The 223,197-nt window shown below is 27.7% G+C and overlaps 1 protein-coding gene across 1 annotated transcript; it reads left to right on the forward strand.

The window, feature by feature from the left end:
* The first annotated feature begins 69,996 nt into the window (after positions 1–69,996).
* LOC129984547 (nephrin-like) lies at positions 69,997–219,751 on the forward strand. The gene is made up of 11 exons (XM_056094456.1): positions 69,997–70,055; positions 87,561–87,659; positions 97,079–97,438; positions 118,783–118,893; positions 122,818–123,018; positions 148,542–148,838; positions 186,759–187,037; positions 203,634–203,903; positions 209,479–209,634; positions 216,941–217,080; positions 219,509–219,751. Exons 2-11 carry the CDS (start codon positions 87,584–87,586, stop codon positions 219,608–219,610), a joined length of 1,992 nt encoding a protein of 663 aa, XP_055950431.1. The 5' UTR covers positions 69,997–70,055; positions 87,561–87,583; the 3' UTR covers positions 219,611–219,751.
* The last annotated feature ends 3,446 nt before the right edge of the window (positions 219,752–223,197 follow it).

Genomic DNA, 223,197 nt, shown 5'->3' on the forward strand with positions numbered 1-223,197 from the left:
CTTGTAAGAACTTTATTCAGTGACACCAAAATATTTTTGACCAGAGGCCATTTTGACTTAACAAGCAAAAAGTTGGAGAGCAACGTTTCATTAATTGAATTTCGAGAAAATTTTTAACAAAATGTTTGCGAAATCAATTTTATGATGACACATGACATATTCCTTTTTCTTAAGGATAAGATGTACGCAAGAATTATTTTTATAAAATTGAAAAATACAGGTATGAGGATTTTCCTTTTAAAAGAAAAAAATACCATGTTTAATGCTATATATCATTTCTTATCATTTAAGATTATTGAAATATAAAGCTTGGATAAATAGCTTTCATTGTGGTGACGATTGCTTTTAAGTCTAAGGTACATACAATCCTTAATTAAATGAAATGATGCTTCTAGCTTATTAATATTATGTATTGAAGAAATAATAATTTTCAATTTTTTATTGTAAAATAATATTTAAATAGTTCCAAAAATCATTTAAAAAAAGCGACGAATTTCAACTGGCAGCTGTTTACTACCGATATTTAGAGCAATAATTTAAAATTATCAAAAAAAATTCGCTGAATTACATCCTCTTATGTTATATGAAAATACAGATTCAAATCATTCTTGCTCAAAAATATAGATAGATCTTATTGATTAATGTTACGTGCAATGTGGGGTAATTCATTGATAAATTCGGTTCAGTTTCTGAACTTGGGGGCTGGGTCAAAAAATTATTTTCCTATAATTCTCAAAACCAAGGTATGGCGGGAGACAGTAACCGTTGATGTCATATATAACGGCCATTAACATTCACCTGAAATAAAAACAGGATAAATCTGAAGAAAGTTTGGAGGTGGGAGATTATTTCATGCCTTTTTTTCCAAAGTGAATATATAGTTGAGAAATTATTCTGGAATATCATTCCCATATAGGCATAGTGGTGGAAGACATGTGACCGTTGACGAGGTTTTTACTAAGTTTGCGCTTTATTTGAATAAAAATTCACTCTTTAGGTCTAGTGGTTGAACTAGGGAAATCAATAATTCGTTTTTAACTTTAAAACCATAGAAAAATTAAAAGATTTTAAAATTATTGAGCATTTATGGTCATGTAATGAAAAGTAAATATGAATCAAACAATTCGTAATAAAGAAGAATAAAATCATGGTAGAATCACTAACTAAAAAAAGAAAAGCAAACAAAGAAAGATATTTAAGGCATGCCTATATGTCTAGAAAATGAAAGGCAATGAAAAATTCCCCCCAAAATTGAAGAAGAAATATTAATTGCTTCTTTTACCGTTTCATTTATATATTTTTTTTAGTCTTAATGTTTTTTTCATGCATAAAAATAATTGCATTTCTGTTTAAGTTTTTTTTTTTTTTTCATTTTGTTTTACTTGAATATTTATAAAGTGTTCAATTGAAGTAAAATAAATCTTAATTCCACAAATTTATTTTATATTATAAGCCAATAATATATTTGAAATTAAAATATTTTATAAATGACATATGGCTGTTTACATTTCTGACTCACTTTCACATGCTCAAAGTCCTGTAATCAATGGGTGCAATCAAAACACTCAGTTTCAACTTTCCCACTAAAAAGTTTTAGCGCAACAAAGCAAAATTTCCAATCGAAATAGAAACACTTATATTATATTAAATATATTACATTTAAATAATAGAATAATTAATAATTAAATAATTAATATAACAAAATATATATTAATTATGACAGAGGCGGCATATTTTAATTACGCACTGAACCACTGCAATAAGAAAAAGCTATGGTAAATATATATATTTTAGAATACAATAGACTCGCATACGATGCAGAGATAATTCCACATAACATAAAATTATTTGTTAAAGGAAGTGTATCATCGAATGAATTTAAGCAACTTCATTTATATTTAATTTGATAATATAATTATATTATTAGTAAATATATATATATATATATATATATATATATATATATATATATATATATATATATATATATATATATATATATATATATATATGTAGTGAGAGAGAGAGAGAGAAATAAAGTTTGCAGGATATAAGGTAAATATAAAAATGACATGAAATAAGAATAAAAAAATAAAAATTTAAAACTTTAATTAATTAATTAATTCTGGATTAATTCATTCTTTAATTCATGCAGTAAAATCTTTAATGCATTAAGGATGCATAGAAAAATTTTATAAGAAAATCACGTGAAGAAGATTGACTAGAGATGACCTTTTAAGAAGGAATTAAATTCTTATTTTTAAATACTCCTCTATAGTGAAAGATCACACATAAGAAAAATTACTTAAATGAGTTTTTGTGCGAAACTGCTATTTTCTCGGTTTTGACAACTTCAACGCGCTATAGTAAGCAGGTAATAATATATGTTGATGTAAGAAACTGCACAGAAAACCCGCTGCATGATTGAAAATTTGTTTTATATAGTTGTATGCTTCAAAATTAATTATTAATGAAATAAGATTAATAATTAACTTATTTTGCAAACATTAAAAGATATATTCTAATGTTCTTTTAAACTGAAATTCCTCTTTTTTCGTCTATTACAATTTTAAAAAAATTTATCGTAGTAAATTTACGAAATTTTGTGATTAAAAAGAAATAAAAACATACTGGATAGTAAAAGTTATCAACATTTTTTTTGTTCTTGTTCTTAAATTATAAAAAGAAAGAAGCATGAATTATCTATAGTAAAATAAATTCCTGAAACATGAAAAAAGCGTGAAAATCTGTAGACTATATAATAAAAATGTCGACAATTGACTAACCACAAAAAATTTCTCATGAAAATTAATACATTCCACTTCCTATATTCTTCTGCTTCCAGTTATCACGTGTAGTTTATTTTGTCACAAATAGTATTCCTTTTTACCTCCATATGTCACGATGAAGTCCCTAATACATCATCGGAGATTGATTGAGATCAGGATGACTAAGTCATGGATTGAGGATCTTCATTGCAGAGATGGATAGGTAATACCACGGGATCATATGACATTCCGGAGTACTGGGCTGCATGAAAAGGATATCAATAAATCACGTATTTGCTATCTGAAATGCTAAACTTACTATCTGGTTTATGGGTTATGTATTATACATTCAATAACATTGCTTTCATCGTTTCTTCATCTAAAATCCTTGATAATTACCATTTATATGTCATTACAATATAAAATAGGGAATTTGTTTAGTAGAAAATATATAGGACTGGAAAGATAATGCATTGAAATATGTAAATTATGAAGTGTAGCTACAGATATCTTATCCAAAATGAGTTGATATAGTAGTTCTGTAATCAAATATCAAATTGCATTCGAACGATAATCTTCATACAAGAATCATTACCAGCTTCACTTTATCATCAAGAGTATTGGATAGGTGTTTTTTTTTTTTTTTTTTTTTGTTGTTACTGTTGTGTGTTTCTATGTTTTTCCAATTTTTTTGGAAAAGTTGCATGAACAATCTTTGAACTTCCATTATAAAAATAAAATGCCTGCATTTTCAAATAGTAGAGTGTCATTTAGGGGCCAAATATTCATCTATTAAATTAAAGTGATTTGAAAACGCCTTACAGAAACCCGTTAATGCTAGAATTTCATCAATGGTTTTATTTTCCGTAAATAATCTTAATATTCATTTCAGCAAAAAATATTTGCATAGTGTAGCCTATAGTATGCAGGCGTCAACCAAATTATATGCGTCACTGAAAAATCGGGGTCACTTATTACAAATGTAAGATTATATTAAAACTTAAATTATATAAATATTCATGAATGAAGTATGAATATTTTTAGTAAATAATTTTTAATTGTGGATTTGTGAAAAGCAGTAAATGAATTTTCCCCAAATACTCAGGATAGATACGTAGAAAAAAAGTTCCATGCAAATGACATTAAAATTTAGAAATGAAGATTTATTGCAGCCAACTGAATATTTAGTTTTTCTTTCAGACAAAAAAAAAATGATAAATGATTTTGTGGCAAAATGGCATTTCTTATACTTGAGTCTTCAATTAATTACATTTATTTACATAAAGTTTCAAAATATGTTATCTATAATAAATAAATTTCATAATATTTTTTACAGTACACTCTCGAATATCCGGCCTAATGTGGCGGAAGGACAAGCCGGATAACAAGAAACCGGAGAGGCCGGAGTTCTATAAACTTATTTCTTTGCCCACCAATACCAGAAGATAAAAATTTTATAACAAAATTCATTGTTATAATACGTGTTCTCTCACTTTTTATTGAGTATTAAACTACATGAGTACTAGGGATTGCAATACCGGTATACCGGGATACCGAATCCCGGTATTTTGAGCCATTTGTACAATTTTGTAATACCGGTATTCACAAGTTTAAATACCGGTTTTTCGGTATTTACTAGAAATTTTAAAAATTGTCTCCACTATATGTTCAGGGATCACAACATGACAAAATAGCACACGTTTTTGTTTTTATGTCTCCCTAACAGGCGAAATTAATTAGCTAATTAATGGCTTAAATCTAAATTAGCGAAACATGGATTATCCCTGAAAGAAAATATTGTATCCATAACGACTGATAGAGCAACAATTATGAAAAAAGTTGGAAAGTTAATTGGTGCAAATCAGCAGTTGTGCTATGCACATGGAATTAAATTAGGAGTAATAGATGTGTTATACCAAAAAAATAAAGAACAGAAAAATCCAAATACTGTGGATATAGAAACTTCGGATTCAACTTTGAAGAGAGTAAGAGTATGAGTGATATTGACAATGAAGGTAATGACAATATAATTGTTGAAGAAGATATTGCTAATGGGGATGAAATATTATCCCGTCAAGAATTGCTTCCTATAATTTATAAAGATCGAAAAATTGTTAAGATATTTAAACGTTCGCCTATAAAAATGACATATTACTAAAATATGTACTAACTGAAAATAAAACAGAATATACAGAACATATTAGATTCTAAAACACGTTATAACAGTCTACTCCTATTGGTGGAACGATTTTTGAAACTGAGAAATCCAATCCAAAAAGCAATAATCGATTTAAACCTGTAAATAATTTTTTCAGATAGTGAATTCGATTTAATATACAGAACTATATCAGCTCTACTTCCAATAAAACTGACTATTGAGGCATTATGTCGGAGAAATTCTAATTTATTAACAGCTAATGCAACAATAAATTTCATGTTCAGTCACTGAAAGAACAGCACACATCACTATCTAAAGAATTATATATTACATTGAAAAATCGCACAGAAGAAAGGCATACCGAAATAGAAAATGTCTTATGGTATTTAAATAATTATAATGATTTTAAAAATGAAAATGAAAAAGAAGAAAAGAAAATAACCAATTCAAATCTGGTTAAGTTTATAGTAAATTTTCTTAAAACTTTTTACCCACAAACCTATCCACATTCAGAATTTGGTTCAATTATCGAAGATTATGATGTCACTACTGTCGATAGTGAAAAGGAATTGTCTTTTGAACAAAAATTAGAATTAGCGATAAATAAAAAAAAATTCAACGAACCAAAATACAATACAGAAATCAGCTATATCCAAAACCATCCGACGAGAAATCGATTTATTTGAAGATGAGGGATTAGAGGTAAATACTTGAAAAAAATATATCGCGCATTGCTAACAGTACCACCAGCTAGCGTAGATGCCATAAGAGCGTTTTCGACAGCTGGTCATTTTTACACAAAATTACTTTTCAGGCTTAATGACAGTACAATTGATGCATTATGTTTTTTAAGATCACATTTCAAAAATTTGTAATAGTACCATGATATTTACACTTTTTTTGTGATTTAAATAAATAAGATGTTCCTTTACTTTTTTGTGATTATATACTGTTATAATTTATAAGTTACAAATTATTTTTTGTGATATTTACACTCTCTAACAAAACTGGCAAATAAAACAAAGAAACACCTGTGTTTTCTTTCTTTTTTCTAAAATTTCTAATACCGGTATTAAAACCGGTATCCCAACAATTCTACCCTACGGATATTGACAACAATTTCTTATAGAAAATAAATGGAATCTCGGTTGATGTTTACATTGATAAAACAAAGAGAGCTATCAATTTGTTACATAAAAATTTATTATAGTAAAAAAAGATATATAGTTAAATGTTATAGAGTAGAAGTTAAAAATAAGAACATATTAGACACAGAAAGAATCTGAAACGAATCTCAGATTCGGGAAAGTGTCAATAAAATGTATCCAAGTTCTACAAGAGGAAACCTGGCAAGTTCAAAGAAAAGATCCATGTCTTAAGATGATCAAATGTTGGAATATCTCGGCCACAAAAAAAACATGAATAATCTGTCTACAACACGTAACTGATGCCAAACTAACCCAAAAGGAATTTCCTGTGCAAAGCATTAAAACATATGATGAACAACGGCGTTTGAGTTTTACAGGAAGTGACGTGTGGCAAACGATCAATATTATGCAAACGGGTAATGCAACAAAAAAGCGATGAGAAGTCTAGACACGTCTCTTTCTGTCGCAAAGAAAAAAAAGAAAAATGTAGTTTGTGATGCCACTAATCCATTGCATTTTTGTATTTTGGACAAGTTTTTAATGCTAAAAAACATACACCAAAATGACTTTCTGTCTGGTTACAATTGTTTTAGCCTCTAGTCGGATGAGTTCCAAATGATTACACATTAATCCAAACGGAAAATTATTCAAATAGCATTAAAAAAGATTGCTTTTATTGTGCATTGCTTGTTACAGTAGTAGGAACAAGTATTTTAGCAGTGAAAGTTGATTATATTCTGTGTTGATTTTCATAAATTTAAGGACAAATATTTTAAATATAGATTTTAAAAAAAAATTACTCCTCCCCTCCCCCGTTCGAGTTAATATACCATCACTAAGAAAATAATATCTTCAAAAAAATGAGAAAAAAAGTGAAAAATAATGACTTAGTCATCAATAAGGACGAAGTCTGTATGTGCCTCAGCTTTTCTCTGTGTGTTGACGCTTTACATGCCAGATAGAATCACCAAACTTGGCTAAGTATACTAATTTCTAATCATATATACATAAGATAGTGGGACAGTGCAGCTCTGAAACTTTTTCTTGAAATTTTAACTAGATATTTTATTAAAAATCAAGAATATCAGAGATAAATTCCGTAAATATTACATAATAATAATTAATTTTACACATTTCCAAAATTCAAAAAAAAAAAAAAAAATTCCTTTCAAAGATAATCTAAAAAACATGTAAATTTACCTAAATTTTAGAAATTTTTAAAATAATATTTTTTGCCAAATTTCCAATTTTAAATTATGATTTTGCCTGAAATTCAAACTATTTTATTGTTTCATCAATCATTTAATCATGTGATATTTCCTCTAGCTATTGTTCAAAGCTAAAGAAGAAATATTAAGTTTAACGTATGTATTTTACAGCACTAAAAGAACGAAGTAACAATCCACAAAACATAGAAGGTAGATGAATCGAACATTTACGATTAAATGTTCGATATGATGTCATCAGTTGGTATCGATTAAAAAGGTTCATGAACACAATGGACAGATTGTAAGTAATTAAAATAGCACTACTTTAACATTTAAAATCTGACGAAATCCTGTCCATGAAGTTATAACTAAACATTTTAACTAAAATTTAAAAAAAAAACCATTAAATGCGGCAAATTAGCTATTGGCGAACTGCGACTAATTTTATAAATTGAAATTATGATTACACTCAATGTATATTTTTTGAATGACAGCTTAAAAAAATTTTATGATGCTCATTTTTACTTATTGAATCGTATTCAACAAATCATGATTTTATAATGGTACTAATATATAAATTTTTGGAGAAAAAATGTTGCCATTTTGTGTGATAAAAAAAGGATGATTTTAAAAATCACTTACAATCATTTAAACATCTTCTTCAAATATGTCTTGATATTATGGAATATTCAATCTAATCGTGGTCTCCAATAACTAATGTTAAAATACTTAACTTTTCAAATGTTTCCAGTTGAAAAAGTACTTTATATATCCGAAATAATTATATTTAATTTTCTGGAATCAATATCTGTAATGCTGAAAATAATTACGATATTTAAATTATAATACAGCATTTTAGTCTTGGAAAAAGAGAAACATTTTTTTGAACAATTTAAGTAAAATTTCATGGCAGTAAAAATGGAATCGTTTTTATTTCAATTGTTTAGGTGCTAAAAAAATATGATTTATTGAATAACAGAATTTATAAATACATTATTTATTTTTTGTAGTTTTATATTTACTTTTTTAAATATTTTTTTTTCTTCATTTAAAACAACAATATACTTTAAATGATCTATATTGCATAAAATGTTATCCTACTTCAAATGTTTTAATAATAAGCTATTGAACTATGATTAGAAAAGAGACACTATATATTCATAAGTATTCTTATCGTAGAATCGTGTTATAAAATTTTATGAAATTCAATGCCTAAGCTACTTCTTAAATGAAATTAAAATTAAGTGCAATCAATAGATATTTTGATAATTAAGATTTGAAAATATTACAATATTAGACAGCAATCTGCGGTATAAACATGTACAAATTATTTCTTAGGTATATTTTGCAATAAAACTTATCCATGTTTTATTTATTGAGTTATAAGCAGGCCTATTTCAACAATATGAAGTCACAGTATCAATATGTTTCCTCAAAATATCTTGTGTTAATGTTTAAAAATGGCTATAAAATGAGTTCTAAGAATAATTGACTACTTCTCAACGAACTCGAATTATTTTTGCCAATTTTTCAGTTCTACTTTTATCATCAAATTTCATTGTGGGATGGAAAAATTGCTAAGCAGTATTAAATTAGAAAAAATAAACTAATTTTTCTCTTCATTACCTTCCAAAATAAATTATCAATATAATTATTATTTTTTGGAAGTCAGCTGAATAAAAAGGGGAACCTTAGAAAAATCGACATTTCTATCGGAATTTTATCCTTATAGAGTATTGAGAAATATTAGCGCCTTGCTGAGAAATTGCAAATGACTCTTTCCTCTCGAGATTTATTGCCTTATTGGGAAAAGGAACTTCGTGTACATGATGGCTGAAAAAAAGAGCACGTCATTGCAAGTGACGTGTATTCTCATATCTGATGACACATCTCGTTGATCATTCGCCTCTGGTAGTAGTAGCATTTGACATATTTTTTTACTATATTTTTTTGTGTTTGCTTAGTCAAAGTCAAGGCATTCTTTTTTTAAGTAGCTTTGTAGTTTATTTTCGTTTTGAACTTTAAAAAATGTGAGGTCTGCAGTTATTTTAAAGAGGAATTTCTACTTCAGTTGCACTAAATATATGACCCAACTATCTAATACAAGATGCTTTTACTATTTTGGCAATATCGGATTTCGTCATGTTTTTTTATTTATAAATCTTGATTTCATACAGTTTCCATACGATATTTTGAATTTGCATTATTGATTCATAATTTGTTGAGTTTTTCTCATAGGCGGTAAGATGAGTTTTAGGAATTATAAACCAAACTATTCTAAATTATAGATTACATTACATTAAATATATGAGTATTAAACTAGAAAATCAAACAATAGAAAGATGCATTCTTTTTAATCCTTCTAATAGAGAAATCACTTTCATTCAGCAATATTCCATGTGCAAAAGAGCATGAATCACCACAATGGTGCTTTTATTTTCTTACAATAGGAGAATACATCTGTTTAATAAAGTAAAAATATGTGCTCATAAAATTTCAAAAACCTCTGTATAAAATATTCAATGAATACTATATTTATGTTACTGGATAGTTTTATTAATGATTATTTTAAAGTAACGAAAATAATAATATTGGATTACAGTGTAGATAAAGTCTATTTTGTTTATAATACGCAGCTTTCGGAAACCAATTAGTTCGTCTGGGTTAATGGTTGCTAAAATGTTCAATTAAATATTTTATGTAGTTCTAATGGTATCCCCCAAAAATAATTTTAAATTAAAAATTCAATAGGTATGTAACAAGTACCATAACCGTTCGTTGTACTTTGTATCTTCCTATTTTCTATCATCATACCTGAGATATGAATTTTAATTTCTTAAACGGAAATTTTTAAAAATGACCTAATGAATAAATTACTTCATGAAACTAAACCATTTTATTTAAATTATAAGAATAAAACGTAGAATCGTTCGGCTTTGTACTTTTGTGTGTATTCCAAAATATTTTGCATGATAAGTCACAAAGAGATATTTATCAAAGTATATCTGATTCAACAAAGAATTCAATACATTAAAACAAGAATGTTATTTTCAATCAATAGGAAGGAAAAAATATTTTTACGCACTAATTAACAACATGGTTTACACACTAATTAACAGCTTAGTTTACACACTAATTAACAACATAGTTTATACACTAATTAACAACATAGTTTACACACTAATTAACAACATGGTTAAAACAATTTATCATTTCTTAGTTGTGAAATCAAACTTTAATTATAAGCAAATCATTTTCAAAAATGTATATTACAAGCATTGTTTTAAAATAATATGCACATTATGGAAAAATAACCCATAATTTAATACATTCATCATTAATGATGGAGAAAAAAAAACCAGGATAGTGAAATATACTGCAAAAAATTATAATTAAAATATTTTATTAATTTTATTAAAATTCAAATTATTATAGCAAAAAACGGCATAATTTGAAAGATAATATTTTTAATTATAAGATGATGTAAATCTTCATAATCCATTGCAAACTAGTTCAATCATCCATTGCAAACACATAGGTCTGCTGTCTATCCATACTTTCCAGATTATGGACTTGGCAAATAACAATAAGAAATTGAATTGTCAATAGTTTCTCAAGTTACTCATTGAAGAGCAAAATAATAATAATAATAATGAAAATATTTTAATTTTTATTCCCGTTACAACGTGGACGCTTAAGACTGTTAAGTCATATCGACAAATGAAATGAGATATGGATGCTTCATATGATTTTTGACAAAAGAACTACTAAAATAGTGACAATATACTTTGTTGTTTTTCAAAGAGAAAACAAAACAAATGCTGGCCTAAACAATCACAATAATTGACCATAATCATTGGTGGAGAGATTTAATAGGAAGATGTCCAGAAACTTGTTGCTTGCTATGGCAAGTATTTAAATCGAATAAGAGATTAAATAATAAAATAGAGAATCGTATGGATCATGTGGATTTAAGTGAATTTTCTTTACACTTGCTTTACTTTTGTTTCAAAAAGGAATTTATTTTTAAAATAATCCTCTCAAACTAACCCCTCTATTAAAAATATATTTGTCATTACTAATTAATTATTCTGTTTGTTTCGGGTATGTTTTCAATTTTATTTAGAAATATCTGCTTAACCCTGTCCTGCCTCAAAAGAATAAGTTATTATTAAATATCCATGAACTATTAATTTATATAAGAAGTTACATTTTTGAAGTTAAATGTAATATATTTCCCCGATACCAATTGTTATTTATTACTTGATAACTTTCATTTGATTCTGGTACTAAAAATCTATTTTTTTCCCTTTCAGTAGTAACTTTTACTTCGTTTTGTCCTATTACTGCACATTTTGTAAAGATCTTTTGCTTACTTAGTCTGAATAACTAAAGAACTAATTACTTAATCGATAGAGTAAAATGATTCTTGTACAAAAAAAACTTACATCATCCAATTATTGGCCTTTTTACCAGAGCCATAGTTTTATTCCATAAAACAATACATATGATGTAAAAGAATGTAACTGGATTCTTATGTACCAGAATTATTAATATATACTATATGATAAATATCAGAAAAATGTCATGTACGTAAGTTTGATTACTGAGACTATAATAAGTTATTAAATATTATTTGCTATTAATTTAATTTAACTTCACTCATAAATTTTCGATGGAACATAATAAATCATGAAATAAATTTCGTTTTTTTTTTCAAACAATTAGAGAGGATATCAGTTTTGCACATACATTCCTTATAATCAAATCAGCATAATATCCCAAATAATAATAATTTGAGCCGTTATATTTAATAAATCAAATATCGAATATTATAACGTAGAAAAAAATGACATAGCTTGATTAATACAGTTTATACATTGATTACTATTTTTGAAGCAAAAATTAGAACTGGAGGGTGATTGAGAATCATTTGTCTCGGCAACAATAAATGTCAAAGATTAGTTTCGCAACCATGCAAGAATTTTTCTGATTTTTCTAATTAAAAGTGTTTTGCGTTATTTCTGACAAACATTAATGGATGACAAGAATAATCCTAAAGAAGAAAAAAAAGTTGCAGTGTCGGCTAAATTATGACGAATTTCCTCCCAACTAACAACAACGTTACAGAAAAAAAAAAAAAAAAAAAAAAAAGCTGATTTTGCGAACGCTTACTCCTTTCTAGTCCAGACTGTCAAATGACACTTATTGGAAATGCCGATGGGGATAGATGCAGCGTGGCTGTCAATTATACAGGTGTCAAGTTAATGGGCACGGCTCTGACAACTCGAGAGTTCGCAAGGCCCTCTGGGAATTTTCTGTGATTACCAGCCTATAATGGCACTCGCGTGAGGGATAATGAAATTGAGACACCCCCTTCCCCATCAAAATGGTAACTTATGGTCTAAGATAGTCGAAAAAAAGAGGAATGTCTTTATTAAATTCCAAGGTGAATTTCGGCGTAGCGAATTGATTAACAGTTGACTTTTGCAGTTATTTTAGTATCTCGAGATTAAAATCTTACTTGAAGATAGGATGACTTTTTTTTTATTATGTAGATTAATGTTGATGAATTTGAGATTGTTGATTATAGAAGTAGATGATAATGCTTATTTTCTGAACAAAATTTGACAGAACTTTCCAATAGATTTAATTGCAATAGATTTAATTCTTGCATTAATATTAAAATCTATTTGTATTTTAGTATTTCGATTCATTTTTAAAAAATAAATTTGTAATCCAACTTTTTTATTTATAATTTTTTAGCCTATTAGGAGTTTTAAATAAAACTTTGTTAAAAAAATTATTATTATCAATAAATAAGCCCTAAAAAACAAAAATGAAAAAGAAAGCATGAATTTTAAACTATGTTATCAGTAAGAATCGGTGCAATAAATAGAATAGATTACAGATTAATATGGATAATATATTTAAAATTGTATATGCTGCTTTTAAATTGATGTTGTTGCTTTTGCTTATTGCTAGGTATTTGCCTAGGTCAAGCACGCTGAGGAAGTCAGCGATTTTAAGCCAATGCAGCGAATCTCGTTTTAGTAGCTAGTAACTAGGGCCAAGCGTACGTCTTAGCTACTCACGCATCACATTCACACATAGAACAGATGAAAAACAACCATTCCCGAACCGGGACTCGAACCCAGGACGCCCAGATCACAGGGAAGATGCGCTATCCCTATGCCAGAACGACGGCAAAAATTGATGTTAATAAGTTTTATAAAAAAACTGTGGCAATTGGCAAAGCATGAGAATCAAATTTTAAGTTACTACTTTAATGGCGAGAGAAGAATGGCTATTCTTTTAATCCCTATAAATCCTTTTGACATAATTATACATAAACAAATAAATTTTTCTTTCATTATTTAATAAGATATTAGTTGTGCACAAATTGTTAGGATAAGATTCTGTGCAAAGGAAAACTTAAATGCTGACTTTCAGATGTTTATAAAATTTATATGATATGAATGGCATTTTATTAGATTATTAACTTAAAACATCATGATTGTAATTTATTCTTCAATATAAATGAACAAATAATACCAGCAATCGAATCATTTAGAAGAAAATGTGCTTTCTCTTTTATTTTAGGAATATTTCGGGTAAATACAGTTTAAAATATTGTGTAAGAGTAATACTACCTTAATAGCATACATTTACTGTACAGTATTGTAAGATTTTAAGCAATAATGACAATATTTTATAATATTGTATAACATTAAACAGTATTCGCATTGTTGTGTAATATTGTGTGACATTAAACAGTATTCTCAATATTGTAGAATATTGTTTAATATAGAATAATATAATATTCTGGTTATATTGAATTTCATTAAACAATATTCTTAATACTGTATAATATTGTTGAATGGAGAATGATATAATATTCAGATAACATTCTGGTTATACCAGAGTTTTTTTCACTGGCTTTCCATGTTTATTTCAATTATCCTTTTAAATATTTTTATATTGAAGACGTCATAAGAATAACATGTGCCCAAATTTAAATCATGATTATCACAGATTGAAAATTGTTCACTTATAATACAATTTCTGTCACCAATAATATTTCATTTACTGCGTCCAATAAATTAACATTCGTATAATGAATTTATACGCTAGCCCAATTTATTAATCATTTAGAAGTTATGAAAATAAAAATAATTTGGAAGGATGCCGAGAATCATTTGTTTTGAAAGCAATGACTGTCAAAACTTAATTTGGCAGGCTTACAAATCTTTTGCGATTTCTCTAATTAATGACATTCTTTCAGTTTTCCTAATACAATTTAATAAATGGCAAGAATTATCACAAATGAAGGACGCGATGCTAACTAAATTTTGACGAATTTTTTTCAATATGCATAATGTTACAGATAAAAATCGGTGAAAATGACTTTTCGGAAACCTTCTCACGAATTCACTGATAAAGTTGTTGCTTCAAACCTGCATAAAAAGAATGGACCTTGTGCAAAATTTTGAGAGACGCGAAGACTGAGAATTTTATTTTCAGACTCTTGCACATGAGCTTTTATACTTTGAAGTATAGTGAAGAAAAAGACAACAGTGTATTTTAGACATATTTTTTTGAGCCACTGATACCAAAATTAGGCATAAAATTACAATTTTAATAACAATATAACATACCAATGTATTTCCTTGCATTTTTTAATTACAGCACATATTAAAATACAAGCACACGTTCAGATGATTAGTCCCTTTAAAAAACTGGCTCCAAATTTGACAATGATCTGTAGTCAAATACTAAAATCAAGATCGATTGTATCAAGATTTTTTTTCTACCTAGCTCTTTACATTTTGTAATTCTTGTTTTTGCATTTGTATTTCGTTCAAAATTTCAGAGAAATCAACAAATTTGGTTTAAAGATGACATATCATATTTTATCTCTTCAGTTCAAAATGTTTTTCAGCTATTTTGTACAGAGTCGGACAGTCATAATTCTAAAACAATCAATGAATTCATTTGAGTTTGACAATATCTAAAATTTGCCACCGAATTTGATGATTATAATGTTCTTTTTTCGAGAAAGTTGCTGATTTTAAAAACATTTGCTCTCTTCCAAACTATACTGACAAACGGCAATTATTGTCAATTCTTTAGGAAATGATTGCAATTGGATTGTTAATTATATGGGCATCAAATTACTGGATGCGCTTCATCAGCACATAAATTCTCAAGCTCTTTGGGAAATTTTCTTGATTTCTAGGCTATGAGGAGATTCTCGTAAGAGGTAGTAAAATAAAAAAAAACGTCTCTCAACAATCAAGATATGTAATAGAAGAAAGCAGATTAAACGCGTTTTTATTAAGTCTGATTTCTTTTAGTTTATATAAAATATATATAATAATAATTAAATTTTAGACTGATATTTCAACCGGAGTTTTTTCTATTCGGAATTCGTTTGTTTCCTAAAAGACGGACTAATATTGTCTTTTTTGGGAAGAAATATTTTGAATTAATCGATTTTCCTTTTTAGAAACAATTTTCTTTCTTTATACTAGATCAAAAAGGGGGTGAAACTTATACAGCCAAATGATTTTTTTTTAAAATCGAAATCAAAAATTTTGAAACTACATTATACAAAATGGTTAACTTTTCTTATAATTTTAAAAAACTCTTCTTGTTCATAATAAAATACAAAATAATACACAGGGTTAGCAAGAAATAAGTTACCCACATCAGAGGGCTCTGAAATGCATTCTATTGGTCGAAATAAGATAAAATTTGAACTACAGATTATTCAGATGATGCACTTTACATTTATTAATTTAAAAAAATAGTACAAAAATTCACCACCAGATGGCGGTGAAACACAAATGTTATATATTGAAAATGTGAAGCATAATTTGCGTTACAGCGCATGCCTATTACCATTTTTCTATGGATAAAAAGAAGACGGATTCTGCACGAACATTGGTTTCTTCTCTTTTCGTGTCTGCCTACGTTGCAAGAAAAAGCGCTACTGGTGAAGCTGTTCTACAGAACCAACAAAACTCCATTGCAGCACTAAAGGAATTTTGTCGTATGACGCAGATACGAAGAGGTTTAAAGTCTCCAGGTGTCCTACGCAAAATGATGCAGGAATTTGAAAAAAACTGGGCAACTTGGCATTCTTTCAAGTAGGAGGCGAATAAAAAATCCTGTCTTCCAGCGTCGAAAATTTTGTGACCGCGCTCGTTGAATCCAGCAGTCAGTCGCCGCATAATAGTGTGAGTTTACCAGTTGTTTCCCGTATTCTTGCTATATCGTATTCAACTGTACGAAAACTCGTACGGCAGATTTAGCATTTTTATGCATACAAAATCAAGTCTATGCACCTGTTGCAAGACGGGGACTTAGAGGTCCGTAAAGCTTTTGCACTTCAGTTTCTTGCTCGAATGGTGGTTGACACAATGTGGCCATTGAACATTCTGTGGATTGATGAGGCCAACTTTTGACTCAATGGGCAAGTTAACACCCACGACTATCGAATTTGGGCAGAGGAAAATCCTCATGCTATCCAGGAACAACTTTTGCATCCTAAAAAAGTGACAAGATGAGATGGGGTTTTACAGCTACCTTTATCATTGGACCGTATTTCTTTGAAGATATAACTTCAAATGGAATCCAAATCTGTTCCGTTACAGAACAAATGTACCATGATATTCTGAGGGATACAGCTTTGATACTTTCAAGAAATCATTTTCATCCAGGATGGTACACCACCACATATTTATCGTCGGGTAAACCAATTATTAATACGGCATTTCACAGAAGTACAAGTTATCAGCCGTCATTTCCCAATAGCATGGCATCCTAGAATGCCGGAACTCACTCCTTCCGACTTTTGGTTGTGGTGTTATTTGAAGGACAATATCTACCGTCAAAGGTCATTATCTCTACCAGATTTGAAGGACTTCATTTTGCGCCATATTCTTAATAATCCGGCAGACTCACTCCGGTCAGCTATAAAAAATATGGTTCTCCGATTACAGCATATTGTTGGAAATGAACGAGGACATACTGAGCAATTTTCACTTTACTTACCTATAGACAGAGGAGCCTGCTACATTCTCATATCTGAACACATGATCTCGAGTGTCTGTCGTCCGAATTTCACGTCATTATAACCTTTACAGTGTCCCAAGAGTAGGAGAAATCCAATCCCGACATCATGCATATAAGTAGATTAAATGCAGTTCCCACTGAACTGGGCTATTAGGCTTGCAAGTTGTAACAGTGGATCTAATGCATGAGGTTTACCTATTTCTTTATTTATTTTTTTACTCAAGAGCTAAATACTAAGCAATTCTATCAATTCATGATTTTTTCTCTGCATTATTATTATATGATTTGAATAATGACTGACCATTAACGCATAGCTGCACTTATTAAAAAAAAAGCAAAAAAAACAGGGATTAACATATCTTTTTAAATCGATTTCATATTTTCGAACATAAAAACATAATGGTTGTGCATAAAAATCTTGAGCAATTTTAATCCATTTTACTTGGGAAAAAAATCTTATAGATTAGAATCGATTCAGCTATAAATTCCCACTACCCCCTGTGAATCCATATTTGTCGACAGAAATAAAAGGCATTGTTCTTTTGAGAAAGAAGTGCTTGAAAATTCAACATTTCGGATAAAGGGAAATCGAATAAACGATTTTCCACTTGATATCGAATGGTGTTTTCCTCTGATGTATTGCTCTACTCAAAATTCAAGAAAATTCTTCCGCAGCATATCGAGAAGAAAAACGCAGCGATAAAGAGTTGCATTGAAAAAATATGGGTAAGAAATTTGTTACTTTGAAGTGTTTAGATTTCATGCTATAAATGCAATGATTCATAACACGCATTGGGATTGTGTGAATTTAATTTCATACTACTATAAACATTAATTTGAATTTTGATTTAGAAAAAAATGCTTAACTCTAAATTTCGAAAACATTTTCGATATTTAGTTAGCTAGTGCAGTCTCACTAAACTTTATATTATACAATTATTTTTCATTTATAGTTTGTCTCATATTAATTCCTTCCTCAAATTTGCAAAAGAGAAATTGTGGTTAAGTAATCGGGTTCTCGCTTCCTTCGAGGATATTCTGTAAAAGTGGTATGCATATGTTAGCCTCGACTTTTTTTACCTCCACTAACAAGGGATATAGGCAATACCCTGGGGAAGGTCATTATGTGTGCAAGAGTCCTAATTCGCATTACTCCTTATACCTAAGATGGTTTTTGAAGTAATAATTAGACATGCAGTTTGACCCCTTTAAATCAATGAATATCGTATGTACTTTTTACTTTTAATTTATTATCGTTTCTTATTCTCGTCTACCTCTTTATCTGTCATTTGAGTACTATTTAATGTGTAGACATTAGCAATAGGCATATTCATTTACCATGGATTGACACTGAACGACTGAAAAATATAATAATATTTAGACTATTTATGAGAAAGTCATTTCTGTGTTTTGATCCCCTTTAAATCAATGAACATTGTATGTCCGCTTTACTTCTATTTCATTATCTTTTTTAATTCTCATTTACCTCTTTATCTGTCATTTGAGTACCATTTAATGTTGTGGCTACGTTAGAAATAAGCATATTCATTTCACATGGAATGACACTGTATGACTGAGAAACATATTGATGGATTGTATATGTGAAAGCTCCTTTAAAAAAGCCTACTTTGTTACATTATCCTTTATATTTGGCTATTTGCTCCACAAACAAATTTTCAAAGTGAGTGCAATTAATAATGATTTTTTTTAAATTTATTTAACTTGATTATTTTATTTGAAATCCTCACGTGTTTTTAATGTTTTAAAAGATATTTCACTCTCTTCTATTGAATAATTATTATTTTGATTCAATAATGTATGAAAGCAAACGGAAACGCCTCTGTATTCTAAATTATTTTATTTACCATTATTTTTTCTTTTACTTTTTAACTCTGTGATTTTTCGTAGTTTATAAACTTTCAGAGATAACGAGGGCTGCCAGCATTCAGGAGGAACGACCTTGTTGTCTAATTAATCTCACTTTGGCGTGACTTGATTGGCACCGGCATGGGCAATCGCCTCCATTTTTCAAAGTCTAATTGGAGTAAATGGGCTTTCCGCTCCACCTCCGAACCGTGACTTTCACTTCACGACTTGACAGACAAATGCAGGCGGAGTTGCGAAAATGCCCGGATGGCCAGCCAGATCTCTTCCCTAAATCCGTCCCTTTGTATCCCATCAGTGATAGCGCTGTCGGAATGTCGTCATTGACACCAATCTTCCGGGGAGTTTTTCTTTCTGCTTTGATCTTTTTTTGGCCTCTTTTATCGCGATACAAGCTCTTTGGGAGTTGCGATCATGGATTAGAACACATTAGTTCTCTCGAAGGATGAGAAACAATTAAATCGCCTGTCGCCTTTGATGGTCTTTTGGCCTCAGAGATGTAGAAAGGTAAAAAATTGAGATGATTAAAGAGATTGATTAGGTTCCGTTAATCTGTTCTTCTTAAATGTGCATTTAAACACGTTAGTCTTAGAATCTCAGTATGGTATCTTCTTTTTCTACAGATTTTATGGGATAGTTTACTTATTTTTAAATGGACTTTCATTCTTTCTAGTGAACCACAAATGAGCACGAAGCAAGATAAATTTTAAAAAGCAAGTAAATGAAACATTTTAAATAATACAAACAATTTAAACAATGCATTCTCTGATAAAGATATTAAAGACAATGAAAAGAAAAATAATTGATGGATAAAATAGAGCAAAATTGAGTAGAAAATATACATTGATATATATATATAAACATATTTAAATACAGCCAACATATACAGGAAATATTACATACCAAAATTGAAGCAGGGTTTAAGTCCAGATTCCAATTTTAAAATCACCTTATAACAAAAGTAAACATAGATACAAAGAAAACATATCTTAAGAGAATGGATTTATATATAATCACACGTTTATATATAAAGCATTCAATAAAAATAAAATTTGAATAAAAAAGAAGATAAAAATAAAAATGTTGAAGAAGATACCAAAAGTTATAAGAGAGAATCAATGTTAATACTAAACAGCACAATTTTACTTTAGGTACAAAATTCTTTGAAGCTATGGTATCGAAGTAATATTCTCTTTGTTTGCAAAAATGGACAAATTCTACAAAAGGTAAGTAAAATAAAAAGATATATAAGAAAATAAAAAAAGATAAAAGCATAAAGAGGGAAGATATTAACAAAAAAATCAGAGCAAAAGAATTTTTTAATCGGTTATATATTCAGATAATATATCTGATAAATATTATCTGAATATATAACCGATTAAAAATTTCTAGTTTATATATAACAATTTTAATAAAATACAAAGGATTACAAGAAAATTTTCCAAAAACATTTTGTTTTAACATTTTAATTTTCCCATATCTTGACAGCAATTTTAAATGATGGCAGACATTTTAGATGAATATAATTATAACAGTATTTACGATTTTGAATTCAATGAAATATAATTTTGATTAAATAAATGTGAATAAATAAAACAAATTATTTATCGGTTTACGTGTTTTTAATCATGTTAAATAAAAATAGATTTTAAATGAATCCTAGACATAAATAGTTACATTTAACGTGAGAAAAATTGATTGATTTTCAAATGAAATTTGCTGATGCATATTTTAATGAGTAATGAATCAAAGTTATTGATAAAGTTCAGATATAAAATGAAGATCCAAATTTGAAAAATAAGCAAAAAATTAGGTCAATCATTCATTATGTAATAAACTACCAAAATAATATATATATATATATATATATATATATATATATATATATATATATATATATTGCTATTTCCATTTAATTTTACTTTATTTAGTAACTATTTTTTAAGCATTTTTATTACTGATTTTAGAAAACTTCACTAAATTATATATTTAAAAAGTTCCAGAAAAAAATTCTACTTTCGCTTTTGAGAATAAAGGAAACAAGAAAGAAGAATTGGGTAAATAACCAACACCAATTTGATACCTAATTTTTGAAATGTTCTTAATATGTAGAAAAAGAATTAGTGCTAAGAATTAGTTAAGAATTAGTAGTGCTAAGAATAAAATGATAAATTTATTATTTCCATCAATATTTATTATTTCAAAAGCTTTATTACTCATATGAAATTTATAGGCGAACTAATATTATTACACATAAATAATATTGAATTATTTATTAGTTATTGGTTATTTATTAGTTTGCTTAAAATATATGAAACAGTTTCTTCATAAAATATAACACACGAAGTTCATATTTTTAACTGTCAAGTCAATATGATTTTAAATTTACATTTGCAAACTTGAAAGCTAGATCATTTCTATAGCAGATCAATTGCTAGTTACACATTCCATAAATTTTAGATATTTTTGAAAATAAAGCATGCATTGATTATGCGATTGAAGTGAGTAAAATGACCATGCATCCTGAACAACTACTTGTAAAATATTTTGAAGATTTCTTGAATCATTGATTAAAATATGCCTTTTACAATCTACATTTGAATAGCAAAATATTCAGAATAGAAATGCAAAATAATTATTCCGTATGAAATCCATATTATTTGATTTGTATTTGCTATCGGATGAGTTATTTTATCACTTAGAAATTCATATGTCATTTTTATATATTCAGCATATTCTTGTCTTATAAACAAATGCGCATAAATTCCCTATCTTAGTGTGCACTCATTTTCCTACTCAATTTCGTTTTCAATTTGTTTATAGAAACTTAATAGAAAAATTTAGGATTCTGATTCAGCACAGCATTTATTATTATTTTTTTCTATCTATATATTAGCACTATATAAAAACTTAGCTTTATTTGAACAAAAATTCATGTGTGTGTGTGTGTGTGTGTGTGTGTGTGTGTGTGTGTGTGTGTGTGTGTGTGTGTGTGTGTGTGTTTGTGTGTGTGTGTTTGTGTGTGTGTGTGTTTGTGTGTGTGTGTGTGTGCGTGCGTGCGTGCGTGTGTGTGTGTGTGTGTGTGTGTGTGTGTGTGTGTGATGATAGCTCTTAATCTAATTTAAATCTGAATTAATTTCCAAATTTATATTTTAAATTAAGATATATTAACTTTATGCTAAAATGTTCTCTTTTTCCTGATCCAATTCCCTCTTTTTTATTTAATTAACAAAGGTTCCACAAAACTGCTCAGTTGTGCATTTTTCCACGCTCCAAGTAAAGGGATAAAAATCTTAAATGATTACCACATTTTTTTAAAGATATGTAATTTTTTTCTTTTCTTTCTTGAGGGAATGAACCAGGCATTACTTTCTTTACATTTCTTAAGCATAACAATATAAAGTAGAAAATTAATAGTATATTTTTTATTTCAATTCTTTGCCGGGTAGTAAGTTATGCTATAAATAATCATTTCTTTCTTTGCATTTCTTAAGCATAACAATATAAAAAAGAAAATTAATAGTATTTTTTAATTCCGATTCTTTGCTGGGTAGTAAGTTTGCTATAAATAATCATTGAATCCGTAGGATTATTTAGAATTATTTCACCTTAAATTCAAAATTTTAATAGTTTTGTTTCATGTACTTTTTCAATTATAGTGTGTGTAAATTTTTATTTTTGTATGTTTCATTTATTTTTCATTCAATAATCATACATCATTTTTCAATCATATACAGTTCCAAATTAGTTTCAAAATATATCTATATATCATATACATGGCATTCAATATCTCTAAGTCCGAGGTGGAAAGATCATTCTTAATCCCTGAATGAAATAAGGAATTGCGATATATCTCATATAAATTAACATATCAACAGATCTATACTACAATGAAATTCTTGCCAAATTATTCTCAATACTTATGAAATCTATACATCCCGTATAAACTAACACTCGTTTAGTAACATATCTAAACTACCATTACCTAAGGGCCGGGATAGTCTGGTTGGTAGAGCGTTGAATTCGCGTCCCTTGGGTTGCGCATGAATGGCATGAAATGCATGAATGAAGTCCATCCTATAAAAAGGGGTTATGACGTGTGTGTAGGTAAATCGCACCCTTGGCCCAATATGGCGCTACTGAAAAACAAGAGATGCACCCTTGGCTTAAAATTACCGACTTCTAAAGTAAGTGGGCTTATCTATGGCAAGTGCCGTTAGAAACCACAACAACCATCAAATTTGTGCCAAATTACTCTGAATATTTATGATATCGATACATCCCATATAAATTAACCCTTGATTAGCAACAATCCTACACCGCCATTAATTTTATATTAAATTATTCTGAATATTTATGATATCAATACATGTTGTATAGTATTTATGATATCGATACATCCCGTATAAGTTCAGACTCGTTTTCGCAACAGATCTATTCTACCATTAATTTCATGCCAAATTATTATGAATATTTATGGCATCGATACACCGCATATAAATTAACACTTGCTTAGCAACACAAATATACTACCATTAATTTTATGCCAAATTATTCTGTATATTTATGATATCGATATACCCATATAAATTAACACTCGTTTAGCATCAAATCTATATTACCATTAATTTCATGCCACATTATTCTGAATATTTATGATATCGATACATCCCATATAAATTAACACTTGATTAACAACAATCCTATTCTGCTATTAATTTTACATTATATTATTCTGAATATTTATGATATCAATACATCTCGTATAATATTTGTGATATCGATACATCCCGTATAAATCCACACTCGTTTTCGCAACAAATCTATTCTACCATTAATTTCATGCCAAATTATTATGAATATTTATGATATCGATACACCGCATATAAATTAACACTTGTTTAGCAACAAAAATATACTACCATTAATTTAATACCAAATTATTCTGAATATTTATGATATCGATATACCCATATAAATTAACACTCGTTTAGCATAAAATCTATATTACCATTAATTTTATGTCACATTATTCTGAATATTTATGATATCGATACATCCCATATAAATTAACACTCGCTTAGCAACAAATCTAAGCGAGTGTTATGCCACCATTAATTTTACGCCAAATTTTTCTGAATATTTATGATTTGTTTAATAAATTGAATGAATCTCTGGAAAAATGATTTTTTTTCAGATAATAGAGATTTTATCATTTATTTGCATTCTTTTCCAAAACATTAGGAATTCTTTTTTTAAAACAGTGGCTATAACCCCAAGGCTTTTTAATTCTCAATAAACGCATAAATTCTTCCTCAAATTCTTGCGTTAAAATGTCACGTTTAATTTCTTTCGCCCAGTTTTGTACCCAATTATTCTCCTCCATTGAATTCACACTAGGTAGATAGAGAAGAGAAGAAATACGGCATTTCTATGAGATAGCAGCACGAAAAGAGCAATAATTCAACTTTTTTTTGCGAACTAATTCTCTTTCTTCTTTCATTTTTTTTTTATTATCTGATCTCCTTTAACGAACACATTTCTAACAATGACGTGGCGTGTTGTTCAACAGGGTCAGATTTTTTTTTTTTTTTTTTTAATTTTTAAGCTACCCCCGATGCAAGTCCTCCAATCATTTTTATCTGATCTGATCTTTTCCTTTTTCTCGATTTCTCATATTTTTTTTGTTGGCTTTACATCAATTTTTCTAGATTTGTGTTTATTTTTTATCTTCTTATACTCTTGGTTTCTCGACTGATGTGTACAAAAAATGGGGAAACAAATCGATTAAAAGAAAAATCAGAGTCGATTCTTTCTACGGACAGCCACTAGAAAAAACGGTTGCCCAGTCGAGTGAAAAATTTTGATGTTCAAAGTAATGAGGGAAAAATATTTTTACTTTTACGACTTTTCTTCTTTATGCTTGCGTGTCTTGGTGTATTTTGAGATAATCTGTGCATTTTTAAACAAATTTCTCACGCTGTTCCAGCTTATTAAAAAAGTAACTTTTTTTTAACTTTATAAAAAGAAACTGAACAACTTCTGATACGTCAAGAGAACGTCAGAATTTTTGAGCTTATTATTGATGACAGCAATTTCCTTTATAAATATTTAAAAGTGACACTTTTTTAGTGCAGAATTTCTTCTTCAGACTTGATATCTTGAATACAAGCAGATACTATATTCTTTCTATAAAATTTTATTTATTTATAAATTTTTCTTCTATAAAATAAAAAAAAGGAACAATGTTTAATCCGTAACTCAAAAGAAACAAGAAGACTCTTATCAGATTGCAAACTAATGATTTTTCTTGTAAATTTTAGAAAAAAAAAATCGAAGTTATGACTAATTATGAAAAATTCTTGTTTTAAAGAATGCTAAAGAATAAAATGTTCAAAAAAGTTTCCCTTATGCATCCACGATATTCAAAAGATTTGAGAAATAAATGTATGATATAGACAGGTATATAAATATTACCTCACAGTTGAAAGTGAATAAATTTGTGGATTTCCAAACATTTTTCAATAAATAATAATATAATGGAGATATGTCATTATAAAATAACGGAGATATGGCATACATTTTAAATGCCTTCTTTTTGAAAGATGAAAATTAAGATTAGATCATGATAAAATCATAATATATGTCTATAAATGGCAATGTATGAAAGGCTTGAATTCAGTACAATTCCCTGGCTCGTTATTGATTACTGGACGATTTTAGGCTTAGTATGTAATGTGAAAATTATTATACATTACATACTAATATATATTCTCCAGGTATTATACATTATACCTAGGTATTCTACTGCATGATAAATGAAGTATGAAACCAAAGGCCAAATAAAAATTAAGATTAGAAGCAGAAATAAAATTTCAGTAAAAAAGGTCATATGTCTGTCACAAGCAATGTATTAAATATCTGCATTCAGTACAATACCCAGGCTCGTTAATTACTAGGCGATTTTTGCCATAGTATGGAATTTAAAAATCATTATACATTTGTTGCAGACATTATATATTCTATCCACGCATTCCACAGAACGATAAATGAAGTATGAAAAAAATTCATGTAACAGTATATTAGTTTAAAATAATGGTACACAAATACCATTTTCCATCTTTTTTTACTAGACAAAGAATATGATATTTTAAAAGTATTTTATATGCGCTTGTGTATCACTTGTTTCTCTTAAATTCATTCAAGTAAGTCATTAATATGTTGAATTATTGTTATGAAACTAGCTTTTTTTAATTGCATTCATCATTTTATTGCATCAAGAAGGATTTAAAACTTTGCCTGTTTGACATTTGATATCATATAGAAAAATTATTGTAAATGTGTGAAATTCTTAATCACTTATACATAACAGACCTATTTTCAACATTTTATAAAATGCCTAAGTTTTAGGTAGAATGCTATTTTTCATATATTGATGACAATATTACTAAATGGCTGAATTATTTACTTGTTTTTGTTGTTTCTAATGGCACTTGTTGTAGACAAGCCCACTGACTTTAGAAGAAAATAATTTTAAGCCAAGAGTGCGTCTCTTGTCCAAGAGTACGACTTAGTTACACACACGTCACAACTTTTTTTAGGGGACGGGCTTCATTCATGCATTTCCTTCACTCATCCACAAATCGTCATTTTGACTTGAATCGGAGAACTATCTCCTCTGATAAAGTACTCATAGCGGTATTCCTCTCGACATGGAGGACTTTGTGACCACGACAGATTTATATGCGCGCCAGCCACCATACACGCGGAGAATCTTCGGCAGGCGGGGTTCGAACTCGCAACCCAAAGGAAGCGAATCCCCGCCCTACCAAACAGAATATCCCGGCCTTTTTTTATATATTCCAATTATACACATTAGAATAAAGAAATCAAAACATCAAATAGATTTATTTCAAAATTTGACTGAGAATAAAGAAATTAAAATCAGGTTTAGTTTAAAATTTGATTAAGAATATAGATATTAAAAATATGGATGCTAAAACTACGCTAGTAATTCTTCTACCTAGCACTTTTGTTGTTGTTGTTGTTGTTATTTCCGAGTACATTTTGATTAGTTGTGCGCAGGTGGACGGACAAACATATTTTTTCAGATTGTATTTCACCCAAAATTTAAAAGAAAAATAAAATATCTGATGTGAGAATCTTATAACAAATATTGTTACGAACCTGTGATGCTGCTTCCAGCATAGTTGGTTCCATAGGAGGTCCCAGAGCTTGGCAACAAACTTGGCGACCATTTGGCGACTCTGACGCCAAAATAGATTATTCCTGAAACATCGAGAATTTTCCCGTACCGTCCAGTAGGAACCGAGTTACGCCTCGAACGTTCCTGATTGGTTGAGAGGCTTCTAGCCCCGTCTCCTGAGACCTATAAAAGGAAGCAGGGGAGTTGTGGAGCAGTGGAGTCGAAGAGTAGTCGGGATCGACGGTAAAGAACTGGCCTTCCAGAGATAAGCGGAGCAGCGACGGAGTGAAGCTAGTGCCGAACTAAGCTGTGCGCTACTTTCTGCAGTAGGGACTTTTGTATGCTGATGTTGCTGCACGTCTTGGGTGAAGATAATCGTCTTATGTGCTGTATATAGTTGTCGTCCTTGTGTTGTCCTGTGTGTCTTAGTGTAAATAAACGTCGTTGTTTTATTTTCTACTGCAACCTGCTGATTGAGAGTTCTCCACAACATACAGCACCCACTATCCAAAGGAACCCCCGGAAAGTTTGTAACATTTGGTGTCAGAAGTGGGATAGTGGTTAATAGTGTATGGTGCTGGCGAGATCCCAAGCAAAAATGGCTGATAGCGGTAATGGTCAGTTTCTGACTCTGTTGGGTGAGATGAAGAAATCTATGGATGAGATGAAGCAAGGACAGGATAAACTTTTGCAAGAAATGGAAGCCGGACAAGAGAAACTTTTGCAAGAAATGAAAGCCGGTCAAGAGAAACTTTTGCCAGACATGAAATCCTTCACGGAAGAAATGAAAACCGGATATGAAGACATAAAGAGTGAATTGAAGAAAGACCTTTCGTCGTGGAAAGAAATTTTAGAAGATAAATTTAACTGAAAACTGAAGACATCCAAGTTATCACAGAAGAAATGGAAGGAAGCAGCGAGAGCCAAGTGGAAGAAAAGACTGAAGATCGAATGGAGACAGGTGTCACTGAAAAGGAGTTTAGCCATCCTGAGGATGAACCGAAGTTTAATAAGGAGAGGAGCGAACAGGGAGAATGTCAAATAGTTGCGGAGCTGAAACAGACTTCTCCGAGTGAGTCCACTGGGGTGGAACCGAAAGTGCAGGCGCTTGGGGATGGAGAAGATGGACTTTCTTCACGCGGGTCTGTTGGTGGCGACCCTGTTTGGATTGGATTCGTCCCAAAGATTGAAGGGACTACCTCTCTGCAAGCCTCTTGGTATCTCCTGGCATAGTGGCACGGAAGAAGACTATGTGGCTGGAATCGCTGATCCTTGTGGTCACGGCCTCGATTTCCTCCAAGAATTCGGCTTTGCTGTTGATTCTCCAAGGAGTGTCATGCAAGTAGGTGCCGAGGAATCTCCTGTATATCCGGTTAAGTTGTGTCTTTGCAGAAGAGCCCTTCCCGTAAAGGCAGATGTCCTCTTCAGAAGATCCAGTGTGGAGAGCTGCGGACAATTCTCAAGTGTTGTGAACGAGCCGAGAATATGTGGAGATATTCCCGAGGAAGCTTTGGCGATGAAGACGAATACCTGGCTTTTGAGTGGACTTCAGAAGGCACTGTTGGATCATCCTGATATACGGCTGGTTCGATGGAAGAAGTTCAAAGTGACCAACCGACCAGCCTGGCAAGAATTCATTCCGGAGGCCTCTACTACGATCCAGCGTTTCGCTCCATGGGATACATTCGGCCGTATTCACCAACCGTTGTTAAACATCAGCTGATGATTAAACGCTGATCAGCAGTCAAATCGGTATTCACCAGACCAAATCGGTTGATGATTTCCCCCTGTTTTGCCCCATTTTTTGATTCACGGACTTCCGATGATCAAATTTGATCAACGGTTTTCCGCATGCGCAGTTCTCAAGAAGGACAACTGTTACATTAGTTTTCAAACAAACATGGAGGATTTAGATACATTGGAACTATTGCAGTTGATATCAGATAGGAGGTGAATAATTTACACTGACAGAGTTTCTGTTGTGGATTTGTTAGATGAATGTGATTTTGTTTCCAGTTATAAAATGTACAGACTTTCCCGTAATTCTGCTGAATGCATTTTATCTTTGAGAAGGAGAAATTAAGCACCAATATTTTACGAAACAGTGCTGTAACTACTGAAGAGAAATTGTGTATTGCCTTACGTTTTTTTGCTTCAGGAAGTCACCAACAAATAATTGGTGATTTCAATCAAACTAGCCAGTCATCATGTTACCGGGCTATAAATGAAGTATCTAGATGTATAGCTGAAATGAGGCCAAGATTCATTTACCTACCAAATAATGAATCTGAGCGACTTAAGGTATGTTTATATTTATCCCTTTTATATCCTTCATATGGGAATCCCTTTTTATTGTTATTATATCCGAGTTGATTTTTGATTATTATTTTCTAGAATTAAAACTAGAATCTGTCATTTGTATAATTCCGTGAACATTCAATTTTTTGAAGCAAAGGAATTATAATTAAAAGAATTTTCTAAACTTATTAATAACTTTTAGAAAACTCATCAAGTTTAGTATGATTATACTGTTTTTTGTTAATTAAAATGCTTCCATTAAAAACATTTTATTGCATATTTTCTATCTGGTTAATCTAATGACTTGCTAATAAAATAAGTTATTTCATGACTATACGCATTCATATCATTTGTGTAGTCTTATAGTTTTTTTAATTATGTTATTATGGCGATATAAGTTATTAAAAATTGATAATGTATGTATGTAATATTTTTTCATATAATTTTTAATTAACTTTTAATATTACTTTTATAACTAGAATTCATCTTTAACAGTTTTTGCATTTGCTATGCTATAAGAAAATTTTCCCATTCTTTACATAGACAGTGTACATGTTAATCAATTTTAACCTTGTTCCTTTTATTTTTCAATTTTGTAAATCTGTAAAAATATAATAAAGAATTCAAGTATTAAAGATTATTTGCAATATAAACTTAAAATTTTAATTATGCTCTATTCCATATTGAAAAATCTTATTCTTCCACCCCTACCATTATACCGCTGTATATCAAAGATTATGGCAGATTTTTGTATGAATAATTTAAAACAAGAAGGGTTTCTGAGAAACAACCACCTAAATAATAAATATGTTTTCGTTGAACAAATAATATTTTAAGATTAGGAAAAAAAAATATTCTTTCTGTAGAATATTTTCCAAAGTTATCTGAAATCACTTACACATTTTTTAGAATGCACATTTCTAGTGATTGAGAATAGAATATCTTATGTCTTTTTTTTATAATAGGTGTACTGTATAAATGAATTCTAAATTTAGTTACAAAAAATGGTATTTTTGACTTATATCAAATATTATAATATTTAAAATATTTAATATTATAATCAAATAAATTATAATATTTGTGTTTATACTATCAATTTTTAAGTATGTCATGTAAGTATTATTGTTAAATTAGCAATTTTTTTCATTAGTTATTTATAATATTACAATTAATTCTTATTTCACATTTCTCAGATTAAAGACTTGCCAAGATATGGAAGAAACAAGTATCAGCCTTTTCCTTTTGAAAAAAAAAAAAAAAAAATAAGAAAAGCAACAAACAAAGAAATCTTTTTCGTCTGCCTGGTGATTGCTTTTTGTATTTTTGAAACTTTCCTGTATGACTCATTTCCATGATTGTACACTGTTTTCACATGGATATATGTTTTTTTTTAGTAAATTGATTTTTTATGTTATTATTTATTTTATAGAAAAAGAATTATTGCAGTTTTTATTATGATTAATAATCAGAAATTTAAAGAAATTACTTTTGTTACTTATAAATCGTGTGATATAATAATGTGCTTGTCACTCAATACAGCTAATCTCTTTTACAATATCAGTTTGCTTCAGCTTTAATCTTCAACAATGTGTATAACATTAACATTTTTTAAAGAGATGAAATCATGACCTTTGTTATCTGCTGAAAATGATCCCCAGTTTTTATTGTTTTTTTTTCCTCATTACACGACAAATTTTAACATTACTTGTAATGTATTCTCTACTTAATTATTTTTTGAAAGATGTTATTTTATAATTTATCTGTATAGAAATGTCTAAATAATTCCTTATTCCCATCTTTGAAAATCAAATATATTTTTAATTTGATGTTGTTCTTTTTTATAATTTATAGAAAATGACATACATGTATGGCTCATATCAGTGTAGTTCTTTCCTAGTAGTTTTCTGTGCTCATTATCTTATTACAATATGTATATGTATTAGAGAAATAAAAAGACACATATAGAAGAATTTTGTATTAAAAATCAGCATTAATGTTGCATTTTAAAGCACCTCTATTGACACTTCCTTGTAATTCTTGTAGAAGAATTTTGAATTAATAATCAGCATCAATGTTACATTTTAAAGTGCCTTTAATGGCACTTTGTTTTAATGCTTGTAGAAGCTGTGACTTCTCCATCAGAATTTTCTTAATTCATATATGTTACTTTTTGAGTCAAATTTGAATAAAATAAATTTTTGTATGCAGAAGTCCTTTTTAAATTTTGCATATTTTAAGACATTCTGAGAAGTGTGTAAAAAACAAAGAAAATAGATTAATTCGGATTTGAAAATTTTGGAATTTTAAAAACAAGTGTAGATAATAACTACCGAGTTAATTCAAATTTCTCAAAATTATGATGCAAATATAAAATTTAAAAAAAAGAGGTTTTTATTTTAAAAATTCATTAATTCAACTGATAGTTTAATATAACCTATTAGAATAATAATATTTAAGATGATTTTAAGAATTTTTTTTTTTTGTGAAAAATTCTTTTACTTTCTTGAAGCATTTTAATTTGGATCATCTTTCATCAAATTTAAATATAGAAATAGATTCCTTGTTTAAATACACAAGATCCTGAGTTGAAAAATTTGACAATTAAACAAAGAAAATTATGCTGACTTAACAGTATTTAGTTAGTTGGTTGTGCTCATAGGTTTATGATTTCAGGAAATAACGACTGTCATGAAGATATGAATAATTAAAAACATCATTGGAAATTAATATAATAAAGTGACAGATACTATTCAAATATTAGTAGAAACTAAATGTTAAAATATCAAAAAAAAATAACTTTTTTTGGTACAAAATTCTGGGAATAATAAAAAGGCAAGAAGTTGTTGAAACAAATGGAAAATATCACATTTTCTTGAAAAAATTAAAATATCATTACTAGTTTCTGACAGGCTAATCAAGTTAACATGCGTTGTTTTTTGATTAAGTTTGAATCATCAAGCAAAAAGTGTTAATTAAAAAATTTAATTTATTGTTAATTGCAGATCTATTGCCACTCAATTTATTTGAACAAAAGTGAATGCTTATGATGTGCAAATTAATCATTTATTTTATTCAGGGATATCAATTCTAAAATAAGTATGGTTTTCATCAATATTTACATTATTTTTATATTGATTTGTAATGTCAAGGTAGTCAAGTACATGTTGTCAAGCTAACAATTAGCCCATTCAAATTTAAAGAGTTGTTAAATTCATTGTTTACAAAAAGTTTTAGATATGAGGTATAAATGAGCTTCTTCACTTCCACAATAACAATATACTATACAAATTTATTGCATGAATATTTATTTTGGTGAAATAGCCGATGGTCTTCCATATTCATATACAATTTTCACTGACTTTTGTTTATAATTTGAATGTTCTGATTTGCAGTATATATATTCTGAATGTATATATTCTTTTAATATGTATATATTCTGACATTTATATCTATAATTTTTTTTCACAATTATATATGTAAAAATTTAATATTTTGATAATAAGCATATTTTTCCATATTTGCTTTTCTACAGAAATAAAAGCATAGCACAGAATAAGAATTTTTTACTTTTTTTCTGCTTTGATAAAAGAACAAAAAAAAAAATGTTATTTTGAAAACTACTGAAAATTTAGACAGCTAATACATATTTAAATATTGACACCAAAAGTAATATTACTATTTTTTTTCAAATATAACTTATTGTGGAAATATAATACATATTGCGAAAATAATACATATTGGAAGCTTATACATATTGTGGAAGTTTAAAACTTATTTTTTTACAAATAAATCCTGAAAGTCAAATAAAGAGAAATTTGTAATATACGTTATAAACTTCATACAAACAATTATATGGGATTGTCAGAGATATCACTGCTTTTAATTGCAATTAAAATAGCCTTTGGAAATTTAAATGTTTTGTGTAAATGAAAATAATTTACTAATATGAAAGTCATAATAATTAGTAAGCAAGAATTTATACACTACATTTCCTCCCCCCTTTATTATATTAAAAATTCAGGATACTAATCCATTGCTCATTAAAATTCACTCTAAAAAAATAAACACTTTAAACAAAAATGTTATAAACATTTTGTGAATTCCTTGCCAAAGGCAAGGGAGTTGCTGTGTTTTAACAATTTGTATGATTATAATTCATTACAATAAATAATAAAATTCATTAAAGAACAGGGAAAGATCATAAATAAGAACAAAGATCAATATTATGATTTGCTGGTAATATCATTCAATTTTGGTTAATCTGCATTTCTTTTAGAAATTTAATTTTCAGATAGACATTTTGTAAAAGTTCAATTCACTGGAAAACTATTCGAAACGTAGCTAATATGCATATTCTCAATTCAAAAGACAGCAAATGCTCAAATGTTTAGTTACATAATACAGGGGAAATTTAAAATATGCTTGCTTAATAATGTATAGTCAGAGAAACTATCCCACGAAAAACATAATAATATCGTGTAAGCAAATCGATGAGTTTATCACTAGACAACATCACATTGTTTTCTCGCTTGATCGTCCCATATTTCTTATACACATCTCGGAAAGAAACAAAATAACAATAAAAACATGAAAAAGAGCCAACCATCAGCTGATAATCATGTGATATATCTGAACCAATGAAAATCCATTTCCGGTTGAAAAAGGCAGAAAAAGCTACCTTGATGCTTAGTCGTAAAACTAACGTTCGTGAGTACCAATGATCATTGGTTGATGATTTGTCGTTGATCATGGGTTGAACGATCCGTTGTTTAGCAACCGGTCTGGTGAATACGGCCGATTGCATTTCAAGAAGAGGAATCAAGTCTGGGTGTACCATCCGAAAAGATGAAGAGGTCCGTGTCAAAAGCATTGAGAAGGTTCGGATGAATTGTTAGTCGCCGCCAAATTAGTGAATGATGTCATCTTTGAGAGTGCGGAAGTCGCCAAACGCATCAACATCATCACACATTCGGATTCCTATGTCAGCTGTTGGATTAAAGTGGGACTACCCGGGACGTGCAGTCCTTAGGAGGGGGACAATGTTACGAACCTGTGATGCTGCTTCCCAGCATAGTTGGTTCCATAGGAGGTCCCAGAGCTTGGCGACAAACTTAGCGACCATTTGGCGACTTTGACGCCAAAATAGATTATACCCGAAACATCGAGAATTTTCCCGATCCGTCCAGTAGGAACTGAGTTACGCCTCGAACGTTCCTGATTGGTTGAGAGGCTTCTAGACCCGTCTCCTATAAAAGGAAGCAGGCTCCGCTGTCAGGGGAGTCGTGGACCAGTGGAGTCGAAGAGTAGTAGGGATAGACGGTAAAGAACTGGCCTTCCAGGGATAAGCGTAGCAGCGACGGAGTGAAGTTAGCGTCGAACTAAGCTGTGCGTTACTGTCTGCAGTAGGGACTTGTGTATGCTGTTGTTGCTGCACGTCTCGGGTGAAGATAATCTTCTTCTGTGCTGTATATAGTTGTCGTCCTTGTGCTGTCCTGTGTGTCTTCGTGTAAATAAACTTCATTGTTTTATTTTCTACTGCCGCCTGCTGATTGAGCGTTCTCCACACCATATAACTCCCACTATCCAAACGAACCCCCGGAAATTTCGTAACAATATCATTCTTCCAGCTCAAAGCAATTATGAGTTATCGCATTCACTAACAGAGGAACAGAGTTACAGACAGTCAAGCATAAAGTCAAAAATATGTTTTTCGAATTTCTTGTATTCTGAAATTATTTAACCTTTAAAATCTCGTCAATTTTTTACTTCTTTTTCCACCTTTGTGATTACAAGGCTTTCTCTTTATGATCTCCGCTTTCTAAAAACTAAAGATAAATCATTATGATTATCGTCTTAATGTTTATGAGTCATTTTAATTTAAAAAACAGTTACTAGTGAAAATTTCCAATATGCCTTTTTCTATGCTGTTAATTTTCAGTCATAGTTTGCTGATATTACAAAAAGAAGTCAATAAAACAAAACAAATAAAAGGGGAAACTATTTTAAACTAAGTATTAATTTTGTTGTTGTTGTTTTGATGGCACTAATCCCAGTGAACGCTTCTTGCCTCAGTAGCGTAATCTATCGCCAAGAGTACGACATAGCTACTCAAGTATCACAAATCTTTTCACGGGCTTGATTTCATTCATACATTTCATTCACTCATCCACAGATCGTAATTTAGACCTGAATCAGAGAACGATCTCCTCTGATGAAGTAGCCCCAGCGGTATTACTCTCGACATGGGGACTTTGTGCCTCGCCAGATTTATACGTGCCCCAGCCACCACACGCACGGAGAGTCTTCGACTAGGGGAAGAGAAGTTTGAACTTACAATCCAAGGGATGCGAATCCAATGCCCTACCAACCAGGCTATTCCGGCCTGCATTAAATTTGTTTTAAATCATTTGAAAATTACACCTACATAGCAAATGAAATATGATTTAAGTGCAAAATATATGCCTATAAAATTAATAATTTAAAAGGCTTGAAATTATATTTGATTTTCAATATTGAACTAGGCAGATTTCCGAAATAAAGGTATTAAATCAATTTTTAATCAATTTAAAACAAACATTTTTAAAATACGAACTACTTTTTCCAGAACGAAAAAGAGCATTATTTGATTTGAATGGAAACATTTGATGAAATATATTCTGTTTAACCTTCCTACTACTTATCAGGTAGTGTAATTCCTGAACTAATGGGCTGATATATTTTTTAAACAAGGAATTCAGGATGTAAAGTGCTGATATCCTTAATGACAACATGCTTTACATCCTACATCCCTCGTTTGAAACCAAAACCGAATTCAAAAGTACCCATTAGTAGAAAATGTTCAAAGTCGAATTGAGCCAGTTTGGCAGTAAAAGGGTTTAAAATTACTGTTTGCTTTGATTGCACATCTCATTTCATTTTTCATCTCATTTTATAGTCTTTAATATAAATAAGAAAATATAGTTAGATAATGATCTTTTAAATAATAAACGATAAAATTAAGGCAGTTCTTAAAACGCTACTAAAAATGACCCTGACATATAAGAACAGAAATAAAAGTTTATTCTTATATAAATATGAAACAATTTGAAATTAAAAGTCATAAAAATGCAAATTCGAGTAGCTCATGACTTCAGTTCCCCTCAAGAGATGATAATGAGTTTAAAGAGAGCAATATTTAACTGAAGAACATTAATCAAACAAATGACTTCATCTAAAAGCAGTCTTGTAAATCTTAGCAACAGTCACGGAAACAAATTTCTGTGAGCTTAATTTTAGAACGTAACAAGTAAAAGAGCCATTAGTATCTGTAAATGTTCATTACAGATAAAAGAAATGTAGAAATAATAACTAAAATAATAAGCTTTTGATAAATATGAGAAGGGTCGTTACTATGCGATGAATAGATTAAACAATCAGTAGAGTAAAAAATGATATATAATAAATTTGAATATAAATATATTATAATTTTTACATATGTTTTTAACTAACATAACTATTAGGTATTTTTATATTATTTGTTGTATTATTATGTATTATAAATTATTTTATTATATTCAATAAAATTAAAGAAATAAAAATAAAAAAATACAAATAACACTTATGATAATTTTGAAATTCTAATAAGTGTTTGATATAGATAGCTCAATTAAATCAATCATAAGTGGGGTTTTTTTTCATATTTTAACTTCACTGTTCCTAGGAGTAAGGGGCATACAATCAACAAGCTCCTTATATATAAATACATGAGAGTCAGTCACAGATAGGGCATTTACTACACTAGCCGTCTTTGGAGACCAGTTTGTTCACCAAGTTTATTGAGTTTTTAGGCTGTTCATCAAGTTTATTGTGTTTTTAAGCTGTTCACCAAGTTTATTGTGTTTTTAGTCTGTTCACCAAGTTTATTGAGTTTTAAGGCTGTTGATTACTAATATGGCATACATTTCATTAAAAAAAAAACATTTTACCTTGTAGTTTGATCAGATTTAAACATATGTATTCAATTAAAGTACTTTACTGCAAATTACGAAGTTTATATATTACGAAATAAAAACAAGAATGGCAATATTACTACTGATTTCATAATCAGCAAAAGCACATGCTTGAACGTTTTGATAGTGAATTCGAATTCTATCACAGCATTTGAAAGTATTGTTAAAGCATTGATAGGGTATTAAACTGAATTAAAAATATTTTAAAAGTTAAATGAAAAAAATGCATGAAAATGACATTTATATATTTAAAAAGGTAACTATTGCAGTCTAAAGGTAATACAAAATACATTTTCATGAGATAATTAATTGTTTTACACGATGTGAGTATCAATTTCCTTAGGCAAATCATAACAATTACGGCTAGACTTAAGATTAATATATGGATGCCAAAATTGAAACTTTTTGGATCGATTTTTGGCCAAATATAAACGTGACAATTTTTTATTGCACCATTAAAAGCCATGTCTTAGCATTTATGGCGTATACCAGAAATTGCAGACTTTTAGAGAGTTTTTGGCGATTTACACGATTTTGGCACTACCTGCTTGGCGAGATACATTAATTACAGGCTAACTTATCTGGCAATGGTTAAGCCTGTTTTTGCACTTGATAGAACTTTTTCTTTGAAGTTCATTTCTTGATTTCTTGTATATCTTCATCTGTCTCAAGTGCGAAGCGTTTGATTCAGTACAGATGAAAAAAATGTCATGAAAGAAACAGTTTGAAGTTCATATGATGTGTTGTGTATATTTAACTATTGTCATTCGACTATTAGTAATAAGCTCGATTTCTATGCCATTTACTTTGGAGTTATACGTATATATGTATATATACATATAGATTCTTCAATATTATTTTCACAGATAATGCGCCAACAATAGTAAGTACCAAACATTTGTAAACGAAGAATTAATGATAACGCACCATTTTTATCATTATTTCTTAATTCTTTATACGGTATTTCTCCCTTAAAATACCGCCAGTTCTCGCCATCTAATATCGCCAGCATTAATTTACTTCTATTTGTCACAAAGCCATATTTATTACTAAATATTGGCGCCAAAGAAAAAATATAAGATAAGTAAGAGCCAAATAGTTTTGCCTGACTTTGCACGTTAGCACTGATGTGCAAAGGAGTTTAGCTAAGTTAAAGATGCCGATTCCAGATATTATTGAATACTGAACAGCAATGTAACAACATTTTATAATTAGTAATCAAATATTCGCATCATACATTGGAACGGTAGCGATGATGCCGAGCAAATAGGAAAGTATCGAAATTTGAAACATACAGGGTATTATACGATTTTCTCTAATGAACCATAAGAATAATGGATATATGACTAAATGAGTGAGTTGGTTCACCTTGGTGTTGAATGAAGATAATGTGGCATGCGTTTAAAATATATCTAAAATGCAATTAAATCTGTATTAAATGCATAGCAAAGAATAAATTGAAATTATTAAAAATATAATAATTTGAATATATTATCTAATAGTAATTATTATTAAATAAATATTTAATTATTTGGATAATTTTAGTTACTAAACGATAATATATAAAACAGTGAAATAATCTTTTTGAGACAGAATATTTTTGGAAGTTATCATGATAAAGCATTAAAATGTAATTTCATTTTTATGGAATTACAATTTTAATTGAAATTTCGTATTCTTACCCACAAAAATATTATGCCGAAACTAGTCATTCTATGTCAAACAATCTAGTCTTTAGAGCAACCACAACGCACATACACACACTGTAAGTATATTGCTATAATTACAACGGAAATATAAAGTTAAATGTTCTCACATTTATTACCAGATGGCGTTACTTTACCTAATTAAAGTTTTATATCATTAATCGACTGACTGAGAATTAACTTTTTGGATGTATTAAATCTCATGAAAAGTACGAAAGTGTGCAGAATTTCAAAGTTTTTACATTTAAGGATATGAGCGCAAGGTTAATTGAACTGTTTAATTTTCACAAACTTGAAGCAAGACAAATAAATTAGAAATTCTTAAGTTATTTTTTCTTGAATTTCTTGATTTACATATTATTGGTTTTTAAATTTTCCTGAAATGGTTCATAATTTATTAAAGCTATCATGAAATATATTTATGGTAAAGAAATCCAATTTTATATTTCATGTGGAGTTTTATCATTTACTTATTTTTTTTAAAGTAATGATAATTAGTATTCACTCATAAACATTTGCTTGTGTTTTTAAGAAATGAAATGAAGTGTCATTCAAATTAGAGTTAATATTGATTTCTAAATGTCGCAAAATTGGCATATTTCGAATCATTTCCATTTATACACACTTAGGAAGTTCTAGAAAGACATAGATTCTTAAAAACCGTATGTATTTTCTTGTTTTCCACTTTTAAATTTCTTTCATTAAGATTATGGATTAGACGTTGTTCACAAAAAAATAAATATTCCTTTTAATAATATTAATACGGAAGAATATTTGCGATTAGCATAGTAAATCAATGCCGGAATTTCGAACAAAATTTATAAATGGTTGAAGAGATGAAAGTACTTGAATTTTTGTTGCAATTTGAAATGTATACTATTATTCAACGTACCCAAAAAGACGGCGAATATCTAATTCTAATAATAGTAAAGAAATGTGTGTGTATTGAAGCTCTAAAGGCGAGAATATAAGAATTTAGAAAAAAAAATGTGCTAAGTAAGCTGGGATTATATGCTTCGGAACATTTTTCGAAACTTTTATATTTAAAAAATTAAATAAGATTTTGACATTTTTTCCTACAATAAAATGCGAAAATACTTGTAGTGCAAAATAATCCTTACATCATTTAAAAATTAAAACAATTATCTTTTTTAATTATGTCAATTGATTTAAAACATAATATTTTCTTTCATTTTAAGAATTTTTTGAAAGCATTGTTTTATTTACTCTTTAAAAAGGAATATCATTATTCAGATGAAACAAAACTTTTCTGTTGCTTTATTAAATAATTAATTGCTTAATTTTTTCCCCGTTATTGAAGTAAAAAAAATAATGTTAATATATGTGTTCTTTATATGAGAATAAAAAGAAATGGAGTTTCAGTAGTGCAAAAGTTAGAAAATAAATGAGTCGTAGAATGAAGTTTTCAACAAAGCAATATAATCTCAAGGGACTTAACTCCATTAAACTGATTCATGAACATAACGAACAAAACAAGTGCGAAATTTATCAAAATAAAAATGCTTTAGTGATTATCATAATTTAATACTTAAATAGGTTTTCCTAAGAAAAACAAGAGCACCAGGTTATAAAGCAGAGATTTAAATGAAATTAATTGCAACAATATATTACCGGCGAACAAGTTCATGAGCAAATGCGGCAAGATTAAACTAACATGACATCATATTCTAACAATATTTTAAATTAAGTATATTGAGTATCATACATTTTTTTGGATTGCTGCTATTATTTAATAACATGTTCTTACATAAATGTAAAAATCTGTAACTCAAATTTTATATATTCAATTTAATTTGTGATTTCAGCAATTTGATTCCCACCTTCCAGGTAATTTTCATGCCCAGAAAATGTGATTGAAATTGTCAAACCTTTCATACCTCGTTTTGAAATCCTTATAATTTTGAATATATAGCGATATGTTAAAAAAAATCCATTAACCTTTATTAGTGATAACCCTTTTTAATACTAGTATTAGGGCACATAAATTATAAATATTCTTTCCATATTCTGTGAACTCATGTATTTCAGTGATTTTTGGCTATTTGTTATTTAGAAGAAAATCTCTTCAAGTCATTAGAGTGTAATCTCGATGCTTCCTTTCAACCATTTATTGAGTCGTATATTCTTATTTCCAGGGCTATCAGTGCCTTACCATCGGACACAATTCGCAGAACAAAAAAAAAAAAAAAAAAAAAAAAAAAAAAAGAAAGAAAGTCCAATATTAAAAGTGTTATCCTATGATTGCAAATTCTGTCATAAAATCCATTTTCAAGAAAAAGTAGGGTAAATTAATTTCGAAAAAAAAAAGTTTTATTTTGTAGTGATTGAGCTTAAGCTTTAAGTGATAGTGTCTGCAATCGTGATGGCCATCGAAGAATACAGCCTTAAAATATGAGAAAAAAATACTATTTTCATATTTTATTTTGCAAATTGTTTTGAAAATTGATTATTATGATACAATAGAATAATGTCTTTAAAGACTACAAACGTCTTTTTTTTTCAGGCTACAAATTTCAATTGATATTTACATACTTTAAAATATTTATACAGGGTGTTGACGAATGCGACTGACAAGAGGGGTGATTTCAGAGGGGTGATAGCAGGCATCAAAAGTATAAAGAATCACCATACAACATAGGATCCCAAGCGACGTTTAGTACGTGAAAATATAGGGAGTTTGATATTAACATCTTAACACAGCGTTTCTCAACCTTTCAGTATTCGTAGCCCAGTTTTCAATCATAATTTTCATTGCGTCCCCCGCTTACAATAAAATGTATACAACAAGAATGTATATTGAGTATTTTGGATTCGGTTTTTAAATTATTTTCAACTAACTGCCAAAACAAGAGTAAAAGCGAGACAACGTTGGCGAGAAACCATATCTTGCATTTTGGACAAGCGGGCAGTTAACAGACGAAGCCCATAGAAGCGGGGAAAATTTAAATATTATATTTGAAATGAAATCCAAACAGGAAGATAACGTAAAAGAATATGAAAGTAGGAAAATGCGTAAATGAAAGTTAACCTAGACGGGGTGAGCTAAATTTAGAAATTTGGAATACATTTTTCCGAACAATAAAAGAAATAAAACAGAAGCAAGAAAAAAACAAAAGTGGAAAAAATAAGCAATATTTGTGGAAGGGAATCCACACGACCGATGCCGTCTCGAGCATGCGCGGAGCAAATGTTTTCTCAAAGGAAGAAGGAAAATGTTCGATAACGCAAGTTTCAATTCCAGCCAGTCTCATTCGAGTCGATCATTTTATCGCTATCGAATCTATCATGAATGTGTATGTTATATATGTTTTCGTATTAATTGCAATTCAACATATTAAATATTCATGGCAGCAGATTTATACAGACTCATGGATAAATTTTTAAGCAGAAGTAAGCAAGCATTAGACGACAGTCAAGCATCAACAAGTACACAGACGAGCATGGTTCTGAAAATAAAATCAAGAAAATATTCTCAAGAATGGTTAAATTTAGGGTTACCAGTACTGAAGTAAACGAAGAAGAAAGGTCCCTGTGTATCATTTCCTCAAAAATGTTGGCCGCAGGCAGCATGAAACCGAATAAACTTAAACGACATTTGGAAACGCTTCATAGTGAGTACGTCAACAACCCAGAGAATTCTTCAAATTAAAATTAAAATTATATAAAAATTATTTTTTTAAGAAATTTTGTCTGTGAATAAAAAAGATTTAATTGCATCTTACAAAGTTTCATATCAAATAGGTAGATGTAAAAAACCTCATACCATTGGTGGAAAACTTATTTTGCCAGCAGCAATTGAGATTATAGAAACTATGTTTGGAGATAATTTTTCAAAACAATTGCTGTCCGTACCTGTTTCAAATGATACTGTTGTTCGTCGAATTGGTGATATAGCTGAAGATGTACAGTGTCAGCTTTTCTCGAAGTTGCGACAAATTGTTTTCAATGCAGCTTGATGAAACAGTAGATAGTAATAAAAATGCTCATTTAATTGTCTATGTTCGATTTTGTGATAATATGTCAATAGTAGAAGAACTACTTTTCTGCAAATCATAGAACTCAAAATAAAAGTCCTCGCATTATTTGCTATTTTAAATGATTTTATGAACTAGGCAAACATAGCATGGAAAAATTGCGTCGGAATATGCACCGAGGGTGCTCGTTCAATGTCCGGAAGATTCCAAGAAATACAAACACTTGTAAAACAAAAATCGCCTCAGGGCGTCTGTACACATTGCATGATCCACAGAGAAGCTTTGACTTCGAAAGAAATGAGCCCTGGTCTGAATATTGTGCTAACTAAGGTTTTATCCGTAGTAAATTATATAAAAATGAGACCCCCTGAAATCGAGAATCTTTCCCGCACTTTGTAAAGAAATGTACACTCAGTACATTCAGCTTTACTATTTTATTGCGAGGCAAGATGATTATCACGTGGGAAATTTTTGCAAACGTATTTATGTATTAAGAGAAGAAATAGCCATTTTCCTAGAAGAAGAAAACAGACTGGAGGCCGAGAATTTTCGCGATGGTTTATTTATGATGAAATTGAACTACTTGCTGGACTTACCAAATAGCTCAATTTCAATAAACTTGAATCTTCAACTCCAAGGAGCAAATACATATATGTTGGATACGAGTGATAAAGTTAATGCCTTTTGTGGAAAATTGGAATTATGGAGCATAAATTTAAAGCAACAAAACCTAACAATGTTTGCAAATGTGGATGATTGTACTAAAACTTATAAGGCTGAAGAAGAACCTGTAAAAGTTGCTTTTGTAACCACTGAAAATCATTTAGCCTGCTGGCAAAGAATTTTTTAAAGTATTTTCTTGCTCACGACAAACTAATAGGAAGTTACGAGTGAGTTAGGAATCCATTTCATAAGATTACTTAAGGACTCTCAATTGATGAGGAAGAAGAAATTCATAGACTTCAAGACAAATGGTGAAACTAGAAGACTATTTAGTAATAAATCACTATTTGAATTTTGGGCAGGAGTAGAGGATGATTTTATTTGCACTATAAACAAGGGCATTTCGCATTCTATTACCATTTCCAACATCCTACCTATGTGAAACTGGATTTTCTGCTGTGTCTACGTGAAGACAAAATATAAATCTCGGCAGAACTAAGAGTGGCTATTTCTAATATTAAGCCTTCCTTCGAAAAACTTTGCTCTGCAAGACAGGCCCCAGGAAGTCACTAATAATTATTAAATTGGTTTTAATTTTGTATGTTTTGATTAAGTAAGTTTTGAATTAGTAAGTTCTTTTACTTTAATAAGTTATTAAATATATCGAAATGTATTTTGTTTTCTATGTGTATGTGTGCTTTCCTTTCAGTCAATTAATCAATTTTTTTAAATAATATATTCTCTTGGATATTCTCGCGCTCCCCCTCTAGTGTGCTCCCCCTAGGGTGGCACGCCCCACAGGTTGAGAACCGCTGATCTAACTTATTTGCGAATAAAGTTTAAAGATCATCAATTCTGAAATACTAATTAATGAATACTTGTTCGCTGCTTTTATTTTTCTCGAACACATTTTAAATTTACATATGAGAAAGCTTCTTCTCTATTGCCTTGTTCCTAATCCTGGCATTCATAGAGCCAATCTCTTCGCCAGGCTCATTGTCTTTCCGATGTCTATTTTTGTGATTTTCTCTGAATAAGCGTTACCTACGACAATATGTTTTCTGGTAATTTTCCATCTACTTGATGCCTATTACGCTTACTCTGAATTTATCTTCCAAATTTGAAAAAGATCTCTGCGAATATCGTTACTGATGTTGTAGCGATGTTTTCTGGTTCCCAATTTAATTTTTCTTGAATATCTTTAAAACTCCCCAGTTTTCACACTACACGCTTATATCAAATTATAGAATATAAAATTCCTTACATTTTCAAGTTCCTTTTATTTTTTGTTACCAGCATGAAAGAAAAACTTTTAAGAATGTCCTTTCACTTAAAAAATTTCATAGTTGAAACACCATTATTATTATTATTATTATTATTTTACAGTTTCCAACAGTTCTCATACTCTCTATATTTTTACAATTTTCACCTACTAAACGTCCTGTGGGATCCTATGTTATATGGTGATTCGTTATCCTATTGATGCCTACTATCACAGCTCTGAATTTGTTGGTTAAATTCGACAACACCCTGGGTTTTAAAATATTTTTTTTCTCAGTCTGTGTATTTTTACTTATATTTAAGTAAAAACTATTGGCAATTTTCGACGTTCTTCTTTTCTTGTGAGAAAATCGAATTTCTTAAATATGAAACTGATATATATCTGAAATTTTTACCAATTATTATTTCCTATATAATAAATACTTAAGTGAAATTTCAAAAATTTCATTCACATTTTAAAAATAACTAAAAATATTTCTCAATTTTTTTTAAAAAACTCGAATACATATTAGAGCTCTACATTCTCCAATCATTATCCGGTAATATACATATATATAAAATTAGAAATCTGTTTTGTATACCCAATTGTAAAACACACTAATAAAATTGCTGATATTTATTTTCATCATATCAAAATAAAATTCTACTAAACTTCTTAAAAATCATATGATTATTAAAAATTTGTATTTTTCATACCTTTCTTTCTTTAAGAAAAATTAATTATATTCCTTAATATATGACTGTCTTTTTAGAATGTAAAAGAAAGAATGTAATAGCTTGAAGCTGTCATACATTTTGCAAGCTTTAAAATAGTTTTATTCCATTTCTCATTTCACATTAAATAATGGATAAATGATCTATCAGATACTATATATTACTTTAAAATCTATTCAGAGTTATGTTACAATATTTATAAACAAATCAAGATTAGCTTAGAAGAGCGACATTTATGGTTGCGATGACCAGTTCAGATGTAATTTGCCGAGAATTGTACCTGAATAGGTTATCCTCTAAGCTTCCTAACCACACCAACGAGATGTATTTGGCTCCTACGTTTATAGAATGAAACAGAGTTGCTTCGACAGAATTATATTTGGAATATTATGGCAGGCAGGGCATCACAATTTTGAATAAATCATATTTGAAATATAATGTATGGTTTCCGTTAATTTTTAAGTCCTTTTTGGGGGCAACACGAGATGTCACTTTTAAACACTAGTAATTCTGATAAATTCTAATGCTATTGAATTTAAAAGGACGAGAATTTACCAGGTAACTTCTTACTCCAATTCCTTCAACATGCTTGTGGGAGAGCGTATTCATAGATTTAAAAGTTACTGTTTCCATATACACAGTAGACACTATTGATGAAAACAGATTTCGAAATTATTAAACTTCCGTTTTAAGGCCGAAGTTTTAATACCAAGTCAAAAAATACTACATGATTTATCTTGTAAGACTTGCAAGAAATTGAATTACTTGTATATGCCATGAGAATAATTATGGAGCGAGCATCGTATTTTTGAACAGTAGTCAAAATGTGCGGGCGAATTCTGAGCCATTTTTCCTTTTTAGCTTCCTTATCAGATCAACGCAATGCGTTTTCTTCGCTTTAACCATGTAATGCAGCAATTATTAAAGCATCTAGCAGATATTAATAAAAACCGATAAAATGTATTTTGAACTTTAAAACATTTCAGAAATATGGATACTTAAACCTACGAATTAATATTACTGGCTTCCAAAGCTAGTGAGAGTGATTCGGATACATTTGGCGGTAAATTTATTTTTACAGGTTTTTTTTTAAATTCGTATCTTTTATTTCATTTACATTTTTTTTTTTGCATATAATTTTATAAAAAATGTTTTTCTATATTTGTCATTGGCAATATGTTATGTTTCTTTTTAGAATCCAATTTAAAATAAATAAGTAGATGTTTAATAGCGTTTTGAACTGTGCATCCCATACTATCTATATTCAATATTCAAGTTAAATAATAAAAGCTTTTGAAATATTGGATTATGGTTATTTTATTATTCACTGTCTTATTAGTTAACTGTTTTGTAGCGCATGTCAGTTAAAATAGTTTTGAACTTATTAAATCAAACAAAAGCTTATAGAATTGTCCTAATAATAATGGAAACCTGTAGAAAGTCACAAACTCTTTTACTAGATTAAATGCTCTTTATTCCTACATATTTCTGTATATTTGCGCTCATTATACATATATATATATATATATATTATATATTTGCGCTCATTATCCATATATATATATATATTATATATTTGCGCTCATTATCCATATATATATATATATTATATATTTGCGCTCTTTATTCCTATTCCTATACTTTGAATATTTGATGGAATTGGGTTTTGAACTTAAAATACTCCAGTTACCGGTTGAGCACTGAGTCTTAATATACCAATTATTACAAAATTCCTGTAAATATATATTGCTCAAAATCAATTGATTTTAAACAAATTTGCAGATAGTTAATGACGTGATCAATTTCATTCCAATTCACGATAATAATTCATTCATAACAGCTTCATAAACATAACATTTAGAAAATTATTTGCTTTTCCACGCTTGTATAAGAACGTTAAAAAGTTTCGTTTTTTTAAATCGACAAGCTTTAGCCCCAGACGAAAGAAAACAAGGCGGAAAAAACAAAGTTAATGGAAGTATAAAATATAGCATATTTGGCTTCGTAAAAGAACTTTAATGCAACCTATAAACTATCACTTCAGCTATCTCAGTGTGGAATCGAAAATTCACAGATCGAAAGTAGGGCACACAATTGAGATCATCACGCTCTTATAAACGAAACCGACAGTCGGACAAGAAAAGTTAAACTGGTAATCGCTTTTCTACAGGAATCAATATTCAAGAACACGATGTAATTATCGGAACAAAACCCGGCATCCTGTTCCATGAGACATTTCATCTTTCTATTCGAGATTATACCAGAAAAGTTTCGATCGAAGACTCGCCGCCGCGAATGGAACATATCTTGTGTTTCCAATAACACGATACTTCATTTTGGAGTTGGGCTTAACTTTCTTGCGTTTACAGTAATTGCCGAGTCAGCGCAATCAGATATATGAATTTCCATCCGACTCTTTTCAGAAGAGATTTGAAACCACGGTTTAAAATATGCATTTAGTGTCTGATAGGATCAGGTTGTAAGTACTCATTTATTGAACGTTTAATGCATTCGAAAAGAACTGGGCCTTGCTTTTAGGGAATTGATTCAGAGTGTTTTAAAATTACTTCATTCATCAAAATTTCATTTACTTATACGCATGAATTTGAGATGTATCAGTTGAATATTTTAGAGAATGAGAGGAAATTTTTATACACTTTTTATATAAATTGAAGTCTATTTTTGGTATACTTCACGAATAATGATTATGTTTAGCTTAGAAATTAAAAATAAATCATAAATGAGGATTTTTTTTTAAAATTTTTAATCCCAATTATTTGAAAAAAGTATCAAAACTGCGCATTTCTGAAGATTACACTAGAGTTAGTCCTTCAATATTTCATTTACTTATATGTGTGAATTTGAAATTTATCAGTCGAACGTTTTTGGATTTTGGAGTGAATAAATACTTCCGCCGTATACCTTCTTTATAAAGTGGAATAAGTTGATTTTTCTTGTTGTTGTTTTTAAAATCATGCATTTCTGTAATAAATATTTTTTATAATTTTTTTTTTTTTGGTTATAAAAAATATTTTTTACTTTATATGATTTTAAAGTATGGTATTTCTTAGAGAAATTATTCACTTAAAATATTGACATTTGTTTTATAGTAAAAGTTTTCAAAAAAAAATCATTTCTGCTGGTTATTCGATATTTTTTTTTTCTAAATTACTAATCAATGAATGCACACCATTCCATCTTCAGACAAGTGGATTCAAGTAATAGAGGGAATCAATTCGAAAATAGCCATGTGACTGAGAGTAGAATGTATCACTAATTTTTCTTGCTTAGTATTCATATGACAAAATAAACTGCACGTCAGGGGATTATTTTGAATTTTATATTTACTGTATCTTACCCACACTGGAGAGGGGTACCTCACAAATGAGGATGAGAAGCTTGCCTTATGGTGGAACCCCCGGGGGGCACCTCGAAATGAGGATGAGATGCTTCCGGCATGGTGGTTGGATCTCGCCACCCTGGAGGGTACATTAATAGGTGGGGGATCTGGCTCCTCCCATAGATGACGGGACGTACTTCCTTCGGGGAGGGTTGCCACAGGGCCGGTGATATCCCTTAGGACTCAACCACAGTTCCTGCCAGTGTTGCTGTTGCGGTGGTCCGGTCATGCAGTAATATTCCCGTGTGTCTTCGTGGCGAGTCGGAGGTCAGATGTATGACTTCCTTTATGGTGGTTGGTTCTTGCCACTCTAGTGGGTATAGAAAAGGCGGGAATCGGCTACCTGCAATCGAGGATAGGGCGTACTTCCCACAGGAAGGGTTGTACCGTGGCGTTCATGCCCCTTAGGACTTAACTACAGTTTCCACCAATATTTTTGCCGTGGTGGTTCGGTCAATTATTTTTTCCATGTGCCTCAGAGTGGGTTGGAGTAGTCAATCTCTGGTTTACTGTATCTTAAGCAGAATGATGGAAGAAACTTAGTAAATAAATGTCTATTCTGCATGCGAAAATTTTATTGAAAATTTAAGTCCAAAATTTATATAAGTCAAAAGTTCTTTCTTAAATCATCATTATAAAGTCATAAATTCCATTAAAAGTTTCTAAGGTAGTCAGTCATCTTACTCTTATTGAACATTCATTTATTTCATTTACCAAAACGAAACAGATCCAGGCCTATGTTGTTGAATAAATAAATATGTGTAAGTATTATTAAAAATTCTGAATTGCGTTTAAAAGGAAAATGATGTTACGGCTGGTTGTTGGCCCATTTCCAATGATAGGGTGTATCATTTGCAAATATTCTAGTAATGTGTGTTTCTCAGGGAACATTGCAATTCAATTTACCACAATTTTTTTACATTTTAAAGAGTTTCATTTCTTGTTTTCAAGAAATCGCCTTTTGTCTGAATAATTACAGATGGAAGATACAACATCACTTCAGAAAATGGTCCTGGTTTCTCCATGGAAGTACCATTTGGTTTGGTAAATATGACCATTCACTTGACAGGTATTTTACTTTGGTTGCATGAAAAGCGCCTTAATTGCATTCGGTTTGTACAGAGCCAGTACACATATTTACTAAGCTTGGTAGCCGGTCTCTGAAATAACCGGTCTTATTTTGTCTGAATAATTCAGAAAGAAGATACGATATCGCTTCATGAAAAGGGTCAGGATTTCTCCAAGGAAGTATCGTTTGGATTGTCAAATAAAAACGTTCATGTGAATGGTTACGTTGGTTATATGAGAAGCATCTAAATGATACTCGGTTTGTAGAGAGTCAGAATTCATGCTACAAGGCTTGGTAGCATGATCTCTTAGTCTCTGAAGATTATGAGCTTGTTCGAATTGAAAAAAGGTAATTCTTGAGATTTTCTTGAAAGCCGCACCATCATTGCAGTTAAAATGTTATTTGTGGATTTTTTTTTGAGTATGTTGTACTTTTTTGGCGACAGACATCAATATAAATTAAAATGAGAAACATTCTCATTATCAAACGGTATCGTCTGAGGATTTGTAGGGCTCTTCCTCTTAAATGTCGTTCCTTTTCTTTGTTTCAAATTATAAAGTTTACTAAAGAAAAATACAATTCTATAATGTTTATATAAAATGTGCAATCAAGTACCAAATGTGCAGCTGACTTAAAATGTTGCAAATGCGTAATAAAAAAACTCATGGTGCAGATTATAAATTGGAACTGCGGAACTTTCTTATTCATTGAAGAAATACAAGAATTTCCTTCAAAATTTTCAAAAGAACTTAGAATAATAAGAAAAAAAATTAAGAAATATATTCAAATAATTACCATAACTCATTTATTTGAAAACATAAAAAAAATCTTGACGAACGTAGTGAATTTATTCTCATACATTACTGCCGTAAAAATTAATGATTTATTAAAAGTTAGATTATTTTTTTTTCGTAATGCATCTTTATTCGTAATGTAGCTTATATTTAAACAATTAATATAGTTAAATATGGGATATTATATCCTAATAGTCGGCTGGTTTTTTTTTTTTTTTTTTTTTTTTTTTTTTTTTTTTTTTTACAGATGGATTGGAAAATAATTAAATTGATTCCTTCTATGGGGGTCTAATCAACTTTCACCTGAAAAATAAAGAAACGTTTTACTAATTAACTGTATTTTTACAATATCTAACCTATTTTGAAAAGAAAACTGAATTTATTATATATGAAATTAAGAAAAATAAATGTATTAAAATTCTGGTTTCGCACAGAGTGCTAACTATCTGTAAACGAATTCTAATCAAAATGAATATAAAGCAAATGATTCAACAAAAGTTATTTAAAAAAAAAGCTTTTAACTTTTGTTATTTCACAATATAGCGTAAGCACATAAAGTTTTTTTTTCTATATTTTTATTTTTATGCAGTGTAAGATTCTACTTTTTTTTACATTTATAAAAAAAAGTGGTTAACCTGTTTTCATTTCCTTATAAGTTTATGTGAATCAAGAATAAATTAAAATAAATGATTCTATCTATATTATGATAATTATAAAGGTAAAATAATTGCAAGTATGTTTTAAGATCAGTCGGGTCATATCAGATAAAACAAAGTAAAATGTTTTTTAAAATCGCCTAGTAACTGAAGTGATTAGAATGTAATTATATTCAGAAAAATGAGACTCAAAAATCATTATTCATCGTAAATGCTTCAAATAATTATATATTCACTAATTTTCTTATATCTGAATGATAGCTAATTTTATGGCTAAAAGTTATATGAATTAAAATATTTTCAAGAAACGGGATTAAGAAAAATTTATTCATTGACAAAAAGTAAATATTTAAAAAAGTCAGCACGCTGAATAAACAAATTATATTGATAAATTAGTTTGATAATGTTGTCCGAAGTCTAGTGAAAGCAAACCTTGACAAAAAATTAAAACAACAAAGGTTATTTATAAATGATATTAACTTTTTTTTTAACGTTTTTAGTAATTTATCTTGATAAGAAATATTTAATGTCAGCAGAAACGTTTTATTATGAAGTTTTTAGCTTCAACAGTTATTTTGCAATATATAATTATTTCTCATTATATAGTATATAATTATTTTACAGTTGAAAACTGAATATGGAATTATTTCTCAATATATAATATATAGTTTCACAATTTAAAATGGAATAAAATGACTTATAGTTTAATTTAAATTTAATAAAAAAATCAGGTTTCAGACTTTTGATTTTTAGATGTAGTCAATCGATTTTGACTGTATTTTCTAAGCATTTTTCAGCCTTGCTTACTGACAACGGTATTGGCTATTTCATCCATTTCTTAGTAGCGAATAACTCATGCTTCTCAAACATACCACTTATATTGTTGAATTTTAAAGATCTGAGAGGCAATAAGGAATTTCTTTTGATCATTAATCATATATTCAATTTTAAATGGAGTATTTCCAAGGAAAATAATGTCTTCTATATCTTTAAAGTTCAGATTAAAATAATGAAATAATTATTAAATAATTACGATTTTTTCTTTCATAAATAAAAAAACATCTCAGAAGTTCAACTAGTAAAACGCAACAAATGAAATTGTATCAGTAATGTATTTCATAAATTCAAATAAAAATCCTTGAAACTGATCTCGTGATACATATGAAATTAAATACAAAAGAAAAATACAGTGACCTGAAAAAGATTCACGGTTTTCAAAAATGAATAACAGCAAAGTGGTAAAGGTTTAAAAAAGAATTCTTGCAGCAAATGCATGAACAGAACATAAGTTTTTTCTCCAATAGTTTTTGGTTTTTAGTTCAAAAAGCTGTTGATAGATGGCCCTTTAGACAATAAACATGTAAATGAAGGAATAATTGAAAATCACGTCACAATTTTTCGAAATCTTTTAATAAATGAAAATCACAGTGAAATAGTTTCTAAAGGTCTATGATCAGCCGCAATCGCATGTTAAAATCGGAGGACGAAATCGGTATTCATTTTCTGACAAGTGGATAATGGAAAGGCTGCTCATGCGTCACTGATTATTTTATCGAGTTCAGCAAGTTTTCGGGGCTTTGTCTGGCACACTGCATCTTTCAAGTGAATCCAAAGGAAGAAGTCGAAACAGTAATTCCTTCTGAGGCTGCGTATTTTGATGAGTTGCATGCGAGAAAAACAATGAAAGGGGCTTGCAGCACAATCTATCGACAGCATTTTGAACTAAAACCAATAAAATGTGAGAGAAAAAAAACTTATGTCCTTTACAATTGTCCTCGAATTTTCTGCAAGAATTGTTTTATTATTATTATTATTATTATCATTTTAAATCTCAGCCATTTCCCTGTTATGCATTTTTGAAATCGTCAGTCTATTTCAGAACACTTTGTATGTATTCAAAACTTTTGCTAAATACACCTTATATATATATATATATATATATATATATATATATATATATATATATATATATATATAATATTAAACAAACGGAAACACAACATAAAATACAAAAAGGTAAAAAAAAAGAAAGAAAAATGGAAGAAATAAGGTAAAATATTGCTGTTCAGGATGATAAATATTACTTTGATATTCAAAATCTTGCTCTTTATCTGCTCAAGATCCAGCGAATAAACTTTAAAAAACGTGTCATTATCTCTCACAAACACCTCGTAAAGAAATAAACAATTCTAAATTAAAGAAAAAAAAGCTACATTTATGTTTCAATCATAAAATGTTAGACATCCAAGACATATTTCTTGTGGGAGTTCGAAGAAAAATGTACTTTGAAATATTGTAATCTTGCTTAAATTGCTTTACGCCCTAGATTTCAAAATACATATATTTTTATTCTCTGTATTTTAGATCTATTTTGAAAACCTTACTCGCAAGAAAATTACAAATATGAAAATATGGCTTTTCTTCATTCTTCAATCAAACTCTTTCTAAATTTGCTTCATACCTGAATTTCCATATTGTTTACTTTTATATCTCTCTGTTATTTCGGAATTCAGTCTACTCTCTCTAATTTCAATGTCAGAAAACGAAATTTCCACTTCTAGCAGGGAAAAATATGATTCTGATGCAAATACAAAAGGGGATATTCTACATAAAACATTTTAGAAACATTTTTCATACATGAAACAACACATTTTCTTTCACGTATATTTTTAATCAAGGCCTGCTTTTCTACTGAAAGTAATCAAGACGAAACCTCTGCCTAGTGGATCAATTTCCTTAGTGTTTTATATTTCAATAAAGAAGAGAATTCTTAGTTGCTTTTAAAAGTAGAAAATAATACTTATGTCACGTTTCTTCAGATGTTGTTTTCTAAGAAACTATTTTCTTGAGGGAAGATGAATAGAAAAGTATATATTATTTTAAAGATAGTAAATTAAAGTTAATTGAAAATTCATGATTTCAGAAACCATTGCAGATATTTAAATAAATTTAGTTCAAAATTAAATTAGTGCTGGAAATAATTGATATTATTTTCTATTATTTAATCCAAAAATTAAAACGAATGAATATCGATCATGTTTTTAACTCTCACATGACCAAAAATGTTCCTAAATATTGAGAAATATTTTTGTAGAATGAATGTTCAGATATTAAATTAAATGAGAAGCGTGAACTAAAAAATCCTTGATTTAAAATAAGTTTAATTTATTCATCGATAAAATCGAGCAAAAGAGTTCTTAAATTGTCACTTATTTATCAAAATTAAAAGGCATTAACTTTATTCCTGATTTTTAACATCAAACTTACAATTATTTTTGTCATATTTGTTGTTATTAAGCACCTAACTTACAATTATTTTTGTCACATTTGTTGCCATTAAGCACCTAACTTACATGGATGTATATTTTTTCAGAATTGAAATATTTGTCGTGGTTTTTGTATTGAAGCCAGTCTGTAGTGTATTTTAAGGAACTTGCATCTTTAACCCGTAATCGTTGACATGAATTTTCTCACTCGGCCAGAGACATGACTCAAAATGACTCCATTATTATTTTTCTTTTTTGTCTTTTTGTAAACAGCATTGAAATTTATTTTATAAATACAATACATTCTAAAAATCATGTAATTACCAAATATTTTGATATTAAAAATATTATTTGTTATAATATTAAATGTTCATGTTATAAGAAAAAAAAACCTAAAAAATCGTTTATTGAGTATTTACTTTGTTTAGATATTACGGAATTACATTAATATTAATAACTGTTAGATTTTAACAACCAAATATGAAGGATAAATATTTTAAAATATTATTTTAAGAATATTATTCTTTCTTTAGTTATTTATATTTGCATTATTCAAATTGAAAGCAGTTCCAGTGACATGGAGTCAATAAATAACAGCCAAAACTTTCAAAAAGAATAATTAGGTTACGCGTACGTATTCATACTTTGACTTTTACCAACATACTACTAAAAGAACAAATAGAAGGTACTGAGGGGATGATTGTATTCAAAATATCACATGACAATCAGAGCTAACCATCTCCAGCTGCGACTTAACGATAAGTAATTTTTTCTGAAATATTATTAGCATTTTAAACTGCAATAATCATTAAATTTATGCATTAAATATTTTAAAAGTTGAATATACTTCTAAAAACTTTTTTTTAAAGTTAGAAAAAGGAGGATTTGTGAATTAGATTTTTCTCTTACAGATGTTGTATTTCAAATTGTAAAATAGAAAGGATAATCTCACAAGAAATAATTTATTTGAAAATTGTTTTCTTTAAGTAATTTCAGTTTATATTAAAACTAATTTTTATATTGAGAGAACTTTATTAACTAAAATTATGTAACAATATTCTTAAAAAATATATTATGCAAAAATGTTGAAATATTCAATGAAGTATTTTCTCAATAAATTAGAGAAAACTCAAAAAAATTAATTAATTAATTAAAATAAAAGAATAAAATGTAACCAATTAAAAGTAAAAATTTATTTAATTCACAGAAAAAACAAAAATTCAATATATGTTTCTTAAAATAGTTTCTAAAAATACATAATATAATTATGCCGATATAACAAACAATGCAATTTATAAATTTTTAAAAATATACTTTAAGGATAAATAAAACTGCTCTCTTATTTTATATTACATAAGGAACATGTTCTCGAAAATCCCACAACAACATATGTTCGTAGGAAAAACAGGAAACAAATATATAAAAATCTAGTCCTACTGAGAAATGAATAAGGCACTTTTAACTTCCTACCTTTCTCATGCAGTCGGTGTTATTTCCAATGCTTTTATTTGTTACTTTGTTATTTCAACTTTCCCTACCTTTTTCCCTGCAGAAATGCCGACAGTGTAGATGTGTGGAACAAATCGGGATGTAAGATCCTCGGAGTTATAATCCTATGATCTGCAAGAGCGAAGCCCGGCTCAGTAAACTTATTGGAGAGCGAAGTTTAAACCCAGGCTTACTCGAGAAAAGATGTCTGCGCTCTGCTCTTTTTGGGTGCAAAGAATTTCCGATAGTAGTGAGAAGCCAGTGTATGCACATACATTTGCATATGTGGCAGGCGGAAAAGTTTTGAAATTGGAAGATTTTCTTGGATTTTCAGACAGGTACTTCAGTTTTCAGTTTACTTGAATGATAAAGCATCGAATGCTCGAGAGTATCCTTATACAAAAAAGTTATTTTAAGGATTGGTTCGGCTTATATGCTACATTTTCTTTTTTCTCAAGGTACATTTGTAAAAAGTCTGTTTAATAAAGTAGACAGTTTCGTAAAAATTTATATAAATTCAAAATAAAAAGAACGATTTAATTATTATAAAAATCTATTACTCATTCATACTCAGATTTAAAGAGAACTCAATTAAACGAATGCAATGTTATTACATCAAGTTAAAAAAATGTGCCATTCTTAAAAAAGAAAAGGAAATCTTAAATTCTTAAAAAAAATAATTGCGAGTTAATTATGCAATATATTTTTATTCTCATAACATAAACTAGAATATTCAGCTTAAGAAAGCTATTGAATATACTGGAAAATACAGAATAAATTGAAATAATCAACATAAATTGCATTTAAATAAATTAAATTCATATAAAATATACAACCACACTTGTCACTGATGTGTTCGATACTTTAAAAGTATTTCAGGTCGAGTTTTAACGAATTATTGACGTGTGCAAAATCAGCTAACATTGATTGGAAAGAATGAGAAATCGTACGGAATAAGGTCTTGATTGTATTGTTGTTGTTCAAATCATAGATGGTATTAAAAAATTATTTCCACACTTTCTTGGCATTATATTATAAATAAAACCTGTTAATCAAGATGAATTGGTTACAGAACAAGTTCAGCTACCTATTTCATTGATCAACAATTTTTGCCATGTCATGCCAATAGACGGAAACCATTAACAGAATGTACGTTGTATAATATTTTTACAAACGATTTTCCATCTATTGACATCCTAACTTTCAAAATGCGAAAACATGTCAACTTGTTATTAAAATATGCATTGATTTTGAATAAAAGTAAATAAGAAAATATTATAAAGTATTCTAATAAAAAAAAATAAAAGGGATTTCGTTTTTATGAAATGGATCTTTCAAATGTATATTATGTAATAATAAAATGGCACAAAATTTATGTTTTTTTTTCTTTTCAAATTACGGAAATAATTATTTCACAGATAAAACTAAATACTTCATATCGAAAATGAATTTATTGATAAACTTATGTGTATTTCAGAATATACTTATTTCAGGAAAAACGAATAATTCAAGGCATCACATTTCCAAAAGCACAATTTAAAATACATTTACTCTGTACTTCAAAAATAATGAAGTATTAATGATGATGTATAATGATGTATCAAACTAAACCTCATTTTTCGCATTAACACTTCATTTAAGTGTCATCATAGCTCATAATTTCATCAGATCTTACTATTATTTTACGGTAAATTTTCGGATTCTACAGATTCCCCTGAGATTTGAAGAATTCTACAGATAAAAATTATAATCAAGTTAAGATAAATTAGCTTAGGATTTTATCACGCAGACAAGTTGGTTGTTGGACAAGTAAACATTTTATAAGCGTGTACGCTTCAAAACTGTATTTTATGTGAGACCCATGACTGTAATTGCATTCCATAATGATACAATATTAGAGCAAAATTATGTAATCTGTCATTTAAAAACTTTTACTTGTCTGTTCAGTTTTTTGTAATGTAATTGTTAATTTAAAATTATTAATAAGAAACTACGATAATAACAATAAATATATGTAGAAAAATTAGCTTTTCAATTTATACATAAGGCAATAAAAAATAACGTGACACTTTCAGATTTACTCATATTTTTTTCCAAATATCTCCAGAATGCTGTACGATTTGCCTTTGATCATAGACTATAAAAAAAACGCGAAATCACATTTTATTATAAATATTCTGTTATGCTGAGATTTTGTAAAGCAGCGAGAAACTGATTAAAAAAAGGATTTTGACTCATTCGTTTTATAGACAGCAGATAAAGACCCGATATTTTTAAAAATAGTTTTATTTGCAAAAAGCAACAATTACATGTGTCTCTTCAATAAAAATACCACGCATATTTGATAAATTATAAATATTTCTTTTTTAAAAATAAATTTTTCAGTAAGATTTTTGTTTATTGCATACTTAAAGGTTTTCAATCAAATTATACAAATTTTTCGAAAATATGTCTACGAAGTATTAAAATCTTATATTGAAAATGAATATATGATATATTTGAGAATTTTAATAAACATGCAGCATTTTTTAAGCATTAGTATCAGCATTTTTTTAATGCGCAAGCACGAAATGCAGTATATTTTTCTTTTTACATTAAAAAATGTATAGATATATTTTATCATATAGTGAAATCGTCAAAAGCCTTTCAATGGAAAAAGGAGGAAAATTAAAAAGAATATTTTTTCCCTTTATGATTCAATTCTAAAATCCATCGGAAAAAAGTTCATAATATTCATGCAGCATCATTGTGTTAGAAGATGTAAAAAATTTTATATACAAACCTCGAAGGAAATATCCTTTTCTTTATTTGTCACTATAAAGTGTTTTTCAAATAGGTTTTATACAGATATTTTTTTAACCTTTATTGTATTGTATGTAAATCAGCCACTAGAAGAAATATATCTGTAGAATAAAATTTTTCTTATGTTGCCGAGGTATCTATCATATAGGTTAAAATCCTGAATTGAATTTCTGTTAAGCATTAAGAAAAACTATCTTTTCCCAGTTTACCTTCAGAATAAACATTAAAACTGGAGTTTCTTTACGTTTATCTAGAATCAATGAAAAAATACTCATAAAAATAAATATGTCGGTTAAAAAAAGATCCAAGCTTTTTCGATAAAATGTCGAATCAATTTCATTGAAATATATTTTATTATTAAAAATGTTATGATACATATATTTTACTATAAATATAGATAGTCATGTATGTATTACATCTTGTTGTGAATGGTTTTTATAATATTTCACAAAGAAATATAAAATGAATTCAGATCATTATCAGATAAAAAAAAATGCAAAATTCAGAGCATTTCAAATGTATTAAGTCTAAAAAAAAGCAAATTCTGCTATAACAGAATTTGCTTTATATATATATATATATATATATATATATATATATATATATATAACTAAAGGCTCAGAAAAAGTTGTTTTTGTGTTAAATTTTATTCACGCAAGACTATACATGAGCCACTTCTTTAAGATTCAGGAAAAGTATATGACGGATGCAGTTATTATATAGGCAACAACTGATAATTTGTGGTATCATGAGAAGATTTCACGACTGACTGTACAGGGTACTTCACCTGAAATGTGCAGTGTGTTTTGTGCATAATAATTATAAGGTAAAAATTAATTTCTAACTTTTTAAAGATAAACATATAATTCTAATTGGAAATATGCTTAAAATAGTGCTAAATTATATTTTAAGTTGTTGGAGTAAAAAATTATTCTGAAAAATATTCTAAACTAGAACTTTAAAACTCCCTTCGATCTACTGGTCATATTTAGTAAACTATTCTTGACATACTGACATTTTAGATAAAAATATCCATACTTCTACGATTGAAGCTGACAGATTTCGAAGCCTTAATTTTCATTATTTTAAAACATTCGATGATGGTCTCAATCAATAGACGGCCGATGCCTTGCAGACTTCTTCCATCCATTAAAATAGTCTAAATTAATGGCATTCAAAGCATCATAACTGTGTAATTTTAGTCCTAGAAAAATGTAAAGATTACATAAAATGTTATTATATCAAAATATAGAATTTAATTGATAAGAGCGCCATGGGATGTTTATAAAAAGTAATTGATTTTACTAATACATTCATTAATCAAAACAATACAAAATATTTTTTTTAAAATTTAATTTAAAGTATTTTTCTAATGGAGAGCTTATGCATATTGTAAACAGCTTAGAAAATAATCTTTGGGTCGGAATTAGAAGAGACGTCTTATATTGAATGTGATTTTAAGTATAAAATATTAAAAATTCGAGGAAATTATAGAAAAAACGAAAATTGAAATATGAGTGTCATTTTTTATATGCGGTATTTCACTGAAGGAAAATAGGAACATTTTATGTAATGAAGAAAAATTGTTTTATTGTTTATAACTTCAAGTATTTTCTTGCTATTGTACTATTGAATTATTGAATTGTATTATTGAAATTTTGTACAAACTGAAATATATATACACAAATTCCAGGTTGCCTTATGACATCATTTATTTTAGTGGCAATTAATTTGGATAAAAATGTATTGTCCCTTCCTTATGTATTTCCATTTTGTAATTTAAAGTAATTTTGTTTGAAATGAAATGCAAGACTGAGTGAGGTGGATTTGTAGATCCAGTATGTTAAATATGATGGTGAGATCTAACCTTTCTCGTACTAGTGTTTTAGAGATGGTATTGATGGCACAGGCTTCGAATCATCAGGGGTCGAAATTAAAAGTTATCCCTTTAAATGTTCATTATCAAAGAAAGCATAACTACGAAACAAGATGTTGATATAATTTACCCACCAAACTAATATAAATTAAACTTACCAGAGAAATTATAATCGTTTTTGAAGCATTACTTTTTACAATTTTTATTAATTTAGCTATGATAAGTGATTTTAAATGTGTTTGCTTAAAATATGAAGTATAAGTAATAATAAATAAATCGTATGTTCCATTTTTTCCATGCCTCTATTTACAATACCAACCTGAATATGTTTTTCTTAAATTCTCGCATTTTCTAAATATCGTGGCTTTGTTCGAAGTTGAATCATATCGACTAATAAAAAAAGAAAATTGTTTTCTTCCAATTTGAACTAAGAAACATAAAAATAAGAAACTTGAATGATAATATACACGTGGTTAGAATATTTAAGTACTTTCAGTTCTTCTCTTCATTCTTTCAATTCAATGCAGTCTTCGTTTAAACATACATTGCTTGAATATTCGTTTAAACATACATTGCCTGAAGAAAAATTTTTACGACTCAAAAGTACTTTCCTCAAAGATGAATAATAAAAAAAAAAATCGAAAAGATAGTCATCATTCATCGATGGGAAATGACTACAAATGAAGAAATGTCCTATTTTACGATTCTACCCATTTCCAGATGTTTTACAAAGTACTTCATGAGTATTTCTGTAACATCTTTACTCTCAAAATCGTAGCCATTTAAGCGTAATAACTTATATCCCTTCCTACTTTTTTAAACGACGCCAAAGAAATGGTCGATTTTTTTTTCTTTCTCCTTGACGAATGTTATGAACAGATCTTTAATAGAAAACCCAAAAAAGAAGAAAAACCTTTATTGCCAACTTTGCTGCCCTGGAACATTCGATGAAAATATTCGATTATGAATCGATGAAAGAGCTTATATCGTCTAATCGATTTGTACACGCCTGGTCGCTCTACTTAACGAGAGAAATGACCTAACTTATATATATAGAGTCACTTCTACTTTATTATCTCTGGGGGTATTTTTGTTTCTCATTTTGATGGAATGTAGGGTTTGGTATTTCCACAAATGGTTTTCGTATCGAAAGAAATAAAGATAGGGTCACAACTCAAAGTAATCTGAAAAGTCAGCAAATCAAAAATTTTGGGCATCATTTTAATTGCGTCTTAAAGATACAATACATAAATCATAAAACCTGATTTTTCATCGTTAAAATTGGAAAAACAAATATGTAATTTAACCAATTTCTTTCTGTAATTAATGTTTTAGCATAAATTTGTTATGCGATTATTTTTGGAATTAATGTTCTTGCGAAAAAAAAATATTTTTACGTATTTCTGCATAAAATAGATTCGTAAAAGACGTACAAAACAAAAGTATATCTGATGAAATACAAAAAGTGTTGACAGTTGGATGAAACATTATAACTATTGTTATTTATTTTATTTTATTTATTTGCCTAAAAGAGGTTCAAAGAAAAGAGAAAAAAAATCTGACTCAGAATTTTGGTATGCGATTTGTATGTATCAAAATTTTACAGATACCTTTGAAAATAAATTATCTTGATTCTCAACTGAGAAATGAACCGCATTTACATCTAATATTGAAATATTGGTCTTCGATTGATAAAGAAATGAAACTCATTATTTGCACCTTAAGAATCTTTATAATCGCTATAAAATATTTTGAAATGACAGACATCTCTCAACTATTTAAATCGCAGATAATTAAAAAAATAAAAATAAAACAACAATTTCGAAACCCCTTTTTGGATAAAAAGTTGAATATTATCTAAAAAAGAGAAAAAAACGCTTAATTTTTTTTTTAAAAAATCATTTATCGCGAAAGGGAAAACAAAAGATTTCACTTAAAAGAGAAAAATGTCCATAAAAAAAATGGGAGAGACTGTATTTACACAAAAATGAAGCTTATATTTCAAGGTCATTTAATCTTGTTCTGAAATATATAATTTATCTGTGGCAATTTGCAAGTAAACAACTTAACATGAAATATTTCATCTTCATTTAAGGCTTAAACTAACAAAATTTATTGAATTATTATTATTGTATTATTATTCGTATTATTGAATATAGCGAATAACGAACACGATTTTAAACTTCTTTTTAATCAAAGCTAAAGTATTATTTTCTTTTATTATTCATCAAAGGAATTTTTATGAGAGGAAAATAGTTACCCTTTCGGTTATATCATATGATTATTCGATTTTCACACTAACTTGCTCACTAAATATAGTATAACTTAGCAATATTAAATCTCAAAAGGGGAACTGCAGAAAAACATGATTTTTCATTTGAAATCTGCATAATATATATATAGTCATATAAAAGAATCCGAAGTATTAAATAATTTTTCGGGGCCATATTTTAGATGGTAAGCATTCTTGAACCACTTCGCCCTTCAAGGCATATAGTACCAATGCATAGGCGAGATTTGTGGTGAACCTCTAATGCCTTTCACCGGCCTCGATACAACCACTCACATGGAAGCATGTTCCGCCATCGGTAGGAGGTGACTCACTCAAACCCACACTGATATTACACCAAATAGGATGTGAAGAACCAATTACCATAACGGAAACTTCTTTACCCATTCCTGAGATAACGTCGGTGAGACACATCAAAGACCCTTTCCCCATCCAAAAGGTGGGAAACCCTTTCTAAATGACATCAACTTTGCCTATGCTGGAATTATGCTGGCATAAAAATGTATCAAAATATTTGAAAATTTACAAATTTACATGTTTGTAATGTTTGTTGAGAAAAAGCTGCCATAAATGGTTTTGAAAACATTACATCTCATACTAGCAAATGGAATGTGAAAAACGAAGAATCGTCGTTGTTTCGAGAAGCAAATCTTTTACGCATGTCACGGTTCTTTCAAGCATATTACGCATATTACGGAACCATAATATCCCCATTTAAGGGCGCTGAATGTTATATTCCATAATATACACCAGAACTATATACTTAATAATAAATAGGTCTTGAAGCTTGAAAATCATATTTATAGTTAGACATTAATCATTTATATCACTGAATATGATATTATCATTTATATCATTTAGTCGCTATTTTATATTAATGATATTATCATCTATCTCAACTTTATGTGTTTTAAAATTACAAAATGAACAATTTGTTTCTTCCCTAAACATTACCAGAAGGCTGGGATAGCCTGGTTGGTATAGCGTCAGATTCGCGTCCCTTTGGTTGCGAGTTCGAACCCCTCCGGCCGAAGATTCCCCCCGTGCTTGGTGGCTGACGCGCGTTAAATCTGTCGTGGTCACAAAGTCCTCCATGTCGAGAGTAATACCACTGGGGGTACTGGATCAGAGGTGATCGTTCTCTGATTCAGGTCTAAATTACGATCTGTGGTTGAGTGAATGAAATACGTGAATGAAGTCCGCCCAGTAAAAAGGGTTGTGACGTGTGTGTAGCTAAGTCGTTCTCTTTGCCCTAGGTGGCGCTACTATAGAAAAAAGAGACGCTCTCCCTCAGGCTTAAACCGGTTGTCTCCGAACAGCGGGCTTGTGCATGGCAAGTGCCATAAGAAACAACAACAGCAAACTACCAAGATGTTATTATATGTGTTTAAAATGTTGTTATTAACCCAGCTCAGCTGATGAAGAATTAGAAATAAAATTAATCATTCATATCAATGAATATGATATTATCATATGTATTGATTTTATCAACTTTATGTGTTTTAAATATAGAAATATAATACACATCTTTTTTCTTTTCTAAATAAAATTATGCAGGTAAAAAACTACATGTCATTATATCTATTAAAAATAGTGTTATTAACCGAGATGATGAAGAATCCGAAGCACAATTTGGTTTCGAGCTTAAATTAGGCTCTAAATTAGACTTGACATGTCTCACCAAAAAGAAAGATGCCCTATCAAGTGGGGGATCATGTGATCTAGGTCAAAGGTTGGCTGACTCACATACGCTTAACCTAACTGGAAAGTTACATGGCGCACTGGAAACTAGACCTTTATGTGGCACACATGCGAAAACGAGTCAGTCTCGTCGAATGTAACAGTCTCTTAGAAGGACGGACATGTTGTTTGTTTTATTTTTTTAAAATTGATAAAAAACGCATTTTCTGAATATTTTATAACATATAAAAATTGGCAAGAGTGCAAAACTCTGATTTATTCCAAGATAGGACCGAATTTCGTGTTCGTATAACATTTCAATTTCTTTTAAAAATTTTCATTTCATCAATATTTTATTTAAAAAATTTATTCTATTGTATTCTAATATTTAATTAATAAATATTTCTCTATTTTATTATAATATTTGTTGCCCAAAGCAAGTGTTTTATGATACTTCTTGTATCACTTTTTTTTTCATTTTTTTACAGAATATTTTTTTATGTAATGATCTTTTTAATAGAATAGAAAAATATAATAACCGTACTGCTGTTTTTTTTTCATTTTTTTTAATTAAGAAAAGAATATTCTTTGTTTCAAGCAACGTGTTGTATTTTACGCTATTTAAAGCAGAAAAATATTTCTTTACTAATTTGTTCTTTTTAAACATTGCAGAAATTTATTTGCCTAATACTAATAACAAGTAAAAATATCAGATGAAACGTTTTTAAAGTATTGCTATGTAATAAAAAACAGAGGATTTTTTTTGTAAGAATGAACAATTTAATATATCGCCGTCAGCATAGTTAATTATTTAAAAGATTAGAAAACAAAGGAAATCATATTAAAAACAACGATATGAATCACCACAAATTATAAAAAAAATATTTAGTTATATATAAAGTGCTCTTTGGGTATTAATTATTATAAAAATATATATTTTCTAATTAAAAAAATAATTTTGAAAGATGCCGCAAATATTTAAATAAACCTTTCAATTTACTTTTAATTTTCCCATGCTCTTTTTAAGGGGAGTTCATGCTCCTTTCATTCAATCTATTAAAATTCCTTATCTTTTTCCCACCTGTCGAAATTTGCTACAGTCGCTTTTTATCGTATGATCAATTCCTCGTTCTTAATCTGGCTTTTACTTGATAATGGCAGGTTAAATAATGTTTCAAGGTTATCCAAGATTTCGTGTCAAGATTAACAACCGATTGATATTAGCTCAGCATTATTATTAATCTTCTAAGCAAATCTCTTTTATAAAACAATAATAATAATTTTAATCATTTGAATTAGCGACTGTCTTAATCAGGAAATGTTCGAGAATCAACATCTATTGCCTACAAACAATTAAAAATCAGAAAACAAAATCAAAAGATTTGAATGAAATACTTTTGATTGATATGTCACGGTTAAAAATGAAAACAATCACACGTGAAGCAAATGAAAGGATAATCACTAATAATTTAAATTAAGAAATTGCTTAGAAACTTGTATCGGATATAAAAACATTAAAAAATAAATTTTTTGATAAAGTGCTTACAATTGTTAAAGAATCAATTTTATATTCTTTTAGTGAAAGAAAAATTAAAGTAATTAAAAGAATTCCAAACATATGTCTTGTATAAAAAAATATATAAAAAAATTGTAAAAAAAGTTTTACAAATTATTTTTATTTCGCGATTTTGCTACCTATCTTTAGCTTTATGATTTTTTAGCTTTTAAATTAAAAAAAAGCCTCCTTGTAAGGAGAACATGCAATATCGAAAAACTTTTTCTAAGGAATTATAAATAACTACTGTTCGTTTCCAGATCTTGAGCATTCTTCTTGAATCTTGTTAAGGGATGGTACGCAGAGAAAGGAGCGGTTATTACGCCTCCTAATTTCGTAAATAATTTGAGTTCATCGCATTGCTAAATATATACATCTTTTCTTTTTAAATTTCCTCTTACCCCTTTTTTGCCGAAATGAATATATCCTGACGCATGCGCAAAAGTAGGGACACTCAATCTCCGAGAATGAAGGTCCGAGAATCCATTGACATTTTCATGTACTTAGGTACTTTTTTCCTTTTATTATCTTCTACATTCTTTGAAAGCATAACAAGGGTAGGGTAGTCTATAAAGACTATGAGGGGATGAAAAAACCCTCAAATGTCATGGTTGAACAAGAGGGAATGTCCTTCTTTGTGTAGTGGCATAGTCTGACAAGTTTGTCTATTATAATATCACGAGCAGAACTTATGGATATTAGTCGCCTTGCTTTCCAGAGAATATATCTAAATTTTGACGTATATTTATTATTTTATCCTCAAAACACGATACCAAATATTAATTAGGTACGTTTATATTTATGGTCCCCTTTTCATTTGGCAATTTTGGTATTACTGTAAACTCCTTTTTTTTGGAAGATGTCAAGATAACTTCTATGTTGTTTATTTATTTATTTATTATGGTATAACTCAGACAGTTTCAGTTGACAGTATTTTTAGTACTTGGCGGTCTATCGCAGGCGTTAAATATCAACAAGAACCATTATTTATCTAAGACGTTACATATTTGAGATTTCAGGCAATTAAAAATAACAACAAATAATATCTCTAACCGGCATATTTGATCTCAAATCGAAATCATATAGACAAACTTATTAATAAATCTATGCATTATTTTTTTTTGTAAAGCCTGCATTTTTGAATAAACGTTTTTACATGTGTTGACACAGACAGACAAACAGTCCTTTGATACATCAAATTTGGGTAAAAATCTATAAATGTGATGTCATTAGTACATACTAAATTTCATCATTCTAACTCAATGAGTTTTTGAATTATCATGTTTACGTCAAAATTGTTTCCTCCTATTCTGGAATGTCTGAAACATCGAGATACATCATTTTTTTTTTTTTTTTGCTTTATTTGAAATTTTTTGCGATTATCATATTTTTTCTTAATATTTTTCGCATAGGAGGAATAAAATTAGATTCTATAAATAATTTATAGAATTTTAAATCCAGTTTCTCCAAAGAGGAGAAAATTAACATAAACCGACCTGAAAATGCATTGATTTGCATTTTAAGATCCATCAAAATTTTTCAAAACATTTCAAACAGGTTAGAGTTTGTTTTCTCTTTTAATATATATTAAGTTTCTCGGATTTCATGAATGCCTAGATATTTACTAAAAATTTCAAGCAAACACTTCAAAAAAGTTTTATTTTTGAAAAAAAAAATAATAAAACAGTTTCTTAACATCCAGAATTAAACAAATCCTTTTCTTTACTGAATTATTTTCAAGCAAGTTATTAAAAAAAAATGCAATCTTCTTTGAATTCACCGTTTCATTAAAGAAAGTAAAAATCTTCTTTTCACTGAAAAAGAATTACGAAATTAATTTTCTAAGAACTCCAGAATATCAGATTTTATTCTCTGATTTTTAAAAGTAAGATACATGTAAAAATAAGAACTACTGGATGTATTCGTTTACTACATTTCTGCTAAAAATCCTGTAACCATTTTCTTTTATCGTGTTGATTTAAAAGCAACTATTGTGAAGATTGTATGCTATCATAGTCCAAATAAATCTTGCATAGTTACGTCTACGAACAAGTGAGAATAAAATGTATGTCTTGTGACAATCATATAAAACAAAGCATGTTGAACAGAAAAAACCACAAATATATATATATATATATATATATATATATATATATATATATATATTTGTGGTACGTTTTAGGTTTTTATAGGTATTTTAAAGAAGAAACTTCGTGAGGATTTATTTTTTTCTTTTCAAAAAAGAATCAATGGCAATTTACTTTTGAAATGCAACTGTTTGAATTTGAATGTATGATAAATAATAAGTGTTACAATTTCAAAAACTTATTAAAAATTTATTAACTAACATTTCTGATTCGTTGATGTTAAAAAAAAAAGTAGCAAAAAATGATCAAAAAATAAGAAACATATATATATATATATTTTATTTAAAAGTTTCTCTATTGTACACTATAAGTAGAAAAAAAAGAAAGTTTATTTTTCTTAGAAAGTTATTTTTCTTTATCTTCCATAGTAAATGGAAACAAAACGACTTTGCACTGACAAAGAAATGACGATTGTTTTTGATATTTCACAGCGCGGTTAAATGAAATGCATTTCTATATCTATAAATCTTCCTTAATAAATCACCTGACCAAAACAAATAAATTAAATAAGATAAAGCACCTACTGATAACCTAAGCAGCTGAATTAAAGCTGCACCCTGACTGGAAACAAACACAGGTTAGGTTACAGGATATGTAGTATTGGTTAAATCCGAAGTGTGGAAATATTAAAAACCGGCTGTCCTCTATATTAATTGTCTTATTCCAGGTTTTAAAAAGTATATCCTTGGCGGAACTGACGGGCAGAGATCAAAGGTCAAGTTGGAAGGTCATTACAAATTCTTCCTGTGCATAATTTTGAACCTCTCTACTCGTTGGGTCATTGAGTGGATTGGCGGGTAAGAGAGGGTGAGGGGGTGGATGAAAGGTGTTTAGAAAGGAAAGGAACGGTGCCTCAAGATTTCCAGAACGCACGAGTGTTTCAGTCACGATTTCGGTGTCTTACGAAGAAGATGTAGCAGAATGGAATCTTAGAAGTATGTATAACTTTTCTATAGTAGACATTTATTTCGAAATGTTAGAATATATAGCCGTTGTTATGTGACTTTTTGAGAATTATGACTTTTTTTTCCTGCCAAATGATTTGGTTCAATTAAAAATATGACGGCTGTGAAAAGGTCAAAAAGTTCGTTACCTTGTATTTTGTATCTGTCTGTCATGTTCAAGGGAAAGTGTTCGTTTCGCTTTTATACATATGGGTAATTCCGTTTAATTACTTATGCCTGAACATCTTGCGTATGTATAGAATACAAATTTTTATAATCTTGTTTCTTTTTAAGAATTGTTTATTTCTGTATAACAGATCCAACACCATACATCATTATTAAAATATTTTTTGAAATATTGGATGGGAGATATAATGTAAAATTTTATACAGTTAAGTCTGAAATTTATAAATTTTATTTTTATACAGTTAAGTCTGAAATTTATGATTCCTTGATAATTTAAAATTTGTTCATCATATTTTGTAAATTAAATACGGAAATATTTGGAAGGATTTTTAGTCATATAAAACAGTCAAATTTGAAAAAAAAAAAAAAAAAAAAAAAACAGATTTTTGTTTTAGATTGTAAACAAAGATAATTTTTTTAATGTTTTGTTTTAGATAAATGTCCATTTAAGCCATTTGAAAGTATTAAAATATTTTTCTTATATTATTCTTTTATTATATTTTTCTTTAAAAAATATTTATAAATTCTAAAAAGGGTAGATTTTTTTTAATAAAAAATAATTATTAAGTGAACGATTGTAAAAAAAATATTAATCGTTCTTTAATTAACTATATACCATTCAGAAATTTGCTTAAGAATCTTTGAAGAAAGAGGATTTTACTGCGGAATTTTGTAATTTGTAAATGACATTTTTTTTTCCTCAAAAAGTAGCAGCTGAATTTAATATTTGTTAATTAATTGATAATTGTTATAATTAAAGAAAATAAGCATAAAATTGATTTATAACTTGATAAAATTGTTTTATCAAACACTTTTTCATTTGAAACTAATTTTAGAAATTTTTTAAATAATTCTTTTAAAATTTAAAAAAAATACTTTTCGAAAAATTATTTAATTTTCTAATATTTTTGAGAAATGTAATAATTACTTTTTTATCTGAATGCAGTAATTGTTAGATAATTTACTAAATAATATTTTTAATTAATCAGTTTATATATAATCCCAGCAATGTCAGAAAAAAATTATTGAGCAAAAAGAACTATTTTTCGGCAGGAAAAATTTTTAATATAATCTCTCATACTCTAATCAGTTGCAAAAATCTTACAAAAGAATTCATATTCTTATTAAAGGATAAAACCTGAGTTTCAGAAAATAATTTATTGCTTTTCTGAACAAAAAAATCTTAAACAACTAATTTTTCTTGCCACTTGGTTGCAAATTAATTATTTACGCTCTACTTATTAGGAACCTTATTCAATAGAAATAATATGCGTGTGATTTTAAGATCAATAGCAAGAACTGTAGAAAAATATACATAAACACAATGAAATCATCGAGAGCACTCCATGGGTACTTGAAAATGAATGAAATAGCTCTGAAAAAAGAAAGGGAAAAGACTAGCAACAGACTGGAAAAAAAATAATACTTATTGAAGTGTACTAACTTAAGTCTAAGTACTCAACGTGCAGTCTTAAAAGATACCAGGAAAGTTTGCTTACCAAGAGTATTTGCTCAACTAAATCTATTGCAACAAAATTCTGGTATCACATGTTTATTTTTCTCTTCAATAACAGATTTTATTTATTTGGTTGTTATGGATTTTGCTTGATTTTATTTCATTCGTTAGGAAATAGTTGAAGATGCTGGTATGCAATGTTTTTGTCTTAAGCTAACATATATATGAGGGATTTTCGTTTATTCTAATGATGTATTCGAATTATTTTTCAAAAAGACCGACTGACATTTATTATTTCGAATATGCTTAAAGATTCTTATTTTTTTTTAGTTTTCAGTATTTTGTTGTACCTTTTAAAAATTTGAAATATATTTTTTTTGTGTGTTTGGAATTTTTTATCTATAAATCTTTCGTATTTCTGATATGGTATGTGAATTCTAGCTATAAAAATGATTTATTATTTTGTGTTTTAAAAAATATTTGAAATGATATACACAAAGTTAAAAGAAATTAATACTGTCTTATAAATATGTAGCAACAGCAGAGCTATGTACATCTTATTTTTAATTATAATCAATAACAAGGAAAAATACAATCAATGCTAATATATTCATATCAGCTTCAAATGTATTTATTATCTATTTTAATTTATAAGTATCATCTCAATTTTAAAACGCCATATTTGATATACATATGTTTTGAAATAATTCTGTTATGAAGTGCATTATGTATCAAATTATATCTATTATAAAAAAATCTGAAAATTTAAAATTATATTGCCAAATCCTCCAAAAAGAATTCCAAATATCCACGTTTTAAATTCCGATTTTTGTATAGAACCATCGTTAGGAATAATGCATAGAGTAGTTTGAAATCCTTTTAAAAAAATGATAAATATGTGATTTTGTAACCATAGCTTTAATAATATTAACAAAATGATAAACATTGGTATAAAATTAATATGAAAAAAAATGTCAGCAATGATCTCATCCGAGTTTTGAAGCTATTTTTTTGTTATAGATATAATTAAAATTTATAATTATTTCTATTTAATTATTGGTTGCCATATTTCGATAAAAGCATTTAGACGATACCTCCCTATACTTTTCAGAATATTTCATTAACAGTATTTCCAAGCAGAAATTAAATAGCTTTGTTTTCATTTTGATGATTTAATTTAATAATATCATACTATTAGCAATTGACAATGTTACAACATTTTGGCAATGTTGCATTCATTTTGATAGCATAATATTATTAATTTTCTAAAGCAGATTTTATCCACTTTCAATAGAGAAATTCTTAAAAATAATTTATTCTCTGTTGCATAATTTATTATTGATATCCTGAAATGTTTCCTCTGATTATTTAATTTAATGTTTACTTCGTGTGGCATTAAATTCAAAAACTTCTCTTTTCATTTGTGTTATCAGTTCTGTTTACTTTTTTAAAACTTTGACAAATCAAAAAAAAAAAAAAAACAGATTGCATCATTATAATAATAATTTGCCTCTAAACAATTTAAATAAAGAAATTTTGTTAATTTCAGATACTATTTAATAAAGTGCCTTAAAAATTTAATGATACCAAAATAACGTACCCTTGGTAATTCCCTTGATAAATTTTAGAATATATATACTATATGAATGTTTTAAAAAAGCAGATTTCTAAAAGCAATAATTCTGACTTCGTTTTCATAAATACTTCATCCTTTTATCTAATTTAATTTTCATAAGTTTCAGCATTAAATTCAAGAATTTGTCTTTTAATAAGTGTTTTCAATCCCTGTAAGCTAATATTTCGAGATAATTTACAGCGAATCCTTTATATTATATTTTTATACTTCTAAAGCTAATTACAACTCAAGAAAATAATACAGACTTCATCTTCTTACGCATTTCGTCTAATGGTTTAATTTAAATGATTCAAAAATTTATTTTTCAATAAATGTTTTCAGTCATATACCCTTGTCTTAACGTTCCTAAGATATAGAAAATAAATAAGATTTATAAAAGTATTCCATCTCTTTATAACAGAAATAAAATTAATTTCGTAAAAATATTACGTGTGGATTCTAGATAATATTTAAAATTATCTCTTAAATATTTTATGAATAAAAAGAAACAAATTTTCTTAGTTAAATCTTAGAATTAGTGTATTAGTATGAATGTATTAGGAAAGTGAATTTATTCACGAAGTAATAATTCAGCCTTCACCTTCACATAGAAGTTATTTCTTTGATAAATATACAGTCACTTGATACCTTTTCTCCTATTCCTCAGAATAAAGCTGTTTCAAATTGAATTCCTTGTCACGTTTACATCTCTATCTCTATCTTCTGATTCCACTAAGAGGCTTGCCAATCTATCACGAATGTATGAGTTAAGTTCGCAGAATTTCTTAGAACCCCTAAAACTCGGATTTAAAAAACGAAATGATGGAGCAATTAAGTAACAAAGCGTTCCGAACAGCTTTGAAAAGGAACTTGGTAAACCAAGGTCATCAACCCTGGGGGTAAAGTAGTCTGTTGCTTACTACTAAGAATGAAGGGCGAGTACATAATTGCAAAAGAAATATTAGCTGGTCAATATTTTCACAGATCCGCCTCAAAGAAAATGTCTGTTTTGTCATTGAAAAGCAAGTTGCAGGTGTGAAAAAAAATATTCTTCCTTATGGAAAATATGTTCACACCATAAGGAAGTGTAGGGGCATTTCCAAATTAATATGTCCGGATATCACGGTTTGGGGCGTATAAAAAATGCCTTTAATAAGCTCAATTGAATGCTTATCGAATTATTACTCACTATACTTACTGAATTCCTTAAATAAACTTTAAAAAATATTTTTTATAATGATGCCGTTCATTGGTTTAAAAAACCAAACTTTCCAAGAATTAAACGGAGAACTGATTATAACATTCAGTCTTTAAAACTGTCAACATCAATAATATATATATATATATAAATGATTAATATTAAATAATATTAAATCGAGTTTGTTGAAGTATAAATTACACTCTTAATGGGGTCACACAAAGCAATATTGCATTTATGACTGCAAAATCATTTTAAAGAATTAAAAAATAATAACTTCAAAAAAAATTCAAATAATTTCAAAACAATTAATCCGAATTCAAATATTGAATTTAATAATTTCTTTTCAGAAGAAAAAAATTACATTTTCATTTATTACACATTATTATTTAATAACAGCATTATTTCATGAAGTTTCAAGCTTCTCAGGAAGCTTTCAGGTATAAAGACGTTATAAAAAATGCCGAATCATTGAAGCTGTTTGACGGTTTTCAGTTCTTAAAATCATTATGTTGATTTTTTTTTCCTTCAAATTGAATTTTCTCTTTACTGATTACTGCAGTTTTAATCAAACAATGACTATTTGACAATTTTTTCGACTGGTTAATTAGAGTTTGAAGATCTTGTTATCAGAATGAGAGCTATTATTGGAATGTAAACGATTTTTAAAATCTTTTCACCTATACAATAAAACGTTCCCAGAATTTTATTAAAAAAAATCCTGAAACGGAAGGTTTAATTCCATTTTTTTTGTAATATTTTATGAAAATAAATAAATATATTCATTTATTATTCTACATGGCATATCGCAAAATATTATCTAAAGATATTCGTGGTTTCGTAATATCATACAGCTAATTAATATGAGATTTATGTATATTTCCAAAATAAATTTATGAAAGTCGGGAAAAATTCAGAAATTTTAGAGTTTTAATGTAAATAAATTGCAATTCATTTTGCATTTAGACTGAGAGAAACCCCTATTGTTGCGATCGGGGTAAACAATTCACTTGCATATTTTCACTATCAACAATGAATTAAAATAAAGTAAAACGTCTTTTCTAATCTTTTATTGACCTTATTTCAGTAATTTTTATTTAATTTTTCATTTTTTATTTTTATTGTTAATTTTTTTATTATTTCAGTAATTTTTATAATTTATTTTTTTTATTTTTTATTATAATTTAATAAAAAAAATCAATCTTACTTTATTTTTTAATTGTTTTATCTCAAAAAAGGTTTTTTTAAAGAAAAAGGAATTCGCAATTAAATTAAACAATTAATTTAATGTAATCCTAGAGATTTAAATAATTGAGATAATCAGGTTTCTCAATATTATGAAAAGTTAACAACTGTCTTCTTTCAATTGAGAAGAATTTAGAATGCATCGCAGACGGATAAATTATTAATTTCTTAGATTGTCAATTTAAAATCTGCATCGATATTTTCTTTTAAATTAAAAAAAATGTTATTAAAATTTTGTTTAAACTTTAAATATATTTTTCGCTAATTTAGTTTTAAGGTTTTATGATGATTTTCTTTTTGAAGTCTGTTATATGTTATATTAGTAACTAATGGCTATTTCGAAACTGATGGGTTTACAATATAAATTAGAATTAAGGGAAAATGAATTTAAAAAAATAAATTGCACAATAAGGTAAAAAAAAAAAAAAAAAAACCTTTTTGAAATAATAAAAAAAAAATATCAGGAAACATTTAATTTTAATATTTAATAGGTTTAATAACTAATGCATCATTGATAAATAAAAAGGAGATTAAATAAAATATTAATTATTAATATTAATTGCTTTTATTAATAATTTTTCAATAAATATGTGAGTAATTTAAATTATTCATAAAGTGTACAGTTGCACACTGAATACACAATAGCACATTGAATAAAATATATTGAACCATAGAAAATAAACTGTACAATTCACATTTAACATGCTCGCATTCTTTATTATGTCAGAAACTTTATTGTTATTTCTTTCTTGTATAGAAAATAATCTAACCACCAAAAATTTTATCTCAAGTTTTGTTGATTAGAATATTTTGAATGCAAGAATTTTGCTTTACGGATTCAGGATTTTCTACATTTCAAAGAATCCTGGATCTAGTAATCAAATTTTCATAATCAAATCCCTTTATCTACGTATACGATAATTTAAAAGCGTATTATTTAGCTAGATAAAATTTCATATGTAGTCTTGATATCAAATTTATAGATTGTAATTAAAATTCGGAACAAATTCCATCAAAAGACTGTCTGTTCTTATACATACGATCGTGATACGTCAAAATTAAAAGATATTTAGTTGAGATATATTATACAGATTTATCATTAGATATGTAAATCCATATTTAATTGTGACTCAATTCTTTCGAAGAGTTGATCATTTACCGGTTTGTAGATTCGCGCATACATGTAGAAAATAAATGAATTGATTTAGATAAATAAAAAACGGCAAATAAATTTTGATTCCTAGCCCAAATTATATGTTTGTGACAAATTTTTATTCTATTCATAAGAAAGAATAACGTCCAAATCTAAATCCCCTCCGCCTATTATATTGCGAATTTCAAAACGTGCCATACTCGGTCACTACGCATGGATATCGGGAGGGGGAGAGGAATTCACGTTTCAGACTACTGTGACCTTGAGGATTTATCTCCTTCATTATACTACCCTACCTTCGCATTCAGGAATAGTGAAAGAAGATTGATGAGGAGTGGAACATAAGACGCTACATTGTTTAAGCATACGAGAAAGCCAAGAACGGAATTCCCCTATTTTCATAAATTGAGTAGGTTTCAGCAACAGCAGCATGTAGATTGAGTCAAAAATCTTAAAAATTATTCACTTACTATTTAATTCCTAAAAGCGATAGAAACCACAATTTTGAAACCGATTTATAATTAGGAATAAAAGCAGTTTTTAGTTTTGATTTAGAATCGACCGAAATAAGTACAGACAAAAGATTTAATCGTTATATTAATAAAAATTCAATAAGAAAAAAAAATAAGTAAATTGCCTTTAATGGATTTTCCTTGCTTGATTTGTTTTAATTGGCGAAATAAATGCATGGATTAAAATTGCGTAATGGATTAATGTATAGATTAAAACTGCATTTTATCGATTAATGTATAGATTAAAACTGCATTTTATCGATTAATGTATAGATTAAAACTGCATTTTATCGATTAATGTATAGATTAAAACTGCATTTTATCGATTAATGTAATTTACGTTTCAACTTAAATCCATTATTTTAAGTAAAACGCAATGTTTTCCTCAATGTTACTTTAAAAAACCTTATTCAAAACATATTTTTCATGCTTGTTTTCTTTAGTAATTAAAAAAAAAATTATTGAATAATGCTTTACAAATATTTCACCTCCACAATAGACATGTCAGATGAACAGATGAAAAGCTTCCGGCTTGATGATTTATTCACACTTATACTTCAAATGTTTTCTTTAGTTATTAAAAAAAAACCTTAAATAATTAGCACCCTCCCCACACACACAAAAGAGCATTCCAGATAAATAGATGAAAAGCTTCCAGCTTGGTAATTAGTTCTCATTCCTCTGATGGGTAAAGTAAAGGTATATGGGTGAATAACCACTGACGATGACGGAACATGTCTTCTGCGGGAGGGGTTGTGCAGTTACCGGTGTTCGTCATTAGGGCTCCTTTATCCCAAACAGATATTGTAGTCCCAGAATCATTCCAAATATTATAGAAGAAAATTAGAAGAGAGATGATTATGCAGTGGCAGAATAAATGGATCATGTTGAACAAAGGATGTGTAACATATGAATTCATACGGGAACCAAAATTATAAAAAGAATATTTCATCCGATGATAGTGCAAATTATATCGGGACATGGAATATTTTCTGAATACTTCTCAGATTCAGAAGAATGCAAGACAACACATGTATATGTGGAGAAATATGCTCAGCCCAACACTACATAACAGAATGTGGCGAACTCAAAGAAATTAGAGGAAGACTTATTATGAATAGTAATTTTAACACACTATTACAATATCCTGGAAATAAAAAAAAAAAGATTGAAATAAATGAGGGAAAAGATTTCTGGGGTTTTACAAACAGTTTGATGATTATTTGAGCTTTTGTTGGCCATTGTTTACTTATTCAAAAATTTGGGTAGTTAATGAGCATAACATGCAGCCACAATAATCCCTGTTTATACGGCTTAGTTCTGTGGTAATGGACTGACTGGCTGGAATTAAAAAAAAAGGGGGGGGGTCAGGCTCCTTTATCATTTCTGCCGTGATAATTGTCATTCGTTCTTTTTGTTTAGTCTTTTTTTGCTTTGGGTGGGACGAGGGTAATTTCCTTTAAGCTCACAAATATTCTATGCTATTTTCTTTAAAAAAACTGACACTGGTATCTTCACTCAGTAATTATTTGAATTAAACTAGCATAATTCTCTATTTTAGATATATTCAATGAATTACACCATTTTGCCTTTCACTGCTCTTTTAAAATGAGGTTTCGCAAAATATTTAACTTAAAAGCGCTTCAAATTTTGACTAATTCCTTAAATCCATAATTCAGCTTCCGGTGTAAATAGGGATCACCGATCCGTACTGACAGACCGTGCCATTCCTCCATAAAATTAAATTGTCACATTAATCTGGTACTTAATCATATTAAATAATCATTGAAGGTATAAATTTAATTGCTCGACGAGGCGAAGTGTCTTGCCGAAATCAGGCCTTAAGAATAAATATTTTAATTAAGAAACACATTGTAAAATTATAATGATTTGCTGAAAGTCTCCAAAATGCGAAAAGGATTGTTTCAGTCAATAAATTATTTGAAATTTATCTAACTGAGCATAAAATATTAATAACTCAAAACAAGGCATATGGAATGTTTGCATTGGTTATTTATTTTAAATTGATTTTAGATTTATTCATGTTCCATGGAATACCTTGAGTAGCAACTCGTAATTTTAAGCCATAGTAAAAAACTAGGAACATCATGGGGTACGTCGCCCTATCCAAATTCCCATGACAAAAAAGAGGATGAACTTTCCACCCTCGAGGTGAGACGTATCATATATTAGATTCGCATATACAAAAGTTTTAGATTGAATCGAGTTCGAACTGGAATCCAAGATCCCACCAAAAAGTCATTATGGCACTCTTTCATTCATATAAATTCAAATATTATAAATAATAACATAAATTATAAAGTGCGTAAATGAAAAGTTTCAACATGCCATGACATTTCAATGGAGTGTAAGATTCTATATTGATATATGTATTCCCATCAAACAAACTGTCCACATAGTGTCATTCAAGCCAACCCAGAGTGTGTCGTCATGATGTCTTTTCGTCACACTTTCTGCGAAACATCGCTCTCCAAGGGTGTCCTTATTTTATATTTTGTTTTGTTCATAATGTGAATCACTCGTTATGAGAGGTGCCCATTTTGCAAGGTATTACTAAATGTAATATTTCTTAATTTTGGAAATGTTTAAAGGTAATGAGTGTTTACTCCATAAGTCAAAATTGCTATGCCCTCTTCCGGTAAATTTTTTTTAAAATTTTATTTAAAGATTGTTTTGTCATGCAGAATAAAGTTGACTGTGCAGTATCAAACCAATCAGTTTAGTTGTGAGCATTTATTGACATGTCAAAATAAATAAATGAAAATAGGGCTTCGATTTCTGGACAAGAAAAATATTAACTTAAATATTATTCTAATCAAAACAAGAATATATCTTATGAAATTTATATTTAATTTCAAGAATTTCCCCAGATGCAGTAACAGTTACTTATGTTTGCGTTACATAATTTTCAGAAAATATATTTTTTTCTGCCTCAGCAAATGATTGATTCGAAAGAAAGAGAAAATTACATAACTTTTGTTTATATGAATATGTCGACCTTTTCCTTCTCCTAGTAAATTATTTATTTCATTGAAAAATAAGGAGTTTTTCTTAAAGAAATAATTTCAATACATCATTTATACGAACACTGAGTGGAAACCAGAATTTTTTTCTTTTTATAATTGCAAATGAGATACCGAAAGGGAATACGCAGTTTTTCAAAGACGAAAACAAAATCAATTATCATATATAGCTCTCTGAAAAAGGTACGAGAAAATAAAAGTAAACAAAACCATCTGTTAAACGAAGACAATCAATTATTTACGTTCCATTTGTTCGCTTCATTTCTCCAAATTAGTTATTTCATGTATCCAATAAATTTTACCTTCTAATTTGATTCTTACCTTCCTTATTCTTTTAAAGGCCATGGCAATTTCATCAAATATTTGAGCTGTGAATTATTAAAAACGAAGCGCGGAGAATTGTAAAGATGCAGAGCAATTTATCGGGAGCCAGACGCATTCCCTGAAGCCTCGTAATTTCCATCTACAGTGTGAGACTTCCACTTGGCCCTCGAGACTTCCTCCCAGCGAATCTAACCTAATATCTGACTTAATCTATGATTACGTATCTACTTGATACTCCTTTATTTCCAAAGCTGGAGAAGGTTTCTTTTCTATTATCTCTCCGCAGCTGTGATTGCCGTGCTTCTTATAGAGCTAATAGATGGTACTAATGAAGGTTCACCTCGGAGCATTTCAAGTCCCTGAAGGGGCATTCGCTGTGAATGCGGAGGTGTGGGTTATTGTAGGAAGACGTTCCACTTTTATTGTTAAATCAATCCTTTTTAGCTCGTGTGATAGTTATAAATTGATTACTTTTCTGCTTCATAGAATTGACTACATGACTTTTTGAGAACTGCATTCGAACACAATTTGAAGAGGTAATTATGCTTATGAGAATAAATGTATTCAAGTGTTAATATTAGAAAAGAATCCATAATATGTATCGGATAATTTCTGATGCAGATAGATATATTCCCACTAAAAGAGTTAGGAAAATTAGAGATGTATATTGGCAATACAAAAATAAAAAATGAGAAATAAAAAATAACTTATAAATATATAAAAATATATACATTAAAAATTAAGTAGAGAGAGCCCAGAATTCTAAAAACAATTGTTTGCATTTTCTTCTCAGTTCTTCTTCAAATGCTAATCCTTACCGTTGTCCTTATACATAGTAAAACGCGTCCATCCTTTATAATAAATAAATCATCTGAAATATAAATTTAATATCAGTATAACTTTTTTTTTTTTATTTTCAGAAAAGCAACTGTTCAGTTCTTTAATAATTTATATTCCTTATTTTGTTATGGAAGGAGTTTATTATTTATTAATAATCAAGATATTTTGTAAGAGAAATGGACAGCAAGAGACGCAGTTCAAGAAAGAAAGCAGAAATCTGTCAAAAGTAATCATGAGAATGTATTTTGAATTTATATCGTGAACATCGTGGGGAAATAGATGTCTGATGCTTAAAATTTAAGTCTGTGGTCGGATAATTAGAAATTAATTATTTTTAAAACGCACATACACACACACACACACACACATACACACACACACACACAACACGCACGCACATACACACACACGCAACACGCAAGCACGAATATATATATATAACCAATCTAAAGTAAGAAAAAGTTTGAAAACGAAACTAAAATGAAAACGAAACAAAACAGTTTCGCAATCGCAACTAAAATTTATTACCTATTTAAACTAAAACCAAAAAGGAACTTCATAGTATTTAGAGAGCGCAATTGCAGCTACTTCTAAAACACAGATGAATTGATACAAAAGTATTAGAATCAAGTTAATATGAAAAAACAAAAATCAAATAAAAATTAAACCAAAAAAATTATTAAAAAAATATTAAAAAAAGAATCCGGCCTGAAGACTTTTTCAAGGGTCACCCTCACTCAATAGATGGCGCTGGGTGCCTACCTCTGTTTACATAATTTACCGTTAACTTTTTTAAAAACAGGAAATCACAATCGATTGTTTAAAGTTTCCTTGACTGTTGGATGGTATGTTCTGGCTTTTTCGTTTTTAATTTTAATTTTAATTTTAATGCTGTTTTTGTTTTTATTGTTATTGTTTTTATTGTATTTTTACTTTGTTGTGGTTCTTTTTTTTCTAATTTGTTATTTTGTATTTCCTTTCTGTTAAAATGGTATATCTCTTGAGCATAATTTCAGGGGATTTTCGGGTCACGAGGAATCAATATTAGACAAAGTCTGTATGTCCTCACAGAAAAAATCCCTTTATTTGAATCCCTGCCTGAGGGTGACCCTTGAAAAAGTCTTCAGGCCGGATTCTTTTTTTAATATTTTTTTAATAATTTTTTTGGTTTAATTTTTATTTGATTTTTGTTTTTTCATATTAACTTGATTCTAATACTTTTGTATATATATATATATATATATATATATATACTTATAAGATACATACTTATACCAGAGAGAAGAAATTACGGAAGGAGTAACATGGAATAATATCTGTCTGCACAGATTTTTTTTTTTTTTTTTACTGACCTTAAAAAATGAATGAGATTCTTTTTTCATTTGTTTCGAAAATGATCGATAATTAAATTTCAAATAATAGGCATTTGTCATTTAAAATTCCCGAAAACCGAACCTAAACATTCCTAAATATTTTTTTTTTTTTTTAATATGAGGAAAAAAATATACAGAAAATAGACCTTTGAAACGAAAAAAGGAAAAAGGGGGGAGTAATTTGATGACTATTCACATATAGAAAAACAGACTTTTGAAATGAAAAACTATACAAATGAGTGGGAAATAAATTCATGCCTGTTTAAATATAGACTGAAAAGAAAAAGTAATATACAACAAGAAAACAATTTACAAATCTAATCGTTTAAAGTTGAATGTTACCAATAGCGAAATGGAATAAATAGCGAATTAAAAAAGAGGAAAAAATAAATAAAAGAGTAAAATTCTTGGTTTGAAAAAATGCTGAATAAAGTTAAAAATGATGCTGTTTTTTTTTAGAAAAAGTGATCTTTTAGAATGGTAATTCGTTTCCATTAATTACTTCAAAAGAACAAAAAATGCCATTTAGTCGCGACAATCGATTAAGAATTGTGGTTCTATAGATTTGATTTGAAATACTAGAAGGCATAAAAGTCTAATGAGAAACTAGAATTAAATTCTTCCTTTTGTTGCAAATATCAGTAAAAAAAAAAATTCAATATTTTATTTGTGAATCCAGGAATTCAGCTTCAAATCTATTAATACTTATTTTTTGAAAAGTAGCAAAGGAATTAATACTATTTTATTCGCTTAAATGAACTAATGTATCCCACAGGCACAAACAGAACTAATACATGTACAAGATTGAAGAAAAAAGAATAAATGATTCATTCACAATGAAAGAATTCACAATAAAAAAAAAATAATGATTCATTTACATTTCATTAGATTTTAATGATTTTTTTTTTTGGTTTTTTGTTTAAAATAGAACTCGTATCATTTCTTTGACTAAGTAGAATTATAATATAAATTCATTTTTTTTTTCGAAGTGACCTCAATATCCATGAAAATCAAAACCTTGGAAATGTCCAACTATTAGCTTATAATAAATTGTTATAATACTCATTTTATCTTGCATTACCAGATATCGCATTGCTTTTACTATATTCATTTGTTTAATCCGGAGGTTAAGAACCTTGAGTTCAAGCACTCCATGCCACTCCCCTCAAATACAATATTAGCTTACCAATAAATTTATTTAGAAAAAATAAAGCAAATTTTTGAATATTTCCTAAAGGAATTCTTTTGAATTTCTCGAATTCATAGAATATTCTCCAGAATCTTTGATTTAAACAAATGAATGAAAACAATTAATCGTTTATATAATCCCTTCTTACTAGTAATACTTCATTAAAGTAACCTAATCTTTATCTAGGATCACAAACCCACGATACTGCGGTAAAAAAGAATAGTTTCAGATAATCAACTTGATTGTATTTTTGTTTCCTCATGAATAATATCGATTTCGGTAGCACAGCACCAAGAACCTTAATGAATTTATCTTTCTTTCGCCTTGAGCCAGATATTAATCTTAAACACCTATGGAAACAACTGACTTCGCTATAATCAATATTGCTTAGCGTCACTTGGCTTTATCTGGAGAGATTATACTGTGAAATGAAAAAGATGTGCCACTAGCTCACCGTTCATTTTCGTTTGAGCAACCCTAACATTATAATTTAATGTTGCTTCTTATATTTTACCATTCATCATGTTTTAATGTATTTTTCTTGCCCAATAAGGTCTTTTCTTTACTTTTTATGTTCGTTTTCAGCTTTCATATGCTAGAAAATTGAAAATAATAGTTCCTTTGGGATACAATCCATTTGTATCATTTTCCATTATTTTAAATTTAATACATGCTATTGGTATTATTATTTTATGAAAATTGTTGTCATTTAAAAGTGAATGATTCAATCAAAATTTAAATCTTTCAATATATAGAAAATTACCTCTTGCTGATAATGATATAATAATTTAATAATGGTGGCATCTCCGACATTTCATATATACATCTCAGACAAGTTATGTCTAAAGTTGAATCCACTGTTAGCTCATACCTCTCACTCTTTATTCAGCGCAGATATTTGTGTGGCAAATGTTCTGCGTCACATTTACGCGCACACTATTAAATAGTGTTAGTTGCACTCACATTGCAGGTTTACTGTGCCTTGGTTACCTTTGGTAAAAAATTCTAGAAATTATCTAAGAAGCAATGAAATTATTCATTGTTTTTTTATAGTTCACATATAAATCAGTCGATAATTAAAGCATATGAGAAGAGAATCCATCATTATATGCAAATACAAAAAAATGAAGTTTCTTATTTTTAATACATCTTTAAAGCCTGACTTTAAAGCGTACAATGACGCAAGTTTTCAATGCGAGTGTTCAAAGAGCAGTATCTAAAGAATATACGTAAATGCGAGTTAGCGCATCTGACTAGACAAATTAAAGAATAGACTTCGTAAAAGATACTGTTCCAAATTTATCAAAAGGATTGATACTACAGATTAATGTGCCAATGAGGCTGACGCATTCTTTTCAAATGCCGGGGTTAGTTCCGCTTTGAAAGATCTTAAGTATCTCATAAAAACCTCGCGGAGAAAATGAACTTAAGATAAAGCTTAGCAATTTGTAAGAGCAAGTTTGAAAGAATTTTTCGAAATTATATGCATGCTGCTATGATTAAAATTTTGTGATTAAAATTAAAATTTCCATATGCTGAAACTAGTTCCATGATGAAAGAACCTTTGATTTCAAGTTATCCACTCTTAGAAAAATAAACTCACAAAAGTTGTAAATAACTCATCTTGAACTCATAAACACAACTAGGACAGTGCGATCCTCACTTGCAAGACAAAAAAAATCAGTTTATAGAATCTTCTATGCGAGTGGCAACTACTGAATTGCACTGGTTTCAGAACAGAACTGTGATTTAATATATTTTGATCTGAAGGAACTGTATTAAAACTATAAGAAAATATTAAAATATGAAATATCAAACTAAAGAAACGGAAGATAAAATCAAACTTTATAGTGATAAAACATATGAGAAAATAAAAAACTAAAATATTTCAATTCATTTACATGCAGAAGAAGTCTCCAATAAAATGCCCTAATACACATACGTGAGAAAGTCTCCAATAAAATATTATCTTCTTAAGTAAATGAAGTTAATCCTCTTGCACACTTTCCAGTTTTTAGAATACTGACAAACTTATGGAGCTTTTTGATCCCAAATTTTTAATATTATTTAATAATATTTTTAATATGATATTTCTTTTATAATATGAAGAAAAGTTATTCTTAATATTATAAAATTCTTCCTGAAAACAAAATTATATTTCAGATACAAATGGGTTCTAAACCTAAATAGTTATTATTTTTCCGATGTATGAAATCCTTGACTATAATTCCTCTCAACTTTTTACCAATCACATTCATGCTTTATCATAGCTTTAACATAAAATAATTTGGAAAACCGAGTCACATACCATGGGATAAATCCATCTGGAAATCACCAATAGGAGACAAAATACTTCAAAATTCTTGATTCTATAGGCGCAATCACTTTTTATAGTATTTTCTTATGCGGTATTTATAAAGTAACAATTGTTGTATGAAAGAAATTTTCAAGAAACGATAAATTATGGTATCGAAAGTTCTTACGTCTGTCGTTGAAGGCAAAGTGACACCATGCTTCTGAAGAGAAGTTGGTTGACTTTTTTTTTGTTAGATAAATATCAGAAGACTGTAGACAATAACATAATTTGTAGGATAGAGCAGATTATTTCAATTCAGTAAACAATGCAGTTTGTGAATGTTACAGCCATGAGCACCGCAAGGTTAAGCAAATATCAAATATCTCTCAACGCCATTTCTGATTTGAATTAAATTTTACCGGATTATAATATTTATTTTTAGGGAAATATCACTTTTTCTTTGAGAAATGAAAGTTGCAATTTCATTTCAATTTCACATTTTTAAATTAACAGCTTCCATTCACCACAAAATAACATATCTTTGTTTTAGCAATTACATTTGTTCAGTGTTCTATACATAAAATAGTTATACATTACCTGTTTCTATACATAAAATATAGCGAATAAGTTCACATTTTTTATGATATAGATTAATGTTTGCGGTCTTTTATAAACCCTTACACATATAAGTCTTTTTTATATCGTTTATCGTGGTATCTCATTTCTTTCCTATTCTATTTCAAAGTTTGCTAGAATTATAAATAATATAGCTGCATATTATCTTTCTATTCATAAAATTAAATTATTGATCTAAATATTACCCCTAAAGTTCGTAGGGGTAATATTTAGGTATGATAACAGAATAATTTTTGATGAAAATATTCGTTATTATGAAATTACGAATTCATTTTTAAAAAAAAAAAACTTTTATATTTTAAATTTTATAACCGGAAATGTTAGCATACATAAATCGAACATAAAAAAATAATACTAATAATTCATAATTTATAATAATTTATTAAAATTTCTAAAATGTTAAGAGTAATTTGCGTTTCTTTTCCATAGATTGCATTCAAAGGCGAAAGTGGATGATGCGTTTCAAGAGTTTGTTACACATAGTTATTATATATTTGGTAGTTCTGTTCAAAATCACCTTGGCTGAAAGTAAGTGCCATTTTTTTCATTTAAAATTATGTTAAAAATTAGATGTGTTTTCATTCTAATCTTCCTAGAAAAAAATTTGGTATTTTTTTTATCTAAGCAGACGATTAATTAAGGAAAAATTAGTACTGCTAAATTAATGCACTAGAAGTGTTGAACGAAATGATTCATTGGAAGTTACCGAAAACAGATAGGGCAATTTTTTGAACATTTGCAATGCCTTAATCAAGAAAAATGTATGGTATATTATGTAACATGTTAAAGCGTTAATACCAAATTAAAAATTATAGCTGAAATTCCATATGCTTTAAACTGTAAAGCCCGCTTTAAAACTTTGGAAATTATTTATACCCCAGAATAAGATAAATTTATACTGTAAATTAATAATTTGGTTAGGTCGTTTCTTTATTATTAAGTAAATATGCAGAAGTGTACATTCAAATTCTTTAACAGTTTTAAACCCAATAAATGTGGCGAGTGCATTGAAATGATAAACGCATACATATTTAAAATGATAGGTGTATATATTAAATCATATTTATTAATATTGATATTCAATTAAATCATACAGCTTTTGTCCTTTTAAGCAGAGATTCATTTCTGAGGAAAAAATCGTTTCCTTCTTCCTTCAGAAAATGACAATTCCTAAAAAGTAAAATATATAATTTCCAATTTTTTGCTTAAATTCATGTTGTTCAAATGAGCTGTAATATAATTTTAATATTTTTATAATTTCATTGCGCATATTTAAAATGTTCTGCTTTAAAAAACATTGAGAGAATGTTCAAGACTTCTATTGATCTGCAAATAAAAAAATATATTTAAAAAAAAATGGATTTATCTATATATCAAATGATATTATGGAAAAACAATAAAAAAAATATTTGAGTGAAATAAAATGTTTTGAATAAATTTTAAAGGTAATTAAAAAGAGGGAAAAAAATCTTCTAGTTAAGTGAATTAATTTACATAATAATTTTTAAAAACTGTTTATTTTTCTAAATTAATTATTTTTGTCGTTGTTTAGGCTTGATTTAGTGGAAAGAGACATATGAATGAAAAGAATGCTTTAAAAAAGGCAGACCATTTTTATAAAAAACGGTTTGTAATGAATGGTATTTTCCTTAAAAATTATGGACAACATTTATAAGGATATTTTTTATGAATCTTTTGCTAGGATTTTGACTCAGCCATCACCGTTGTATGAACTAAAAGAGGAATATAGAAACTTGTCAAAGTATAACACGATAAAACGCATAAAATCAAACGATATGGCAAAACAGGGGAAAACTTAAATATACATACCATTCTTAGAAAATAAATCAGCATTTAGTTCCATAATAAGAAATAATTCTTATTTATGCTATGCTTTATATATAAATGCATGCAAATTCGTAGAATCATGATTTTTAAATCAGAAAATTAAAGTTGCTAATATTCAGTACAAATTTCTTTATTTGGAAATTCTTTGTGAAAAATAAAGAAATATTAATAATGGAAATATTTTATCCGAAAGATTGAACAGTTATTTGCATTGAGCTTTTAAGAAATACAAGATAATTTTTATTAAGATAAGGCAAAGAAGATAGTGCATTAAAATTACATTTTAAAAGCTGAATAATCATTTAAAATAATGAAATTCCTTAGCATTTTAATAACTTTCAAAGAAAAATTTCGGTGTGCCTAACCACGAGGCTTTTAATTTAATTAAATTGAAGTTCAAGGGAATATGGTAACGAGATTCTAACGAATGACTTTAAAATCCAAATACGAGTCCAAAGACATTGTTTGGCAATATCAATCTGATATGAATAACAACCCTATCTTATAACAATAACAATCTTAACAGTATCAATCTGATAACAATGACAATCTTAACAGTATCAATCTAATAACAATGACAATCTTAACAACATCATTCTGATAATTTTCCATGAAGGATTTTTTTCTAAATTCTGATAAACTATTTACTGTTAATCTAATATCGATAAGTAATGACTTGATTGATGTTATCATCTATATAATCAAATGAGTAGTCTGTGCTGTGGCCAATAAATTAATCCAAATTAATAAATTAATTCAATATTTTTCTATTCATTTCTATTTTTTTTTTTCCTAATGTATTTTCAATGTCACTATTTTTATTTGAATGTCAGTTGCCTTTAAACATAGGACAGATAAAGCAGAACATTCACTCACTCCCTATTTCTTTCTCCAGACCATATCCATTATATGCACTACGAATAACTTATTTGGATGGATCATGTCAAAATTTTAATTCGTCTTTACCTTTTTAAATATTATCTGATGATACAAAGATTTTCAATGATTTGGTGCAATGAATGTCATGATTAATTATTTCGTTGGTTTGCGAGAGCTTCACAGTTGCTTTGGCCTATACAATTTAAAAGTTTTAGAAAAGGATGAAATTATTCCAAGTGGATATAATTTGCTGAGTATATCATTTGTGTTGTGTTTAATACTTGTAATTGATTTTTTTTGTACATCATTTATGAAAAATGTTTGAAGTTGTTTCACCATTCACAATTAAAATAGTTGCGATATGAGAGAAAATTATTGGCACAAGGGATTTGAGAAATACATTTAGTGTTCATTGAATCCACTAGATAATTATTTATTGAATGTCAAAAGCGTAGTCATTTGTAACAGATCAGTGAACTTAAAAACTATACATAAAGCCATATATATATATATATATATATATATATATATGTGTGTGTGTGTGTGTGTGTGTGTGTGTGTGTGTGTGTGTGTGTGTGTGTGTGTGTGTGTGTGTGTGTGTGTGTGTGTGTGTGTGTGTGTGTGTGTGTGTGTGTGTGTTTGTTCAAAAAATCATTTAAAACGTTCTATATTAACATATTAGTTTAACGAATTAATATTTCTCATTGAAAATAATTTATTGCATATGCGAATAAATTTTTCAGCCAACTATGCTGGAATGAATTTAATTTCCTTTTATCGCAACATATATAAAAAAAACATCAGTTAAAATAATATAATTAACTTTGAAATCGTTCTGTTACTCAAATTATAAATGCAGAAATGCGAATAACAATTAGAATAGTATGAAAATATTTTCTTAGCATGTCCGAATTTTAATAAACGAAAGAGAATAAAAGTGAATTTAAAGAGAAATAAAATATTTTTAATGCATTATCTAGTTAAACTGTGTAATATGAATAAATAAGAGCTATAATAAATCGTGAGAAGGAATAATTTTGCTGTAACACAACTAACAATAAAAACCATTGCGGGATAATCAGTTAGTAAAAAGAAACGATAAGTAAAAAAAGGAAATTATTTTCTTCCCAGTAGTATATAAAAAAGCAATAATAAATTAAAATTACCGTTTTGAGGAATTTGATAAGAAAATCGGAATACAAATCAGACTTTTATTTTCTTTTTACATAAAGAAATCTCATTTTTATTGACATATGTACCGGAAATAAATCAGTCATATTTTTTATCAATATAATGTGATTCTTTAAATTTCGAGGAAAATAATCTGAAATTTAAGGCAACTAATTATTCTTGTCATATTTTATGGAATGATATAGAATCTTAAATGATCTTTGTTATATTTACATTACAAATTAAAATTTGAATATTTTCTTAAGGAAACTATTTTTGCATTTTTAATTATTAAATTTAAACTTTTAATTAAATGGATTTTAGCATAATTTCTTATATTTATTCTTTGGTTTCCAACCTGAATTAAAAATTTTAATTATTAATTTTTTAATATCAAAATTTAGTTTATTATTTATTTAATTTAATATCAAAATTTTTAATATCAAAATCAATTTTTATCAACAATAGAAAACTGAAGTGTATTTAAAAGGGATACCTCGTTGAAATTATTTTCAAATAATTGATAATTTTGATTAAAATAAATCAGAGTAATTTCTCCTTTCATTATATCGTTTGATCCCTCATATCGCTTCAGTTTAATAAAAGTTATTTTTAAAATTAGTTAGCAACGTTCATGCCTTTGCAATTATTGTATTTTAGAGTAAAAATTAGTCTATTTCCCATAATTCCAAGAGAGCAAAATTTCGATTTCTTAGATAGTCTAACTTATAGTCATAGGACTTTTTTATTTTATGATTTTTTTTCATTAACACGTTTAAGATGGAATACCTTTTTTTATATTAGCATATCATTCTAAAGCATTCTAAACGTATCATTCTAATGGTCTGTTTATGGAAAGACATAATAAATTCGGTGACATAATAAATTTGGAAATTATAGTTGGTAAATAACTATATCAGAATTAAGCCTTAACTAGGGAGGTGCGGTCTAGGAGATCGCATTTTCTTTACACTCAAATTCAATTTTCTAATAAAAGTATTAGTATAAAAATGAGTCAATATATTCAGCAGATTTTTTTCTTGATATATAAATATGTTTTAGAATTTTTTTAAAATATATTATTATTGAAAAAAGTAATTGCTTTGGAACATACAATTTCGTCTCAAATTAAATGTTACAACAAATAATATTTTTGAAAAAAACATATTACTTATTATTTTTTAAAACATATTTATTTTTTCAGTATACAAAGGTATATAGAAAACAATATAAGGGAAAATTGAACGATTAAATGAATAAAAAGTGACAATAAATAAAATTGACCTTTTTTTTTTCTTTTCATTGACATCATTGGTTTTCGAGGACATTTTAAACATAAGTACGTTAAGTACAAGTATAAATATCTGCCTATAAATTCTGTAGACATTTCTGTTGCTATATTGATATATTTTAGAAATTTTTCAAAATACATTATCACTAGAAGACTTAATTATATTTGAACATACAGATCAGAATCAGCAGCATGAAAAGTTTCATCGAAAAGATTTTCTGTATAATTATCCTTTCACTTTCTGCTTTATTTAAAAGTCTCTGGAGCTCTGCTTACTAACGAGGATCAGTAGATTGGATAATGTTTCAAACACAAAATTTTAGAGCCGTCTGATAAGCCTTGTATAAAATCAGAACACTAAAAGGGAGTGTTTTCTCACAGACGTCGAGGTAAGAATTAACTGAAATATTTAAAAAAAGCATCCACTAAGACCGGCTGTAAAATTACACGTGTAGTGAAGGTCACGAAGCAAGAAGCTACACGGTCAAACCATTCTATTGAGTTTAAAATAGAACAAGAGTGACCGAAAGTCCATCTTTAGTGGTCTGGCAGACCGCACCTCCCCAGTTAAGAGCTAAACGTGTAAAGATATTAAGAAATCAGACTCCTATTACATCAAAAATTTAGAATGTTTTATCAAGTTCATTATTTCTTATCAACGAAAAATATTAAGGTACTTATTCTAGTATTAGAATTTCCAAATCAACAACAGCTAAAGACATTTAACTTTCGATACCATCAAAGTCTACTTGAACGCTGTATAAAGTAACTTTTCGTTGGAATTTTATCGAATTCACAACTTTCGATGCGCTGAGAGTTGATTGAAAATAAGTAGATATTTATTGCAATATAAATTGCATATTTGAAAAGTTTTCAGATATTAAATTATCAGTGTTTATAAACAGAGCCTGTCTTAGATAGGGGCATACGGGGCAGTTGCCTCGGCCCCCCACATCAGAGCCCCTCCCCTAATTGAATATATTTTTTTTTTGTTTCCGTCTTTAATGAACTTTTTTAAAACAAAATATCAGTACAGAGTAAAATTCGTTAGTTATATGTTAGCTTCTTCATTAATCTATCGTATGAACACAAAAAATCTACACTACAAGTTATGTGATACATTAATGTTATCACTAACTTCATGTTATATTAAAAAAACATTAAAATTATATTTTTACTGGAATTTGAATAATGAATCGATCTGGATACTTTTCATTCTGTTAGAATAAATTTTCGACCTTTAATGTCCTAATATTTATCAAATTAAAATAAGATTGATAAATTAATTGCCTTTCTTAAATAGTTGTTTGTATGCAATAAATGCAAGAAATAATAAAGAAAATTCCTACATATGAAAATAACTGTTGACAAATTTGTATATTTTTTATTTAAAAATGTACTAATATTTAATTTATGAAATGTAGGAGTTTCTCTTATATACGGATGCTTAAGATGGTTGTAGAAAGCATTCTAATATAAATCTTGCCTTAGCATTTTGTCAGATTGCATTTTAAATTCAATGGTTAAATATGGTGCTTCGAGTTCAGACTAAGAGTATTTTTAGTTTTAAGCAAATATCACTTTGAATTAATTAACGAAAAATACCATAGGCAAGTTATATGCACTTCTATGCACGGTTCTTTATTACTGAAGTTGTGAAGCAGAGGGGGAAAAGAAGTTTTTGCCCCTGGCCCCAATTAGGCTAAGTCGGGCCCTGTTTATAAATGGGTGTGGTAAGAATTTTAGGCATCATAATATGCTATCGTTTCAAAAAAGTCTGAATTTTTCTAGCTATATTGTTACTTCGTATTATTACCTAAGCATACTTTTGAAACAATTTTAAAGTATAAAGTTTTTTACAGTAAATTAAAAGTAGTAGTTAAAACAATTGAATAATTTCAGTTATGGAATGAATGCATTTTCAAAAGAATGTTGTAGAAATTTCTTAAAATAGGGAAATATTACAGAAAAAATAACGGAATTATAGCTATAATTATTTTTTTAGCAGAAAATGTTTTATGAGGGCTTAACTATAACCCAGTACAATTTTTTTATCTATAATAAAATGAGTTTTATAAAAAAAATTCCAAATAAAGAATGCAGAGAGCAGAAATGAAAAAAGTTTTTCTTAAAAAATTAAAATATTTAAAATATCTGTTTTATCATCAATTTATCTAGATTTTGAACTATTAATATTTTCAATTTCAATATTCGAACTATCAAGGTTTTCAATTTATCAATAAGTTTCATCGAAAAACTTGCGTTATCTTCAAAAATAAGTTGTTAAAAAAAGACCGAAGATCTTAACTTTTAAGTTGAAATTATATAACATGTAAAAAAATGACTTTCAGTTTCTTCAAAAAGTTAATTAAGCGTAATACATGTTATTTCCTTGTCAAAACCAGTAGTGACTCATTTATAAATTATTTTCAAAGTCACTGCTTAAATATCCCCTCCAAATATTATTTAACTTTAATCTTTTTAAGCGAAGATTTTTTTTTTATCAAAGAGTTTTTTTCCTTCTTTTTTTCACCATCCAAAATACTTCAGCGATGTCCGTTTCTTTCTTTCTGGATTTATCTAATGTACCTGCTTTTCCTTTGTTAACATAACGTCCTTTTTTCCTGAAAATGGGAGAGATTTTCGCGGGCTAAACACGCTTTGGAAATCTTGCCGTTTCACAAAACATGGCTTCGGAAATTTAAATTCGTTCTCTACTTTTAACTAAAGAGTACAAATATTTGAGTATGGAAATTGATTCCTTACGGGGTTTTTATATTTGCATTCTATCGTTACTACACCGCATGAATTTTAACAAAGTGTTTTTCGACAGGAAAGGAAAAAAAGTATAACAGGAAATATTTTTGAATTTTCCTTATGGAATATAAGTTATCTCTCTCCTAAAAAAAATTCGCAGCATGGTTCAGTGAAATTTCAGGAAATTTTGTATGTAATGGATATGGAGATTCCATGTTGAAAGTGCAAAAACCTGCATGAATAATGTTTCGGCTTGAATCATTTACAAATTTTATTTCCTGTCCTCTTCTTTAAAAACATCACTTGTACAAACAAAAATAATCTTGTTTTTTTTTTGCACGATACGTACATCAGAAATGCTTTAAAACTATTTTCACACAACACAATGTTTTTCTAACTTTTCAAAACAAACTCGCTTAGTATAAGTTATCTACAGAAGGTATTTTTAAGAGGAACAATAAAAAAAGATGATTTTGTCATTTGAAATTTGTTAGCTATATAAATATTCTCAAATTTTGTTCATTTTACGAAATGATACTATTTTTTATAGAAAAACAAATTCTCCTATGAATTACTAGGTATTCACTTTGCGAAATCAATTATAATGCTGAAATCGGAAATATTAATTACAGTACAAATCAACAACTGTTTCATTTCACTTGATTTATTTCATCAGCTTCTTTTGATTATCATTAACCCATTTTAACATTGCAACTTTAACATATTTTACTAGCACTATTATTGCTAATATTCATATAAAAATTCAGGAAATTTATTGTACAATATCAAATATTTTTATTGTTATCATAAATGAATATAATTTTTTATTCTACATGCAGTAATGAATATATTACTAAACAATAGAATAAATGTATTTAGTTCAGACATTAGATACAAAATGATATAAAAAATGTATCAAACTTACTGTATGAGTAATTGCAATTATTATAAAAGATCATTTTCAGTAAAATCTAGATAAAGTCCACCTAATTTGTTCTAAAGCAGATGAACATAATAGACTAATTTCAGGGGCAGTTATTTAATTATGTTCTAAATTCCACATTTCACAAGACAAAACAAACACGAACACCAAAATTACATGACATTCACTAGTATACTATCTAGTAATGACTCCGAAGAAGATCATGGGAGATATACCTTGAAGTTAATAAGGTAATGTTATCTGCTGTATCAAAAGATAAGATAGTATAGTTAATATAACCGCTACAATATGAATACACAGCAATTCATCCTTTAATGGTGGCTTTTAATATTGGTTGCAAGAACATAATACACTTTTTATAACAATTTTTTAAGAATAATAATTGGCATACTGTTTTCAAATTGAAGCATATTTTTCAGATAACACGTTTCAAGTGTTGCATCATGTTATGTTTCAAATTATAAAACACATTTTCTTTTTTTTCATTTTTCATTTTTGACATTTGATGTGGCTTTAGCTGATTTTCAATTTTAGATACTGATTTTCGATTGATTATAATACATTTATAAGAAATTAAAAGTAATCCTTTAATTATGGGAGAAAGAAAATTTGGATGGATGGATATTTTTAGGCAAGATATTATGAGTTAAGAAGTTCATGATGAAAATAAATCCTTTATAACAGTAATAATTCAAAATCAGAATAACTTTAAAATATAAAATTTAGCGTGTAATTTTCTGACTATAATGAAATTTCTGAGTCATATTTTGGTTCAATTTTCGTCAGAAAAAGAAGATCCAGAATATTGATTTGGTATTTTAGTTATTACATATTAAGAGAATTTCAACAATTAATCTCTAAAGATTAGCTATATGCTGTTTGAAACTGTCATTCGCCATTGAGAAGCAAAATAAGATTCCTACACGAGGAATTTTCGGTGAGGCCACATCCATAGATTTATTATTTACAATGAATTATGGTTTAATCGAATAATGTATATTGATATTAACAAAATTTTATAATTCTTATATTATATTCACTTATGTTGCCATGTTTTAGGTATATTTAGTGTTGAAGGGCAGGTAGCCATCTTGCCTTGTAGTGCTGCATCTTCATCCTTCAGACCAAACGTCAAAACAACCTTACTCAGGTGGTTTCACAACCATTATCCTAAGCCAGCTTATACATTAGATGTCCGTTATACTGAGCAAATGACGGCAAATCTCATTTGGTCTGACACTGGTGCCAGGCATTTTCCATCTTCCGACTATGAAGGACGATTGTACCTGGAAGTGAGCTCAGAGATACCAGCCTTGAGGATTGACCCTGTTCAATTTGATGATAATGGCCTGTATACCTGTCAAGTAGATTTTAAATTTAATAGATCTGTGTCAAGCTCCGTAGATCTACATGTAATAGGTAAGTTCATTATCTGTTTCTTGGAAACTAGTTTATTTCTGTCAATTTTCTCATTTCTATATTTATTGTATTCAGCCTGGGATTATTTTTTAAATTTATCTTGGATTATTTTTTTTTTCAAATCAGCAATGCCGTTTTTATTTTTGAAAAGAGGTATGAGAAACTGTATTTTCTGACATAAAGACAAAAGACAGCCATAGATTTGGCAAATTTATTCCTCTCGCTGCGTATTCCACGATTTCCACGGGAAACGTAGAAGTAGTAAAATTTCCACAACCCGCGATTTCCGTGGGGATGAATTTTCCCGTCTATTTAGCTGTGCAACCCGCTCTTTTCGCGTTCTATGTTTCATTTAGGCTTTTATGGTTCCATTCGGATCTGGGCTAACAGATAGTGTTAGATGTCCATGGTTCTGCGAAATATAAAGCATGTTTTGCAGCATTTTGCGCACTCTTTTCAAAGCTCAAAGATATGTAGCTGGAATTCGCAATTTCTGAACAAATTTTAATAAAAGAATTACGCAGAGAGAGGGTACATTTTGTCAAATGCACTTCTAAATATTTTGACAAATTTTATTTTTGAAAAGAGGTATGAAAATTTTATTTTGTGACATAAAGAGCCAAAAAAAAGGATAAAGGATTTGGAAAACTTTATTTTGTTATATTTCTTATGTTTTACGAGTATTAAACATACTTCTTTCTGAATTTAGTATTCATTCTAATAATACAGATCTAAATTTATAAAATAAATAGTACATCTATTCTAAAAGAGAGGCACGATTAATAGGATGTCAATTTGAAAAAAATAATATTTTTTTTTCTATTAGTAATAATAAATTATCACTTAAGAGATATCTTTATTTTTTATTAGTTGCATATAGAAGATACAAGGTGGTTCGCCAGGAATATTAATACTATATAATTTCATTTGAGTCTCTGCTTCATAACTTGGTGTTCATGAATCCCTCATCAAGGAATTTACCAAGCAATAAATTGTGATTGACTTTAAAACCCTGTTATTTTAATTTATATTCATATGTTGTTCTGTTCATTGCGCAGTTGAATTTTCTCGTCGGGAGAACATTAGAATATTTAATTTTAATTTTTAATAAAATTTCTTTAAAAAAATACTATCCATGTTTCACTTTCTCCTGTTCCAAGGTATATTTCTACATTTGTTAGTAACCTTAGATCAAAATTCACTTGTGGTCTCACATTTTTTTTATACTCAAATTATTTTTTATACTCACATGATTTTTTCTTAATAATTTCTTCATATTTTTTTAATAATCTGAAAAATAAATATTGTTGAATCTTGCGAAAAACGAAATAACAACTCTTTTAAAATGAAGCATTGATGATTTATTTAGACATCAAAAAACGAGTATCTATTTGGAGTATTACTATAGCTTAAGAATTAAAAAATTAAACATTGACATTTAATTGAAAACTTTCTTAAAATAAAAACGTATAGTTCGCATATTTTGATTTACTTGTAGAATTTTTATCTCAGACAAATCATGTCTTCTAAAATGATATTCAAAGGCCAAATTTTCTTTTATAACCATTATTTTTTTTCTTTTTATTGTTTTGCTTCTAGTGTCATGCGGCGATATTACTTTTACTCTTTTTTTAAGTTTTACTCTGTCGGATGTGAACTATACAGAAAGTATAGTCATCGTCAAAAAAATCGAACTAGAGATTACACGGTTTAGAACTTCATGAATTCGATAAACATATTTTTGGCCTTATATCTCCCTGTCTTTTTCTGAACGCGATAACTCAGAAACACTTTAACTGCAAGTATTCAGAAAGTATACATGAAAAATTAGTACACTGGTTAAGCATCTAAATTATAAGTTCATATCGAATTTGATATACCATTTGGAAGGGATTGACCGTCTGTTAACCTGCTCTCTCACAAACATGTAAACATGATATAGCTTAGAAATGCAATAACTTAAATATATGACATTTAGTATTTGATTTTGTGACTACAGTTGTAATTTTGTATTCAATTTTGGTTTCTATTTATCCGGAAAATTCAGAGCTCTGATTGATGCGTATTTACCGCAATCCAGCTAAGATTACACTCTAATAGACTATTTCTTGACTATTGAAATCCGAATAAAAATAAACTTTTATCAGAGTATGCGAGAAAGTTTCGGGGAGAGGATTCCTGGTAGTTGTATTAATTGACAATTGATAATTTTCTTTGGGTCAATAAAAAAATGTATTTTTTTGTATTATTGTTTTGGTACACAAAATAAAATTAAACTTCCAATTATTACAAATAACTTGACTGGCTTAAAAGAAGAAAAAAGTTATAAATAATATATTTCAGCTTCATGTTAAGTGTTATTCCATTCTTATTTTTGTCAACCTGAAAAGCATATATATTTTAAAAATCCTTTTCTGTGAACAACTAAACTATAGTTTCAAACACATAAAAATAATGCTTCAAAGTTGTCAGCATTTATAAATGAATTTATGATTCAGAATGAACATAATTTTAATTAAAAAAAACTCAAAATATTACAGTGTAATATTCACAAAAATAGGAAAGCATTATGTTTTCGAATTTTAAGAAAATTCACAAGGGAAAACTTATTTACAGTAAAGAGTGATGAAAATAAATGATATTTTCGGAATGTATAGCATTTCAGATGCATGGTAAATAAATACTATATGCATTTAAGAAATTTGAAAAAAAAATATTAAAAAAAAAATATTCACTGCATTTATTTAAAAACATTATTGTGGGCTTTTCAGTTTACGTTTTTTGAAGGGTCAAACATTTCTTGGTAATTTAATAGCATGATTAATCCTCATTTATGTACTAAAGTTCAATTGTAACAATAGTAATTGTATCACGATATTTTACTACTTATGTTATGAAAATTTATTCTGTTATTTATTTAGATAGATTAATAACGAAAATAGGAATACTATATGAAATAGCTTTAAGAAAAGAATTATGCATATGATTATCAGGATTATAATTTAGGAATATGATTGTTAAATTATTTGTAATTGATAAATACATAGTCTATTTACTCTCCATATCCAGAATTACTAAATATATATCCTCTGCTTCCTAGTTTATTCTAGGAAAATGGAATTCTATACAAAGCCAATTAAAGTAAAGCTATAAAGAAAAGTAAGTAACTATAATGTTTTGATTCTCAAATAAAATATTGGAAAGTTTTATGAAGCTGAATATTCGTAAATTAAATAATTTTTTATTCTAAAAAAGCACAACATTTTAACAAAACCAAAATCACAGCAGGCTATATTTATTTACTTTAGATTTTATTTTTTTAAGAATACATTCTCTTCTTCAATAAGGAAAGAATATACATTCCCACTTAATGTACTTAGGTACTGCAATCAGCATTAAAAATTGTTGATAGTTTATTTGAGATAGTTAAAACACTATACGATAAGTCAATTAACCACATATGTTTTATATTAAGAAATGTAAACTTTTAGAATTCTTTTTTTCCAGTCTTTTTGAGTTCAGTCTAATTGAGTTCCTAATTTAATACACCATTTTTATAAGGCTTGAAATCTAACTAATATTGTATCATTAAATTATGTAAATTAAAATCAGTGTTATTTCTCCTTGAAGTAAACTAGATTTTGTACATCGTCCGTATGAAATTAATTCAACAAAATGTGCATATCGTAACTTTTGAAAAACAGTACGTTATTTTAAAGCAAAAAAATATCACCATACTCGTATCTATCATAGTGTAATATTATCCTGTTATACACACTTTATGTATTTTAATACCTGCATATATTTATACGGTTATGAATATCTAATATACAATTATACGCTTACAATTTTTTCAGGAAGTTATAAGCTAATTAGTCTTATTGAAAATATTTTTTAGGTAATTTAATTCTCTTATATCATAAGAGAATATAAGATGTTAATGATTTATATCTTGCATTCTTAAAGGAAGCATCTTTTCTAATTAAGATACTTAGAAATATTTTGAAACTTGAGTTTCACTTAAGTAATGTAACTTATTTTACTTATGAAATATATAAAATTAACTTTATGTGCTTATTAATTTTTTTAATTAAATATTAATTAACAAACCAAATGACATTTAAGATAGATAATTTTGATGATAAGTGTATCTCCATCCCCCCTGCTTCGTGGCATTGAACAAAATTCCAAAAAAATAATTGCTTGTGAAATTTCCACGAGCAAAGAAGCTCTACTGAAATTAGGAAGAAAACAATTGTTTGTAGAAATACTAATAGAAAATTTAATATTAGATTATCGCGACTGAGACAATAATATTTGCTTAAAATAAACAGGCTGTAATTAAGGAACACCTTCACACGACTCAAAAGTAACTTTCAATTTGTGGTTGAACGTGTCTTTACATCTAGTTTCAAAAATGACTGATTAGTTATTGCACTATAGATTAATTCACTATATGGTTCATCACAGTACTATAATATGCAATCATACGGAATGATGACTGATGCTTTAAATTTTTTTATGCAGAGTATTTTGGAACATTTGAGCAAATTTATCTTTGTTACACTTGCCTTCTTTTAGTCAATTATGAAATAAAGAAATAATTTATATTTTGTGTTAGATTGATTTTTGCTTATAAAATACCGATATTTTAACCGATCGTTTAAAAATTTTTTTAACGAACTGTTTGAATTCTTATACTAATATATACAGATATTTTAAAAGAATTTTTTAAAACCTTTATGTACAAGAATATTATAAAATTATTTAAAACCTGAGTATTAGCCAAAATGAGTATAAGAATCAAATAATTACTTTTTACTTAGTTTTCTTCAGAGAAGCGTAGTTTTTCAATACATGTTTGAAAGTTTGAAAAAAATTTTGATATGTTTCAAACAGTTGACCATAAATAAGCATTTTAACAAAAAAAAATTTCTTTAAAGTAAGCAAATCAATCAAAATTTTGAAAAAGAAAAAAAAAATACCTAATTAAGTTTCAGTCAATATGCAAGTTTGCGAGTATCCATTCTTAAAAGTAAAGAATCGGAAATAATGTTGAACGTACTGCAGTTTCTTTTTTGTTTCTTTTTCTTTCTTTCATTTCAAGTTTCAAATGAAATATTCGTTTTGTAAAATTATAAAGATTATAATATTTTTATACAAAATTTTATTAATATGCCTATCTTAATCTTACAAACGAAAATGTTATTCATAAATCATAATAAACTTATTATTTTTAATGCCTTGCACGATAAACAGATTTTCTTCCCTAGAATGATATTCTTTTAGATATTGCATAGTTGATTACATTTTTGTCTGTTATACTTATACACATATCACATTTTTCGATAAAGTTTATTTAAAATAAATTATTATATCCCTATTAAAAATTAAAATTAAAATATTTGTACATCTTACTTTAAATATTAACAATTTTAAAATATTCATACTATAAAATTTTAGCCGAAGATAATTTAAGAACTTATTATTGATGTTTCTTTGTTTTTCCTCTGATTTTCAATAGATTTCTAATTATTTTTTCATCTAAAAGTTAAAATATTCATGAAAATAATGATATTTTGCTTTTACATGTTAGATTGCATAAAATCTATTTTATTTCAGAGAAAAATATGAAATATTTTAGTTAAAATTGTTTAATTTTCTGAACAAAGAGGCATTTTGATAATATATATATATATATATATATATATATATATATATATATATATATATATATATATATATATATATATATATATATATTGAACGCGCTTTGTAGATTTAATGAAGAAGACATTGAAACCCACATTACACAATCATAAATAAAATTTAAAAGAAAGAAAATTCTTGCAAATTGTAATAGAAAAATACAATATTAATTATATAGAAAACACATGAAGCACATCTAAGGAGAAAGGGGTTCTCTGCGGTATTCGATTCATCGAACAAATTTGTCAAGTTGAATGCAGGTTTGAAACAAACACATTTTGCACTAGTAGCATTTGAAGATCCTCACCTAAGGTGTTACCAACTGTATACTCTATTCAAAATTCCACAACAAGACAAATCTTTTCTGCATAATGGAATTTTATTTTCAAATTTTGAATTCAAATATTTTGATTTATCAGTTCAAAACTTCATGTTTTCCAATTTTTGCAAAAACGGAGAAAGAGTAATAAAAATATATATAAAAAAAAATACAGGAAATAAACCAGAGCAATTTACAACAACGAGCCCTGAGAACAGTACACCGGAAAAAAAGGGCACATTAAGGAAAGAGAAAATCGAAAGAAAAAGGCGACGGAACTGATAGTAACCAATTTCGATTTCGATTCCGATACAAAACTCAGATACGAACACGTGCGTCTTCGAAATAACATCAATAAATAAATGAGACAGGAAGACTACGAGCTGGAACGGAATACGAAATGATCTGTTTTAGACATTCGTAAAAATGTAAATAAACGCGCCTAAACATTTTTTTTTCTTTATCGATTTTATTTTTGAAGCAGATGCGTTTTCCAGATTTTTAGTGTCGGTAGGTTTTCATAGCCCGTTGGTGCTCTTTTTGAAGTCTCTTTTGTTGCTTATCTTTGTCTTCGATTTCTATGTGGTGAGGAAAACCAATTCTTCAAAATGCTTCAGCAATTCTAGCAGCGTTTCCTTTTCTTTATTACTTGTTTTTCGGAGAATTGACAATTTTTCTCTCGTGCTCTTTTTTTTGTGATTTGGAGAGCTTTTATATGATTTTCGTCCATGTATGTGCTTAGAAATTTTCTATTGTTGACACTATTCCCTTTAAATTTCGAGGCATAGAAATTTAGAAAGATACGTAACACAATTTGTTTTGAAATTAATAATAAAAAATATATTTTTAAAACTAATATGGATCCATAAAACAATAAGATAATTTTATTTAATTTACTAGGCGCTTTGCTGCCGCAGAGGAAATAATTTTGTAAATATCGTTTGAAATTTGAAATCGCTATCTTGTTAAATTAGAAATTATATAAAGAACGATATTTATTTTCTTGTCGACTATGAATATTTTTATTGAAATTGAATAATATACTAAGGAGAAGTATTTATAATTTTTTTTTTTACTTTATGACTTAAATACTTCAGGTTGGACAATAGATTTTTTTGTTACATTTTTTGTAAATATTTTGTAAAAAAAATTTTGTAAATATTTTACAAAAACAAAAATATTTCTTGGCTGTGCGCCTCGTGAGCATCCAGCATACAACTGGCCATTTGAAAAATATGGATTTTCTTGGTTCAATCCGCAGCAGACTTCAAATGATTGACCTTGTGCCTTATTAATGGTCATCGAGAAAGCAAGTCGTATAGGGAACTGCTGTCGTTTGAAATCAAAAGGAATGTCGGTAGGAATAATGGGAATGCGTGTAATGAGGACATCTTCTTCGTTCGATTTTCCTTTAAGAATAGTTGCCTTCATTCTTGCCGCATGTCAGTCTTCGGATTCTGAGGCGCGTGATAGGTTAGCATATAAACGTTTTATTTCAACTCTTGCCGCATTTTGATCTTGAGATTCTGAAGACGTGAATTGCAATTCGTAAAAGATTTGCTTCATTGCTCGATTGTTCATCGTTTATTGGAGAAGCTCGAATTCGTTTATTTCTACGTGCTGAGCTGGTCGATCTACTGAGTGACGAACGTTTGAAATGCAAATTTTTTCATGAAGCAATTAACTCTGTATACACTTATATAATCGAAATATCGTTAGTTGTTTCACTGAATAAATAGAAAAATTCCTGTTTCCACTGGAAATTTTCCACTATATATTACTTACCTTGATCAGCATCGATAATAATAATTCTATTTTGTAGGTGTGAGATACACACTGAATAATATACGCGGTTCGAAGCAGTCAAAATATTGTTGCCGTAGAATAACAATATCTTCTGTAGATGACTATTCATTAACGAAAACAAAAAAAAAATTAGCCCTTGCACTAAATATTTTTGATATCATTTCACTCACATTGATTGTTATATATGATAATAATTTTATTTTGTTTGATATATGTGCCATTAACTCTGAATGACATGTGCTTTTGTTAATTGTCTATTTAAAGAATATGTTCAATAATAGGAACGTATGAAGCGATTTGTTTGTAATTTTTTTTGCGTTAAAAATAAATGCTAATAACTGTACTATGTCTATAATATATTCATTTATATATATTTTTTATAAAAGTTGGGTGCATTTATTTCAGAATTTTAAATAAGGCTTTATACTTTTTTCATGTTGTTTAAATAAATGAATTTTTTAAGACTTTAAAAATTACTTTTGATATTTTTATCACGTTGAGTAGAAAGTTTGAGAAAGATTCAATAGAAATAGGGACTCTAAATGAAAACCAATTAGCTAAACATATTCAGAGCAAAACACTATCCTTCTTTGCTTAAATTCCTTCATGTCTCTGATTTCTTTTTTCATCTGTGTACTAATATCAAATAAAATTAATAATAAAAACATGAGTAATTTCAATAACATAATAATTTGAAAAAATTTCAACATTTGATTTGGTATCTATATACTACAGCAGAAGCGATTCAAGCTGTCAATTAATTTTAGACTTTTAGAATTTAAAAAGTATATTTTGGGAAATTCCAAAAGGGAATCCCTTTATTTCTTAACTATCGAATACGAAACATCCGATACGTCTGTTTTTTCCTCACCTTACAAACACACTTCCTGTTTGCATTTAAATTTAATGCACGCCCACTAGAATTCGTCAAAATCTTCACAACATCACTTTCGGGACAAATAGGTTGAGTAAAATTTTCACATCACTCAATCTTCTGTCAGAAGCAAATGCAATGGTGATTAGCTCACTTCTTGGATATTCCAAAAGAGCGTAAAGGGTAGTCATGTAAAATGATGGATGGGGCTTCAAATGTTTTCAATCAAACAATATTTTGGAACATGACACTTATCTCTGCTCCACTTCGTTAATTTTTTATTAATAATGAAGTTGAGTAATACATTATATTTCCATTAATGTAATTTATTCTTGAAATATTGAGTATAGTAATTTTTTCGAACTGATATTCAATTCATAATAAGTGTATGAGGCTATTTCATGTGTGATTATAATACCTCTTATCAATTCATAGTTTGATTAAGAGTTTGGTTTTGATATTATTCTATTGGCTATATTCTTTCAAATAATGATAAGATAATACCTCAGATATTATTTACGAAACATGAATAAATCTTCTTAAATCGGCTATTAATAATTAATTAATTCCTCTTAATCGATGAAGAAATTACGTGCAAATGGTGAAAATGTCTGTTTTGGCGCCTTCTGAGCTGTCTATATCTAGGTATCCAATATTAACCATTTTAACTCTTTAATTAGCATATCTGTCATTGAAAATTCAAAGGAAATGCATTATATTTATAGTAATCATTGCAAATCTCTCTTTCTTGATGTTTGCTTAATTAATAAATGCAATGTGTTTCTTGGCGGAATAAATTTCTCAGAAAAGTAAAGTCATCTGTATCCTATCTTTTACTTCAAATAATGGTAATTTTTGTTGATGGGAACCGGGTCTTTATATAATGGCTTGATTTATTTAATGGATTATTCATGGCTTGATTAAAAATTGTTGTATTTGGTCCAATAAAAATAAGACATGGAAATTGGTAATAACTGGATTAAACAGAAAAATGAAGTTTCAAAGCAGAATTATTGGGAAAGAATTCTATTTAGAGACCTTGTGCAATGAGAGAAGTTGCAAGAAGAATTAGGCTTTATATTTTAAAAAAGTTGTGGAAAGTGCGGCAAGATGACACATTTGAGCTGCTGCTTGTGAAACTTATCTCACAAAGTTTGCTGTCAATAGTAAAAGTAGAGAAGAAGCAAGTGTGCAAGTTTTAGTTAAAGTTTGTTTTGTTCAAATATTTCAGAAGTTTAATGAAATTTCGTTTCAGAAAATTATTCTCATTCTGCAATTTTTTTTAATTTAATTTCATTAATAATATCATTTTTTTCCTTATTCAATCCGGTATTTCACATTATTAATAAGTAGCAGACATTTTTTTAATAATTTCAACAGCTGTTCTAAATGATCAAAAGTTCAATTTGCTTGCAGATTTCGATTTTTTATATTTTTACAGTTTACACTCCAAAAGTATGCATGTAAATGATATGCTCGTTGCAAAGTCTATATAATGCATTATTATAGCAGAGTATTTACATTACTTATAATTTTGGAATACATAAAAATTAATTTTAAATAAATTTTAAAATTAACTATTAAAATCATGGAATAATTAATTTTTTGAGTTCATGCAGAAAAATTCTAAAATAAAATACAAAATTAATATAAATTGTTATGAATATCAAAAATGGAATTATATATAAAACAAATATTATACTAAATAATATAATTAAGTAATATAATAATATATTTAAAATATAAATTAAATTTTTAGAAAATTATTCTCATATTTTTTGCAATCACATCCATATATTTAATTAAATGAAGCTAAAAATAGCAAATAGTGCAATTTGGAAAGACAAAATAAAATGTTAAGCAGTTTTTTTGAATTCAAAATACATTTTAAAGTTCTTATTCAAAATTTTTTAAGAGGCAATAGTACAGAAAACAAATCGAATATCTAAAGTAAACAGACATACATTTCATTGAAAACAAACCTAATGCTAACATTTCCCTATCAAGCAATTATTAGTATCTCTAATGGTAAAGCCTAGAAGAAACATAATTTGAATAATTATGTATCTTCTATGCAGTTTAGAACAAGCAAAATAAATTATTAAGTAGTTTCTTTAAATTTAAAATGCGTTTTAAAATTATTATTTAAAATTGCTTATGAGGCACTAGTGCAGAAAACAAATCGAAGGTCTAAAGTAAACAGACGCACATTTCATTGAAAACAAACCTAATACAAATATTTCTCTATCAAGCAATTATTAGTATCTCTAATGGTAAAGCCTAGAAGAAACATAATTTGAATAATTATGTACAGACGTACGTTTCAATGCAAACAAACACAATACAAATAATTCTCTGTCAAACAATTATTAGTATCTCTAACGGAAAAGCATAGAAGAGACATAATTTCACCATTTAATGGAATTCATGGTTGTAATTACGACCGGGATCTTATCCAGATATCTAATCCATTCAGTAATTTGCAACTAGAAACGCCCCACATACAAAGTGAGTGCAACATCAATCACTTAACTGGCAAAGTAGCTAAATCGTTGCTTCGTTCGACACGCCTATTAATTACAGAGGAAGCATTTGCAGCCGTATTAACATTCTCAATTTTCCTTAAATGTAACATTTTATTATTAAAAGTCTTAACAACAGAATGTGAAACAAAAAAAAAAATGTATTGTTCATCTTTCAAATGAATCGCATTCAATCTATCGTTCGTTCACCCAGGCTGTTATTGATTCATTGTTTCCGTTTCTAATCTATTATTGAATTTACGGCTGTGTTATGAAATGTCAAAGCATATTTGAATTTAAATATATGTAAATAATAATTTGCAAATAAAAAATGCACGTTAATGTAAAGAAAAAGCATCCTTTGAAATTTGGATGATATTAAATAACAGAAAGATATTTCGTAAACAATAAATTAAATGCAATATTAATTAGAATTATCTTCTACCAAAAATTTCAAGAAGTTTTAGAATCATCAAACAGCTTCGGGCATATTAGAATTATCAAATAATATTTGAATCATCAAATAGCATAGGAATCAAAGTTTGTGAGGCATAAATTGAACTTCCTGAAATACTACAATACAATAAGTTAATACAAACTAAGAATGAGCTTGATTTACTTTTACTTTTTCAGCAAGAAGCTTTAGCAAATAAAATAAATATATTTTAAAAAGATATCTTTAATAAATTTCCTAAAAAAAATTTTTTGTAACAAATGGATAAAAAATACTGATAAATATTCTTTATAAGAAATGGATAATTTTTTTAAAAAATGAAATACAATTTTATAAACTGAATAATTTTGCGTACATTATCCATTTAACCTTCAATGTGATATTTCCATGTTTAGCGAAACCATAAATGTCAAACTTAAAAAATATATATATTGAAGAAAAATTTAAAATAATTCTTATTTGTTGTTTTGTTTTGTCTTCGCATATTTATACGCAAAATGATTTATCATCAATGTGTCCAATTTGCAGGAGAGTTAGATAAACGATTCAGAATCAAATCATATTACACTTCCTGAAATTCATAAAGAAAAAAATACAAGAAATAGAAACAACAAAGCATTATTTTCATAGTAATTACACTGGAAAAAGGCATAAATGCATGGCCGGTGTTCAAATCTAAACTCTAAGACATTATTCATGGAAATTATAAAATTCTAGAAGGTTTCAACCGTAATTTGTATTTTTTTTGAGGTTATACATAAACTAGACATAATGTGCCTAATAATTTAACTGGAACAAAAAAAAATGTCCAAGAATTAAATTAATACAGAAACTTGTTATCAAGCTTATAGTTTTATAATTTATAGATGCACATTAATATTAATAGATCAGGCCAACATTTTACTGATCAAAACTTGTAGATTATAATTTAATTAAATTTTAAAATTCAGTAATGCGTATGATTTTAGGCTAAAAAAATTATAATTCGAATTTCTGATCTAGACTTTGGAATTTCCGAAAACGCAAGAAAAAAAAATTACTTCTAAGCATGAAAGTGGTTTTATGCTCAAGAAGGTATTCATGCTGAAGAAAAAAAAATAACTTCAAGAAAGTAAAACAACATAAATTAATTAGGATTATATATTTAACTATCGTCATGTAGCCTTCAAAAGGTATGAAGATAATGAAAGCTAGCAAATTTTATTAAAAAGAAAATAATACGTAGCAAATATGAAATCCTAAGTAAACGAAGATAAATTCTCTACATATATAATTTTTATCTTATTAATTTGTTCAAAGGCAAGCTTATTATTTTATTTACGATATTTATTTCATAGATAATATTTTAAAGAAAAGTTTGAAAAGCTTTTATAACTGATATTTTTAAACTGCATATTTCAGTCCTAATATTTTATCTAAAAATTTGAGGATGTTTCTTTTTTTTTTTGTTTATTTGATTATATCAAGATTAGCTTCGACATTCTTTAATTATTTCTCTATAGTAAATTCGGTTTTAACTAGATTATTACAAAGAATTTGGGATTTCATAATTGTTTATTGCTCTATTAATAAATAAATCACACTATCTGCTAATTATAAAATAAATAAAATAATGCATTATTTTATAGAAAAAAAATAGATTTAAGCTTTAAGTGAAAATTTCTCTTCTTTCCGTTTCAATTTTGATAAAACAGATGTTATATTTATAAAAAATCCAACAAAAAAATAAGTCTAATTTTCCTGAAAGGGGAATTTTCTAAATCCATCACTCTTCAGGGTTTTTTTTAAAGTAAAATGCTCTTTTTGCATGTATACACACATGCAGAAATCGTATTCAGGACATCCTTCTTAATTTCGCAAATCGAGAATTGTACAGGAAACAGTGTCAATAATCGAAGATTTCCAAATGCATAGAGGATCAAATATTTATAAAAAGTTGACAAAACGAAGTTTGGAAAAAAATGCCAATTCGAAAAAAAGTGAATAATAATAACGGCCACTGGAATTTCAGACGCTTTTGAAGAATTGGTTTTCCTCAAACATAGAAATCGAAGACAAAGATAAGCAACGTCGAAGCGAATGAAATAACAGCAAGAGGAACTTCAAAAAGAGAGCAACGAGCAATAAAAACATACCGACACTGAAAAATCTGGAGAACACATCTGCGACAAAAATAAAATCGATAAAGAAAGAAAAAAAAAAAAAGGTTAGGCTCGTTTATTTACATTTTTACAAATGTCTAAAACATATAATTTTGTATTCCTCTCAAGTGTGTAGTCTTCCTGTCGTATTTATTTATTGAGGTTATTTCGAAGCCGCACGTGTGCATATCTGTATTTTGTATCGGAATCGAAATTAAAACTGGTTACTATCTGTTCCGTTGCCTTTTCCTTTCGATTTTCTCTTACCTTAAAGTGCCGTTTTTTCAGAATACAATTTTCAGATCTCGTCGTTATAAATTGCACTAATTTAATTTCAGTTCCGTTTTTGTCGTCTTTCTCTCTCTATATGACAAGTAAACAAGATGCATTAAATTGAAAAAAAAATCAAGATATTTGAATTCAAAATGTAAAAATAAAAATTTAAAAAACCTTTAAGGGGAGTAGGTTATATTTTTGTTCTCGTCTTTGGTGTTTCAGATGGAATAAGCAGATGGAAGATAAAAGTGAAACAGTTGAAATCTTTTGTATGTTTTCTCAAACACTTTTGTCTATATTTAAATGGTATTGGACATGACATTGCTAGAAGCACTGACTTTTTAAATTCTATCTTTTGAACAGAGCCTTCTTAGTTTTGCTTGCATGCTCAGGATATTGTTTCCTTATAACAATATTGCATTTTTACCTAATAATTATAATTCAGACTTTGGAAGATAAACTTTTAGTGGCAATGTATGAACTACTGTTTCCTCCGAGTAGAAAAAAAAATGTTAGAAAAATTTATTGCTGGAGATTATACAAAATAACTACTATTTCTTATTTGCAGTGATTTAATATTATTTTTAAAAATTTAATTAAAGACACGGGTTTGTTGAAGTTATTTCCCAAAGACATATCATACTATAATGTAATATCACTAAGACAAAATTGCTTTCTGGCTCATTTCTTTTACACTTGCATTTCAATCTGTGGGATATTTATCATACAGAAAAAAATACTGTTTGAATGACACGATTATAAATCTTGATGGACTTGTACATAATTCTTTAATGTTTATATTTATAAAACGAAAGCATCATGTTTTATTTATTATTATTATTTTCTGGCTCGGCAGTCCCAGATAGGTCCTCATGATTTAATACCTTGACTATGGTTCCTGTTCTTGACTATGTTTTTTCAGTTTATCATCTTAAACGTGTTCATGGCTTTTTCAAGGCACATAAGTTTTATTCTTTCTCTTTTACATATATCAAACGATTTAGCCAAAAAGATCTTTTTAAATACTCGTTTGCATTCCAATTTTATTAAGTGTCCTTCCCATTTAATCCTAAGTATCGCTGTACATTTAATTATATCTGGCTCTGTAAATAGTTTGTAAATATCCAAGTTGGTTTTCAAACATTACGTTACCAAGAACAATATATAATAATATTTGTTTCTTTTCTCTCTGAGGGAAAATATTTTTGTAATATGTGTATTAAATCAGACTTTGTCATCTTAATACATTTCAAGTCTTTTTCCATTCCTTTCTTCGGGCATCAAACTGTTTAGAATAAAATATCTTTTAATTTGCTCGATTGCCATTAAATTTATCAAGTCTCCTCCTCATTAATCCTCCCCCTCGTTGTAAATTTAATAATATATGACTCTATAAATAGTTTGTAAATTCCCAAGTTGATTCTTATACATTACTTTGTCATGAACAACTTCGAAATAATATCTGCTTCGGTCATCTCTTAGAGAAAATATATTTGGTAATAATTATATTAAATAAGAATTTATCATCACCAAAGTTTCTAATTTTTTTCCAGGTAGTCAATCCACTTAAGGTTTGGTCTTTCACTTTTTCGAGTATCAAGTGATTTAGCCAAAAAGATATTTTTAATTGCTCGTTTGTCATCAAATCGTATTAAGTGTTCTAATCATATAATCCTCTGTATCACTATAAATTCAATAATATCTATCTCTTTAAACAGTTTGTAAATTTCCAAGTTGGTTTTTAAACCTTACGTTACCAAGAACAATTTAGAAACCATATCTGTTTCGCTCATACGTAAGGGAAAATATCCTTGTAATATTTGTATTAAATCAGGCTTTGTCATCTTAAGGATCTTCACGTCTTTTTCCAGCAATTAATCCACTTATGTTTAAGTTTCTCTCTTTTTCGGGAATTAAATGATTTAGCCAAAATTATTTTTTTAAATGTTTGTTTGTCATTCAATCTTATTAAGCGTCCTCTTTATTTTATCTCCTGTATCGCTATAAATTTAATATCTGGCTTTTTAAATAATTAATAAATTCTGAAATTTGTTCTTATACATTACGTTACCAAAAACAATTTAGAAATAATATCTATTTAGGCCATTCCTAAGTAAAAATACCTTTGATAATAGAGCAATTATAATATATTTTTATATTAATATTTTGATTTTAAAATGTTAAGGAAAAATCAAGAACAAATTAAGAAATAATGAACAAATAATTAATAATCAAGAAAAAATGCAAAACAAGTTATAACTGACTTTTAACTGGTATGTACATAACTTATTGTATAAAACATGAACAAGAATTATTATTAAGTACATATATAAAGTTTCACTTTTCCAGATATTAAACATATTTGTTAATATATCAACAGAGGATAAACAAACAATACAAAGGTTTTAGCTATAAAACAAAATGTAATTAAGGAAACTTTCATCATGTTTCCAGAAACATGATGAAAGATTCAAAAATGATACTTTAGACCATTTATCAGAAACGTTTTAAAGTAAATGGATATAATTGACGCTCATTAAGCCGTAACCACATCCTGAGATCAAAAGACCACCCTGCCCACGCCTATGAATTCAGTATTACGTTGTCGGGTCATTTTTCCCCCGTGCGCAAGCTTGGACCACCCAAGGTATCAATTAAGCAATTTGCGCACATGCATTTCTGAAACCACTCTATCTAAAAGAATGTAATTACATTGTGATTCGTTCTTGATAGACAAGATTAAAATCTAAATTCGTTTTTCTTTTCCCGTTATAGATTTTTCTATGGTTTCGTAGTTTCCAATTGATTGCCTGAAATTTTAATACATGAAAATATAGTAAAAGATAAAATCAATATAAAAATTAAAAAAATAATATGATACCATTCTTGCGAATTACCTTTGAACTAAAAAGTGAGAGTGATATTAAAAGATTGAGTTAATTTTTGAGGTTGTTAAAACATTGCAATTCATCTTTAAATGTCATGACCGCATAGAGGATTTAGTATATTCTGTCTGAAATTTGTGTTTATTGGCATGATAGACTAAATTGAAATCTCAGTACTTCTTTATCTTCAAATCTCTTAATGTTAAAGAATAAAAGTTTTAGCATAGGTTCCTTTATAGTTTTAGTGATTCCTAATTTTTTCTCTGGAGTTCAAAATCTTTAAATTGTAGAAAAAAGATGCTAAATTTAGAGAATTGTAAAAAAAAATGTTATTGTTGAAAATTATTTTTAAATTGATACGTAACAACGGCAACTAAGATTTTCTTTAAATAGCTAAAACTAAAATATTAATTTCAAAGTATTAAGAGATCCTAAATACTAAATAATTATGTCTTGCTTGAGATTAATCCCAATAAGATCATTAATTTCTTTGTATAATATTTAGAGAAAAATTGGGAGCATAAATTCGAATAATATGAATATCAAAGGGAATTTATTTGTATTACAACTTGAAAATAAAGCTTATATGTATAATAACATGAACATGAATACATTGCTTTATCTTAAATGCAACCAAAAGTAGTTAAGAAAACTGCAGCAAAATAAAATCATGCAAAATAAGTATAGTTTCCAACAGTATAAATACATATGCCAAGCTTCTCTTTCAGAAGTAAAACATCAATTTTATTGGAAACTTGAATAGATATGAACATTTTTTTTTATTTATTTTCAGTGTTTCAGGTATATCTCTAAAACATATTAAGTAATCTATAAAACAGATTCAATTATTCTATAAAACAAATCATAAACCGAATTTGAAGGCAAATATACAAGTTCAAGAAAAAATAGTTCGAAAAAATATCATCAAAGAGTTAAACAAAATATTTCTTACCCAACGTATTTTTGAAAATTAATAATTTATAAATAATTGATAAAAATTAAAATTTAATATTTTCTCTACATTAATATGTAGTGTACTTCCCCAAATCCTTCATTGAACCTTCGCATTTTTTAAATTAAATAAAGAAGGTAAAGAATATAAGTTTTAATACATCGAGAAATTATAAATTATTTATACTTGTAATTAGCAATTTTTATTTTCAAAAATAATTATTAGCAAAAAAAAAAAAAAAATCACAAATCAAATTGCAAGATAAAAAAAAACTAGTTTTTTAAGGACAATTATTCTTTCAAAAACTGTCTGATTATTTTATTAATATATAAAAATAAAATATTCAATATTCTAATAATGAATTTTCTTTATTTTCTAAGAAAAAAATCACTGAGATATCAACGAAAATTGCGTATGCCAGCTTTAAAAATGATATATTTTCGTTGGAAAATCTCATAGATTATTTTTAATTATAATATCTAGATTCTTGACACAACAAAAAAAATTCCTAACATTAAAATTAATATTATAAGAGCATGGATAAAGAGAAAAAAAATTAGTTATTGAACATTTCTAGGAAAAATTGTTGATCTTTTTGTTTACACAACAAATTGATCTATATTAAAATTTTTAATTGGAAAACTGAAATGTTTGTTTGATTAAGGTTTTTTTAATGAACTTAAAATTGGTTTATTAGTTTTTTTATGATAAATTAGGAAAAACATCTTAATAATCCCTTTTGTTTAAAAATTTATGAAAATATTATTTTAGAAAAGAACTATGATGATTAAAATTTTGCTAGTAATTTCGTGTTCAGATTTAATGCAACAATTATCTTTTTGTAAAAAAAAAGTTATTAGAAAAGAATATAAAGATTTCTAGTGCTCTGAAAGTTTAATTCTTTTATTTTTCTGAAATTCCTAAAAGTTATTATTATTTTTTTTTTGGATGAAATGGAAAGCTTTCTCCTTACACGTAACTACATTCATTTACAAAATTGTTTAAAAGGATTATTAAATGCATGCTCATTATATTTAAACTTTCGATGAACTTAAAGAACTAAAATTTGAAGAAATAGGGCATTATTGAAAGAACAAAGAAATGATTAATTTTTAACTGTGATCAAATAACGAGTCCACATTCCCACCCCAAACTTTCGCCCCATTTTAGCTTGAGTATTAGACCCTTAGGAATCCCTGTGATATTGCATAAACATATTTTCCCCACGGTTTTTGTAGGCACGGGCAGAAAATAAGTTAAATATTTGCTATAAGTTATATTGTTTGTTAATCAATATTTTTCGAAAAATCTTATTTTAGAAAAAAATTATAACAAGGAAATGACTTTTTTCTTTTACTTAACAGAAAACATTCCGCAAAAAAAAAAAAGAAGAAGAAGAAGAAGAAGAAGACGGAAATAAAGTTTTTTAAGTGATCTTGAATAACAATAATGCTTTTTCTCTTCAAAAAAATAAAGAGCAGTCAATGAGCTATTTAATTTTTAAAGGAACTTCTAATTTCCATAATTTAGGTTTCCAAAAATAGATTTAAAAATCCTTATAGTTTTTCTATAAGTTTTTAAGCAAAGGAATTATTTTTTGAAAAATAATTCATTCACTTCCTTAATTTGATAGTGTATCAAAGTTTTAATATTTGCGTATTATTAATGAGAATACATGCTGCAAATATTTTCTGAACTACAAATTTGTTCATTTAATTTTTTTCATATCATTGTCGTTTATTTGTATAAAATTATATACTCCAGATTTCTAAAAGTAGTAAATTCTACAAATAATAAAGGTGTACATGTGTGTGTGTGTGTGTGTCATACCTCAATGAATTTGGGATAGCTATATTTTAGAAGTGGAAACCAGAATTGTTTTGAAATTTTAACTAATTAAATATTTAATAAACTTTTTTTAAATTACAACTAAAATACAATATAGATTTTTAATCTATTTTTAACAATATTTAAATAAGTTTTGGCATATTTTACAGCAATATAATTATTTCATAGCTGCAAAGAAATTCAAATAATTTTCATTGTTGCTATAAATGTTTAATCTTGAAATATTTCCCCGCTGCTGCTGATGAATAAAAAGTTATATCTTATTTTTTAATAATGAAGACTTTTTATTTATTATACTCTTTAAATTTACTGAATGAAATAAGGTGTAGATACAGTTCAGAGTTAACTTCGTTGGCAAGTAATAATGCTATATATATATATATATATATATATATATATATATATATATATATATTTGTATAAATTCTTCCATCTTTCAACACTACTATTCTTAAATTATAATTAGATTTATAAAAATATATCACCATTCTTTTTTTTTTTTCAAAATGGTTTTCATACCATTGTGCATTAAATTGTCTGTTGAATAAAAAATTATCAAATATTTCACTTAATTGAGACCCTCATTATGAAAAATATATTCTATTGTACGCAAAAAAAAATCATTCTGAGATATTCTACTTTTAATTCTCATATTTTAAATAAAAAAATGTATAGTTTCATGGAATTTTTTTTTTAAATTTTAATTGAAAATAACAGAAAATCAGAGAGAAGCATTATACATTCAAAAGAACAGTGTGAGTTTTTCAAATCATATGTATTACAGGTCAAACACTTACCTGCCAGATAAATACTATTTTGTGCTGGAAACTATAATTTACATTAAATATGCAATTGAGAATTTTATATACCCCGTATTCCAAATATTTCTCTATTTTACTATATGTAAACTGTTTATCATTTCTCTTTATTGTTTAAAAAATTTTTTGTACTTAATTAAATTAGTACTCTAATTAATAAGTAAAGTTTTTGCGTAGCTTCCAATCATACCATTTTTTAATGGAAATATTGTAATCGGCTAAGCATGAAGGAAAACAAATCCTTCAGGTAAAAATCGATGGTCACAATAAAAATTGTTTATATTAAAATGAGTGACAATGATGCAATAATTCGGTGTTTATAATTTATACAACTTTTTTTAAATGCTATACAATCATTCAAATGTAAACCATTATTATAAAATCTTCTAATTCTACAATTTTGAGATCTTAAAAAGTAATAGGCAAATTTATAAAAACCATGATTATATAATTGCCTTTAAATATGTATACATTCTAATGGAGTTTTCAATCTTTTATTATTTAAGCTGAAATAATCATTTTTTTTAAATCGTAATAATAAATTTGCGCAAAGAAATTTCAAGACAAATGAATGACGTTGGATGGAATAAAGTGATTTTTCTATTTTCAAACTTAAATGAGAATCTTGTCACATGACTGTACTTATATGCCGTCTCCTTTTTTTGAGAGAGCATATTTCAATATATTTTTTATACGAATGAGACCCCTAAAAAATTTCACTCTTGCACTTTTCTTTTCAGTTCCTCCAAAGGGAGTAGTGATTCGTGACCAGGAGGATCGTAAAGTCGAAGGCGTAATCGGCCCATTTAACTTGGGAGAAACGCTCATAATCACCTGCGAGGCACTCGGAGGTATCATCCATCACGATTTCTCATGAACTTATTTTTTTTAAACTATTTTTGTTCTTCATCTTATATGCTAGGCATTTTTTTAAATGTAATTATTGAGATACATTCTGATATCTCGTATCAAAATTTGATTTTTATAATTTCAAAAAATAAAAGGGATTTGGGATAGAAAAAATATTTCTGTAATTTTTTAAGAATTATAAATGAGGTTTCAAATAATGGAATGTAATTCTTATTTCAGTGAGGAAAAACTTAATTTATACTTTTAAATAATGTTCATATGAAAAAAGTTATATAAAATAATGTCTGCGGTAACCATGTTCTAACGAACTTTATGCAGTGTTTTTTTTTTTTTAATATTTATTAACTAAATTTTTAAAAGGAGCTCCAGAAATCTAATAATGCGTACTCAAAGTAAAAAAAAATGACAAATTAATTCTTAAAAAAATGTGAAGATATAATGTTACAAAGTAAAAAGTTGCTTGCAGAATGACTTACTCTATTTTAGGATCTTACCCAGGAGATTTAATGCCAATCTGGAGTAGATGATAGTTAAAATGTATATGTAAAAATAGTAATATCTTCCTCATCTGATTTCTTGTATCAAGACTATAACGTCTTAAATATTACAATTATTTTGAAAAGTAGTAGCAGAACTTAAATATAGTAGTTATTTTGAAAAGTAGTAGCATAACTTAAATATTGAAGTTATTTTGAAATGTAGTCACAGGAATTAAATATTTTTCCGCTATTTTGAAAGTAGCATTTTCAAATAAGTGCAATTCTAAAAGTGCCAGTCTCTTACTTCATTCGTTATATGAAAATAGTAGTAACTTTTTGCATCGAAATTAATTGAATATTTTTTCTCAACCATTAAATGTGAAGATTTCCATCAATTTATTTTGTCCGATTACTTTGTTTTGCTTTAGAATCAAACATGTGATATTTTTTCTTCTTATTTTTATTCCAAGAGGATTGCTTAAGTGAAGTAAAATAAAAACTACCAGGTGGTTATTACAGGGTAATTTCTTTTATACTTTACAGGGTAATTTCTTTTATACTTTACAGGGTAATTTCTTTTATACTTTACAGGGTGATTTCTTTTATACTTTACAGGGTAATTTCTTTTTCAATCCGGATACACAAAATATTATAGAAGAATGGAATTGGTTGTTTTAATTCTCGACTAATGGTTATTTGTAATAAACAAATTATACTCTGAAAATTCGTAAAAAAAATACTGAAAATAATTTTATATCTCATTTTGTCATATTACTATACTTGGCTCTGATAGCCAACATTTGACATTTTTTCTTCTTATTTTTATTTCAAGGGGATTGCTTGAGCAAAGTAAAACAAAATTTATCATCTGGTTATTAAAAATTGCTTTTGCTAGTAATTTCTTTTATAATCCGGGTACACACACACACACACAAAACATTACAGAAAGCGAGAATTGGTAGTTTCGATTTTCAACTTATGATTATAAGTAATAACCAGATCAATTGCAAATTCTAAGAATGAAATTCCTGAAAATGTTTTTCTACATTTTGCAAAAGCACTTCCATAAGTTAATTCAAGCTAATAGACATAGTATACGCATAACTATGCTCAGAATGCATTTAGAGGTTAGGAATATTTTTCATATGTTCAATAGTATTGTTCAAAATATTAAGAAAATTCAAATTCATGAAATATTTATTTGCCCGCAAGTAGTTGAAATATTCGTTTTTAGTAATAAACTCGGTTCTCAATGCCACCATATTTTGGCACATTTAATCTTTGAAGTGAATCTGTTTAAGAGTTGACAGTAAGTGACAGTAACAGTAAGTGACGAAGCAAAATCAATGTCCTTTAATCAACAAAATTTATGCGCTTCGAGAATCAAGAGATAATAAAATGTTCAGAGTAACCTTCAAGGATTTATTGGATATAATAAAACGATGAGATAATAAAAAGAAACAAATGGAAATAATGAATAAAAAATATATAATAAATAATTGTTTTTCATATTTTATTAAATTCATTTCAAAATTTATAGCATTTCGAAATGATGATCTTTCTAGGAAACTGAATAATATTAAAGAATAAATTATCATCTTTTTAGAATAATATTCTTTAAACTTTTGAAATCGCATTAGCTTGGTTATCAACAATACGCTTACTCATATTTAAGCATAAAAAAATAAAACGCTTCACATATCAGAGCATCTTATATAGACTTATCCTGATTATGAATTGACTACCCCTTGTTAAACTTGAAAATAATGAGTACACCAAGAAAAGCGATAAACATCATAATGGGCTCAATATAAACTTAATAATTAAAAAACTGTTTCATGTTGATTCAAATTTTAATTTTTTACCTACTGTATGATTATTTTTTTTAATATTAGATTTCATAAGATGAACACGGCTATATTTCGATTGAGTATTATTGGATTATGAAAAGAAATGAGTTGAATACTAATTTAAATATTTGCTTATAAAATGAGTACACAAATTATTTGAAAAATACTCATATTAAATTTTCTCATGCAGTGACTATCTAAATATGTTAGATAAACTACATTATAGTGAAATTCGTTCGGATGGAATGTAAATATTTGCTTGAAAAAGAAAGGAAGAATTACAAGAAAGGATATATACCACTGCTATAAATAATTAATTATGAAAATGTATGTATTTAAAATACAATTCAAATAGATCAGTTTAACCGCTTCTTGTATATGTAAATACTAAAATTTTAAACTGATTGTATTAAAATTAACCCTTTCAACGGAATTACTAATATGTAATAGAATAATAAGTAAATATAAATATATGAAAGAAGTATTTTTGAAAATTGTGTATTATCTTGTTGATTAACAAGTTTTAACCATCCTAGCTTTTCTGCAAGTTGATTTGCTTCCTCGCATTCTGTTAGTCTACACAGGAAAAAGGAATGAATATGACATCTTATTTTTCTCAAAGAGATCTTGGAATATCTAGGTAACGTAAAAATGTTCCAGGTGATTTGACTCCAATACAGAGAGGTGGACAACTTATATTCCTATTTTTCAGGAGAAATTAAGTCGGTTCTGTATTTTACCTAACTTCTTAACAGGATGCCAATCTTGGCAAATATTTTCATTGCTAAAGCGCATCTCGTTCCATCAATTTGAAGAATGAAGATTTACTGCCTGTAATGGAACTCACAATCATATTCCTCAGGTTTCATCGAACAATCTTGGTTTTCCTCAACCGGGGCATCCAATTATCCAATACTCCATTGTCTAAAATTCTAATTTATTCAATCTACTGTAAGACTGTGTAAGAAATAAAACTGCATGAAAGCCAGTTTTATTTCGGAAAATTCACTTTGATATGCGTTCTGATATCCCTTATATTAGGTATGTGTGTTAATGTAACTGCCTCTTTTATCGCCAAATTATGGCATTACAATATTTACATTTCTTTTAATAATTTTTGAAGTATCGTAATGTTTTAAAATTTATTATTTATATTGCATTAAATATGTTTTTTATCTATTTAAACCAGCATAATTTTAAAGCAAACAGAAATGATTATTCAAGGAAAGTAAAAGAACGTGTAACTATAACTGTATTCTTTGTCAAAATATGTCACAAATTGTTTTCAATCAGTTGGAATAAAGTTTTTCAAACTGCATATTCGTGTTTCAAATAAATTTATATTACCGCAGTCTAGCGATTAATCGCCAAAGACAGCAAGTTATTAGGCTTCATTTTTAACTATCTTTCGGCATTGGCATGCGATTTGTATTACAAAAACTCATATTTTAGAGAGGGCGCGAGAGAATTTCAGGGAAACCACTACAGCTGGTCAGGTTTCGTAAATATTTCCAAATTTTTATGAGAAATGTAACTTTTTATTCAAGCAAAGGCTAAAATTTTCTTCTTTTTTCAGGCCATCCTATACCAACCCTGTCATGGTCTGGAACTTTTGATAATTCCAGTGCTGCTTATCAATTGAATACTACAAACACGACTTCATCTCTTATCATACCATTATTAAAAAGAAGTGATCAGTGGACTCATTTTACTTGCACTGCATGGAATAGTCCTTTAACAGCACCAAAGTCAATTACAGTCACAATCGAAATTAATCGTAAGTACAAATTTTTCTGAATAATTCAAAGACTTTTGTGTCAGACTTCATGTAAGATTCATTCAGTAATATTCCTTTAAGAAATGAAGTTATGTAAGAAGTTAAACAATAAAAAATAACTCAGAATTTTTTTAAAATTTTCTGTCAGAGAAACGCTACTTGGTGAGTCAGCACTTCAATAACCAACAGAAAAATAAGTTACTATGGTAACCTTTTAATAGTTTATGAGTCTGGCTCCAGACCTTTTGACCAATTTAGAAAATGTGTTTTACATTAAAAGCTTTCAAAAATAATTGTTAATGACTGTTATTCATTAGTTTAGTGCATAATCTATCTAACTCTCAATAGAAAATCATAAATGTTGCTTTAAGTGGTTGTATGTAATGAATATAAAAATCATGGAAATTTAATGAACAAAATTAATCTCTTTATTGTTTAATTATGTTAATTTTTGTACTGTTGGTTCCCCGAATTAAATATATAACTTAAACAAAATTATAAGTTCAATTGTATTTATACCAAGTAATTTCCTCAAATTTTCATATAAAAATTGTTTCTATTAATATTCAGATGTCACAAGAAACATCATTTTATATGTGCGTCAATAATTCAAAGTCATATGTTGTTCCGTATTATAAAATACGTCGATTACTTATTTCTTACACTTTTATCATCACATATTAAAATGCATTTAAAACAAGGGTGATGTTTTACTACATATTAAAATTTTCTTCAACTCTTCAAAATCAAAATAAATATTTCATAAGTATTTATTATTCACTTAAATTGATATTGACTTTGCTGTTGATATTTCCCATTGTGCATCTATTCAAGAAAAATATCACTGAGAAGACATTAATAAATTAAAAAAAACATTAATTCAAATCATTTTACTTTAATAATAGAAAAAAATCCCAAACAGAGCTTAATATATCTCATATTTCTCTTTTTAACAGCAAGGATTTAAGCTTATGATCTCTTTCTTCTTATAAAATAATTCTGAGTTTGTAGTAGGCTTCCAAAGCCCATTCGTAGATTTCCAAAGATGAGCACTGATCGCAGTGACAGCAAAAATATTTTCAATCCTGAAGGTCTAATAAAATTAAGATTTCACTAGAATAAAATTTATAGATATGGATTGTTGTGTTTTCAACATTTCAACATTAAAATGCCACACATCAATACAAGGCAGATATCTGGTGATATGCTCTTATGACCGATCCTCATTGTGTGCTCATGATTTTTGATTTTAAACCTAAAGTGTTATAAACTGTGATTCGTATAAGGCTGTTTTAAATACAGTTTTTCTTTCTTAAAAACATATCAACCAGTTTTTTTTTTAATTCTTTAAAAGTAGCATTAGTCTATGGACCGAATTAATTCTGACAGCAATTTGAAGTTTGACAGTCTCTATAATCTAAATACTGCCTTTAAAATAGGGAATCAAAAGTCACTCTGGTTATCTGATATTTTTGATGATATTGGGGAATTTTGCTAATATTGTGTTAAACATCTGTGAAAGTAATTGCAAAATTAATCTGAAACTTTAATTTTAGGAGATTTTTTTATTTATTTGAGAGTATTAACTCAACAGCAATATTACAGAAGTTATTTAACATATTATTAGAGCCATTTAGTTAAAGAAATTTACATAAAAAAAAGGAAAAGAATTTTGAATGAAATTTCTGGCAGTAGATTATTCTTTGAAATGAAACCTCTCTTCTGCAACTTTTAAGGACATATTTAAATGCTTTCCAAAATGAAGTATTTCTATTCTGTAACTAAGAAATGTTGTGAAATAAATGATATTAAAATTTCTAAATTTAATATAAGTATGAATATTAATCAAAAGGAGGTAAAACGCCAATATTTTTTCTACTAAAAAAGAGAACACCAACGTATACCCGAAAAATGTGCATATTTCAAATCCTTATAAAGTGAAATCGCTGACGTAGATCTGATAATCTATCAAATGCAAAATATTTAAATTTTAGCAATAATAACTAATAAACCAAGATTGAAACTTAAAAAACTACGAATTGTAATTCCTAACATGTTTTGCAGAAATGTGTGACCTAACACAGAACAGTTAGTAGAACCCTATATGAAAACTATTTAACTAGAAATAAAAATAAGCATATTGTGAGTCAGAATTAATCATGGATGTACCTAAATAACTATTACAAAAACAGTTCTAATCACTATTGGAATCGAAGAGAAAAAATGTACTACCTTAACTCCATAAATGCAAAAAAAGTTGAATAAGTGGTTTATGATTGTCGCAGGTTTCTCCTACAATGGGAAATTAAAAACATAAAAAGTTTTTTTTTAAAAATATTAAAGTCAACCCAACATATTATTACATATTATCGAAAGAAACGTTTTACGTCCGATATTTAATATATATATATATATATATATATATATATATATATATATATATATATATATATATATATATATATATATATATATATATATATATATATATATATATATATATATATATATATATATATATATTCCAATGAGTTTCAAAGAGTGGAACGTCGTCAAGACGAAAACTTCAAATAATAAGACCACATATCCTAAAAAATATGAAAACTTTTGCAGGTATTATATATACAGGGTGTTTATAAAGTCCCGGACCCATTTTGATGTTTAATAACTCATAAAATAATAAAGATAGATTTAAATTAATAACATAAATGGTTAAATAGACTCAAAAAGTTTCATGACCCTTGTCAATGAACTTCCACGTGTGCCTCCTTCGTCGCACGGAGAATATCAATAGTCAATTTCACACCAGGTAGCGACAAGCTTGTCGGCATCCACAGAGCCATTTGCGCACATTATGGCGATTAACAATGCCAGAAACATGAAAGGATGCTTCATCGGAGAACATTATGCTCTTCAGAAAATCAGCAGCATCTTCTATCCTCCTTAGCATATCTGTTGCAAAGGCCATCCTCCTAGGCCTATCGTTCGGTTCCAAAACTTGAACAATTTGAACTTTGTATGCATGCAGTCTTAATTTTTTCTTAATAACCTTGTACACCGTCGAAATTGGCATATCCAATTCTGTTGCCACTGATCTCGCAGATATTCTAGGATTGTGTAAAAATGTCTCTCTGACAAGCTCAACATCAAAATCACTTGTGTAAGGACGTCTGGAACGTTTCTTATCTTCGATACTTCCAATTTCTAGAAAATTCTTTTTCCACCGCAAGATGCTGTTTTTGGATGGAGGATCTTTTTGGTAAATTCTTCTGAAATTTCTCTGTGCTTGCACTATCGATTTCATTTCTATGAACCACCATAAAATCTGGCTTTCTCTTGTGGTGTACGCATTCTCCTTAATATCCACTCGAATAAAACATCACATACAAAAGTACTACATAGAACAAACACATCAAAAGTAAACATAACATTGCAATAGTTGCCAAAAACAAAAGAGAGAAAAATGCAATTAATAAGCAGACAATATTTAGAAAAGTACAGATATTTAGACTGGAAAATGAAATTATCTGAAATTAACCACACGTGCAGACGATATTTACAAAAGTAAAAATATTCAAACCTGAAAAGGAAAATATATGAGTTATTCCATCAATAAATGCCATAAGTTTGTTTATATCTTTATTATTTTACAAGTTATTAAACATCAAAATAGGTCCGGGACTTTATAAACACCCTGTATATCTTTTAAACATATTTCTACAAAGTCCCCTTACATTTCACTTATGGAATATTGTGCCTTTGGTCTATTCAAAAAAAGCTCTTGCTAAGCGCAAATCATCCTCGATCTGTGCACTTTGAAAAGTAGTTGAAAAAAGAATAAAAATTAATATTCTTAAAAATTTTACAAAATGTTCATATAACGTGAAACTTAAAATGCAGATGCATTTCAGAAAAAAGAGACAATAAGGTCATAAAATAAATTAAGTTGTTGTAACATTTTGTACAATACTTAAAACAACACTGAAATGGTTTTAAATTCTGTAAATATCGTCTGTAAAGTTTATTTTGAATTTAATAATCCCAAATTCGATAATTAAATAATATATCTTTAATAAATAAGGAATACAATTTGGTTAATTTAAGCAAAAATATCTTCTTTTTAATATATCTTTACCAGGACAATTTTTTTTTCTCAGAAAATGAATTTCTAGATCTTCATTTAAGCATCTGGAAAATTTCAAACGCGCAACTCATCCAGATTAATTTCTTCCAATAAATTGGATAATCTAATTACCGAATCTCAAATTATGCCTTTCGATATCATTCACTTTTAACTAGTGAAAATTAAAGCAGCATTCGAAAATAACGAGGGTATTAAACATAAGTGCAGTGTAAATGCGAGGAAATACGATGAGATTAATTCTAATTGAATATATTTTTTCCAAAAGGAAATGCTTAATAAGCTAAATAAAATTAAGTTCAATCAAAATAGCATTTGATGCATCATCATAGTAATCATTATTAACAAGGGAATTCCGGTATTTTTTAAACATAATTTCTAAAAGAATATCACGAGCGTTATACTTTATTAAATCTTCTTCCGATAAAGAAAAAAATGAACGGAAGTTTAGAACGCAAAAAAAGAGGATATTTCCGCGTAATGGCGCTATTAGTGTCATAATTTGGCTACTTTAGCTAATTACTCGGTTGTTTATTTATTATGACTTAAAAAGTAATATCTGAGCTTTCCATAATGTAGTTAGAGTTTTTCAAGATTTTTTTCGTTAAAATGTAAGTATCTGCAATTTCAGAAGGTTTATTCATTAAATATAAATATTTCAAAACTATGAATTTGTATTTGATATTTAAATGTATTTAATGCGTATCTTTCTTTTTTTTTAATACTCGTTCTTTCAGCTAACTACATATATATGCATGCGTTTATAACATTTTGAATGCATTTAACATGACATTTTGTAATATTTTTAATATTATACGTCTTCATTCTTCATTATATTTATCATTTATCCTTTTTTTATTCATAAAATTCGATTTCCGTTGTAATATTTGTGTAATCTGTAATTTTAACTACAGAATTTATAATATGATATTTTATAGATTTCATTTTGCTTATTAATACTGTAATGTTTTGTTTTCATTGTTTAGAAAATATGGAATGCAAGTTAGTTTATTTTATACAACGAGTTACTTACCATTTTCAACAAAAGTGTTTTGCATATTCGATTTTCTGTTTATACATATGTCAAATTCATTCTTTATTAAATTAAAAGAATTATGTATGCTTTTTATTATGGCACATTATGGATTTTTATTATGGAAAGATTTGAAATTTGGTTTAATAGCAACGATGATAAATGAAAGGAAATAAGAAAAATTAGATTGTCTTCTTCAGTTAAAATTTTATTAACTTCAAGAAACTGATGGCCAACGTTGTATTCATTGCTTACGAGAAAAAAATGAATCCAGTATTTGTTCCATTTCTCTAAAAGAATATTTTGCTTAAATAACAGTGTCACAGTATATGTTCTGCAGGCACTATAATCCATCAGAGAATAGCATTAATGAATTAAGTTTTTGTTCCATTTCTCTAAAAGAATATTTTGCTTAAATAAACAGTTTCACAGTATATGTTCTGCAGGCACTATAATCCATTAGACGATCAGAGAGGAGCATTATGATCATTTCTGACATTGATCAGAAACATGAATTTAAGGAAGATTCATGTATTTTATCATTTGGATGCACTATTTAATAGTAGTTTTCAAAATTTACAGGATACTAGTTATGTAGGAATAGGAATATATGCCAGAAATTTGCTACTTTTACTCCAAAAAAAAATACACAAATGTGAACAAATCTTCTTAAATTCTGAACATTTTCCAAGAATACCACTTAATTTCATGTATTGGAATAAAATACGCCAAGTGCTTGAAGTTATTTGGTTGCGATATATACCTCGACTATTTATGAACTTCTGCCCCAATGTGAGCTTTAATAACGAATTCTTTGCAGGAATCAGATTATTTGCTTGAATTTTTCTTCTGTAGAGAAAAGCACAAAAAAGTAGACTAATTCCTCTTAAGAGTTTCCAAGAAGCCACCTTCTTAAATTTATTACACCTAAACCAGATTTCTACAGAAAATATCCTACTGTCTTTTTGAGACTTAAAGAAAATATACTATAGTCTTTTATACTGATTTATGAAATCTTGAAACTTTGACTTAGGAAATTATTAAATTCAATATAATCAAGTTATTTCAGAATAATGCCGGCGTCCTGGCATAGGGGTAGCTTGTCTTACCCTGTAATCTGGGCGTCCCGGGTTCGAATCCCGGTTGTTATTCATCTGTGTCTTATCTGTGAGGTATGTGAACGTGCCTCCCCCCTGTAAAAAGGGGTTATGCAAGCGAATGTGTGTGAGTTTCATGAGCTAGGAGTCAGATTTCTGCCCTCGGGTGCTCAGGAGTATTTACCCTAAGAAGCTACTGCAGCCCCTTTCAGTGGTAAGGCGGACTCGGCATCATCATCATTACAGAATAATTTTTGAAATTCTAGATTCACGTTATTTAATATATATTCTATAAATCGATAAAACTTCCTAAAATTATTTATGCGCTGATTACAGCTAAGGTATGAAAAATATTTATTCTTTTGAAAGAGCAACGGAACACGATGAAGCTTTTTGCTAAGTATTTTTTCAAAGATGCAATGAATTTACATTAAAAGACGAAAAAGATTTTTGAAATGAAAAATTTAACTTAACCAAACAGATGCACTTAACAAAAAGTCAATCCCTTAACTGCAGTTTTTTAGATTCAATGTTCATTTATATTTGTACAATAGACGAATTTAATATTTTAACTTTTTAAAAATTCTTGAGAAACATTATTTTGTTAAGATAATAAATAAAATGCATTCCAATTTAAGAGCCATTTTCGAAACATTTGAATATTACTAGTTACGACATGAACTGAAATTAGTTATATCATTAGGTTTCATCACTTTTGTGCATAATCACTTTTCAATCATAATATTGATCGAAATTTTTATACTATTTTATATCAAGTTTTTATTAATATAATTGCGCAAGGTTCAGCATTGTTTCAGTAGACAAATCTGAATGTATTTTGAATAATTTCTTTGCAATTTATACAAAAATCATAACTTATGAAATATTTAAAAGATTCAGATTTTAGAAAAGTAAGTTAGCAAATATAATATACATATTTAATTTTTATTTAAACGTTGGAATGGAAATAAACTTTTTTTTATTTACGATATTTTTCAGAGTTCCATTGTTTCTCCATTTAAGACAGATCTTATTAATAAAATTCAAAAAATAAAATTACTTAACTAAAATACCTTTTGAGTGCAAAATATGGAAAATGATATTTGTGAAAAAGAATTTTATATTCTATTAGCTTTCATAAGCAATTATTTCTCCAATATTAATATAAAAGTTATATTCATTTTTAAATAAGGGTTTGTAATAATATAAGATAAGTTAAAAATAAGATAAGAAATTCACAGCTACACTCATAAAAATAATGAATTAATAATACTAAAACACAGAGTTAAAATGTTTTTTCAATTAGTAAGGAAAATAAAAATTCAACGGAGACAAAAAATAAAGGCACTCAACTTTATAATGTGTATTATAAATAAATTTTTCCTACGTGTGAAAATATTAGTCCATTAACTAAATTTTCTGAGAAATAAATAATGCGAATTAAAATGCTTAGCTTGAAAAAATTTTTTAAAAAAGCTTCCTCAGAATTTAAAAAATAATTCTATGACAACACAGAAGAATTATTTATTTACTGGCATGCTTTTAAGTTTATACTTCTGTAATGTATTTTTATGCAGAAAAAATTATAAAATCCTGAATTTTAGAATCAAGAATTTAGCTTTTGCATTTTATCTAACTTTAATATTAAAATGTCCATTCATAAAAAATTTTAATATATTTTACAAGGCAAATAGCTGTAAATATATGCTCAAAATATGAACATAAAGTTAAAACATTTTCTTCTCTTTTTTCTATGCTTATGATTGTAATTGTGGTGAAATTCTTTTCTAATAACCATAATTAATACTAGTTTTTATTATACTCGCTAACACTTCACGTAAAATAAAAATTGCAAAAATAGTTCTATTACTTTTTTCTTTATTGGGGAATCAATCACTTTAAAATATTTTTAAAGTATAATTTTGGTTATCAGAGAACCATCTGTGACGATATACCGATAGAAGGAAAACTAATTCTGATAAGCAAATAAGTGCATTATGTCTTATAATCCTTAGTTAAAAACTGCACTATGTTACCTAGAAATAGAAATTTTAAATGAATGTTTCCTTTTGATTTTTTTTCATTGAAACATTTATAAAACCCCGTGCACCAGAAAGTATGACACAGCGCTTACAGAAGTAAGTATGCAACACATTATATTAAGAAAAAGAAGAAAATTTAGCAGTCATGAGGGATTACAGATGTCAACAATAAATTTACAGAAATTTTCAAAAGCGCTTCTGGTGGAAATAAGTTGGTGAAAATCTGGAGGTCAATTGCCCTTAGGATCTGTCTTTCTTTGACAAACTTGGAACATAGAAGGAGCACATAATAAACATTTTCCTCTCCGCCAATATTACAATCGCAGGAAGATGACGGAGACAAATTAAACTTGTATAAATAACTTTTAAAGTTACCGTGACCAGTGAGAAATTGGGTTATTTTATAATTTGTATAAAACGGATGACATGACAGTCTCTTATTAATGGATGGAAAAAATTTCTTTGTCAACCTCCCATTATTTGAAACGATATATTCCTGATTCCAAGACTCCACCATTTTTTCTCTCGTAATCTTCTTATAAAAGGATTTAGGAATATTAACGGCAATGTCAATTTTGCACTTAGTGGCAGCCTTTGCAAGCCAATCGGCTCGTTCATTTCTATGAATGACCGTGTGTTCACGAACAAATGCAACAATTATCGAGATATTTTTATCTTTGAGGCATTTAATTTGCTTTTGGGTCTCGGCTATTATGTTGTTAGACGAAAAAATACACTTCAGAAAATCCAAGGATAAGAGATAATTTTGAATTTATTGACTTCCTGTTTTTGTTCTTCATCAAAGTTTAAATATGGTTTTTTAGACAGGAATATAAATTTTATTTTCTATAAAAAATGTTTATAATTGAAAGTGTTATATAGTAAGATCGATAAATAAGAAGCAAACTATATCCAATGGCAAAGCAGCAGTATTTCAATAAATGCAGACATCTAGATTTAAAATCTTAAACTATTAAACTTATTACCATTACCATTAGTATTACCGATATTATTAGCATTACCGATATTATTAGAAAATTAAACCAAATCATCTTATTATTTTTTAAATTGATATTCTTTTGTCAATCTACATGAAGGTTATTTGAAATAAGTATGAGGCCATTGCCGAAAATGAGTAATTTTGGATGAGTCTTATTTATAATATTTGCATGGCCATTAGTAATCAAACCTTAGCTCTCGCCTCTTTGTTGCCTTGATAAGAATCATTCAGTTTACTTTAAAATATCTTAGTGCAAGGCTAGTAAAACTTATTATTATTTGCAATATTTATCCCGAGGCAGGCGTTCCATTTCATTTAATAATTTCTGTCAAACTAACATGAGAGAAGTTGTCTTTAAATTGCAAACATTCAGAATACATTCACGAAGACATTCAGAATACAAATTTGTAACTTCCAAAACTATTAAAACTGAAAAATGGATCATATGGTGTTTTTCGATAAAACATATTCTTCGTTATGATTTTGAGGAATATCTTAAGCACTATTTCAAATTAAAAAGTCTACTAATAATAAAAGAGAGAACGCATATATATATATATATATATATATATATATATATATATATATATATATATATATATATATTACTTCATAATTTGAAAAGATTTTGGGTTTTCTTCAGGATAAATAGTTTTGCATTAAAATAATTTTTATACAAACATAAAATTTAAAAAAATATCTCTTTGATAATATCGGTTTAGCTATTACATAATTATTCTGAGTTTAGGAAAATTTACAAAATTATTTTTTCTATAATTGCCAAAAATAAACTTTTATACTGTTCTGGAATTCGAGCAATTTTCACTGTATCAACTTATATTTAATTCCGTGAGTTTTCTTCCATTTCCATTTTCTTTTAGTAGAAATATTCTATTCTGTAATGTTCTGTTCTAAGAAAGATTTTGTTTGAACAGAATAGTTTACATTTGAAATAAAAAACGTGCTCATAGGATTGTAAAACTCTACAACAATTAGCAGATGGATTGTGCGGTGTGTTATGCTTGTAATTCTCTTTGATGTTTTTGAGATCAACAGTATTAGTAATAATCATATACTCAATAAATAGAAACATTTTAAGGCTGCAAAAATAGCACTAATTCATAAAATATTTTGATGATAAAAATTATTTATTGAACGAATCATTGCTATAAAGTATGCATTACAGTTTTAATTGAAATTTAACACAACTAATACTGTTTTGAAAAATGTATTTATCAAAGTTGATAAATAATGAATAAATAAATACGGAAATTAATGATATTGTTTGTAAAATTCTTTCAATATTTTTTTGACAAATTGGTTTATTTTTATATAAATGTAATCAAAAATGTCATGCAATTTTAACAGGTACACTATGGGTAAAATCTGCTGTTCATCAAAGTCAATTAATAACGAATAAATAAATAGAGGAATTAATGACTCAGTTAAATAACTCTTTTAAAATTCATTAACTTGTTTGATTTATTTTTTGATGAATTGGTTTAGTTTTATATACATGTAAACAAAACTATGCAATTTGAAAAGTCACTCCAAAGGTACTGCTGTTCATTAAATGCAGTTAGAAATAAATAAATAGAGGATTTAGCGGCATCAGCTATAGAATTCTTCCAAATTATATTTACTTGTTTGGTTTATTTTTGACGAATTGGTTTTGCTTCATATTTATGTAACTAAAAATACCGTGCAATTTTAATAGGCACTCTATAGGTACAAACTTTCTGTTCATCAAAGACAGTTTGTAATTAATAATTAAATAGTGACATTAGTTGTAGTATTCTTTCAAAATATATTTACTTCTTTGTTTTTGACGAATTGGTTTAATTTTATATACATGTAAACAACGCAATTTTAACAGCCATTATATAGGTACAAACTTGCTGTTCATTGAAGTCAATTAGTAACGATAATGTCATGCAATTTTGACAGCCATTCTATAGATACAAACCTGCCGTTCGTTAAAGTCAGTTAATAACGAATAAATAAATAGAGGAATTAATGACATCAGTTGTAGAATTCCTCGAAAGTATATTTGGTTTAATTTTGACTAATTGACTAGTTTTATATACATATAAACAAAAATGCCATGCAATTTTTAAGAGTCACTCAATAGGTACTCAAAACTGGGGACCTAATAATCGTAGTACTAAAGCACTACTAGAAGCTGTCAACACAACTCACTTCAACCCTCATGTTACGGTCATTAATAAATCTGGTGTATTACTCGCATATTAATCTGCGTCATGTTCTCGACGCTTCCCTCATAATAAGTCGGAGAGCGGGCGTCGTAACATAACTCCAACAATCAGTCTTCGTCAAACCACGAACTTTATTCCACGTCTCCAGGCGTGACTTGCATGGATTATTGTGCCCAAAGTCTTGACAGCAAGAGGTTTTGTCATTTAAATTATGTCTTGGCGGTTGATACCTAGCGATGACTGGGTGTCATTATAAATATACTTCGACATATTAAAGCACAGGCTAACTTCCGCTAGGTTTCACCCGATAAAGGGGCTGGATGAAAATGTTCGTCGGAGAATTATACGTCTGGAACATTACTTTCGACTGCTTGACTCAGGAAACCAAGTAATACTCAATTAGGGTATCAAAATAGTTACTTCGGTAGTTTCTTAAGCGATAATAATGTGTCTGGTATTTTTAATGCACTTAGGCGTTGGTTTTGGATTTATAAATTTTGCTAGGAAAGCGTGACTAAATGGCATAAGTCATCGAAGAGTTAGTTACTGACATAATACAGTTGAAGTTATTTCCAGCTATATTTTTAAACATAATTCTTCTAACCTTAAGGAAGTCTGAAATTTAGTATTACTATATTTTATACAAGATATAATCATGTAGTTATATTATATTACATTTTTGAGTTATTTTTTGCACTATAAAATTTATAATTTACTTTTCAAAAATGTAACTTTGATCCCAATATGATTGTTCAATTTTTTCTGCTTCTTGCGGTCTAATGTTACGCATTTTCTTTTTCTTTTTTTCTCTTTACTTTGCATATTAAAATCAAATATTGAAATTCAAACATTCAAATATGTTTTATGTTATATATTATATTTTAAAATTATATTCTGTTTTTATAGTTTTAATGTAACTTTATCTCATTTTAGCAAACTGAAGTTAAAGGTTGATGTAAGGTTTAATAGAAATCTCAAACATTAGAAGGATGCATTTTACCATCTGAAAGCAAATATCACATAATATAAAAATCAAACTTTTATTTTAGAAATTATCAAAAAATAACATAACGTTTCTAAACGAATTTACACGTTTTAAAAAAAATAATACTACATGTCGTCTAATTGTTTCACTGATGTGAATTTGATTTAACAGAAATTATCTACCTATTCTGATTTGGTGTATAAAGTAACAGTAATCAAACATAGCTCAAATTTCGAGCGGGGGGATTCTCCAAAAGTGGAAATGTTACAAAAAATGCTGAGAACAAATTTAAACTAAAACTAAATTTTTCCACTCGCTGGCTGAATGGAGAAATCATCTTCAGTTTATTCTGAGGAAGTTCCACGAGCCTGTGCAAACGAAACAAGCGGATTTTTTTTATATTTATGGATTTTCATATAAAGAATGATTATAAGTGAATATCCCAAATTTTTAGGCTTATTAAAAGAAAGCAAAACAAAGTACCATCATAATTGTTGTCAGAAATTACAAATAACAATTAAAAATTTAATTGCTTCCCAGTTATACGTGTTATCTGTAAGCCCATCCAATAATATGAACGATATTAAGGTGATATGATTACTCACCTCATATTTTTTCAACATTTGATGTAATGCTTTGAAAGTCTTTAGATATGCATGTCATAAGTTACTCAACGTCAATTGGTAAAGATGAAACAAGCGTCTATTATTTGATGTAACCTTGTAAAAATAAATAAATAATAAAGCATTGCCATACACACATATCTGCATTATTCAATGCTTTATATCAAGCATAAAGAAAAAAAATGTGGGATGAATTATCATATATCTTTGATAACCTTCACATTTCTGCAAAGGCTCACATAGGACACTTATAATGCCGTGAGATTAAATTTTAAATTCTTATACTTGATTTCCGATGAACACCTAATTTGTTGTTTTTAACAGATCTGCAAATGTGTGATATTTATTTATAATCACTATGTATCATATTCTTCTTGTATTATATATTTGGATTCAAATTTAAAATGGAAATAAACTTCTTAAACAAAACATTTTAAATACAAATAGTTCGCATAAAACCAAGAATAATTTCGCTGACTGTAAACTAAATTCTTGTATCTTAAAAGTTGATGAACATTAAATATATAATTTTTTGAGAATGATTTATTCTAAAGATTTAGATTTTATATTATTCTTATTAGCTATTTCCATTTTTCTTAATTAGTTTTATCTAGATAAAACAACTTTCCACCAACTGCCACTGATGTAAAATTTATATGCAAAATTTTGATGCAATATTTTTAAGTTGTAATTTAATAGTAGCTAAAAAAATGTCCTCATCAGTAAATAACTCCATAGTTTTAATATTTCTATCAATTTTTTTATCTTTCCTACCAGGTAAAATACTAGAAAAATAAAACGAAAATATTAAATTTAAAATACATTTTAAGCATTTAGTTTTATAAATATCTATCGGGATCTGGCATTTTATTTTATATATGATTTGTCGTCCATTCTTAGAAACGGTTAGTATAAATTATAAGCTATATTCAATAACATACCAACAATTCTTCGATATTTAAGATACAATATTTACCCTTTCTCTTAAAAATACGACATTCATTTGAAGTAGTTGAAATTTTTGGACATAAAATATAATTGCAACTTCTCATCTTGATGCAATATTTTATTATATATGTCCTTAAAGTATTAAAAGTATCAGAAAATCAAACAAATATAAATAAATTCTTTTTACTTGAGATATTAATATATTACAGGAGTTTTGCAAAATTATTCATTGTGGAATATCCATATATTTACTACATTCATTTATAATTTTTTTTTTTGGTCCAGTTATATAAAAAAATATTTTAAACACAATCTGGCGCAAAAGCAGAATTACCACAAGCACACTTTGCATATTTGATATTGTAAATATTATTCTGGTAAACATTTTACGTTACTTTGTTCTATATTTTTTCATATAAAGGCAGAAATTCCTGTTTTGATTCAGAAGTTTGCATGCAAAGCTAAAGCCATACCTGTTTTCTGGTGTTAGTATTGGAGAAAACCTTCAATAAGAACAAGAATTTCCACAGCATCATGCAGAAATGCTTACCTGCATACAAAGGAGGGATTTCTTTTGCTGACATCAGACCCTCCCGCATGTGTTTTGAATATTTTCAAAATGCGAAAAAAAATCATATATTGTCTTAAAAAAAATAAATGGGTGATATCTCCTCGTGCAATACAAATGAAGAAAAAAGAAGAAAAAAATTCATAAAAGAATTCATAAACCAGCATCATTCCGTTTTTGCTTCTCAATACATATTGACGATAATATTAGATAACATTTCAAGCCGAAGGAAATATAGATTTATTTTAGGATATATTCATAGGAATATATGTAGATGTATTTGAGCAGTTGCGTGGCCGAATAAAATAAACTTTTCACAGTTTTAACTTCGATTTATTCCATTCCGTCAGTTATAATTAACGTACGAAGAATAAGAGTTAAGAAATACTTCAGTCTACATCGCGATACAAGAGCATAAGAGCAAGAGAGAGAAATTTTCCCTTCAATGTTGTTTTACTATGAGATTTCGATAGGGATTTCCTTGACACGTGTTGATTTATGTAAGGGAATTTTAAGTATCTTTAAAAGAATGTGGTAAACATTAAAGATTTTTATCCCTTCAATTGGAGCGTGAGAACCTGCTGAATTTACAATTTTCTAGAGAGCGTGTTAAAAGTAATTAAATAAAAAGTGAAATTAGATCAGGAAACAAGAGATCATTCTATAATGAAATTAATATGGGGTGAATTAAGATAAACAATATGAAACTAATTAGGATTTAAATTAGATAAAGAGATGTCATTACATATATTTGCAATATTCTAGTAGTTTTCCCACATATGCTGTGAAATTTCTATCACATCAGAACTTTATTTTAAAAATGAATGCCTTTTTCTGATTTTTTTTTCTATATTTAATAGAAATATGACAATGTTTTGAAGAAATTCCATCACCAACAATTCATCTAAAATTTATAGAGGCCGTGGTGGCCTGGTGGTAAGGTCTCGGCTTGTGAGCCGTAGAGCCGCAGGTTCGAGACTCTATTCCACAGAAGAACCATAGTGTAAGGAGGTCTGTTGCACGTTAAATCCGTCATGTCAAACGTCCTCCCGCTGGTGTGGTGTGGTGTGGCGTGGAGAGGAGGGTGCCAGCTCAGGGATCGTCCTCGTCATCTGACCGCGGCACAAAATTACGAGGTCTGTACCGAAATAGCCCTAGTGTTGCTTTACAACGGGACGTTAATATAACTAAACCAAACCAAATCATATAAAATTTATCTACAAATCAAGAACTACAATTTCACGGTATATAAGCATTAATAAGAAGGATTGCAGAAGTCTCATTTAACTAATAAATAGCCTTGTGTTTTGCGTCAACTTTAAGTATACTGTGCTGTCTCAAACGTCTATTATTGGTTCGTGCATTTCCCTTAAATGCTATTTGTATTAGGCTATGATGCCTGCGATTAGTTCAACTCATTAATTAAAAATGAAATCAGCTGTGAACTAGTTTAGGAGAATACAGAAGGTGAAGAATAAAGTGCAGGAAGTTCGGCAACTAAATCCTACTAATCCAGAGATGAGATTTATATGCTTTACAAGTATATTTACTGCAATTATACGTTATTGCAGTCACTGTTCCTATATTTCTGTCAATTCTCTAAATACGGACTTATGCATGTTAGTTTTAAAAAATTAGTTAAGTTTTGTATAAAAATTTATTTAAACTAAATTATTATCGTCTTTAGAGAAATTTGGTAAGAGAGTTACTCTTTTGGAGTTCATCGTTTCATTACATTCAACAAAGGAGTTTATTGAAGTCTAAACACAATTTTACGCATATCGATAGTTAATCTTTTATTTTCTCTCTGCAATAACTATAATAAGACATTCTTTAAATGGTATTGTGTTTAATATAATATTTTGCATGTGTCTTTTTCACTACATTCAGCGGAATCAGTTTTGAATTGCCGATTTTAAATCTAAACCAGCAACCAAATATAAATCAAAATCAAATCAAATATAAATATAAACCAAATTAAAATCAAATATAAATATAAACCAAAATAAAACCCAAATATAAATATAAAACAAAATAAAACCAAATATAAATATAAACCAAAATAAAACAAAATATAAATATAAACCAAAATATAAACCAAAATAAAACCAAATATAAATATAAACCAAAATATAAACCAAAATAAAACCAAATATAAATAACTTTTTTCTTAGGTATACTTTATATTTTTAATTAACGCCATACTATTTAAACGGTGGGTAATCAGTCAGCATCTTTCTTATAATTTTAACACATTTTTTTAAAAATCTACTGCGACATTTTTTCTGTAAAAAAATATCTAGGTTGACATTTCAGCATTAACGAAACTGAATCAATTTATCAATTCAATCTCATTTAAAGAGCATTGTTTAAGAAACAAACTTCTTTCGATAAATTACCATAATTATCCGGTTTCAAATTGTACAGTTTAAGATCATAACAATTCTCTTAAAAATGATTTCCCTATTCAAAAATAAAGTAGGTAATAAATTGAAATGAAGTGTAAATGCGAGAAAAATGCTCGAAAAGAGTTGAAATTGATTAGATACTTTTTTTTAAATTTAATTATTTAATAAAGTAAAAAAATGAGCAATCATAATAGTATATTAAGCATTATAGATATAATCACTCTCAACAAAGGAATTATCATTTTTTTTCAAAGAAATTCATCGAGCGATATTGCTTTTAAAACATTGCTTTGAGAAATAAAAAAGAAATGATTGCAAAAAATTTATTAGAAGAAATAATAGCATTATTTGAGTTCGAAATAATGGCTTTATTTGCTTCAAGTGTGGCAATTACTAATCTAGATATTTAATATCATTAAAACCAAATTCCTGACCTCTTAATAAATCAGCTTTTTTAGCTATATATTTTATTCTTTGGTTTTGATCAAATTATTCATTATATACAAATCTTTTAAAGCTAATTTTCAAGTCTTACTCGGAAGTATTTATTACATATTTGATTAACTTTTAGCAAACATTTGAATCATATCTAGTAGTTTCTTTTTACTTTTTTCAAGAAATGTATTTTAAAGATTTGTATATCTAAGTACTCTTTTAATATAATACGCAATGCACAAATTAAATGTTTTGGCAAAATTTTATTTATCTTCGTAAACAAAATTAATACCTTGATATTCTTTAAATTAATATTAATAAAATTTTACAAATATTATTTTTATGTTTCTATTAGAAGAGACTAGTTAATTTAGAGTCAAATCATTTTGCAAACCTTATCTAATTTTGCTGAAATTTTCACGGGCATAATAATTTTCTTTCTTCTTTTCATGGATATAACTTTTATATGAATATGATTCCCCATAAAATATTAGAATTAAATATTCTTTTAAGTGAGCTTTCCAGACTACTATATTACATGACTATATTAACATTTCATGATTTAACCTATGTGTGCATCAAATTCACACATACATAATCTGAAAATCAGTGAGATCCATTCTCGAACTGTTGATTGTTTGAAATATTTTGCCTTATGTGAAGTCTAGTTCCAAGGGACTCATAGATTGGAGTTTTTATGAATTATTTTTCCTGGCTGTATTACAGGATTCATACTATAAATCAGAGAAAAGGAAAATTTCTTTAAGATTAAAGAAAATCATTTTGATAGAATTCTTCAAAATAATAAAATTTAAAAAAAAAATTCTATACATTATTAGAAAACACTGTTGGGGACTAAATAAATCCTGTACTAAATCTCATCTAAAGGTTGTCAGCACAACTCGTTTCAGTCCTCATGTAAGGATCATTAATAAATGTGGTACAATGCTCGCATATTAATCTGCGTCATATTCTTGACTCTGCACTTATAATAAGTCGAGTAGCCGTCTCAACGTTATTCTAATAATCACTCTCCCTGAACTGTGAATTTTATTCTATGCATTCAATTTTCACTTGAATAAATTATCATACACCAAATATTTATAATGAGTGATTTTGTCATTTCATTTATACCTTAAAAGCCGAATTCTATTCCTGACTTGAAGTCATTAGACATATATTTCAACATGGCAAGGAACGGATTAATTTCCGCTAGATTTCACCCGCTAAAGGGGCTATATATAAATTTCCAACGCAGAATTCCGTTGTTGAACACTACTTCTGGCTCTTTTGTATATAGTCAATCGATCAATTAGTATGTAAAAATAGTAACAAAGGTTAAATCTGCTATCATCTATGTGTTCTGTGATCACTTGTATAAATTATCATATACAGTATGTATAGCGAGTGATTTTGTCATTTCATTTATGCCTTAAAAGTCGAATTCTATTCATGACTGGAAGTCATTATACATATATTTCAGCACAGTAAGGAACGGAGTCACTTGTGCTAGATTTTTCCCCCGGTAAAGGGGTTGGATGTAAATATCCAACGCAGAGTTCTGTTGTTCAGTACAAATTCTGCCTCTTTTATGCAGTACAACAACCAAGTAATGATCAATTAGTATATAAATAGTAACAAAGGTTAAATCGAAAGGGGAAATTAGGTTTTAGTAATTTTTAACATATTGCTTTGTGATTTTAGGCGTAGATAAAATTTAAACGTGATGAGATGCCATCAGTCAATCATAAGCTTGGTCAAGGACACGATCTTTGCACCACCTTAACATATCCCCTGTATTAAGGATATTATACAGCGAATATCTTTCATTATAAATGATATTGGAGATTTAAAATGTTTTAATTTTGAATGTTTGAAAATTGATTTTTGAAAGCTTAAAAAAAAGTAATAATATTTTTTCCTTAACACACTTATTTTGTAGAAGAATGTTTAAACATATTTCCAACCATCATATATCTTTCATATAACAATTAAAAGAAAACTGAAAATTTATCATGTAATATTTTTTTCGCATGTTTTTTTATTTCATTCTGAAGGTAAAACATCATTTTATACATGATAGTATTTTTTTCTTTCTTTTGGCAACTTAAAATAACTCCATTTCCACTTTTTTTCAAAATATGAAATGAAAGAGATGGAGCGAGAGAGAATGTATGTAATTTATCGATTTTTTCTTGGCTGAAATATAAATCAATCTATCAATATATGAATAAACGTCTAATAATACAAATCAAGTACACAATTTTAGGGATTTTTTTATCAAAAAGGTAAGAATAAAGTTATCAAAATCTTTATGGCCAACTGATAGCATTAAATAATAAAGAGATATAATTCATAAATTTAAACGGATACTTTTGTTCCATTGAAGTTTATATTATTTAGTTTAACGTATCTGAAGCATATATTGCTTAATATATTTTTTTAATACTTTCTTACAAAATGACATATATATATTTGGGAACAAAAGATACAAAATATAATTTATATTCTTTTTTATGTTTATAATTTTCATAAAAAAAGATATATGTTATTTGATTAATACTTCATAAAAGTAAAATATCTTTTAAGAAAATAGTATTCAGAGCAGAGAAAAATATTTAAAGAATCATTTAATAAAAACGTATCTTTTTCAGTCCTATGAATAAATCCTTATCTGAACGTAAAGGAGAGAATGTTTGTTGAGGTTAGATCACCACGCATGTGTTTTAAATGTGTCCAAAATATGAAAAAAATATCCATATTGTCTTTAAAAGACATAGATAACTGTCATTTCTCCTAGCAATATTATTCAAAAACGAAAGTAGAGTAAAATTTTCATAAAAGAATCGAAACACAAGTAATATATTTTTTCCAAGAATGCTCTGTAGAAAAATATCCATTATCAAGGTTCAGAGACTCAAGAAAATATGATTGTATTTTCGGATACATGAGCAGAATAATATATGAAATTTTGAAGCTGGTATCACTAACGGATTATATTTTTTGCCATATAAAAATTGTTTTTATTTCTTTTTACTTTTATATTTACAGAATTTTAAGAACCTGAAATTAGATATAGAAACATATCGTACTTGTCAGTAAAAATTTAGGAATGTTTTGACATTTCTTGAGATAAAAATTGTAAGTTATAATTTATTGAAAAAAAAAGAAAATACAATACAGTTATTTCCTGTTAAAAAAATATGCAGGTGAAATAGAAGTTTAAAGCGAACTATATTAGTAAATCATTTTGGAAATTTTGGCATCGTCTAATAATTGAAATACACTTTGCAGATAGTATTTTCTAATATGTCTCAGCTACAATTACCTTCTGTTTAAAAGTCCTTATATATTTTTGCAGAATAAGTTTTCAGTTTGTTTTTTACAAGCTGATTATTCTCATTTTTTTGTTAGAAGCTATTTTTAATGAAAAATTAAAAAATAATGAAAATAAAAATTTTGAGTAGCGGATAAATATCTCAGAGTATAACGATTTAACCCAAGTTAAGATGGGAACCGTAATCCCGCAACCTACACACACACGCACGCACGCACGCACACACAAAGTGCATAAGCTTATCTAACATAGTGTGTGTGCATTATCTTTGCTAACACAGTGTGTGTATGTGTGCGATGAGAAAAATTTTATATGATGCTGCAATCTCTTTTATTGAACTTATTAATGTTATTAATACGCAGAATTTAAAATTTTACAATTCTGATTTTACTAATGAAAACGAAGTGCCCTTAAATAATTTTTCTTTTTTTATGGAAAAATTAGGTGATATACTCGACGATATCTAAATCAGTAAATGATAAGGGATTACAAGTAATATTTCAAAAATTTTTAACAACAGAGTTGAACAATTAGAATGAAAAACATCACAATGAATTTTAAATCTTATTCTGTATGTTATTTAAACTTCACAATACTGCAGCAAAATAATCAAATTAATCAATAATCATTTTATTACACTTTAAGAAACTTACAAAATATTCAAAGACTTAACATTCTGGAACTTTAATAAATTCAACCTCTCACTTTATAAAAGTCTGAATGCAAGTAAATTCAACTGCCAAAATAGCAGCATCATATTTTCTGTATGATTTGAATTCCTCTCTAAATAAAATAATGGGGTTATAATAAAATTTTAAAAGAAAAATATACAACTACATTTCATTACATTTAGTATTGAACATTAAGATAATTTACATTCTTACGGAATACTTTTTAAGCCTTCTCCCATTGGGGTTAAAAAAATTCAAAGACCTTAAATAATTGAGAATAACGAAATTTATAAAATCCTTCTCATGTTCCCACTATAAGTTAGAACGCAAATAACATACTGCGCATGTATGAAAGTAGATCGTAATTTTCCACCCTTTTAAAGGTTGTTAAATTTTTAACTTTAAAAAATAAATATTTTTATTTTAAGCAATAGACCAGTCACTTTTCAAGATTTTTCTCATGATGGTGTAAAAAACAACAACTTCAGTCTTTAAAATTTTACAGACAAGAAAAATAGTTTAACACGCTGCGCATGCACCAATCTACGCCATCAGAGGCTTGCCTCATTGTCGTGGGAAAGGAATCAGCTGCCTCCCCTCCCCCGTAAGAAAAGAAGTAAAGAAATTCAAGGTGAAAAAAAATAGTTTTTAATTGATAAAAAATTTACCATTCGGTTAATTATCACAAATAATCAAGGAAATATTTTTGGTGTATCATAAGTTCCAGAAAAATACCTTTTTAACAATCAAAATTTTTAATACGTTGCAAAAAAAAAAAAAAAAAAAGATTTAAGTAACTAGAAATATGGCATAAGAAATGTTTTATATTTATTTTGTTTTATTAATTGGTGTATATTTTCACTCAAATTTTTGCATACTTAAAATATTTTTTAAATCTTTTTTATAAACTGCAGTAGCAACAATTAAGTCCCTTAAAATAATGTCAGCAACATATACTGTAATGACAATAAAATAAAATAAATTTTCAGACTGGCAAGCATATTCAGTCTATTTTTTAGAAATGTTCCCAAGATTTTATTTAATAATTAAATTATGTACATATTTTTTTTTAATTTCATATAATTTTTTAAACTTTTATATCTTTTATATTTTATTTAATAATCGAATTGTATATATACATTCTTAATTTTGTAATTTTTTTTTATGTCTTTTATATTTTTCTCTGTATTTAACTAAACGAATATGTTGGATCCATTTGCAGTAGAGAGTTTCCATTTCTAGACAAAATTTCAATGCAGTAATCTTCGCATTATCTTCCATTTTGTTTCATTTTAAAACAAAATTCGCTTATGTCAAGCCATTTTAGAGCTCCATTATCTCGTATAACCAAAGAGATATGTTTAAAAAAATGAGTTAATAGTAAAACAAATAGTAAGTCAATAGTAGACACTGTTAAGACCATATGCAATATCAAGGGTGTCCATATTGAAAATTCGTTTATGCCAAGACATTTTAGAACTCCATTGTGTCGTATAACCAAAGAAATATGTTAAAAAATTGAGTTAATAGTAAGACAAATAGTAAGTCAATAGTAGATACTGTTAAGATCATATGCAGTTTCAACAGTGTAAATATTGAAAATTCTGGGGAACTGGAATACTATGTGGAATACTGGGGAACTAGAATACTTTTGTAGTATACTATGTTTGAATAATTATTATTTGTTATTTATTAATTAATTATTAATTATTTGTTTCACATTGCTTCTTCATCAATTAATATTGGAACGTAATTTGAATTTTTTTCGCAAAATGTTTAATAAAACTGATTGTTTTTTTTAATAATCACCGATATAGTTTGCAGTTTATATATACCAGTCATATTGATCTTTGTAAAAAAATAATTTTGAATCTATCACTGCCAGCAATTTTATTTCGACTTTTAAATGAATAAAAAATAATTTAAAGCTTAAACATATGTTTCCATTATGTAATAACAGTCTTAAATGGAAAGCTTTGGACTAGTGACTAACATTCACCATGCAAATGCTAACTCCCTTTTACATACATGACAAATATACTCAGAATATGGCAGCTTTGTCGGATACGGCTCATACGTGGATCACTGTAATGGGACTTAGCCTCGGCCACTGGTAGGAAAGGATATAGTTATCTCACTCTGCTGCAATCAAACATTGTAAATAATGGAAGATGCTAATCAAATGTGAGGTTAGTTGTACAATACTGCATATACTACATAAATCTAAATAGCTGTAAATAGAATACTGTATTGCATGTCATAGTGTAAAACACAACACATACGTATAGCCTTATGTATGGTCTGCTCACTGAATTAAATTATTTAAAAAAAAAATGTTGATTATATTTAATCCATTTATATAACATTTTGTGTTGGTGTTGTTTTTATTCAAATTTTGACTAAAAGTTTCGATAAGAGTTACATGAAAAATATCGCTTTGAAATGGCAACTATTATTTTATCAGATTGCTGTGTCATAATAAAAGATTATCTTCATTTTTATCAGAATGCTGAATTTATTGCTATATTTACCAGAATGACAAAGCTTTCTAATTCAATATTAATTTTTTTTTCAAAATGATTTGCATCAGAATGACTATCATTTTTGCATCGTGCTATATGGAAACAGTTATGCGAAACAAATTTGTTACATTTGTATTTCGGAAAGTACGAATATGCATACTTGAAAATATGCATAGTTAAAAATGATTTATTATTAATTAAAATTATTTCAATCCATTAATCCACATACAGCATTTTTATTAGTATTGTGTTACATTAAAACCGTAAAAGAATTGTATTATATATAAAAAAATTGAACATAATAAAAATGTTGCCATAAATATATTACTTTTATTTTTGATGGGATAGAGTTATAAATCATACTATTTTCTTCAGAATGATGCTCCCCAGTATTTTATTAGTTTTGCACCTTATTTATGAACAAAGTAGTCATCAGACCACGTTTAATACGATTTTCTTTAAAAAGCATGGATACAAATCTGTATTACATTTTAATTAATTTAAAACTTAGCAAAATTGTTGAGTTTTTTTTTCTTGACAATTTTTGAAAATATTATTACACAAAAATAATTTTCTCATCATCTTAAAATTCAAAAATATATTTGTTCAATGATAAAACTTCAATGGTCTTGTACATTTCTCTAATTATTTAAAGATAATTTTAACCTTATTTACAACAATACTTTCAGTGTTGAAATTAAATTTAATTTTTTCCTTTGTCTCTATAAATCATGATTAAATACTATGAATTAAGATTTGGTTTATTTTTTATAGTATTTATCAATGTTAAAATGAATTTGATTCAGTCACTTACTTTATTTCCTTGATATATCTTTTGGAATCTATAGAAAAAGATACTCATGATAGTACAGTAATATATCTTTTATATAAATGGCTATATCATTCCTTTATTTTTTTTTTATCATTGCGCATCAATCCAGAGAATAATTTGTCGGGAGACCTCACATAATATGATCTATAGTGATATTATAATTTTATAATATTTTAATGCAGAATTAAATAAAATATATTTCTGAGGAATAAATAGTGAAAGAATAGCTCAAAACATGGAGTAGTTTAATCTTAGATGATGCAGACAGATGTGTGGCTGTATCTTGTAGCTGCAATGCCATATTAATTTAAAAGGATCATGTGCACGAAGGAAGGAACAAGTGTAAGTCTGCTGAAATATTATATCATAAATGCTTCATTTTGAAGTTAAAAATATTTCTTGGAAAAAGCATGATTATCAAATTTTGCATAAGGTTTTAATTAAAACTAAACAAAACTAATATTCCCAGCTTAGAAGACGGGTGCTAAAAGCATTAAATAAGTAATTCCTTTCAAAGAAAAGTGAAGTCTAATATTTCAATTTCGTAAAATTTTTCAAAATTTTTTTAGCGATTATTGTATTTTAGTCATTTTATCAAATATAATTTAAATTTATAATTAAACCAAAAGTAGTGAATATTAAATAACGATTTAGTTTGATTTCAGTGCCTCCTTTGGATGTCAAAATGGACAAAAACTTTAAGGAGCCATTGGTAGCTGGTGATCGAGTCACATTCGTGTGTCAAAGTTTCGGTTCACATCCAAGAGCGCATATACGATGGTGCTTAGACGGGGAAACAATGCCTTCAAAAGATGTTGTTACAGATAATGGCAACATTACAACAAGTTATTATCAAAGACTTATAAACTCGCATGATGATGGTAAAGATCTTGAATGCATAGCAACCAATTCCAATATTCCGAATTTTATTTTGAAACAAACGTATACCATGAATGTCCATTGTAAGTAAACAATTATTTAATTATATTTTTTTAATACTCTTGATATATGGTTTTTTTCTGAATCAAATATTTTTGGTTGATTTCTCAGATATTATAATTTAAATACAAGTTAGGCAAATCATGCAACCAAAAAAATAACATATATAATTCTGACTTCAGACCAATAGCTAATTTCCTAATTCTTTAGAGATATATAAATATCTACAGTTAGAAAAATACTTTAAATTCTGCAAAAAAGCATATTTAGCGTTATCTCAGTCAATAAGTGCATTGATTGAAAAAAAATTACAAAAATACAAAATATTCCTCCGGTTTTACCAGTCTTATACAATCAGAAAACTTTCAATGTCGCAGTCGTATACTTTTTCTATAAATCAAATTTTTGTTTAAAATATTAGAGATTAAAACATTATTTAAGCTCTAACGTCTTAAAAAACATAAATTTATATGCGTTCAAAATTAATCGAATTGTGAGCATTTAAGATTACTTTTTTATACGTTTTCAGATACTTCCAAAGAGTGTTTTGAGTAAATCATCCAATTAATGGTTTCTGTTTTCTAGATATGACCATTGATAATTTAAACTTTTGAAATTATAGCTTCATAATTCGGTCAGTTTTGATCTCAAAAGCATATTTCTTCAAATCCTATATATATATATATATATATATATATATATATATATATATATATATATATATATATATATATATATAATCAATGTTATTTTACTAAATAAGACTAATAGGTCTACTTTTTAAAAACTCAATTTCTTGATATTTTTAGAAGAACATTTATTAATTGAAAATATAATAGATTTAATTCATTTAAAATAATTTTATAACTGGAAGAATGTACCTATATTTAGCGGATAAAAAAATAACCAATTGCCATTATTAGAATGAACAATATATACGCAAAATTCAGAAAAACTTATTCAAAATGCATTAAAAATTAATATAAATTGGTTCTTCAGGGAATGAAATCGAAGCATATTCTATAAACGAAAAACGGTGTATTTTTTTAAAATGTCCATTGATAAATCGAAATATATTATTTTAATCCCAAACGCTATAACAGACCAACGTTAACGGAAATTAAAAGGTTGCAGAATTTTTTTTAAAGTACCTATCATTAATTCATTTTACCTTTTTTAGTACTAGAAAATTTCCTCTCATTCAACTTTATTCATATTTCTCTTCTTTATTCTTGTTTATTTTCAATAATTTATTTAATTTTTGCATATTCATTTTGACGGTTTGTGTTTTTGACTTATATATTTTGTTTTGTACATATGAGCACGCGCACCTCCACTCCACACTCAACACACAGTACACGCACTCACTCACTTACACACTCACTCACTCAATAACTTACATAAACACTCACTCACTCATTAACTTACACATACACTCACTCAATTACTTACACATACACTCACTCACTCAATAACTTACATAAACACTCACTCACTCATTAACTTACACATACACTCACTCAATTACTTAGACATACACTCACTCACTCAATTACTTACACACACACTCACTCATCTAATTACACACACGCATGCACCCACCCACACGCTTGCACACACACATATTATATATATATATATATATATATATATATATATATATATATATATATATATATATATATATAATTTATGAGACATCGAGATGTCTTGAACTCAATCTTACATGCAATAAGAGATTCCACATCTCGCTTTAAAAATTAAGGATACCGTCTTCAGTTCTACTATGGTTGAAATAATGTTCATCCTAGACCTTTAGATTGCAGTTGTAGCTTGCCTTAATTGAGTATATTAGCTTAGAATAGGTGAAAATGCAGAAGCACTGGTTTGAGGGCATTCTTGAATGGTTTTATACGTAATCCAGTAATAATGTCTAATGAATATTTGTTTAACTTGACTATCAAAAATAATCTCACATTTTTAATTTTTTATAATGTCCGTATAAATTTCAATTTCAGAAAGTTATTTAAATATTTTTACCGACATTTTTGTGCATGTTTTTTTTTTTATCTCTCTCATAAGATTTTCAGTAAAAATAATATTAATTAAAAAAACTAATTATTTTTCTATGCAGATAATTATTACTATCTTTTAACACATCTTAATAATTGTTTCCCTGAAATATGCGTTTTTAATGGAGTGCATATATTAAATATATATCAGATACTGTCATGTAAAACTTTCGAATATAAGGGCATAAGATCTACTTAAATTCTACTACTTAAAAATAAATTTCTTAAAGAAATCTTGTTACAATTATAACACCCAAATTATTTATAACTTTTTGGTTAATTATGAACTTTTCTCTAATCTATGTAATCAAGACCTTAATCGCGAGAAATACAGGTTTTTCATAGTTGTAATTTACTTCTATAACATACTTTTTCCTGGAAAAATATTCCATGCAGGAGATAATAACTCAGATAACAAGAAGCATAAAAATGCTAAAATTTTCAACAGCATAGCTTTAGTCTTATGTTTAAAAACCAACAAAAATATGGAGTGCACTGTTCAAATTAAAAAGGTGATGGAGAAAAAATTCAGAAGAGGCAAAAAATTAGCTCTAGAGTTGAGGATTGAAAAAAAAAAATATTAATTATTTTCTAACAAAAATTACTCATAAAAAGTAATATATTTCTTTGTTAACACTAAAATGGGAAAACATAATTAAAAAAATATATATGTTTTTACCGAGGTTTAACAGACGTTTTTATTTTAACATATAAACCTGAATTTTTGCGTGCATTTTAAGCTATTTCATTTGTATAAAAAGGTAAAGGCACAGAAAACTCTAAATTAACTCAGTAATTAAATCCTTTCCTTTTTTTCATCTATTGCAAATTCAAATGAATATCAAGTTTCAAAGATAAATTTGTTATGGAAATTTCTCGTTTTAAAACGATTTGCAATCATCTTCTTTAAAAGTGATAAAAATTTTTAGCAACTGTTTTAACTAAAATGACCTTTTAGGTGATAACCTTCATTTAAATATTTTTACCTTTTTAAAAGATATTCAAATTTTACATCAGATTTAATTGTATCTTTTTCTTAGAATGCCTTAAATTTCAACACTAAAACCATGTTTAACAAATGTTTGGTTCAGAATGATAAAATCTGGTTTTTGAGCCATAAAATCAAATCGATCAAACTTGAATTTATTATTTTAACTTTATTCATATTATTATTTTTTTTCTTTTATTATCCTTTTATTCAAGTATCTTGCCACATTTTATTCTCTTTTCAATGTTTTTCAAAGTATACTACTATCATGAATTCGGGGAAAAGCTTAATAATCCAAAACAAATAAAATTTCACCATCATTTCTCCTCGTTAAAATGCATCGTTTTTTCTATCTAGTTCCAAATGTAAATTTAATAATCTAAGTCTCAATAAGTTTGAATCAATGGGTTTTGAATTTTCAGTTTTACTTTAGTTAATGATATATGCATAGAAAGTTAGTTTTATGGTAGATACAAAGAGAAAGATAGAAAGAGAGCTGAAAATTAATTTTCAAGCTAATGAAATTTTAAATATGGAAAAAAAGACCAAAGCTTTACCAAAAAAAAAAGATACTTTTGAATGAATTATCGAAATACATATGAAAGAAAGTCTATTACTTTTGCATCCTCTAAAAACCAATAATTGAATCAATACTTTTGAAAGCAGAATACGAAATGTGGGAATAAACATCGGGATGCAATCACCTTTGTTCCACTGTTTTGTTATTGACTTACTTTTATAGTCAATCTTTTTTCCTACAGGCCTAAGTCAAATTGAAAAATTTATCTGCAGATTCTTACAATAATTTTGTGAATATTGCATTTCCTTTCCGTTTACAATATATATTACATTTCCTTTCCATTTACAATATATATTACATTTCGTTTCCATTTACAATATATATTACATTTCCTTTCCATTTACAATATATATTACATTTCGTTTCCATTTACAATATATATTACGTTTCCTTTTTTCCAAAACATGTCCACAAATTAATTCCTTTCTGTGAATTTGTTTTATTCCATTCTTCTCCTCTAACTTATTGTTTAATAGTATAATTTAATATTTATTATATAGAGCATATAAGGAACTGTGTTTTCTGATGGTAAAATCGCAGTTACATTTGACTTATACCAAGGTATTTTCTTTCATATATTATTTGGTCTGTTTTGCTATATTTGGCTCTTTCACTGTAGCCCTATGAAGACATATTTGGTGATCAGGAGCTTAAAATATAATGGTGAGGAAAATCATTTTGTTGTTAAAATGTTAAACTACAGAGAGCCTATTAAATAACGAAACTATAATTTTCATTACATAATGTCTGAGTGTATTTAAAACATTGATAATGCTTAACGAGCGGACATCACAGTAAAGTGCCATCTCAGTGAATAACTTTGTCATCTGACAAACGCTGTTCAACGTTGGAGAGTCATTCCAAGTTTGTATTCGCTTGGCTATGAAATCAAAAATAAATTTGGGAAATTAATTTAATATTAATATAACTGTAAATGTTTCTTTCAGTTATACGTAACGGATAAAATCTCACAGCTCACTTTACAATACAACAGTTTTTTTAAAAAAAGGAGTCACTACTATTTCGAATTTTCAGCCAATTAAACACGAGCGATGACAGAATATCAAATAAATAAGTATATTAAATAAATGTACATATTGTTCACTCAATTATAAGAAGCAGCGGGTTATTCTACTGATACATTATGGGTAATAATTAATGTACCAATTATTTAAAATGATTTGTTTATTTGTGATTCAGTAATTCTTTATTCGCATTTAAGACTGATTCAGTTTTCATATTATTCAAAAAAATTTTTAAACTTGGTGTCAGTTATAATCAATGACTACTCAAATTTAATAGAAGAATCTTCTAAAAATATTGTTAAACAAAAAAAGGAAGAATAATATCCTTATATTTATAATGGTGAGTTTAAAAATATTTGGTTTATGAGTAAATAGTTTGTGCAGGAACCTAAATGTAGATATTTTATCCACTGAAATTCATTATTTACATATTTTTTTTTATGCTCTTGTATTGTTTTAAGATGCAATTGTCATGAAAAGTTGGAGACGATTACGTTTTTTATTGGTTTACCAATGTTGAAAATCCTATCTTTTGTAATTTCTCTTTACTCTTTGGTATATAATTTATAGAAACATAAAATAATGTAACCTTCAAACAATCTTGACATCTAAATATTTTATAAATCTCTGCATTTTGATCTTCCTTCAGTTCAAGGAATTACTTTTGAAATTAAATTTGTTTGTGAATGGAAAACGAATTCTTAAAAATTCTATAAGCAAGAAAATGATTTTTTTTACTTGATACTTACAAAACATTACAGTATTTAAATAAACTTTACATGCAATATGCAATATGAAAATCTGTTTGTCTATTTACATGGGAGTATGAAATGTCAGAGACTCAAACAGTTTGAAAAATTAAATTTGTCAACCATTTTTGTTATTAGAATTTTAGAGATGTCTGGATTTTAGTTAAATTATGGGGCAATCAAATGGCTTTAGTTAAATTATGGGAAGTTAATTATGGCTCAATCTATATATTCGTGTGCATGTGGATAACATAATTTAAACCCGCATTTGTAAATATGTATGTAATCTTGAATTAAATTCATCATTCGGTAGAGTGTATTATTCCTATTATTATTCCAAATTGTACATTATAATGCTATCTTATAGTATTCAGGATTGAACAATGTTATACAATGTTGTAACGATTATCTAAAATCATACAGTATTCTGCAATATATGTGGGATATAAGTAAGTATTCTTAAAGAAAAATTGAATTTCGGCTTTGGTCTTGAAGCCTTAATTGCATATTTGTACAAAATCTGGATTCAATCGATGAAAAAAAAGGGACCACATATATTTACTCGCCGTTATTCCCTTTAATACGAAGATAAGTACAAAACTTATCAATGATTGCAAGTTCAAAGTATGAACTCTTTGTGGTATTTTATTTTCAACATTCGATTGCAAGTAAATATAAATTTGCTATCTCATTTATTAAGCGAATTTAATCATGTCGTAGAGATCTTAGGGTCTTGAATTTTAATTTGAGAGATATTATATCACAGTTGTACGTAATGCGAGGAATTTTGTTAAAGAAATGAAGCATATATCCAGGATAGACTGTGTTACTCCAATTTATAACATTATGAAGCGCAAATATTTTCTGTCATAATAGACTAATGGCAAACATTTATTTTCAACAATTATCATCATGTGACACACAAGTTAAAATAATATTTGAAATTTATAAGATAAATATTTGTAAAAACTAATGTCGATGAATTACTAGTTTCGCCTTGTTATTTCTTTAAAACATAAAATGTAACTCAAATATGAATTTAAATCAAATTAAAAAGTTTACAAAATAATGAATTTCGAGTATACGAGTGATTGAAATGTTACAGATATTTAAATAAAGTATTGGATTTTATAAAATAATAAATAGCTTCCTGTCTAGGTTATAATTACTTACTAATGTAAACACCATTAATACACCTACATACCATCTAAAAATAACTCATTTGTATAAATAAATTGAATTTTTAATTTTATATATTATGCTTTTTTCTTGCTAATTGAAGTTAAGTATTCGCTTTCTCATTTTTTAAGTCTGTAAAGTTATCAATATTTTTTGCATATTAAAATAATTTGCTATTTCCATTAAAATGCAGATGTGTATTCAGAAATTTAAATATAAATAAAAATGACTTTATCTAAAAATAAATTTGTCATAGGTTATTAAAAAAAACCTTTATTAATTTGAACTTCTACTTGGAACAAACTTTAAAAAGAAATTTCTTTCACTGAAGCAAATTAAAAAATTGATTTTAAATTAGTTTATTTTCATAAACAATTTTGACTTTTATAATATTTGGTAATGTCTTTTCTAAATCAGCAATTAAATTCCATAGTTGTAAAACATTCTTCAAGACTTTAGCACAAATTCCTTCAAATACATATTTTTTTAATAATTTTTTTACATCAAAATTTACAACGAAGCATTCAACAAGAAAATTAATTTTCATACTTAATTTACAATAAGAAAGATGATGGTTAAGATTTTACGATAACCATCGATTTTGCGAATTAAGATAAGATGGTTAAAATTTTACATTCAAAAGAGAGTAAGCTAACTGAAATCTAAATATTATAAGCATTTAAGAAATTCTCATTTAAATTAAATTACTCAATAGCTGAACTCTTCGGTTGTTATAAAAAAAATATAAAGATAACTTCTAGTGTTTTATGTTTGAATGTGTATAAACATGTGAAATATTTTGATTATTTAAGAAGAATGTCTAAGTTCAAAATCCGTTTGACGTCAAATAAAAATAAAAGTAAATTTGTCTGATTTAACATCAGATTCACATACGATCTCAATGATTCTGATTCATGTTAGTGTTCAGGGTGAGAATTAACATGCAGTTGTGAAGATTTGCACCGAATACGTCAAAAAACGAAATGAAACCATGCTTGTGATTTAATGTACTTAATGCAATAAACGTGTATCAACAAAAATAACGTTAAACAAAGAAGTTGTTTCATGTGTCAGTTACAAGCTGTAATATATTATTTACATTTCCGTATTTATACATTGAATTTTGAATATTTTGCAAACTTTCAAACATATTTCAGATATCGGGAGATGTTCAGTTTAATATACTGAATTCATCTTTGATATAATGGCTGGTCTCATACCAATGCCTTCACATAATCTCAGAGAAGGTAAGTCTGGCGGTAGTTAGTTAAACCAATTGGCCATCATGTGATATAAGCTGTTCCCTCAATTTGCCGTTTAAACTCTGATGAGGAACTTTAAAGTTGAAATGAGAGAAAGTAATTGTGGTGGATTACAAAGGGGGAGGTGCTATGAAGTAGATTACGAGTCTCTGAAAAAAAAACTGCATGTGATGTTAATGGACTATCAAGTGTTGGCCTTATTTATCAGATAAAAAGAAAACAAGTAATATCCAATGAAATGACTCCATGAAGCATGCCGGAAGAGAGCTAAATACAAAATGTCCCTAATAGAAGATTTAGTTCCAGTCACTAAATCTTCTATTAGGGACATTTTGTCAATTCTTTTGTATTCAGCTCTCTAGATTTTGTATTTAGTTCTCTCCTAATGTAAAACGTTAACACTCATTTAACCCTTTCTAGGGCCATGGGAAGTATGCTTCCCACCAAATTCATCAATATTTGTATGGAATTATGTATTTTTGCGTAAGTTCTGACAAATTTTTCAATCAAACGGAAATTTAGAGGCTTCATTTCCTTATCTCACACAAAATGGCGTATCTTGATTTGTTACTTAATTATTAATTAACCAAATTAATTAATTAATCAAAAGAAATTTATCTAATAATCAAAATGAGTCACTTTTCTTAAGCCAATCACAATCCTAAAAGTATTTTAATATATCATGACTAGAAAAAAATAGCCCTTCAAAGGGTTAATGTTTCACAACTAAATATGTAATGTAAAACGGAATGTTTTTTTTGTTGTTGTTGTTCTTTTTCTGTATCAATATGCATTTTCTCTAGAGCGTTCTTTATCGTTTGCAAGGGTCCAGTGTCATCAAGTGTAGTTTGCTCCTTCGTGCAATGTAGGGTTGCCGTTCGGCGGAGCATCAAGTTTCCAGCATGGCTTCCGGCTATGTCGGAGTATCTCACAGTATGCTGGATAAAACATATAAAAAATATATGTTTTATATCTTGGTTTCCTGTTAATTTGTTAACTTATTTCGGGTAGCAGTTTGAGCTATTACAGCTGTTTAACCCTATGAACATAGAAAGTAGTTTTTCCAATCATATACATGCCATTCTGATTCAAACAACGATCCCTGCATTTCATATTATGAAATGCAGGGATCGTTGGTATTATGCTGAAATACCAAGGTATGCTTGGTATTATGCTGAAATACCAAGCGTATCCTTCTATTGAAAGAGAAAGAAATCAGAAGACCAGAAAGAGCATTTGATAGTAAGTGCAAGAATAATAAATCCCACAAAGGTGATTTCATTTAAAAACATTATAGGCTTGTAAAATTAACTTTGTACTAGTAAGATTTTTGAAACGTCAAATCGCTCATAAAAATAAGATATTTTATGATTTCCGTCCAATAAATGGTCTTTAAATAAGGAAAATGAAGTTTTATTGAATTTTATTAAATCGAGTTAGAACTTTGTTAAATTTGTTCTTTGATGAATTAAAGTAAATTTTAAACAGTATAGCATCGATACAATCTGTAAAGAATGTTGAACAATTCTCAAACTATATAGGAATTTCGGTTTTGAGGTATGAACATTAATGTATATATATATATATATATATATATATATATATATATATATATATATATATATATATATATATATATACTATATATATATACTATACTATATATATACTATATATATATATATATACTATATATATATATATATATATATATATATATAGTATTATTTTTCAATATCATAGTTAAAAAATCAAATTTATGTTTAATATTAAACAGAATGCCAAGTGAATAAAACATGTGGATAAACTATAAATTATAATTAACTACATTGTTCATGACAATTCATAAAATAGTAAATTTTAGTTTCTGTGTCAAAATATTCTTTCTATAAATCTTTTATTCTTCTCTAATGAAGATGGCAAATTCTTCAACATATTTGAAATTTTATATTCTTTAAAAGAAAATTTCATAACGGAAGTGAGCAACATCAACATGCCTGAATTATTACAAATTTTAAAATCAAATCCTAAAATTGCGATTATAAACTGAACAGTATTGTGTCTTTTGGTCCACTCGGACTTACAATGAATGAAGGAATATTGCTATTATTACTGAATGACTAGTCTTTTAAATGCATGTGAAAAATATGTTTTTAAGAAAAAATATGAGCTTTTATATATATATGTGTGAATATTTTTTTTTCTTTTTCTGTCTAAATTTGGATATCTTTCAATCATGTTTTAATATAATTTTTGATATATTAAAAAAATTCTAACATTGAAAATTCTTCTTTTTAATTATTTTAATTCCTTTATTCTACCTAAAAATGAAAGTAAGAAAAATTCATATTTTCCCATGATTTTTTAACTTGTTTATTCGTATTTATAATTTTGCAAGTTTAAGGTTTGAGTTTTGTTCTTATCTGGCCACTGACATCGATTCAGTATTCAAATGTTTATTTTTCCATTTTTCTTTCCTACTCAATAACCAAATATGCGCCGGCGTGGCCTAAGGGTACAGTGTCTTCCCAGAGAGATAGGCATCCAGGGCTCGAATCCTGATTCGGGTGTGGTTGTTGCTCTGTGTTTCTGTCTGAGAGGCGCGTGAATGAGCTCTCCTGTAAAAAGGGGTTGTCAAGTGAGTGTCATCTTCATATGAGCTTCTGCTACTGGTCTCAAGGGTATTTATCCTCAGAAACTTCTGCATCCCCTTTCCGTGGGAACACGGACACGGCATCATCAACCAAATTTGTAATTTTTTAAAATCTTTGAAACACATGACGTTTTAACCCTTTAAATCCGTTTTTTTTTTTTTTTTTGCATGATTGAAATCTTAAATCCATTTAAAATTAGCTCTCTCTGTTCTAACCCATGTAAAAGTAGGATCTATTTACCTAAAAAGGAATAAAGCATGTAAAGTCTTCATTTATAATGGGTGCCTGAAAGTTAAAACAAGATTTGAATTTGCCACCATTCGGGCAGTAAATTGTTGGAAAATCCATTAAAAAAACATTTAGCAGCTGATAGTTTAGGATTAGAAAAAAATAGAGCGTTGCATATCAGAACAACGTGTTGACGCAAGATTTGAATTTAATAAAAGACACAGTTTTTTTCTTTAAATTGCTATATTTTTATTGAATCTTTAAGTACACATGATAGGTTTATGTTTTGGAATTACACACAGGGTAAATGTCACCCATGGGTTTGCTGACACATACGCCATCTTTGCCGAAATTTTCACTGATAATTCTGCATAATTGTGACTGAATTTCGTAGATTCAGCATTGAATTTCCTCATTCAATGCACGCGTGATTGTGTGCTTGGCATAGACCTTTGACTTTAAATAATCCCACAAAAAGAAATCCATTGATGTTAAATCATACAATTTAGTGGGCTAATTCACAAATTTTCGAACTGTAGCCTTAAGACTTCCATTGTTTTTGAAACATTCTTCAACAATGAAAACACATTATTCTATCGTGTAACGCTCCATTTTCACTAACCCTAAACTCTCAACTGTCAAATAGGTTTTTTTAATAGGATTGTAAACACTTTCCTACACGAATGGTGGCAAATTCATATCTTGAGTTAATATGGGGACACCCTTTATAATGATAACAGATGCAAAGTTACAAAACCGTGTTTTATCAATAGCAACATTTAAAGAAATAAATACAAATGGAAACTAACCCAAACAGTTAATGAAATAAATTCCAAATGTACATAATGCTGAATTAATACTCACAATTGCTTTTCTTATTTTGTTATTAAATGAAAAACTATTTAATGCAAAATATTTACTAAGCGCTGTCATGATGTCTATTAATTAATTTTCCAGGAATTGCATGTGCTCCTTTAAATTGCATGCAGAACATAAAATTTAGCATTTAACAGTTTTTAGAAACAATGTATTCTCTCGGGAATCTAAAATCGCCTTTTTTTAATGAAGGGTGAATTCTACAGTGCCTCTCCAAGATAAATGGATCTTAGAAAGTTTGTTTTCTACCTTAAGCAAAATAAAATCGCCAAAAGAAACGAAAAATTAAACGAAGAGGGGGATAATTAATGAGGTATTCTTTAATGCAGTCCGCGTAATTCCTACAAGTGTTTGTTTGAAAGACGTGCCCCATTTTTTACCAGCCAGCAACACCTTTTAAAATGACTTAGAATTTTAAGTTAAAATTCCTTTTTGCACTGCGTATTCTTTCCTTTTCCTTTGGTCTATTTCTTTCCTTTCTTGGTTCGGTTTGGAATACAAATTTCAGTTTTTCTTTTTTGTTTTTGCTATTTTAAAATTCTGTATCAATGTTTCGTATTTTTAAATTCAATGCGGGTATTTCTATTGATCAAAATGTTACAACTGCTACTGAAAGCGCTATTTCTAAATACATCGTAGGAAAAAGTCTTGAATATATTTTATATGTTATAATTCCAAAGATATTTTTATTTAATTTATATTTATGACGCATAAAATTTAAGGCATTAATGATTCGATCCTTTTTTTTTACAGTGCATTTAATCATCTTATAGTACTAAATTCATTTTTGTAACAAGCACTCATACCCCCCCCCCATTCAGAATATTTGTTGTTCATCTTCATAGTTTAATAATTATCTGTAGAAATTAATACAAAAATTCTTTAAAATTTTAATTCTAAAATTAACGAACAAATGTAGAAGGAAATTCTTAAAGTTCAAATTTCGTGTTAACCACAAATATAGATTTTAAAAGTGGAATTAGTAAAATTGTAGGAATATGATATGAATGCTTAAATTCCGAGAATAATCTATTTCTTTAGTTACAAATAAATTTCTCAAAAATCAACCAAAGATATCCTATCAATTTTCTTGTTTCATTACTATTTGACGGTATTTGGGAATTTTTGTTGTGAATTGTTTAAAGGACAATAAGAAAATTCGAATTCAAATGCAGGTTGATTTTAGTCAAGACATAATGAATTATAATTTGCATTACTTATTAGATTTATGACTAATCGTGTTCGAATACATGCAAAGAATTAAAAGCTTAAGCTTTTGATGAATTAAATTTCAAAAATTGACTCTACTCTACATTTTTAATAGTAATCTCATTAAAAAATCATTATCCTACTTATTCACATTTAAGAATCATCATGGACACACCGAAATAGAGAAGAATAGACAAACACAATATTTTGACGGACAAGTCAAGACGGACAGTCAAGATTTTGACGGATTTAATCCGAAACCGATAAACACATTCAGTTATGAAGCCATATACTAATTTGCTTTTCCTTCTAGCTGACTGCCTTTTAGAGTATTATATAATTATGTAAATAGGGGGATAGTCAGTCAGGATTTCTTTTAACTGATACCGTTCATAATGCCACTAAGTTCCGCAATTTTGATCAAATATCAAATTTCTAAATGATTTTAATATGAGTAACCATATTCACAGATAGACTGATAAATGTTATTCCACCTCAGACATGGGGACAAGAAACTTTCGGTATGGTGATTGCTTCTCGCCATCTTGATGGATTGGGGGCGGCTAAACCCTGTAGATGACTGGACGTAACTCCTATGTTTAGTTTAGTTTAGTTATATTAACGTCCCGTTGTGAAGCAACACTAGGGTTATTTTGGGACGAACCTCGTAATTTCGAACCGCGGTCAGATGACGAGGGTGACATCTGAGCTGGCACCCCCTCTCCACACCAACGGGAGAACGTTTGGTCCTGACGGGTTAAACGTGGAACAGATCCCCTTACACGACGGTTCTTCGGTGAAATCGGGTCTCAAACCTGAAACCCTATGGCCCACTAGCCGAGACTTTAACACCAGACCACCACGGCCCATAACTTCCATGGCCCTTGTCTGGAATTTATTGTGATCAGTGATAGCCCTTGATTTAGTCAATTTAGTCTTGATTCAGCCTTAGTTTTTGTCAAATGTCCCTGTGGTCCGGTCATTGAGATTTTTTTGTGTGCCTTCAAGGCGGATCGAAATATTTCTATTTTGACCCTCCTTTTCTGTGATTAACATGATATAGTCCCACCAAAGGGTATCACAAATTGAGAATGAAAAGCTTCTGGTATAGCAGTTATTTTCGCAATCCCGGTGGGTATAATTACAGTATGAGGTAGAGTCACCACTTGCTGATAAATGGACTTGCCTCTTAAAGGAGAAGCTGTGCCGGAACCAGCGATGGCCATTATGACTCAATCATAATTTTGTTTGCTGTTCCGAAGTTTCAATAATTCGGGTGGATTGGAGAGGTTCATGTGTGCAATACGAAATTTTTATTAATAAGAAGCTATTAAAAATTCATTAAATTTTGATTTGTTTTTTCAATTATAATATTTTCTCTTTGCATATTCCGTATTGCGAAAGTAAAAATGTGAATATTGTCGAAGGTTCTCGTTTCGATATTAAGATGCTTACATTAACATTTCCTCTAATTCAGCTCATATATAAGAACAAGTGAGAATAACTTTTTTTTTTCGTTTGCGAAATCATTATTATTAAATAAATTCAGAATGCTAAAAAAATCTTAGCATTCTTTGAGTTCTTTATCACTACATTTTGAAACACAGAAATCTTAAAAAAACATTTAATGAGGCATTCATATACATTCAAAGCTAAAAATGTTGATAAGAAGACCGTGCTCTAGCCCTCATATACAGCTACACAATCTGTAAATAGCTAAGCATATACGTTAAATGTGGTTAATAAATATTATAAAGGATTTTAAATGGAAAATAGGATGGGTTGTTACTTATAAATCAACTGAGAATTTACTATATAAATATTACTTTATCTAATGGCTTGACGGATTCTTTCAAACATACATTATTCAGGTTTTTATATTCCTTATTACTTGCCAGATAAGAAAAATTATCTATATCTGTTACAGTAATATATATTTTATACAACGTTAAATGAAGTGATATTGTGTCGATATCGAAAGACAAGAAAATAAATTTGGGAAATTCTAATTTATAACCATTTTAAAATATGGCGAGAAGGCTTTACACTTATCACGAGAGAGAAAACAATTATGGGAAAATCAATACTACTTTCTAACGGCATCATAATGTTCTTGGTTATTCAGAAAGTATTATATATCAGATTAAAATATATGATATGCAAACTAGTTCAGTGCGTGATAATTTCAGCACTTTTAAAATTACAGCATTATAAATTTGAATAATATAAACCTTTCACAGTTACGATCAGCAGAATCAATGAGTGATTGCTCTATTATTGCATGCAGTACTTCATGATTATTATTTTTAAATATATGCCTCATGTTTTTCCTATATCGCAAAAGTTTTATTATCTGAAACTTCATTGTTTATTAAATAAGCCAATCTAAAAATAAAAGATTTTATGCATTTATATACATGTAAAAATTTTTTATCAAATCTAATTTGTTGACTTAAATAATGAAAAACAAGCAAACTGAGAACCTGAATTTTAAAACTCGTTAATGACAACAAATGGAACGGTTGTTTAGTAAATTAATATCCTCCTTATATCTTTATAATGTTACAAAGAATATTCTACCATAAAAATTCTAAAAAAAATCATGATACATATTTTACTTATTGTATTTTAATTAATAATCCCTTTCCTCTACTAATAATAAAAAAAAAAATGTGTGCACATGTTTCCATTCTATAAGCCAAACTCTTTGACCTAACGATTTGGCAAAATTATATATATATATATATATATATATATATATATATATATATATATATATATATATATATATATATATATATATATATATATATATATATATATATATATATACAGATATGGATTATATCATCGTCCTGAAATTCAAACCGTTTTCATTATTTCAGTAAATATTACATCATGGATTTTAGAGCTAAAAAAAGGATTATATTTAATATCTGTGTAATTTACTAGAAGTATTAAAAAATTGAAATTATAATAATGTGGAAATTAGAACACGGATGAATAATACATTTGCATTTTTACTTGCGCTTTCATGCCATAGGACAGATCTCCATTCGAAAGGTACAAGTATACAATGTAAAGTACATAAGCGAGACACTCGCTTAATTATCTCGTCTTTGATGTCTGTCACGTTGGCTTGAAAATATATTTAACCAATTTAATATAACAATATTCCTAGTGAATCAGTTGGCCGCCGATTATCGCCTAGTTTCAAATATAATATTTTTTAATTCATTTTTCTCCTCAAATGCCTAAGAGGTTGCGCCAAGAATTAAATTAAATTGATTAATACAAAAAAGTATTTTCTGAAATTTTTTTAACATAATATTGACATCTAGAAAACATAAGTGCAGAAATTTTCATAGCATTAGAATACTAGAAAGTTAACAAGATTTCAGTTTCTAAATGATGAAACAAATGAATTCATAAAACTATGTAACTAACTAATATTGATTTTTAGAAAGCCAGCTTAGAGCATCAAAGTAAAGAATGTTATTCAAAATGTGCCTCAAAGACTTTGCATAAAGAATTTATGTGAGCCCATATGATTGTTTCGCTAGTGGATACTTATAATTGCTACATACTTAATGAAAATTGTTAAACAGTAATTAAATGTAGTAATATTTTCTAAAATGATGGATAATTTTTTTAGTAATTAAAATATATATAATTGACTTATTGCACTCAAGATAATGGCTTTTTAAAGGATATTTTCATTAATGAAACGCTGAAGCCCTAATTTTGTAGGAAGAATTGTATTTTCTTGATGAAACGCTGCATAATTAAGTTTCTGTATTTATCTAGTAGATAAATATTGGTAATAAGTTGGTTGAATGAAGTATTCTGAGAAAAGAGTATAGCTTTATATTTCTCAGTAGATTCTCATAGTCACTGTAAAATGCTTAAAAAATATTTTTATTGGCATTCTTTTCTTTCTTGAATATCGCGAAGGAAATTTATGAAATGTTTACATTTCTGAAATTATTTATTGCGAATTAGAAAATTTATGTATCATAATAATTCATCCCAAAAACGATATTGGAAAACTCTGTAATATCACATAAAAATGAGCAAAGTCGAAAGATTAAAAAATATAATTCTTTCGCTTCACATTGCTTGCTAATAGTATCTGTCGTTACTTCTACCTTTTATTGAAAAATTGCTTTTGTTTTAAGAGCTTCACAACTCTGGCAGCAGAGAATGTTGCATAATATTGTTCAATATAGTGATAATACATATAATTGAATATTCAATAATATTCTACAATATTGTGAATATAGTTTAAAATTATATAATATTGTACATTTGTGTTACTGGAGAAAGTATATTAATTTTTGAAACAAATTCAAATTCTGGTATAGATATAACATTGAGAAAAAATTCTACAGTCATTCGAAATGAATAATATAGCTGATTAAAGCAAGGCATGGATATTTTTATTTTTTCCTCTGTGTACTTAAGCCTTAATACTGAAAAATTGGCCGACTTGTGCAAACTGTATAAACGATTGATAACTTTCTTTATGTTGGCAGCTGCATATTTTCCTGTTTTGCTTCGAGTAAAACCCAAGACAAGAGATTTCCTTTAGGAAATATCATAAGATGACATTCTCCATTTCCCTATGGATTAAAGCAATGTCAGATTTTTATCTTAGGCACTCCAAGGTCTCTTTAACCATCAGATGACGTTCTATATTCCATTTATTCTGAGTATTTGACTCGTGCTTTTGTAATTATAACTGTCGAAGAAAACATATGTTCCTGACAAAAAAAATATTTGGTGTATATAATCTTGAAAAAAAAAAGCTTCTAAAATTTCTTTTCCGATTAATTCCTTTGAAAATATTTTAAGACCTTTTTTCTAACTCGTTCCATGCTGTTAAATATTGAATTTTGTCATTATATTTTCTGTAAATCACTACCTGTTAGATTTCTTAAATTTTATAGAATTATTTACTTTCTACAGTACTGCCCTATTTTAAAATAGTATTTAAAAATTAATTTTCAGTTAATATTTTAATTAAATTGGACTGTTATACTTTACAATTGGCGCCATTCATTAAGAAGATTAAGAAGATGAATGGTTTCAAGATTATAGTATTTGTAATAATAAACTGTAGAATATTAAAGACTAAAATTGTAAAATTTATTATAAATGTGCATTTTATATATTTATTTCCAAATTAATAAATAAATTGTTTATCAAAATCAAATATAAAGGTGTATATTTTGATTTTTTTTATTAGAGTATAATAATCTATGAATAATTTTAATATAATTACATAATGCCATATATCATTGTTATATAATATAATTTATTTTACGGTTATAAATATAATTTTAAATTTATAAATATAACACAAAATTACTCTATAATTTAATGTATTAATTGAAATATAATATAGCTTTAATTAATATAAAAATTGTAATATTATATTAAATATATATATATATATATATATATATATATATATATATATATATATATTCACTAATGTATGAAAGAATCATTGATTGTCTTTTAAGTCCTATTATTTTGCAAAATGAGTTAAAACGATGTATTCTCTGTAATATTTTATTAAACAAAGAAATAAATGATTTTTATATAAAATATCTGCAAAATAATGAAATGTTTATATTTGATATAGTATGTTGACTTCCAAAACGTGTTTAATTCATTTTACACTTAAAAACCATAATTGAACAGGAACATTATATATTTATACAACCTGTATGAGTCGAGTTTGCGATCGACTAAATGTATGCGTTGAATTTATTTTTATATAAATTTGCAAAGATGACTTGAAAGGTTTAGTGGAATTATAAATACATTACAGCTTCACAGATTTAAATTTCTAAGGGAAGATAAATGTTAACATTAAATTCCAAAGAATTTTATATTTGTATTTAACCTCACAAATTTTATTTTAGATTTGTTTTTTGAAGAATTCAATAAATATTTTGCAAAATTCCTCCTGATTTTATTTTACATTTTTTTAAACGGTGTTTCAAGAAAAAATATTGAAAATATAATTTACACACTTCGTCATTTAATATTTATTATAGAGAAATTCAAAATTAAATTTTGTAAATTATAATTTTGATATTATGCATGTTTATTTTTATAGATAAACATTCCAAAACAAACATTTGCATTTTAGATTTAATATTTGCATTGGGAATGATTACTTGAATTTTACTCAAATTCACTCATATTTTGAGAAATGTATAGACTTATAATTGCATAAATATATTTTTACTCTTCGACGTATAAAATATGTTCTTTATTATTTTTCCCGTCTTTTTTTTATGGATTTAATTGTCGAAATAAATGAAAAAATAAAGTTTAATTCACATTCCCTGTGAAGAAAGTACGAATCAAATTTGAACAAGAAAATTGAAGTCAAATGAAAGTTAAATATCAGCTTATCAATACAATAATTAGTGGCAGGACAATCCTTTTATTCCGCACAGATAAATATATAATTATCACTACTACTTAAATGCGAAATATACAAAATTAATGGGTAAATCTTATGTATTCAGATACGAAAACCGGCAATTATTTGTTTCTGAACTCATGGGAAATGTACGAAATGGAAAAAGCATTTCTTTTAACCAAGCAGTACGCTAAAATAAGGCTCGTCAGATGTAGAAAAAAAATGTCTCGTACTGTAATTATTTTCTATTCATTTTACATAAGTAAAATGAATAAATAATTAATCTTCTGCGTGTCTCTGTTCGTAGCTTTGTTTTGCTTTTGAAGAGTTTCCAATTCACTGTTTTGAATAATTTATTTTAGTATAATAATCTATTTATACTGCTTTTTTGTGGATAAAGTTGTTCACATTAAACAAAAATGTATAAATAAAAGCATTTTTAGACGTAGAAAATGCTTTTAATCCTGTTTTTCTTCCCCTATGTAAAATTGTATTTGACCACGGAAATTTTTTTTCTTCATATAATTATTTCTAATATTCATATGCAAAGCATTACGAGTTAAATTCATTTCTTATGATAAATATCGAAAGTGTAGATTCTTGTTAATTAATTTTAACATTACTAGGCAGTAATTTCTGTTCAGACGTTTGAGGAAACTAATTATATACATAGAATGATCTCATATTTACAAAGCAATTTCTTATAATTAAATTTAGAAAATCATTAAGTTTATTATAACTGACATTATTTTACTTCCATCACTAGGCTTCATCAGAATTAAAATTATTCATTAAGAAAGGTTCTATATAAAAGCATTTTTTTTTTCATTATTTGCACTTCTTTTCACTGAATGAAACATAATATTTTTTTTCAATTTCCTTAATCAAACTAACATGCCAAAGTAATTGATATTCGACCCCATAAAATCATCTTTATAAAGAAATATGAGTACAATAAAAATATCTATTTAAATAATTTTACTCGAGTTTCGATCATAGTTTTAAGTTACGTTAGTATCAAATAAATATATTTTTCAATGTATTTAATCACAATTCCTTTATGAATCCGTTAAATCAAAGAACTTAATATTATACATATGAATGTCTTTCTTAACATTATTATAACCTTTCTGGAAGTTTCACTACATCAGGAAATCACATTATAGCCGAATGTACATAATAACTTTCATTTATGAATTTCTTAAAAAAAAGCATTTACAAGAATTAGAAACACCCTGCAGCTACATCAAATATTTGAATAAGCAATTACCTGAATAAATTATCTTGCAAATTCTAGGTTCACCTATTAGTATGTGTTAGTATTAGAATTAGTTTGCATCTGCATGGGAGATGACGTGATATACTTTCCCCTGATCTATGAGAGGCTTAGAACAGAATCATTTTTGCACATTTGCCGCCACCAACTTGATGGATTGATAGCAATTCAGGTTATAAGTCATACTGCAAGCCTGTATTGATTAGAGGTTTCTTTAGTCTTACTAACCACTGAATCCTCTCGAAAGAAGAAGTTTGGTTTAGTTTAGTTATATTAACGTCCCGTTTTTAGAGCAACAATAGGACTCTTTTGAGAAGAACATCATGATTTTGAACCGCGGACAGATGACGACCCAAGCCGGAAATCCCTTCCATAAACTTCCACACCACACCAGCAGTTTGCCTCGACGTATTTAACGTGCACCAGACCCGCATACACGACGGTTCTTCTGTGGAATTGTGTCCCGCTCCTGAATTCCACCGGTTCAAAAACCGAAGCATTGCCACCATTCAACCGTGGCCCGAAAGAAGAGGTGGAATACATGAAATACGAGGATCAGAAATTAACAAGTAAGGAAGAAGGGTTACGTTTCTTTTATTTGTATAATGATGGAACAGGTGGTTAATGTCTGGATTACGGATGGCAGAACGTTACGATCAAAGTTTTAAGTTTCAAGCATGAGGCAGCTGTGATGACCCATTTTCATAATTCTCACACCCCTAACATTATTAACACTTGTACAATCATTAATTCTCCGAAAAATCTACGCTAATAAGGATATATTTCATAGTTTCTTGCGGACCGCAGATTTATTTTTCGTTTCAGCTTGTTTATTGCTCCATCACTTATGATGGATTGCACCTCTGCCTCCATGCATGATATCCTCAGAACAGAATATATCTCCAATATTTTTACCGACCGTAAAAACCGCTGTGACGATCCAGTCAGTCAGTCATATTCTATGCCTAGGTTGACAGAAGGATGACTCCGATATGGATACTACTCAAGGAATTCTCTAGGGGGAGGGACACAAGGATTACAAGGATTGGAAACTTCTGGTTAAGGATGAAGGTTTTTAGCTTCCTTGTCAGCATAATAAGGATGGAGTGGTTGGTTGCCGGCTCAATTGTCGATTATGGGACATAATGCTACTGATGTCTTCGTGAAGACCCGATTGTAATATAAGTTTTTCACGCTTTATATGCCTTTAACATAATTTACTGAGACATTGATTTCGTTTGGATGGGATATTTATTACTGATCGTAAAAATAAGAAATCAAAATGTAAAAAGTATCTTTATAGAACAAGTCATCTTGTTGTGTATTAAAAAGTATAATGAGATCTGTGATGATTGATCGATATGAACAGATTTAATTTTTCTTTATTTCGATTTTTTTTTAAAAAAGTGAGTGATTAAACAAATTTAGACTTTTATTCATCCACCATATAAATGAAGTATTTCACAACTTATTAAAATAATATTCTTTAATATTAAATTCATGAAAAATTTCATTTGACTTTAAAGTAAAGACAAGATATAAATGAGTGCAAGCAAATTAAATATATTCTGATTTATATAAACATATATTTAACATGCAATCACTGTTCTTGACAATAGATGGGGAAAATGTTCAAATGAGTACTTTTTTGTGTTTATAATGGATTTCTACGTATGCACAGTAAAGTAAAACTCACTTTCAATGCTTTGAATATATTGTGAGTTCTGAATTGCCAGCGAATTATGCAATATTTGTCTCTATGTTTTTATAAGATACATGTCAATTTCCGAAATATCAACTTTTTTTACGTTAAATGCTATTTTTTTTCTTATTTTGTAATAGAGATTTCTAATATTTGAAAGTTGATTCGCCTCAACTAGATCAAACAATTTGAAATAGAACATAATCTGAATTATTTGACTATGTTTATTTATGCACCGCATAGACTTTTCAGGAGCATAGTTAGATTTTGTTATCATTGACCACAATTAGATATCTGGTAATGAAAAAGAGAGGTGATGAAAAAATCTTAAAATATGATTTTATTTTCAGAATTTCTTTAAGTGAAAAAAAATACTTAAATTCTTGCTTGAATCAGTATGAAAAAAAAATTTGAAATGGAAACTATCTGTTAAAACCAAAATTATATTGAAAATTTGCCTAAATATGGAAGTATTTTATAAAAAAGACGTGTAAACCAAACCTTTTTAATTTAGAATTTTATCAAATGATTTATTTAAAATCTTCCAAACAATTAAAAAAAATGTTACCTAGTTCTTCAACTAAAAAATAAGCTATATTTCTATCCAGTAAAAAATTACTAAGGTTGAATTGACATATGTTATAAAATTGTTGTGATTTATTTTTCACATTAGGAAGCATTTGAACAACAGTAAAATTTCATTTAAAATATATATTAGACTTTTAATTCATGGGGCTTTCATGTGAAATTATTTTACTACAGAATTTCAGAAAGTAATATTTAACGCTGCAAATTAGCATTAGAATGTTCATTAAAGTCTAGTAAAATTCCAATATAAAATAAATGTTACTTCTTGCCGAATGGACATTGAAAAAATTTTAAGTTCCAAGGAATATTGAAACCAATATTTTCAACAAATTTCGACTTAATAATACAGATACTTACCTTTAAATATTCAATTCAAGATATATTCTTATTCCACTTGATTCTACAAAAATATTCAGAACTCAACACAGTTAAAAACTAATGCATACAATATCTTTCAAAATAAAAGCAAGAAACAATGCAATAGTCCCACCAATGTTTCAGCTCATTTTTAAAAATGACATGTTTCTAAACATCCGTATCTCAATTTATAAAGCATATTTTGGAAAGCTGCCAAAGGAAACTTGTTCAAATGTATCAATGAATATTTTATTGAAAATGATTCAGTACCTAAAACGTCAGTACTTGTTTTCGCTCCTTTCCTAAAGAATATGAAATATAGTAGTTTAAAAATGAAGCAGATATCAAATTATTTCTTCAAAATCATTGCGGATAAATAAATTAGTTCAACCGTGATGTAAAGTAAAAAAAAAAAAAAAAAAAAAAAAAAAAAACCATCATATTCGTTTGTACAATATGTACATGCATAAATGTCTATTCTATTATATAGTCCTTGCAAATAATTTAAAATATATTTCATTATATACAATATGATCGTAGCTAAATGATTTATTCAGAATACACTGTAACTGCAACTAAAATAGGATTGATTCAAATGTTTGCTGATCCATAATTTAAAATATGCCTTGAAAGGTTCCTCAAATAAAGTTCAAAAAATTTCCTTTAAGAAGGCGTATTACATCAAAATGCAAACAATCTATACATTTCGACACAAACTTGGCTTATTTGCTGTAGATTATTCAGCGATATAAATCTCATTGCTCAATATGGACGTCCGGGTTAAGAGGCAAAATACGCAGGTGACGGACAGAATGTTAAATGGCTGCTTAATAGTGAACTGACTCAAATGCTACATTGCATGGTCCTTAAAATTAGCCAAATTTGTTACCTTTATGCTATAAACGATGCTGTTTAAATGATCCTATGACCAAAAATATCAGCAAGTTCGGGATAATGGTCTAGCTAAGGAGTAGCAAATGAATAATCAGATAGTCACTCTGTCATCAGTAAAATGCTGATGAAAAAATCTGTTCATACAGATTAACTTATATGGAAGAGCACAATTCTGAATTAAAACGTTAAAAGCAAGATATTGTTGCTGCCTAAATTAGAGGTATTAATGAATTATTGGGTATGTCACCACACTTGAAGGCTATTATTGCCATTTTCATCGAAGAATGTTCAAATTGGTCCGAGGGGAAACTAGGAAAGGAACCCAAACCAGATAATAAGGCGAGTGTAGTAGAATTTTAGAGAAAGCACATTATTTGATAACTCACATTTTATAATTCTAGATATTTGCCGTTCCGTCAAGAAATAAGTCACCCCAGAATATATTCCATGGTGAAGAGTTATCACCTTCTGCTAGGGCAAGAAAAGTCGATGCAAAAGGCAAAAATAAAATCATTGTATGTAATAAGTAATAGATAATTGCTGCTGATATTACACGAACAAAAATTGAACTATTTTTTTCAGTATCTTCCAAGCTTTTTTTTAACAATGCGTTTAATTGTCGTCATACTGAACGTGTACTACTGTTGCCATGATCATTTGTCAGTGACTACTCGACAACGGCCTTCGCTACGTCTGAAACGAAGTCTATTCTGATAGATTATATTCTCTGTTATGATGAACACTTAACGACAGCTTTTTCGGATCATTATGCCACCCATATCTTATGAAGACATTTTTCTTCGGTGCAACTTCATATGCCATCAAAATTCGCTGTTGCAGCATTTCCCTGTTTTTTTTTTAATATTTTCTTGATTAGCGCACTTTCTGTAAATTAATATCCATTGTTATTGAAATAAATTATTTACTATATCATTTTCTTTACTATACATAGAACTCAAGCAAAATCCGTCTGCTTAAAGTAGTAAGAAGTTTCCTTTTTTTTCTTTTTCTCTTGCAGTATGAGGAGTATCATTCTTTGTACTGCCGTAATCCTTCAAAATATAAAAAATACTAATTTTAATTATCATAATGTTTGAAAGTATTAAAATAGCCACCATTATGTATTGAATGCTCTTTCAGGCATACTGACAAATTTTCTTCTCTTTGCGGAATCTTTTAGCACAGACTTTGAAATGTCTGTCTACAAATTTTCGAATCAATTCACATTCAAATGCATCAACAGTGCAGAGTGTTCTGAATCAAGTTTAATTACTGCCATCTTGTATTTAAATTTTGAATATAATTACCACAAATTTCGCTTAAAATTTTATGTATTGATTATAGAATATTTGTTCTATTAGCAATTAAACTATTAAACTAATCACATGTTGATTTATATTACTATTAAAAACTTAATTGATAAAAGGAAGAAACATTTTCTCATCCTTAATTTTATATGGCAATAATATATTAAATAACAACATATCTAATGTATTTAATAATAACATTTGTATTATATGTCGTAACAATAATTCATTGCACAATTATAACAGGCAAATTGAGAAATTAAAGAGTATGTGTTTGGTGAAGAATTTTATATGGTTTCATATTTAAAGATAAATATTTTTGTTTTCTTGTGTCCATTACGTTAAACCTTAAATGCGGGCATATTTTCAGATAATATGCCCACATTTAAGGGGGTTTTTTTTATATGTAATGTCTTTATTCCCTCCACCTATGTCTCACTAAGCCGTAGTTAATTTACACACTGTAAGCAAAAACCTCCTGTGATTTCAAGAGTAAGTTTTTGAACTTTTTAATTAAAATTTTAAAATTCAACTTCATTGCAACACCAATATTTTTAAATTTATAATAAAACATTAAATTCAATATACAGGATACATGATAAATTCATGCAAAATTCAACGATACATAATAAAAGAAATTATGTTGGAAAAAAAGTAGGTTTGCTCAAATATGATCTGAATGACATTGAATATTTTAGATAAGGGATACAGTTTTTCTTCCCATGCATAAAAAATAACCGAAAGTGTACGATCACATGTAATGCTAAGAATTTTATGCAAATTACGCAAAAACAAATAGTTAATAAAACATCCGAATGACATGAAATTGTGATATGACTTTAAAACGAATGATATTCAATATGGCCACAAAATATTAAGTAAGAGATGTGCGCCATTACGTCTATTACTGAAGAATTTAGCAATTCGGCATCGGTGTCATGGGCGATCGGTCAAATGGTAATTTTCAGTACCACCAAAGGAACTGGGAGTCTCCAGTGTATTAAATATTCCTATAGCCAAAAATCTGCCCGAGGTGAAATCTGCTGACACGACAGGGACATTTAAACTCACAATCCAGACTTATCATTTGGTCTTCAGTAAAAGTATCCTATAGGAGCGTCTTGACATTAAGTGCAAAGAGGAATGAGATACCATCTTGCATGGAGGTGATTACAGACAACTCATGCTTTTTTTACAGTGCAAAACTCTTGGTCACTTAACTAATATTTTGCAGTGTTTGTATAGCTTTTCTAGGCAGATACATGACAACGCTCTTTATAAACAAAGGTCCAGTATGGAGGATACAGTAAAACCGTATAAAACAGTCAAGTGGGTAAAATGCCATGTCTCGGTTAGGTATTTTCAAGGGTTTGATGTCACCTAGATGCGATTATTTTGTATAACGAAACCATCGTGCTGTGAATAGTAGGCCACATGACGTTCAACGATAATTATGGATCTCCTTCTGTTTGTGCCAGAATCCATGTAGTAAAGTTTAGTCATCCATCTGTATCTTCCAGGTATAACTGGTGAGGATTGTATGCATTTTATATGGATATGTATTCAAAGTTCCTGCAAAAACTTGAAATGGACGATTCCGGAATCCTCGTTATTCTCTCAGCCATGCGAACATAACTATCTCTCGTTGATTACTCGATTGATAATATTCTATTAGGAAATTTTACAACATGGTTGCCATATGCGTCCATTTCAAGGACGATCTTCAAAATTCCTCAGTACTAATTTTTTCAATATCCAATTCAATAAATTAGGGATTTGCTCCTTCTGTCCATTATGAGTAGTAAACTTTAGAAATGCAATTGTTATGAATTGTTTAACTGCCAATAATTAATATGATGACGAAGATATTTGATTGTCAGGATTAAAAAAAATAGATCCATTTCCCGCCAAATATTTTATTTGAAGCTTGATTTACATAAAACGCATTGGTATAACATGTGAGTGCCCTCTTTCGGCTACTTTTGGAATTATTTTTATATGTGAGAAAAAAATCCAAAACTTCTATGATTATATCAGTAAAGGCAGAAATTTTTTTTCCTAGCATTACTTCTTTTATTCTGATTTTTTTAAAGTTTACACGAATTTACAACGCTCGCTGCATAATTAGTTGCTCATTTCACTTCTTATTACTACCCATAAGTCTCATTTGTGTTTTTATGATAATGAATTATTTTGTTTGAAGTATTTATTATTTTTGCGCACTTTAGATTAGTTATGTGGTTTTATTTTTGCTTTTAATTCTCATCATCATTTTGATTAACAGGTCCAAAGTAGCATATTATGAGTTAATTACATGTACAACGTTACTATTAAGTTTTTCACAGTATAATTAAGATAAAATCTAACCATCTTATGATTAATGACCACACATTTGCGAGAAATTCTGAATATGTACAAAGTATATAATTCATGTTATTTTCCGGAGAAAGACATTAATATTCTTCCTTCTAAATTTTAAAAGCGATTGAGGTTTTAGAACTTTATTTTTTCCAATTAAACTCATGAATGCATTACTTTAATTTTAATTCAGATGCTGTTATTAGTTAAAATCAATCTATTTTTTTTACCTAGTTATTTCTTTTCGGTTTTCTTTCATTCGCAAAGTCCTTTCTTTCTTTAATTATCATTTGTTTTTGTTTTTTCTTCTCACTTTATTTTCTTTTTTAAAATTTTTTGTTTATAAATTTCACACATAAAAAAACAAAAGATTTCAAAATACAATACGCTTAAATATTGATGAATTTTACATTTTAGAAGGCATTTCGTAAAAATAAGTTGAATTATTTTGTTTACTGGGAATTTATCCACTCGTGCACTTTCGAAAGATAACTGAAAAAGTATAACAAACGATTTTTTTCTAGTCGGTTCGGCAACAAAATTTTTAAATGATATTTTGCTCCAAAACCGTTTAAAGAAGAGATATTATTATTATTTATGCTCAGTTTTCGTATTTCATTTTATAGTAATGAAGCTAAAAACATATCTTATATGCATAGAATCAGTAATTTATTCAGTAAACTATGATTTATTTGTACTTTACAATATTCAACTTAAACTTTGGCATTGATTTTCTTGCGTAATTTCATTTACACTCATTTGAAAGATTTATAGTTTTTTTTCGGTTTATTGTAAAGTAATTACAAATTATTTAAATATGTTTTAAATAATTTTAAATATGTTTGTGCTTGTAAAAAAGCGTAAAACTATCAATATAATTTTATTGAGTCGAATATATTTTTAATTATCAAAAATGTACAATTATTTTAAATGTATGATGATTCATTCGAAGTCATTAACGAGAAAGCTAGACAACTAAAAAATGATAATGACAAAAATTTTTCGAAATTATTATAATTTTTACACTCAGATAATTTTATTGCAGATCAAAATGAGAACAATTGGTTTTAAATAACGTAGATATGCAGTCACATTTGGTCTTCTCCTGTAAGTAGTCTCCCTAAGTGAAAACAGACTGAGAAATAAAATTGAATACCCTCCGGTCCATTTTGTTATAACTTTAGGAAAATCTTTACAGCTTGAATAATAGCATTATCTTAATAATCGAAAATCTAACTCCAAGTGAACTAATTGTTTCTGATTTCATAAACGATTTGGTTAAGCATAAGAATCCTTCAACATTTGGCCAAAAAAAATCTTGACAATGCAATGTTTTATAACAAATTAGCATTAATGTGATTACAGTTAACTTTCTATTTTAACAACAAAAAAATGAGTCTGATAGAAAATTTTCCTCTAGGATTTATTGGGCATTTAAAAGGATTATGAGATTGCAGAAACAATCACTAGTTATGCAATCTGCGGCAAATTCAATCTTTCATGCTATTATTAAAAATTAAATGAATATATTATGGTTGTTCGGCTTTTTGTTTAGAATCTTAACCATTTTCAAATTGATTGTTGTAATAAAAGATGAACCAGTTCCTATTATTTTTTTAATAATTCCTTAAACAAATTTTATAAAAATAAATTGCATACCAGTTAACATATTTAAAAAAAAAGAACTTGAATACGGCATTTACTTACATTAATGTATACACGTAACAACCATTACTCTCATTAATATAAAATGGTTATTAATTGCTATTTTGAACGACAGTGAAAAAAGTGGTATGAATAAATTCGAAATCTCTTATTTATTCGCATTTAAAGTATATTTGAATGTTATAGTAATCTGAAATTAAGTTAAGACCAAAGTTAATACTTCTCTGGCGTAGCTATTAAATCCTTCTTAATTGGCGCAAAAGGCGTCCTTTTTATACAATTTTTATAATTATATATCTAAATATATTTATATTTATTTCCTATTCATTTCCTATTTCCATATAGTATAGTAGCTGCCCCTTGATATGATCATTTCAGGACTTCAGCATTTTGATAACATTAACTGACTAATAACAATAACCGAATTGGATAAAATTATTTATATTTTAATCACATCAAAAGCTTTATTTTTGTCAGGACCATCCATATTTCAAAATTATTTCAAAAATAATAAAAAAAATATTTCAAAAATAATAAAAATGATTAAAAATTCTTTAATTATTACTTACCGCCAATTATTTTTTTAATGTTCATTATATATTGTTTGCATTAATATATTTTAAAATTTGTTGAACGATGCAGTACGCCAGGTTTCAGTTTACAAAATGCTTGACTCCCATCGGGGGCACCTCACATAGGGGGATACGAAACATCTGGCATGGGGATTACTTCTCGAATTCAGGTAGGCACAGAACTTGTAATGGGTTGGTTACCTCCTATCAATGACGGCACGTGCTTCCTATCTAATTAGTTGGCAGTGGCCAGTAATAGTCTCAATCTTAGTTCCCACTAATGCTGCCGTGGTGGTCTGGTCAGTCACATTTAATCCGTATGCCTTCATGACAGGTCGGAGAAGCCACGTTTGTGATTACCAAATGCCTGACTCACTTCGCCGTTTGATGAAGAGTTTTGTTCAGCATATTCGTCCACTTTGGAATCATCAACGTTTATTCTATGGTAATGACCACAAAAAGTTTACATTTTTCGAAGCAAGAAGCGGTGTATTTAATACTGAAATTTATTCGTTTTTTTATATGTGCATTTAGCTTTCATAATTCAATCTACTGCAACAATGATTCATGGCTATTCAACAGATTTAAAACCAATTCCGGCAGAACACCTGCTCATTTAAACCGATTCAAAGTTGTCTAGCTCAGACAAAAGAATATGAACCATATCCCATAAGAAGAAAACTCTCATATGTTTATTTACAAGATGGCCAAGATATTTTATTAACATCAGTCATTAACGCGGGTTGAAAATGAAAGATCGAGGAATTCTGTGCTTCAAATTTCATAATATTAAATAAGAATGTGGTGATCACATTACACAAATATTTTTTCTAAACATGTGAGTACGTCTGTTAGGGACCAGAGGATTGTGATAATATAACGCTAATGGTGACATCCTTCGCTATTATATTTAACAGCGTTTATTGTATTAATTACATTAATTTAGTTTTTTAACCACAGTTTTAAAAGAAAAAAATCATCTAAAGAATTAAGTCCATTTACACTAATCCATGAAATAATTAAAATAATACGTACCATATGATATATAAAGTATAAAAGAAAAAGAAGAGAGAATGACAAATAGGGAATGACTATCTGAGAATTCAGAATTAGTGTTTCAGGACAGAAAGGTGAAAATCTGCTAATGGCTTTCTAGTAAAAATGAAGTTATAGTTATGAAAAAGAAAATGGTGAGGGAATCATTGCCAAAAGATTTTAAGAAGAAACGAAAAACATTCTCAAGCAATTTGATTGATCATCAACGCTCAAAAAAGTACGTGAATATATTTTTATCAAAATAATCTTATAATATCAGAAATAAATAGATTAAAAACACAAATTTGATTATTTTATTTAATTTTAACATAATTTATAATAATGTTTTTTTAGTAATATTTACAATTATTAACTCATAGACTTTCAAAAGTATTAAATAACAAATCCATGCAATATTATTTCTATATTCAATCTAGTTCTAATCTAATAGTGAATTTTTATCATTTGAGTGATATTTTAAAAATACTTATCAACATATTTTTTTTCTGCTTTTGACTGAAAATATTGTGTAGAAAATAAACAACGTACTCATGCAGCAAAATATATATAGGGAATAGGAAATAAATATAAAAATATATAGTATTTGATATGCGTCAAAATCATTTTTCTTTCTTTCACCATACTTTTCTTTTCACTTCGATTTGTAAATAATAAACTCGCCATCTTCCTAGAAGTCTCGAGAGACTTAAGATCAAATCTTTTGAAGTGAGATGTTTTGGGGACAAATATTTACTTGAAGGGAAGACAAGTGCTTGGAATTTAAAATTTCTCAGAAAACGAATGGAATTGTGAAATGTTATTTATTTCACTAAAAAAAGTTTTTTTTTCCCGAAGTTTTAGAAACAGAGTTAGAAAATATCTTCAAATTATTTGAATTTGAATGTTTTGAAATAACAGCATAGTTATCAATATGTGATAAATTTTTCTTTTTTTGTTTTAAAATGAAAAATAAATTATAAGAACTTTTTGTAATAGAAAATAATATAAAAAGAAAAACCTTATGTAATAATGTTAATTCTGGTAATTTGCCTGAAATATATATATATATCCTTTTGGAAAATGCCATGCATAAAAATTTAGCTAAATGAAAAAAAAATCAAACAGTCTATTATTTCTTTTATTATATTTTGCAAAAAATTTAATTTCCATGCAAATAATATGCTATCCCGATGATAAATGATATATTTGACTTGTAGCATTTCCCCTGTGTTTATGCAAATATTATTTTAATAATATTTGACTTCCTCTTTATATATTTAGATTAAATATAATTTTAGAATTTTCTATTAAAAAAGTGGATTCAGAAAAACAAAATTTTTAGATTATTTTTCTCAGTTAAAAAAGTTAAAATGAAAAGAAAAAAAAACCTTTCCAAATTTTATCCCCTTAAGAATGTTTTATTCCTGAATTTCCTCTTTTAATAGTAGATTGTGTCTTTGCTGTTTAATAATAGGTAGTAGGTAAGTAACAGCAAGTAGCAAAATTATTCGAATTATCTTTGTTAGAATACTTATCTATTGTCTTTCAAAATGTGTTCAAGTGCTGATGTTTTGCGTTACTGAAATAATATTGTTGGGATTCCTGATTGTTGATTCACCATTTCATAAAATATCATTTATGTATGTAAAAATTGGGCAAATTTTAATTTGTCATCATGGCTGAAACTTCCTTACATTAATAATGAGAGAAAATTCATAAAAAGATGTGTAGGCTCCTATGCAAGCCACATCGCCTGACTACAGTTCAACATTAAGATATTAGTTTCCTTATCATAAAGTGGTAAGATGTCAAAGTATTAGTCAGTTTTTAAAATTTGTTTTAAAAAAACTAAGTGAATCAACCCTTTTTTACTTTCTAGTATACGATATTTAGAGAAATCATTGTAATTATCAAAAAATCCGAACTCCAGATTTTAACGAAAACCCACATTTTTCGAAATTCCATAAACACATTTTTAGAATCTTGTCTATCTACTTGTGACAAAATTTGTTTGGAATATTGTTCTATCTACACGTAACAAAGATAACTCAAAAAATGCTTTCAGATATGCTGATGAAATTTGCCATAAAATGGCATTTGGCAAATAAATGAAATGTATAGATTTCTATCCAAATTTGGACGAAATCTATTCAAAAGAATGTCCAGCTGTCCGTATATATTTTAACACGATATCTACCAAACTAAAAGAGATCGATGATTAAAATTTGATAACAATAACATCTATAGTGTAGGTACATTTTGAATTTGGAATCAAATCTATCAAAAGGCAGACTGTCTACTAGTCGGTAATTTCACAAGCATGTGAATAAATGCTGTCTACGTATGCTTCAAAAAATGCAATGATTTAACTATATGAAATTTGGTATATCGTGTTGTGAATATGATTGTAGTTTGATATCAAATTTTAGATTCAATCGGTTGAAAGCAACGCATTTAAAACAAACATTTGACCTTCCTGTACCTAATGCTAATTGCCAGGGATTAGTCTCCAAAAGAAACCGCCCAAAATCACAAGACAGATTCCGTAAAAATGCTGTATTAATAGCGAAGATCAATATTTCTTAACTATTGTTCCTGAATGCCATACAAGGTATTAGCACCTTTAAGATCCAGATTTTTTGCCTCCAAGGTCCAAACTTTTATGCGGAAGGAATAGGATAATATCCGTATTAAAATGTATGCAAGAAAGTTTTGGGAAGACCATTACATATGCTTTATTTCGCTTGTTTTTATTCCCCGCCAAGATTATTTTTTACTATCAAACTTAAATATCTTTACATTTTATATTACCATGGATTGTTATTTCTCATGTTATTCTTTGTCTTGCTTTTTTTACTTATTTGTGCTTTATTTATCCCTTCACTTGGAACGTCAAAAATCAGATGATCATCAGCTTTTTAGAGCATTTCCAAAGCTATTGATGATTAATCATCGTCCTGTTCTTCAGTCAGTAGGATCTAAACTATCAGGTTGGCAGCATTCCTAAGAATTTGGTCTTAAATCATTTTTTTATTCCATTTTCGTTAAGATAGAAGACCACTCTTCACTTCGGCTATGCCAAAACTCACATTCTTCGCCAATATTCTACCTACTGATTTCCCATACGTGCATTTATCAACTCTGCTAAAAATTTAGTCTGATGAGCCTTAAAAGTACAAAGAAATACTAGGAAGTACAGCTTGCTGTGAGGAATACGCATTCCTATAGTCAGGTTATGAGATATACAATATCGCTAAGAGATATGTAATTACTGCCAAAAATATTTGGACTTAAAAAATAATATAGATGTTCACGATTCTCTATATTAAATACATATTTTGACTTGGTTGAGATATTTTTCTTGTTGGTCAAAGTTGAGTATATTTTAAACTGAATTCCTACATTTTAATTTTCAGATAATAATTTTGTTCATTAATATATTAAAATATTTCACATGGCTATTTGGAAGCTTAAAGGGTAAAAGATATTTAGCAAGAATACTTACCGTAACTATTTAAAATTCTTAATTTCATTTTTATTATTTTATTTTGTAATTTGAATTTAATTTTTTGAATATTTTCGACAAATTGATTGACAATATGAAATTGCGTAAGAATTATTTCCAATAATTATTTCAAATTTCAGATTTTTTTTTCTTTATTCTAAAAAGATTATAACATATGTTGAATATTAGAAATAAATATCATAATTTATACTAAAGCATAATCGTTTTTTCGATAATTTTACAGTTCTGACGATTTACACGGAGTGCATAATTAGAGCAATTGAAATTGCTTTCTGTTGTGAGCCTTTTTATTTTCGCTATTAATTCCGAAGCATATTTTGAATTTGTTATATTTTAATCTATGAAACTATATAATATTTATGTGCCTCTTTAGTAGAAAAACAATTAAACTCTACAACTATAATATCTCTCCTTGTATGATGAAATTAGAACAGATTACCATATGTGCAAAAGTGCTGAGAATTTTCACATCAGAAAACAGACTGTAATGATAAAATGAACCTTAATGTAATTGCCTGCAAAAAATACATTGTAATAGTTCCTGTTACTCATACAACGATATCATTTAACGCACCTCATTATGAATATTATAACAATGTAAGCGGAACTCAGTGCAGTAGTTTGCTGGATTGCCGCAGATTTAGCTCCATAATTTTTGACTGCTACATAGTTTCTCTCAGAGTTATCTGATACTAAATGTAATGTTCATAACATAATTCGAAAAATATGATCTTAATAGAATTAAACGTCATGATGATTATGTATATACATGAAAATTACGTCTGTGTATATATATATATATATATATATATAATTGCAGAATTTTGGAGTGGTATATAAATATATATGTATATATTAAATTAAGTTCTAAATCTCTAAATAAAACGCATGGATCGAATTCAATCAAACTTTACACTTATTACTAAAAACAAAAGAAATAATCTGATAAATTTCCAATGTTTATAATTTAAATAAATGCTTAATTAGGCAAAAATAATATTTATCCGCTTTTCCGCGGTTGAAATAGTTCTTAATATTAAAATAATATTAATATTTTACATAATTCTGATATTCAAAATTCTTCACTCTCAATGACAGCAGTTTCAATTGTGGAATTTTTTCTTCGATTTTTATTCTTTTTTCAAAATATTATGAATAACCCGTTACATACATAAATTTAAAGACAATGAAAATAACAGATACACCGTCGTAAGGAAATACATTGATGCAATCTACCATTATTTTCTGATATTTCTATTTTATTTATTTGAATATTTTTGAAACAACTTAACACGATTCTTGAAGAATCCTAAACGAGAAGTTTTATAGGTGATTAACAATTTACATCAAGATCAATCATTGTTTTGATTTCTTTTAGTATCTTTTTTTATTAGGAATTTAATTATTTAATTCATTGTAAAAAAACATTCAATCCTTTCTTATGCTTAATACTTATGAATTGAATTTCAAATAGAAAATATTGGAGCAAGTTCATGAGCAGTACAAAATAAAGAATGACTTAGTTCATATGAATTAAACTTCGCCACCTTATAAATATGCACAACATTAAAAATCCTTGCTGTATAGTTATTTCTGACATTTTCTGTATCTTATATAAAGTTCGTGTATTTTGACTGATTTATTGTAATTTTCAAAGTCTGTAAAGCAAGATCTCATTGATTAATAGGGTATATGTTTGGTTAATCAATGTTACGCTATTGATTTTCTTCTTTAGTATGATTTTTTTATTATTTTTTATATCTTATTCTTATTAATTATGTCGGAAAAAAACTCAGTCTTGAAATTTTTCCAACCTGGACAAAAAGAATCCCGTCATCTTGTTTGAATTGCTTCTTATTGTTTTCTATTCGGGATTTATTACATTTTTGTACAATTTTTCTGATCAATATGATCCATAAACTATTTCAATCCAGATTGCAAGTCGCATATATCTGCAGATAAAACTTATAACAAACTCTCCTTTAGAAGTTATGATAATTCCAAAGGAAACACAGAAGGAAAAACAAAATCATTTTTAAAAAATAAATGCAAAAAACTTGCGTTTCAGAAAAAAAAGCCTTTATTAAGAAACTGAAATTTGTTTCCTGACAGTGGTGACATAAACTGAAATTTTTAAGATATAATGTAGTTCTAGCATGCTGTGGTATTTATTTTGTTCCTTTTATTAATATGATGAATTTAACATTTAATGTTGCAAAAGCTATATGAATTGGAGCAAGGGCTGCTCAAATTAGGAAGAATTTGCGTTCAATTTTTAATTTTAAACAATCATCAATTTCAAGTCACAGTTTCGAGTCACAGCAAGTTATGGTATATACAGTTTTTAAGACAAAAAATCAATTCAGAAAACATATTTAATAATGCTTAATTAATTAGTGCACCATTTTACATCCGATGAGAATACAAATATATTCATCTTTTATCAGGATTGCCATCTTATCCTGGATCAAAATCTTTTGTCCCAGTATCGGAATATTATGGAATTTTTTTTATTATATTTATTTATATTATTTTATATTTTCTAAAAATAAAAATATATTCAACTTTTATCAAGATTGTCATCTTGCCCTGAAAAAAAATCAATTGATCCGTTATCCGGAACTGATGAAATTTTTAAATTACCTTATTTTTATTTATATTTTTTTATACCTCCTAAGAAAAAAAAATATATTCTTCTTTTATCAGGATCGGCATCTTGCTCCTGATCAAAATCATTTGTTCCAGTCTCGGGGCAAGATGAAATTTTTAAATTATCTTTGCAAAATAACAAAATAAATGTGATTATATTAAAGTATCCAATTAGAAATAATGTAAGTAAAGAACTTTCTAACAATATATGCAACGGAATACAGCTCACTTCAAAAGCAGAATTTATTAAAAATGGACAAATATTAACCCTTCAAAAAGCTGGAACATAGAAAGTCGTCCCAACGAGTTTTGCTACTAATGGCTGTGACGTAATAGCGAATGTGACTCAAAAAGTCGTTCTTTGCTTATATAAGCCTTACTGTTTTAAGGGGATACAGATTCTGGATTGTAGTGAGTCAATGGATTAACATCCCAAACTAATATTAGCACCAGTTTCCTCTACATGCATAACAAATATCAAGAGCATATGAAGAAAGTCCTACCATCGAGTTTTTGAAATTGTCTGTTTCAATTTATATTCTCAATGTAAACAAATGTAAACAATTAAACCTATTAAATATTCCCATACAAAAGTAAATTATTCATAAGAAATAATGCATAAAAAAAGTATTTTAATCACAATAAATGCTGAATATATCATTTAATAGTTTTATAGAATTAAAATATTTGTATAAATTATAACATATGTATGTATGTATCAGTCTGTTTAATAAATATTTCTCTTTTTAGATAAACCAGAAGTAAATGTAAGTATCCAAGAGGATCCATCAATTTTGATAGCTGAGGGCAAAGATATCGTTATTAGTTGTAGTATACGATCAAACCCAGAGATTTCTGAAGTAGATTGGACTTTTGAAAACAGTAAAATATCTGATTCTTCTCACGTGCGAATCAAAGACAACAATCTGATCATTAGAGATGCAAAGAAGAGTGACGCTGGAAATTACAGTTGCAAAGCAAAGAATTCAGAAGGATACAGTAGTGCCTTGATCCATGTTAACGTTGGATGTAAGTATTTGAATCACTTACTTTGTACAAGGAAAGACATTTTAAATAATGATTTTCTGCAGAGTAGTTTTTTTTTTGTTATTATTTGACATAAATTTAGATTTGAAAAGAGGAGGCAGTTAAATTTAATTGCAGCAAAAAAAGGAATAAAAACATTTTTTAATAATGTATAGATAGATAAGAAAAATATTTCTAATTTTTTTTTAAATGTTTTAAGTGTACACATTCATGGCATATGACTACGCTCTTGTTGAATATTTTGAAATATATTTTAAGATATTTTAATTCTTTTTTTGAAATTTTATGAGAAATGGATTGGAACTATGAAGAAAAAAAAACAATTAAAAACCTTAAATACGCTAAAATTTGATATGACTTTTCCAGGAGAAGGCTAAAAAAAGGCATAAAGGAAATTTTTCCAGTTAAGTAACTTATCAAATTATTGGATCAACATTTTACAGGTAGCTTAAAGGAAGTATTGCTTGGTTCCTAAACTAAGAAACATATTATATTCGACTGTTAAATACTGATGCTCAAGTGTTGAATAGCATCAAATGCTGGTTTTTTGCATTATGTAGAGTTAAAATAACTGCAAAACCTTTTAAAATGAATATTTTTTATTCTGTAGTTCAGAAACAAAAGAACAAATTACTACATCATATTTGAAAAATGCTGTAGACAAGAATTTATGGAGCTTTTCATAAAAAGATAAAATCAGTGCTTATAATTTTAGAAAATAACATTTAAAGATATAAAACGGCACTAAAACCTAAATTTTGCAAGTATAGAAAGGAATAAAATTTCCTAAATAATGAACATAAAGCAAAATTCAAACTGCTTTATAAGAAAGATGTTCAGAAGTTACAAATGTTACATGAAAAACATTAAGATTTTCAATAAAAATCAGATTTTAATTTTTTTTATTCTGTAGTTTAGAAACAACGGAAAAAAGTAAGAAAACTTCTACATCATATTTGAACAAAAAAATATGCTTCAAATAGTAATTTATGGAGCTTTTCCTAAAAAGATTTAATATTTTTTAGAATTTGTGAAAATGGCATTTAAAGATGTAAAATAGCTTTAAAACGTAAGTTATTCAAATATAGAAACGAATATAATTTCCTAAATACTGAACATAAAACAAAATTCAAATTGTTTCTATAAGGAAACATATTCAGAAAATGAAAATATTACCAAAAAAATATTCGAGTCTTTTACTAAAAAGCAGGTTTAAATTTTTCTTTAAATATAATTTTTCATGTAAGTGACATTTATTTTATTGTGAGTGTTAATAAACATAGCAATCTGTTTCCTTTTTTTTTCTTTTTTTTTGCATTGTCAAAAGACGCATATAAAGAAAAAAGAAATTACAAAAGTAATGTGATTAGATTGTTAAAGTATGAAAAAAAGACAAAAAATTTTTAATTCCTCATTAATAGAATATTTAATTAATTTTTGCAATATGAAAAGGACAGTATTCTTTCTCATGTCTTTTGTAATAAGAGAGCATAACTTGGTTCAATTCAATCAAGTTTTTAGGAGGCTTTATTAGAACATATATACATGTTTACACTTATAGCCGCAATGACTTTTTATTTATATTAAGATGACATGAAAATTTAGAATTTTAAATTTTACCCATACTGTATCATTAATATATGGGCTTACCTACAGGACACTAAAATACACTATACAAACTCACAAATATCCTATAAAATATTTAAAAACATCCCATTTTTGAGATCAAAAGCCTAAAAAAACACATTTTTTTTTTTTGAAAAAAAAGGGTTAGTTCTTTTGGTTTTTAGACTCAAAAATGGGCTGTTTTTTTTTAAATATTTTATATGATACTTGTGAATTTTTATAGTAGTGTATTTTAGTGTCCTATAAGTAACTCCATATATTACTTCTCTCACAAATGTATTTATTAAAGTTTTCTTGGGCCATATTTCTATAGTTTTATTTAGCTACGTTCGACGCATATGGGGTATGACTGACACATTCAATATTTGGCACAATAACTATCATGATCAAATGATGGTTATTGCGCCAAAAATTGAAAAGAAATCAAATCAAGCTTACCTAAAGTTTTCTGACAGCTGCATCAATTTAGAAAAAAAAGAAGTGAGCTTCCCAAGTATTTTCTTTTGATGGATGGTATTATGAGATGAAGTCTAGGATTCACTTGAAAAGTGTCGTGACAAGTCTTACAAAAGAGAAAGAAATAAACTCTACCTGATATTTTCTGACATACTCATATACTAACACTTTAAAAAAAAAGGAAAAAAAAAAGAGCTAGGTTTTTTTTTTTAAATTTTTTTTTTCAATATTCAATTTGTTGTTTACAGATGGTATTTTGTATTGTAATACTGTATTATTTAAAGATCTCATTTGTTAAAAATCTGCTTTCATTTTGTATCATTTTATATTTTAAGGAATTGATATATATATATATATATATATATATATATATATATATATATATATATATATATATATATATATATATATATATATATATATATATATATATATATATATATATATATATATATATATAAAGCTGAATGTGTGTGTGTGTGTGTTGGCGCTCTACAGGCCAGACCGTCTGACCTACAGCTACCAAATTTGACACATGTATACCTTGTAGGTCGGAAATGTGTACCTGGGGTCCCTTTTTTTGAATTTTTAATTAGAATTTTAATTGTTAATTAAAAACTAACTTTCTCGCCAAAAAATCTTTTAATTTTCCCCACCGCCAAATAAATAAGGTTTCAGTTTTTTTTCCCACACTAATGAGGCTAGGCTGAAGATTTTTCGGCCGATTATTTCACACGATTCTGCTTATTTTCTTAATGTTTGATGCATTTAAAATTAAACATTGCTAATGAATCGATCTTTCAGATTCAGTCTGAAGTACTTTTGAATTAAAATAAAACAGAATAAAGGAAATTAAAAATTTCTAATCTGCATAGCGTTACCCCAACTGCCGTAAAAAAATTCACACATTTGCGTTACCGTAGCTGGCATTGAAAATTCACGCATCCGCATTGTGTTCTGATTGTTGACAAGTATTTTCAACTTATGCGGACTTGAAATTATTTTTAGGTTAGTTATATTCTTTTGTAATTAAATTGTATTTATGTTAGTTATATAATTTTTGTATATACTTATAGTTTTAAATACATCGTCTTTAAGTAATTTTTTCTAATCTGTTTTAAACCGATTATTTTAAACGATTCGTTTTTTTTTTTTTTTTAGTGTTTGATGCATTTAAAATTAAACATTGTTAATGAATCAATCTGGTCATGATGAATCTGAGAAAATTTTGTTGACAAATTCTTGAAATATTACATAGATGAAGAAAGATATTCTTTAGTGCTTATAAAGTTTAAACGCTCAATGACTCTTTTTCAGTTATCCTATTGCAAAAAAAAAAAAAAAAAAAAAAAAAAAAAAAAAAAAAAACTTTATTTCAGTAAACAATATCATTATATTAATTGCATATTAATCCTGTCTACTTTAATTTAAAGTAAAAATTCTACGGGAGCTAACAGGAAATTAGAGAGATACATATTGCGTTATGGCTGAAGGCCTTTATAATATTATGAGTGAATTATATGACTAAATTTGAAGTTTTAAAATATTTTGATGTAGAAGCTATTAAAGGAGGAATTGCATAAAATATTTAATTATTAAAATTTTAACGAACATTAAGATTAGTGAACGGGCTGGTCACCAAGGCGGCTAGTATATATATAAATGTGTTTGTGTGTGTTACTATCTTGTCTTAGGAAATTAATGAGTTATACTTTCCCATTGATGGGGAATCATTAAAAACACGAATATGCAAGATAGTGATTTTCACAGGAAAAACTTATATATTGAAACTTTTTAACATCAGCCAGGAAACATTTGGTTTCATAGAATATATAAGAATTATTCCTAAAAATAAAATCAAAAATTTAGCTTCAAGGAATACGGTTTCTAGGATTGTTAGTTTCTTTTTTTATATAGTTTTAAAGTAAAACTTAAATACTAAGAACAAATATAAAGAATTTCTACAATCATTAACCCTCCTGGCGGCGGCTTTCAGATTGCTATCCTTACCGAAAGCGGCACGCCGGAATAAGAGGTTCAACCTTAAAAATGTCGCGGTTTGGTCAAAAGGATTGCTTTCCCCTTTTGCGGTCAGTTCAGCGCTGCAGGTGGGAAGTGATAAGCAAATTTCATGCTGTGAGTAGTAGGTGTTTCTTATCGTAGTCTTTCGATTTCTAAGAGCATTTTTCTTTCAGTGCTTAGGAAGAGATTGACAATAACATCGATTGAAAATGCGAAAATGTGATTGGTTTTTTTAGAGGTTTTTCGATTATTTTATAAAACAATACATAAAATTTACGTTAGGAATAAGTTATTATCATGTTTATATTGATACTAGTCTAGTTTTTATAAATTGAAAGTCCTAGTCTAATATTTTTTTCATTGCAATATGTTTCGCAAATTATTTTATTCCGTAGTACTGTGAAATTATTTCTAGACATTACGTGCAAGTGATTTAATTTTTTTAAAAAAAAAACCCTTTCAGCGCATTGCCAATTTATTTTAATATTTTAAAATGCGTGTTTAAAACATTAATTGCGATAAGTAACACTACGTTATAACTTTGTTTCTTCAGTATTCAAAAAAATAATTGTGTAATTAGGAAATTTCATGCGATGTTTCACTTTCAAATATATCGATTTTCAGTATTTATCTGCATGATTAAAATTTTATAATTAAATATACTTTACAATATTTAATTGGCAAAGCTAAATGGCCAGTTATTCAGTAATGCTGAAATAACTGGTCGATGCGCCTTATGACTGTAACAAATAAAAATAATTGTCAAAATATTTCTTTGTAATATTCATGATACAAATTTGGCCTGGAAAAATGACTCAAATAATACAGATTATTTAGACTCATAATTAACCATTTGCAACTGGAATTTTTTGAATACCTTCAAATCAAGTTTCTACAGAATATTAAGTACTGTTTTAAAATAAATTACAATTTTTGAAAAATCTCAGTTTTTTCGGGTTAAAATCAAAGCTCTTACTATTTTGCAATCGGATAACGACAAACCGTGGGGTAAATGAATCATTAAAAAGAAAAATCTGAATTTAAAAGCTTTGCAAATACAATTGCATTGATCTTTTTTACTTATTACTTTTACATTATTTATTGCTTTTGGTGATGAGCACATGTGTTACGTCGAGGTTACTAGCCAATATAAAATTTTTAATTAAATGTTTTCTTCAGCAAAACATCTTGAAATTTCAAATTTTGATAGTCATGTAATTCATACTATTGCAGACTCATTGTACCATTCTGTATTGTAGATTTTTTTAATTTTCTTTCAGCTCCTTGACAGTAATTCCTTAATTTAAAACGGGAGTGAATAAACTTCAATTAATGCAAAACCTGTTTTGTTGAAACCAATCAGGCTTATTAAATTTCTAAATACAGGGAATAGAATCATTCAGCAATAAAGTTTTATGTATATGCTGAATATTTCTTTTTAATTTTTGAAATGACTCAGATGATTTCTCATATCTCTTATTCAATAAAAATTTCCAAAAATTCCTTCTTATTCTGTAATAATTTTGAAAGTTATGATGGAGTACACTTCAAAATCTCGTTTTATTTTTAATTCATAATTTTTAAAATTTTTTAGAAGTAAACAAAAACAAAAACAAAAACAAAAAAAAACATTTTACACATTTTCATTTTTTAAGATGCATATTTCACTAAGATATATATGGAAGATCTAATAGACGCCACGCACAAACATTCGTCTAAGTTAATAATAAAGATGGGCGAGTGTGTGTGTCATTATTTGTCTGATTTGTCAGGTTGTATTGGTACTTTTCAGACCAGACAATTTGAAATAGAATTACCAAAATCTGCACCTACATACTTTGGACAGTGGGAATCATTTCTTTAAAATTTTAATTAACCCTTTCAAGGGAAAAGGGAAGTATGCTCATCACCAAATTAACAATTTTTTAATAAAGTTATGTAAGTTGGCATAAATTCTTACGAATTTTTCAATAAGGTTTCAATTGTAGGTTAGAGGTTTCAATTGTTTATCTCAAATAAAATGAAGTGTCTTGATTTATTTCTTAGTTATTAATTGGAAAAATTAATTAATAAATCAGATTAAATTGATCTAATAAGTTGAATGAATTACTTTTCCTAGGCCAATCTTAATTTTAAAAGCATTTTACTAAAACATGACTAGGAAAAAAAGGCCCTTTAAAGGGTTAATAAAAATTATTAAAATTTTAAAGTTCATTCGAAAATATGACAGTAGAAAAATAATTTGTGCATTAATTGTGAATTCAAAATTTTTTATCAATGATGCGAAATTTTGTGTCATGTAATTTTCTCACTTTTAATTAAATTAAAAATATTTTAGCATATTTTAAAAATATATTTTATTTTTGAATTGAAACTAAACGTTTTCATTGTTATCCTTATATTTCATTCCGGCTTTTTACCCATTGATGATGATTTGGTTAAAAGGTTAAAAAGATCTAAGCTAAAAGCAAAGGGGTAAAAATTTCTTTACTGAAATACAAATAAACCATGTGGCTGAAGAGAATGCTCCATAATTAGCATCTCAATAAATAAGACCCTAAAAGTTCAAGATCTTAATTTTACCTCAAAGAATGAATTTTCTTGGTGATACATTCAAATGTATAAATGACACATTGTATAAATTATATTAGAATAATTTCGTATTTTATCGCTGATAAATGGTAAAATTTTAAATAATTTATAATTAACAGAAGTTTTAATTAAAATTTTGAAAATTTCATCTCGAGGTGAACATTCACAGTTTTCTAATTATTTAATGGCGAAGTGTGTTCGCTCTAAGTCAAACAGTTTGATCTGGAGATCGCCAATACGAACATTCATATTCATTATAATTAGAGATATTCGCTACTTTAATAGAAATATTCGCAAGCGACCTACATGTCTGTTCATACTAGTTCTGTTTTTAAAAAATGAAAATGTGAGGCTAAAGGTTATTAAGAATAAAGAATTTCAAATTACATGGAAGGAGGAGGTTCCGAATTTTTTTTACTCTCATGATCAAAAATAAAATAAAACAAAGATCATACCCCGTCTTGTTTGTTAAAAATCACATCCAGTGAACTCGAACTGACCAAACAGGAGAAGAAAATAATCTAAATGTCAGTTGTGCGCATTAAAAATTTTTTAAATGCTAACATATGAGATAAAATTAGATCAAGGAGTTAAAATAATGGCAACAATTTTAAAATTATTAATTCTCACATTCAACTCACACATTCACTCACTTTCAAGTGGATTAAAATTCGTGGATTAAATTACTCAGCATTAAGAGTAAAAATGTCAATATAAACCAGTTTCATATAAACAGAATCTTGCGATGTATATATAAGATTGTACAGTGAAATAAGATTAATATTTCGATACAAAAAATAGAACCTATAAAAACTGCGCTTATATTAACTTTGAAAATATTATTAAAAACCAGAGGAAAAATATAAAAACAATGAAACTTATATCTCTACAATGCTTACATTTTTGTTCGAATTCGTCAAAGAGTGTGAAATTCTATAAGGTTTAAAGAATGAAACAAATATTCAATTTTCATATATAGTTTATTACGTTATAAAAATAAGGATTTAATGTAACGAATACTAATCTTTCCGAAAAATCGCACTTTAATATATTGGTTCTATATATCTCCCCGTTATGAAATACACTTATTAATGAATACTAAAAAAAATAATTCATTAAAAGTTAAAAAGTTGCGTTCGTTAAGTAAATTCTGTAAATAAGTATAGTGTCTTATTTTCAAAAATAAGTTGCATAAGCAATGTCAATTCTAAAATCCTTAAATAAAAGCACGCTATAAAAAAGAAACTTGTCAAATTTTAATTTTATATTTTTTATTTATTTTTTACATTAACTATTTTCTTATGCTAGAAAACTTTAAAATCTTATGTTTCAAATTATTAATAATAATGCTTTATGTATGTATTCATTCCAGGTATATATTTTCATACGTTTAATTTTATTCTCGTTATTTAAATTTCATTTTGGATACGTAATTATTATCAAAATCTCAAAAGTAACGCCTCAGAACGTAAGCGAGATTTTAAAATACTTAAAAGGGCGCGAGTAGGAAGACATCAATCATATCGTCCACTGATAACGATTCACTTTTCCTTATCTCACATTCCCTTCTCATTATCTCACAGCTTGAGATTGGGGGTAGGGAAAAACTGGAACCCGTAAAAATACGGGCAGTGACAGTTTTAAGGGAGTTTTTGTTTCCGTCTATAGACGGGTCCGCCGTTTTGAAGGGAGAAAAGATTCCGTCTTTTTCCGGGTTTGCCGCTTGGAGGGTTAATAATATGAGAAACATGCTCAAGCATATCCATGCCAGCTCAAGTGTCGTCCTCATCATCTGACCGCGGTTCAAAATTACAAGTTCCTTCCCAAAATAACCCTAGTATGGTTTTAAAATGGACGTTAATATAACTAAATTAAATTAAACTTGCCTTCACTTAATGTGATTCAATGAAAGGTGATCAGAAACTATCCAATAAATGTTAATATTGTTTCTGTATTCCGTTTTGGTGATTTATTATGTAAAATTTAATGTTTTTTCGTAGAAGGCGCTCTCTAGTAGACATTTTGGAACTAAACACTTTTTTTCAAAATTCCGTGAGCGCAGCTCGAATATAGTCTATATACCAAATTTCATTGCAATCCGTTCACTCATTTGCTTTGTAGGATGCTGTTTATAGGGGAAGATTAATTATAACCACCCTCTAGTTTAAAATTGATAGAATATTTCAAATCCATTGTTAGACATGCCTCTTAATTGATTTTTCACACAACGCTGTTACACTTACATGAAGTCTCCATCTATATGCTTTATATAACAACAATGAAATTTCTACTTCTCCTTCAATTAGTACAAGATAATACACGCTATATTCACGATGATGTTTGATATTCCGAATGCAGTAAAGTATCGTGAAGACGTCGTAAAAGATATTTTTGAGAATTTTATGCTCAATAAGACCACGAGTACGTATGATTAACTGAATATTTAGAATAATGGGAACAATAAAAAGACATCCGAGAACCATGTTTATGCATGGAGCCCTTTCAAGCTAGCACGTCACCTCATCGGTAATGAGAACATTAATCAGTTATTATCACTATGATCACATCATCAAGGGAACGGAATCTGCTTATTTATACAATACACCTCAACTTCGACCACGAATATGAGAAAGAGATGGAACAGCATTTCATATAAAATATTTCATATTAAATGTACATATCTTACCCGTGAAATTCAATAAAGTACTTTCAAAACTTCTTATAAATTATATTTACTGAATGATGTGGTATTTCTGTAAAATATCTAAAAAAATTATGATATATATATAAGTTTTGTTATTTTATATAACAGTTATATAAAATTAAAAGGCATGTTATGCAAAGTATGCAAATATAAAAGAACGTCTTTATTCAAAATATATTTTTCTGAATCTAAGAAAATTAATTTACGAGATTATTTTTCTTTTCAAGAACAATACGATAAGTTTTAAATTTCGTCTTTTAAAAGGAACATTAAATGGAAGTATAAAATGGGTTTGCTAGTTTTTCCAATGGAACCTTTTAATCTGGTAAATGGATCTGTGGAATTTTAATAATGACTATGACAAGTTTAAAAAGCAATAAAATAAAATCACCTTTTACGTATTTTACTAACGATTTGGTTGAATTGTTCCATTTCATGCGTAATCGATGACATATATAGGTTTTATAATAAATTTCCAGGAAAATTCATCTGCAGCTTTAAAGAATTTTTCAATAATTCGAACATTTCTTAGAAATTGTTGTTTCCATTTTCAATTGAACAAGCGAATTTTAAAGAAGAGTGCACATATTGAAAACTTTAAATGCACTTTAGTACATCAAAAACTTATTTTTCTAGCATTAAAGCAAGCAAGTGAAGCAGTTAAAAGTTTATCTAGTCACTTAAAACTAAATATTCACACTGGCTTACTCACAAAAAGGGTGCTTCACTTTTTAAAGTCACATTAAATGGATAAGCCATTTCAGCTATATTTATCTTATTAATGGCTGCTTTGATTCCCAAAAGACCTCATTAATTAGCTGATTATAGATGTGCATGGTAAAGTACACTACCAGTAAGCAAAATTCTTGATTACCGAAATTCCCTTTCGACATTGTTTTTAACATCAGTTCCACCAAAGAAGTGAAAATAAGTAAGTGTTTAAGTGTACTTTTCAGCAAAATTCCTACTTAGCGCATAAACAGCGAATAAAAATGAGAAAATTGAGTAGCTTCAAATTGCTTTTTTTCCTGATTTGAAGTGCAGCTAATTAGGCGATAGAAAATGAAATCTAATTAATGGTAAGTATCTCCCTTCTTTCCCTAAAGGCTACTTTCTAAATCACACACTTTCTTTGAGATTTATAAAGATTAGGAATTTTAGATTGATTCCTCTTTTCTTTGGAACACTTTCCTAATTACTGTCGTTTTTGCTCACTTTCCAACTAATTTAAATCTTATTGAAGCAGAAGGGAGCTTTTCTTGTTTGTTTTGCTTATCTGCATGTATTTTTAAATAATGAAGACTTTTTGATTTCATGGAAAAGGTTTGAACAGTATTTTTTCGCCTTTAAAATATATTTGCATTAGTTATGAGTGCAAAGATTTAATTGAACAATTTTCACCTAACGGCAAATGCAAAAAGGTCCTTTCTCATGCGAACATAACATATCGAGAAAATTTTGAATTGAGCCGTGTAGCGCCATCTAGTAGGCAAAAGTAAAATCACTTATTAATATCTAATTTTATTTGCTTAGAAACTTTCCATCCAAAAATAAATAAATAAAAATGATTCAGTCTTTGATCTTATTAAACTGTTGACATTAAACATGTATAACTCTTTTAAATATCTAGAATCTTGCACCAAAAATATCTAAAAAATAATATAAATCTTCAAAGCGTTTTATTAATTCATTTTAAATTGTTGGGTTTTTTGTTTTTGAACAGAAAATTTCATTCAATTAACGGAAATGAACGTCTAAATTGTTTATATAAATTTAAACTAATTATATACATATATAAGAGAGAGAGAGACAAATTTGAAATAATTTATTTACTTATATTTTCATTAAATGAAATTCATCATCTGTTTAACCAAACGAAATTTTAAAATTTAAATTTCAAATTCCAAAATTTCTTTAGTGAAAAAATTTGAGCTACTGATTTTTTTCGGTTTTTATTTTTAGGTTTAAAACGTCATCTGCGTCCTTTTTAAAACTATGACGGCAGATAAAAATAAACGATTTGAAATACAACGTATTAAAATTTATTTAAATATGAAAATTATTTCCCAAGAATGTTTTTGAAAGCATTAAACTGCTTATCTCGGAAATATATAATCGAATTTCGTAAAAAGCAGGGTTTTTATCCTTTCTCACCGTTTTTTTTTGGGGGGGGGATTAATTATAAAGTTGTTTACAAGTTTCACATCATAACAAGATTTAATAAGAGTTTTAATGCAAAAATGCGAAAAAGTTTTATTATTATTCATTAAGAGGTGTTAAAATAACGTATGTAAGATGTATTTTGCAATATTATTTTTATCGTATTTTTAAAAATAACAATAGAATGTTCTATTAATTATTTTCTTCTAATTGATAATCAGTTTTTTTCATTGACAATAAGCTAAATGTGAAAAGGTGACATTTGAAAGTAAGGAAATGACAAAGCCATATAATATTGCTTTTTAAATTATTAATTTATCTTTAATTTATGTGAAAGCCTTGCTTGAATTATCCATTGAATTATGGACAGATGCTAGCGAAAGTTTTATTTTTTATTTTATTCTTACGTATGAAAAAATATTTTTATGGCTTTTATTGAAACCCTTTATTTATAAATTTCTAATAAATTAATGCCTTTTCCCTTGCATTCTGATAAGAATGAAAAAAAAAAAAAAAAAAAAAAAAAACATCTGACTATGACAGATTTTTTTTCTCAAGATTATTACACATGGTTGAGATTGAAAGATGCTATTGATTTTTCAATGTTGCTATTATTTATCTTTATTTACTCATAACTCGCTACTATTTTTTTAACGAGTTTTTTTCATACTATTTTTCGCAATATATTTTTCTGAAACTCTTTTAAAATTCGTCAAATGTTTGAGAATAAATTTGGCTTGATTTTTTTTCATAAAATTTTGAATCATACATTTGACAAATGAATTATTTTTTATTATTATTTTGACATTTTGGAAATTTTATCGACATAAATAGCAAAAAACATGAAAAATGTCATGCGACATTCATCAAATTCTGAAAATGCATTTAATTTATTTAACATTTTCAAGACGTATTAATGAAAAAAGTTTACTTGTCTTGAATTTATAGTTCTCGCCTATTCATATTTCAAAATAATAATAATAATAAATGTCTTATCCGGATGATTTTAAATAATAACACAAACAAAAATTTAAAAAAAAAAAATCAACTATAGACATAAAGTAATAGAACATAAGCTCAGATGTAGGAAAGAGAGGGAATTCCAAAGCCTCACAAATGAGGAAATGATGCATAGGTGAAAATCCACCTATGCATAAATTTCATGCAGCCGCGCATGTGAAATTTGTGTGTATTTGCATATTTATAAGTTTCTCTCAATCGTTTATCCGTTATAGTTTGCGAACTCCACCTTCTCATATTTTTAAGTTAAGGAAAAGGTTTTCAAATGTCAAAATTAAGCAATTTTATATTGCTAGTCATAACAGTGTATAGAAAATAGTGGATGATGCTCCATGAAGTCATAATCTTTTGTATTCTTTTTTCTCTTATTTTAACTTGTGCAATTCATATATATATATATATATATATATATATATATATGGGGGGGGGGTAATGATATTTTAATTCTAATTTCAATTTAATAAATTTTCAAGATTTTATCTTAATTTAGCCCATAGTAACTATATTCTAAAAATATTCTCTGATTTCGAGATCCAATTCCACTTTCGGTTTAATTAATTCCACTGTAAAACAAATGCGCCATCAGTACTACGTATCAAATGAAAGTGATACTTCCGTGCCCTTGTCAAAGGTCATCATATGTATTCCATCGGCGCGTGGCCGGAAATCCTATGTTATATAAGACTAGTGATCATTTGTTTCGCACTTCTTTCTTCTGCTTTTGTGTCGCACTGCGTCTGCTTGAAAATAAATGGCTTTCCCGAGATGGATATTAAAGAGAATTAAAAATACAACGTCTCGTTTATGTCTTCAAACCTGCACTCTGCTTCAACCAAAATAATGTTGCATATTATTTAGTCGACAGGATTCAAAAAGTAAGGAATTAATTACTTTCTCGTATAAGTGATACAGAGAAAGTATAGTAGTTCGTCAAATAATTGAGCTCGATATTTGGAAGAATCTTCACGTTTTGGATTTCCCTGAGCTCGGAAAACACATTTTTGGAAAATGTCCGCCTGTCTGTATATGACAAAGGTAACACAAAAACGCTTTGAGAAAAAGAAATAAAATTTGATATCTGGTCTTTATACCAAATTTGTAGATATCTTTCAAATTTTGAGAAAATTCTATTCAGAGGAAGTCTATTGTCCTGCTTTTCTAATATAAGTTAATACGATGATTACCAAACGAACAGATCTAGATAGATAAAATTCGGTACGCAGAATTAACATATATTGTCACCTATCGAATTTTGAGCCTAATCCTAATCGGTACGCAGAATTATCATATATTGTCACCTATCGAATTTCGAGCCTAATCCAACAGGCGGTTGATCGTCTGACTTTTAGAATTACGTAAATACGATAACTCAAAAAACCAGATTATTTAAATACATCAAATTTGGTATGGGCTTTTATGACCACAAGTGTAGTTTTTTGTTTCATTAGGGTGGGAAAAACGCATCTAAACGCATTCGATTTTCGGATGCTATTAACTGCACACCGTGGATTAGTCAACAAATAACTCGCCAAGTATGACAAGATAGGTTTTGTAAAAATGCTAAATTCACGCCAAAGGTTAATATTTCGTAATTATTGTACATCAATGCTATGTAAAGAGTTCTTGAGGTAACACCTTCATGCGAGAAAATTTGGGGGAGACTACTCCCAATGGGTTTAGCATTTGTATCAGTAATAAATTAATTTATTATGACAGTCACATCGGTATTTCTTATGATAAAATCTTTCAACCTAAATTCATATTTTAATGCATTATTTAGAAAGACTATATTGGAAATGCTAGTGATCTATCCCCCCCCATGTTAAATTTATTTTAAACCAAAATAACAAAATAAATATAATCAGTTTCATGCATTATTGCAGGTATTAATAACTGAACGAGTCGTTTTATGGTAATTTCTGAAATACAGCATTACAAATGATCAATTTATATTTTGCATTACTACCCATTTGCTCTCATACAAATTTTCAATGCAGTTTTTGCTACGAAATTTTGGAAAATTAAATGTACAAAAGTTGTTTATTTTATGCAACTAATTAAATTAATTAAGTTGAGAATTTTCTTGCCATTTCTAAATAAATGAGAAAACACCTTGCTCCCTATTAGACTAAAATCAAATTTGAAAAAAAAAAAAAAAAAAATCTTTGGTTGCCCTCCTCCCATATTTTTGAACAAAAATTAATGATGGGAACAGTAACTGATCTAGCATGCTAATTTACAAATTTCCTTATCAAATATGCAACATCGGTAAATTCCATATATATAGCAAGTTTAACTTGGTCTAATCCACACATATCAATGGATATGGACGTGTAGAGTGATGGTGATGGTCCTACCGTTCAGCATCACCCTTCAGTGATATCTAACAACATGATTCCGCTTATTTAAACGGTCGTTTGTTTGGTGGAGAGATGCAGACAACATGGGTATGCAGAATACGGGTTTAGGACGATAGCATATATAATAGAACAAGAATTAGATTAGAAGACAGAAATTATACTATGCACAGCATCTAGCCATGCAATGCATAACAATAAGTGAGAGGACTTACAACTGCACAGGTGCAACATCACCGTTAAATATTAAGTGGAATTTGGCTATAGTCCAATAAACGGCATCAGTGAATGGGCGGGATAAACATGCATGCAAATACAGTTAATCAAACACCTCTGGCGATGGTGCCACATACACGAAAAAATTTTGATGACATTTAGATATCTAACCTTAACTGAGATCCCGATTACAGCTCTGTATTGCCATAAGGATTTTACATAAGAAAGTTCTGGTGAGAGTAAACACGTCTTATTGAAAGCAAGTACCTAGAATAAATGGAAACTGGAAGCAATCAAAATGCACAAGACAGCATAATGGTTCTTACTAATTTGATACATAAGGCATTTTGTGTGGCATTCGTTTCTATCGGTATTAATAATAACGATGAATGTATCTGATTCAGTCTGTCAGCGTAATCAGGCCAGATAATTTGGTGTAAAGTCTCCAAACTTGGCACATACATGATTTAGGCAATAATAATATATAACTCTGGGCCATATTTTGAAAATTTTGCATTATAATTTAAATTATTTTATAATTAGGTGAGATCTTGGTGTTTTTTTAGATAAAACTTCCAGAAATATTGCAACATTAATTGATTTTACATAAAATTAAAAATTAAAGAAATGATATACTTTCAGTCATATCGATTTTTTGAAATATTTTTTTTTCTATTTTTAATTAATTAAAAATACTTAAGCATATTTTGCCACAATATATTTCATAAAAAAAAAATTAACCCAAATTCAATTGTTACTACTAATTATTCATTCTGAATATTTTTTATTGTTGAGATAAACGTACAAAAATTCGGCTTATTTTTTTTTTTTTTTTTCTTGATAAGTAAGTTTTTAACGAAATTTTAGAAAATTTATTTTTGGAATTTACAAATAAGGCTTAAGATTCAGAAGTAAGAAATGGTGGGTCCATTTTTTAAAACATGGCTACTCTTTCCTGTCATATAATTAAGCATATAAAGATATCCATAGAGAATTAGGGAATGCATAATAAAGTAACAAGAAGTATGTAAGGTTTCTGAAGTCTCATCTATAGTTAGTGTTTAGAGTCGAATCTAGCTTCACTGTTTACTGTTTATCAAAATTACTTTTTTTAGAAGATTCAGTTGCACAAAATATTTAATTGAATCATTTATCAACTACTAATCCCAATGGAAAAGCTAATCGCCAAAGGCGGCTAACGAAATATAACTAAATATATATCTTGAATTTCCATTGTACCAAATTCTCCTTTTATTTCTGATTTATCGAACATTCGATCAAAAAAATATATCACACTTTTATTGTAAGTAGACAGGCCCAGGAAGTAGATTTTACTCCAGAGCAATAAAATGGTTTTGTAGACTATATGATGTTATTCTTCTGAGAGACAGAACAATTTATATTTTCTGCCTTATTTCTTTCCAGACACCCCAGTTTGTCAAGGCCTTGAAATATCTGCCAAACACAGCGACGAGCACAATAAAGATTCGACTAACGTGACTTGCAATCTTTCCGCCAATCCAGCGAACGTGACTTTCTATTGGATGACTCGCAATTCTTCGTCCAATCATACGTGGACTACTCACAGAGACTCATATACCTTAGTAAAATTGAACGAAAGTGTCATTGAACTGTTTTGTTGGGGAAGGAATGAAGTCGGCTTGCAAAATTCCGCTTGTTCTTGGACTTATGAAGGTAAAGTTCATCTTAAAGATTGACTTAGTTGTTTTCTTGAAGGTGTTTGAATATGGTGATTTATGAATTGAGGGATTCTAAAAATTTGTACATGTACGACTGTTTTCTTTACTTCCAAAGTTTGGACGTTTTCACTGTTATTTTATATGAAATATAATGACATATTTTTCACAATGGAATTTTTACGTTTATGGCCAGAATAGTTAAATTTCATACGATATCCATTTTTAATGTAGAGAAAAAATTAAGCAAAAAGAAACCTTAAAATGCACTTCAGTGGTTCTCCAAAAAGAAACAAATAATTTATTTTCATAAAAAAAGCTTTAATAAATCGTTTCTTAATCAATTTTTAATCGTAATGAATATTTAGAGCTAAGCTTTTAATGGATAGTTTCTGCAGCAGAAGTGTTTTATAATATAGTATCTTTTGTTCTTGCAATTCTATTTTGATTTCTGTATTTTTGATAAGATTTGTTTTTTCTTTTTTAAAAAATAATACTTTATTAAATTAAGCTTTAATTTTTTTAATGTTTTTTTTTGCTTTGTTTTTTACTACTCAATTTGCTTTTCTTAATTTGTTAAGAAGAGTTCATACGAGGCCAACTATTGCGCGCAATAGAAGGTCACGCCTACCTCAAAAACATCATGTGACCTCTAGGAGCAATAGCAATTGGTTGTATCATTGCCATAATTCCATGCGGTCACATTCGGTCATGTGATCTTTCTGAGGTAGGCCTATCCTTCTATTTTGCGCGATTGGTAGACCTGTTAATGCTGCTTTATTATACATTTTATAGAATAATACTTTTTAAAATAATACTTTTTAATACTTTTTGTAATACTTTTTAAAAATAAGCTGCAAGATGACGCTTTTCTTATAAATTAGTATTTCATTAAATTAAACCTATTGATTGTTCTAAAAATAATAAAACTTTCATTCTAAGCAAAAAAAAAAAAAGTTGTGCACAGGTTCAGGAATCTAGTACATCAAGAAGTAACTTGAAAAAGCAATAACACAATGCTTTCATTGCAAAAATGTAAACAGTTAAATTAACTAAAAGGCAACAGAAACTGATGGTCCTAAAAATATATTTTTGTAGTGCATTTTAGGAAAAAAGGATAACATTAAATGAAAAACAGTCATGAAAATTAGGATTTAATATTTTTATAATACTTTCTAACACCTGCAATCAGAAATGCATGCTTTAATAAATAATTTGGTATGATTCTAATATTTCGGATGTCTTACCTTTTATGTCAATTTTCATTATGTAATACATTCCTACACTTCTAGAAATTCTTGGCTAAAATGCATCACGACATTGATTCAGTGGTTGTATGATGGCGTTTTAATTATATTTAAATATTTTTTTTTATCTATTTTATTCAATCCATTTCTTTAAATTTTTAATTTTAGTTTTTAAAAATAATTCCCTTAATTTATACTATTCTCTATAGTGCTCTAGATAACAGTAGTTTAATTATAGATCTTCATTATATTTATTATGTTATTTTTATCATCGAAAATCTTTAGACAACTTCAACTTATGCAACTATCAAAATGAATTAAAATTTAAAAATATTTAAAGTACTTGAATGCATGTATAAATCTGATAGTCAATACCCTTCTTCGATATTGAATTTGAAAAGTAATAGACAGTAACTTTTGATTTTCAGTAATTAGAATAGACAGTTTTTCTCAAATTCTGAAATTATTTTTTAAGTACTGAAGTAAAACAGAATATTGATAATTTAAATTGAATATCTTGTATGTATGATAAGAATAAATAAATGACATAATTAAATAAATTACATTCGATAAATTTATCTCCTCATTGTCAATGTACTTTTTTTTTTTTTACATATTTATGAGTAATTTTTACATAATGCCTTTGCGTGTAAGGGCAATTAAACTGTTCATATAATTCATATTCGACAACTGAAAACTTTAAATGAAATCAAATATGGTAAATAGTAGTTATTTAAGCAAAGACTTTACTAAATCGCTTACACTGATAGAAGTCTCTAAGAATTTAATTTTTTTCTTAATTTTATTTTACACTTAGATTCTGTAATCTATCGTCATCATTTTTCAGAAATAACCTGATCCGATCAGTGCATTAAATTTTCCAAGCTGAGACATTCTCCAGTAGAGACATAAATAATCTAGAGAATATACTTCAAAACTTCTTTTGAGATTGTACCGCAGCATAATTAATTTGGCATCTAAAGATAAAAACTGAATTTCTACTAAATACATATTGAATTAAAATATTATTTATCTATATTATATTGTTATTATTTATTAGCATGCATGAAAACAAAAAATTGCACTATTTAAAACCAATTGTTCTTAATATCAATTACTTCATTAACTAAATACTAAACAGAAAATATTTTTTAAAAGAACATTATATTAAATTGGAAGCACATTTTAATGTAAAGAACTTTATACAATTTAATTTTTCCTGCCAATCCTTTAGCCTCATTTTTATTTTTATACATTCTGTTTGATCTTCGGGAACATTAAATTATTTCTCATCAAAGAGTTTTGTCTGGTACTTGATAAAGATTTGTAATCTTTTTATTAAAGCGTAGCTTTATTTTCTGATTAACTACCTACATTAGGATGTTTATAATATTAAGAGCTTTATTTAGAAGGTCAAATTTCACAAAACTGAATCCTCAGGCACGTTTTTATGACTTGTTATTCAGCCTACTTCGGAAAGGTTCTCATATATTTACTTTGATTTAGGAAGTTTTAGATGATGTTTACATATCTGAATTTTTCAAATGCAATTTTGCAAATATTATCTTTGATTTATTATTTTTTTGGAACAACGTGTAAATATTTAAATATCAAATAGTTCGGTAGAAAACTCAAATATCAACACATTTTTGTAAATATAAAATGTTAATATTATTTTGTAAAAATAAGTCAAGAAATATTTACATTTCTTTATTTGAAATCAATATTGCTGAAACATGAAGAAATGGTTATTTTCATATTTTCGGCAGAATCCGTGGGAAATTTCAGATTGTTAAAATGTTTGGTATAGATTCTACTAATCAATAAATATAATTTAGTAGTTTTTTTTAATACAACAAAAATATATGACTGCCCAAAAACGGTATTAAAAAACCCTTTAGCTTTATTGAAATGAAGCTTGGTTAAGGAGCTAAGGGAGCAAGCATTCTGTAAAACAATAAGTGCCTCTATTTTAATATGCATTCTGTAAGTGTCGAACCTTATATATCAACAATTTTATTCATTCTTTCATCCAGTAATATGACAACGAAATCCACTGGCGATACTACGTACAACTCTTTACATGGAAAAGTATTAAAAAATTTCACATTTTTGTGGGAGGTTAATATTGAGGTTTTATTTCTTACAAATCATTCCATAAATTATTATCTGTGAGGGAATTCTGATTGTATCGAATAAAATGAGTAATATTGGTTTTTTCTAGTCACACATAATCCTCTGTACACAATTAAAGTCTAAATGGCGACTTACTAGCTAGCATCGAGTGTTCCTTTTGAGATATAGGTCTAAATAATTGAAACCGCTTATGTGATTCACATAATAAAACATATATAAGCGATAAGTAGTCATATATATCAACATTTTTTTTTCTGATCAATTATTATCAGAATGGTTTATTACGAAAATCTAAAGTACAGCCCCAAAAAATCAAATCATCATCCCTGTGCTGAAAAGAAATTCCTGATTATATGCCTTTCTGGATAATCCTGATAGAGACAGAACCTATTTGGAAAACAAGTAGAAGGCGATTCATCTGGCCATATAAGAAGCGATTCATCTGATCATTCAACTGTCTGCAATCGAAGGTCTTTACACTAGTATTGTCTGCTTTCCTGATACTGCTGTCCGCTGTCATCTTCGAAATAAAAAGCGTATTAGCTTTGTGCTTTGTAGCAAAGAAAGAAATTGAGCTCGAGAATAGAAGAACTTAATCGAATTGAGGCGTCACTTATTTTCTACTTTGGAATGAATTAGTACTATACAAATTGTCAATTTTTCTGGGATATTGGATTCTTCAATATATAAGCGAATTCGAGAACTATTTTCTTCAGAAAAAGTTGCTTTACTACTATATTTGTAATAAATGTTATCATACTAAAAATTTTCCGTGACTCTATGAGAATATTCTGGGAATATTTTAAACATTATCTAACAATTAATGCTTAAACATCTTTAGGTTTCTTAAAACATTCGAGGCAATTCTGATTTTTACAAGAATTGGTGCTTTTAACCTAATTTAAATGCAGATAAATACTTAACAGTGCAGTTTCAGTGTAAAGGCCGATATCGTAGAATTTTGTCTATTATGAACAGTTATAATTTATAGGATGCAACTGAAAAGATCAGTAAATGAAAGAATAAAACAAACAAAATAAAGTATTGAAACAAAATGCCTTTATTGACCCTCAAAATGACATCAGTTGCCCACAATCACAGATAGAATCAATCATAAATCTACTGGAATAAATTTGTAAAAGCCTCTTCTGGGATCGATCGTAGCACAGATGTTACACGTCTTCACATATCTGGTGATTCTTCAGAACTTTTGCACTTTAAAACCTTATTGACGATCCCTCAAGGAGGTTCTAAAGTGCAAAAGATCCTCAAGATTTAACCCCCTCCTTGGGAGGAGGGGGTTAAATCTTGAGGGTCAAGATCAGGTGAGTCTGGTATATGTCGGATAAAAGTTCCACGGCTTTGGGTCAAAAAGTTACATACAAGAGTTTTAGTATTCGGTTTTGCATTGCCACGCAACATACTCTATTTTCTATAATTGTACGCTTGTGGGTGAACAGGATGGAAGCCAAATATTTTTCGCTTCAAAACAGCTTCTTGCAATTTTGCATTCAGGATTTGCGTTTTCGGGCCAAATTTTTAAAGGATCATATCGATGCTGTTGAAAAGTGAAACCAAGAGGGTCTTGATTCTGGACTTCTATTGGTAGTCCTTTTTTAACCTTTTTTTCCTTCCGAATATGTTTAAATCAGCTTTGCTTGTATTTTCCGCCTACTTGGTCAGTTTTGTAAAACTGGACCCTCAGCAGCGCATACACTTCTATGCCAATTATTATTTTTTTCTTTTTTGCAATTTGTAACGAAACTTCATGTTTATCCGTTCTTCCATTTCAATTTGACTTGAAATCATGTCGTTTTATTGAAATGGCAAACAAATTTGCGCCAGTTTTTTTTATGCTCATTGCTACAGACCGTGTCGTCATTGATCTCACCCTGCACCGCACTTTCAGCTTATGTTACGTTCGAGATATCCATCCATTCATTGAACTGCTTATATTCATTTTGTAGTATCCAATCCAATTGAATCGCAATCTAATGAACTTAATAATATCATCTTAGTTAAATATCCGATTTTCTTAATTTACTAACGTATTAGAAAATTACGATATACGAAATAAAAACATATGCATTTTTTTATATCATAATTTCTCAACCTAAGTCTTTTTTCTCACATTTCAGATGCTTAAATTGAAAATTATATTTTTACAAGAAACTTTCATTTTTATTTTAGGTCAAATGAATGCTTCCCATGACACAGATGTGATCTTCATCGTCAGTTTTGTTGCCATTTTGTGTTTTGTTATATTTTTAATTTCATGTCGTAAAATATTCCAAAGAAAGCAGAAAGATTCAGTTATAGAAAACAAAGAAGTGATAGGTTTGAAAGGTAATTTTAAAAATGGTTTGTAAAATATTAATAGAAGTCTTTTTGGTAAACTCTTACTTATAAAACTGTGATTTGTAAATAGTTGTTATGTTGTATAAGATATTGAAGAATAATATTTAATTATACTTTATATGAAAATCATCTTTGTGCTAATATTTAATTATATTTTATATGTAAATCATGTTTGTGTTAATATTTAATTATATTTTATATGTAAATTCTATTTGTGTTAATATTTAATTATATTTTAAATGTATATCCTATTTGTATTTAACTAATAGACAAGGTGTGAAATTATAAATATTCAAAAATTAATTTAAGTCTGTATATACAGAATTTAAAAACGAATTGTAGCTTTTCTTAAAATACGAAAACCTCAGATATATAAAATATTTTTATCTCCTTTTTATTATTTAAATATGTAACAGAATCAGCTCAGTACACAAATTTAAAGAATAAAATTAGAAAATTTATCTATCGTTCTTTTTCTACTTATTTTATATCTGTCTTTTCTATCAATTATTGTTCTTTTCAATCTACTTTATACTAATGTTATTTCTTTTGAAAATCCAATCAATCGCGCATAACTACGCACAAATAAAAGCATTCTTTTCAACTGTTTTTTGGTCTCACTTCTCTATCTTTGCACAATACCCAAGACTGAAATTCTAATACATCAAGAAAATCAAATGTATTAACACGTTTGATTTTGTAATTGAATTTTGTAATTTCCCAAAACACTTTTCAACATAGATAGTATTTTTATTCAAATTTATTCTGTATTTTTTACCTAAGCACTTATTTTGTGTTTTATAATTATTTAAAATTCTTTATTTTCGCAATTTTAATCTTTCAATACGATATTTTGAATTTTCACAGAAGATTCATCCAGGCATTATCATTTATCATAGAAAAAAATGTTCACGTAAAACAGTGGAAAATTTCTTAAATTAATGAATAATGTGTAAAGTAATAAATAAATAATAAAAGATAAATAAATAAATTGATACAAATTATAATAGAGAAAAACAAACTCAGAGTCTCTCTCCCTATGCATTTATATTGTCCACACACACACGCACGCACACACACACACACGCACACACACACACACACACGTTCAAATAGAATAAACAAGTGCTTTACTCATAAACAATAATAAGCAAGTGTTTTACTCATCGTAATATTAAATCTAATTTATGAAAAAAAAGAAGGAGTTGCGAAAATAATATTTTAAATTTTATTATGTTCCTAACAAATTGGGACAAGTAAAACGACAAGAAAAAATATTGTCACAAAGACGCAAAGAATAATAAATCACACTATATCGAGTTTATTAGCTTTAAGCAACTCGTAATGTATAGTTGAAGAATTGACTCCATTGCTTGTGGAACTCAGAATTTATACCTTTACAGAATAAACTAGAATTATACATAAGGTTATCGAAAATTCTAGAACATTAACAAATGGGCGAAAAGAAATTCAAAATAAAGGTCAACCTTTTAACTAATACGACTTGGCTGGAATTCGAACCCCCTCCTAGCGCGCACTTAATCTTTCAGCCACATCGACTATGCGAAGATCTTCCTTTTGCCACAGTATTATCATACAAACCAAATAATTTCGAGGTTTAAAAAATCGCTTGTGAAAAGACATCTCGCGGAGCAATTTTTTTCATAGAATAATTCGTTCACGATTTCAAAATGCATAAAACACAAAATACAAAAGTATTTTCTTAAAAGTAGTTTTGGCAAAACATTATTTAGTTTTATTTGTTAAAAGGAACAAAATAACCTCTGAAGCATATTAATCCAATCTTTAAGTGATGGTTATAACGAAAACTGTTTCAAATTCCAATAATTCCCTGATTTTCTTTAGAAAGAAATTTTAATTCGTTTACAAAAATGTATTGGCTGGTAAATTCTGATGAAGCAAAGAAAATATAAAAAAATATTGAAGGTTATGAAATAATTTTTTTTTATTCATATATTTTTTAAAATTTTTTTTTATTCATTTTCTCAAGAATTTAATTTAATAATACTGCAAGCATTATTATTTTTTTTTGAAGTTTCAAATAGCATAGTGTATATATAGTTTGGATTGAGATTATTCCGTTTATTAAAATATCCGAAAATGCATCTATAGTTTTTCTGAACAGTTTTGTAAGTTTTTCCCTAAATTTTATATTCCTGTCCTCAAAACTTTATAGTCTTTACGCTTTAACTTTTTTTTTTACTTATTTTCATTTGGATTTATTTTTATTTTCTCACACACATATAAATTGTAAATAATAAATTACAAATAAATTCTTTATTTCGCTACGCTTGGTCACCATAAAATTTTCTTAAAAATATTAATTATAAATCTGTTTATATGAAATTATTTGCTTGTAATTTTTCTACTCTGGTTTGCAAATATGATTTAATGTAATATTTAGATAGATCATGCATATTTTAAAACCTTAGATCTTTTATTTATCACTAATCGTTTTTTAAATGTACATTTTATTAAATTAAAATTTGATAGTAAACAAAACGTAAATTTATCTTTACTTGCTAATATTATTTTTGAAATAATACATGCCATTTGATTGAAAAATAATTACAAACGAATCTGCTTTTCACATTTGTCTTTTAATTCAGAGAATATTTATACCCAGACTTTACGGAGGTGTCAAAGCCATCAAAAACGTATCTTGTTTTTTTAATATTTTCCTTCAATTAAATCATTGAAAGATCTTGTTAAATTATTTGATTTAACAATATCTTTACTGAAAGGGTTTTCCCACATCCGTCTGGGACTGTCCGAATCTTATTTTGCAAATAAAGGTGCCATGCAAGTTTTTTTTTTCCTAGCTGCGAAATCATTTCGAAATGTATTATTTATACTCAACTTTTATTCCTTTGAATCATTAAAGAAAGGACACAGGATGTCAGAATAAAAACACATCCGTGTTTTTATGATGCTTGACGACCTTTACACTTATAACCTGTTTTATATTTGCAATTTTCGTGTATAAGGAATTATAATTAACCCCTGTTGAGCTGAGACCATGGGGATAAATTAAAATGAAAAAAAAAAAAATGAACAACAGTTTTTCACATTATTTGCCTTAAGGATCGTTATTCTAATCGTTTTTAGTAAAGATTTTCGGTGGCATTCATTTGCAAATTCAGTTCTCAAAATTTTTCCAGAAAAAAAAGTCAACTACAAGCAAGACGTTGGTGGCTATTTTAGGCCATTTTTTTCACTTACCTGTTTTTAAAAAAATAATATATGTTTCAAGGTAAAATATCAGCAGTTATTGTAATTTTGTAACAACAGGTTTCCTATGTAATTTCACTAAATTATTCATGCATAAGAAATTGTCCATAGTTGTGTAAAGAGCATCAATTTGAATTCTTTTTTTATTTTTTTAAATCATCTTTTCTGTTAAGGATCCACTGACACACTTAAATAAGGATTCATTTCAAAGGTGTCAGCCCATTCATCTATCACTTTGGGAATTTTACTTTCGACATTTATCAAAACATTTCAGAATCATTTCCCGTTGAAACTTGTTTATATTTTATTTTTAAAAAAAACAAGAAAAAATAAGCTATTTTAAAATTTGATTTTGTTTTTGAATTATGTAATTTTCGGGAGCATATATAACTTTAAATTATAAATAACATTTTAAATAATAAATAAAATTAAGTAATTAGTAATATGCTTTATAAACCTAGAAGAGACAATATTAAAATTTCTTAATATATATATATATATATATAGTCAAAGTAATCGTCTGAGAAATACGAATATACAGAGATCAATGTGTGTGTTTAATGTTTGCTATGATAATGCAAATAAATCAAGTTCAGTTATTAAAAGAGATAATTCTTTGCGTCATATACATAAACGCAATTTATTTCTTTTTTCAGTTAAATAAGAAATTATTTATATTATTCAATATAAAACTGTCTATTGAATGAATGAGTTCCTCAGAATCCGCCTGTGGTTGTTGCAATCTGTTTCTGCGCACTGCATCGAGCATATTGCTTAATATATTTCAAAAAATTCATACATTTCACATTTAAAGGTAGTTTTTAAATTTTTAAGAAATATTTTCAATAGATTTTCTTTTTATAAAACTGATGCCAATTAATTTTTAAATCTAATATATATATATATATATATATATATACAGTAGACTCCCGATTATCCGCGGGCGGGTTATCCGCGCCTGCCGCACAAAGGTTTTTTTTTTTTTTTTTTTTTTTGACTGATTTTTTCAAAAAGGTGCAGTTTTACAGTTATGCTTTTGTAATTACATAATACATTACAGTATTAAAATAGTACATATGTATTAATTTTTCTATGTATCCTTGACGCCTCTCGTAAATACAAAGCACTTTTCTGTTTTCATTAACAAAATGCATTTTAGGTTAGTTTTGAGTGATATACTAAAATATTAAGCGTTAGTTAAACATTTCCTGCTGTTTATTTTACGTTTTATTGTACATAAAATGATTTTTCAAAGTTGGAATGACTATTTTCTTTTTTGCTATGCCCGTGTTTAGCGTTTTTCGGATTAACCGCGATTTTTGTTATCCGCGGCGGTCACGCCACCCAATTCCGCGGATAATCGGGAGTGTACTGTATATATATATATATATATATATATATATATATATATATATATATATATATATATATATATATATATATATATATATATATATATATATATATTTATATGAAGAAAATGTTATTCGAATTATATATATTCAAAATAATGACTTTTTCTTATATTCTCAAATGTTTCATATGATATATGCAAGTTTTGCAGTAGCGAAACGTCTTTAGAAATAAATTCTTGTAAATTCAATTGCAATTTTGCAAAGCATTGTCTTAAGAAATAATAAAACTTTTAATTGTCTTAAGAAATAATAAAATGTGTCCTTCTCCTTCTTTAAATTCTTCAATGGTACTGTAAACCTGTACATTCTCCTTTTTTATAAATTAGAATGCAATTACCAGCAACTGGAATACAATGAAATCAGGAATTCAACGTTTTCATAATGAAGCTTTCTAATATGTACAGAAGTATCCAAAATATAAATGACAAGAAAAATGTTTTATATTCCTAAAAGAGAGTATCATATTACTAAAAAATTTAAATATATGAGAAGTATCTAAATAATAAAACTTGAGGCAGAATTTCAGAAAAAAAAAATGTGTAGAATTCCTTAAAAAGCATTTTGCAGTATATTTCTAAAACTTATTTTATTTTATTTTTTAAAATAGAAAATGGATTGTTTGGGAATTCTGCATCCGGTGTATTGGATATAAAAGAAAACTTCCGAAAACGAAAGTTTATAAATATGAATGAATGAATTACAGGCTTTATATTAAAAGTTACCAGATGATAGAAGATAAAAGGGTGTTACTTTTACAATAAGAAGTAATTTTTTTCTTAAATCTCAGTGGACTTTCATTTCTTATTAGTGGAGCAAGAGTCAAATCAAGACTTGAATGTAGAGTCTAATTCATAAAGAACTAATGCGATAACTGAGCATAGTGACACCTTATTGTGTTTGCGAGAAAGATATAAAAGATAATTGTCGAATGTCTGATTACATGTGACCTTGCAGAGTGCCATTAGGAAAGTTGCGTCACTAATAATTGTTTAAAGAGAGTTTTTAAATATATTAGCTGTAATAATATTTCATGTTTCTATTTATGCGTTTATTTCAGACTTCAATGTTTAATCATTTTTTTAATGCTTATTTCATTTTGATGCTACAAAATAAATCTTTCAATTGAGTGGAAAACCTTGCCAAATATTAATACGTATTTTATGAACCAGCAATAAAATCTGAAAATCAATGACATTCAGTACGTATAACAATTTAGCTTTAAATACGATAGTATTTAAGTTTGTTTTCAAATATTTTGGTATTATACTTATTTTTAATGAATTGTTTTTATGCTTACTTTAGAAGTAAACAAGTGTTTTATTTTTTTATATCTTAGTTATGGAGACGACAAATTATGACGTAAATTTTGTGGAAAATATTACTTTAATTTCAAAGTCATTTGTAAACACTAATGTGTAATGGGTATATTAGATTATAGATTGGTTTAGGGATGATTTAATTATTTCTCAAGTGTTTAATGTGTTTTTAAATGCCTCAAATTAAGAAATGATTTGTGATTTATTGAAATTAAATATACTGGTAATAAAATATTTAAGAGTTATGCACAAATTATAAAGATTTAAAATTTTGAACAAGATATTTTAAATACTTTTAATAAATTATGATTTTATTGTACTTTTGCTCAAAAGATGGCAGCACGTACCATTATTTCTGTGAAATAATGGTAATAGTGAAATAATGATAAATTTTCTACTCATTACCACAGTGAAAATATTAAGTATTAAAAAAATTAACTTGAATATTTTATATTTTTCAAAGAATTACAGAAAGAATTATATTTATAATCACGTAAGGCTCGAAATATTTTTATAATAAATAAATATTTCTTTACATCTTCGTTTTGCACGAAAATATTTATGAAAATGGAAAATATTTCCTTAATTCTTAAACTAGAAAAAGAACATCATAAAGAATTAGTTAGGAACTTTTTCTTAAAGATAAATGAAACATGGATTTTATATATTTAATTATAATTGAACTCAAGGATTTTCATCTAAATATTGCTATCTTATTTATTTGTTTGCTTCTTGCCTAGTAGATGGCAGCAGGAGCAAGAGCAATTTTCTCATTAGTTTTCTTATTTTAGTTCAAAAAGTTTAAGGAAAGAATACATTTTCTTCAGTCTTTTCGTATGACTTATTTTATTTAGTAATATATAATAAATTATAAATTTTGGGGTAAAATATTTTAGGAAAACTTTAGCATTATATTTATTTAATTAAAAAAATTAGTGCAACGAAGAGAAAAGAACTGCACAATCAGCAGAGAAACAAAGCTGTCGTGTTTGTTTTAGGTGAAAATGATTTTAACAACCTAGTGTCACAAAAAAAGTTTGCATTTGTTGATCTAAGCAAACAAAAAAAAATTACAGTTTCTTATCTACTTCATAGTTTCTTCACTTATGTATCTTATGCATTGTATCACTTTATAGTGGTAAGTAAATTTCATTTAGATATTTTTCTTTGCATATGCAATTTATGTTCATTTATTAAGTATTTTTTCAATTTTTATTACGTGGCTGAAAAATGTCGCACTTTTTTTATTATATATTACAATATAATAAAAACGTGTTTGAGAATTTATATTTTCGTCGTTCCTTTTATAAGATGGCGTCTGCAGTCAGATGTTAAATAACTGTGTGAAATCAACTAGCACGTCACCTGAAGTTGAATGTTTAACCAATCTCCTGCCACCAGAGCATTCGAATGCAACAACGAAGAGCAGATATGTTTCAACAAATCAAAGAGTGAGTCTTTCGCATTTCAATAGGCTTAAGATTATTTTACTTTAATGTTTCTTGTATTCTTTAACTTGAATATTTATATTCTCCTGTACAGTATGAGGTTTCAAACAGGAAACAGGAGAAAATACATATACAAAAACTGCAAGCCTTTCAGTTTTCTAACTTTAAAGTGTATAAAGGTATTTATCAACGAATGGTGTGGAAAATATGGAAACATATTGATAAATTTTTAAATTAAAATGAGAGTCTTACTTGTTCTATAAATAAAAAAATAGGTGATATAGAAAAGAAGAAATCAATAAAAATCATAAAAAGAAGTTATCAATAATTTTTTAGAATAGTTATGTGCATTGCAAAATTATTTTATCGATTAGGTAATGTAAAATAGCTTACCAAAATAATTAGCAAATGATAAATGAGTTATACGTTTGCACTAATATCTTCTCATTATATTGTCCACAGTATTTTTAAAAAATTATGATAGTAAATGGATTTTATTAATACTCCTTAATTGCGGCCTGCATTTCGAAATAAAGGGAAATAAAATTATTCTAACCAATTTAACTAGTTAATTATTTTCTTTTGAAATAATGTGATAGCATAAATGATAACGCAAAGTGTTTCTAATTTTTGTTGTTACATTAATCTTATATTTTTAAACCATAATAATTACTTCTCTCTCTCTCTCTCTCTCTATATATATATATATATATATATATATATATATATATATATATATATATATATATATATATATATATATATATATATATATATATATATATATATATATATATATATATATATATATATATATATTTCTCAGAATTTTTAAAATATTGAGGTATATCTAGAGCATTTCTTAAGATATTGGAAGATATAATAATGACATAAATAAGATTACAATATCATGATGATATAGTATCATTACCAAAAAACTAATTATATGTCCATAATGTGTGTGTGTGTTTTTTTAATTTATGAGCTGGTATGTATGAAAAGTTTTAATGTATCTCCTTTCTTCTCCAAGAAATTAATCTTTCTACCATCTCATTATATTGTCTATAATTTTACTCTATTGATTCACTTAATTACCCCTTTTGTATTAGTTAAAAATAGATTGTCTATCAGGAAATTAGAACAATAACCATTCTTTTGGTTAAATAGAACAGATGTCTTAACTTCTAACTATTTAAGTCCGCTGTAGTTAATTGATAAGAATTTTGCTTCGGAAGTTTCTAATTTTTTTTTCTTTCTTTACCTAAGTTTCAATTTATATATAAGATTATATACGAGCTTTGGTATTTGCCCAATCTAATGTAAAAGGCGAAATGTTCTATGCCTCACAAGTGAGTGCTGTGTTTGGGAGTCTTGGTCTTTGCTCAAGGGTCATTCTTCATGACTGATAGCGATGGAAACCATCGATATAGTCACAAAATAACTCACATGTGGATTGAAAATACAATTTTAAAATTATTAAATGTACTGTAAATATTTTAACAGAAAGAAAAAAAAAATATTTTTTAATTATTTTATTTTTAAATTAAGACACCTGTTTTATTAGCGACTTACTCTAGTAATGGTTAATCTAGAAAATACGTCTTCCTTCTGAAGCTTCTGGAGTAGTTGAATTAACTTTGTCATGATAGCTCGGAGGTGAGAACTTAGGTTGAATTTTAACAACCTTCACGTATGAAAGTATAAGTACTATGGTAGGAGATATGTCCCATTTTTGGAAAGGAGGTAATAGAGCCCACATGCCAACCAAGGAAACTATTATCAACTACTGTACTTTATTTTTCTCATTTTAATATTTGGGTGCCCCACCAATATGAATTTAAAAATTAAAAATGATATAGCTTTAATATGATGGCGAATCCTATTAATGAGCTTAACTACTATTAATATGATGATGGTTTTGAATTATAAAGGAAATTTCAAGCTGTAACTGTATATTACAAAGTGCATTTCAAGTTTTTATTGTGTTTTACAAGGCACATTGATATAAGATTATAGCGTACTTGTTTATTTTTAAGAAGTTCCCAATGATTTTCCAAAACCTGCAAACCCTTTCCCACCATGACAAAATCCTGGCATCTTATGTATAATCGAGCTTTGCACTCTTCATGCCATCGCCTTAGAATCGTCAAATAAACTTGGAAATGTAATCATCTTAGCAAAATTTGGCATCGTATATATACAGGGGCTTGGCGATTTTGGGCATAATCTGAAAAGCGCAAAATAAATTTTGGGATGCTGCATCTTGGTGAAATTTTAGCATATTATGTACAATAGGGCTTTGCGATTCTGGCATAATTTGAAAATCGCCAAGTAAACCCAATGGCCGTAAAAATAAACAAGTATCTGTCATAATGCTTAATTTCTGCTGATTTCATACTTGCATTTAACTATTACAATTATCTATTTACAGGAGTTGAAATTGGAATTGAGAGAAGCAAATCGAGAAACAAGACTTCTTCTGAAAAGAGAAAAGAATGATATCCCGAGGAGAATAAGAAGCAGTCAATTCTGATTTTCATTCAATTTCACTCTATCATTAACGTTTCGATTGCACTTTTTTATTTTTATCATGACTCCTATTATTGAAACGCACAAAAATCCACAATTATTTATTATTTTGCATATTTTTACATGTCATTTTCATATTTGTTTCTTTTTGTTTATAGATCCCATCATACAATCTTTACTGAATACATGTAGATGAAGAAATAAAAATTTAAATGGAAAAGCAGCATAGTTGGGTGCATTTTTTATATTAATACCTTTAGTTATGACATTACTTACCTTATATGAGGAGATTATTCCGTACTTATTAGGAATACAGTATTAGGAATAAATATTTTATTACAGTGTATTTTAACCAACTAACTTAATTATTTAAAATACATTATACATTTAAATGTGACTCGAGATTTTGAAAACACATTTCCATCTAAAAGTTAAATAACTCACCATTTTATTAAAATATGATTAAGCTGTGTCATCTTTTGTTCAATGCACACCTGGAAATAAAATAAAATAATTGTTTTAGGAATTTTGAATATTAAATAATTATTTTATTTCTTTAACACTTTTTGAAATTCTTCTACCTCATTTAAAATTGATTTTTAGAGGTTCATGTTTTATTTAAATTTTAATGTTCATAAGGTAGTAGAAAATAGTAGGACTCCTTTATTTCATTAATTAATTCTTTAATATACTCTAATATACTCTCAAAGCTAGGTAAAATTCCTTTGAATGAAAAAAATAATCTATCTATCTATCTATCTATCTATCTATCTATCTATATATATATATATATATATATATATATATATATATATATATATATATATATATATATATATATATATATATATATAAATCTCTAAAAGGAAATTTCAGACTGATTCATTCAGTATTCTTACAGTGTTTTTATTTAACGCTTCACTAATTAATAGAACTTCAAAGCATTATTAGAAATGCTCTAAAGAGAGCTAAATGTATCACCAAAACCCTTTTGCAGTCAGTGGAAGAAAGATGTAAACGAAATCAAGAAATAGGTGTCTAACCTGAAACGTTATACAGCAAGAAAATAAACTTAACCATTACCTTGTGGATATTAACCAATGGAAATCAATGTCCATATCTTCCAAAATTATTATTTCAGGAAAAAGGTTATCACTTTATTTTAAGACACCCTTTTTAAAGATTGCAATTTCTTATTCATTTCTAATAAAGTTTTTAAATACAATAAGTAGTCTGTAATTATAATAAACTGAAAAAAAATGAAGTTAAATTTTGCTTGCTTATGCAGCTAGCAAATTAAGACTTAACCAGTGATCTTTAAATAAGTAGGAGTTTAGTTCAGGATTGCTTTCTTTTGACATTAATTCTGAAATAAGTTTAACATGCCTTTTTTTATTTCGTTTTATACACAGTTTTTAACTTGCACCCGCAGTAATTATTAGCACATTTATTCCATAAAATTTATTTTTAGTCGTATCAGATAACAAGATGAATTTAAAAAGTGTATTCCATAGTCATGGCTCAACATTCTAAAAACTGAATAAGCTGGACCACAAACCAAGCTTGTTGCCAAAGGCGGCTAATAACATCATAATCTTTCAAACATAGCAGATTGTTTATAAACTGTTTTCACGTTTAGATGATGAAGATAAATAATACCGATTTTTTTTTCACTCCTCTTATCCTCAAAAATACATTCAAGTATTCAACCAATCAAATTTTAGAGAATACTGCAATTTGGAAGCTTTTCTTATATATACTTCTTAGATGCATTTTTCTGGTGCTACTATTAACCTAAAGCCCCCTGTTCCATGAATAAAAATCCAGCAAGCTAAATATTTTTAATTTTTCCTACCATAAAATTTTTTAAATCTCAATTTGGTTATCTGGTATCTCTGGGGATGATAATAGAAATTCCATCGCACAATAAGTTGTAAGGTAGCTCTTTAGTAGTCATTTTTTACTTTAATACTTTACAATAGTTTTTTTCAAATTTTGTAGACAAAATTTTGGAATTTGGGGTGTTCATATATGAATGCAATAGAAGATCTTGAGTGGTGCATTTGCAGTAAGGGTCTTCGTATAAAACTTTATCTTCTGAATTCATTTTTTAATAAAAGTAACACTTTTGTTAAGTTGCTGAGCATATTATTTAGTACAAATTAGTAATTTGAAATATATGTATAGATAAAACACACACACACACACACACACACACACACACACACACACACACACACACACACACACACACACACACACACACACACACACACACACACACACACACACAGACACACACACACACACACACACACACACACACACACACACACACACACACACACACACACACATATATATATATATAGGGTGTAATATTATAGGGTGTAAATATTATTATAAATGATATAATGATGGGAACCCAGCATATATAAATTTATTAGATGTATTTATGAGAATTAGACTAATTGCAATGAATACACAATTCGACTTTGTGTCACGGCTATGTTACGAAACATCCTGTCTGTTTTGAGTCTGCGACTAAATTGCATTTCAAAATGCATTATTTTTATACTAATATCAATCAGCTGATGGCCCATTTTAATTAGGGATCTGATGTTATTCTAAAGTTTATATTTATCATACAAAGCAAAAGATTCAGTATGAACTTTTATAAGTGGCAAATATGTTAAAGACCAAACATTTATTTCAACATACAATGATTTGAAACATGATTAATACTTTACTAATGCATATGAATCTCTTTTGCTAATAGACAAATAGGAAATTTTAATCTTTTAAAACTTTCAGAGATATCTTAAGAACATAAACTAATTATCTTTCTTCATTTAAAAATTGCAATAAGAATTTGTAGACGTTTTAACAAAATAAGACTTTTCTAACGAGATTAAAGGATTTTCTTACTGTTATTTTGTCTGTGATAGATGAAAATGCCAAAGTTCCAAAAGTAATGTTGACAGTAAATCGATAACTGGCTCTAATATGCTGTGGTTTTCTTAGTCTTATCTTACTAACCACCAACTTCAAATAAAGTTTTAATTACTTGGATATTTACTTTAAAAAGTCAGAACATTTCAATAAAGTTTTACCTTGATCTTTCTCGTTACCTAAAACTGATAAGCGAGGATTAATTTCTCGCCTGAAACAGAATTTATATGAACTTTTAACTACTTCGATTTTTTCACTTTTCTTGAAATCACAAATATTTAGTGAGTTATACATTCTGTATGCAATAATGATAATTTACATTCTATATAAATGCATTATTAATGGATAAATATGGACAAATATTGGCAATCTACTGTATTTCTCGGAAATCAAAAAGACTTGGTAAGTGTTTATTATGCATTATTTATTAAAAAATAAATATTCAAATGTTAATTTTAATTACATGTAAAAATAAGGCAGTAACCAAATATCTGAATAAAAATCGATTTATAGTTCGCATAGTTATTGAAGTAATGAAAGCTTCGTGTTTTTTTTTTTTTTTTTTTTTTTTTTTTTTTTTTTTTTTTTTTTTGCTAAAATAGCACATTTAAATTCAACTGCAATTATATATCTTTTAAA

This window comes from Argiope bruennichi, chromosome 9 (assembly GCF_947563725.1).
Source record: "Argiope bruennichi chromosome 9, qqArgBrue1.1, whole genome shotgun sequence".
In the NCBI taxonomy this organism is placed as follows: Eukaryota; Metazoa; Arthropoda; class Arachnida; order Araneae; family Araneidae; genus Argiope; species Argiope bruennichi.

Excerpts from the sequence above, each read along its gene's own strand:
- LOC129984547 (XM_056094456.1), top strand. The coding sequence starts at position 87,584 with ATGATGCGTTTCAAGAGTTTGTTACACATAGTTATTATATATTTGGTA. Across the intron at positions 97,439-118,782 it reads CGTAGATCTACATGTAATAG|TTCCTCCAAAGGGAGTAGTG; the intron begins GTAAGTTCATTA and ends TTTTCTTTTCAG. Across the intron at positions 148,839-186,758 it reads GTATACCATGAATGTCCATT|ATAAACCAGAAGTAAATGTA; the intron begins GTAAGTAAACAA and ends TTCTCTTTTTAG.